Here is a 247,001-nt window from a genome sequence, read left to right as displayed (position 1 = left end):
CCCATGCAAGCTTATAACTCCAATTTACTTTTTAAATAATTTCTATTTAAATTTTATAACTTTCATTTTAATTTTTATAACTTTTATTATTATTATTTTATTTATTACTTTATTATTATTTTATAATTATTATTAATTTTAATTTACTAATTTTCTTTTATTTAATTCTTTTTCCTCAATTAATTCTCATTTAATTAATTATAATCAAAATATCAAAGATCATGATATTTTATTAATTTTTTCCAAAATAATTAATTTATTAATTAAATCTATTTATTAAGACTTAATTAATAAAAAATTCACCATAGACCTCCAAGATAAAATATGAAAACCCATCATAGAACAAATCATACAAAATCAGTCTAAAGGGTATCACGAAATATGTCATCCGACATATTCGTTGGGTACTCAACTCTGATACTTGTCCTAACTCACTAGGACAAATGGTTTTAGGGTTTTGGATTTGGACTTGAGAATTTATCTCCCTTCTCTTATCATTGAGATAGTATAATAGGGTACGCTCATCCTGGAAATTCAGGGAAGTCGATACCCGGTACCTGCAACCTGCAAAAAAACCATGCATGTACATACAATATATAATGCTAAGCTAAACAGACAATGGCAGGAAGTGGTGCATCGTGTAGATCCCAACTAAGCAGGTGACTACGACTCCCTTCCTTAACCACATCAGAAATGCCATAAAATAAGAAAACATGAACACCATACACATGCAAGTATGGGGTAAGTATCCATAATAAAACACATGAGATAATAAACCATCTAACTAATCATCATTAATAACTGAAAACAATATAATGATCATCATGTATGCATGAAATGTAAATTCTAAATGATCACATAATATAACCACTAAATCCATAACATAATGTCTGATAGTCTCAAAACAATACCACTAATCCATCAACATAATACTAGTCCATCAAAGTCTGATAATAATAGCAACAATGAGTCTAGAAAAGATGTGAACGAGGGTAGGCACTACAAGGATCTTGTGATTAGATATGAAGGAAAAAGGGGTTATTGAGTGCTGACAAAGATATAGTTATACAAAAGTAAAAGAAATCTGAGGCTTATATCAAAGGTAAGTTGAATCCATTGGATGATTAGAGAAGAGGGAGTACAAGTGATAATAAATTATTATCTAATAGTACAATAATAATAGACACCATGGTAATCTAGTGAATTAGATAGTAGTAGTCAATATAAAGATGATGGAGTTTACTAAAAGGGGGGATATTTAGGCCAAGAATAAGATATGGATCTACCAAAATCACATCATGGAGAAGTGGATGTAAATTTTTATCAGTGAAGAAGATGATCAATTCATCGATGTAGATCTCCTCCCTTGATAGCCAACAATATGATGGATCTTGAAGAGGAAATTCTCAAAAAGGATCTTTGAATCTTTGAATGCCTTGAATACTTGATTAAAATTTGCTCACTTGAATACTCAAAAATGTATTTGTGAAAGCTATAATGACTATTGCTAGTTTTTTTATGTCATGTCATATGAAAATTTGGTGTCTAGTCTTACTTTTATACTAGTTTTGGGGTATTCAAAAAAAGCAAGATAATAGGGTCACCTAATTTTATACATTATAAACCTGAGACAAAACTAGTCCTAGGATTTAAAGTCCTCAAGTAATAGGTCAACCTAGGTGAACCTATTCTAGAATAGTTCAACTTGGGTCAAGATACTCCATGGTTGGTCCACAGGGAGCCAACTCTTAGGTGTAAAAAATTTACTTTGATGAAAGCATAAGATATAGGGCAGAATAGAAGAAATATATGATTAAGCATGAATTCATCCATGGTCCATAAGGTTACTAAAGGGTGAGTTCTAAAACATATTAAGTGGTGGGTGCTTCCATTGTAAGATTTTTTATTATGAAAATTAGTTCAAGGATAAATAAGTGATTTTGTCTCAAAAGCTCATTGGAATTAGGATTTATTGTAGATAGAGATGGCTTCATGTCAAACAAGGAATGAGGTGCAAAAGTGATAGTTAAATTGCCTAAGCTGCTAAAACTCATGACTCAATTTTATATAATGGGATTGTTAAAATTTGTTTGTTTTTCATTAGATAGATAGGAGATAATTTTGTTTTCTAATTAGAACAAACATCATCAAGACCAAGGAGATATGCTATCAAGTTTTAGGTGTAAGACTAGTGGCATAGGTATATTGATCATAATATTGATATAGAAGTGTTTATAGAGGTCCAAAAATAAAAACTCATGTCAAATAAGTTATTTGGTTTCAATAAATTATTACGCTTTTATGCCAAATAGTTTAAAGCTAGAAAATAATTTCAAGGTATCCATATGAAAGATTAAAGCTAGAAATTCATAGGCTTGTATGCCAAATAGTTTAAAACTCTAATTATTTTACAATATCCTCTATACATTAGCCTCAACTTGCAATAATAATTTCATTACCAAATTCTAGATGTTGTGTCTAGTTGATTGTTTATGAAACATTCTAAAATAAATATAAATCACAAAAAGTTGATTAAATAAATCTAAATTTTGTAATGTAGTCTCTTGATAACAACCCATAATTGCTATGAGAAATTTTATGGAATTAATTATTTTCATTTAGGAGATGTGAAGAACTATTTGATACCTACATGGAAAATTAAATCAATAAAAAAAAATTATGATATAAAATACCTAAATTCAAGGCTCAAAATCAATGATTAGCCCTATGGCGGCTACTATAAATGTGTGTGTGAAATTTGGATCTACAACTACAACACAAACACTTCAATAATTCATTATATTTGATTGTTAAATCAAATAGATAATCAAATGAATAAATTTATTAAGCCATAACAAAATGGCTTATTGCCTCTTATCTAATATGAGTATGATTGATCTCAACTTTCTAAACTTTCAGCGAGTAGACAATACTAGAATGAAGGATTTGAATGTAATTTAATTTATATTTTTCGTATTTAATCTAGATGCAAGATAAATAAGATAAGAAGTACACATGATTGCTATGGTATAATGATGTGCACAATTATTCAAAATTAGAATAATAAGAAAATTTCTCAAAAGTGATGTACAATATCTCCACAACAAAACCAACATAATAACTCTACTCCTCAATTGTACATAAGGAATAATCAAAGAAGTCTTGAATTTATAGAATATTATGGTAGACCATTAGTTGAGATTAATTGAGATTCACAGTTGAGATTTATTTTTAAAGATAAGTTAAAGATTAGATAAAAGCATGCACTTTGACCTGATCTAGTGTTTGAAAAGATAAGAGATGAGTTGACAATTTTTTTGAGTTATTTTAGAAGATAGACATACACAACATACTGATCTAATGTACATGGTTGAGTTAACAATTTTATATCTTTTTTTTTTTAATGAAACAATTTTTAGTTAACTTTTATTTTTTGAATTTATGCATACTTAACTATTTTTTCATTTTTAATTTAAGTAATTATGTAACTTAGGTTTTTACTCAACCTATGATTTAACCTTATTTTTATCGATTTTGTGAACAATGGAGAGGATAATTAATTATTTTTCTCAATTATTGAGAATTTCTCAAAAATAACATAGAATATCTCTAGAGAAAAATCAACATGACAAAGAACTCTTCAATTGAACATGATAAATAAAGAGATAAGTCTTGTATTTATAGAAAAATTAGGTAAAATCGATGGTTAAGATTGACTGAGATCGATTTAAAGATAAGTTTGAGGTGAGATAAAAGCATGCGCTTCAAGTTAATTAGATGTTTTAAAACATACTTGAGATGAGTTAACAATATTTTTTAGTAATTTTAGAAGATAAAATAGATAATATATCGATTTGACTTATGTGGTTGAGTTAACAACTTTATCTCTTCTTTAATGAAGCATTCTTTAGTTAATTTTTTAATCTAATTTATGCATATTTAACTATTTTTTCATTTTTTGATTAAAGAAATTATGTAACTTAATTTTTTAACTAAAACTTTGATATTAATCATGTTTTCATCAATTTTGAGAATAATTGAGATGATAATGGATTAGTTTTCTCAACTATTCACTCAAGTTTTAGATATTTATCTCAAATTAATTTCCCTTCTATGTGTAAATGGAAAATGAGCTCAATTTAGTTAATGTGCTAGGAAATTTAAGTAAATTAATTACTGAGCTTAGTTTAGTTGCCAATTTAATGTTGATATTTAAGAATTAAATGATTATTGATTAAATTAGAGTAATAGGATATTTTCTTATTATATTTATAACTTAAGCTAAACTTTAGGCATATAATAATTCATTCTTTTGCTAATTATTATCATGCACCCTAGGTTAGTTACTAATTGATGTTTTTTGACTTGAATAAAATTTATCTTTTGCACATCACAAATCAAGCCTCCATAGCTTTAGTTATCTCTTTATGTGATAGGTGTTTGCATTCAAGTGATTCTTGGGAGTTGTGAGTTGAGTTTCACTCAACTTCAACATGGTATCAAAACTCCAAACTTCCATGCCTATGTTCTCTTCATGAGAGCTTCCACATTGGTTTTCAAATCTATATTTCCTATAGAGGATTGTGTATTTGATCTTGGTAGACCTTTATTTTGGATCACTTTGAACCCAAGCAAACATCACAATTGATTTTAGAGCATCAAAACTCCCCCATTTCCATATAAAATATGTCCATTTTAGACAAAGTTGAAATCTATAGCAAAAAGTATTTACACTTAGGTCATACAATCTACGAACACATTACAAGGGAATGGTATTTTTTTATTAAAAATGTATACATATAAAAATTATCAATTTTTTCTTTGGTTTCACAAAAAAAAGCATTTTATTTATAAATTTTTTTTTATATTAGTGCTAGTACATATCATTTTGGGCATTTATGTTTGATACAATTGTCTAATTTGTGTTGTCTTTGATGTCACACAAATGTAATATCAGTGGTTAGTTAGTGCTTACCAAGCTCACTTGGTCAGCAAGATAGTTTTCCTTGTCTACTGAGTGTTGTTGAAGTTTACTCCGCGAAGATAGTGTCTACTTAGCTCATTCGGGTGTCGAAAGAAATTATGGCAGAAAATAGTGTTAACTGAGTTCTCATGGTTAACAAAGGAAAGTTGGATAGAGTTATTGCTAATCGAGTTCACTTAATTACTAAAGAATTTTTGCAAGTTTGTAGTGTTAACCAAGCTTCTGTTGGTTAACACAGGATATTGTCTTAGAACCAGTGTTTATCAAGCAAAGGTAGCTAATAAAGGATTTTGTTGTTTTGGCATGAGAAGCTTAATTATTTTAAGTATTATTTCTAGCAAACTATGATAATGATTAATGATCATTCTAATTTTCATTTAGCTGACTTGACAATCTGGATGATATAAATATAAGGTCAAGTTATGATTTTCAAAGTGTGTGCATGTGTGTTGATTGAATTTAGAAGGAAAGAGTGAGAGTGAAATTGAAGGATAACTAGGTATCCTTGTGGAGTAGAAAAGTATTATTTGATCAAGAAGGATCAAGAATGAAGATGAATAGAGATCTTTAACTAGAAATTCAATTGCATCACAATTAGGTCATTTCATTGTTACTCTCTAACCATTGTAGCAGTGATCTAAAATCTCTTAACAGAGTTGGTTTAACAGCTAGTTGTAAATTCTCTAACAAGGAGGCAATTCCATTGAATTGTTTTAAGACCTCTCACAAGGCCACTCCTAATAGGGTGATTAAATCCTCCAACAAGGTCACACCTAATAGTTTCTTTTGTAACCTTTAACAAGGTTGGCTCCTAATAGGGCTCACTTCAGATGAGTGAAAAATAGCAACTAGTTACATTGGTAGTTTTTCTCATATTGGCTTTCCACATTAAATACGGTGTCTCATGTGTTCATATTATTTTTGTTATGCTTGCAAATTAATTATAGTTAATGTTTAGGATCTATTAAAAGTAATTCATACTATTCATTTACTAAGTTACAACATTTTATGTGTGTTTACTAAGTAATAGCAGCAATAATTTTTCTCATTCTAAATTTTATTGTTGACATGTAAGGGATCTAGGACTTATTTTAGTGGTAACTGATTCATGCCCACCCCCCCCCCCCCCCCCCCCCCACTTAGTTAATCCTTCTATATTTCCAATAATTGATATCAAACCTTTTGGTGCTTGTAGAAAATCTTTCAAGGACCTAAGCTAAAGTTTGGGATGTCTTACAAGAGAGAGATTCCAAAGCTCAACAGAGACAAGATTCCAAAGCTCAATAGAGACAACTTTTCAACATGGTAGGGACTCATGAGACTTCATCTAGCCACCATCAATGATTCAGGCTTGAAATACCTTGATGAAGAATATAAAACTCCTACTAGTACATTATCTGCTAGAGATCTTGCTAAGAAAAAATAATTGTAACATCATGATGATTGATATTGCATCTGCTCTTAGCTATGATGAATTTGATGAGATCAAAGACTATAAAACTGATTTTGATATGTGGAACAAGCTAAAGGATATTTATGGTGGTGATGAAAATGTAAGGAGAGCTAAAGCATAAAGCCTTAGAGGATAGTTTGATCAAATGAGAATGAGAGAAGATGAAAATGTTACCAAATATGTGGAAAGAATCAAACCTAGTGTTAGTGCAATCAAAGCTTCTAGAGGAGTAATCAAGGAAGAAACTATTGTAAGTAAAGTTCTTAGAACATTTCTTCTTATCTATGCAATTAGAGTATCTACTATTCAAGAAAAGAGGTCTGATCCAAATCACAAGTTAAGTTTGGATGCCTTAGTAGGAAGATTGACAACTTTTGAGCTAGACAACTTTGACAATTATGTTCTAGCTTCCAAAAATGTTGAGTTTGCATTTGACGCTAAACTTTCACTCAAAGATAAAGGAAAAAAAATAAGGGACATTTAATAAAAAAGTGAAGAGGAAATAGAGGAAGGTTCTGATAGTGATCTTGAAGTTTTTGAAGCTTTACTTGCAAAGAAATATTCTAGAGGTAGAGGAAAATACAAAAATAAAGCTCTCCTAATCTTTTTTTCATGTGAAGAGATTGGTCATATTGCTACCAGGTGCCCAAAAAAAGAGAGCGAGGATGAGAAGAAGAGTTACAAGTACAAAGGAAAAAAGATTTTCAAAAATCACAAATCATACAAGGACAAAGGTAAGAAAACTTACTTAATTGCTAAAGATTTTGATAACAATGAATATGAGATAGTACACATTATTGTAAAAGATGAATCTAATAAAGAAGAAGATAAGATGGCACTTATCTCTCATGTTAGTAAAAATGATACATGGATCATAGATAGTGGATTTTCACATCATATTACTGGAGATAGAACAAAGTTTGAACATTTTGAACACTATGATGGAGGTAGTGTAAGGTTTGGAAACAATGAACCTTATATTGTATAAAAGGGAAAGGTCGAATCTCATTAACCAATGAACTTGTATGTGACAATGCATATTGGGTTGAAGGACTAAAACATTATATGCTAAGTGTAGCACAACTAATCAACATTGGATTCAAGGTAGAATTCATGCATGGCAAAGCAAGACTACTGGATGAAAAAGGGAATCTGATTGGATCAGGCAAAAAAATAAGAGGTAACCTATTTTATCTTGATATTAGCGATTGCTCATGTTTTATTGCTCAAATAGAAGAAATTTGGTTATGGCATAGAAGACTATGTCATGTAAACTTTGATGATATGGTCAAGATAATTAAATTCAAAAAAGTAAGCGATATTCCTAGTTTGAAGAAACCAAATGTTGGATTATATAAGAATTATCAAATTGGCAAAATGGGAAAGACTAGTTTTAAGAGCAAAAACTATCAATCTAAAAATATCCTGGAAATTATACATACTAACCTATGTGGACCCATTGGAATAGAAAGTTATAGTGGAGAAAAAATATTTATTCTTTTTGTTGATTACTATTCTACAATGATGTATGTTATGTATCTTAGAGAAAAGTTAGAAGCATTTGAGAAATTCAAATGGTATCTAGCAAGAGTAGAGAAGGAAATAGGGAAAAGATTGAAATGCTTAAGCTCAAATAGAGGTGGTGAATTCATCTCCAATGAATTCAATAACTTTTGCATTGAAGGAGGAATTAAAAGACAGGTATCAGCCCCTAGTACTCCTAAGCAGAATAGAATAGTTGAAAGAAGAAACAAATCCATCATGGATTGTGCAACGACTCTGATGATTGAAAAGAATGTTGCTATCAAATACTAGAAGGAAGTCATCAGCACTACAGTTCATACTTTGAACTGAGTTTAGTTGAAGAAGGATTCAGACAAGACTCCCTATTAACTATGGTATGGCTAAAAACTCAATGTAAGTTACCTGAAAGTATTTGGTGGTAAATGTTATATCTTGAAAGAGTCTAGAAAAGAAAATTTTGATGTGAAAGATGATGAATTTATATTCTTAGGATATTCTTGTAGGAGTAAGGCATATAGATGTTTGAATTTTTCTACTCATAAAATCATAGAAAGTGCACATGTGAGAATTGATAAGTTTGCAAGAAAGACTGAACAAGAAAGCAAAAGATCTAGAAGATTACAAAAGATTTGTTTTCTTTGAACTTGATACATTTCTATACACATCTAACAATAAGGAGACTTCACCTCCCAAGTCTTCTTTAGCTATTGAGTTGCGAGAAGTACAAACTAATTTGTAAGGACTCAAGTCGCATTCTGAAGCTATCGAGCCAATGGCTATCAAGTCTAAATAACCCAAGCCAAAAGTCGAGATTCAAAATGAAGACAGTGCAATTCATTCAAAAGGTAAAGAACCTATATTGGCCAAGTACGTTAGAAGGCATCATGCACATGACCAAATTATTGGAGATAAATCAGAAGGTACTATGATAAGAAGAAAATTGAAAGGTACATGTTTACTTGTTGATTTTGAACCTAGAAGTGTTAAGGATGCTATAGAAAATAAAATTTGGATTGAGGCAATGAATTAAGAAATAGAATAGATAGAAAATAAAAAAATTTGGACCCTTGTTCCTAGGCCCAAAGATAAAAATGGGATTGGAACAAAATGGGTATTCAGGAATAAGTTGAATGAAGATGGTAAAGTATCAAGAAACAAAGCTAGATTAGTATGCAAAGGCTATTCTCAAGAAGAAGAAATTGATTATGGTGAGACTTTTTCTCCTATTGCAAGGTTAGAAGGTGTTAGGACCCTACTTGCATATGCCACACAAAAAGGATTCAAAGTATATTAGATGGATGTTAAATCTATATTTCTCATGGTATTCTTGATGAAGAAGTCTACATTGAACAACCAGAAGGTTTTGTTGATCCAGAAAAAAGTGACATGGTCTGCAAATTACACAAAGCACTGTATGGTCTAAAACAAACTCCTAGAGCATGGTATGGAAAGTTACATAACTACCTTATACAAATTGGTTTTCAGAGAACTAATGATAACATTAGTTTGTATATCAAGGAAGAACCAAATAACAAGATTTTATTGGTAAAGATATTTATGGATGATACTCTATTTATAGGGAATGATGATCTATGCAAAGAATTTTTAGAAGATATGAACAAAGAGTTTGAAATGTCCATGTTTGGCAAGATAAAATTATTTGTTGGATTATAGATACAACAAAACAAGAATGGTATCTACATTACTCAATCTAAGTATATCAAGGAGATACTCAAGAAGTTTGGAATGGAATATTCAAAACCAATTGGAACCCCTATGTGTACTGGACTCGAGCTTACCAAAGATGATGATTCCAAAGAGGTAGATCAAACCTTATATAGATCAATGATTGGAAAAATTTAGTATGTAGTTCACACAAGGCTTGATATTGCTTTAGAAGTTGGGATAGTGGCAAGATTCTTAGCTAAACCTAGAGAAAATCATATGATGGCAATCAAAAGAACATTGACATATCTAAAAGGTACTAAAGACTATGGTTTATGGTACAAAATTGGAAGAAATTTAGACCTAAAGGTATTCACTAATGCTGATTGGGCAAGAAATCTAGATGATAGGAAAAGTAAAAGTGGTGGAGCATTCTTTCTTGATAAAAGGTTGGTATCTTGGACAAGCAAGAAGCAAAACTGCACAGCCCAATCCATGGCAAAAACATAATATGTAGCAACAACAGTAAATTGTTCTAACATTGGTTGGTTTAAATAATTGTTGGAAGGCATGAAGGTTGAGATCAAAGAACTAGTTGTCATGTTTTGTGATAACATCAACATAATTAACATATCAAAGAACCCAGTGATGCATTCCAAAACTAAGCACATTTCTATAAAATATCATTTTTTCAAAGAATTGGTGCATGCCAAAGTAATCAAATTGGAATATGTCATACAAAAGAACAAATTGCAGACATATTCACCAAACTATTACCTAAGGATGCATTTTTGTATCTAAGACGTAAGTTAGGGGTCATTCCCCTATCTGAACCTCACTAAATGAAGTTTTAGTGATGCATCAATAGGAGCCAAGTTGAAGATCAATTAGTTGATGTAGCATAGTCAAGAGAATATTGTATATGAAATAGCACTCAAGGCACATTGATACTAATTTGGTATGTGTTGTCTTTGGCATGTTTTGTCAAAGAAGGAAAAGATTACTATCCTTTCTTTCTGAGGGAGAAGTATACTGTCATAGAAGTTATGTAATTCCTTCACAAAGGGATATTACTACATGAAAGAAGAAGTTTTTGTGAAAAATATAAGAGGGAGAAAAATTCTCTCAAATAAAGTCTTGTTCTTAAATTTCATTATGCTATGACATGTTGTGTTGCCATCAATGCCAAAGAGGGAGATTGTTGGATACAATTGTCTGATTGTGTGTTATCTTTGATGTCACACAAATGTCATATTAGTTGTCAATTAGTGCTTACTGAGCTCACTTGGTCAACAAGATAGTTTTCCTTGTCTATCGAGCATTCCTAAAGTTTACTTTGTGAAGACAATGTCTACCAAGTTCATTGGGGCATCGAAGTAAATTATAGCAGAAAATAGTGTTAATCAAGTTCTCGTGGTTAACAAAAGAAAGTTGAACAGAGTTAGCGCAAACCAAGTTTACTCGGTTACCAAAGGATTTTTGCAAGTTTGTAGTGTTAACTGAGCTTCTGTTGGTTAACATAGGAAATCATCTTAGAACTATTGTTTATTGAGCATGGTTAGCTAATAAAGGGTTTTTTTGTTTTGGCATGAGAAGCTTAATTATTTTAAGTATTATTTCTAGCCGACTACAGTAATGATTAATGATCATTCTAATTTGAATTGAGCCAACTTGAAAATTTGGATGATATAAATATAAGGTCAAGTTATGATTTTCAAAGTGTGTACAAGTGTGTTGATTGAATTCAAAAGTAAAGAGTGAGAGAAAACTTGAAGGATAAGCAGGTATCCTTGTGGAGTAGAAAAGTATTATTTGATTAGGAAGGATCAAGAATGAAGCAGCATAAAGATCTCTAATCAACAATTTAGTTGCATCACAATTAGGTCATTTCATTGTTACTCTCTAACCATTGTAGTAGTGATATAAAATCTCTTAATAGAGTTGGTTTAATAGCCAGTTGTAAATCCTCTAACAAAGTGGCGATTCCATTGAATTTTTTTAAGACCTCTCACAAGACCACTCCTAATAGGGTGATTAAATCCTCTAACAAGGTCACACCTAATAGTCTATTTTGTAACCTTTAATGGGGTTGGCTCCTAATAGGGCTCACTTTAGAAGAGTGAAAAACAATAACTAGTTACATTGGTGGTTTTTCCCATATTTGATTTCCACATTAAATATGGTGTCTTATGTGTTCATATTATTTCTCTTATGCTTGAAAATTAATTACAGTTAATGTTTAAGATTTGTTAAAAGTAATTCACACTCTGCATGTATCTAGTTACAATATTTTCTATGTGTTTACCGAGTAACAGTAACAATCATTTTTCTCAGTCTAACCCCCCCCTCTTAGTTACTCCTATATTTCCAAAAATTTCATTTTAAAAAATGTACAAGTTGATGCTTGCTTGTCAATGTTGATGTCAACATAGGTAGGTCCTATACTTGGTACCGTCTATGGTGCAACTTATATGCACCCCTTTTCAATGAAAATGTAAATTTGTTGACTATTTAACACTTGATATGGGCCCATTCTCCTTGATAGTAACATGGTTTTTTGGGCACCCCACACCCTACACCCCATACATTCTTCTTCATATGGTCCCACCCATTAGTAGTACATTTCATGAAAAGGGATGGTGCCCATAGGCCCTATGTCCACTATAAGAACCTTTGAATGCATCAAATACTCATTTGTTAATGCATGATTAAAGCACTTTTTTCGACCATTTTTAATGATATTCTTTGGTGAGACATCTGAAATATGTTTGGTTCTATATTTTTTGGAGTGGGAGTTTGACAAAAAATTTCCATGAAACCCTTTTATATGTAGTGTACATGTATTACAGGCCTTGGGCCCCACACTCCTGCCACCTCTGCCCTCTATGTCCATGGACCCCTATATCATCACAGGTCTTCAGTGCCTTAAATTTGGAGATGGAAATTTTAATTGTGTGCCTTACAACACTGAAGTCCCACATTTGTGCCCAAGTCAATAGCCATTGGCTCTATGCCATGTGGTGCTAGATTATGGGAAGCCTCACTTAACTATTTTTTAAGACTTTTTTTGTCAAATGAAACCATTTTTTTTGCCATTAGCAGTTTAGTGTCCCTTTATAGGCATTTTTCATCAATATTGGTATTTTTTTATTGGAGATCTTTGGTGGTTTTGGGGGAGGACATTTTTTCAACCAATGGTTTTGAATTTTACGTAGGCATTTTTCTACCTTTCTTTGAGTGGTTTTCAGTGGGTGGTTTATCCCACAAAGGTTTTCTTTGGATTGTAAGAAAGCTTTAAGACCTTTTATCCCACATGAATATTTTTTCCTCACAAATTCTTTTTTAAGGCATGCTAGATATTTTTTCTAGCAAGCATGATTTTCTAGGTCTTTTTTAATGTCAACAACCATTGGACCATCAAATTTGGGCTTGTCACATGCTAACGTTAGTACTATATTAGTGTATGTGTTAGCCCTTCCAGCTCTATGTAGACTTGCCTTCAATATTTTCTAATATCTCAAGCATATGATCTCCATTTTTTCCAAACAAGATTACATCAAAAATATGGTTTTGAGGCCATTGTAATGGTATAGGTATTTTTCAATTTTGATGCTTCCTTGACGTTTTTTTCTATAAAATTTAAGAATTATATTTTGCACTTAGGGAGACATTTCTTAAGCATCTGATCTCCAATTTGAGAATTCTTTATATTGTTAGAAATTTTTTTCTGTTTTCTTTCTAGTGAACTTGTTTAGTTTTCTATATTCTACTCTAGGTAAATCTTATTCATTTTTGTTTTTTTTGCATTTAGGAAGGTATCATTATTGGGTTAGTTTAGGGGATCATTTTCATTGCTTTAGATTACTTTTCTTGGGATATATTTTTTGTTGTGTCAGTTTTGTGTCTCTTCTAGTATTTATATACATTTATTGTATCCATTTTTGCAAACACACTGAGATAAAGTGCCTCATTAATTCTATATTTTCATTTTAGTTGGTTTTTACCTTGTTTTTCCTTGTGATTCAATGAGTGTCATACGAGGAAACTCATAAAGATTATTGTATTATTATGATTCACCATATCTTATATCTTATTGTATATTCACCACTTTGATTAAGTGTCATACAAGGTTGATGTTTATCTTTGTTTTTCATGTACCTTTGCCTTGTAACTATCACTTTTGTGACATTAGCCTCATGACATGTTTGAGATTGATCACCTTAGTATACTAAATTATGTATTTATCTATGCATTTTGATCATGGTTCCTTGACATTTATTTCTATTGGCCCACTTTTCCAACTAACTATCACCTCACCCTTTTCTGCCTTTGGGGGTTCTCTTATTGATTCTTATGTTTCCTTGTTTCAATAGATTGAACTATGTATTTAGTATTTATTCCTATGTACTAGATGAATGCAATGATTGGATACCTATGCATTTTAGTGAGATGGATCATTTACCATATGGACATTTTACTTTCCATTCCTACTTTGGTTGTAGCCTTCTATGTTTGATTGATCATCTCTTCAAAATTTGGTTTTTTATAACATATATGTCTTTGAGTTTATTATTTTTCTATGTGTGCCTCCTACTCTAAGTAGTGTCATTAGAGGACACTCATGCAAATTATAGTCTTCTCTACCTGGTTATGTTCTATTTCAATGGATATTCTTCAAATCAACAAATATTTTTTGATAAAACTTTGTAGCTTTATGCTTCAATGGTGTTATTCATGATCATCCTTTTTTTCATATCTTCTAGGAAATTCTCTAGCTTTGAGGACTTTGTAGTCTTTCATTAGTTCTTTCAACATTATCTCCATCTCTTCTTAGAGTAGATTTTTTTCCATGTGATTTTCTCTATTTCTCCACTTTACAAGGATTTAGTTTTGCTTGGGTACCTAATTAGGCCTTAATTTTGGGACCTAATTTTACTTTTAGTAGTAGTTTCTAGGTTTTTAGCTACTATCTAAGTTTATCTTATGGGGGGACATTATAGTAATAACATATTTTCTTATTGTTTGTATTTTACTTAAGCTAAACTCTATGCTTGTATTAATTAATTTTTATTTTTTATTATTATCATCCAACCTATGTTAGTTACGTCTTAGGGTTTTGATCTTATTTTATAGTGATTCATCTCTCTTTGTAATTTAAACTTTTTAATTGAATAATAATCTAAATCTTTTGCACATGAATAATATCTCATCTTCCATGGATCTCTGAATCCAATCCTCCATATTTTTTCTTGTCTTTTTGTGATAGGGGTTTGCATGCAAGTGATTTTTGTGAGTTGTGGGTTGAGATTTCCTCAATTTCATGATATTATTTTATAGATGTTGATGAATTATATAATTTCTATGATAAATTCATATTAATGGTAAATGTTGAACTACTTTTTGGATTTTTTTTGGTTATGACTTTGATGATTTTGATCAATAATTCAAACTAGGAGTCAATGGATTAGGAGACCAATTTTTTTTAATTATGGTTCATATCCTTCCAATCCAAATGACATTTAATATAATTAAAGAATTATATTAATACCCTCTTAACATGAGTAAACTGCTCTCAATGAGAACTTGACAAAAATTTGTCAAGAATTATTACTATCAACTACATTTGCATAGGGCACATTATGCATATCCTAAAAATAAGTACTTTTTTAAGACAAATAATCAATGAAACCTTAGTTCCTATAGGTAAGGAAATAATAGCTCACTCAGAATTATGTGTTCCAAACCATCAAAAAATTATTGTTTATATACATTGAAACTCAATCCTATTGTTTTTAAAAAAAAAAATTAAGTATTTTTAATGTCCATTTTCATTACATCAAAATCTAAAGGAAATAACAATAGAGAGAAAGGAAATAATGCAATAAAGTTTACTTACAATCTAGTCATTCCTTTGTATGCTGACCTACATAAAAGTCTCATTGAACTGTTGTCCATTATGTTCTTCATCATGAACACTTTATAGCTTTTCAACTTTAGTCTCAAAATGTAACATTCTAGTCTCCATAATGAATTTTTTGGGCCTAACCCAAATTTCTAAAATAAAATTTAAATTTTTTTATTTGGAAGTATTTCTTGGCCATCAATATGACCTTGTACTCTTTTAACCTGCTATTTGATTTTTTTAAAAACACACATGTATAACCATTATTTCATTCTTTAAGTAATTTTACAAAATCCCAAATGTCATATATTGAATATCATCATTACCTCCAATATGTTCACCATCAAAAATTCACATACATCAAAATATTTATTTTTTGAAAAAATAGAATTTATCAAGTCATGTGAAAAAAAATAAACTATAGAACTCTAAACCATCAATTAGATTGTATCATTTCATGAATCATTTCAGGTAGTAGATTTAGAAAATCTAGTCATTTATTTATATTCTTAACCTAGGTACATATTTAAGCCACACCTAATTCACCTTTCTCCCCGCCATCATGTTCTTCAATATGTGTATTTAAGAGCATTTCAACTTAATGTGAAAATCAAGTATTTCACTCCTTCCAATGAATTGTTTATGACCAACCCAAAATCCTAAAATCTAGTCAACATTTTTATGTGGGAGTAAGTTTTGACCATCAATATAATTCTATAATTATTTATCCATCTATGTGATCTAAATTTTCTTAAACACGTGTATAACTATTCTTTCTTTCTTTGTGTAGTTTTATAAACAATAAATGTCACATTTTTATTAAGATTATCATCATCATCTACATGGCTTCCACCAAAAGTTTGTTCTCATTTTAAGTGTAGATTAAGAGGTTCTTCTCATTCATTTGTATGCTTAACCTACATAAAGGTCTCAGCTAACTCTACAATGAATTGTATGAGTCCAACCTGAATTCCCAAAATGTAATTAAATTTTTATATGAGTGTGATTCTTGATTCCTTAATCTAAATTTTCTTGAACATGCATGTATAACTAGACCTTTTTCTTTATGTAATTTTACAAAATTGGAAGTGTCATATTTAGCTAATCTTATCATATCACCTACATGTTGTCCATCTATAATTGGGGCACATCAAAAGAATTATTTAAGATGTTCTGGTCAATCATTTGTATGCTTAACCTACATAAAAGTCTTATCTAATTCATCTTTCTCCCCTCCATCATATGCTTCAAAATGTGCACTTTGTTACTTTTGAACCTTAATTTCAAAATGTAATATTCCATTGTCTACAATGAATTGTTTGGGCCCAAACCAAATTCCCAAAATCAATACTCAATAATAAAATTTGTCTAATAAATTTTATAACTTAAATTAGGTATCTCAAGCATTTAATTGAATAGAAAACAAAATTTACAACTAATTTCCAAATCTTTAATACCATCACTGATTACCTTCAGAAGGATTAATTATTCATTCACTTAAATTTATCACCTACTTCACCACAAATTTGCCTATAGTTTGATTAATGACAAACCATACAAAGGGAAGCTTTCTGCCTTCCATTGTTGTCAGTTCACCTCAAAAAAGGGTCTAGTCAAAATATGTCCTTCAATTCAAAAATTGCACATATAGTAGCATTGAAATCAGCGGCACAATCTCTTGTTTTGCTCTGAGTACTTTTCAATTTGATCATCATAATAGCTCAGAAATGTTATTACATTATGTTTGTTGGAGGACAGAAAGTACCTGCCATTTTTATGTTTGGTGACTTTTATGGAGATACAAGGAATAATGGCTATATTATTACCACAATTAAAGCTGATTTTCTTCCATATGAAAGAGATTTGAAAGATCACATTCCCACAGGAATGTTCTCTAATGGAAAGGTCATCTCTGACTACTTTGGTAACACTAACCTATATATATTTCATACCTGCGTGTTTGTTTGTAAGTCTCACTATTTAATTTGAAATTTTTAGCTATTCTAACATATAGCAAGAATTATCACTAATCTTGATATCCTATGTTACATGGCAGGTTTGGAGGTGACTGAAAGGGGTTGCTGTGGGACTGGCACCTTTGGGACTTCACTTCTATGCAATGAATTAATTCACTTTGCATGTAATGATGCTTCCAAATATCTTTTATTTTTATTTTTTTTTACTTTGTCCACCTTACTCAGAAGGCATAACAAATCATTTTTGATACATTCTTAACAAGAGATGTTCCTCAAGTTCTTTAAACTTGTTCATAGTTTTATTCTCCATTGCATTTTATATGATGCAAAAGTTCTCCATGGAAATTAGTCTTTCTGTCTTGACTTGTATACACCTCATGATTACAAAAATAAGAAAGAACATAGAAATACATAAATATTAGGTTTCTAGGGTTTTCCACAAGATTTTCAATGAAAATATAATGATTTAGTTTCTTTTATATTGAAACCTAGAATTGTTTACTACTACTATGGATTACTAGTTTGTTTTATATCAACACTTCTCAAGCATTTTCAATGAATCCTTCTTTTATCCACTTTTGACTATGTCTCACCCACTGAAGAATTTTAGATACAAAATATGCTATCTACCCATCATCTAGATCTAGAATAGCATTTTCCCAGCAATCGATCTGATAAATCAATCAACCAGTATGGTACTACACCTCTCCTCGGAGTCCAAGATGTCAACTAAGGGGCAAAGCATCACTTCATAAATGAGGTCATCACACCAAAGGCACCATGTCCCCCAAGATACCACTAACTAGCCTTTTAATGGTCTCTAAAACTCACTCACATGCAAGGAGCAAACAACAACATGGAGTGTGGAGTATATAATTACGTTGTTGGTGCAGGAGAACCTCAAATATTCAAGCCATAGTTGAAGATTATAAAGACCACAAAGATTCTCAAAACAAATCAGAAGGAAGGAATGTATAAAAAAGGTCATCAAATCAATTGGGTAGTCTTGGAACCTATAACGATGCTAAAATAAATTAGGTCTTCAAGATAGGTTTAGGTATAGAAAAGAATTTAATGCTTAATAAAACCATTGTATGGTTTTTCAAGTTCAAACATTAAATAAAAAAAAAGGTAATGGCTGGTTTAGAGGGAAGTTTAGTTTGTAATAATTTTAAAATACCAAACTCTGATGATAGTTAGTTGGAATCAATTATTTTAGGGTGTCTTATAAATTGGAAAGAGTCTCTGATGTAAAAGGGGAGAGAAAATATTGCAAGACTAGTATGTATGGACTGGTGAACAACAATATTAAAACTTAGATATTCTGCAATTCAAATTCCATATTGTGGTTCGCAAATTGATTGGTTGGCTCTACAAATGCATTAATAAGGTTTTAAAAGAAATGAAGATCTTTCCATGAGGATGAAGGCCTGATACTCATGGAAAGAGTTATTCTAACATGTATGATATATTACTAACCAAGCACGTGTAGAATTAAACAAGATAGAGATTCTACCCAAACAAGGGGTTTATTTGTTGATTGGAGACATTAAACAATGTACATGTGAAAGTGAATTCATTGTTAGTTGGGATTGGAAGTGTATGTAATCAAGTGATTGAGAAAGCCCTAGTTCAAGAGTAAGAAGTGCTAGGAGGAGTTTACCATAAAGTTCCCTTGTAAATTGTGTCATTTATTATTTTATTTTCATTATTATGAACTCTCTCCACATCAAATTGGTATCAGAGCAAGGAAAAGGTCTTGTGGAAGTGTAATTGGTCTTGCAAAGTTGGTTCTTGAATCCCTTAGTGAGCCCTTGCAGTTGAACTATCCTGGGAGGAGTAACCATATAGTAGATTCTTGTACCAAGTTGATCAAGTAGCCATGTCTAAAGGAGAAGAATAGATTCCTACAAGGTTGACAAATATGGAGTTGGCAAATATAGTGAAAGAATAAGTGGCAGATAAAAAAAAGTTAAGGGCATCATTAGAACAAAGGGACAAAGAGAATGCTGAAAAATATAGATTGATAAAGTCCATGATGGAGAGGCTTTCATCACTAGAGAAGAAAGATAAGAGCATTAGATTAGATGAAGAAGTCAGAGATGAAGAAGAGGAAGAAGAAAAGGACCCCAAGGAAGTAATAATAGCTAAGTTGGAAAAAGCCATAAGAAATGAAGATAAAAGGGTAAGGACAGACTTAGCTGTGCATGGAGGAAGGATGGATGATGAAGAACTGATAGATTGGTTCGATGCAATGGAAAATTTCTTTGAGTGTGAAGGGATAGAAGAGAAGGAAAAAGTGAAGATAGCAAAGTCCATGTTGAAGGGACATGCTTTGTTGTGGTGGGATTGCATCCAGGCAAACAGATGGAAGAATGGTAGACCCAAGATCACATCTTGGCATACTATGGTGGACAAAATGAAGGAAAAATTTTTGCCAAAGGATTATAGAGTAAAGTTGTACAAGAAAATGAGAGATTTTAGGCAAAAGGAGATGGATGTACAGAAGTACACTGAAGAATTTCACAAGCTTGATATTAGGGTGGATCATGATGAAGAGATGGAAGAAAAGATTGCAAGGTATATGGGGGGACTAAGGTTCAATATCCAGGATGAACTTAGTCTTGCTACCTCGAGGTCAATTGATGAATGTTATCAGTTAGCCTTGAGGGCTGAAGAGAAGATAAGAAGGAGACAAGAAAAGTAGAGCAGCAATAGAGGTGGATCTTCCATGAGAGGAAGAGGGGGAAGAGGTATTACTGATTTTCAAAGCAGCAAAGATAAGCATAAGGAGAAAATATTTTTAGAATCAAGAGGGGGTTATAGAGGTGGAAGAAGTGGAGGAAGAGGAAGTGGACTATTCAAAGGAAGATGCTTCACTTGTAATGAATTAGGCCATCAGTCCTTTCGGTGTCCTAAATGGCATGAAGATAAAGGGAGAGAGAGAAGAGTAAACTTGGTTGATGAAGAGCCTAGAAAGGATTAGCAGAATGAACCCATTGAACTTCTTCCAAAAGAAGGAGAGTGCTTACTGATGGGAAGAAGCAATCAAATACCAAAACATCCAGGCATATTCAGATCAAATTGTCTCATTCAAGGCAAGGTATGTAAGTTTATAATTGATTCAGGGGCAAGTAATAATATGTTATCTTATGAAGTTGTTAAGAAATTGAATTTGAAAACTTTTTCACATGCTACTCCTTATTATGCTACTTGGGTCAATGAGAATCAGAATTTGTTGGTTAAGGATCAAGTGATGGTTGAGTTTTTAGTTGGGAGTTATAGGGACAAGGTACTATGTGATGTCATGTACATGACTTGCGAGCATCTCATTTTGGGAAGATCTTGGCAATGTTCAAGGAGAGTCATGCATAATGACTATGAAATACATATGTAGTTCAACAAGGAAAGGTGAAGTATAAGTTGCATCCATTGGTGAGGAGTCATAAGGAAACTATATTGATGTGTTTTGGTAGAGATATTCTTGTGCAAGTTCAGGGTACTCCACATTATGATACTGGCTGGAAGAAATGCTAGGCTAAGAGGCAGGACAATCTAGGGGTGGCAGGGTTGGTAGAACAACCTTTTGTTTTGGTTGGAGCAATGAAGTGTCCTCTAAGAGGGAAGATAGATGAAGGTGATATGATGACAGAGTAGAGACAAATAAAGACTTTCTAGCAGTCTAATGTGCAGCAGCAATACTATCAAGCAAGAGGATAGTCAAACCCAAATATTTATGTATTTAAATCTTGGTGTGTGACTGCAGGAACCAGGATGAAGGAGAAAATCACTTTGAGGAATAATTCCACCCCTCAATAGCAGTAGATGGGAGCAAGGAACAATGGATCACAAGTCAACTCTTGGGGCAAGAGTTCCTTTTATGATGGGGAGTATGGTGCAGGAGCACCTCAAATATTCAAGCCATAGTTGAAGATTATAAAGACCGCAAAGGTCCTCAAAAAAAATAAGAAGGAAGGAATGTATAAACAAGGTCATCAAATCAATTGGGCAGTCTTGGAACCTATAATGATGCTAAAATAATATTAGGTCTTCAAGATAGGTTTAGGTATAGAAAAGAGTTTAATGCTTAATAAAACCATTGTATGGTTTTTCAAGTTCAAACATTGAATAAAAAAAAAGATAATGGCTAGTTTAGAGGGAAGTTTAGTATGTAATAATTTTAAAATACCCATCTCAATGATGATAGTTGGTTGGAATCAATTATTTTAGGGTTTCTTATAAATTTGAAAGAGTCTCTGATGTAAAAGGGGAGAGAAAATATTGCAAGACTGGTATGTATGGACTGGTGAACAACAATATTAAAATTTAGATATTCTGCAATTCAAATTCCATATTGTGGTTCGCAAATTGATTGGTTGGCTCTAAAAATGCATTAATAAGGTTTTAAAGGAAATGAAGATCTTTCCATGAGGATGAAGGCCTGATACTCATGGAAAGTGTTATTCTAACATGTATGATATATTACTAAACAAGCACATGCAGAATTAAACAAGATAGAGATTCTACCCAAACAAGGGGTTTATTTGCTGATTGGAGACATTAAACAATGTACATGTGAAGTTGAATTCATTGTTAGTTGGGATTGGAAGTGTGTTTAATCAAGTGATTGAGAAAGCCCTAGTTCAAGAGTAAGAAGTGCTAGGAGGAGTCTACCATAAAGTTCCCTTGTAAATTGTGTCATTTATTATTTTATTTTCATTATTGTGAACTCTCTCCACATCAAATGGAGATGTTGACAAAAATGATCAAGACGAAATGGACATAGTCCAAGGATTACAGGCTAAAGAGAAGACTATTAATGATAAGGATGAAGTATCTGTTGATCATTGTGATGCTCTAGAGATATATAAATAGGAAGAAGATTAGATTGTATATCAAGTTGATTGGTTTTTTTTTGCAGGTGATATGCAGCTGGAAAATGTATTTTTTCCAAGATGCAATGAAGATACCATGAAGGATATTCATTATACAGGTTGGAATCAGCATGTTATGGTGAGCGACATCAATTCGATCATTCTTATGGTGACATTATTACCTCCATGCAATTGGAAAACCCAAAAGAAAAACATAACAATTCAATGGGACTTCAATTTTTCTGTCCCTGGGAGTATGATGCAAGGGCATTACAAGATTCAAGACCTTTTAGATATTTGAGATCATACATGCATTATAAGTGTTTTTTTTTATAAGACGAATGCAATCGATTGAGTAAGAGTGTTTATTATGGTTGAGATAGATGATAGTATTTTGATTTAATATATGTTTGGTATTATCATGAAGTTGATATTATTGTAGTGTCTTTTATAGTTTTGAAACTTACTCTAATCGGTATTGTAAAACCATTAGAGGAAGTAGATTAAGTTGGGAAAGGGGAGTTAAAAGTTATTTTTAAATTTAGTTGTTGGGTTGTCTTGTTTTGAAGATCTTTATATTCAAGAACCCGAGAGTAGTAGTGGGATAGTGGAGAGTCCAAGTAGAATGGAGGGGAAAGATCAATGTAGTCAATGTAATACAAAGAATGAATAAATAACATTTTGTATCTACATTTGATTTTCTCTTTGACTATTTGGATTTAAGAATATTATGTATTGTAATGGAAGCCTTTGTAATTTGCTATCGGTTTTGAAGATCTATATTTGTGATTGGATTCATTAACCTTCCACTGTGCTCTCCACATCAGCTGTGTTTCCCATTTGTATTATTTTATTATTTATCTAATTAAATGGTTATCAATGAAAATTTCTAGTTTACAAAACCCATTAATTATGGATTCTTATCACGTGAAAAGATGAAATAATAATAATACATAAATTTGGAGTCCACATAAATTTATTTGAATCCATATAATTCTAGTTTTAGTTTAAACATAAAAATAGATCAATAATTCATAGACCCTAAATATTAGTAATATAAAGTATTCTAATCAATCCTTTTAAATTTTCATTCATGACGTCGCGTAAATATGAATAAAATCAATAGTTGCTACATAATTAAATACATATAGTAGCACAACTACTATATAGTGTATACCATTGTAATAGTTATTTTAATACTAGAATTTGCATATGCATGCCTTTTCCCCTTATTTATTTAGCTTACCTTACTAAAGTGTTTTAAATAAAACACCTAGCCTATAATTGTAACTTAGTTCATCCTAATTTCATCTTCCAATCTCATTACCATATATTTCCAATTAAAGTTTTTATATTGATTATTTTCCAACGTGGATTAGCTTCACAACTATAGACTTGTCTAAAGTCACTTTTGTTGTCGCCAATTTGGTTTCCAACTCCTAAGATTAAAATTATATTCATAGATTGTTAACCATTCCAAGTGTCCTTGTGATGTAAGAGGATCTAGTGATATAAGGGAAATCTTGCATCATTCAATAAAACAATTATATTTTTCTTATGATTTATAGGTTGCTAAATATTTAATTTTGAGCCCTTGATGATACTTACAAGGTGTAGGAAAGTCAAATTTTGAAATGGCAAAAAAAGGTCATGTTGATGTTTTTACAACTACAAGTTCCAACAACAAATACCAGGATGTAGAAGATAAATAAAAGCCTAAGGATTAGCTAGTTCCCATATTCAGTATAAATTATTTTTAGATATTCAGTATAAATTATTTTTAGATCTGGACCAACTTTGACAAAGAACACAAGCGCTTTCTACTCTTTAGGGTCTGCAAGGCCAAGGCTGGTGCACCTAAGGATTAATTGGCTTCTTCACTAATATTCTTTCACAAATTAATCCCTTATAGCAAATAAATGGTTAATAATCTTCTTGATTTTGTAATCAACTTTTGTGTTACAACAACCAACTATGAGCTCCAAGAAAGCTATTACAATAGGGGAATGACCAACAATGTAGTTCTCATTACAAAAATTAAACAATTTATTTTAAAATGTGTATTGTGCAACCAATATGATAGTATCAATTTTCATATGAATTAATGACCAGTACCATATGCATTGTTATATAGAGTCATACCAGTAACCCTTGACCTATTTAATTGACTTGCACTTTAAACTTATTAGTTCTTAACCTTGAATTCCATTCTTATGATATCCCTCCCATGTACCTAGAAACCCTACCAATTCATGGAAGCATTTACTTAATTCATTAAATTAAAAGAAATAATGAAAAGATATACAACTCATCCAAGCTGCATTAAATTCAAAGAACTTTTCTTATTTCAATCTTAAAATAACAAATACATGAAAATGGAGACAAAACTTAGAGATACAGATATGCAGAACTTCCTTTTGTATTAATTTTCCTTGAAAACCATACATTAATGACATAAATATCATAATATAACTCAAAATATGACAAAATATGACATTGAAGATTCATTTTATTCTTAGATTTGCAAACATGAAACAACATACAATTGACACCAAACTTTGGACCAACTGCAATTAGCATAAACACTAAAAATTCTATAGGACTCAGACCCTCACTCTGCATCTTGGAAATCCTTTTATAAGAAGGATTGCAAAAAGCTTCAAATGGGAGGACACATGTCAAAAAATGATTTGAAATCAAATACAAATATATTATTATATTGAACTACTTTATAAAATATTCTCTGCATTTGATCAAAATTGGGGAAATAGTTGCAAAATCGGCATGTGGCACTTTTCTCGGGTGCCTTTCACATAAAAATGCTTTTTCTAAATAACAACGTATCACTTTCTTTTCTTCATTCTGTCTCTTCTGCCTTTAATAATATCTTTAAACTACCTAGTCACTGTCTCTAGATTGTAGGGCCTACATCTGTGCTATAACCTCCCAAATAGCTATATCAGTGTCCACATCAAGCTAGGTAGCATCTCTAATACCATTTAGTTCCTCAAGGAACTTATTCCACTTAGCATCTATTATAGCTTTTACCTCTACAGTTATCTGACCCATCTCGGTCTCCAGTTTATACAACATATCAATTAAATCATAGACTACCACTATATCAACCTCACCATTGCAATAGGCCATGAATCTAGAGCTATTAAAAATGTAATCAAAGGATGATAATCATTATAGCCATTCCTTGACTCCACCATCATTATCCAAAATGTTGGGTACAAAATTAGGTGTTCGTATGTCAATTATTTTCATCTTATTTTGAATTAATTGCAACTTTCCCACAAAGAAATCATTCAACTCTTTTACCTTGTGAATTAGCTTTTTGACAAAAATAAATTTCCCCTTTGGTAAGTCCTTCTTCTAGGGAAGCATGTGCACAAGGATCTCAAAGAATTTGGTGTAGGAGAGCCATATAGTAAATAAAGGAGATAACTGAGCAGTTGCCTCAAAACATTTATATTATGCCCCTTGCAAAGCAAGAAAGTTGATATGCACATTCTAAGAAACCAACTTTAAGGGGTTGACCATATGAATCAACAAGTTCTTGGTTATTTTGATTTCTATCTCCTTGTTGGACTCCAACTCTTCTTCATCCATTGTCATGGCCTGACTTGTCATGTCCTTTGTCTGAAGTGCATGACCCTCTTTCTATATGCCCTTGTCTTCAATTTTCAGTAATGGATCTAGCAATGTTCTTCAAAACCACTATCTCATTCTCTAATTGAATATTTTTTCACTCTAGCACATAAATTTTCTTCATTTCTTCCTCATAATGTGTCTTGGTTTTTATGTACCTCTTATAGGCTTCTTCAAGCTACTCTTCAAGAACATCAATTTTTTTCTTCCCTAACAATGATATTGAAGTTTGCAACCAATAAATCTGGCTACTTGAGGTGGAATGGACATTCCAAAATATCACATTTCCCCTAGGGGATCAATCCCTAATCTCTATGAGGGTTGGGTTCTAGTTTTCAGGAGCTAAACTCCATATGGGGCATCAATGTTGTACCCAAACCCTCTCAACTACCCCTATTGATTCTCATCTTCAAATGAGATTGTCCTCTCTTTTCTCCTCATTTGATCTAGAAGGAATGAGGAATTGATATCCTATCCTACGAATACAATCATTCCACTCCTCTGCATCAGATCTCTGGCCTCTTCCACACTGAGGGTTTCACTAGCAGGATCATACTCTTGTAGATTTTGTACCATCTCAACAACTACCTCATCAGATTCAGCTAGTTTCATCTATAATGACAATTCATTTTTCTTTAATTTGAACAAAAAAAAATTCAATTCTTTTGTCTTGATGAAATTTTCATCACTCATGAATACAATATCCTCAATGATTCTATGATCAATCATTTGAGCCTGAAGCTCCAACTTTTTGGCCCTTTGTTCATCCTTAGTGGCTTGGGCTATCAAGTAGCTTCTCCATGCATTATCAAAGTACTAAGTGCTCCTTGTTTAAATTTATAGGGCCATTTCTTTAGCCTTTTGTAGAATCTCTACCATATTTTTCTCTTTCTCTCTTTCGGTAAGCCCACTCTGAGCTCTCTGGTTGATCTTCATCATCATTGACCACCACAATAATTTCCTACTCAATAGAGTCATGATCTACTCTATTTCTAATTTCTTTAGGAACCTAGGCCACTATCTCATCAAATTTATAAATGCATTTATTAAATTTGGAACAATAGTCCACTTTATGGTAGAATCCTTTAGAAGATGGATCAACCCTTTTCATCTCTATTTCAAAACTTACTACATCACTTAATTTTGTCATTCTCTCTCTACACACATTCTCATTAAGGAAATTAGCAATTGCATCTTCCTCCATAAACCCTTGATTGGGGCTAGAGTGAATCATCTCATATATTTCAAGGCATTCCTAACCACACTATATAGGTCACAAGTTCTTGTAGGACTAGTTGGCAATTTATAACTTCTCAGGAAGGCATCGGTTTCCTCTATTGCATTCTTCCCAATCTCAAAATCTCCTACTTTGGTGCATCTACACAAGAATGTGCCTCTTTTGACAGTCTGGCCTAAATATTCTCTATTTAATGAAATGAATTTCCAAAAGATCTCTACAATTCCTATTCTTTCTGGAACATATTTAGGGAGGAAATGGGGTGGTTGAGGGCATCCCTAAACCCTAATGACTATATAATCTTAAAATAGAAATACACTTCTCTAGTCATGCCCTATTTTCTTTCCCTCATCATAACATAGATTGGGCTTAACCAATTTCCTAACACTCCTAGGTATTCTTTCTACTATAGCCCCTAACAAGTTCATAATAGGGTATACAAAAACATTATAGAAAGAAATAGTATTAGAATAAGGGTAAAATTGTTAGAATTCTTTAGAATAACTCAGGGGGGGGGGGGGGGGGGGGGTGAATCAGTTATTCAAGGTCCAAATGCCCTAATAATACTTTTTCTACACTTTTAATAAATCCATACACTTTTCATTCATCCAAAATTAAATCAACCATATTAGTAAGTTATAATAAATCAATATGCAGAAATAAAGCACTCAAGATCAACACATGACACAATGATTTACATGGAAACCCAATTTGGAAAAAATCACCAGTAACATGCTACTTGATTCTCACTCTTCTAAAGTGATTCCATGTTAAAAGCTTGCCCTATTAAAGGCTTACAACACACTGTTAAATGTGACCTTGTTAGAGGATTTCACCAAACTGTTAGGAATGGGCCTGGTTAAAGGACTTCAAAACATTCACTTGGAATGTCACCCTGTTAAAGGATTTATCCCATGGCTATCAAACCAACCTAAGTCCAAAGGATTTAAACTAACTGTTACAATTGCTAGAAAGTAACATTAATAGCCTTTTGATCTGATATAACTTACAACATACTTCTCAGATTTTAGATCACACTTTCAGTTCAATCCTTATGCTTGGCTTAATCACTTCAGCTTTGATTGCTTGTCTTCTTATCAAGCTTTGTCTCCTTGATTCTTCTTACACATCATGCCAATGCATCCATATATGGGGTCTTCTTATTGAAACAGAGTAACTATGCTCTCTCTCCTCCTTAGCACCTCCTTCAGCATTTTATGCTTTCATGCTTGGCCGCCTCTCTCTCTTTTTTTATGAACTTATGACTCCTTAAATAAAAATCTGATTTTGCCTTTGCCGCTCAATTCTCCTTCTCCAATTTTAGGGTTTCAAAATGGATTAGGTAGGATACAATGTATCTACCTCATATCTTTTTCTCATCTAGAAACTTTGTCAGTTGTATCCTTAAAAACATTTTACATGGTGTTCTGTACCACCAGCTCATCATTCTTATCTTCCATTTAATTCACAAACTTCTAGATAACAACCTTGTCAGCTTAGATCTGGCGAATCTTTGATTTTCAAAATAATGCAACAACTCAGCATTATTGTTTTTATTTGTGCTCAACATCTTTCTGTTACTTGACACTATTGGTTTTACTGGTGCTTGGCATCTCTGTGTTACTCAGCACCTATATCTGCTTGGTACTTGTATCACTCAGCACTTGATATCACTCAGCATCTGAAGTTTACTTGGAACTTGATATCATTCGGCATCTGAAGTTTACTCAGCACTTGATATCACTCAGCATCTAAATTTTACTCGGCACTTGATATCATTCAGCATCTCAAGTTTATTCAACACTTGATATCACTCAGCATCTGAAGTTTACTCAGCACTTGATATTGATCTTGCTCGGCTTCAACTAGGAATCTGCTCGACTCCTACTAGCTTGCTTGGCTCCTTCTCTCTAATGAACTTTAATTAGGTTTTATAGATGCCTTATCTAAAACCTTACATCTTTGATATGTTTCTATGTGCCCATTCTCTATGTCTTATAGTATGTCATCAACACACTTATTTCATCAATGGCTTGACTGATCCTTGTACTTCATTACAACATCATAACTTCAACCTTTCTCTTGGTGTACTAGTTACATCTTATTGATTTCCTCCTCCTTGTCAATCAACTAATTGATAGTATTTGGATCGCTAAAGCAATTGCCATTCCTGCAAGTAGCAAGTTTAACATCAATGACAAAACAATGATTGAGAACATTCTTTACAATTTCCATATATCATTCCAACAACTTTCCTCATGATCTTTTCAATCATTTCCAACACTCTCCCTCTTTTGCATTGATGGCAAACCAAACTAATCAATTGATCAACTTAGTTACCACCAAGATTGTATATGTGATCTGCTACTTTTCTTTGTTGGCTTCATCTTTACTAGCTGATCTCATATATCTCCCTCTTTCATATATATTTCCCTCTTTCTTTGTATTGATCAGGTTTCACATTTCTCCCTCTTTGACATAAATGCCAAAGATGTAGCATCTTTATTATGCAAAATATGAGCTTTGGCTTCTTGTTGTTTTCTCCCTCTGTCACCATGCTTGTGACTGATTTGGGGTTTCTGCTCCTGTTGTTATCCTTTGCATCATTCTTCTGATATTTCAATGATTCATTGCTAGTGATGCAAGGCAGCTTCCTTGCTGCTTTAAACTACTTGAGTTAGGGGTATTACCCCCAACTTGCTTCTAAGATATTCATAAGCATCCTTTGGCAATGGTTTGGTGAAGATATATGCAGTTTGTTCCTTTGTGTGAATGTATTCCAACTTCACTTATTTGTCTTCTACTAGTTCTCTAACATAATGATACTTGATTGCGATGTGCTTGGTTTTTGCATGCATTACTAGATTTTTGAATATGTTTATAGCACTTGTGTTATCACAATACAATATCACAGGTTTTGTTACCTCTTCTTTCATTCCTTCCAATAGATGTGTGAGCCACACAATGTTTGTGCAATTGACTGCTACTACCACATATTCTGACTCTGTAGTGGACTGAGATGTGCATGTTTATTTCTTGCTAGTCCAGGTAACTAGCCTTTTGCCTATAAATAATGCACCTCCACTTGTGTTTTTTCTATCATCAATGTTGCCTCCCCAATCTGCATCTGTATATGCATTGAGCTCAAATTTTCCATTCTTTTTGTAGTATAGACCAAAGTTATCAGTTCCTTTAAGATATCTCATTACCCTTTTTACTGCTATGAGATGATTTTCTTTAGGATTAGTAGAGAATCTAGCCACTATTCCAACTGCTAATGCTATGTTTGGTCTACTATGTACAATATATTGTAATTTTTCAATCATGGATCTGTACATTGTTTGATTGACTTCAGCTGATTCATTATTTTTGGACAGCTTATTTCCTATGCCATTGGTGCGTTGACTGGTTTGGACTCCTCTAATATAAATGTTTTAAGAATCTCTTTGATGTACTTTGATTGTGCCACAAATATACCATGTTTGAGTTGATGTACTTTCAATCCAATAAAGAATTTGATTTCTCCAAACATAGACATCTCAAATTCATGTTTCATTTTGTTAGCAAAGCCTTTGCAAAGCACTTCCTTTCCACCAAACACTATGTCATCCACAAAGATTTTAGATACAATCATTTCTTTACCTTCTTCTACTTTGATGTACATGTTGTTGTTATCATCAGTTCTTTCAAATCCTATTTGTATTAGATACTTGTGAAGTCTCTCATACCATTCTCTAGGTGCTTGTTTCAAACCATAGAGTGCTTTATGTAGCTTACAAACCATATCCATATTGTTTTCATCAACAAATCCTTCTGATTGTTCAATGTAGACTTCTTCTTCTAATATGCCATTTAAAAAAGAAAATTTTACATCCATCTGATAGACTTTAAAATCTTTATATGCAGCATATGCAAGTAAAGTTCTTACTCCTTCCATTCTAGCAACAGGGGCAAATTTTTCCCCATAGTCTATTCCTTCTTCTTGAGCATAACCCTTGAATACAAGTCTAGCTTTGTTTCTGGTAATCTCACCATTTTCATCTAGCTCATTTCTGAATACCCACTTGGTGCCAATCACATTCTTGTCCACTGGTCTGGGAACCAAACTCCTGGTTTTGTTCTTCTTTATTTGATCAATCTCTTCTTCCATAGCTTTGTACCAGTCATCATCTTGTAATGCACCATATACTATCTTAGGTCCAGATTTTTTGATTAGACATGATTCATGTCTTAGTCTATTCCTTGTCATTGGTCTTGCATCTTTGTCACCAATTATCTGTTCAGCAGGGTGATGTCTTTTTATATATTTGGATAATCTTGGTTCTGTCCTTGTTTCCATGTTTGATATTTCTGATTCAGGGTCACTATGTACTGAGTTTTCAAGTTGTTCTACATCTCTTTCATATGTACTTATTTTAGAATTAGATTGTGCATTTTCTTCATTTTGCAACTCGACTTCTGAATGCAACTCGGCATTCACTGGTTGTGAGTTGGCTGAAACTGAAACTTGTTGTTGAGTTTCAATTTGACTGACGTCATCCTCATTAGTCATTCCTTCATAAGAATACACAAAGATTCTATATTCATCCATTCTTTTTGGTTCTTTAGCTTGGACTTCTGTATGTTCATCAAAGTTTACATTTGCACTCTCTACAATTTTATTAGTGTTAGTATTCAAACACTTGTATGCCTTACTTCTAGTAGAATAACCAAAGAATATGCCTTCATCACTTTTTGCATCAAAATTTCCATTTCTAGCATCTTTAAGGATGAAACATTTGCAACCAAATACTTTGAAATGTTTTACATTGGGTGAGTGACCATACCATAATTCAAAAGGTGTTGTATTTGTACCTTTCTTGACTTGTACTCGGTTCAGTTTATGAACAGCTACACTTATAGCTTCTCTCTAGTATTTTAGAGCAACAGTCTTTTCCATCATTAATGTTCTAGCATAGTCAATCACAGATTTATTTCTTCTTTCAGCAATTCCATTCTGTGGGGGAGTTCTAGGAGCTGATGTTTGTCTTTTGATTCCTTTATCATTACAAAATATCTCGAATTCATTTCATGTGAATTCACCACCTCTATCTGATCTTAGGCATTTCAAGCTTTTTCCTGTTTCCTTTTCAACTCTAGCCACATACCACTTAAACATTTTAAAGGCATCAAATTTTTGTTTTAATAACATAACAGTCATCATCTTGGAATAGTCATCAACAAACAACATTATGTATTCATCTCCTCTATAGCTTTGTACTTCCATTGGACCACATAAGTCAGTATGAACTAGTTCAAGTACTTCTTTGGATGTATAGTTTTTCCTTTTGAAACTTGACTTTATCATCTTTCCTAGCTGACATTGTTTGCACATGATATTAATAGGCTCCTTCAATTTTGGTAAACCTCTAACTTTCTTCATTTTACTGATCTTGACTAGATTGTCAAAGTTGACATGACATAATCTTCTATGCCACAACCATTCATCATCAAATTTTGCAATAAAACAAGAAACATCATCCATATCAAGGTAAAACATATTACTCCTTGTTTGATCTCCTTTTCCTATCAGTTTACCATCAGTATCATAGATTTTTTGCAGTTTTGTTTCCAAATTCTGCTTTGCATCCTATATTGCCTAACTATGAGACACTCAACAAATTGTAGTTTAATCCTTCAACATAGTATGCATCATTACATGAAATTTGTTCTGTGAGCTTAATGGAACCTTTTCCTTTGATTTGACATGGAGCATCATTACCAAATCTAACACTATTTCCATCATATTGAGTAAAGTTAACAAACTTACTTTTGTCTCCTGTCATGTGATGTGAGCATCCACTATCTATGATCCACCTGTCATTCTTGTTCATACATGTTACCAATGATGTGGAATCTTCTTCATCAGATTGATCCTTCATGGCTACATAAAAAACTTCATCATCATTGTCATCATAATTTTCTTCAACAATATAACACTTCTGACCTTTTTCTTTGTAATCTCTTTTGTCATCATCTCTTCTGAATTTGTTTTTGTTGCCTTCCTTTTAATCTTTTTTCTATGGACACCTGGCAGCAATATGACCAACTTCATTTCAATTGAAACAAATGATAGGCATCTTAGCTTTGAATTTACCTTTACCTCTATGAAATCTTCTAGCAAGCAATGCTTCCAATTGTTCCACATCTTCCTTATTAGTGCTACTGTCACTGGATACATACTTCATTTTTCTTCCTTTCTTTGATTTCACCTATTCAGCATCTTTTAGTGATAACTTGGCCTTAAAGGAAGATTTAGCATTCTCTAGTCTGTAGTTGTCAAAATTAGATAACTCAAATGTAGTGAGTCTACCTATTATACCTTCAAAACTTAGATTGTTTTTTGGTATACATCTTAGTTCTTGTATTGCCGATACTCTAATAGCATAGATAGGGAGCAAGGTTCTTAAGAACTTACTACTAACAGTATCTTCATCTAGTTGACCACTTAAGCATCTTATTTCACTTACCACTTCTTTTATTCTTGCGCCATACTGAGCAGCATTCTCATTTTCCTCCATTTTCATATCATCAAACTTTCCTCTAAGACTTTCTCTTTTTGCTCTTTGTACATTCTAATCTCCTCCATAGATGTCTGATAGGGCTTTCCACATTTTGAATACAGTGTCACATCCTTTGATAGCATCAAATTCAACATAGTTGAGTGAAGAGGCAATCTCTAGCATTGTCTAATTGTGTTCCTGCTTGTTTTTCATGTCTTCTGCAGTAAGAGTACCAGTTGGATCTACATGTTTAGTGACAATTGAATTTTGGGCATAATCTCCTATGGATCCAAGATGTAGCTTCATCAAACTTTTCCATGCAACAAAGTTGTCTTTATTGAGCTTGGGAACTTCTCTCTTAGGCATTTTGATCTTTTCTACTTATAGTTCCTTTAAACTGAATCAGCAGTAAAGCTCTGATACCAATTGTTAGAATTCTTTAGAATAACTGGGGGGGAGGGGGGGGGGGGGTGAATCAGTTATTCAAGGTCCAAATGCCCTAATAATACTTTTTCTACACTTTTAATAAATCCATACACTTTTCATTCATCCAAACTTAAATCAACCATATTAGTAAGTTACAGTAAATCAATATGCAGAAATAAAGCATTCAAGATTAACACATGACACAATGATTTACATGGAAACCCAATTTGGGAAAAACCACCAGTAACATGCTACTTGATTCTCACTCTTCTAAAGTGATGCCTTGTTAAAAGCCTACCCTGTTAAAGGCTTACAACACACTGTTAAATGTGACCTTGTTAGAGGATTTCACCAAACTGTTAGGAATGGGTCTGGTTAAAGGACTTTAGAACAGTCACTTGGAATGTCACCTTGTTAAAGGATTTATCTCATGGCTATCAAACCAACCTAAGTCCATAGGATTTAAAATAACTATTACAATTGCTAGAAAGTAATGATAATGGCCTTTTGATCTGATATAACTTACAACATACTTTGCAGATTTTAGATCACACTTTTAGTTTAATCCTTATGCTTGGCTTCAATCACTTCAGCTTTTATTGCTTGTCTTCTTATGAAGCTTCATCTCCTTGAGTCTTCTTACTCATCATGCCAATGCATCCATATCTGGGGTCTTCTTATTGAAACAGAGTAACTATGCTCTCTCTCCTCCTTAGCACCTCCTTCAGCATTTTATGCTTTCATGCTTGACCGCCTCTCTCTATTTTTTTATGAACTTATGACTCCTTAAATAGAAATCTGATTTTGCATTTGCCGCTCAATTCTACTTCTCCAATTTTAGGGTTTCAGAGTGGATTAGGTCAGATATAATGTATCTACCTCATATCTTTTTCTCATCTAGAAACTTTGTTAGTTGTATCCTTAAAAATATTTTACATGGTGTTCTGTGCCACCAGCTCATCATTCATATCTTCCATTTAATTCACAAACTTCTAGATAACAACTTTGTCAGCTTAGATCTGGCAAATCTTCAATTTTCAAAATAATGTAGCAACTCGACATTATTGTTTTTACTGGTGCTCGGCATCTCTGTGTTACTCGACACTATTGGTTTTACTAGTGCTCGGCATCTTTGTGTTACTCAGCACCTATATCTGCTTGGTACTTGTATCACTCAACACTTGAAGTTTACTCAACACTTGATATCACTCAGCATCTAAAGTTTACTCGGCACTTGATATCATTCGACATCTGAAGTTTACTCAGCACTTGATATCACTCGGCATCTGAAGTTTACTCGGCACTTGATATCATTCAACATCTGAAGTTTACTCAACACTTGATATCACTTGGCATATGAAGTTTACTCGGCACTTGATATTGATCTTGCTCGGCTTCAACTAGGAATTTTCTTGGCTCCTACTAGCTTGCTCGGCTCCTTCTCTCTAATGAACTTTAATTAGGTTTTATAGATGTCTTAGCTAAAACCTTACATATTTGATATGTTTCTGTGTGCCCATTCTCTATTTCTTATAGTATGTCATCAACACACTTATTTCATCAATGGCTTGACTAATCCTTGTACTTCATTACAACATCATAAATTCAACCTTTCTCTTGGTGTACTAGTTACATCTTATTGATTTCCTCCTCCTTGTCAATCAACCAATTGATAGTATTTGGATCACTAAAGCAATTGTCATTTCTGCAAGTAGCAAGTTTGACATCAATGACAAAATAATGATTGAGAACATTCTTTACAATTTCCATATATCATTCCAACAACTTTTCTCATGATCTTTTCAATCATTTCCAATAAAAATCTTTTTCATACCCTTGTCCAATGTTGCACTGGCAATGTTTCTCACCATTCTTCTATACTTTCTAGAAAACTATGATTAATGGACTACATATTGTTGTACAAAATCAGATGCATGAGCAATGAGTAGTGATGAAATTTGAATTCCTCTAGCCTTCCCTCATCTATTGTACCAATTTCATCATGGATCCTGGTGATTATGTATGTAACAAAATCATACCCAATGTTTGTGTGTGGGTTCTGAATATTCAAAGCCATGATATAATGTGCACCAATAGTATTCATGGTTCCATATGAACCTAGAGCTTTGTTCAAACCAAAAATAGTTTTCTACATATATTTTTGAAATAATTCAAGAGGTGTGAATTCTTCCACCTCCTTCTTTGGTATTTCTCCTTTTTATTTCCTTGACATTGGAATATGTCTGGTTATAACTCTGTCGATGTAGAAGCTCTTCTGGTTTTTGACATTTTGGTTTAAGCTATCTATTACAATTGGTAATGACATAGGACCTCCCAATTCAAAAGCTTCAATGAAATTTTCTTTGTCCAACACCAAAAATATACTAATATCTTTTCTATGGAAGACCTTGATGACTAGATTATATGATCTGATTAGTGCCTTGACTAGGTTAACATCCACAAAGACCTTAGACATAATTAGTTTTCCCAAGTTTCTAGTCAAAGGGTTTGAAATTGGAACATTTTCTATCTTTTTCTTTGTAGAAATACCAAAATAACTTGCTTCCATTTATGTCTCATACTTCTGCATCCCTACAAAAGCTATAGGGGTCCCTGAATGCATGGTCATTGGCTGATTGCACATTGGAGGACCTCAGTAGGATTTGTAACCATTCAAATATGAAAGGCATAGGGTTTTTTTCTTTCAATGTAGATTCCTCAATTTGTGCTTGTGCAATTAATTCTCCTTACTTCTATACCATGACTCCAAAGTATCAAAATAATCTTGAATTTTGTATGCGAGAATTTGCTCAAATTGACTCTACAACTCAAACTTTTCTCTAAAATTCCAAACACTTATGCAACTGGTAATGAAAATCTCTATTCTTCTTCAAATTTATTTTTTTTGGCAAAAGGGAGCATGATATTAATGACATTAAAAATGGCATGCTTGAAATCTTATTGGTCCTTGAAAAGCTAGCGATATCTTCACTTTTTCACTATTTGTACTTCCACCTCACATCTCTTTTTCTAGCTTAGACATGGACATTTTAATTTATTTTATTCTTTTACAACTAAAGGTTACAAATTAGTGATTCCTTTTTATCTCTTCTTCACCATGGTTTCTTACCTTTCTTTACTTTTAGTTGTGACCATGCAAGAAAGGTTATTTTAACTAGTTCATGGCTTCGCCACTTGAATACCTAACTATTTTATTAATTGTGCAATGTTACGATGGCAAGTAAATATCCTCTTTGTAAACTTATTTATTCATTCACCACATGGTCTTGTAAAAAAATTATCTCTTTATTCTATCCTTTATTGCTTCCTTGCAACTATTTGTCACTTCATCTTACTAATCATTGTGAAGTGGTGATAACCATCAAACTAACCTTATTGTTGCATTGTGACGTTGAAACAAATTATCTATCAATACCTTGCAAAGTAGTGAAATTATTTGAGCTAAACCATCTTGCACCTTCACTATCTTTTAATTCTTTACTTCATTAGTCATAGTGGTCAATTGAAATTGCTACTTAATATCTCTTTGCATCATCACTGCTTCAAAATCAAGCTATGACTTAACCCTTGTGAATTAGAGAAATCCTTCAAACTATCCTTTCAACAAATTCTTCATGGTTTAGGACACAACATTTTTATCATTTGTGATGTTGGGATGACTCAAACCTTGACCTTTTTGCCTCTTTGCAACTACCAGACATATAGATCTTTTAAACCATGTGAGGTTGCAATGACTATCTTGATTGACTTTTATTTTTCTTCACAGCTTCGCAATGAAAGAACTTAACTGGAACTCAAAATTTTAGATGGTGCAATAGTTTTTTCATTAACTATTAAATTAGCTTCATAGCTTTGCAACTGGAAACTCTAACTCATGACTAAACCTTGTGAAGTTGTGATAATGATCTTTCACCATTTTGGTACCTTGACCTCAAGTCAATTTTAACAACATGTGACAACTCAATAGCCTTTAAAATTTAACTATCCTAATCACTTTTCACACCTTCATGACTTGAAAAACCATATCCACTTTATCACTCACAATGTTTCGATAACCATTTTGAGATTAACTATCACCTTCTAATTTGCAACCTCACAACTTAAGATTTTAACTCACCATTTCACCTTGTGAAGCCACGATTATGAGTCTTTTCCACTTTGCAACTATAACCTCACATTACTCTTAACTACCAATGATATTGCAATAGTTTAGACCTTGACTATTGCAGTTACCCTTTGTATCATTATGACTTGAAGTATCTTAAGTTTAATATAAGCCACAAACTTTTGATCTAATTTAATTTGTTGCTTTGCAGCCCAAACTTGAAAGTCAACAGTAATATTTGTGATGTTGAGATGACTATATTTATGATTACTTCATGACTTTGTGGCTGCTAAAATAGTTAGATATCAAATCAAAGTGATGTAGTGATTGAAATGATTTCATGACATCATAACTTAAAACACTTTAGAGATGTTGACTTATAATATGAAAATGATCAAAGGACTTACAGATATAAAAAAAACTAGTGTATAACCAAATTTTTTCATGTATCCCTATGTTATACTTAATGTCAATTTGTGAAATTCAACAAAACATGGGACATCATTATTTTCTAGGGTTTTTTTACAAGGAGTGACACATTTGTTGGAAATATTCAGGATAAGATAGGTTATTGAGAGGGGAGGGGTGAATCAGTAACTTATAAAATCTTTAAATAATTCAGCATTTTAACTATTCACCATTCATTCATCTAAACTACTGCATAACTGAAAGAACAAACATTCATTGCACATGTACATAGAGATTTGGTGACCTAGAAACCTTCCAAATAGAAAGTAAAACTGGGGTGGGGATGATACCCACAAAACTTCAATACTACAGTATAAAGTTGGCTTGTTAAGGCTTATAATGATCATTCTGGTGATCTGCCCTATTAGGAGCAAGTAGGACTGCTAGATCCACCTTGTTAGAGAATTTACAAACATACAGTGAAGTATGCACTCTGTTAGGAGATTTACAAAAAGACTGTTAGGTCCACCCTGTTAAAGGATTTATAAACTGATTCACCTGTTAGGATGAAGTAGTGGATTTGCTTACAACTATTTTCTAATAAGATCCTTGTTGCATTGATCACCTGATGTGATAGATATAACTTTTCTGCTCCTATGTTGACCTTGTTGTGTTCCTTTTATTTTGCTGCTGATTCGCTTTTACTTTTCTCAAAATATATCAATACCTTCTTCATATGCGAACATCACTCCCTTTTTTTTTAATCCACCATACCATCCTAAAAATGATATCATACATTACATATATACCATTCCAATATTTACAACTATAAGGTCATCCAAAATATAAGTGAACAAAACATTACTGAGTCGGCCAGATAGTAGAAAACTCGGGTTCCTCAAGCTAACTCGACGACCTTCTGATACTTGGCATCTACGACATCATCATGCACTCAATAGAAGTAGAGGCTCGATTCATACTAGCCACACAATACTGCTTGGAACTAAGTAACCATTGGTGACTTGGTAGATATAGTGTCACTCGTTAGAAGCTAACTTCTTCATTTACCTTCCTGTGTTCGGTGAACACTGAGTCCCTTTTTAACCTTCCTATGCTCGGTGAACATTGAGTTCTTCATTTACCTTTCTTTTCTCAGTGAACACTGAGTTCTTCATTTACCTTGCTTTTGTCAGTGAACATTGAGTTCTTCATTTACCTTGCTTTTCTTAGTGAACACTGAGTTCTTCATTTACCTTGCTTTGCTTGGTGAACACTGTTGAATTGCCCATTCACTCGGTATCCTTTGGAATGCTCGATGAGAACTATTTACCTGCTGAACTTATAAGGTAACCACTAAATGCTTGGTATACACTATAGACTAAGTGATGAGCTCAGTAAGCAATCAAAATCGAATAAGTGTTTGCACTAATGACAAATATATCATAATTCTAACAATCTCTCCCTTTGGCATTAGTGACAAAAACACTTATGAGCCAAAGCTTATTTGCAAGATTTGACGTCCTAATTTACATATGTAACGCCCCGCTCGGGAACCCAAGAGAAATAAACCTAACATGTTACAATGTTTACTGAACTATTTTTTTTTTTGAAGTTTAAACAACATCAAGATAACATTAATGCGGAAGCAATATGAACATACACAACAAATACACATTTGCAATTACAGATATAGTTTCAATTCCTCAAAGGTTCCTTCACATTGAGTCACATTTAATGATTTTAAATTAATTAGTTTAAGTTCCAAATACAATTTCTCAAGATCATAAAGGAATAACAGATACATAATCGCATAAGAAAATGCATAATTATAAACAATACAATGAAAGTACATCCAATCAATAACATCCATTGCACATGTCACAGGGTATGTGAAAATAGATACTATACAATAGAATACATGATAGCATATATACATCATCTAAAAAGAAGTTTGTAAGATAAGAAATAAGAATGATAAAGGTACATCTTCTGTAACGAACATCCAACAGCTGGCAATGTGAAGGGGAACCCAAATGGTAAGAAGGCACTACCTCCCGACCGCGTGGTTACCTAGTCAGGCTTCCACTCCCACCGTGCAAGGAAGATAATGAACGATCCACAAACGGCTAATCAAACATAAAACATTCCTAGGCAAGGTACCCCTAATAGCCAAAACTACCTCAAAGGTAACACATGCTACTCAAGAAGATAAAATAATCCAAAAGTAAGAACACTCAATCCAATACCGACACCACATAATCAAACATCATACATGAACCAAGTATAAACCAAATAACAAGATCATAAGATAAAGTCAACGAAAGATAATCACCTCAAGTCAAAAGCCACATGTCAAAAGTACAACATCCATGAATCACCAATCATCCTCAATGAAAGTAAATATCCATAATAAACACATCTGACAGTAATAAGTACACCACATCCAACAATAAGTACACCACTAGAGGTACACAAAATCCACAAAGATCCACATAGGAGACTCAGGCTACATACTAGGGAGTGTCATCACATGGTTGCTTGAGTTACCCTGGACTGATCTCTTAAGAGACCCTGGACCCTCAAGCGTTGAGTTACCCTGGACTGGTTACTATGAACCCCGGACCCTCAACATCACACATATGGAAACTAGAAAGCCCTCTCAAGAAGACGAGGCACTCATCTCATTCCCATCCTTAGTCTATACAAGCACTAAAGGCATGGGTAGATCAAATATCTCTAACTTATCTTTTTAGTGTATTTTTCCCCCCATAAATTTTAATTACTAGATTATCACTTATTACATAACTTGCATTAGGTTACCCTGGTACTGACCACTTTGGGTCCCGGACCCCTATGCAAGCCACTCCCAAGTCACGTACCTAGACAACCTCTCCTAAGCACATAAACACATAGTTGTGTCCCATACCACAACACCCATAAAGATCAAACTCGGTTCCTTAACAGGCAACCTGATAATAAGATGGATCAAACTAAATCCAAATACACATAAATGCTCACAAAACAAATTTCATAATTATAAACTCCAATTTGAATCACAAGAATCATCATAACACCTAGCCACATAATTGGTATAAAAGAATTCTCACAACCTCTGGTGTACTCCCTAGACTAGTCGACGTCTAAAAAATGCCAAAATCTCAAGCATAGGAAGTACAAGTAAAACCATACAGATACTCAGAGTAAGTTTCATGTTTGGCTTAATCGAACTTACGTAGTTAAGTTGAACATAAGGTTTCATTTTCAGTTAAACACATGTTTGAGGTAATAAGTTTTTGCAATCATTCCTTTTTAACTAACCCATTTCTATATTTAAATGATTGTTCAATTACCTTATAACTAAGCTAAGGATAATCATTTATTTATTTATGCTATAAAAACAATCCTTAATGATTTTAAATAAAACAAATTTGACTTTATTAAAATCATTAAACCCTCATTAATATCTTCCATTAAATCAATAATCTAATCCTACATTTTTATCAAATAATATCCATTATTAATTAACTTTAATTAAACTAATTTTTAATTAAGTTAATTTATTAATTATTAAAGTATATCAATAATATTTAATTATTTATTAATATATATTAATAGAATTTAATAACAATATCAATAATTAATAATTTAAATTTATTATTAATTAACTTTAATAAAATTGATAATCAATTATTAAAATTAATTACAATTTGAATACTATAACATTTTACAAAATGTAATAACCATAATCTATTTTTAATAAAATATTAATTAAATTTTATATAAAACACAAAAAATTATAAACAAGATTTTTTTTTAATAAAACAAACGCATTAACTAAAGCGTTTTAGGCCCGCTGGCCTGCAGACTAAGGTCTGCCGCAGCAGGGTACTACTGCGTCAGCAGTACCTGCTGTCACAGCAGTACTGCTGTCGCGGCAGTACCATCTGCGACGCGGGCAGAGAAAAAGGTGAGGTGGGGGTTGGGTTAATCCCTCCCCCATCATACTTTATTTTTTTATTTTTATATATATATATATTTTATTTTATTTTAATTTAAAAATTATAAAATTTCAAAAAAAAATGTTTTATTATTACAATTATTATAATTAAAAGCTTTGTGTATCTATAAAATTTATTATATAATCTTTCTTTTATCTCACACACACACACACACACACACACACACACACACACACACACACACACACACATATATATATATATATCATTTTTACACTACTCTTCTTCCAGTTCATATTAAAATATGTATATATTTTTAATCCATGATTGAAACTTTAGTCTAATAGGAAAAATAAATCGAACCCTTTGAATTTTCAATTTTAAGATTTTCATTTCCACAAACAAACCCTTTCTAAATTTAAATTTCTAAATTCCAATTTAATTCAAAAGCCCAGATCCCGATTTATTACCAATTTCTTTCCATTGCATAACGAGGTTATTTAAATAGTTTTTCAATCCGGATTCACAGATGGAATCAAAAAGAAAAAGATGTAGAACGAAGGGTGGCAAGATTCATACAACGAAATTTGAGAAATCAATTTCAACAAGCACGAAGAAGACAGAGATCCGAAAATATTTCTACAATGGTTCACAAACCCTACCGTGATCTGATGCTAACAATCTAGTGAAACCCTTGCTAATCCAAACCCTTCAAAGCTTCCAAAGATTTCTTTGTTCCCCTTTCCAAAAGTGTGTTCCCTGAAACCTGTGTCTGAAAACTTGTCTCCCAAAAATCTCCCTTGAAAAATGAACCCTCAAATTTTGATAAGGAGTTCTCTTCCTATAATCGGGGCACTAATTGTGCGTTTACTCGAGAGGTCTCTTGATCCACCTTTCGTTAACTCTAAAATCAACCTTTATTTATCTTATCTTTCATATTTTCATGCATGTTAAATGGATTATTAAATCTCTTTATTTAATTTCCACTCAACTTCTATTTTAATCAATTTATAACTTATAAATCTCATGCGCACTTAACGCAATTAAATATCTTTATTAATTTCACATGTTTAATCTTTTCAAGTAATTTCTTTTATTTTCAACTCATGCATAAATCATGCGAACTATAATCTTTATGATAATTAAATATCTTTTCACTTTTAATTTCAATTTTAGAAACTTAATTGATAAAATATTTATTAACTTAAATAACAATAATATTTAGCATTTATTTAAAAATGCACTCTAAATATATTATTATTAAATTAAATAAATATAATCACGTTCTAAATTTAAACTTTAACTTTTATCTCCAATATTTAATTCTCTCTTATTTAATTAATTCATTCATGCACAATTAATTTCCTTTTTAAATTAAAATATTCTTTTATTATTCCTTCATGCACTTTAAGTGAATTGTTAAATTACTTTATTTAACTTTCCACTTTACTTTACTTTAATAAATTTATAACTTTAATCTCATGTGCACTATAATAAAATATCTTAATCAAGTTCACATATTTTACTTTTTAAATTAATCTCTTATATTTAAAACTCATTCATGCGAGCTTAAATCTTTTCCATAAATTAATATCTTTTTCCTTTTTAATATATTTTTGAACGTTTTAATTTGATAAATATTTAGTAACTTAAATAACAATAATATTTAGCATTTATTTAAAAATGAACTCTAAATATATTATTATTAAATTAATAAATATTATTACGTTCTAAATTTAATCTTAAAACTTTTATCTTCAATTTAATTCTTTATATTTAATTAATTTCTCAATTAATTAAATATAATTAAATATTCATAATATCATAATAATTTTCCATTAAATTAAATTATTAATTTAATCTATTAATTAGACTTAATTAATAGAAAATACATCAAACACTCACAAAACAACATACACACAAAAATACTCACGGGTTTTAAAAAGGGTAGACAGTCTGTTATGAGTCCTCCTTGCAGGACAAGTACTATAGGCTTATGGCTAGGATTGGACCTGATCATTATCTTCCCATTCTCACCATTTGAGTATTTGTAATAGGGCGCGCTCATCCTGGCAATTCAGGGAAGTCGATGCCCGGTACCTACATCCTGCATAAAAGACGAGCATGTACATGTATATAATATATCTAAACTAAACAGACAATGGCGGGGAGTGGTTCATCGTGTAGATCCCGACTAGCAGGTGACTACGACTCCCTCCCTTAACCACATCAAACATGTCAGACAGAAAGATAAAATAAACACACACACCATACACATGCAAGTATGGGGTAAGTATAATAATCACAAATCTAAGATCAAATGCATACATATAATAATGCATCTCTATCAATACAACATAATCATCATTAAAGACATCATGTTAACATTTTTATGAAAGAAACCACATTTACTAACTAGGATCATCAAAATACCATTAACAACACATGAATGAAATCAACTAAGCAATAATAACCGATGCATTTGTAATCAAAGTCATGAAATAATATCATAATAATGTAAATCTAGTATCTCTAAAACTAATCAATGCATAAAATTAGCCTAAGGAATTTGACAATGATAACAGAAATGTGAACTAGGGGCAGGCACTACATCCACCCCCCCTAGAATTAGGCTTACTCCTGGAAGCCCATTACAAAGAAACATGAATCAAACTCAGAAAACTCAAAACTAAGGTCCACAATTGGGGCAATTGGTCGCTCTATGACCATATTGTCCGCAAAAGTAGCAATCTCCACTAAAGCATCCCTGAGCTCCAGGTGCACGCGACTGATCACAACTACCAACACTAGCATCCTCACTGAGAGCTTGAGGAACTCGATCCAACCTATTGCGCATACTATGCTTCCAGTTGTGATAGTTCCCTGACTATGAACCACCACTGTTACCATGGAAGAACTTTCTTCCTGGCTTCTCCTGATTACCTTTAGAGAAGTTAGGAGAATTTCTAGAACTTCCAGCCCCTTGAGACTGGTTATCCCTCAATGCTCCTAAATAAAGTGCCCCACTAGCCTGAACACCTGGTAGGCCACCTTGACCCGCAGTCACACTCCTCTCAACCAAAGTAGCTCGCAATATTGCATCCTTAAGGGTTTTAGGTTGGAAAACCTTAACACCCCCAATGATGTTAGCATTAAGTCCTCTAATGAAATGTTGGACCATCAATGGTGAACTATCACTAACTCCAGCATAAGACATAAGCTCGAAGAACTTACGCTCATACTCCACCACAGTCTTGGTACCCTGTCTCAAGTCATGAAACTCATCTGCCCTCTAAAGTTGCCACTGCTCTGATAGAAATCGCTCATGGAAGTGTTCAAGGAACAACTCCCATGTAATAGTCTGCATATTTATCCCAAGTTTCTTCTCCTCCATATTCCACCAAATCGCTGCAAAGAGCTCTAAGTGGGTGATGGCATATCTTGCTTTGACATTGGAGTCAAATTCTTGCATGGAAAAACATCTATCTAGTGCAATCAACCAATTCTCAGCATCATATCCAGTACCTTCTCCACTAAAAGGTTTGATCTTGACCCGTAATAGGTCCTTCATCTGGATGGACTGGCTAGACCGCCTTATGCGCTCTTGGCTCCTCCCTCTAGGACTCATGGACCTATCTCTATCTATATGCTCTAAATGATGAGCTCTATCCTTCAATGGTAGGCATGCTAGGATCTCCTTGACCAAATCTCTAGTGACCAATCCTTCTGTCTCAGCATCTTGCTTAACACTAGCATCCTCTCTAGCTTCTTCCTGAATAGGGTCCCCTGAATGGACCAAGGAAGGAATACGGTGACTAACTCTCCCACGACTTCTACCACGTCCTGAGCTACGACCCCTAGCAATGGATCTAGAACCAAAAGTCATCTCTCCTACAACACCCACACACAACAACGACATCTAAGAATCCATCATAACCATAGGGTCATAACATACTGACATAAAGCAATAATCCGAAAAGTTTTATAAGTTTTCTAGTTCCATGTTTAGAATCTATATCATTTCAAAGTTTGTTCTTCAACAGTTTGGTTTCAAGTTTGATGTCGATATAAGTTTGTCGTTTAAATACGTTGTAAGTTTACTAATTGCTCAAGTGATGGCGCACATAATGCCCAAAGTTCCCAATGTTGAAACTTGGCTCTGATACCAGATGTAACGCCCCGCTCGGGAACCCAAGAGAAATAAACCTAACATGTTACAATGTTTACTGAACTATTTTTTTTTTTGAAGTTTGAATAATATCAAGATAACATTAATGCGGAAGCAATATGAACATACACAACAAATACACATTTGCAATTACAGATATAGTTTCAATTCCTCAAAGGTTCCTTCACGTTGAGTCACATTTAATGATTTTAAATTAATTAGTTTAAGTTCCAAGTACAATTTCTCAAGATCATAAAGGAATAACAGATACATAATCGCATAAGCAAATGCATAATTATAAACAATACAATGAAAGTACATCCAATCAATAACATCCATTGCACATGTCGCAGGGTATGTGAAAATAGATACTATACAATAGAATACATGATAGCATATATACATCATCTGAAAAGAAGTCTGTAAGATAAGAAATAAGAGTGATAAAGGTACATCTTCTGTAACGAACATCCAACAGCTGGCAATGTGAAGGGGAACCCAAATGGTAAGAAGGCACTACCTCCCGACCGCGTGGTTACCTAGTCAGGCTTCCACTCCCACCGTGCAAGGAAGATAATGAACGATCCACAAACGGCTAATCAAACATAAAACATTCCTAGGCAAGGTACCCCTAATAGCCAAAACTACCTCAAAGGTAACACATGCTACTCAAGAAGATAAAATAATCCAAAAGTAAGAACACTCAATCCAATACCGACACCACATAATCAAACATCATACATGAACCAAGTATAAACCAAATAATAAGATCATAAGATAAAGTCAACGAAAGATAATCACCTCAAGGCAAAAGCCACATGTCAAAAGTACAACATCCATGAATCACCAATCATCCTCAATGAAAGTAAATATCCATAATAAACACATCCGACAGTAATAAGTACACCACATCCAACAATAAGTACACCACCAGAGGTACACAAAATCCACAAAGATCCACATAGGAGACTCAGGCTACATACTAGGGAGTGTCATCACATGGCTGCTTGAGTTACCCTGGACTGATCTCTTAAGAGACCCCAGACCCTCAAGCATTGAGTTACCCTGGACTGGTTACTATGAACCCCGGACCCTCAACATCACACATATGGAAACTAGAAAGCCCTCTCAAGAAGACGAGGCACTCATCTCATTCCCATCCTTAGTCTATATAAGCACTAAAGGCATGGGTAGATCAAATATCTCTAACTTATCTTTTTAGTGTATTTTTCCCCCCATAAATTTTAATTACTAGATTATCACTTATTACATAACTTGCATTAGGTTACCCTGGTACTGACCACTTTGGGTCCCGGACCCCTATGCAAGCCACTCCCAAGTCACGTACCTAGACAACCTCTCCTAAGCACATAAACACATAGTTGTGTCCCATACCACAACACCCATAAAGATCAAACTCGGTTCCTTAACAGGCAACCTGATAATAAGATGGATCAAACTAAATCCAAATACACATAAATGCTCACAAAACAAATTTCATAATTATAAACTCCAATTTGAATCACAAGAATCATCATAACACCTAGCCACATAATTGGTATAAAAGAATTCTCACAACCTCTGGTGTACTCCCTAGACTGGTCGACGTCTAAACAATGCCAAAATCTCAAGCATAGGAAGTACAAGTAAAACCATACAGATACTCAGAGTAAGTTTCATGTTTGGCTTAATCGAACTTACGTAGTTAAGTTGAACATAAGGTTTCATTTTCAGTTAAACACATGTTCGAGGTAATAAGTTTTTGCAATCATTCCTTTTTAACTAACCCATTTCTATATTTAAATGATTGTTCAATTACCTTATAACTAAGCTAAGGATAATCATTTATTTATTTATGCTATAAAAACAATCCTTAATGATTTTAAATAAAACAAATTCGACTTTATTAAAATCATTAAACCCTCATTAATATCTTCCATTAAATCAATAATCTAATCCTACATTTTTATCAAATAATATCCATTATTAATTAACTTTAATTAAACTAATTTTTAATTAAGTTAATTTATTAATTATTAAAGTATATCAATAATATTTAATTAATTATTAATATATATTAATAGAATTTAATAACAATATCAATAATTAATAATTTAAATTTATTATTAATTAACTTTAATAACATTGATAATCAATTATTAAAATTAATTACAATTTGAATACTATAACATTTTACAAAATGTAATAACCATAATCTATTTTTAATAAAATATTAATTAAATTTTATATAAAAAAAAAAAAATTATAAACAAGATTTTTTTTTAATAAAACAAACGCATTAACTAAAGCGTTTTAGGCCCACCGGCCTGCAGACTAAGGTCTGTCGCAACAGGGTACTACTGCGTCAGCAGTACCTGCTGTCACAGCAGTACTGTTGCCGCAGCAGTACCAGCTGCGACGCGGGCAGAGAAAAAGGTGAGGTGGGGGTTGGGTTAATCCCTCCCCCATCATACTTTATTTTTTTATTTTTATATATATATATATTTTATTTTTTTTTAATTTAAAAATTATAAAATTTCAAAAAAAAATGTTTTATTATTACAATTATTATAATTAAAAGCTTTGTGTATCTATAAAATTTATTATATAATCTTTCTTTTATCTCACATATATATATATATATATATATATATATATATATATATATATATATATATATATATATATATATATATATATATATATATATATATATATATATATATATATATATATATATATCATTTTTACACTACTCTTCTTCCAGTTCATATTAAAATATGTATATATTTTTAATCCATGATTGAAACTTCAGTCTAATAGGAAAAATAAATTGAACCCTTTGAATTTTCAATCTTAAGATTTTCATTTCCACAAACAAACCCTTTCTAAATTTAAATTTCTAAATTCCAATTTAATTCAAAAGCCCAGATCCCGATTTATTACCAATTTCTTTCCATTGCAGAACGAGGTTATTTAAATAGTTTTTCAATCCGGATTCACAGATGGAATCAAAAAGCAAAAGATGTAGAACGAAGGGTGGCAAGATTCATACAACAGAATTTGAGAAATCAATTTCAACAAGCACGAAGAAGACAGAGATCCGAAAATATTTCTACAATGGTTCACAAACCCTACCTTGATCTGATGCTAACAATCTAGTGAAACCCTTGCTAATCCAAACCCTTCAAAGCTTCCAAAGATTTCTTTGTTCCCCTTTCCAAAAGTGTGTTCCCTGAAACCTGTGTCTGAAAACTTGTCTCCCAAAAATCTCCCTTGAAAAATGAACCCTCAAATTTTGATAAGGAGTTCTCTTCCTATAATCGGGGCACTAATTGTGCGTTTACTCGAGAGGTCTCTTGATCCCCCTTTCGTTAACTCTAAAATCAACCTTTATTTATCTTATCTTTCATATTTTCATGCATGTTAAATGGATTATTAAATCTCTTTATTTAATTTCCACTCAACTTCTATTTTAATCAATTTATAACTTATAAATCTCATGCGCACTTAACGCGATTAAATATCTTTATTAATTTCACATGTTTAATCTTTTCAAGTAATTTCTTTTATTTTCAACTCATGCATAAATCATGTGAACTATAATCTTTATGATAATTAAATATCTTTTCACTTTTAATTTCATTTTTAGAAACTTAATTGATAAAATATTTATTAACTTAAATAACAATAATATTTAGCATTTATTTAAAAATGCACTCTAAATATATTATTATTAAATTAAATAAATATAATCATGTTCTAAATTTAAACTTTAACTTTTATCTCCAATATTTAATTCTCTCTTATTTAATTAATTCATTCATGCACAATTAATTTTCTTTTTAAATTAAAATATTCTTTTATTATTCCTTCATGCACTTTAAGTGAATTGTTAAATTACTTTATTTAACTTTCCACTTTACTTTACTTTAATAAATTTATAACTTTAATCTCATGTGCACTATAATAAAATATCTTAATCAAGTTCACATATTTTACCTTTTAAATTAATCTCTTATATTTAAAACTCATTCATGCGATCTTAAATCTTTTCCATAAATTAATATCTTTTTCCTTTTTAATATATTTTTGAACGTTTTAATTTGATAAATATTTAGTAACTTAAATAACAATAATATTTAGCATTTATTTAAAAATGAACTCTAAATATATTATTATTAAATTAATAAATATTATTACGTTCTAAATTTAATCTTAAAACTTTTATCTTCAATTTAATTCTTTATATTTAATTAATTTCTCAATTAATTAAATATAATTAAATATTCATAATATCATAATAATTTTCCATTAAATTAAATTATTAATTTAATCTATTAATTAGACTTAATTAATAGAAAATACATCAAACACTCACAAAACAACATACACACAAAAATACTCAAGGGTTTTAAAAAGGGTAGACAGTCTGTTACGAGTCCTCCTTGCAGGACAAGTATTATAGGCTTATGGCTAGGATTGGACCTGATAATTATCTTCCCATTCTCACCATTTGAGTATTTGTAATAAGGCGCGCTCATCCTGGCAATTCAGGGAAGTCGATGCCCGGTACCTACATCCTGCATAAAAGACGAGCATGTACATGTATATAATATATCTAAACTAAACAGACAATGGCGGGGAGTGGTTCATCATGTAGATCCCGACTAGCAGGTGACTACGACTCCCTCCCTTAACCACATCAAACATGTCAGACAGAAAGATAAAATAAACACACACACCATACACATGCAAGTATGGGGTAAGTATAATAATCACAAATCTAAGATCAAATGCGTACATATAATAATGCATCTCTATCAATACAACATAATCATCATTAAAGACATCATGTTAACATTTTTATGAAAGAAACCACATTTACTAACTAGGATCATCAAAATACCATTAACAACACATGAATGAAATCAACTAAGCAATAATAACCGATGCATTTGTAATCAAAGTCATGAAATAATATCATAATAATGTAAATCTAGTATCTCTAAAACTAATCAATGCATAAAATTAGCCTAAGGAATTTGACAATGATAACAGAAATGCGAACTAGGGGCAGGCACTACAACATATATCTCCCCCATACAATATACAAATAGTATTTACAAATATCTCTATCTTTTCTTTGGTACTCTATCTCCCTCTTTATGACAATAATGCCAAAGTAAACAATATGTATTTACACAGAAACACCAAAATGAGAGATAAACTCAAAATGTACCTTGAGAATAAGAGCCAAAGTCTTATCCCAATTTTCTTGCAAAATTTTGTATGTGGAGAGTGCTATCTGAACTTCAGTTGAAAGTTCAATCACATGATCTGCAACTAACAAATTGTTGTCATGGATCAATGTTTTGGAGTAGGCAATGTGTTTCTACATTGTGTCCATGATAGGAAGAATCATATTCTTGATTTCAATCAAGGTAGATTTGATCCTTGCTTCCTCTCTCAACAATTCTACCTACTTTTTTGACAAAAATCTGATTCAAAAATGATGGGATGAACTTGAATTGGGGTCAAGTTGCAACATTTGGGCACTGACCTTCATATCCTCATCAATTTTATTCAATTTTTCTTTGATTTCCTTGGTGTACTTGGTAACATTACAAAGTTTGGCAAAAAGTGAAGTTACATTATTAAAAGGATTTTCAAGATTGACCAAAATTGTGGACAGTTCTACCTATTTTATTGCAATGTGCTGAGCAATGTGCTCAAGCACCTTATTATCAAATTTTCTTTCAGCCTTTTCAATCATTTTTTCTTGACCAGAGGTGTCCTCATTGAATTTATTTACAACCTCTTCTAACTGAATCAAAATATGTTGAGTAGAATCTACTTCAACACCTATAGCTTCTGTAATTATATTCCTGACATTCTCAATTATTCTGTACTCCTTATCCCTTTCAGACCTTAACTGCTTCTGTGTAGCCTTCATCTCTATTAGTTGACTATCATACCTTATCTCTTCAATGGTAGCATTTTCATAGTCAATTTTTGGAATCACTCTCTCTGTGTCTAAGTCAATATCTTTAGGAATTTCCTTTCTAGTGATCAAAAGTCTTAATGGTTGCTTTTGTTTAGCTTCTGTGATGACTGGTTTGACTGTGGGAATAGACACAATAGTGGAGATGGAAGGACTAGCAGTGAAAACTGGGATACTTGAGGATTGAGTGCCAATAGGAGTATTTACTAGATGAAAAATTGGAATACTTCCCAAAAATGATTGTACACTCAGTAATGCAGTATCTACACTAACTAGATTTGAAGTAGATGCAAATAATGCTGACAAAATTGTAGAACAAATTGGAATTGATGAAGACAAAATTGTGGAACTTACTATTTTTCTGACTGAGGATGATGGATCTAAGGAGATTGGCTTGGTAGCTAAAGAATTAATAGTCAACTTGATAGATGAAGTTCTTGGCACATCTATCTCAGATACCTAGAGCTGGGAGGAGGCCGGTGAAGATTGAACAATTGATGTGGCAATTGTGCTCACAATCTCACTTGTAGAAGCTATCTCCTTGGTGGATGAAACAATTTTTGGTGGAGAGTGAGGAAGGGATACAATCATTTCTACTGCAATTTTTACTAGATCATCTTCCTCCTTATCTTCCTCTTCAGCTTCTTCCTCCTTGTCTTCTCCCATTAATGCATGCAGCTCTCCTGGTGAGATTGTGATGGATGGAGTGCCATCAATATCATCACTGTCACTGTTGTCATCATCCTTGATTTCCATTGGGTGTTTACTGGGATTATGTAGATGATAGATTTTTTTCCACATGTTTGTAGCATCATTTACAACATGCTCAATGTCTTTGATCAAAATTAAACATGTGTGAAATCTGATCATCATTTTACCTTCATGGTTTTTCATTGAAATTTTTACTTATGCTCCAATGAGACTTGGTTGAAGATTCTTCAGGGATTTCTCATAGATGACTTTTACCATTTGGGTTGCCGATTCCCATCTCGGTTGCAATCTCTCCAACAGTTCTTTTGAGATTTGGGAGGCAAGCTAGTGTGGGGAGTATTTCCATTTACTCATCTCATTGAGTACTAGTTCCTCTATCTGCATTTTCTCAGCATCTATTCTAGTTTCAAATTTCAATGCCTTGAAATTTGTGATTCCTGCTCCTTCTTCCAATTGTTTAAGCCTTTCCTCAAATGTAGGTATAGGCTTGACTAGTATAGGTTCCTGCTTACCTTTTTTGGTTCTTCTTGTGAATACTACAGTAGGCTTCTTCTTAGGTTTGGTAATTATTACCTTACCTTTCTTTTTCAAAGATTCTTCTTCAATTCCTTGTTCTCCTTTTTCTTCTTCTTCTCCTTCTTCTTCATCATCTCCTTCATCCTCAACTTTTCCTTCTATTAGCATAAGAGGGCCAGATGCAGTTTTCAATTTTGCTATCTTCCTCTTGCCTTTGTTTATGGCCTATGGTAGCTTGATTTCAAGCTCAATTTTGGCCTCGCTTCATCATAGGTTCCAAAAAAAATTTGCCTTGGGTCTATTGGCTCATTTACCAGTGCTTCTATTATGTCTCTGGCTTCATCAATATTTACCTCATAGGGAAGAGGTTTTACCCATGCAACTTGGGGTCTGACTGCTTGAATGTACACCTTATCATAGTCAACCATGAAGCATACATCATCTCTATAATCTTCAAATAATTTTGGTGGGATACGGAACCTTTTATTCATTCTCTCCTTGAAATCTTCAAAATAATTGTCCATGATGCTATCAAAATTTTCACCCATCTCTACCACAAACTCATTTATTTGATACAAAATTGGAATGTCTTTTCTCCATACGAAAGTTCCTTTAGATGGAAAGAATTTTTGAATGTAGAAAAATAAAAAGATCAATAGAGAACTGAATTTACAAGGGTTATTCTTGGAAGTCCTTATACTATCCATATTTTTATTCAATTGTTTCAGCAATACATCAGACAGATCAAGTTCAAGGTTTTTCTTGACAACCTTGAGGGTCAAATCCATAGCTTTACAAGGTACACTATTCAATCTACTAGAATTGTATAATTTATATGCAATTACATGTATGTCAAATCTTAGTTCGACATCAGATACAATGTTGAACTTTAAACCTCTACCCCCCATTCGGCTAGGGTTTGCCTTTGTAACTCCTCCCGACTTAGGGTTTTGGTGTATTTGGCTTTGCTAAGCATAGGGAGACCTGTGATTTTATGAATCATTTTCTTTGTGATTAGCACTAGCTGCTCTACCCATAATTTTCCATTATGTACTTGAATTTAGATATACCTAATCCATTTGGTTTGGAAGTTTCTAGGCATATGTGAGATATGAGTCAATCCTTTGGTTTCAAGATGCTTGAACTCAGGTTTCAGAGAGCCATCTACACTCATTTCACCTAGGGCACTATCCATTTCTAGGTTTTTGATTTCTTGAATAGAAAATTTGAAATGAGTACAAATATCATTGATAAGAAGTACCTTAGGAGGTATTTATGATTGAGCTCCAGTTGGGTCGAGTGATTCAGTAATGGCCGGAACAATCTTGAAGTTGGGCACTTTCCATTCTGTACCTTTTATCAACATTTCTAAACCTCTTTTCACCTTGATGCTGCTAGTGCTTGCAGATGCCATAGTTGCTCAGTAAATATAAGAAAATCTTGAACAAATTCTCTGCTTGAAATTCACTTGGAATCGCTTGGGATTTTCTCTGGATTCACTAGAAATCTTTTAGCTCTGAGTATTCTTAAGTCGCGGTGAAAAATGAAATAAAAGTCTACCCTTTTGATGGAAATACTATCATTAATGCTCGGTACAAAGGTAGATGAGATGACATATTGCTTTCCAGTCTATCATCGATCAACTCAATAAAAGTTTTGCAACTCGGTGATCAAACAAAATCTTTGATACTCCCAACCTAGCTTGGTAAGGTCTTTAACCAACGTTTCTTGATAGATGCAACATGGTGAATAATAAATTTTCTTTGGTCCTTGAACATGAAATACTAATTTGATCATTTGCACTCTTTCACTCTGGAACTGCTTGAGATATAGCTTGATGATGCAGTTCTTGTTTCTTCTTAAATCTAATTGGAAATGGTGGAGTCACCCATTTCTTGAGTGACATGACCATCATTTGAACTGTCTTTCTCGGTAGATTTAAGAATCCATTGTTGTCTCATCTACTTTCGAATGTTATCAGCTTTAGCTTTCTTTTCATTTTCAATTGTTTCAGTATTCATGCAATTCTTGGCTATATGACCAAGTTCTGTACATGTATAACATCTTACTGTTGTGTCTCTTTTACTCAAGTGATGCCTTGAATAGTCTTTGGCAACATGTCCATATTCTCCACAATAATGACATCTACACCAAGTATTGTAGTCTCATCCAAAGTTATCTTTGACAAGTTGTTCAGCTAGATTGAATTATTTGGATCTTCATTGGAATGCCTTGTGACCATGTTTCTTGCATTTATGATATTTGCCTTCAAATTTTGGTTTTTCTTTGCATTCATTAGCTTTGTGACCATGCTGATTGCAATTGAAGCATTTTTCATTGAATTTTTCTTTTCCATACTCTAACATTTGTTTGATGTATGACCTATCTTGCCACAGTGATTGCAAGTGGGTCTTTGATTCCCTTGGGCACCTTGTTTGGAGGATTCACCTTCTTTCTTGTATCCAAGACCAGCTTTACCTTTTTGTCTATGAAGATTTTTCTCATGTTGTTGATTCAATTGGTTTATGTCTGTTTGAGATTTCATCATTCTTTCATTGATTTTCCTTTCAATGATCAAGTCATTTTCCAAACTTTCATTGATTTGTCTTTCAGATCTCAGATCACTTTGTAAGCTTGCATTGATTTGCCTTTCAGTGATTAAATCATTTATTAAACTTTCATTCTTAGATCTTAGATTCATAACTTCTTCATTTTCATTAGATAGTTGACCTACAAGATTTTAATGCTGAAGGAATTGATAATTTCTTACCTCTAGGTCTTCATTTGCCTTGTTTCTCTATTCTAAAACTTCACATAGCCTGATTGATTAGATTTCTTGTTCTCTTTTGAGCTTCCTTACTTCTTCCTGTAGAGAACCATTCTTAGCTAGGAGTTCCTTGACTACTTCATTAGCTTCATTTGAACTGCTTGATGGTAAAAGGTCTTCAATCTTTTCTTCCAAATACTGATGATCATTCATTTTTCTTACAAGTTCCTTCCTTCTTTTTAAGGACTGAGAAAGATGCTCTGTTGCTTCCTTGAGTTGATCCATGGCCATTTCCAGATCTAACTTTTCATTTTCAATAGAATTTTCAAGTTTGAATATCTCCATTGTCCTTGATCTTTGCTCAAGCTATCAAACTTTATCTTGAGAACCATAATGCTCTGATACCAATTGTTCAAAATATTCAAGATAAGATAGGTTACTGAGAGGGGAGGGGTGAATTAGTAACTTATAAAATCTTTAAACAATTCAGCATTTTAACTATTCACCATTCATTCATCTAAACTACTGCATAACTAGAAGAACAAACATTCATTGCACATGTACACAGAGATTTGGTGACCCAGAAACATTCCAAATAGAAAGTAAAATTGGGGTGGAGATGATACCCACAAATCTTCAATACTACAGTATAAAGTTGGCTTGTTAAGGCTTACAATGATCACTTCTGGTGATCTGCCCTATTAGGAGCAAGTAGGACTTCTAGATCCACCTTATTCAAGGATTTACAAACATACATTGAAGTATGCACTCTATTAGGTGATTTACAAAAAGACTGTTAGGTCCACCCTATTAAAGGATTTTTAAATTGATTCACCTGTTAGGATGTAGTGGATCTGCTTACAACTATTTTTTGATAAGATCCTCGTTGCATTGATTACCTGATGTGATAGATATAACTTTTTTGCTCCTATGTTGACCTTGCTATGTTCCTTTTATTCTACTACTGATTCGCTTTTACTTTTCTCAAAATATATCAATACCTTCTTCATATGCAAACATCATCCTTTTTTTTTTATACACCATACCATCCTACAAATGATATCATACATTACATATATACCATTTCAATATTTACAACTACAAGGTTGGCCAAAACATAAGTGAACAAAACATTACTAAGTCGGCCAAATAGTAGAAAAATTGAGTTCCTCAAGCTGACTCGGTGACCTTCTGATACTCGGCATCTACTACATTACTCGGCATCACCATGCACTTGGTAGAAGTAGAGGCTCGATTCATACTAGCCACAAAATACTTCTTGGAACTTGGTAACCATTGGTGACTCGGTAGATATAGTGTCACTCGATAGAAGCTAACTTCTTCATTTACCTTGCTATGCTCAGTGAACACTGAGTCCTTCATTTACCTTCCTTTGCTCGATGAACACCGAGTTCTTCATTTACCTTGCTTTTCTCGATGAACATTGAATTCTTCATTTACCTTGCTTTGCTCGGTGAACACTAAGTTCTTCATTTACCTTGCCTTGCTCAGTGAACACTATTGAACTGCCCATTCACTCGATATCCTCTGGAATGCTCAGTGAGAACTATTTACCTGCTGAACTTATAAGGTAACCACTGAATGCTTGGTATACACTGTAGACTAAGTGATGAGCTCGGTAAGCATTCAAAATCAAATAAGTGTTTGCACTAATGATAAATATATCATAATTACAACAACATTCTTAGAAACCCTAAGCAACTAAAACATAAATTCTCTGTGATTTTCACATGATATCACAAAAAAAAATGTCGGGTGAAAAATCAAGCTAATAGTGGCTCTATCTGGGGATGATGGATAACTTGTATGTATGCAAGAATTTAGAATTTTTGGTCAAAGAAGACCACATACATGACAATAAAAATAACAACATGTAGAGAGCAACACTAAGACTAGGGAACACCACAAATATATACATAGGGACAATGCATATATACATGAATTTGCAAAGATTTATAGACCTAGATACTTCGTCAAGAATTGTTCATGAACTGGCAATTCAAAAATATCACCTGATAACTCTTTTAAATTATAAGAATCTCCACCCCATAAAGAATCAATCAAATATGGGTGAAGCCATATAGGATCAAACTTCACATGCTTCCCTTTGTCTTCAATTCTTGCATTCCACATTAAGACCAAGTCTTCTGGCTCAAATTTTCTAGTCACTACTTTTCTATCATATAACTAATTTTTTTGCAACTACAGTTTTATACTTCTAGAAAAGGCTTCTTTCCTTGTTTTATTAAATCCTATTAATTCATCCATCCTTTCTTGTATATCATCTACAATATCATCATCATACATTTGGATGTAATTATATAGGCCTATTAGGTTGTTTTGAGGAATTCTATCTTGGATTTCATATACTAAGTCAAAAGGTAAGACACATATTGCCTTCTTGACAGTTACTCTATTAGCCCATATTCCTAAATACAACTTGGAATCCTAGTCCTTCTTGTTATCATCTAGAGTCATTTTTATGACTTTCAACAAGTTTTTATTTGTAGACTCAGCTAGAACATCTCCCCAAAGATGATAAGGGGATGATGTCGATCTTATAATACCATATTTATCACAAAACTTTATGAATTCTTCTGACCTAAACCATGTGGCATTATCAGTAACAATTATTTTAGGATACCCAAATCTAGTTATTATGTTATTCAATAAAATTTTGTTTACCACTTTTCTAGTAGCATTTCTAGTAGGAATAGTCTCCACCCATTTTGTGAAGTAGTCTGTTGCTACTAATATCCATGAATAACTAGTACTAGACTTGGTTAAAATTTTACCTTTGAAATCCATTCTCCACTGCTGAAATGGAGCTTGTACTTCTACTGATTTCATGGGAGTATTTTCAGAGACTTTAGCTTCCTAGTAAATCTCTGGCATGAAACATAGTTTCTAACCAAAGTCTATTTATCTCTAAATAAACTAGGCCACAAAAAACAATCTCTCATTACTTTGTGAGCAATATTCTTTTTCATGTAGTGACCTCCACATATTCCTCAATGCATATCATTTAGTACTATTTCTAGTTCATTTTGATTAATTCACTTTGAGAGCACTCCTTCAAAAGTTCTCCACCATAGAATTCCATTTATAATAACATATCTAATGACATGTAGCCTAGCAGTTCTCCTTTCATTGTTTTTGAAATAAGATGGGACTTCCATATATTTTAATTAATGGGTATGTGCAGGATCATGGTGTGCCAAAAAGTGGTGATGTGGAAAACATGTAGTTTTAAAATGCCTAAAAGGGTTTCAAAATGCACTTTGACTTTTTTCCCACCTATCCTAGTACCAAATATAAAATGTAATACCTTGCATGATTGGGTATCCAATTTGAGAATGGGCATCCAATTTGGGAATGGGTATCCAATTTATGTTCCAAAATTATGGTGCCAAATTCAAATTTAAAGGGAGTGGAGACCAATTTTTAAGTTGTACCAAGTCTTAGTATAATATAGTTATAGCATAATTGGGTGGGGGACCAATTATTATATATAGTTACTAAAATGTATTATATATTATTAAATAATAATAATTAATTATTATATAATTATTTATTATATAGTTATTACTTATTATATATTATTATATAATTATATATCATTATTATATATTATATATATTACTAACCTAAGTTAATAAACTATATGATGATGTATGTTCCTAGGGGTCCCCTTAGGACATACATGTGTTCCAATGAGTCCAAATGGGTCATGGAATACCCTGACTATATATCATATATATTATTATTATTATATATTATATATATTAGTAACCTAAGTTAATAAACTATATGATGATATATGTTCCTATGGGTCTCACTAAGGACATACATGTGTTCCAATGAGTCCAAATGGGTCATAAGATACCCTATGACCCATTTTGACCCATTATATGATGACATATCTTCCTAAGGGTCAAAGGATGCCTAGGGACATATATCTTGTGTTTTAATGGGTAGAAAGGGGTTACAGAGTATCCTATGACCTTTTTCAAAATAATACATGATAATGCATGTTCTTAGGGGTCCTAGGACCCTTATAGACATATATGTTTTGTTCCAATGGGTCAAAAGGATTCATAGAGTATCCTATGACCCTTTCAAGCCATTACATGACAACAAATGTTCCTCTAGGAACATATGTTGTCATGTAATGGACCGAAAGGGGTCATAGGGTATTTGATGACCCCTTTTGACCCATTGGAACACAACATGTATGGCCCTAGGGTATTAGGACCCCTAGAAACATATGTTATCATGTAATGGGTCAAAATTTGACCGATTGGAGCACAACACCCAAGATGATAAGGGTCCTAGGACCCCTCGTAACATATGTTCTCATGTAATGTGTCAAGAGGGGTCATAGAATATCCTATGACCCCTTTCTATGCATTGGAATATAAGAGGTATGTCCCTAGGGGTCATATAATACCCTATTACCCATTTCTATGCATTGGAACACGATATATATGTCCCTAGGGGCCCTAGGATCCCTAGGAATATAAATTTTCATGTATTTGATTGAAATGGGTCGTAGGTTATCCTATGACCCCTTTCAACCCATTTCAACACAATATGCTTGTCCCTAGAGGTCTTAGGACCCAGAACAACATATTTTATCATGTATAGGGTTGAAATAGGTCATAAGATACCATTTAACCCAATTCAACCCATTGGAACACAACATGTATGTCCCTAGGGGTCCTATAAACCCTATGAATGTATTTTGTCATGTAATAGGTCAAAATGTGTCATGGCATGCCTTATGACCCCTTTTTACCCATTATAACACATCATGTATGTCCCTATGCATCCTAGGTCCCCTAGGAACATACATCATGTGTTTGAATTGACCTTTGACCAATCAAATGATAACATATGTTGATAGGGGTCATATAACCACTAAGAAAATAGATCATATGTTAAAATAAGTTGAAATAGGTCATAGAGTACCAAATGACCCCTTTCAATACATTATATGGCATCACATGTTCTTAGGGGTCATATAACCCTTAGGGACATAAATCATGTGTTTATATGAGTTGAAAGGAGTTGTAGGGTAACCTATGACTTATTTTGACCCATTAAATGACAACATATGTCTCTAGGGGTCCTAGGACCCCTAGGGACATATTATAATAATTTATATGTATTAGAAGGGGTCATAGGATAACCTATGACCCCTTTTGACACATTTCATTACAACATATTTCTCTAGGGGTCCTAGGACCTCTAAAGACATATTAAAGTCATTTATACGAGTCTAAAGGGGTCATAGGATAACTTATGATCTCTTTCGACATACTTCATTATAGCATATTTCTCTAGGGACCATAGGACCCTTAGGAACATATTACAATCATTTATATGGTTTGAAGGGGGTCATTGTATAACATATGACCCCTTTCGACACATTTCATTACAACATATGTCTTTAGGGGTCCTAGAACCTGAAAAAACATATTATAATCATTTATATGGGTTGAAAGGGGTCATAGGATAACCTATGACCCCTTTTGACACATTTCATTACAACATATGTCTCTAGGGGTCCCAAGACCCCTAGAGACATATTATAATCATTTATATGGGTCAAAAGAGGTCATAGGATAGCCTATAACCCCTTTCACTACATTTCATGATAACATATGTCTCTAGGGGTCCCATGACCCTAAGAACATATTTTACTCATTTATATGGGTTGAAAGGGGTCATAGGATAACCTATGACCCCTTTCGACACATCTCATGACAACATATATCTCTAGGGGTCTTTAGACCCCTAGAGAAATATTATAATCATTTATATGGGTTGAAAGGGGTCATAAGATAACCTATGACCCCTTTCAACACATTTCAATACAACATATGTCTCTATGGGTCCCATGACCGCTAAGGACATATTATAACCATTTATATGGGTCAAAAGGGGTCATAGGTTTCGACACATTTCATGACAACTTATGTCTCTATGGGTCCCAAGACCTCAAGGGACATATTATAATAATTTATATGGGTTGAAAGGGGTCATCGAAAAACCTATGACCCCTTTCAACACATTTCATTACAACATATGTCTCTAGGGTTCCTAAGACCCCTAGGGACATATTATAATCATTTATATAGGTCAAAGGGGGTCATAAGATAACCAATGACACATTTCATGACAACATATGTCTCTAGAGATCTCAGTACCCTAGAAACATATTATAATCATTTATATGGGTCAAAAGGGGCCATAGAATGACATATGACCCCTTTTGACACATTTCATTACAAAATATGTCTCTAGGGGTCCTAGGACCCCTAGGGACATATTTTAATTGTTTATATGGATCAAAAGTGGTCATAGGATAACCTATGATACCTTTCAACACATTTCATAACAAAATATGTCTTTAGTGGTCCTAGAACCCCTAGGGACATATTAGAATTGTTTATATCGGCTGAAAGGGGTCAAAGTATAACCTATGAACTCTTTCAACATATTTCATTACAACATATGTCTCTAAGGGTCATAAGACACATAGGAACATGTTATAATCATTTTTATGATTTGAAAGGGGTCATTGTATACCGTATGACCCCTATCAGCACATTTCATTTCAACATGTCTCTAGGGATCTTAGGACCCCTAGGGACATATTATATTCATTTATATGGGTCGAAAGGAGTCACAGGATAACCTTATGACACCTTTCGACATGTTTCATGACAACATATGTCCCTAGGGGTCCTGGGACTCCTAGGAACATATTATAATCATTTATATGGGTTAAAAAGGGTCATAGGTTCATAGGATAACCTATGACCCCTTTCAACACATTTCATTAAAACATATGTATCTAGAGGTCCTAGGACCCCTAAGGACATATTATAATCATTTATATGGGTCAAAAGGTGTCATAAGAAAACCTATGATCCCTTTTGACACATTTCTATAAGAATCTACCTTAGGGAAAAATTCATCCAAGATCAAGGAACTTAAGCACAAGCACAATAGTAGACCAACAAGGTATGATCAAAAGAACAATATCCACAATTGATTTATTGTCATTCAATTCAATGTGAAAGTACACTAGGAGTGCCTATATATAAAAGCCTCTAGAAAGCTTCTAGAATGCATAGGAATCAACAACATGATAAGTCATACAATTAGGCACATGTCCACTAGAAGTGGGTTATCCTCCATTAAGTACAAGAGTAAGTGTGATGATGAGAGGATAAGCCTACAAAGGTGTAGCATGCAAAATAATGTTGTAGACACCATGTGCTAAATTAGAGTTGCTTACTCCAGTGTTGTCAACATGACAACTCATAAGAGTACACAAACTCCTAAGTGTCTCACCTAAAAAATAATAAAATAATGCAATTTAATAAAATAATGCATTAACTTAAGTAAACTTAAGTAAGTGTAAATAGTAAATATGTATTTACACCAACACACCCCCCCCCCCCCTTAAGTAAAACTTAGGGGAATGTACTTAAGCTTATGAAAGCTAGGATGAAATGCATTATGTGTCTTGGCTATCAAGACATGTTAGGTACCCATGTACATAATGAAATGCAATCTCTCATAAAGCGAAAAAAAGATGGAAAACCTCATGGGAAAAACCCTCCCCCAAAAAGAGAGATGAAAAAATAAGATGCATGGATGGATGGAGTAATCAAGACTCCCCATTATGACATACATCCAATATATACAAAAGAGAAGGAGGAAAAAACTCCATAAAAAGAAAAAGTCCTCCCCATAAAAGAGAAGAAGAAGGAGACAATGTAGTCCCCCCCCCCCAAATATAGTGTTCTAATCAGTGAGAGCTACTCCAATGTAGAAGTTGATCCATGAGCACTAAATAATGTTCCTCCCCTTTAGAAGAAACAATATCATAGGTACTTATGAGATGCTTCCCTTATGTGTAGAAAGAATCTCAAAGATAAATGGTGTCTCTGAAACCTTCTCAACTATCCTTGTGTCGATATTGATGTTGGCTCCTTCTAATACTACTAAGAAGAAGTACAGATCTAGCAAGGATGAATGTAGAACATGTCCCAAAGAACAAAGTGTCTTCTCAAATGATAAAGAGACCTTCTACAATTACTATACATAAGGATCCATAATCACATCAACTTGTGAAGACTGATCATGTAGAGAACAAACATGAGGGTTAGACTAAGCCCTCGTAACAATTGGAGAAGTATCTACTTCATCAAAGAGAAGGTGTAGATTATCAAAAAAGTCTCCCAAATCCGATATGTGTGACTCCACAAATAAACTTAAAATATATGCTATGTAGTCATCCTCTGATGTTGAAGCTGGAATACTAGGTGTAGCCTGTTGTGCTAGACCTATCACCATGGCAATATGTGCATGTGCAATTTGCTGATGTTGCAACCACTACCTGTATCTGTCAATAGGAACCCACATATCTTAATCTGTTGAAGCACTATTGGTGGTGTTACAATCAATTTCCATAATGTATAAAGTAGTCTCCACAAAAAAGAGAAGACAAACATCATTGATGATGTCTCCCACATCCTCAATGTGAGACTCCATGAACAAACCTACAATATTTGAAAGGAAGTCATCCTATGAAGCTAAAGTAGGAAGACATAGTATTTCCTACTACACTAAATTAGAAGCATCTATGGCTCAAACTAGATCAATAGTAGCAACAGGAGCATCAGGAGGTGTTGTAACACCCCACCAAGGGATCCAAAGAATTAACCTAGAGTTTCACTAAGTTTGGTAACATTTTTTTTTTTACATGAAAGTAAATACCATACATAACTTATTCACAATAACGAAAGCAATAGCAATGTCCATCTGAAAAGTAAACATAACATACATAACAGATTACATTCTTTAAGATCCCTTAACGTTGAATTACATACACGAATCCATCTAGTACAACAACCACATGAAATAATAATGATATGTCTAATGTTCATATATTACATTTTCAAATGATCAATCATCCACTGTAAATGTCACAGGGTATGAAGGCTTAAAAGAATATACATATGTGAAATAAGGTACATCATCCTATTCTAATCCATGATACATCAAAGACAATCACATGATACACATGATACATCATCATAGAATACATATAAATTCATCATAAGATCAAACATAACTAAGTGCACGGTTCCTCCCAACCGTTAATAGCATCATTAGACCATCATGGGCCCTAGCCATCCCTCCGTGCATAACATCCCAAATCACCGAACGGATCATCGGTATTAACATAGTAGGAATGTCACTGCTAACATATACAACATCATATGTAGAAAGTAATCTAACATGCAAATATAAGAATAAGATAACATCATCTAACATATGCTTATCATCAATGAAAGGATACATATCCACCATCACGAAAGATGCTTTAGCAACGATGTCTCAATGAATCTCAAATGATAAGAGTGGAAAATACACTACCACCCGACTGCGTGGTACCTAAGTGGTCCACTTCCACCATGCTGAGGAGATAATCTCAAGTCCCAAACAAGCTATCCATAACACATAGAACAAATCTCTATAGTCCAAGAATCCTAATAGTATACTAACTCAAAGGTTCTAGTCACGAAACTGACATTTACTTCCTAGAGGAACACAATGACATGTAGGAACCTACTATGCAAGCAGAAAAGTGTCATCGCAATTATCACGTGCAAGTTACCCTGGTAGTTAGCTAAACTCCATGGGTCCATAGTGATTTCATGCGGCTACTAGTATCCTCTCATACTGACGAGGCATACTATGGAATGCAAGGTCGCAACCATGTATCTCACTACTCCCATCCTAGCCTGTACAAGCACTCAAGGCATGGGCGAGAACAAAACACTTATCTTTTTAGGTTTATTTTGTTAGTATTAGGTGTGAATGTTATCACTTATTAATCCAACTTACAATGAGTTACCTTGGCAGCCTCTTAGGGCCCCGGCCCCCATTGCAAGCCACTTCCCGTCACTACATGCAGATATCCTACCCTAATGTTCATGGACTCATAAATCTCAAAATCACAAAAGATAATCTATAAAATCATCAAATATGCATAAAAGCATCAAATATCCATGAGCAAACATCCATAGAAAAACATGAACACAACAGCTCTCTATTGGCAACTAAAGTATCACTGATAATCAAAGTATCTAATGATTCTCAATAACTAAAATATATATCTTAATCATACTGATTGAAGACTCCAAAAATGGTTGAGTCAAACATGTCACAACATGACATTATCAAAAATAAATCCACATCTCATTCTCATCATGGCGACTAGAAAATAATCAAGGATAAATGATCGATAACTTAAAAATGATTAGCTCAAGTGTCTCATACACATACATCTCAGCTTCACACATGAAGACTGATGAACAAATACAAACAATAAATACAAACATTTCATAGAGCATACAATAACATTACCATGGTTGGGCTTATAAAGATTGAGACCAAATAAGATCAACATGCCAACACATCTCATAACCCCCGAGCCTCTGGTAACAACCTAAGACTGGTCAACACTAGTTAACCCAAAACTCAAAACAAGAAGCATATAGAATACACGATGCAAACACATGTTTTGATTTTGCTAAGTTTTCAAATTTGAATTTAGAAGTCTCAGTTTACATATTCTCAAATTATATTAAGTGGAGAAATTTCAAGTTTTTCCTAACCCATGTATTTGTTTGATAGATAAAAGTTTCTCCTCAAAACTACTAGACTCCATTTGTTAATTGTACTAATAATATTTTGTCTATATAAACATTGTTTAAAAAAGATCCCTATCACCAAAACAATAAGACTCATTGTAGATGTTAACATGAATAATCTTCAAATTCTTAACATTATCATCTTCATTAAACAACTCTAAAATTGTTTAATATATATTAAATAGTATTCAATATACATTATAATAATTTCACTATATTAAAATCTTTTTTCTTTTAATTTTCTCTCATTTAAAAATCTATTTACTTAGATTGACTAATAATTAATTACACTTCTTCTACTATTAACTAATCTTAATTAAATTTGATTTAATTAGATTAGATAATAAATCATATAAAACTAATGCATATTAATAAGATTCTAATAAGGGAAGATTGCAATAATATCTTTAATCCATTCCATGCTTTGGTATATTATTTTTTTCTTGTGAAGTTTTAGCATAAAGAACTCTTGGTTATGGAAAATTGAGAAATATCTATCTTTGAATAAAAAAGGTCTCAGTATGATGGCCATATCTCCCTAATGAACCGTTGGATCGGCCTGAAATTGAAATATGTTGGAGAGGGCCAAGTCGCGCCAATTCTGACCGGAGCGATCGAATAAATTCAATCACAATAAAAAGTTATGAATGACTGAGTTCGGGTCTATCCAAGGGGCAACGACAGAGCAGTTTGTGATGAATTAAAAATTTCCTCTTAAAATAATTGTTCTCTAAATTTAACCATAAAAGGGTTTATTCATATGCATCTAAAAATATAATTGATAGAAAGATTACATCTAATCATTCGAATTTTTACCTTAAAATTTTTATTTTAATTCCAAATCTTGTCTTTCTAATTTAATATAAATTCGAACCCAAATTCGTTTCATATCTAATTATTTCTCCTTAATTGGATCTAGGGTTTTTCTATTGTTTTCTTCTCAACCAAATAGCATATCTAGAGTCCAATTTCAAATTACAGATTCAATCATAGAGAAGTTTTAGACACATATAACAGACATGATGAAGACAGGAATGCATGATGCAAAAATAGCATAAGTAAAATCACAAGAATCTACCCAAATTCTAATGCTAATTCGCTCTTCCTCAGAAAACTCGCAGAGCAAGCTCCCTTCTTCAGAGTTCTTGAGTCCTCCAATGCTCCAATTCCTCTCCACCCTCTCCCTAAGCTTTTATGAATGCCTAAATACAAAGAGCTCTCAAGAAACCTTTGAAATGCTTCTTGAAACTGCTGAAAGGTGTCACTAACTAAGCATGGGTCTTTTCCAATTCTTTTTGATGAGTCATAGAATTGTAGACACCGTGTGCTTAATTGATGCACTAACCCCCGTGTTGTTGACACATGTTAATTCCCATGCAAGCTTATAACTCCAATAATTTCTATTTAAATTTTATAACTTTTATTTTAATCTTTTATAACTTTTATTATTATTATTTTATTTATTACTTTATTATTATTTTATAATTATTATTAATTTTAATTTTTAGTTTTCTTTTATTTAATTTTTTTCCCCAATAATTCACATTACAATCAAAATATCAAAGATCACGATATTTTATTAATCTTCTCAAATAAATAATTTATTAATTAAATCTATTTGTTAAGACTTAATTAATGAAAAATTCACCATAGACCTCCAAGATAAAATATGAAAACCCATCATAGAAAAAATCATACAAAATGAATCTAAAGGGTTAAAAATCATGAAATATGTCATCTGACACATTCGGTGGGTATTCAACTTTGATACTTGTCCTAACTCACTAGGACAAATGATTTTTAGGTTTGGGATTTGGACTTGAGAATTTATCTCCCTTCTCTTATCATTGAGATAGTATAATAGGGTACACTCATCTTGGCAATTCAGGAAAGTCGATACCCGATACTTGCATCCTGCAGAAAAATCATGCATGTACATACAATATATAATGCTAAGCTAAACAGACAATAGCAAGAAATGGTGCATCGTGTAGATCCCGACTAAGCAAGTGACTACGACTCCCTTTCTTAACCACATCAGAAACGTCATACAATAAGAAAACACGCACACCATACACATGCAAGTATGGGGTAAGTAACCATAATAAAACACATGAGATAATAAACCATCTAACTAATCATCATTAATAATTGAAAATGATGTAATGATCATCATACATACATGAAATGTAAAGTCTAAATGATCTCATCATATATCAACTGAATCCTTATCATAATATCTGATAGTGTCAAAACAACACCACTAAACCATCAACATAAAACTAGTCTACATAGTCTGATAACAATAAGTCTAGAAAAGATGTGAACGAGAGTAGGCACTACAGGTGTAATCTCATCTAGAGGTGAAGGAACCATTACTAGAGCAATAAAAGATAGAATGTCATCTAAAAAAGAAGGAATTATGGGATCTCCATATTTTTTCCAAAGAGCCATCCACATATCATATAGGTGAATGATCTTATTAATGACATGCTTAGTATCAAAACTCATATTCAATATAATAATATCCTAGAGTCTATGAATAGGTGGTTGTTCTTCAGTTTTAGAGATCAGTCTGTTAGAACATAAATAAGGAAATACTTCCTTATGCTCACTTCTTAGATGATCAATGACTAAAGCACTCCATTTTTTATAGTTCCTTTTTGTCAATGGTGGTCTAATTCCAAATCGACATGTGAAATAAAACTGTCCATGAGATCAATGAATGTATATGCACCCCCCAAAATGAAGGAATAAGAAATTAACCCCCCCTAATGTATGATTTGGGCACCCTATAACCAATTGCCAATTTAGGGCCTATTTTTGAAAGCAATACTTCTATCCATAGAACCTATAATCTAATTGTAGATCTGGAAAGTAGACAAGAAATTATGAACTTTCAAAAAAAATGGAACCTGATTATGTGTCTAGATGAGCCCTTACTAAGCATTTGAAGTGGCAGAAATCAAGATTTGTGAGTTGCAGAAAAATTTAGGAACAAAGATCTCAAACCACTTACACTAATGTGTAGATCATGAAATTCTACCCCAAAACAAAAAAAAATTGCTCGCAAAAAAGAGTCTCTATGAGGGAGATATCAATGTTTGAAAATCACCTCTACTATTATTTTTTCTAAATCATCATTGTTGCACCTCCAAAAATTAAATGGCTCTAGATTTTGCCTTAGATGTCCGATTTGGATTAAACAAAATCCAATTTGGGGGTTTTTTGACCTTCTAAATTTGATGCAAATATCTGATTTGCACCACCAAGCTCCAATGTTCACTTGCAAAAAATCTCTCCTACTGGCCTAATGGCTTAAAAATTTCTAGAAAATAATGCATATTTTTAAAAAAAGTAAAGATTCAAATGATAAAATAAGCAGACTTGAAATGATCATACCGATTTCGCAAATCGAGACTTTGTGTTGCTGGTTTGTAAAAGAATTTGCCTCAATTTTGACTATGGCCCAACATAGGTGAATTTATAGTCAATTCAGTGAATTGATGCTTTGAACACAATGGTGAGGTTTGTTTTAGCTCTATATGCTCCCAATATCTGCAAATTCTTTAGATTTGGGTTGAGGTGTTGAAGCAAGAATGGTCTCAAATGGCTATGTAAAGAATCTCCCTGAGCTCTGATACCATGTAAGTGTTGGATACAATTATTCAATTGTGTGTTGTCTTTGATATTACACAAATGTCATATTAGTTATCAGATAGAGTCTACCAAGCTTAGTTGGTCAGCAAAGCAAATTACAGAGTCTACTGAGCTTAGTTGGTTAGGAAAAAAAATTTTAGAGTCTACCGAGTGTTCTTGAATATACTTTGTGAAAATAGTTTCTACTGAGCTTACTTGGGTGTTGAAGGATTCTATGGAAAAATTTAGTGGTAACCAAGCTCACAAGGTTATCAAAGGAAAGCTAGTGTTTACTGAATTCACTTGGTCTCCAAAGGATTTTGCAAAGTTTGCAGTGTTCACTGAGCTTCATTTGGTTAACACTGAAAATCATTTCTGGAGTAGTGTTTACTGAGTAGGATTGACCAATGAAAGATTTCATTATTTTGGAAAATAAAGTTTAATTATTTCATGTAATAATTGTAGCCGACTAATGTAATGCTTATTGATACTTGAGAATTTTTATGGTATAAATAAAAATTCAAGTTGTGAATTCTAAAGGGTAATGAGTGAGCATGCAAGTGTGTTGATTTTGAGAAGAGAAAAGTGTGAGCAAATTTGGAAGAAGGATCAGATATCCTTGAGGAGTAGCAAAGTTGTATTTGATCAGAAGGGATCTAGTGAAGTAGAAAAAGGATCTATATCAACAATTTAGTTGCATCTCATTCAGGTCACTTCATTGTTACTTTCTCACCATTGTAGCAGTGATTCCTAAATCTCTTAATAGAGTTGGTTTAACAAGCATTTTGTAAATCCTCTAACAAGGTGATAGTTTTATTGAATTTTTCTGAAGTCCTCTAGCAAGGCCACTCCTAGCAGGGTGATTAAATCTTTTAACAAGGTCACACCTAACAGTGTGTTTTGTAACCTTTAACAGGGTTAGCTCCTAATAGGGCTCACTTTAGAAGAGTGAAAATCTTGGTGGTTTTTCCCATATTGAGTTTTCACGTTAAATTTGGTGTCTCATGTGCTCATGTTATTTCTTTGTCCATGCATGTTAATCACTATGAATGATTAAGTTTTGTTAAAGATAACATACAGTGCATCTACCGAGTTACAATATTTTTCTATATAGCTAATGAGTAATAGCAGTAACTAATTTTATAGGACATCTAAGGGATCTGTGGACTTTTTTTTGTGATAACTGATTCAAACACTACCTCCCCCCTCCCCCGCTTAGTTACTCCATCTATATCTCCAATAGTAAGAATTTTTCTTAGGGTAAAATTCACCCAAGATCAAGGAACTCAAGCACAAGCACAATAGTAGACCAACATGGTATGATCAGAATAACAATATCCACAATTGATTTATTGTTATTCAATTCAACACCATGTGTTGAATTAGAGTTGCTTACTCTTGTGTTGTCAACATGAAAACTCATGAGAGGATGCAAACTCCTAAGTGTCTCAACTAAGAAATAATAAAATAATGCAATATAATAAAATAATGCACTAACCTAAGTAAACTTAAGTAAGTGTAAATAGTAAATACATATTTACACCAATAATTTCATTACAACATATGTCCCTATGGGTCCTACAACCCCTAGGGACATATTATAATCATTTGTATGGGTCAAAAGGGGTCATAGGATAACCACCCCTTTCAACACATTTCAAGACAACATATGTCTCTAGGGGTCCCAAGACCCTAGTAACATATTATAATCATTTATATGGGTTGAAAAGGGCCATAGGATGACCTATGACCCTTTTTGAAATATTTCATTACAACATATGTCTCTAGGGGTCTTAGGACCCCTAGGGACATATCATAATCATTTATATGGGTCGAAAGGGGACATAGGATAACCTATGACCCCTTTGGACACATTTCATTACAACATATGTCTTTAGAGCTCCCGTGACCACTAGGCACATATTAGAATCATTTCTATGGGTTAAAAGGGGTTATAAGATAACCTATGACCCCTTTCAACATATTTCATTACAAAATATGTCTCCAGGGGTCATTCGACCCCTAGGGACATATTATAATCATTTCAATGATTTGAAAGGAGTCATAGTATAACCTATGACCCTTTTTGACACATTTCATTACAACATATGTCTTTATAGGTCTTAGGACCCCTAGGGACATATTATAACCATTTATATGGATTGAAAGGAGTCATAAGATAACCTTATGACCCCTTTCAATATGTTTCATGACAACATATGTCTTTAGGCATCCAAGGACTCTTAGGAACATTTTGTCATCATTTATATGGATTGAAATGCGTCATAGGATAACCTATGACCCCTTTCAACATATTTTATGACAACATATGTCTCTAGGGGTCCCAGGAACCCTAGGCACATATTAGAATCTCTTATATGGGTCAAAAGGGGTCATAGAATAACCTATGACCCCTTTTAACACATTTCATTACAACATATGTCTCTAGCAGTCCCAAGACCCCTAGGGACATATTATAATCATTTATATGGGTTGAAAGGAGTCATAGGATAACCTATGACTCCTTTCAACACATTCCATTACAACATATGTCTCTAGGGGTCCTAGAACCCCTCGGGACATATTATAATTATTTATATGGGTTGAAATCGGCCATAGAATGTCTTATTACCTCTTTTGGCACATTTCATTACAACATATGTCTTTAGGGGTCCTAGGACCCCTAGGGACATATTATAATCATTTATATGGGTCAAAAGCAGTCATAGGATAACCTATGACCTATTTCGACACATTTCATAACAACATATGTCTCTAGGGGTCCTAGGACCCCTAGGGACATATTATAATCTTTTTTATGGGCCAAAATGGGTCATCGAATATACTATGACCCCTTTTGACACATTTCAGTACAACATATGTCTCTAGGTGTCCCAAGACCCTTAGGAACATAATATAATCATCTATATATGTCAAAAGGGGTGATAATATAACCTATGACCCCTTTCAACACATTTCATTACAACATATGTTTTTATGGGTCCTAGGACCCGTAGGGACATATTATAATTGTTTATATGGATTGGAAGGGGTCATAGGATAACTTATGAACCCTTTTGACACATTTCATTACAACATATGTCTTTAGGGGTTCTTGGACCCCAAGTGCCATGTTATAATATTTTATATGGGTTGAAAGGAGTCATAGGATAACCTTATGACCCCTTTCGACATGTTTCATTACAACATATTTCCCTAGGGATCTTAGGACCCTTAAGAACATAAAAAACATTTATATGGGTTGAAAGGTGTCATTGGAAAACCTATGACCCCTATTGACACATTTCATTATAACATATGTCTCTAGGGGTACTAAGACCTATAGGGACATATTATAATCATTTATATGGGTCAAAAGTGGTCATAGAATAACCTATAACCCCTTTCAACATATTTCATGACAACATATGTCTATAGGGGTCCTAGGACTATAAGAATATATTATAATCATTTATATTGGTCAAAAGGGGTCATAGGATAACCTATGACCCCTTTGACACATTTCATGATAACATATGTATCTAGGGGTCCTAAGACCCCTAGGGACATATTATAATTATTTATATGGATCAAAAGGGGTCATAGGATAACCTATGACCCCTTGCAAAATATTTCATTATAACATATGTCTCTAGGGGTCCAATGACACCTGGGGACATATTATAATCATTTATATGCATTAAATGGGGTCATAGGATAACCTATGAACCCTTTTGAAACATTTTATTACGACATATGTCTCTAAGGGTCCCAAGACCCTTAGGGACATATTATAATCATTTATATGGGTTGAAAGGGGTCATAAGATAACCTATGACCCCTTTCAACACATTTCATTACAACATATGTCTTTAGAGGTTCCAAGACCCCTAGGAACATATTCTAATCATTTATATGGTTTGAAAGGGATCACAAGATAACCTATGACCCCTTTTGACATATTTCATTATAGCACATGTCTCTAGAGATCCTAGGACCCCTAAGGACATATTGTAATCATTTATATGGGTCAAAAGGGGTCATAGGATAACCAATGACTCTTTTTGATATTCATAACAAAATGTATCTCTAGGTTTTCTATGACTCCTAGGGACATATTTAATCATTTATATGGGTCCAAAGGGGTAGGACCACATATCTTCTTTGGGGTCCTACGACCTCTAGGGGCATACTTTATGTGTTTGAATAGGTCATATGGGATTATAAAGTTTCTTAAGACCCCTTCTCACTCATTAAATAAGAAGATACATTACTAGGGGTCCTAGGAATATATATTATGTGTACGAATGAGTCGAAAGGGGTAATAGTGTATCTTATGACCCCTAAGCACACTTAATGTCATCGAATGGGTCAAAATGGGTCATAGTATATTCTAAGGCTATTTTGAGTCATTAGATTACATCATTTATGTGGTTAGGGGTCCTAAGAACCATAAGCACCCTATGACCCATTTTGATCCTTTGGAACCATTATATGTATGGTTAAGGGTCCTAAAGCCTTTCAAAAACATATTAAGTATCCTAAAAAGGGGTCATAATTTTACAAAATAATTTTTAAAAATTAAAATTTTAAAATATTTTTTAAAAGATTTTTTTTAAAAAAAATTATTATTTTTATTTAGAAAAACGCGTATTAGATTTGAGAATGAGTATCTGATTTGGGAACGTATACTCGATTTGGGAACGGGTACACAATTAGGCTTGGTTTTTCTTTGGATGCCAACTCTCCATGGTTAATGCCAAAAATGTCCCAAAATGTCTTTTTGGTGTGTTGTTGTGTGTTTCTGACTTCGACAATTTAGCTGACAACTTTTGTTTCATCCAAATTTGATGAAATGAAAAGTGTTTCTTTAGAATATTCTCAGCTTTCCATCAATATAATGTCTATCAAATTATGAGTTAAGTAAGTAATTATTACTTATTTTCTAATGGAGTTAGCGACAAAGTGTTGATTGACATACTAATGAAAAAATAGCTACAACTTTCAAACCGTATAAGATTTGTGAAATCCAAAAGATGCATCACATTCTATGCTTTGACTAGTATAAGAAAAAAATAGTTTTGAATTTTTTTGAATTAGTTAAGGTGGTCAGACATGAGAGTTTTTAAATCCTAAAAATAATATAATTGAAAACTCACAATTAATTATTTATTTGGAATAAAAATTTCCAAAAATATGCATCACATTTGGGAATGAGTCTACTTTTTATATCTATAAATATATTAAAAAATATTATCATTTGATTTTGATTAATTAATTATTTATTTGGAATAAAATTCTAAAAAATATGCATCACATCCAGGCATGAGTCTACTTTTTATATCTATAATTATATTAAAAATTATTATCATTTGATTTTGATTAAGGTGGTCAGACATACACCTACATTTTTTTTTTTTCCTAAAATTTTTGTAGCACTACATTAAAATCCAAACATTTGACCAATCAAATAATTTTTCTCTAGATAAGGCCTAGTAGATTAGAAACTAGATTCAATTTTCTACAAATTATTTTCTTACACATTTTTGATGTAAAATCCAAAACCACTTTAAAATTATGTGTGAAGTTGTCATAACCCTAATTTGCTAGTTTTTCACCACCACTTAAGGCCATAGTTTGGATGGCCATGATCCTGCACATACCCTAATGTATCACATTTTTATACCAATCACACTAATCCATATCACATATGTCTAACCTAAGATCTTCACATACAAGATTTATCTAATTAGCATCTATATTTGACTGAGCCATCAACTTTGCTAACCCTTGGCCTCTTACCAATTTTGTGATTTGGATATCAATGTTAAATTCTTGGATTCTATTCATCCATCTACACCTTCTGCTAGATACCTCTTATTGAGTAAAAAATGTCCTTAACTATTGCACTAGGCACAAATGTAATGATAGTAGCACCAACTAAATAGTACCTAAAAGCTTTAAGAGCTTTCACAAGAGCATAAGCCTACTTTTCATTTATCTCATACTTCAATTCAGTAGGTTGGAGTCATTTGCTAAAAAATGCAATTGGTTTCTCGTAGCCTTCTTCATTCTTCTTAAGTAAAGTAATTGCAACAATATGGAGAGATGTAAAAGAAAATATGTGCATGTATTTTTCATAATCTGGTGTCCTAAGAATAGGTGCATTTTTAATAGCATTTTTAATTTCTTGAAAAGAAACAATAGGCTCACCTTCCCAACTAATTGTTGCTCCTTTCTTAAGCATCTTGGAAATAGGTCTACTAATCTCAGAAAAATTTGTTACAAACCTCCTCAAGAAGTTGACTTGTCCAAAGAAAGACTATATATCTTTGACATTTTTGGGTTTTAGAACTTTATCTATTGCTGCTACTCTTTCAGGATCAATTTTTACAACATCCTTGCACTAGTACAAAAACAACAATATATGATTAAATAAACTATTAAAAATTGGAGACATGTGACTAATTATGATCACATGACCATTGGTAGCTTATTGTTGGACATTTATCTCATGCAAATTTATGACTGAACTATTTTAATCATTGATTTTATTATTGATTTGGTCATTTATTTGGTTGTTAATTGTTGTTAACTAGTAGTTTATTTGGTTTTTTATTATTGTTTTTGGTAGTTTAATTAGGGTTGGAAATATAAGAGGAGTAACTAAGAGGGGAGGGGTGAATCAGTTACTAGAAAAATAAATCCTAGATCTCTTAGATGTCAGTACAAAATGCAAATAGATAACTAGATACTATTGATGCTTGATAAACACACAGAATGTTGTAACTCAGTAATAATTGAATTAGCTCAGTAAATGATTTATATATATATATATATATGTTATTTGTGAGTACTATTACTTTAACTTAGTTGTAAACACATAAAATAAAATAGCATGAACACATTTGACACTAGGATTTAATGTGGAAACTCAATTTGGGAAAACCACCAATTGCAACTAGTTACTATTTTTCACTCTTTTGAGGTAAGCCCTATTAGGAGCCAACCATGTTAAAGGTTACAAAACACACTATTAGGTGTGACATTATTAAAGGATTTAATCATCCTATTAGGAGTGTCCTTGTTAGAGTTCTTGAGAATAATTCACTGGAATTGCCACCTTTTTAAAGAATTTGCAAATAGCCATTAAGCCAACTCTGTTAGGAGATTTAGATCACTACTACAATAGTTAGAGAGTAACAATAAGATGACCTAATTTGAATGAAATTAAATTCATAATTATAGATATCTATTTTGGTTTAAACTTGATCCTTCCTAATCGAATATAGCTTTGCTGCTCCACAAGGATATTCTACTTATCCTTCAAATTTGCTTCCTCTTCTCATCATTAAATCTTCAATCACATCTTCATACTTGCACCCATTTCCACACACTTTAAATCACAACTTGACCTTATGCTTATATCTTCCACTTTTTCAAGTTGGTTCAAATACAACTTAAAATAATTAATATTCATTACCTTAGTTAGCTGGAATCAGTAGATAAATCAATTAAGCTTAGTACAATAAAATAAGAAAATCATTTGTTAGCTAAACTATCTTGGTAGAAATTAACTTAGAAATGATTTCCTTTGTTAACCAATAGAAGCTCGATTAACACTACAATCTCACAAAAAATACTTTGGCAATCAAGTGAGCTCAATTAGCACTAGTTCCATCCAACTTTCCTTCACTAACTGAGTGAGCTTGGTTAACACTCACTTTTTGTAACCTTTCCTTCGATGCCTGAGTGAACTTGATAGATATTTTCTTCTGTGCTAGGAAAACATAGGAATGCTCGATAGATAGAGAAAACTATCTTCATTGCCTAAGTGAGCTTGACATATATTGACTGATAATGATATGACATTTGTGTAACATTAAAAACAACACATAATTAATCAATTATATCCAAAAATATCCCTCTTTGGAATTGATGGCAACACAACATGTCATAGAATAATAAAATTTTGTATTTAGACTTATGAACTCCCTTTATCAGTATGAGCTCTTCCTTTCACTAGATTTCGTCTGCAACAACTACCAAGTTCATTCAGAACATTCTCCCTCTTTCAAAAAACTTCTCCTTTGGAAAACTTCTCCCTCTCTAATTAAATTTTTTTTTAAAAAATCTCAAAGATATGATAATAAACTTCTTCTTCTTTGATAACACATGACAAAGAAAATGATTTTGTGAATACCAATGTAGCTTAAGTACTGATTCATCTGCAATATACCCTTGCTAATTCTACACCAACTTATTAATCTTCAACAAATTCTAGTTGATGCATTCACTAAATTTTATTTAGTGAATTTTAGATAGGGGAATGACCCCTAACTTACCTCTTATATACAAAAATACATCCTTAGGTAATGGCTTGGTGAATATATTTACAATCTATTCTTTTATATTCACATATCCCAATCTGACTTCCTTTTCTTGCACCAATTCTCTTAAAAAGTGATATTTTATTGCAACATGCTTTGTTTTGGAATGAATTACTAGATTCTTTGATATGTTAATTACATTGGTGTTATCACAATATATGACAACTAGATCTTTGATCTCTACCATCATTCCTTCCAATAGTTTTTTTAACCAAACAATGTTAGAACAATTGACTACTACTACTACATATTTTTTCCTTTGCTATGGATTGAAATGTACAATTTTGCTTCTTGCTTTTCCAAGATACTAGTCTTTTACCAAGAAAGAATGCTCCACTACTAGTTTTTTTCTGTCATCAATACTTCCTACCCAATTAGCATCAGTAAACACTTTCAAGTCCAAATTGCCTCCAAGTTTGTACCATAAGCCATATTCTTCAATACCTTTTAGATATCTCATGATTCTCTTGATTTCTATCATGTGATTTTCTCTAGGATTTGCTAAGAATCTTGTCACCATACCAATTGCTAATGCAATATCAGGCCTTGTATGTACTACATACTATATTTTTCCAATCATTGATCTATATGTGGTCTTATCTACTTCTTTGGAATCATCATTTTTGGAAATCTTATGTCCAGTAGACATAGGTGTTCCAATTGGTCTTGAATCTTCCATTCCAAATTTCTTTAGTATCTCCTTGATATAATTAGATTGAGTGATATAGATACCATTTTTTCTTTGTTGTATCTGTAGACCAACAAAGAATTTTATTTCACCAAACATGGACATCTCAAATTCTTTACTCATTTCTTCTGAGAATTCTTTGCATAAGTCATCATTTCCTATAAATAAAGTATCATCAACTAATATTTCCACCAACACAATCTTCTTGTCTGGTCCTTCCTTGATATACAGACTATTGTTATCATATGTCCTTTGAAAACCAATTTGTAACAAGTAATTATGAAGTCTTTCATACCAAGCTCTGGGAGCTTTCTTGAGACCATGTAATGTTTTTTGTAACTTGCAAACCATGTCTCTTTTGCTAGGATATAAAAAACCTTTTGGTTGCTCAATGTAGACTTCCTCATTAAAAATTTTATTCAAGAATGTAGATTTAACATCCATTTGATATACTTTAAATCCTCTATGTGTTGCATATGCTAGTAAAGTTCTAACACCTTCTAGTCTTGTCACAGAAGCAAAAGTCTCACCATAATCAATACCTTGTTCTTGAGAGTGACCTTTGCATACTAATCTTGCTTTGTTTCTTGAAACTTTTCCATCTTCATTTAACTTATTTCTAAATACCCATTTTGTACCAATTACATTTTTGTCCTTGGGCCTAGGAACAAGAGTCCAAGATTTGTTCTTTTCTATTTGTTCTATCACTTCATCTATTGCTTCAATCCAACTTTCATTTTCTAGAGCATCTTTAACACTTCTAAGTTTAAATTCAGCAAGTAAATATGTACCTTTTAATTTTCTTCTTGTCATAGTTCCATTAGATTTGTCTCCAATGATTTGATTAGGTACATGATACCTTCTAACATATCTTGCTAACATAGGCTCTTTGCTCTTTGAATGAGTTCCACCATCTTCTTCTAGAATTTTAGTTTCAAGCTTGAGTCCTTTTATCTATGACTTGGGTCCATTGGGCTTGGTTTGAGCTATCTAGGTAGCCTCTAATTGTGACTTGGTTCCTTGTGGCTCAGGTTGCACTATCTATAACTTGATAACTATTGAAGTTTCTAGGGACTCGGGAGATGAAGTTTCTTTTTTCTTAGATAGATTTGGTAGGGTGTCAAGTTCATAGTAAAAAAATCTTTTGTAATCTTTAGGTTCCTTGTTGCTTTCTCTTCACTCTTTGTTGCAACTTCATCAATTTTGACATTTGAACTTTCTATAATTTTGTAAGTAGACAAATTCAAACATCTATATGCTTTACTTCTATAGGAGTATCCTAGAAATATGCCTTCATCACCTTTTACATCAAATTCTCCTTTTCTAGATTCTTTCAATATATAACATTTTCTACCAAATGCTTTCAAGTAATTTACCTTAGGTTTGTAGCTATACCATGGCTGATAAGGTGTTTTTTTTGAATATTTCTTCAAATGAACTCTATTCAAGGTATGAACTATAGTGTCAATAGCTTCTTTCCAATATTTGATAGCAACATTCTTTTCAATCATCAAGTTTCTTACACAATCCATGATAGATCTGTTTCTTCTTTCTACTATACCATTCTGTTGTGGTGTACCAGGGGCTAATACTTGTCTTTTTATTCCTCTTTCAATGCAAAAATTATTGAATTCATGGGAGATGAATTAACCACCTATATCTCATCTTAAGCATTTCAACTTCTTTCTAGTTTCTTTTTCTATTCTTGCCAGATACAACTTGAATTTTTGAAAGGCTTCTGATTTTTCTTTTAGATACATTACTATCATTATTCTAGAGTAGTCATCAAGAAAAAGAATGAAAAATTTTTCTCTACTATATCTTTCTATTCCAATAGGTCCACATAAGTCTATATGAATAATTTCCAAGACTTCTAATTGATGGTCTTTGCTCTTGAAGCTTGCCTTTCCCATCTTACCAATTTGGCAATTCTTGCATAGACCCATGTCAGGTTTCTTCAAACTAGGAATACCTCTTACTATTTTATGTTTTCTTATCTTAACTAGATTATCAAAATTCACATACCATAATATTTTGTACCATAACTAGCTTTCTTCTACTTGAGCAATAAAAACTGAACATTCACTATGATCAAGATAAAATAGATTACCTTTTGTTTTCTTTCTAGATCCAACTAGATTTTCTTTCCCATCTAGTAGTTTGGCCTATCCATTCATGAATTATACCTTTAATCCAATGTTATTTAGTTGTGCCACACTCAGTAGATTATGCTTTAGTCCTTCAACCCAATAAGCATTGTTACATACAAGCTCTTTAGTCAACAAGATACATCATTTTCCTTTTATGTTACAAGGTTCATTGTTTCCAAATCTTACACTGTCTCCATCATAATATTCCTTATGCTCAAATTTTGTTTTTTCACTAGTCATATGATGTGAGTAGGCACTATCAGTAATCCTTATATCAATTTTTGTAACATGAGAGATAAGTTCCATCTTATCTCCTTCATCATTAGATTCATCTTTCACAATAATATATACCATTTCATCTTCACTGTTATCAGAATCTTTAGCTATAAAACAAGATTTCTTACCTTTGTCATTGAAGTTCTTGTAGTTCTTGGAGTCCTTCTTACCTTTATTCTTCTTTCTTTACTTCTCATCCTTGATTTCCTTATTTGGACACCTAGTACCAATGCGATCAACTTCTTCACAAGAAAAGTGGATAAGAGAAACTTTACCTTTGTACTTTCCTCTACCTTTAGAATATTTTCTTGCAAGCAGGGCTTCAACAACTTCAAGATCATTGCCTAAGCTTTCTTTTGATGTTCCATCTTCTTCACTTCTTGATTGATTGAATTTTGACTTTTTATCCTTTTCTTTAAGTGTGAGTTTAGCTTTGAATTTAGATTCAATATTCTTTGAATCAGGAACATAGTTTTCATAGTTATCGAATTCAAAATATGTCAATCTTCCAATTAGAGCTTCCAAGCCTATTTTTTTATTAGGATCACATTTATTTTCTTGAATAGTAGACACTCTAATTTTATAAATATGAAGAAGATTTCTAAGTACTTTACTTACAATAGTTTCCTCCTTAATGTCTCCACCAGATGCTTTGATTGCATTTACACTAGCCTTGATTCTTTCCACATATTTTGCAATGTTTTCTTCTTCTCTCATTCTCATTTGATCAAATTATCCTCTAATGATTTTTGCTTTGGCTCTTCTTACATTTCCATCTCCCCCATAGATATCTTTCAATTTATTCCACATTTCAAAAGTAGTTTTGCAATCCTTTACCCCATCAAATTCAGCATAACTAAGAGAAAATGCAATGTCAATCATCATGATAGTATGATTCTTCTCTTCATCAATATCTTCAATTGATAAAGTTCTAGTGGGAGTCTTGTATTCAGCATCAAGATACTTGCAACCTAAATCACTAATGGTGGCTAGATGTAATCTCATAAGTCCTTGCTATGCTACAAAATTGTCTCTATTCAACTTGGGAATCTCTATTTTGTAGGACATTTTGATCTTTAGCTTAGGTCCTTGAAACCTTTTCTACAAGCACCAAAAGATTTGATACCAATTGTTGAAAATATAAGAGGAGTAAATGAGAGGGGAGGGGTGAATTAGTTAATACAAAAATAAATCCCAGATCCCTTAGATGTCTGTACAAAATAAAAATAGATAACTAGATACTATTGATGCTCAGTAAACACACAGAATGTTGTAACTTGATGATAACTAGATTAGCTTGATAAATGATTAACATATAAATATTTAGATGTTATCTATGAGTACCATCACTTTAAATTAGTTGCAAAAACATAAAATAAAATGGAATGAAAATGTTTGATACCAGGATTTAACGTGGAAACCTAATTTGGGAAAAGTCGCCAATTGTAACTAGTTACTATTTTTCACTTTTCTGAAATGAGCCTTGTTAGGAGCCATCCCTGTTAAAGGTTAAAAAACACACTGTTAGGTGTGACCTTATTAAATAATTTAATCACCCTATTAGGAGTGGCCTTGTTAGAGGATTTTCAAATAGTTGTTAAGCCAACTCTATTAGGAGATTTAGATTACTACTACAATGGGTAGAGAGTAACAATGAGATGACCTGATTTGAATGTAGCTAAATTGCTAATTAAAAATCTCTATTCTAGCTTAAACTTGATCCTTCCTGATCAAATATAGCTTTGTTGCTCCACAAGGATATTATTCTTATCCTTCAAATTCACTTCCTCTTCTCACCATTAAATCTTCAATCAGATATTCATACTTGCATGCATTTCTACACACTTTTAAATCACAACTTGAACTTATACTTATACCTTCCACTTTGTCAAGTTAGCTCAAATATAACTTAGAATAATTAATATTCATCACCTTAGTCAGCTAGAATCAATAGATAAATCAATTAAGCTTAGTACAATAAAATTAAAAAATCCTTCATTAGTGAAACTTGCTTGATAGAATCTAACTTAGAAACATTTTCCTTTGTTAACCAATAGAAGGTTGATTAACACTACAATCTCACAAAAATCTTTTCTAACTTTCCTTCATTAACCAAGTGAGCTCAGTTAGCACTGGTTCCATCCAACTTTCCTTCATTAACTGAGTGAGCTTGATTAATACTCACTTTCTGCAACCTTTCCTTTGACACCAGAGTGAACTTAGTAGATACTGCCTTCTACACTAGGCAAACACAAGAACAATCAGTAGACATAGAGAACTATCTTCACTACCTAAGTGAGCTCAACATATACTAATTGATAATGATATGACATTTGTGTAACATCAAAGACAACACACAATTAATCAATTGTATCCAACAGTTTATTTGGCCATTGATAGTTGTTTAGTTGTCATGTATTTGAACATTTATTTGGTAGTTTATTTGATTATTTATTTGGTATTTTATTTGATTGTTTATTTGATCATTTATTTGGTTATCTAATTGGTAGTTAATTTGATATTTGATTTGGTAGTTTATTTAATCACCAATTTAGTCATAATATGATACATGGAGGGATGAGATAACTAGGTCCAAAGGCATACCTAGATATTCAAACCGCATGTGAGAGTAAACACAATAGAAAAAAAAACAATAACAACAAACACTGGAGAGATAGAGGAAAAAATTCTTTTATAGTTTCATTAAATACACATATACATGCCCAACTATAAGGCCTTCAAGGTTATGACCAACATCACAATTCAAATTCAATTCACAATTATCAAACTTTACATTTCATCTTTCTTATGCTCCTCTTACACTACTTCCATTTAACTTTGATACCCAAAGACTCTACCAAAGACCCCTCTAAATAAAATTATGGCCAAAATTCAGCTTGTTGCAAATACCAACAATTAGGTCCTCATATTAAATACTAAAACAAGCCACAACTTGGCTCTCAAAAACTATCTATCACAAAATTAAATGCAAGGTTAGCTTCATCAAGAAAATGCACATAGACAACTCAATAAATGAAAAATCCATCAAAAGTTACAACTCAGAAAACTCAGCAACACTTGGCAACCAAAGGACACTCAACATCCAAAACCACTTGGTAGCCAAAATACTCGACACCCAAATGAACTTAGTAGCCAAATGGAACTTGAAAACCAAAGGAGACTTGATGACAAAAGGAACTCGACAACCAAGGAGAGCTTAGTAACCATAGAAGACTCAGTGACCAAGGAATAACTCAATAACCAAAAGATAACTTGGCATAAAATTCAGACTCAACAAACATAGAGAACTTGGCAATGCAACATTACATCTCAACAGTAAATAAGAAACTTAGAAGCCATGCAGGATAACAATGTAACCTAGGATGCTCCTGCATCAAACAACCAGGGCTAAAAGAAATGATTCTCCTAAATCATTGAGATATCACAACACAAGTTGAATCCAACTTAGATTGGGAAATCCATGTAACATCTTTAACTATTATACTCTTCCACTTTACCAAATACTCATAGTAACCTTTCCCTCTTGTAGATTTACCATCTTTTTGATCTAGTATCTGTTCAACCCCTTCAATCCACTTCTTAGGATAGTTATCTAATACAACAACTTCATCATCTAACTCATTATAATGCCAAAAATCAGCAACATTTCATATAGCATATATATCCATGTCAATAGGTAACTCAGCTTCATAAGTGTTTCCATTGCCAAACTTCTTCATCTTCAACTTACTATATGTTCCAATAGGAAATCTTCCTTTCTTCAAATGAACCATCACCTCATCACCAACTTCAATAACATGATGTCTTCTAGACTTATCAACATTCTCCTTGTACTTTAGATTACTTTGTTCCAATCTTAACTTTACTTCCTCATGCAAAGACTTCATAAAATCAGTAAACTCTTCTCCTACCTCACTTCTCTTCTCTTCACCAATAATATCCCTTAAATCTAATATCTCTTTAGGCTGCATTCCAGTAACAATTTCAAAAGGTTTTTTTTCTATACTCCTATTTATAGAATTTTTATATGCAAAATCATCTTGTGTTAATACCATCTCCCAATTATGTGGTTTGTCTCCAATTAAACATTTGAACAAATTTTCCAAGCTTCTATTCATAACCTCTATCTATCCATCTATTTGTGGATGGAATGTAGAACTAAACTTCAACTTAGTACCCATCTTTTCTCACAAATTTTTCCAACAATAATAAAAAAATTTACTATCTCTATCATAAATAATACTATTTGGTAATCCATGCAATCTAACAACCTCCTTGAAGAAAATTTTAGCAACATGCTTGGCATCAGATATCTTCTTACAAGGTATGAAATGAGTCATCTTAGAAAATCTATCCACAACAACAAATATAGAATCATACCCCTTCTCTGTCTTAGGAAATCCAAGAACAAAATCCATATTCATGTCACTCCAAGATTTCTCAGGCACAGAAATAGGTGCATACAAACCAATATTTTGACTTACTCATTTTTCCACTTGACAAACTAAACAACTCTTTACAAACTTTTGAACATCCTTATACATCTAAGGCCAATAATACTTCTTTTTCAACAAAATCAATGTCTTATCAATTCCAAAATGTCCAAATAATCCACAACTATGTTTTCCATATTCAAATTGAATATCATAGAACTCTTAGGAATACACAACTAAATTCTTTTAAATAATATAATTTCTTGAATAAAATATTTATCAAACTTACTTGGTTGTTCTATCAAACTAGGTGCTTTGCACCCTCTCCATATCTTAGAAAAATTAGGATCATTATCATACAACTCCTTCAACTTTCATCTTAGCAAAGAACATCTTCTACTCAATGAATCAGTAACTTAGTTAGTGACTCTAGTCTTATGCTTAATCACAAATATAAAATTTTGCAAATACTCAACTGATGCAAGGAGGGAAAAGGATAACTAAGGCCAAAGGCACACCCAAAAATCCAAGCCAACCTTGTAGAGTTAACATAGTGGAAGCAAACATACAAAGAGAACAACACCACAAAGAGAGAGAGAACAATATTCTTATTGATTCATCAAAATAAGAGTATACATGCCTAGCTATAAGGCCTTCTAGGTTATGACCAAATACAAAATGCATTCAAGATCTAAGATCTAGCTTCAAATTTGTAACATCCAAAGACATATGCAACAAAGTTTCCAACTTTAGCATTCTTCTCTAGACTCTCTCAAAATCTCTCTAATTCTAAGCCTAAACACTCTATTTATACTTGCCAAAATGGCTTATAGATCATTCTAGAACATTACATAATAGAAAGGTCGACCCAACAATAGTTTGGACACATCCCAAGAAGAGATCTTATCATAAATTTCATGATCAAAATAAATCTTGCAAGTTGGCTTGCACCAAAAACATAGAAAACACGTCCAAAATACTGATGCTTGGCATCAATAGGAAAACTTGACACGTGAAGGATAGCTTGGAACATGAAGGATAGCTTGACACATGAAGAATAGCTTGGAACACACTATGGAATTTCATTGGTACACACTGTAAAGTGAGATGGGATAACATGTGAACCCTAGTGTTAACATTGTTGGAAACCAAAATTAAAGCCCTAATTTTGAGTACCATTGATGAATTAAGCCCCATAAGTGCTTTTTAATGCATGCATACTCGGCTATCCATTCAAGGCCTAAGAGGTGTTTAATGTTTCTAACACCTTGCATTTAGTATGTCTATGTGTCCCATGGAGATAAATTGCCATTCTGAGCCATTTTGTGAAGTCCTATTTTGAGCAATGTCTGATTCTACATTTTGCCAAAGTGTCAAACAACCATAGGAGGACTTGCTTGCAATTGAATATCTCACACCCAGTAATGTTTCATGACTTTCCAATTTGGGAGTGTTTGGAATCCATAATAAAGAGCTTATGTTTCATATTTTGAGTCATTTCAAACCTATTTGACAAGGTATTGAATCCCTCAAAGTTGGTCAATTATTTTTGTCACGCTGATGCAATTTGTTCTGAATTCTAGGAAACCTTGTTTGACTTGTTATTACTTTGACCTAGTTGACCAAAATGATAAAATTCCTTTTGGATTACATTTTAGAGGTTGAATATTTGTTATGTTTCAATTTTGAGCTTTTGAAAAATATGTTTGATTAGTTCTCAAATGCAATTTCAAATGAAATTTGTTATTTTTTACTGGTGTCATAAACTACATATTGGTTGGTACCCCTATTTGTGATCTCATATCTTTGAATCCATGATAGGTGAGATCAAATGGATTGTACCACTACATTCTAATCTAAAAATACTTTAATTATGCCAAGTTTTAAGTCTTGACAAATTTGTTTGCACATTTTCCTAAGTCCATTCTGTATGCAAAAAATGTTTTTGTCAGTGTTTTCAATCTACAAATTTGAGTAGCCTACTTTGACTGCTCACCAAATTCACCCTGTTATTCATCATGAACCCTAATTTTAGATTTATATTTTTCTTGTGATAGTGAACGAACACCCTAGTTTTGACTCCCACAAGTATTAGTGTGCCCAAATTTTTAAGCCAAATCTAAATGCAATTTATTATTTTCTGACATGTTTTCTTGTAGGTAGTTTTAAAAGAGCAACTTTGACAGTCAATATATTTTGACTGAGAATTTGTCATGAGATGAAATTCAATAAAGTAGGAGTGTGTAGAATAGAGAATTAGTATGTTCAATTCCAAATCTCGATTTGGTTTTTTTGTTAGTTTTTAAGGCTAGTCAAAGGACCTCTTGGTGTGAAATTGATAGTTTATAGATTAATGATAAAATGAGTTTTAATTTATTATCTAGTGGTTGGAATTGATTCTAATAAATTTCACAAGTTCAATGGATTAGTGTGGAATGTCAGTTGTTTGAAAAAAAAAAAAAATTAGCTGGACCCACTTTGGGCCCAACTGATTTCGCTAGCCTGATAAGACAATCATGAGTTTTTCAAATATGTTAAGGATGAAATCACTATGATTTTATTTTTCATAATCACTAGACATGTGCAGATGATATTTCAAGACAAATTGGATGTATAAGTAGTACACATGGTAAAAGAGAATTGAACATTTAATCAAGGCCATAATTTTTTAACTAGTGAGATGGTTTTTAGCATCATGAAGGAAGTTATAGGCCACAATTATCACAATTCTTGAAAGATATAACATTGTTGTGTGTGAATCCATTATTTTTAAAGAAATTTATGATGTGAGTCAAAGATAGGCTGGTTCCTTCATCTCAATAACATGTGGAGGATTCATTGTGAATCCTAGAGCAGTGATTCATGTTGCCTTTAGAACTCTAGATGGAGACTTTACTGTCTTAATTATTGATTGGTACATCGAGAGTCACAAGGATCTATGGAAAACCTTTAATGATAGCAAGGACCTTGGAATTCCCAATGGTGTGATCTTTAATTGAAAGGGCCCTTACTATACAATAATTTAGTCCCTGTTGATATTGGGTACAAGACATTCAATGTGGAGCCTAGGAAAACCTATCACTTCAGGATACATAATGTTGGCATTTCAACCTCACTCGGTGTCAGAATTCATGATCATAATATGTTTCTTATGGAGACAAAAGGATCTTATACAGTACAACAATACTACACAAACTTGGATATACATGCTGGCTAGTCATATTTTTTTTGGTAACAATCGACCAAAATGCAAGCAGTGATTACTGTATGGTAGCAAATGCTTGCTTTGTTAATACCATCATTTGGGTCAATGTAATTGGTGTTTCAATTCCATAGTATTCCAGCTCAAAGGGTAAATTAGTTGGATCTCTTTCTAATGTTCCAAATGTTTTCTATGATAAGTACTTCTAAATGAACTAAGCAAGATTTGTTAGATGGAATGTATTTGTCGGAGCTGCTAGGCCAAATCCACAAGGTTCTTTCAAATATGGATAAATAAAGATCACTTAGGTCTATATGCTAAAGAAAAAACTACCTAAAATTATTAATGGGAAATGCCAATGAAATTTGAATCAAATTTTTTTACAATGCACCTGCAACTCCTCTCAAATTTGTTGATTGCTTCAATCTAATTAGAGTCTGCAAGCTTGATCTTCCAGAAATATTGATGAACCAACCCCAAAGATTGACACATTTTTAATAAATGGAACCTTTAGAGGAATTCATGGAAATTATATTCCATGATAATAACACCTCAATTCAAAACTATCATATGGATGGCTATGCTTGCTTTGAAATTAAATCTCATACCAATGGTCAATCCATCTGCATAGGATCTTAACTCGTTTTCACAGAGATTGGACATCAACATCCAAATAAGGATTAAAATGGGGCATTTGCAGTGTTGAAGCCTAGAAGACTCACCTATTGGAGGTGGATATAAAGATAGTTGCAAATATCTGAGACTCACGAGAATTGTGATCACCTAGGGCATTCCACTGAGCAAGCTTAAGCTAAGATTTATGTAGGAAAGATTGAAAGCTATGAGAATTAACATTCCTAGATGTGCACTTAAGAAGGGAGACCATGTTATAGAGACTTCTACCTCCACTAGATCTGGAAACCAAAGAAGTAGCTTTGTTTGAGCAGATTTTTCTCCAAGAAAAGTGAGATTGATATTGAACTATGTGGCACAAAGTATACCCAAACAACAAATCCTCCAAGAAATGTATTATTAGTTATGACCCATTATGTTTCTACCATTGCATTTTTTTCTTCATTGAAGACAATTGTTCCCAACTCAAAAGAGGCAAATCAAGTGGGTCATTCTTGGGATGTACATTCTTTTATGTTGTGTGTAAAATCAAACCTAAATGAAAATAGATTGGATACAATAGGTGTGGATCACAGTGAGAAGGGAATGATAAAGAGTTTTCTTAATCCCACATTGAAGGGGTGGACAAATTTTAAATGTTTAAATATGTCAATACTCATTAGATACAATGTCCAATAAGAAACTAAATTTTAAAGCCTAAGACAGCTTGCATTATGGGCCCCAGCCAAAACAAGCATGGAGGTTAAAGAGTTAAATTTTGAACAACATGTCATCTTCTAGGGTCATGCAGATGTGGAAATCTGATGAATTGAGAACTGAAAAGTGGTAGATCCATGGATAAACCAAGTAGTGACACATGGCAGAAGACTTGAGATGGCCATAAATTACAAGGTGCAGATGTGGCATGGGAGATATGTGTCACGAAGGTGCTTCCCTACATGCATAGTTAGCACCCTACTAACTGTAATGTGGAGAAATGCCTAGTTGACATGTGTCAGGGGGGCCTAGTTAGAGATGATGTGGCAAGTTTGAGATGGGGGCTCTAGATTTTGCCACATGGCAAGATCTAATGGCTACCACATTCCTACATTGTGGAGATGTGCAAAGTTTTAAAAAAGTGGTAAAGTGCCTAGGCACCACATGGTAGTGGGCTCAGGTTGGAGATGATGTGGTAGGTAGGTTAGTAGATGATGTTGCAACCTAAGGATGACTTATGACCTGACATGTGGTAGTGATAGGGTAGTCTTCCAGCCAATGAGAAGTTGCCACATGGCGGTGACTAGTGGACCAATCAGAGGGTGCCACATGGAACCTAGTGTTAGGTGACTATAGAGAATCTAGCCAATCAGAGCTTGACACATGTCAAGACTAGTTAACTAGGTTTGACTCAAAATGCATGGTGAAGGGAAATTTCAAAAATGATAAAAAAAAAATTTTAAATTATTTTTCAAAAGGGTCATGTACAATAGTTTTAAATTGAAAAATATATAACCTAAATTTTAAACTTTAGGAAACATTAAATTTTTAGATGAAAATTTAAAGTCAATTTCAGACCTGAGGCCATAGTAGAGGTATATTTTTCAAAATGACTTGCTAGGAGTTTTTGATACGTAGGTATAGGCATATTATATATCGTTGAAACTAGGAGAAGACAACCTTTTAGATTTTGGAGTTTGATTTTGCATAGGAAGCCATCTATTTAGGTTATTTCAGGTTTTCTCCCAGATTCTCAACTTGCAACCGCATTCAAGTATAGAAGTTCAAATGTGATTTCTAACAAAGTAATGAGATGAATGTGCACAAAAGATAGTAAAAATGCAGTTAAGGTCAAGTTTGGTTACCTTCAAGTCAATTAAATCTAGATTTTATCAGCATTTCATGATGCATTTTAGATATTTGAGCAATAGAAGGGTTTTCATCATTCATATGAGATATTTCCTTGTTGTTTATAGAATAATGATGAAAACTAAATTAGATCAAATGGGTAGGAAGATGAAAGAGGTTTTATAACTACCAAGGATGGAATTTCAAGTGGACACATGTTGTCTTCAAATTAGATTTGGAAATTCATTCCTTTTCTATATCTTCTTCTTTCTCATCCATTATGATGGTTGGTTCTAGTTTTGGAGAAATAAGACTCACTATTACGATACCATGAGTGTTCCAATATTGATTTTTCTTAGATTTGTGAAACCAAGGTTGTAGTCTTGATATGTTCTCATCACTATGATTCTACCATTTTATTTAGCATATTTTCTCTTGTATCAACAATAGTAGTGAAGATAATATAGCTAGTTCTTGTATGTTAGGCATTTCTATGTTTTAATTTCATGCATCTAAATGTATAATTTCAAGGAAATGAATACAAATGAGTAGATTATCTTTAGTTTCATTCTGATTCCCATCTCCTATCTCTTGAATCTACAATCTTATGTGGTTCAAAGACAAAGAACTGAGACCCATTTGCATCCCCTTAAGGTTGCATGTCTGATGTATTTTGTTGTTGAAACAAAGGGCCAAGTAAATGCTTGATGTGTTTGACAGGATTGCTAGTTATTTTGAGAAGGATACTTCAGAAGAATGAGATCTTTATAAACACCAATGACTAATTCATGAAGTGATAATATAGATCTGATATATTATTGTATGAGATATGTCATTGATATCATAGATGTATGTGTTTGATTCATGGAATTTCCCAATAGATAAGGCACTAATCAGCTATAGCATCATTAGTTCTTATTGCTGAATATTTGGGATTTTTGTTGATATTCAACATCATTAATCAAATGTTTTTCCCTTAAATGCTGAAGAACTAAAAATATGCCCTGACTTAGCAATTTCTTTTACCATGTTATTACCTATTACATGTCTGAGATCTATGCATAAGTGTTAGTAGATTAAGTGATTTTATCTGCTTTGTTAGATTCAAGAATATGTTTTAGCACTAGTACCATATAAGTGAATCTAAGGTATAGTCACCTAGGTTTTGGAAAGCCTGAAGAAGAAGAAGGGTCTAGCCATATAGTTGGCCCAGTATCTTAAAGGGTATGTTGAAAATGGGAATTAGCTGCCCCTAGATGTATCTTATTCTCATCGAGGTAATTTGGAATAGTGTTGTTTCAAAACACCAACAAACATGATGTGGGATAACCTCAACTCAGCTTAAACTGCAAAATTACTAGCATTTGGCAATTGCAGCAACTTAGTAGTGACTGTAACTCAGCAACAATTGATAGAATGAACACAAATGTGTAGGATAACACATCAACCTAGGATTCTCCTACATCACACAGCTAGGGTAGAAAGAAATTATTCTCCTAAATCATGCAAGTGTCACAACCTAAGCTAAATCAAACTTAGATTGAGAAATCCATGTAGCATCTTCAACTGGTCTATTTTTCCACTTCATCAAATACTCATAGTATTCTTTTCCTCTTGTACTTTTACCAGCTTTTTGATCCAATATTTGTTTAACTTCTTAAATTTCCTTCTTAGGATAATCATCAGGTACAACATCTTCATCATCTGACTTATGATACTTATACAAATCAACAATATTTCATATAGGAGATATATCCATGTCATCACGTAACTCAACTTCATAAGAATTTCTACTATCAAACTTCTTCAAGATCTTACAAGTTCTAAACTTCTTCATCTTTAGCTTATTGTATGTTCCAACTAGAAATCTTCCTTTCTTCAAATGGACCATCAACTCATCACCAACTTCAAAAACATGATGTCTTCTAGACTTATCAGCATTCTCTTTATACTTTTGATTAATTTGTTCCAACTTCAACTTTACTTCCTTATGCAAAGACTCCATAAAATTAGAAAATTATTCTCCTACAACACTTCTCTTCTCTTCACTAGCAACATCCCTTAAATTTGATACTCCTATAGGCTTCATTCTAGTAACAATCTCAAAAGGTGTCTTCCTTATACTCCTATTCATAGAATTATTATATGCAAACTCAACTTGTGCCAATACCATCTCCCAATTATGTGTTTCATCTCTAGCTAAGCATCTTAATAAATCACCCAAGCTTATATTCACAACCTTTGTCTATCCATTAGTCTATGGATGAAACATAGAATTAAATTTTAACTCAGTACCCATCTTCTTCCACAAAGTCCTTCAAATATAACCAACAAACTTACTATCTCTTTCAAAAATAATACTTCTTGGTAATCCATGCAATCTAACAATCTCTTTGAAGAAAAATTTGGCAACATGATCAATATCTGATGTCTTCTTACATGGTATAAAATGAGCCATCTTAGAAAATATATCCACAACAATAAATATACAATCATACCCCTTTGTTGTTTTAGGCAATCCAAGAACAAAATCCATACTAATGTCACTCCAAGGTTTCTTAGGAACAAAAATAGGTGTATACAATCCAATATTTTGACTTACTCCTTTTACAAGTTGAAAAAATCCACAAATCTTCACAAATTTTTGAACATCCTTATACATTTGTGGCCAATAATACTTCTCTTTCAACAAACTCAATGTCTTATCAATTCCAAAATGTCTAGCCAATCCACCACTATGCTTTTCGTTAATCAAATTCAACCTCATATAACTTCTAGGAATACATAATTGAATACCTTTGAACAAGATACCTTCTTGAATGAAATATTCATCATACTTATTCATGTGATCTATCAGATTTGGTGCTCTGTACTCTCTCCACGCCTTAGAAAAATCAAGATGATCATCATACAACTCTTTCATTTCATCAAAACCAAGAACTTCAACCTTCATTTTAGTCAACAAATAATGTCTTCTACTTAATGCATCAATAACTCTATTACTATCTCCACTTTTTTGGTTGATCACAAATGTAAAACTTTGTAAATACTTGACCCACTTCATATGTCTCTGATTCAATTTATGTTGACTTCTTAAGTACTGTAAAGCTTTGTGATTAGTATAAAACAAAAACTCTTTAGGAATCAAATAATTTCTCCACTTCTTCAAAGCTTGAACAATAGGATAAAACTCTTGATCATACACAAAATACTTCCTTTTAGCATCATTCAACTTCTCACTAAATAAAGCAATAGGTTTACCTTCTTGACTCAATGAAACTCCTATTGCACAACCACTTGCATCACATTCAATTTGAAATAACTTATTGAATTCAGGCAAAGCCAATATAGGTAACTCAACAACCTTTTGTTTCAAAGTTTCAAAACTCTTATCAACTCCATGTGTCGACTTGAATTCCTTTTTATCTCCTCTAATTGTCTTAGTCATAGCATTACAAACATCACTAAAATTCTTTATAAACTTCCTATAAAGACTATCCAAAATATGAAATGATCTTACCTCACCCACATTCTTAAGTGTAGGCCATTCCAAAATTGCTTTAACCTTCTCTAGATCCATTCTCAAACCATCAGCTAAATTCACAAATCCTAAATACACAATATCTTCTTGAATAAAAGAACACTTTTTCAGATTAATTAGCAACTTTTCCTCTTTCAATATCTACAATACTTGTCTAACATGCTCAAGATGTTATTCCTTAGTCTTACTAAATATCAAAATATCATCCAAATAAACAATCACAAACTTACCCAAAAATCTTTTTAGAACTTCATTCATCAACCTCATGAAAGTACTAGATGCATTAGTCAAACTAAAAGGCATAACCAACCATTCATACAAACCATCTTTTGTCTTGAAATAAATCTTCTATTCATCACCTTCTTTGATTCTAATTTGATGATAGCCACTCTTCAAATCAATCTTGGGAAAATACTTTTCTCCACTCAAACAATCCATTATGTCATTGATCCTCAACACAAAAACTTATATTTCACCATGATCTTGTTAATAGCTCTAGAATCAATACACATTCTCCATTATCCATTCTTTGTAGGTGCTAATATAGTAGGTACAACACATGGACTCAAACATTCTCTAATCAAACCTTTCTATAGCAGCTCATGCACTTGTCTATTAAGTTCTTCATTTTTTTTAGGTGTCAATCTATATGGTGTTTTATTTGATAAACTAGCTCCAAGAATCAGATCCATACAATGACTTATGCTTCTCACTAGTGGTAAACATATCCTCAACAACAATCTCTTTATACTCATTCAAAAATTTTATAATTTCTTTGAGTACTTAGCTACCACTATCTACTATCACTCAATCATTACTACTCAAACTCAGTCCTCTAGAAATTATGGAAAAAAAAAACTTGATTCTTCTTTACTTCTCTTTCAAATTGCTTTCCAATAACCATGCAAACTTTTATTGTGGTACAATTAACCTCATCTGGACTTTCAATCAAAGGCAACAATATTTGCTTCTTCCCATTCACCCAAAGAGTATATTGATTCAATCTTCCATCATTTACAACATATCTATCATATTTCCAAGGTCTACCTAACAAAATATGATAACAATCCATAGGCATAATATCACATAGCACTTGATCAAAGTAATGTCCAATCTTGAACTTCACAATGCATTGTTCACTTACCAATATCTTATGCTCATCTTTGATCCATGAAACATGATAGGGTTTAGGATGCTTCATCCTCTACAACTACAACTTTGTAACTAGCTCTTTTGATGCCAAATTTGTAGAACTTCCACCATCAATGATCACCTTGTAGCATTTTCTAGCCATCTTACATCTAGTCTTGAAATGACTTCTTCTAAGAACAGTTTCCCCATCACTTCCCTTATTACATAAGGTTTTTCTCACCATCAAATTTTCTCCAGCCTTAGGTCCACTTGGTGAACTCTCAATGTCCTCTTGAATCACAACATTTCTATTACCTTGCCCACTTTTAGAAGATCTATGCCCTTCTTTACCACATCTGAAACAATTACCACGAAAACCACCTCTAGAATAAGAATTACCTCTTCATTGGTAAGAATGAGTACCTCCTTAGTATGAACTACCTACTTTCCATTTGGTCTTTTCTTTTGCATCATTTTTTCCATTTAGATTTGCCTTTATCCTTAAAAAAACTATTAGATCTACCAATTTCACTATAATATCTACCTCTATCTCTATGGAATCTACCACCTCTACCTCTTTTTCTTTGTTCATGCTTCTTTTCTAAGATCTCCTTAGCTTTCAAGGCATATTGATATGCTTCTTCTAAACTTTCCAATTTTAGAAAGCTTATCTTAGCTTGAAGTCCATATCTCAATCCATTTATGTACCTTGCAATTTTCTCACACATCATCATCCTCATGTGTAGATTTGATGTCTAAACTTTAGAATTCCTTAGTATACACTTTCAAAATCATGTCCTTTTGTCTCAAATTTTTCATCTTTCTCAACAAGCTAACTTGGTAATCAGTGGGAAGGAATTTATTATTTACCTTGTTCACTATCTTTGGCCAAGTTTTGATCTTCTCCTTTCCTCTTCTTTGTCTATTAGTTTGCAAATTCTCCCACAATAGTGAAGCATGACCTTTCATCCTAGTAACTGCAATCTTCACCTTCCTATTATCAGGATTATTTTCATACTCAAAGAACTTTTCCATATCAAAGATCCAATCCAACACAACATTGATGTCCAACTTTCCATCATAAGGAACAAGTTCTATAGTAGGCCTTGAATGTGCCCTAAACAATACTCTCAACAATCTTTCTGCATCTTGATCTTCTTTACGTTCTAGATTAGGGTTTGGTGATACCACTTCATCATCATTCACATCCTCAAGATGCACTCCTATTCTTTGGGCTATCTCCATGGAATTTAATCTAGCTATAATTTGTCTCAATGCATCTAACACAATATTATTAGTATTTTGTCTATGACAAACCATCTTTACAAATTAGGTTCCTGGAAGGTCGTAACTGATTGCAAGTTATATTTCAAATTTGTAGATCTACAACCCTACAACCAAATCTAAATTAGGGTTCTGCACGGTCCAAGGCCCTAGCACAAACTTCCTCAAACTTCAGAAATATGCTTACACACTCATGAATAACTAAGCTCTAATACCACCTAATGCAAGGAGAGAAAAGGATAAGTAGGGGCAAAGGCACACCAAGTAATCCAAACCAACCTTGTAGAGTTAACACAAAAAAAACAAACACACAAAGATAACAACACCAGAGAGAGAGAGAGAGAGAGAGAGAGAGAGAGAGAGAGAGAGAGAGAGAGAGAGAGAGAACAATATTCTTATTGATTCATCAAAATATCAGCATACATGTTGAGGAAAAAGGGCTTCTAGGTTATGGCTAGATACAAACTGCATTCAAGATCTAAGATCCAGCTTCAATTTCATAACATCTAGACACATATGCAACAAAGTTTCTAACGTTCACATTCTACTTTAGACTCCCTCACAATCTCTCTAACTCTAAGCCTAAACACTCTATTTATACTTGTTAAATGTCTTACAAATCATTCTATAACATTACATAATAGAAAGGCTGACTCAAAAATGGTTTGGACACATCCCAAGAAAAGATCTTATCATAAGTGTCATGATCGAAATAAATCCCACGAGTCAACTCTCACCAAAACTATAGAAAACACATCCAAAATATTGATGCTCGACATCAATAGGAAAACTCAGTACATGAAGGATAGCTTGGCATGTGAAGAATAGATTGGCACACACTGCAAAGTGAGATGGGATAACATGCAAACCCTAGTGTTAATATGACATTTGATAACCTCAACTCAGCTTAAACTACAAAATTATTGGCACTCAGCAATTGCTGCAACTTAGCAATGACTATAACTCAGCAATAACTAGTAGAATGAACACAAATGAGTAGGATAACATGCCAAACCAGGATGCTCCTACATCATCAACCCACTTCATATATCTTTGATTCAACTAATGTTCACTTTCCAAGTACTATAAAGTTTTGTGACCAGTATATAACACAAACTCCTTAGGAATCAAATAATGTCTCCACTTATTCAAGTCTTAAATAATAGCATAAAACTCTTGATCATGCACATAATACTTCCTTTTATCATCATTCAACATCTCACTAAAGAAAGTAACAATTTTACCCTCTTGACTCAATATAGCTTCTATTGCACTATCACTTGTATCACATTCAACTTGAAATATCTTATTGAAATTAGGTAAAGCCAATATAGGTAATTCAACAACCTTTTTTTTAGAGTCTTAAAACTATTATCAGCTCCATGTGTCCACTTGAATTCCTTTTTATCTCTTCACATTGTCTTAGTCATAGCATTACAAACATAACTAAATTTTTTTATAAACTTTCTATAAAAACTAGCCAAACCATGAAATGATCTTACCTCACCCATATTCTCAATTGTAGGCCATTTCAAAATTTCTTTAACCTTCTCAGGGTCCATCTTCAAACCATTAGCTAAAATCACAAATCCCAAATACACAATATCCTCTTGCATAAAAGGACACTTCTTTAGATTAATCATCAACTTCTCCTCTTTCAATCTCTGCAATACTTGTCTAGCATGCTTAAGATATTCTTCTTTAGTCTTACTAAATATCAGAATATCATCCAAATATGAAATCACAAACTTACCCAAGAGTCTTTTGAGAACATCATTCATCAGCCTCATGAAAGTACTAGGTGCATTAGTCAAGCCAAAAGGCATTACCAACCATTCATATAAACCATCTTTGTCTTAAAAGTAGTCTTCCATTCATCAAGTTCTCTAATTTTGATCTAATGATAGCCACTCTTCAAATCAATCTTTGTAAAATACTTTTCTCCACTCAAGCAATCCATTATGTCATCCATCCTTGGTATTGGAAACCTATATTTCACTGTGATCTTGTTAGTAGCTTTGGAATAAGTACACATTCTCCATTCTCCATTCTCCATTATTTGTAGGTGCTAATACAATAGATATAACACATGGAAACAAACTTTCTCTAATTAAACCTTTCTAAAACAACTCATGCACTTGTCTATTAAGTTCCTCATTTTTAGTAGGTGTTAATCTATATGGTGCTTTGTTCAAAAAAATAGCTTTAAGAATTAGATCCATGCAATGACTTATACTTCTCATAGGAGGTAAACCATCAAGTGTATCCTCTACAATAATACCTTTATACTTATTCAAAAATTCTGCAATTTTCTCTTACACTCAGTCAATGCTACCATTTTATGTTGTCACTCAATCATCAATAGCTTTTGTCACTTGGTCACTACTAACTAGCACTCTATTAGTATTATTTTTTGTTACTTAGTTAATAATGGTAGAACTCGATCTCCTAGGAATTATGGAAAAAAATATTTTGTTCTTTTTCATTTCCTTTAGAAATTGATTTCCATTTGTATATGAGCAATGTTAGTATGCTAATAGAAACCAAATTTAAATAAAGCTTCTACAAACTAAACAAAATTAATAAACTTAAAGATAGACTAAGGTGAGCTCTCAATTGAGAATATGAGCCATTAATGGGCTCTCTCAATGAGAATCTTTCTTGTTGAGTGGCTTTGTCTAAATAGATAGGATGTATGCTCAAGCTTATGCTTCAAAAAGGGCTTCAAATGGAGTTGGAATTTGGGTGTGAGTGTATGGTTTTGATATAAACTAGCTTATTAAAATGACATTATGACTTTACTTCATGGATTGTGTTCTTTTGCAAAGGGGAAGGATCCAATTTATAGGCAACAGCCTTGAGGGATTGAGGGCTAAGATGTAAGGATGGGGAAAAGCTCATGGAGGGCTCAGATTGCATGAGAGAAGAGCACATGGATTGTGCTTCCTTACAACCAATCAGGGAGTGACACATGTCACAAGGTGAGAGGATGGCGGAAAGGGGAAGGATGAGTCAAAAAAGGAGGCTCAAGGGATAAAATCTTCATAAAGACCCTCATAATGGCTTGTAAGAGCAATGAAAGGGCTTAGAAGAGTCATTCATGGCCTAATGGGCTTCATAAAATTTTATGGTTGGGATATTTTGAGGGAGATGAGAGTCATTTTGACTTGGGCTTGATTAGGAAGGTTTTAAGCTTGCTTCGGATTGTGCAAATGATTAGAGGATGGATTAGGATGGTTTAGGATTACCTTAGGGATAGGCAAGTAGATGGCATTTAATGAGGGTGGGTGAAGGAGGAGATATTTGTTAACTTTGGCTTGGGTTAGTAAGTCTTAACTCATGTTTAGGGAATGTGACAAGGTTAGGAGGGGATTAGGATTAGGTTTAAAGAAATCTTCTAGAAGAGTCTAGACTTTGGATGAGGATAAAGACTTTCTAGAATAGTCTAGAACTTCCTAGGATGAGGATGAAGACTTTCTAGAAGAGTCTAGAACTTCTTAGGATGAGGATAAATTAGATTTTTAGGAAATAAATAAAGTTTTATTTATTTCAAGGGTTTAGGTTGAGGAGATATTTATTAAAACTTTTTAATAAATATGAGGATTAATATTTAATCTTAATTAAATATTTTGAGTTGGGATTAGGGGTAGGAAATGATGGGATTAGCCTTTAATAAAAATTAAAGAAGGATTAGAAGATTTTGGAAGAGGTTAGTGGTCTTAAGGAAATTGGCCAAGTTTTGGGCAAAAAATAATTTTTTTATTTATTTTGGATTTTTTGGTCAATTTATTAATTAAATAATTAATAAATAAAGAAATAATGTTTAAACAAGATTTAAACATTTTTGGGAGGGATTCCTTAATTAAATATTTTTAATTAAGATAAAGGGATTTAATGGCATAAAAATAAATTAATTAATTAAATAAATAATTAATTAATAAATGATGATGTCATCAGGAATTTTTTCAGAAAATAAAAATACTTTATTTTCTAAAGGATTTAGGTGTCTACATTTTTCCCCTCTTTGATGTGATGCCGCGAGTGGCATGTCATCAAAGATAAGAAAATAAGATGCCCAAGGCTAGAGCAAAAGAGGAGAGAATGGGCTGCAAGATGCCCCCTCAAGAAGGCGGTGGGGAGAGAAAGCAAGGCTCGATGACTTCTTGAAAAGTACAAGAATTCGAGATGAGCAAGGAGACTCAGATTGGCTTAAGAGAAGAGGTTTAGTTAGCTCAAACTCTCACTATGAGAGAATGATAAAGGGAGAATCAGAGGCAGAAGAGGAAGCAAGCTTAAGATCTTAGGGATTGCAGAGGATGAAGGAGCAGAGTGCTATAAAAAGGAATCCATGATAGGGAGATGGATGATGGGATGATAAAGCTAATGAAACATGATTTCAAAGAGTCAAATGGGCGAAAGATGGGTTTCAAAGATCCCTAGGACTAGGATTGTGGAGCTTGAAAGATGAGGCTTGGTGGATTGATTGGATTGGTGGATCCCTAAGACTAGGATTGTGGATCCCTAAAGCTAAAAGTGTAGATTGATTCAAAGAGATACTAATGCATAAGCTGAGGTAGGGGAGACAGATGCTGGATATGGATGGGGGATAATGGAGATGAAGGGAAACCATTGAAGCTTTTTTGAGCAAGGGGATACTTCAAAGAGAAGTACCACCATGTAGTTGAGCACTAGATTTGCTATAGGACTATTGGTTAATTGTCAAGGTTACCAAGAACATCAAGACCTTTTCACCAACTATCCAAAGGACTGGCGGACTGACTCAAAAAAAACATGCAAGGATTTCTCTAGCATCACACATGAATCCTATAGGAAGTAGCATGGAACTGACACTAGGTAACCCACAAGCAGAAAAGAAAAACAAACAAAAGACCTAATCAAGACGTTACGCTCAAATTGCCCCATTTGCAGTATACCATGATATGGAAGATCGTGGCAACCTTGAGAAGGGAACAAGGAGATTGCTTTGAAAAGATACTTCAAGACCCAAAAGGGAAGATTCCAAATCAAAAGAAAGAAAAAATCCAAAAGAGAACCATTTTCCAACGAGATGGGTAGGATGAGGTACTAACGGACCAAGATCAGACATGTGGAAAGCTATATCCTGCAAGGATCTATTGGAGAACACCTAAGCTGATGGATTTTGGATGAGTGATGCATCTGACAAGCTGAACTAAGAAGGATAACACTTTGGTGATAGGAGATCTAGCTAAAGGATGCATTGGAATAGCTAACCAAGGGTTGTGCAATGTGTGCAAGATGTTGATTAAGGAGGAACTGACATGAAAGCTAGATAGATACAATGGTACTAAGCTAAAGATGATGTACAAGCTAACAGACCAAAATATGTTACAAATGTACAAGGTTGTTCATGTTTTAGTTTTTTTGTGAGATGGAAATGTTCATGAAGGGGGGGATGTTTGCAATAGTTGATAGGCAGATAGGTAGATGGTTTGCAAAAAGATTAAGGAAAATGGGATTCTTTGTTTGCATGTGATAGGATACAAGCTAGGATACAAGATTTTTCATATAATACAAGCTAGAATATGGTACAAGCTTTGGACAAGATTTGGATATACAAGGTATGCTACAAGGGGGGATACAAGATTTGCAATCTTTGGTACAAAATTTACAAGCTGTATAGGAGGTATTTACAAGCTTCATCAGATTTTGGATATTTGGTTGGAACACCAAAGGAACAAGTAGGTGTGTTATGGGATGGTGGGTGAATGGATAAGGGATAGGATAGTGAGAGATAATGGCTTAGTCTTAGTACACAAGGTGCCTAAATTACCAAGTTTTCACCAAGGTACCTATCCAAGGTGCTTGAATTGCCAAGTTTTCACCATTGGACGCTTATTTCTCTTTACTATTTTTTTTGTATTTTTCAAAAGATGGGTATACCAAGGATCTTCAAGCATATAACTTCTTGAGATGAATGATGTTAGTAGGATCATTCAAGAGTTCTCCTTCTGGTGTAGATAGCTAATAGGCTCCAGAGCCAAAGGAAGCAGTGACAACATAAGGACCAAGCCAGGTAGGTTCAAACTTGCCTTTCTTTTCTCGATTTGCTTGGACTTTCATGTTTTCTTTGAGGACCATGTCACTCGGCTGAAAGTGACATGGAAGCACCTTCTTGTTGAAATTCTTTTTGAGACAATTTTGATAGACTATGAGATGATCATAGGCTTTTTGTCACTTCTCATCTAAGAGATCTAACTGGGTGAGTCGAGCTACTCTGTATTCATCATCTGATATTTTCCCTTGCAAAGATATGCGCAAGGAGGGAAGTTCAACCTTGATGGGTAGTACCACTTTGGCACTATAGACTAGGAAATATGGAGTTGTGCATGTGGATGTATGGAAGGAGGTTCGATAGGCCCGTAGGGTTGGATTTATTTGTAGGTGCCAATCGCAGCCGAAATCATTGACAACTTTCTTTAGGATCTTGAGGAGGGTTTTGTTAGTTGCCTCTACCTTGTCATTACCTTGTGGGAAATATGGGCTAGAAAAGTGGTGATGGATGTGGAGGGAAGTGCACAATTCTTCCATGTTGATATTTTCAAAGTTACCTCCATGGTCAGTGAAGATGGTGGATGGGATGCTGAAGTGGCAAACAATGTGGTACAAGATGAACTTGGAGACCTGAACTCCTGTAGCTAAGACTAGGGGGACTGCTTCCACCCACTCAGTGAAATAGTATGTAGCTATTATTATCCATTTATGTCCATTAGATGAGAGAGGTGTGATAGTTCCAACTAGATCAAGGCCCCAACATGCAAAGGGCCAAGGTGGTGCAATAGGCTGTAGATCTTGTGCTGGAGCATGCACAAGATTTTTGTGCTGCTAACATGGGAGACACTTTCTAACAAAGTTACAGTAGTCTTCTTCAATGGTAGGCCAATAGTAGCCTGCTCTAAGGATTTGTCATGCTAGGACAATACCACTCGTGTGGGCACCACAAAGTCCAGAGTGTACTTCTTTTAAAGCCATTGCAGCCTCGTTTTGGTCTAAACATCGAGAGAGAGTATCGTGATAACCCCAACGACATAGGGTATTGGCTATGATAACATAGCGAGATGATTTTTGGATGAGGTTTTGGCATTGGGTACGTGTGAGGTGAGGGGATATGATACCATCATTAAGGTAAGCATAAATCTCATGGTACCAAGGGGATTGGGGACCAATCAAGGTACAAACACAGTTTGAATCCTCATTCGCATAGGCAGGTGTGAGGAGTTGCTCAACTAAAAACTCATACTATGTAGCTACTTGGGGAATTTCCAAGAGTGAGCCGATAGTAGCCATAGTGTCTGCTACTTTGTTCTACATTTGAGGCACTTGTGTAAACTAAAGCTTTGTAAAATGCCCAGTTAGTTGATCAACTAGCTCTTTGTAGGGTAATAGATTTTCATCTTTGGTTTGATATTCATTTAGGGCTTGCTTGATGATGAGCTGAGAATTGCCAAAGATTTGTAGCTCAGTGATGTTCAATTCTAGAGCTACCTTTAATCCTGCTATGAGAGCCTCATATTCAGCTATATTGTTGGTGCTAGGGAATTGTAGCTTAAAGGCTTTTGGAATGTAATCTCCTTGAGGTGTGATCAACAATATTCCTACCCCTGATCCATGAGATGTGTGTGAGCCATCAAAATAAAGTTTCCATGGGGGTTGTTCTTCAATTAGATAGACATGTTCATTTGGAAATTATGTGATCAAAGGATATGTATCTACTAGAGGCACATCAACTAGGTGATCTGTTATAGCTTGCCCTTTGATTGCCTTTCTATCCACATACTGGATGTCAAATTCACTAAGGAGCATAACCTACTTAGCCAAATGGCATGTAAGTGTTGTTCTAGAGAGCATATACTTGAGAGGGTCGATCTTGGAGACTAGTTAGATGGTATGACTTAGCATGTAGTGGAAAAGCTTTTGAGTTGAGAAAACAACTACCAAACAAGCTTTTTTCATAGGAGTATAATTGAGTTCATAACCAACTAGGGTTCTATTGATGTAGTAGATGGCTCTTTCACTATCGTAGTCATTGAGCTGTGTTAGAGCAGTAGGCATTGCTGATATGTACAAGATCAAGGGATGACCAAGAACTGGTGGAACCAAGATAGGGGGATTGATGAGATATTGCTTGAGATGATTGAAGCTACGTTGACATAAATGATCCCACTTGAAGCTTTCATTCTTCTTTAGTAAATGTGCAAATGGCGTACACTTATCTGCAAGTTGGAAGATGAAGCACTAAATGGATTGAAGCTTTCCCTAAAGAGTGCAAAGTTGTCAAAGTGTTTGGGGAGGAGGCATGTCTAAGATAGCCTTGACCTTCTTGGGGTCAATCTCTATACCTTGTTTAGAAACTATAAAGCCTAGAAGCTTGACATATGTGACCCCAAAGACACATTTCTTGGGATTCAGCATGAGATGATATTTGGCTAACCTATCAAAGACTTTCTCCAGGTTAGCAAGATGATCCATGAAGGTGTGAAATTTAACCAAGATATCATCCACATAATCCTCCAAAATGCTATGGATAAGATCATGGAAAATGGTTGTCATAGCTCTTTGAGAGGTAGCCCCTTCATTCTTTAGGCCAAAAGGCATCATGTTGTAGCAAAAGGTTCCCCAAGGGGTAGTGAATGCTATCTTATGTTGATCCTCTTCTACAATCTTGATTTTATTATACCCAAAAAAATCCATCCATGAGGGATAGAATTTCATGTCCAGCTATAAGATCTACAATCATATCTATGTTGGGCAAGGGAAAATCATCTTTTGGACAAGCTTTGTTAAGATCTCTGAAATCAGTGCAGATTATGATGTCACCAGAAGGTTTAGCGATAGAGATCATGTTGGAGATCCACTCTAAGTAGTCAATAGGCCAGATAACCTTAGCAACTAATATTCTCTCTAATTCAGCTTTGACTAGTAATGCCACCTTGGGGTGCATTTTTATAAGCTTTTGTTTGATGGGATTGATCTTTGGATCAACTACAAGATGATGAACTGCAAGCTTTGGATCAAGTCTTGGCATGTCCTGATATGACCATGCAAATTAGCCAATGTTCTCTCTTAAGACCTCAAAGAGGAGGTCAGCTTGGTCTTGTGATAGGGATGCAGCAATGTGAACAAGTCTGGGGATCTCTAAAGAACCGATGTTGACTTCTCTAGTAGCCTCAATTAGAATAGAAGACACCTCTAGTCGATTATCTTGAGGAGGCAATGCTAAATCCTCATGTTCTACTTGTGGCTCTAGATTTTCTTGCTAGCTATTCTCGGATTCACCTTAGTTCCAATTTTGGGTGTATCAAAACTAGGTTAGGGATTTTCTCCAAAATATCCCTTGGGATCTAGCTTATAGATATAGGCAGAATCTAGCTTTGTTTTTTTGTGAGTAGTTTCGGGTCCCATGAATCTCAGAAGTGCTTCTTCTGATGTGAACTCATCAATGTGTATGATGCTTGGTTGGTCCCAATCTATGAGTTGTGGATGGGCGAGTGGTAGGTCAATGAAATGGATGGATAGTTCTTGGAAAATAGAGTCTTTGAGGAAGATTTGGTTTGGGATATAATCATGGGCTCTCTTTTCAACTTCCTTAGGAATGTCTTCAATTTTGACAAGGTCGTGGTGAATGTTCAAAAAAGTGTGACCATCTATATTGGTGCCCCTAGTTGTGGGTATGCCAAAGCCAATACCTGACTTCAATTCCCACTTGTGTGCATCAATGGGGCACTGCATGCCTCTTTCTTTTGGTCCTAGACCACCACCTTGATAGTTCCATTTGTCAGTGATGAGCTTATGTTCTTGGGGATACTTCTAGTTGAAGTGATCAAGGCGTGCTTGATTTCTTGGAGGTGCATCCTTATGTAACCAATTATTGATATCTGGAGTGAGCTCCTCATAAAGAGTGATTTTTGAGGATACAAAGGTTGTTGGCCCAAACTCTTTGTATCAAGGAGGTGGAATCTCCTTAGCTTTATGATATGTTGGTTGTGAATGAGCGTGTGGATCAAGTGGGAGTGCCCCAATAGAAATTGCATCTGACAGATTATACTCTCCATAGCCTTTGTTATCAATCTTCATGGTAGATAAGGTGGAGGCGAGGATGGTTTCTAGGTCATTACAAGTGTGGGATGAGCTGGCGATGGCTGTGCTAATATCAATTCTAGGGCAATGGTTTGTATATGAGGCTTCAACTGCATTGCAGTAAGCAAAGGGTTCTGGATCGGCATGGATGGTTACCTCAGTGCCCTGATGTGGAAATTTGATGCACTGATGGTAAGTGGATGGAATGGCTTTCATGGCATGAATCCATGGGTGACCAAGGAGGATGTTGAATGGTATGTTTAGATCAATAAAATGGCAGAGTGTTTCTTGGATGACTGGCCTAACCTTGATACGCAGAAAAATAGTTCCTTCTATGGTTCTTTCCAAGTTGTCATAAGCTTTGATGGTGATAACTTCACTGATTATATCTGCCTCAGGATACCTAGCTTGTTTTATGAATTTTAGGGTGTAAATATTCAAGGCTGATCCATTATCTATCATTACTCTTTTTACAGAAAAATTGGATACCATGATGGCTATGCGAAGCGAAAGGGTGTGATCTGGCTCGACCACGAGTATGTCGGTGGGTTTGAGTGATAGGGCACATGAGGATGAAAGGTGTCCAACAAGATTATGAAAATCAGTAGTGTTGATATCTAAAGGGACATGGGATTCTATGAGAGCATTGTCAAGGATGCTTTTGTACACAGGACTGGTGCGGAGAAGATCTAAAATGGAGATTTGGGCTGGCATGTTCCCAAGGTGTTCCAAGATATTGTACTAGCTTTTTGATGGAGTTGATGGTGCTAGTGACACTGGTGGACCTACGATGTTAAATCATGCTCTTCTAGTGGTGACTGCACACTCATTGTTTGGGCCTTGGATATTGATAACATTGACAAAAGGCTCTTTTTCAGATATACAATTGATGAGGCTACCATAGTCTATGTAGGATGAAGTGTAGTTATTGTTCTTCCCATGCTATTGGTTTGGCTAGTGGTTGTTGGTGTTGTTGTCATTGGTTTGGATAGGTGTTTTTCCAAGATTTTGGTTGTTGTGAGGAGGAAAATAATTTTGATAGATCTGTAAGCCTACATTGGGAGAGGTTTGGGCACCAATGGTGATTTCTTTTCGATCAATGAGGTCCTACACATAATCTTTCAATTTCATGCATCTGAGGGTAGTATGACCTTTTACCCTATGAAATTTGCAGTACTCATTATCTTTGTACCATGCAGCTTTGGATTGGCCTGGGTCAATTTGTTGGGTAGGAGGAAATTTGATGAGGTTTTCCTTAGTCAATTTCTTAAAAATGACATCCAATGGCTTACCAAGGGGTATGCAAGTTGGAATCTAGGCTTTTGCCCTATAGATACATTGATGGAATTAGCTTGATCTCTAGACCCTTGGAAGTTGGGTCTTGGATTGTGGTTTTGATAGCTTTGGTTATTCTGATGTTGGTAGTTGATAGCTTGTCGATTGTTTGGTTGATATGGTGGGTTGGATTGGTTTTGAGAAGGACCAACAATATTCACATGTCTAGTGTCAGTGATACCATCTGTTGCAACATTCTTGTTCTTGTTCCAATAACTAGACTTGTCATTTGAATGTGTTTGATTTTGGTTGGCTTCCTTGTAAATCTTGACCACACCATCTTTAATGAGTCCTTACTCAAGGATCATTCCTTTCTCTTTCATATCTTTTTAGGTCTGCAAATAGTTCATGGTCATGTGGTGAGCTAAGCTGGGATGAGCATTATCAATAAACATTTTCACCAAATAGCACTCTGGCAAGGTGCAAGATATGTGAGTGGTAAGAGTTTTCCATCTTTGCAGATATTCGGGAAGGCTTTCTCCACCTTTTTGCTTAGTGTGGACAAGATCAACTACTGATAGCTCTATTTCAACAAGATGGGTATATTGGGCTACAAATGCCTCAAATAATTCAACAAAGTTTTTAATTGTTCCATATGGGATTCTATAAAACCATTCAAGAGCTGGTCTGGCCAAGCTTTTAGGAAAGAGACACAAGAGGAAGATGTCACCGTATGCCACTTCTTGGCAGTGCATGTAAAATTCTTTGATATGTGTGATAGGGTCTCCTTTTCCTCTGAATTTGTCAAAGTTGGGTATATCAAAGTGTTTTGGAAATGTTGTCATGGCAATGGCTCTGTCAAATGGGTAAGGACACACATTCTCAAACTTGAAGTTTTTTGGATCATTTCCCTCCTGGATGTTCTTTAAAGCTATCTTCATGGCTTCCCATTCTGAATTGATGGGTGATGGCTGGGGTGCCCCCAATGTAGGAGTGCCTTGAGGTAGGTATGTGCTAGATGGGGCAATGGAATATGGATGGCTTTGAGGTATGGGCTGGTAGGGATTGTACATGGCTTGGGGAACTGAATGTTGGATGATGGATTGCTGAGGTGGAGAGGGCACATATTGCTGCATGTGTTGTGAGGCTTGTTGTTGATATTGGATTTGAGGTTGGGATTGAGGAACATAATTTGGCTGTGGGATAAATGGATTTCTTTGTGGAGGTAAGGTATAAGATGGTTGTGAAGCTTGGGGAAAGGATCAGGGAACTTGTGGAACTTGACTTTGGATTTGAGGAGTTTGACCAATATATGTGGGTTGTGCCCCCATTTGGTAAGGTATCTACATGGCAAAAGAGGCCAAGTAATTGGTGGTTGGTGGTGGTGGATTTCCTCCTAGAAGTGGCATAGAAAAATAGTTAGTAATGGAGGTAATGGATTAGTTGGCGGTGGAGGTGGTGGGAATTGAAAGCTTGGAAATGGAACTGACGGGGTTTGATAGCTTGGTGGCTAGATTTGAAAGCTTGGTACAGTGGTGGTAGGAGCTTGGGTCACTTGAGATCTTGGAAAAACATTGGTAGTAGCTTGTGGGGTTTGATAGGTTTGTGAAGTGAGGGTAGTAGCTTGTGGATTTGTGGATGGTGGCACTGAGCTCCAAGGACCTAGTGGAAATGATGGAATTTTGCTCTGAGCTGAGGTAACCAAGCTAGGGGTGATGAAAGGTTGATTACTTGACCCCATGGGTGGCATCCCGGTTGTATATTGCTGAGGTTGGCCAAAGATGCTAGCACTGATTTGGGAGATGGGTGGATTTGGAAGGCTGGGTTGGAGAGCAGCAGCAACAATAGTCAAGGGAGTGAATGATGAGGTGTTTTGGGCAAAGGGGGTTTGGGATGGAGTGGTATGGGCCAATGGTGGAGTGGTGGTGGCTGGATTGGCTTGTGGAAGGGATATTTCAACTTGAGTGGAGGCTAGTATGTTTGGGTCTATTGGATCATATGGGGTGGGTTGAGGCTCTTCTTTAGGCACATATTGAGGATAATTCAAATCATAAGAGCCTATGGGTGGTGGGAGATGTCCAAACAATAGGTGAAATAGATCTAATAAGGAAGGAGGTCTTCCAAAGTTGAAGGCTCCTATGTTGTCCCTTCGAAAGTTAGCCATGATTATTTCTTTGTTCTTGTCTATAATGGCATTCACCAATACTGCATTTCTTAGTTGGTTCATGAAAGCTTCAATGTTAGTAGGTGATGATATAGTGTTCTCTGGGCTGAAGGATGGTTGAGTTCTCAAGGAGAGCAATGTTGTTTGACCCAAATGATAGGGCTCCATTGTTTCCTTCTTCTTCTTGGCTAAGCGAGTGACGGGTGGCATGAAAATGTTCCTAGGGATGAGATGCAACAATGTTGATGGATGCAAAAGCCGAAGGCTTTTCTATGAAAATTATTTCCTAGGTTGAGGCAAAGATATATGACAAAACCTAAGGAGGATTGGGTTGGGGATTCTAACTTCAAAGATATGTTGCCAAATCATGAAAGGTTTGCTTTCCTATGTGCAAGCTTGGTGGTGATTGTGTCAACTTAAGGATAGACTGATGATCCTTTAGGAAGAAGATGAGATTGACCACTTGTGGATCCCAACCTTTAGCTCAAGGTGATGAGGGATAACAAGTGACAAAGATAGATTACCCTAGACAAAGCTCTATCAAAGGGATAACCTTGGTGAGATTGGTGGATTGGCAAGATGGTAGGAATGGAAAACTTTTGGCAAGGTGACAACAATTTTGAATGCTTGGAAGTGAAGTTTTTGGATTTCTGGTTAGATGGTTTGGTTCTAAATGAGATGGATGAGCTAAAATTATTAAGGGAAGGACTAAAGATGGCTGGCTTTTCTACAAAGATGACTCTAAAGTGGAGCTTATGCAAGAAGGTGTGGAGAAACAAGGGAGTCTAATCATAGAAATCGTGCCTAGTTGGCAATGCATAAGCAGGGTTAACTCTTGGATGTTGGCTAAGTTGGATAATGTGATCTAACCAGGCATCTTGAAGGGCTTCGTCAGCAGCTTTGTCCTCTACTTTGTGGAGTTTGGAAATTTGAGGGCTTGGTTTTATTTCCTTTCTCTTGCCTAAAAGTTCTTGGTATGCCTGAGATGACTTGAGTTTGGCTTTGTAAAACTTTTGTTTGAGTTTGGGTTGTTCTAAATAAATTCTTGAATCTGCTTGGCTTTGAGAGATCTTGGTTATTTTGCTTCGACTTGTTCAACTTCTGAAATAGGAAGTGACTATGCTAAGTGTGCCCTAAGCTAGGATCGACCAAGTTTGGAAAACATTCATTCAATAAGTAAAAGATCAAGCAATAGATAGAAACAACTAGATAGAAGTTTTGATTCCCAAAATGTGATACTTGTGCCAAGGAGTGTGTATGTTTTACAAATGTTTCGATCAGTCACTTCAAACACATCAACACCCTAGATAGTTGCCTGCAAGGCTAACAGTTGGTTTAGCTAGGGAGTCCTCGATATACCCAAGGTACGTGGGGCCCAAATTCGTAGATGAAACCAAAAAGATGTCACATAGCTGAGAGGAGCGGTAACCCAATTCTCCTATTTCTCTTCTCAAGGGTATAAAGTTCCTTGAGGCTTAGCCTGAGTGATAGAATTTTGATCCCAAGAGAGGTTTCTTTGGATTCACCTCCCAATCTTTATACTCTACCAGAATGTTGGAGTTGAGGTCGTCCCAAGGGGTGATGAAATCCCCAAGTAGGCCTCCTAAAAAGAGAAACAAGATTTTAGATCCTAATCATATGGACCCAAGATGGCCTCGAAAGACGACAAGGGGAGAGAACACTTGGATGACCTTCGGCTAAAAAATGTGTTTGTTCTTTTACCAACTGACTCTTATGTGTGCTGATCTAAACTTTGCAAACACATGTTTAGGATGCAAATGTTAAATTCTAACTTTGAAGCATCAACACAAGTAAAATCGATCGAAGAATGCATACACCAAGAAGATTTAGGGTCAACAAAAATAAACTCGCGCGCCCAGAGGCCCTCCACGTCAAGTGTCGATTGATTTTCTTTAAGGCATTCAAGATTGAGTGTTTGTTCATTTTAAACTCAAAACAAAAATGCGTGAAACTCGATTGTCAAGCGCACGCCCAGAGGACCTCCACGTCAAGATTTGTTCAATTTTTTATGCTCAAATGAAGTGTTAGTGAGACTAATGTGCATTCAAGAAATTTTATATCTTAGAAAAACCAATAAAAACTCAAGTGAGTGGAATTTGATTTTTGTGGAGCACTTAACACCTTCTTAGGTAGACCCATCCCCGTATATGGCGCTGATATTGCAACCAATGGTTAGAATGATGGGTGATTAAAGAGGGTGAGTCCAACAACAAATTCACTCAAAGTGTCTTTATTTGTTTTTATAACTTAGAAAGTTTCTAAAATGTAGATTCTTTTTATGCCTCAAAAGATGAAGTGTGAGATATTGTAATAATTAATTGACCTTTTGCATTCAAGATTGGATTTTTTATTTTAATCATGCATTCATAAAAAAAAAATCTTTGATTTTAATCCATCACACTCAAGAGTGATTTTAGCAACATGCATCCAAAGACAAGTGATTAAACATTCAAGTTTTTTCCTTTGAGCATTCAAGATTGAGATTTTGTGTGTTGTTTTAAGAACATTGAAGTGCTTTGTTTTAACCTTAGATCATTCAAGATTGTTTTGGACTCAAAAGTGAAAATGACTCTTTGGACTTTGGTTTTCATTCAAGATTTTGTGTTTTAGTTTGCATGTTTTAAGCCCAAAAATGATATTCTTAGATTGTTTTGATGCATGAAAAACCTAAGAAACATTCAAGATTTTGCAACAAGACATTTGTTTGGAACAAATAACAAAGCTTTTAGGACAATTTTGGCAACCATTTAACACTCTTAGTTTTCATGAGATTTTTAAAAGAACTTTAAAATATTTGCAAATGAGGTTCATTTTATCCTTGATTGATGCTTTGAGTTTGATTTAGATTTTAGTGTGCACTTGGTGTTGATTTTGAACCTTTTGAAATGGAAACTTGAAGTTCTTTTTAAATTCTCAAAAATTAAGTGTTCCTAACTTTGCATGAATGCATCTAAAACCTTGATGTTGCAAGGATGCAAATGATTGGATTGGTTTAGTTTCACTTGTTAAAAGAGTTTTTTTTTGCAAATTTTTAGTTTTTAATGGATTTAAGTATGATTTGGGGGTTCATTTTAAGAACTAAAAATAAGTGTGTATGATTTTGCTTCCTTAAAAAAATGCCAAAGATCTCCCACAAGAAGAAGAAGAAGAAGTAGATGGAATAAGAAGAATATAGACAAGAAGAGGAAGAAGAATTCCAAGTGCTTTGTCCACCTATAAGCTTGAAAAATTTGCAAACACTATGAGATAGACTATGAGTTCCTTTGTCTTCTTCATGCTCATGTGGACCTACAAAACCAATTTATACAATCCTACCAATTACAAAAATAAGAAAAATTAGCCAAAATTAGCAAATGATATACAAAACTTGGCTAAAAAAGTTAATGAATATGACCCATGCAGGGTCCCACTGGGCGTGCCAAAATGTATATGAGAAATGTTAGTATGCTAATAGAAACCAAATTTAAATAAAGCTTCTACAAACTAAACAAAATTCATAAACTTCAAGATAGACTAAGATGAGCTCTCAATTGAGAATATGAGCCATTAATGGGCTCTCTCAATGAAAAGCTCTCTTGTTGAGTGGCTTTGTCCAAATAGATAGGATGTATGCTCAAGCTTATGCTTCAAAAAGGGCTTCAAATGGAGTTGGAATTTGGGTGTGAGTGTATGGTTTTGATGTAAAATGGCTTCTTAAAATGGCATTATGACTTTACTTCATGGATTGTGTTCTTTTGCAAAGGGGAAGGATCCAATTTATAGGCAAGAGGCTTGAGGGATTGAGGGCTAAGATGCAAGGATGGGGAAAAGCTCATGGAGGGCTCAGATTGCATGAGAGGAGAGCACATAGATTGTGCTTCCTTACAGCCATTCAAGGAGTGACACATGTCACAGGGTGAGAGGATGGAGGAAATGGGAAGGATAAGTCAACAAAGAAGGCTCAAGGGATAAAATCTTCATAAAGACCCTCATAATGGCTTGTAAGAGCAATGAAGTGCTTAGAAGAGTCATTTATGGCTTAGTGGGCTTCATAAAGTTTTATGGATGGGATATTTTGAGGGAGATGAGAGGAATTTCGACTTGGGCTTGATTAGGAAGGTTTTAAGCTTGCTTAGGATTGTGCAAATGATTAGAGAATGGATTAGGATAGTTTAGGATTAGCTTAGGGATAGGCAAGTGGATGGCATTTAATGAGGGTGGGTGAAGGAGGAGATATTTGTTCACTTTGGCTTGGGTTAGTAAGTCTTAACCCATGTTTAGGGAATGTGACAAGGTTAGGAGGGGATTAGGATTAGGTTTAAAGACATCTTCTAGAAGAGTCTAGACTTTGGATGAGGATGAAGACTTTCTAGAATAGTCTAGAACTTCCTAGGATGAGGATGAAGACTTTCTAGAAGAGTCTATAACTTCTGAGGATGAGGATAAATTAGATTTTTAGAAAATAAATAAAGTTTTATTTATTTCAAGGGTTTGGGTTGAGGAGATATTTATTAAAACTTTTTTAATAAACATGATGATTAATATTTAATCTTAATTAAATATTTTGAGTTGGGATTAGGGGTAGAAAATGATGGGATTAGCCTTTAATCAAAATTAAAGAAGGATTAGAAGATTTTGGAAAAGGTTAGTGGTCTTAAGGAAATTGGCCATGTTTTAGGCAAAAAATAAATTTTTTATTTATTTTGTATTTTTTGGTCAATTTATTAATTAAATAATTAATAAATAAAAAAATAATGTTTAAATAAGATTTAAACATTTTTGGGAGGGATTCCTTAATTAAATATTTTTAATTAAGATAAAGGGATTTAATGGCATAAAAATAAATTAATTAATTAAAGAAATAAATAATTAATAAATGATGATGTCATTAGGAATTTTTTCAAAAAATAAAAATACTTTATTTTCTAAAGGATTTAGGTGTCTACACCATTAACCATGAAAATTCTCATAGTAGTACACTTAACCTCATCTAGACTTTTAATCAAAGCCAGAAATATTTTATTTTTTCCATTAACCCAAAGAGTATATTGATTCAATCTTCCATCATATATAGCATATCTATCTTATTTCCAAGGTCTACCTAAAAAAAATGACAACAATCCATAGGCATAATATCACATAGTACTTCATCAAAATAATGTCCAATTTTGAACTTCATAATGCATTGTTCACTTACCAATATCTTTTGCTCATCTTTGATCCATGAAACATGATAAGGTTTAGGATGCTCCAACTCTACAACTACAACTTTGTAACCAATTCTTTTGATGCCAAATTTGTAGAACTCCCCCTATCAATGATCACCTTGCAAAATTTTCTAACCATCTTACATTTGGTCTTGAAAAGACTTCTCCTTAGGATAGGTTTCTCTTCACTTCCCTTATTACATAAGGTTCTTCTCACCATCATATTTTCTCTAGCTTTAGGTCCACTAGGTGAACCCTCAGTGTCTCCTGGAATCACAACATTTTTGTTACCTTGACCACTTTCATATTATCTACATTTGAAAGATCTATGGCCTTCTTTACCACATCTGAAACAATTACCATGAAAACCACCTCTAGAATAACAATTGGTGACAATAGGCTAATAGTGATATGTAATTTTTTTCATTTATGGCAACACATGATGTACACATATATTAAAAACCTTGGAAATAAAGATACTTAGTGTTTGGTAATTAGAAAATTGTCTAAGTATAGAATTTGGTTTATAGAAGTGTATTATTTTGTTTATAACATGTTGTAGATCTCATATTATGACTAGAAAAGTTACATGGATATAGTATACATGTTGGTGATGATGTCTATAATGTTAAAAGTTTGTACAAACTATATGGAATAGAGATAATGAAGTTTTAATGATGTATGACAACAAAATTGAAGGAAAGAATTGTTTTTTTACAAAACAATTACTTCTCCAATTAGGGCCGACATCCTAGATGTTTACTCTAACTTGGAAAAGTGAATTGTGGTCTTAGCTGATCCAGAAGTAATTTGTGTAAAGGCATGGTATTTATACAAAGGGCATTTTGTGATAATATTGTGAAGTTTTCAAGTGTTTTGCAAGTGCTATCTTGTAAGATTGTGAAGTGAGAAAACTTTTGTGAAAGCAATAAATGGGAAGTTTTATATGAGCTATCTAGTGATCCGACATTGAGTTGAAGATCAAAGATCAGTCAAGGAATAAAGATAATAGTAAATTACTTGTTTGAGTAGTGAGCTCATCTTGTACTTGAAATTGCATGTTTTGGCAGTGGGCTCTTCTTGCATATATTATACCATAACTCCTAATAAGGTTGGCACAACTCCTAATAGGGTTGGAATCTCCTAATAGGGATTCAAAGTATCCTAACAAGGATTACTTATACTAAATTTTCTCATTGACTCCTAACAGGTTCCATCCTCTAACAAGGAACTTATATATCAGTATATTATCTAGTGGGTATCATTCCCACTGGGGTTTTCCCTTGGCCAGGGTTTCCCTAGTTAACAAACTATGGTGTTATGAGTTATCTTTTTGAATTGTTACTATTATTGTTTAGCATTACTTTATAGCTTTTTTATGCATGATTTAAAGTAAGTAATAATATCTAGTTGGCAACTAGAGTTTGTAGATTACTGATTCACCCACCCCCTGCCCACATAGTAATCTCTATTTATAATAATTGGTATTAGAGCATAGTTACTTTGAAGAGGCTTAACAATTTAACTAAGATCCCTATGGATATGGAACAATTGATGAAGAACCCTGAAAAAGATCTTTAACAAATTGATCTCCTTAGTAAAGAAAGAGATAAGTTGAAGGACATATATGAAGACTCCAAAGTATACATTGGTCAATTGAAGGAAAAGAGTGATCATCTCAAAACCAAGCCCAAATCTACTTAATCTAGAACTAGTGATGATGACTATTCAAAATTGAAGACAAAGTACAAGATCTTGAATCATGAGTTGAAGATTACAAATCTAAAGTTGACTTTGAGAAATGATCCTAGCAAAGTTGAATCTAATTTGAAGACTGAAAATGTAGATTTGAGAGAAAGTCTGGCAAAGAAAAAATATGAGTTTGAAACATTGAAAGAAGATCATGAAAAAATCCATAAGTAAAATACTATTTTGAAAGGAGAATTGACACAATGCAAACAACAACTTTAGAAGCTTTATTCTAGCAAAGAAAAGGTTGGTGATTCAATGTATATACAGAGACCTAATTATGATAAGACTAGTCTTGGTTACTTAATTAACATGTCTACAAAGAAGCCTGAGATTAGATTAGATCCAAAAGAAAAATATAAATTTGATGATAAGATTGAATCCAGTCAATCTTCTCAGAAACCTAAAGAATTTGAGAAAAACAAGTTGAAATATTGGATGAACCAAGGCAAGTGGAAACTCCTAAGGAAACGAGGTATGAATTTAGAGGTAAGTTCTTTATATCTAACAAAATAGGTCATATGAAAATAGATTGTAAAAATAAGTCATTTATTCATGTTAAGGACTTTTATTGTCATAATTGTCATGGTATGGATCATAATGCAATTGATTGTAGGAAATCTAAGTGTGATAATGATAGAAGAAATAGTAGAATGTTTAGAAATACTAACCTTGCAGATAGAAGAAGATCTAATGAAAGAACATTGAGAGAAAGATGATCTTATGAAGATAGAAGATAGATCATGTGTTATAAGTTTAACAACTTAGGACACATTGCTTGGAATTTTCATGCACCTAATGATCAACAAAATCCTAGAAGCGGAACACCTATATGTCAGTTATGCATAACTTCGGACACATAGTGAGGTACTATAGAATGGATAGAAACTTCAAAGATAGAAGGAACAATGGAAGAAACTTCATGAATAGAAGGAATGATTGAAGGAACGTTAGAAATGATAGAAGGAACTAGGAAAGGAACTCTGGAACTAGCAGAGACAATGAAGAACAAAGAAACATTATAAGTGAACTTCAAGAAGAATTTATTGAAGCATTTGTGAAAGGAACTAATATCTCAAAAGAAAAGTTAGATGATGATGAGATAGGAAGATCAAAGTAAATTGTTGAGTTTGATTTAATTAAGTGGAATTAAGCTTGTTCACAACATCAAAATTTAAGAACTTCATTCAAAGACCAAATTAGAGACAGTGAAGTTGGGAAAAGGTGTATCCAATTATGTTTAGATGATACCTAAGCTCACTTGTAATTTGGAGCTCATCTAAACAAGTTATGATGGACTTCAAAGTTACTAGTATTATAGTAAAGGTTAATTCTACAACAGAAGATGAAAAGTATTTTTTTGCAAAGAATTTTTGTGATGCAAAGTCTTGAGGATGTCTTTCATGATGGAAGGAGGCTATAGTAAACCTCAGGTGATATTTGAAGATCAAATAGATGAGTTTGAGCAGTTATTTGATTACAAAATGTAATTGATAGCTTTTTCATACTTGTGAAGTACATAATTAATACAAGTTCAAGTTGATGAATAAATGGAGTACAAAATTGATTTTTAATTCATTGTGAACACATCCAAAGTGAACAGCATTCAAAAGTGACTTGTTAGAGTGATTTCAAAGAAAACCCTATTTTTAGAAAGATGTATTTTATCATTTTTCTATAAATTTGTTTGGTAAAAGATTTTGTTTGATAGATCATGGATATGTTAGTATTTCATAGTGTTGAGAATGAAGATAGACCTAAGTTTAAGAGGGTTTCCATAAAACCTAATGATGGAAACCCTAACCCAGCATTGTCTATCACTCCAAACAATGTAGTTTATCTTGAAGATGTAGAAAGTTATTTGAATTGCAAGTTTGAGTCAATTGGTAGTGAATTCATGAACAAATATATGGAACTAGTTTTTAACCACAACATGATAGTGAAGCCTAGATTTGAACATCTAAGGGAATTAGATTTGTTTAAGTATCATTTCTATCATGAGTTAGATATAGATGAATGGACTCAAATCATATTGGGTAGGATATATGATGGTGAATTGTGGATGCAAGATAATGTAGTAGACATTTCTATCAACCTTATTCATGAGGTAATTGGTATTAGCAAACAAGGAAGTGTACCTATAGGAGAGAAATTGGTAAAGAAGAAAGTGGAAAGTTATACTAAGATAGTATACAATGGTAAAGCTATGGTGACCAGCACCATCAAGCAAGATGATGTGAGATTTCTTAGTAGAATTATTACTTATTCAGTTTTCCCAAGTTCTAAGATTGCTGAACTTTAAATAACATTCATATACACAACATATAAGATATGTGTTGAGAAAGAACAAGTAAATCTAAGTAAAATATTGAGAATGCATCTCCTAGAAAACCTTGAAAAGATTAAGAGAACAAAGAATGGTGTGTTTAGATTCCATTTATTCATAAATCACATATTATTTCATGTGCTAAAGAGATTTACCTACTTATCAGTAATAGATATAATGAGTAGTGATAGATGCACTATGGAGAAGATTTTAGAGGTATGCAGAATGTAGCCTAAAGACAAGATATTGGACAATGGAAACTTAACAATGAGGACATTTCAAAATGAGATGAAACAGAGATTTAGAATTGCACCTACAATTGTGGATAGATTCAAAGAAGACATTTTTATATTAGTTGATACAGATCATACATATATACAAGTAGTGGAACCTTGCAAGACATTTTTTGATCCCTTGAGCTATGAATTGAATGATGATGTTGCAGTTGGCTACATTGATATTTTGCTAAATTCAGATAAAGACAAAGTAGAATATAGATTTGGCACATATGATGAGATCATTCATGCTCATCAAGCAACCTTGGAGAAGGCATCAGATAAGAAGGTTAAATCAATAATGAAGAAGGCATGACTAGAGGCCATGAGATAGACAATGAACCAAGGTGTACTTAACATACAACCCTTGTTAGTATTAGTTGCTAAGACATCTTTGGAATCGAGCATTCCATATGCAGCAATATCTGATGTTCAACCAAGTGAACAATAGAGAAAGTTTGGGAGATTAGTTGAAGCAATTTCTACAAAGACAAAGAGAGTCAAACATATGGCCATAGTACTAGGAAAGAGATAGAAAACATTGATGACAATTGACTGTAGTGATGAAGAAGATGAGGAGAAAGAAACTAAACAAGCAGAAAATGTGACTCCACCTAAGCAAGAAGCATGCAAATCTTGACAACCTTGAAAGCTGAGGATTGAGAAGATGAACACAACAATTGGAAATGAGTGAAACTTTGTTTAGATGAACAAGTTCTATGATTTATATAATAATTTTGAGAAGGATCAGACTGATATATCTATTGTGAGGTATATCATATCAAATGATCTAAGTTTGAGGGATGTTGAAGGAGTAGTGAACTAGAAAGTCTATTAGAGACTTATAAATAAGAAGACTCCTACAAGAGAAGAAGACCTTGAACTTCAAAAGTCTATGCTAAGGACTATCTACAAGACTAATGATGAAGGTGAAATAAAAGGATTTTTGAATAATCTCACACCATACTTGAGAAATAAGTTGAGGCCATTCTTATTCACAGTTGGTGAAAAGGATAAGTTAAGAAAAGAGACTAGAGTAGCTATTAGTAACATGTTGATAGAGTCATAAGTAGCATCTCCTCCAACCCTTAGAGCCTTGGTAGTGTTAGTAAGTGGTAACACCATGAAGATTGATCAAACCAATGTTACTCTTAACATTGATGATACCAATCCATTTGGTGGTTCCAAAACAAATGAACCAGACACTAAAGATAGTGAAGAAAAATTGAAATAGATTGAGGAAGAGAAGAGGATACTGGAAGAAGAAAAGAAGAAAATAGAAGAAGCCAAGTAGAAATTTCTTGAGGAAGGACAAAAATAATAGAAGGATTGTAGAAGAAGAGAGTATAAAGAAAACTGTGGAAGAAGAGAGGAGAGAAAGATAGGAAAGAGTAAAGAAAGAAGAGGAAGAGAGAAAAGTTAAAGAAGCAATAGAGAAATAGAGGTAGGATGGGACTAAACCATCTAGTTCATCTACTCCGCTCTCTCTTGCTAGTTTAGCTACTGATGATGAGGATCAAACTGATCTAATTTCATCCTTATCTAAACTTATACAGAAGAATAAAATGGTGAAGAGTTTACAAAGATCATTAATGCAAGTGACTGAGAAACTACATAGTACTTTGATAGTACAACATGTACTGAGTTAGATCCTAAATAAAGAGCACAAGTAGTGCTAAAATATTTTAATGAAGAGCTTAAAAATCTATTGAATGTTGTAGAGGCAAAGGCTCAAATTTCCCATGATGCTAACTTGTTTAGCACCATTTGTTAGAATATCAATAATGACTTAGTCAATCTTAATAATTGTATAAAAGTACTTCATAATGTCAACAAGAAGGGAAAACTTTGTATGCTAAGTGTACCTTATCATACAAGCTGACTAAAGACTTGGATAGTCAGATAGAGATAAAGATGTATGAGCTAGAGGCTTTGGCCAACCAGATCTAGCATCCATCTAGTAAAGTAGATAATTTTAAGAGTCAAGTTGCCAGTGTTCACAACAATATCAAGAAATTGGAACTTTGGAAAGAGTGAATTTTGAAGAGAACGTCTAATTTTAGAGAATCTAATGCTCTGAAGTTATCTTTTGTTGAGAAGCAATTAGAGGAATGTGTTAAGGCCAAGGACACATATTCAAACTTTTTGTATTCAAAAATTAATGCAATTGAGATTGCATCATATGCTTTATGTGCAATTCTCACATTAGTTGAGTCTACCAAAGAGACATGGACTAAAGATATGGGCTCTTTGAAGTCTATTTTTGATGATTGTATGAAGATTATTTCAACATAAGGAAGGACAATAGTGTTGATAGTTTTTGGACAGTATCTTGACATTTTGACCTTTGTCATTAATGTCAAAGGGGGAGAGATACATGTGAAAATTTTATACATATCAAAAGGAGAGATTGTTGGAAGAGATACATGTGGAAATTTCAAAATTAGTAAAGTATATTGTAAGAGTTAGCACATATGTAAAGTTGTACAAGTTGTAATAGATGTAATGTTTATTTTGTTAGTTAAGTTTTTGTCACTTAGCCAATTTTACCTATTTTTTTGCCATCAATGCCAAAGGGGGAGATTGTTGACAATTTTCTAACAATGATATGTAGTTGTTATCATTTATTGTAGCCCATGATGTACATGTTGATAGGAAACCTCAAAAATAAAGATACTTAGTGTTAGGTAATCAGAAAATTGTCTAAGTATAGAATTTTGTTTTACAACAATGTGTTGTTTTGTTTATAACATGTTACAAACATCATATTATCACTAGCGAAGTTACATGGAGATAGTATACATGTTGAAGATGATGTGTCTAACCTCAAAAGTTTGTACAAACTATATAGAATAGAGATAATAATTTTTGATGAAGCAAGATGGTGGAATTTAAGGAAAGAATTGTTTTGTTTACAAAATAATTACTTGTCCAATTCGGGTTGACATCCTAGATGTTTACTCTAACTTGGAAAATTGAATTGTGGTCTTAGCCAATCCAATAGTAATTTGTGTAAAGGCATGGTATTTATGCAAAGGACTTTTTGCGATAAGCTTGTAAAGTTGTCAAGTGTTTCGCAAGTGCTATCTTGTAAGATTGTGAAGTGAGGAAACTTTTGTGAAAGTGATATATGAAAAGTTTTATATGAGCTATCTAGTGATCCAAGATCAATTTGAAGATATGATATCAGTCAAGGAATAAAGATAATAGTAAATTACTTTTTTGGGCAGTGGGCTCTTCTTGTAGTTGAAATTACATGTTTGGGAAATGTGCTCTTATTGTATACATTATACCACAACTCCTAACAGGGTTGGCACAACTTCTAATAGGGTTGGAATCTCCTAACAGGAATTCAAAGTCTCCTAATAGAAACTACTTATACTAAATTTTCTCATTGACTCCTAACAGGGTCCATCCTTTAACAAGGAACTTATATATTAGTATATTATCTAGTGGGTATCATCCCCACTAGGGTTTTCCCTTGGCCAAGGTTTCCTAGTTAACAAAATATGATGTTATGAGTTATCTTTGTGCATTATTACTATTACTATTTAGCATTACTTTATTTATTTGTTATGCATGGTTTAAAGTAAGTAATAATATCCAGTTGGCAACTAAAGTTTGTAGATTACTAATTCACCCCCCTTGAGTAATCCCTATTTTTGTTACCTTGCTCACTTTCATAGGATCTACATTCAAAATATTTATGGCCTTCTTTACCACATCTAAAATAATTACCATGAAAACCACATCTAGAATAATAATTACTTCTTCCTTGGTAAGAAGTAGTACCTCCTTGGTAAGAATCACCACCTTTCCACTCGGTCTTTCTTTTATCATCATTCTTCTATTCATATTTTCCCTTATCTTGCACAAAACTGTTAGATCTATCACCTTCTCCATAAGATCTACCTCTACCTCTCTAGAATCTACCACCCCTACCTCTTTGTCTTTTCTCATGCTTCTTTGTCAAGATCTCCTCATCTTTCAAGGTATATTGGTATGCTTCTTCCACACTTTCCAGTTTCACAAAACTTATCTCATCTTGAATCCAAGATCTTAATCTATTTAGATATCTAGAAATTTTCTCAACATCATCATCCACATGTCTAGATCTATTGTCAAATCTATAGAATTCCTCAGTATACTCCTTCAGAGTCATGTCTCTTTGTCTCAAATTTTTCATATTTATCAACAAGCTAACTTGGTAATTAGCAAGAAGGAACTTGTAATTTACCTTGTTCACCATCTTCAGCCAAGTTATGATCTTTTCCTTTCCTCTACTCTACCTATTAGTTTGCAAATGCTTCCACCATAGTAAGGCATGTCCCTTCAACCTAGTAATTGCAATCTTCACCATCCTATTATTAGGAGTGCTTTCATAATCAAAGAACTTCCCCATTTTAGAGATCCAATCCAGCATAATATTGGTATCCAATTTTTCATCATAAGAAAAAACTTCAATAGAAGGCTTTGAATGTTCCATAAACAATACTCTCAACAATCTCACCTAATCTTAATCTTCTTCATGTTCTAGATTAGGGTTTGGTGTGGCTGCTTCATCATCACTTACATCATCAAGATGCACTCCTCTTCTTTGGGTTGTCTCTACAACATCTAATTTGGCTACAATCTATCTCAACATATCCAATATGACATTGTCAACATACTTCAAACCATCTTTGCAATCAAGTTCTAGCAAGATCATAACCCTTTGCAAGTTATAGGTCAAATTTGCAAAATTGCATCCCTATAACCCAAATCAACTTAGGGTTCTACATGATCCAATATCCGTAAGAAAAAACCCTATGCTCTAATACTACCTAACATGAAGAGGGATGAGATAACCAGTGCCAAAGGCACACCTAGCCATTCAAACTTTGTGTGAGATTAAGCATGCTAGAAAAGAACACAATAACAGGAAATGTAGGAGATAGAGGAATAAATGCTTTTCTAGATTCATTAAAATACATAGATACGTGCCCAACTCTAAGGCCTTTTGTGTTATGACCAACATCACAATTTAGATCCAATCCACAATGATCAAACTTTGCATTTCAGCATTTCTTATGCTCCTCCTATGCTACTTCCATCTAAGTTCAATACCCAAAGACTCTATCAAAGACCCCTTTAAATACAAGAATGACCACAAGTTGACCTATTGAAAATACCAACAATTGGTTCCTCATATTAAACGCTAAAACAAGCCATGAGTTAGCTCTCAAAAAATATCTATCACAAATTAAATGCAACGTCAGTTTCATCATGAAACTTCACATAGACAACTCAGCAAACAAATAATCCATGAAAAGATACAACTCAGAAAACTTAGCAATACTAAAAAACCAAAGGAAACTCAACATCCAAGTAAACATGGTAGCCAAAGGACTCAACACCCAAATGAACTTGGTAGCCAAAGGGAACTCAAAAACCAAAGGAGAGCTTGACAACCAAAGAAGACTCAATGACCAAAGGAACTCGGTAACCAAGGAGAGCTCGATAACCAAAGATGACTCAGAAATTGAAGAATAATTTGGTAACCAAAGGATAACTCGACAAAAATTTTGAATTTGATAAACATAGAGAACTCAACAATGCAAGACTTTGCAACTTGGAAGTAACTAAGAAACTCAAAAATCATGTAGGATAGCAATGCAACCCAGGATGCTCCTACATCATAATAAGGCACAATGGAATCAAACCACCATTGGTGCAAAGTACCTAACCCTAATCCATCTTTGTGTTGCAATAAGGTCTAGGGATAGATCTAATGATATCCCTATGACCCATCCATCTTGTAATAGACACAAGACCCCTTGGTGTAACTATAAACCTTGGGCATCAGTTGGTCTAATGGGTGGATTCTTTGTATTTTTCAAGTTTTCTTGGTGTTTCTAGGATTTTGGAAGCTTAATAAGATCCCTAGGAGTTAATGAAGTTCATTTGCAACTTTTCTTGCAATAATTCTTGTCATAGCACAAAATTGCAAAAAGTTGTTAAACAACTTTTGTAATTTTCTTAACAACTTTTTGAATTATGCCCTCCAATAGTTCAAACTATTCAATGGTTGGTTAAACTAGTTGGAAACAACCTATATAGGCTAAGGGAATTCAAAGATGGATCATAGGATGAGATCCAAATGTTATATGCTTCAAAAATCAATTAAAACCTATTATTTTCAGTGCATTTCTCTGATTCTTCACGTACAATATAGAATCCAAGGATTGGAGAATGAATTTTGAGTGTGGAAAAGTTGATGTTGTTGGCTTCAGGATTTTTGGATTTTATTTGAAGTCTTCATCTTTCCTCTTGCAAAAGTTATTGATTTTTATATCTTGCTGGTCTGTGAAACCCTTAATTTTTGGGTTTGGATAGTTAGATGACCCTAACTTGATTTTCCACTAGTGGAATTCCTTCACCATTGGCATGGAGAAATTTAGGGATGTACTCTATATGATTTTTGTAGTTTTGGAGTAGGAGGTTAACTTTGTGATTTTTGGGAGCGAGCCCTAGGTCAAATATCTTTATATATTTGACCCAATTTTGAAGGATTTAAACTATTCAGAGTGATGGAGATGGTTCAAAGACTTGATGTTCAAACAAGGTGCCCTTATTTCAGCTAGAGGAACATCCTAGAAGTTGATTCTTGATCCTACACACCCATTTTTAACCACTTACCTTGAAAACCAAGCCTAAAGTAGCTAATTAGGTCTATGTACTTGGTTGTGGTTCTGATATGCTAGAGTAGAATTGGTCTCTACAACTTTGGAGTCTAAAAGAACTTGAAAAAGGGTATTTGAAACTATAGTTTTTTTCTCAAGTCTTTTGGAGAGTTTTAATGTTATTGAAAAAAATTAGTGTTGGAAGACCTAATAGGATTCTAGGTCTCTTCATGCAAATTGGATTGTGGGTTGTTGGGAGTGCAACTAGTAGTTGATTTGCCTTATTTGGTTTGAAGCTAAGTAGATCCAAGCCTTTTTTTGAAGTTTTAGGTTCTAACGTCTTGAAACCCCTAGTTTTCCCAATTTAAGGAAGGTTGTGTTTAATGCTCAATTTGAGTTCATGTTGCTTTGAGGCTTACTTGTGGGAGTGAGACTTGGAACCTTTCTCAGTGAACCTTAGGAGAAGTAGACACTTGTGAAAGTAGAAAAAATCAATTGTTCAAACCTTTCGAACCTTTTGAATGTTGTTTTGAGATTGGGCTTATTATTTGCTTCCATTGTTGCTCGCTACATCAAGTGGTATTAGAACCATTTGATCTTGTTGTGGCATCAAGAGACACCATGGATGATAGAGGAGAACATTCTAAGAGGGAGATTCCTTTGAGGATCACCAATATCGAACTAGCTAAGCTAGTCAAGGAGTAGATGGCTGAAAGTAGAGTAGTCTGAGAAGAAAATAGGACTATGAAGAGGGAGTTAGATAATAAAACGAGGAAAGGAAGTGATGAAGAGTTTGAGCCAAAGGAGATAATGGGGAATGAGGAACAAGATAATATCCTTGCTGATTAGAGACCCTTTCTCATAGTGTTGGAGAGAGTTGGAAAGAAGGGAGAAGGGGACTTACCTACCTTTCATGGTAAGTTGGACCTTGATGAATGTGTGGACTAGATAGAGGCCCTAGAAAACCACTTTGAATGTGATAAAACCCCTAAAAATCAAAGGGTCAAAATTGCCAAAGTCAAATTCAAAGGTCCTACCTTGAGCTGGTGGAATTTCTTGTAGAAAAACAGATTGGATGAGAACAAAGAAAAAATTGCCACTTGGAAGAAGATGAAGACTGAGATCAAGAAGTAGTTCATACCAGATGATTATGAGGTGTTGGTGCAAAAACATTTGTAGAACCATAAGCAAAGAGATTTGGATGTTAGCACTAATGAGAGTTCCACAATTTGACCCTCAATGCCAAGGTATATGAGACTGAAAAAAAAAAACTTACAAGGTATGTAAAAGGATTAAAACATAGTATTCAAGATGAATTAACATTGATAACTCTTGGTTTAGTTCATCAGTGCTTCAATATGGCTCTAAAAATAGAAGAAAAACATAAAAGGAGAGGAGATACTAAGAATAAGGGTAGAGGAAATAACAATAGAGGTTGAGGTAAGTTCCATGGAAGGGGATCTTTTAACAAAAATTAGGATGAGTCTAGTAGTTCAAATACTAAAAATGAGTCTATTAATAGAGGGGCATTTAGAGGCAGGAGATTTAATGGTAGAGGAAGGTCTAGTGGAAGAGGTTCTAGTGTGTTCATTGGTAAGTTTTTTACTTGTAACCAAGTAGGACATCAATCCTTTAGGTTTCCTAAAAAGAAAAAACAAGGAGGGGATAGGAGAATCTAGTTAACTCAAGAGGAAGACAACCAAAGTATTACATCATATCAGTTTGCCACCTCTAGACCTGCACTTCCTAAGCATGTTGAATCATTGATGATTCAAATAAAAATGTTAAGAGCCCTTGCAATAGTAGTAGAACCACCACAAATAATGTCACTATTTAGGCCTTATTGCAAGGTAAATAACAAAATCTGCAAAATTATAGTGGACTCTAGTTCATCTGATAGTGTTGCTTCTGGGGAGATGGTTTATAAGTTGAAACTAACCACAAAGCCTCACCCTTACCCATATAAGGTATCATGGTTAACAAAAGACAAACAAATGTTTATAAATGAACAAATGTGGGTAGAGTTCAAGATTGGGGAGTACAATGATAGATTTTTGTGTGATGTGGTAGAGATGGATGCATGCCATTTACTTCTTGGGAGGCCATGGCAATATGATGTATGTGCTAAGCATGATGGCAAGACAAATTTTTATACCATAACAAAGGATGGGGTTGAATATACTATTCCACCTTTACTAGATGATGGGAAACCTACTACAAATGGGGTGATGTTGGTAGGTGAAAAGGAGTTTATGAGGGTCACCAAGGAGAAGGACACCCCTTGTTTTGCATTGGTAGTTAAATCCCAAAAACATCCCATTAAACAAGAACAAATCCCATCTAAGGTTATCAATGTAGGACCCAAGGAGGTAAGAGACTTGCTAGAGAATTATGGAGGAATAGTTGTAGGTAGCAAGCCAAAAAAATTACCACCTAAAAGAGACATCAATCATTACATAGATTTCATCCTAGGATCCACACTTCCAAACAAAGTAGCATACAAGATGAGCCCTGAACAAAATGAAGAGATAGCAAAGAAAATTGAAGAATTATTGGCTAAGGGGTTCATTAGGAAAAGTATAAGTCCTTTTGTAGTCTTTGTAGTCCTAGCACTGAAGAAGGATGGTACTTGGAGATTATGTATAGATTCTAGGGCAATCAATAGGATAACCATTAGATATAGGTTTCCTATGCCAAGGATAGAAGACCTCATGGACTGTTTGGCGAAGGCAAGCATTTACTCAAAGGTGGATCTAAAAAGTGGATACCATCAAATTAGGATTAGAGGTGGAGATGAATGGAAAAAAACATTTAAGACTTTAGAAGGCCTTTATGAATTGCTTGTGATGCCTTTTGGCTTGTCCAATGCAACTAGCACCTTTATGAGACTTATGAATGAAGTCTTTAAGCCATTCTTGAATAAATTTATTGTTGTATATTTAGATGACATCCTAATATTTAGTAAGGATATGGATGAACACTTGAGGCACTTAGATTTGGTTTTGCATAAACTTCATGAGGAGAAACTAATGATAAATTTGGAAAAATGTTCATTTGTGTAGATAGAGCTCATTTTCTTAGGGTTTGTGATATCAAGAAATGATTTAAAAATGGATCCTTCCAAGGTTGAAGCCATCCTTAACTGGCCACCTCCCACCACACCATCAGAGGTAAAAAAATTTCATGGTATGTGCAATTTTTATAGGAAATTTATTGGAGATTTCAGTGGTGTGTGCACTCCTATGATCAATACCATAAAAGGGGGAAGAAAGTGTGTATTTTCTTGGACTAGGGAAGCTAATGATTCATTTGAGTGTTTGAAGAAAAAGGTTGTAGACCAACCTATTTTGGTGCTCCTTGATTTTTACAAGTTATTTATAGTTGAATGTGGTGCTAGTAACAAGGCCATTGGAGGTGTTTTAAATTAGGAGGGTAGGCCTATGGCATTTTTTAGTGAAAAGCTCAATGAGACCAAGAAAAAATATTCAACATATGACCTTGAACTTTATGTTATAGTGTAGTGCCTTAGAAAATGGAGACATTATTTATTGTCTAAAGATTTTTTTGTGTACACTGATAATCATGCCTTAAGCTTCTTGAATAGGCAAGAAAAATTGAACCATAGGCATATGAAGTGGATAGAATTTTTACAAGCCTACACCTTCACCATTAAGCATAAAAAAGGGGAAAGTAAAAAGGTTGTTGATGAACTTAGCAAGAGAAATTTTACAATCCAAGAAGTTCAGTTAGGAAGCATTGACATCCATGCAATGAAGGATACGTACAAACAAGATCAGGACTTCAAGGAGGAATATCAAGTTTGCAAATCCATGGGGGAAAGGTACCATACTGATTTCAATGAATACATTTTGCAAGAAGGATTTTTTTTCAAAGGTGGTCAACTTTGTGTTCCCAAGGGGTCTATCAAAGAGAACATTATAAAGGAGAAGCATTTTGGTAGTTTGGTAGGTCATTTTGGAGTTGACAAAACTCTAGATCAGGCTAGGAGATTTTACTTTTGACCTAGAATGCAAACTGATATCAGAAAGTTTCTTAAAAAATGTTTGGTTTTCCAGCAAGAAAAATGGAGTACATTAAATGCAAGACTCTATACATCTCTTCCAATACCTCACAAGCCTTGGGATTTAGTAACTATGGACTTTTTAGTTGGACTTCCAAGAACTAAGTTAGACAATGCTAGTATTTTTATAGTTGTGGATAGGCCTTCCAAAATGGATCACTTCATAGGTTGCAAAACTACCCATGATGCCTCCCACATAGTAGGTTTTTTCTTCAAGGAGGTTATTAGACTTCATGGTTTGTCTTTGTCCATTATATTAATAGAGATCCAAAAATTCTGGGGTATTTTTGGAGAACTTTGTGGAGGAGCTTAGGGACTAACTTATGTTTTTTATCTACCTACCATCCTCAATCTGATGGGAAGACAGAGGTAGTTAATAGGTCCTTAGGAAACATGTTAAGATGTCTTTCCAAACAACATGAAACTTCATGGGATTGTATTTTTCCTCAAGCAAAATTTGCCTTCAATGATTCAATTAATAGGAGTACAAGCCTCACACCTTTCCAAGTTGTCTATGGCACTCGCCCAAGGGGTACTTTGGAACTTAGAGATATTAAAGTAATGGAGAAGAAAAGTTCTCAAGCTAAAGATTTTGTAGAGGTCATGAAAGAAATTCACCAACAAGTGCAGGACATATTGAAGGATTCTTCCATAAAATATAAGGAGTAGGCAGATAAGAAAAGGAGGGAAGTATAGTTTAAAGTAGGGGACATGGTAATGGTACATCTTAATAAATCAAGGCTCCCAAAAAAAATGCATAAAAAGCTTCAAATGAAGAAAATTGGTCCATTTAAGATAGTCAAAAAGTGTGGCAATAATTCTTATCAAATAAATTTACCCCCTAATATCAATTTTTCTCCTATATTTAATATTTCTAACTTATATGCTTTCAAAGGTACTTTGTCAACTAATGTTTATGTAGGTACACATGAGGATCCAAAGGAAGAGTTGAAGGAAACCATGCCATCTATGCCAAAACTAGTGGTGGATGCTATTTTGGATAGGAGGGTTAGCAGGCAAACAAGGAGATGCACATATTATGAGTACCTAGTTTAGCGGAAGGGGCAAATAGTAACAAATGCTACTTGGTTCACTGAGAAGGCACTTAAGGCATATGGAATTGATCCTTTCCATTTCACTACTCTAGAGGCTAGAGTTTCTTTTATGCAGGGGAGTATAGTGTAGAGTACCTAACCCTCATTCATTTTTGTGTTGTAATAAGGTCTAGGGATAGATCTAATGATCTCCCTATGACCCATCCATCTTGTAATCGACACAAGACCCCTTGGTGTAGCTATAAACCTTAGGCATCAATTGGTCCTATGGGTGGATTCTTTTTCTTTTTCAAGTTTTCTAGGTGTTTCTAGGAGTTTTGAAGCTTAATAAAATCCCTAGGAGTTAATGAAGTTCATTTGCAACTTTTCTTGCAACAATTCTTGTCATAGCGCAAAATTGCAAAATGTTATTAAGCAACTTTTGCAATTTTCTTAACAACTTTTTGAATTATGCCCTCCAATGGTTCAAAATATTCAATGGTTGGTTAAACTGGTTGGAAACAGCCTATATAGGCTTAGGACATTTGAATATGGATCATAAGATGAGATCCAAATGTTATATGCTTCAAAAATCAATTAAAACTTGTTGTTTTCAGTCCATTTCTCTTATTCTTCACATATAGTATGGAATCCAAGGATTGGAGAATGAATTTTGTTTGTTGAAAAGTTGATACTATTTTTTAAAGGAGTTTTGGCTTTGAATTGAAGTCCTCATCTTTCCTCTTGAAAAAGTTATTGATTTTTATATCTTGTTGGTTTGTGAAACCCTTAATTTTAGGGTTTGGACAGTTAGACGACCCTAACTTGATTTTCCACTAGTGGAATTCCTTCACCACTAGAATGGAGCATGTTAGGAATGTACTCTATATGATTTTTATAGTTTTTGAGAAGGAGGTTAAGTTTTTTATTTTTGGGAGTGAACCCTAGGTCAAATATCTTCATATATTTGACCCAATTTTGAAGGATTTAAACTATTCATAGTGATGGAGCTGGTTTGAAGACTTGATGTTCAAAAAAGGTGCCCTTATTTAAGCTAGGGGAACATCTTAGAAGTGGATTCTTGATCCTATGCACACGTTATTAACCACTTACTTTGAAAACCAAGCCTAAAGTAGCTAATTAGGTCTGTGTACTTGGTTGTAGTTCTGATATGCTAGAGTAGAATTGGTTTCTGCAACTTTGGAGTTTGAAAGAACTTGAAAAAGGGTATTTGAAACTGTAGTTTTTTCCTCAGGTCTTTTGAATATTTTTAATTTTATTGGCAAAAATTAGTGTTGGAAGACCGAATAGGATTCTAGGTCTCTTCATGCAAATTGGATTGTGGTTTGTTGGGAGTGTAACCAATGGTTGATTTGCCTTATTTGGTCTGAAACTAAGTAGATCCAAGCCTTTGTTAGAATTTGTAAGGTCTAAAGTTTTGAAAACCCTATTTTACCCAATTTAAGGAAGGTTGTCCTTCTGGCTCAATTTGAGTTCATGTTGCTTTGAGGCTCACTTGTGGGTGTGAGACTTGGAACCTTTCTCAGTGAACCTTAGGAGAGGTGGACACTTGTGAAAGAAGACCAAATCAATTGTCCAAACCTTTGGAACCTTGTGAAGGTTTTTTTGAGATTGGGCTTATTATTTGCTTCCATTGTTGCTCTCTACATCAACCATCCTCCTACTTATAAAGTAGGTGCTTTTCCATTGAGATATTATGCTTTAAAGAATAATGAAAAAAATTGTCAAAGTAAACATGAGATAACAATTCAACCACTGAAGAAATTTATATAAAATAACAATTTAAAATATCATAATTCTACCTAAAAAATAATGTTATCTGAATACTCTAGATGACCATGCAAAAGTCTAGATGTGTTTCCATTGAAGGAGAGGGTGATATAATTGTCATTGTTTGACTAGAGGTTACTTTAGTGGTGAATCTATGCCATTTGGCAATCCTGTCTCATAGGTTGATCACCATTTGGCCAATAGCACATGTAACATAGGTCAACCATGTTGCTAGAGATTTATCAGATTTGGGTCCAATGCCCATGGTAGTCACCCATTATTTATCACATGATTGGTCAAAAATCTCAGGCCAATTGCCAATGTAAAATACATTTATTTTAAAAAAATTACATCCTTTGCATGTTGTTTCTTATTGGATAACATTTTTTTGCCATTACTACAGCCAAATAATTTTCCATTGGGTTGGGCGTTACCTACCATTTTTTTGATGTGTGTTGTCTACCAGCCCCATTTAGCCAACTTTTTCTTATTGTGGGCTTGCATAGGAAGGTGTGTTTCACTTACATTTGACATTTTTGCTTGTTAATCCTACATAATTATCCAACCTAGATTGGACTATAAGATATTATTATTCTAATCAATTCACTCTTTTCTGGTTTGGTGACTGACATTTCTTATTTCTGTTAAAGTTTTAGAGTATTGAGTGCATTGCCCATTGACTCATGGACCGTGGTTTTCATAAAAGGTAAGTGATTTTTAAATTTATTTTTTATATGGACAGTGGTAATGGTATTGGTTATTTTTTAGTTTTACTATACAATGTCCACTAGTGACTAGACATCTGGCATGCTAATATAGGTTTGCAAATTTTATTGGGTAGTACCATAGATTGTAGTATTGTAGCAATAGTACCCTTTTGTGAGATTGAATCAAATTATTGTTATTATATATAGTCTAAGTGGTCTACTGTCACAATCTTTGACTCATCACTCTTTGAGTCTTTTTGTTCAACAACTAAGTCAATTTATTTTTATTAGCCTTTATCAATTTGCAATGTCAAACAAGAGGGGTAATAAGGGTTCAAAACATAGAACCATATCTGCATATTTTTGTGGTGGAAATGTTGGAAACCTACAAGATTCACAAATTAGATCTCTAGTGCTTATTGAAAAATGAGATTCAACACAAGTTGGAGAACATATTAAAGTTCAAGTTGGTGAACCTAATCTCTCAGTCATGGATGAAATTGAACATGATTTGGAGGTACTTCCCCTGAGTAGGGAGTTATAGACTTGGAGTCAATTTTGAACCTCTTGGGTGATAAAACCAAAAGTGATTACATAAGTCATGTTATGCACAAAAGGGGGAAAGGAAAATTGGAATAAAAAAAGATCAATCTCATTGGGATTTTTCCAAAAGAAGTTTTCAATTAGAATGGGTGGAAAAGTACTGGTTTATTGAACCAATGGCCAATCCAAATGACGATGAGCCTCCTATAGAATGAAAATGTAAGATTTGCATAGAGATAACAAAGAAGCATAAGAGGTTGCAGCTTAAACATGATACCATAGAAAATCATGTCAGTAAAGTTCACAAAAAGGAAACTATAGATGGAGTTGAAAAAACTGTGCTAACTTGGAAAACAAAGGACAACTATCTACATATTAGGAATATTGAAATATATGAGTTACACATCTAATTACAGGAGAAGTATTCTATAGTAAAAGGTTCCATTGAAGATTTCATTGGGAAAAGTAGTTCAATTAAGTGTGGTCTTTTATATTTTGAGTAGAGGGCATCCTATGATGGACTACCCTTCAATTACTACTTTATTGCACTTTCTTAAAGTTTGAAACTATCTGAATAGTCATTGGACAATAAATAGTTGGTGGGAATGGGCTTGTTGTCTTGCACAGGTTGAAAAATAAGATATGAATGAAAAAATAAAATACTCAAATTTCATTGCATTGTCTCTAGATTAAGTTACAACAATTGATAATACTTCATGGGTGTGCATGCATGTTTATACTATAAAAAATCTTTGTCATCAACTCTTTCTACTATCTATTTCTAAAATGAATTGTAGTGTGATAGCCAAAAATTCATATGATTTATTAAAGAGTACTCTAATTTATTATAGAGGTATGGATAACATTGAGATTGCCAAAAAATTGGTTAGTGTTGGAGTAGATGGAGTTTCGGTTATGCAAGGTCATAAAGGCGGTCTTTTCAAAAGGATCTAGAATGATTTGGTACCCTACACTATTCCCATTCTCTGCATGGCCCATTGAATGAATCTAGATTCTAGAATTGTCAGCAATTTTGGTTTTGTAAGTAAAGTGGAATATTTAATCAAAGATACTCTAAACTTTATCAGCTATTCTCCCCATGCTATAGGACATGAGAAGTATTATGTAAAAGGTTCAACAAAGAGCTATGTACATTGTAGAATATAATAAGCTACATAAAATGAAATGTAGTAGCCTAGATACTTTGTATCAATGACTACCATTAGATGAATCAAAGTTTGCAAAGTGGATAGTAATCACAAATTTGAACAATCCTAGGAACTTTTTACATATTGTTACAAATGATGAGGTATGTGCCATGGTATATGGAGTTGACATACCAATGTAGTACTATGCTTGTGTTGACCCCAAATCCAACCCCAACGAAGCAAGAAGTGAAGTTGAATTAGAACTAGAGAAAGTACTTTCATGTGTTACAAGTGAAGACTTCAAGAAGATCAAAGACTTTGTGCTTGACTATGTCAAGCAAGTTTGCTACAATCTTTCATCACAAATTAGATTTAGATTCCCTCCTAAGGAACTACTTGAAGCAATGTCTATTGTTTTTCCTCTATATTTGCCTCTAAACTATCCAAGTGATTTCTAAAGAAGGATGACAACTTTGATTCAACATTTTTCAAACCTAAAGTAATCAATGGAGTAACTATAAATGGAATTTTGATAGAGCTCGCACCCACCACTTTGTTATATTGAATCATTTTTGGCATAATGTTAATATTTCCTTTCCATATTATTTGTTAACCTCTATGAGCAACGCGGTGGATAGATTCAAAAAGAAGCCCACCGCAAACCCAGCTCTGCACAAGGGGCTGCTATTGCTTATCCATGAGCACTTCAAGGCTCAAACTATAAGCATCGCTCCCCCTTAGGCAAAGAATGTGGAGTCTGGTAGTTCTAGTTACTCCTCTAACTTGAATGAAATTCAGAGCCTTAGCTCTGAGGAAGGAGGGATCTCTTCTTCAGGGAAATTTGGTGACTCACCAAGCTAAAAAATTGCCCTCCCCCATAACCCCTAGCAAAAAAAGCCCTAGGGATCTTAGGTAGAAGCCTCCTCAGAAGGATGAGGAGGGAGACAATGATGATGAGGAGGAGTCAGAGTCTAAGGAGGTGGTTAAGGAGATGCAGGAAGAAATTAAGGATGAAAGTGGAAGGAAGAAAAGCAAGAGGGAGAGTTTGGAGGAAGTGCACTCTCAGTTTGAGGAGGCATCTGTGTTGCCCCTATCTCCTATCCACCTCCAAGCCCAACCTAAGGAGTAGAAAGAGGAGAATATAGGGTATTTAGAAGGGGAAGTGTAGGTCAATGATAGGAGGAAAGCTTGGATAAACTTTAATGTCAAGAATTTGAAGATGGACATCTTCAACGAGGCCATGAATCCCCAAATCTTCGTGAAAAATAAAGAGGAACAGTAGCTGGAAGGACTCATTGACCCAGTGATAGTGGCTATTTCGGATAGAGCTAGGGAGATAGGGATGAACCTCTTAAATAATGTCATAATAGTATGATTGACAATTTTAGATCAATCAAATGGCTTTTCCATGAGCTAGAGGAGGTCAAAGAATAGGTGAGACATATTGAGGCAACAAGGAATAGGATGGATGCTAACAGGAGGACAGATTTGGCTGATAGGCTTAGTCTGATAGAAAGAAGGATACACAACCTGGAGAACTACAATTACAACCTTGTGAATCATATGTTCTCTTTGTTAAGCTCCATTAACAATAGCATCATCTCTCTTATGGGCTAGATCAAAGACAGAGAAATGCAGGATGATGAGGAAGGAAAAGATAGGGATGAAGCTAGAATGGAGGATGACTCTACAAAGGACAACACCATTCCTGATCAAGACCAGGGGGACCAAAGGGCACAATAGCTAGAAGTAGAGGAGAATGAATTAGCCTACGAGGGTGCTTAGGTTATGCAAGAGTTGGAGTGAACGAGCGAGGAATAACTCTCACCTGTTCTTTTTTTTTTCTTTGTCTTTTGGCTTTTGTTCTGGTTTTAGGCCATGGTATTACTTGTCTTTTTTCTTGTTCTTTTCTCAAAACTCTACTTTTTGGCTGGGCTTTATGCTTATTATCAGCCTATGAACTTATACTTTTTGGACTGGGCTTTCACACTTATTATTAGCCTTATATGTTTTAACTTTTGGGTTTTAGGATCCTTGTAAAACCTATTTATCTAATCAAAAACTATAAATGGAATTTTAGATGAATCTGGACTAAGAGATCAATTATATTCTTTTGTAAACATAATGAGGGAACAATATAATGTTATGGAGAATCCAAATGAAGAGGGAGTAGTAACAAAGCTTTGGAAAAACCTTGGTTAGGAAAATTAGTTGAGAGAGCCAATGCCAAAATATTTCAAGCTTACCAATTTATGTTTGACAATGATATTGGGTTAATTGGAGGATGCAAGAGTTTTCAGTAGTTTGGACTTCCTAAAGTCAAAGGTTAGAAATAAAGTACACAAAATTTTGGATAATTGTTTGAGGCTCTATAATTCTAGGTATGAGGTACATAGTTTCCCTTATGAAAGGGCTCTCAACATGTGGAAAAAAAAATGTGGAAGAAGATGGATGGTCAACATTTCAAACCCTAGCGGTAGTGGTGGTGGCGATGTCAATGGTAGTGGTGGTGGTAGTGGTTCATGTCCTAATATTGGAAGCAATGAAAGTGATGCTGACTTTGGCATGCACACTGACATTGATAGTGAATCTAAAGAAAACACAATGAACAATGAAATGTTATATTCAATAAATGAGGAGGATTCTAAAGATAATATTGTTGAGCTAGTCTAGGTGTTGTGTCAACTATAGCAACTTCTCAACTTCAAGTTCTAACTTCTACACGAGTCAAGTAGTAGGCTAGTAGCTCTGGTCTTATCCATTTCAATTCAAATTAATTTATGTGCTCTAGTCTTACCAATGTCTAAGACTCTATCTACTAGTTAATTATTTTTGTAGAAGTTAATTTATAGCCTTCATTTACTATCCTTTTATAGATTCTTAATTTATTTTTTTAAACATGTTGATATTACAAACATACATGTTGAGATTTTCATTGAAACTAATTTTTTCTTTTAGAGTCTACACATGTTGACATTTTCATTGATTCTAGTTTTAATACAATAATACATGTTGAATTTGATATTTTCATTCATTCTATTTTTTAGACATTTTTAGATTTTTATTGAGTCTAGTTTCTTTAAGAAATTGCAACATAATGCATTTAACAGAATAATATTTATTTTTAAAAAAATTGTATTATAATTTATAATTATAAATCAACTTGTAACATAATACATTTAACAATTACAAAAAATTACAACCCTTTGCAAATGGCTCAATGTTAAATGACCCTGAATTCCCTTTGCAAATGACTCAATGTCAAATGACCTTGAACTATTTTACAGATACATGGGAGCAACAATCATTGTCGGTCGATTTGTAATCGTATATATAATCAGATTATTACTACATAATACATTATGTGTGTACGATCACATTGACATATTTCCAATTGTACAATTTTTTCAAGGAGTAGGAAATTTTTTTCCATCTACTCTGTGTAGTAATAGTATGCTAGTGCCTGGCTATCCAACTATCCTAATATGCTGGCTCTTGATTCTTATAATAATTAACATTAAACAAAGTTGAAATTAAATCCAAAATTTTAAATTAAAGAGAAATAAGTAACAAAATAATTATAATACTTTCACTTAATAAGTTGTTACTTCTTAGTGCTATCAACTATGACTATCACTGACACTAATAGTAATAGTTTGAGAAGATGACCCAACTCCAATGATGTTCTTTAGGGTGCTCCATTCTGTATCATTTTGGAAGCTCTATTTTTTTGAAGTTGTAGCTAAATAGTTGTAACCTCGTGAACAATGAATACTTTGAAGAGATATTTTTACATGAATCAAGGAATTTATCTATAATTGCATTCATTGTTGATAGTGGTTTGATGCAACTTGCAATTCCTTTTGGAGTGGTTTCCTTAGGAAAATTGCTTAAATAAGAATTCATGGTGTTGTGCAACTTTTTCATGTAATCTTCTTTTCCAATGAATTTATTGTCTGAGTAAGATGGATTTGGTAATCCAACATTTAGCAAGTTTAGTATGTTGTGATTCATCTTCATCAAGTCTCTAGAAGTAGATTTGAGAGGTTCATCTATTTTTATTAATTGTTCACAACTGTGACAAACAACAAAGGTCATTATAGAGGCATCGAAATGGTTGTTTATTCCTTGGTTTGCCAAATCCTTGTCACTAGATCTTTGTACTTTATTCAAAATTTATTTAGAAAGATTTTTAAAGAATTGGTGAAGATACTTCTTTTACCCTCAACAACTTTTTTTACATTTTCAAAGACAACTCTGAGATTGCTATTTAAATCAAGCCATTCAAAAAAACTATCATTATTCTTCATTAGTTTCTCCTAATTTTCTTGTTTGATAAGATTAACCATGTTTATTATAGTATCCTTGATATGATTGTCTTTGGAAGATGTTTTTATATTTTGTGCAATTATATTCTCTATCGTTTCCTTCATTTTAGACATCTCTATTTCACTCTTTTTATATATTTCCTCTAGTTTCCCTTGCCAATTAGTTTCTCTCTTCCTCTCATCCTCCAATTTATTCTTCAAATCTTGGATTGTCTTTGTAGTAGTTACCTCTTTTTTCTTCTCATCCTCAAGTTCCTTTTACAAATCATGGATTTTCTTTTTAGTGGACTCCTCCTTTTTCTTTGTATTATCCAATTCCTTCTTCAAATCATGGAGTGTTTGAGTAGACTCCTCTTTCTTCAAATTCTCCAATTCCTTCTTCAAATCAAGGATTTTCTTTATAGTTGACTCCTCTTTCTTCTTCATATTCTCCAATTCCTTCTTCATGTGGTGGATTGTGTTACTGTTTATAGTTGCACTAAACTATATTTTCTTCCCATTCTCCAATTGCTTCTTGAAATCAAGGATTGTCTTTGCAGTTGCCTCCTCTTTTTTCTTGATACTCTCCAATTGCTTCATCAAATTAGGGTAAAATTTAAGAAAGCCACCTCCAAAAAAAGATATAAAACATTGGTGAATCTTTCACATTAGTTTGAAAAAAAAAACTATTTCTATTCACAAATCTCTCAATTTTTAATTCTAAATATGATTAATATTGGCAATTATTTGTGAATCATAATTTTCATATAAAATATTGACAAATCTTAATAATAATAGGAAATTCATTAATCACCATGGATTATTACAAATCAAAATTGAACATTTTTTACCTCATGGAATATTATGAGGATCGTTACATATACTTTAAATCAATAGTGAAAACTAAATATTGGTGATATATCCCTAAAGTAACTAAAAATTATGATAATTATTGGTCAGTTAAGTATAATTTCTCCAATAATATATTATATTTAGGTGACTCAAATCTAATCATGCAAGGAAAATTGTGGTGAATATTTGAGTTTAAATTTTTTAATAAAATAAATTATTGAGAAATTTTAAATATTCGACAACTAAATTTTATAAAACTATGGCGATTTAGGTTGTATCAAATCTTAAATTATTAGTCAAATTACTACCCAAAAAATTCTAAAATTAGCCAATTTAGGAATATTAGCCACTAAAAAATACCTTGCTTCAAATTGTGGATTGTGTTTGCACTAGACTTCTCTTTTTTCTTCTCATTCCCCAATTCCTTCTACAAATGATCAATTATCCTTGCCTTAGACTCCTCTTTTTTCTTTTCATTCTCCAATGCCATCTTCAAATTATGGATTGTATTTTTAGTATAGGAGTGATTTTTCCTTTCATTCTCCAATTCAATCTTCAAATTTTTATTTTCTTTGATAGTAGCACCCAAGTTAGTTTTCAGTTTATTGTTGACCTATGCACTACTCTCTATAGACTTGAACAACTATGTAGTAGAGGCCTTTTCATGCTAAATTATTTTTGTACACTCATCCAATTCTCTATTCATATTTTTTAGTTATTCATTCATCTTTTCTTGCTAGACAATTGCCTCTGTCGAATAAGAATTCTTTATCTTATTTTTCAATTATTTGAAACTATTGTCGATTGCTTTGTCCTTGGCCTTAACATTATCAAGGTCTACCTATAATTTTTCTATTTTCTTTGTAGTCCTTTTTTTTCCCTCTCTACTTTCAAAAGTGTAGAGTAGACCATTTTGTTGCTCTCTTTTGATATATTGATTTTGTCAATTTTTTTCACTTTTTAGAAATCCATTTGAAGACTAGTAACTTGTACATCATTACAATTTATTACATTTTCTTATGGATTATTATCTCTAGCTAGGGGCATAAAAATCATGAAGTTCATCATTTTGGTATTTGGATTATATGTTTGAAATATATTGTTAGTAGATCCCTGGCATTTAGCAACTACATTACTTTTTAAAGTCTTCATAATTTGCCTATTTCTTTTGCTTGTCTGATCAAACTTTGATGCAAAATATTTTAAACTAAAATCTAGGTTTGCTAACACAATTGAGTGTTTGAAAGGTGAATTATTAGTTGTATTTTTGTATGATCCTCCAACTCCAATTAAACTTACTCCAGCTACAATTCTATTTTGAGGATTTCCAACATACTAAAGATGGCCCATTCCAAATCGTAGCATTTTAAGACTATTTTTAGGGTTTTGTCCAAAAGCTACTAGTGCATACATTGGTGAAGTAGCCATTAACATTGCTTGTGTTATAATTGTCATAACTTTGTTCTTTTTTGCACAAGGTTTATCCATGCTAGTACCAGTGCCAGTGCCAGTGGGATCAACTACAACTAGATTTGAAGATTTAATAAATATTGTGTTAGGATGACCTTCAAAAGCAGAAGTATAATGTTTTTTTTCCATTTCAAGATGAATGATCTTGAATCTCATTAGAGAGTCCAATCATTGGTTTACTTCCTCTTTTGGCTGGGTCTGGTATTGGAACTAGATTCCAAATCCCTTCATCACTTGCGCCAATGGGCCCTATACCTATATAAACCATTTTTTGTATCATAGTTGCCCCTTTATTATATGTTTATTTAATAGAATCACTCATTTGAATATTAACAATATGTCTACCCTTAGTTGACCCAAAATCATGAATACCTTGAATGTCTCCATCAAGCTCGAGGTCCTTTTGTCTTTGACTATCACTTTCAGTGCAACTGCCAAATTCATATAGTATAGTTGGATGCTTTTTATTCCAATAATTACTATAAAGTTCATCCTCCTCAATTTCCTCAAAACCTATTGAGGTCTTTGGTTCACCCAAATTTTTCCTCATTTTCCAAAAAGTAGTCATCTTAGTTTGACACCATAATTCAGATTTGCATGTCTCTTTAATTTCTTTCAACATAGAACTCTTAGAAGGTTGAGATGATTTCTTGTAGAAATTTAAGTATTTCAGAGGCTTTGATTTGTGTGACTTTGATATGTGCAATGTCATAATTTGGAATGACAATTCATGCATTGAAATATTATTCTCTATTGCATGTTTCTCCATCTCTTTCTTAACCTCATCCCATGAATCCATCTTTTTTACCTTTTCTATCAATGTTATCTCCTAATGTTGATATTTGTTTAGAAAGTTCCCATTGGCAATATGTCTTGTTTTTATTATGTTCATTGGATCATAATTCTAGTGACTGACAAAATCAAAGCCAAAAAAATTTATCAATTCATTTTCTACTTTTAAAGCCTTTCTCTTAAGTGTAAGGCCTCCAATTATGAAAGGCAAAGAATGAAATATCATTTTCTTTTGTTGTCCAGTGAAAAGTTCATCTACACTCTCCATCTATCATACATATTTTAGTACAAAAACCCTTTCTGTAACATGCATTAGAATTTTGCACAATTCAACTGTTGAACCATAAAACCTTAAGATAGTGTACTCTTCCATGAAAAACTAGTCAACCAATTGAATTTGACTTCCTAGTTGAATGCAATCTTTACAAGACACATGTAATCTAGGCATCGAAGTGCGATTGATTTTTTGGTAAATAGGTGCCAGAAAGAAGTCTACAAAATGGTTCTAATTATTATTGTTAGTATTCATCCTCATCTTATGTGTCCATTTATATACTGGACTTGGAGTCTCTAATTTATTTTGGATTTTATCATCAAACTTATAGACCTCAATATCAAGCTCGTTGTTCTCTATCTCAAATATTGGGTGATGCTTTGTTAAAAAAAGGTAGGAGAAGTAACTTGTGAACTTAAATGTCTTCATCTTTCCTATAGTTGTAATTTGTTTAATCATTACTAATTTTTCTTGCATAGATTCAACAATGTGTTGAACAAAATTATATCTTACATCTACCTTCTCAACTAACTAACCTTAACAATAGAAGTTATAAATCATTTCAAGAACACTAGCCACCACTTCCTTGCAACTATCCAATCCTAGACAAAATGATAACAAAGAAATAATTTTCTGAACCCATGGCACAAAAATATCATATAGATAAGGAGACCTATGGTCTATGTCAAGTGTAACATTAACACTAGTATGATCAGTAGACAAATCAAAGTTTATTAAACCCTTAATATACGAATCTTGAAAAACTCTATCCAATTTTTCATAAGCCTATGCTAATTTATCCAAGTCAATGCACTCGTTAAAGCTTTTTGGTTTAAACCTTATCCTTAGGTATAAAAAAGTGAAAAATTCACTCTAAATTATTAATAAAATTTCCTCGTAAGTGTTTTGTTATACAATTTCCTTTCTATTTTCATCATAACTCTAAGTGCATAGCATTATAATTTTAGGGCAAGAGAATTCCTTAGATACAATGAGGTTTGTTAATCTTGTAACTAAAACATTTAGTTTATTTGTATGTGCATGAATACTTTTGTTATATTTGTAATAATTTCTTCCCTTTGTGGATCTTTCCACTTATTAAAAAATGAATGTCTAATTTCCATGATTCCTAAATTTCCATGGATAACATGATCAAAAATATCATGACATTCATTGGTGAAACCTAGGGTTTGTAGCACTTGTTTGAGTTCTATAATGTCTTTCTTTTGCTTTATGCTTGCACTCATACTGGAGGTTTTTTATTTTGTTTTGCCCATGCCTACTACTAGTTATTAAACAAAATTCTTCTTCAAGCACTATTTTAAAAACTTTAAAGTGTAAACCTAAGACAATAAGAATCAAGATTTCTATTGCTACAAATTGTACTAAAATTTTTTTAAGAAAATTTAAATACCCGAAACTGAGATTTGAGATTCAACAATACTGGTGCTAGCAAATACTCAGATAATTGGTGTTGCCCTATGATACTCAAATTTCACACTTTCAGTCTTTAGAACACAAAATGGAATTCAGTTAGTTGTTGAAAAGCTAAAATTTGAAAACCCTATCATATCAGACTCTCAACTTCGAGAACTCTAAAATTCATACTCTAAAAACATAAAAGGTTAATAGTTAAAAGTTAAAACATAAGTATTAAGTAATTAATAATTTTAAGTATTTTACTAATACAATGTACAATGTACATGTAAACGACATCAAGACTCAATAATGTACATAACTATAATAATAATAAGTAAAGCTTAATTACATTAATATACATTTTAATGTTGAAATTTTTTCATTTTAAATAAATTAATTAATAAATTTCAAATTTAATAATCAATATAATTTTTGAGTCAATTTGTAGAATGCTATCATTGTTTTCAAGAGTCATCTGGAATCGTGACACTCGTCAAGGACACATGTCGTGATTCCTAATGTTTCTTGATAGCTACAATAACATTCCTGAAATCCATCTTAGGTCATTGATCTATCTTTTAATTAATAGTCACTAAGTCAAGATTAAGTAATAAATTTTTTAAAAGACTAAACATAATTATTATTAATATTAACAAAGTCCTAACACTCAATCAATCTTTGCAATGATCGAACACATGTCACAATTCTAGATGAATCTAGGCACATGGGAAAACATTCTCCAAATTAGTCTAAAATTCATCTTGGGCCATCGATCTTTCTTTTAGTCAAAGGTTAGGACTCAAATATAAGTTATAACTATAAGAGGGTATCTTGGACTACTTATGTCCCAATTTTTGGTAGTGGAATATTCTCATCAACACATGTCATGATTCTAGATGTTTCTTGACAACAATGATATCATTCCTAAAATTTACCAGAAATTCATCTTGGCTCGCTGATCTTTCTTTTAGTCAATGGTTAGGAGTCAGGACTCAAACATAACTATAACTTATAAGAAATAATCTTTGACTACATGTATCTTAATTTCAGGTAGAAATAGAATTTAACTTTAATCTTTTAAAAATTGGCCCGAAATAGAGTCACAGTCATTGATCTATCATTCGTTGAATTATCCAGATCAAATCATGAATCATTAAACCTTTTGCATAACTAATATTAATTATTTAAATTATAATTTAGGGGAGAGGACCGAATAGTTGAGCGGTGTCTAATAATCAATCACCCTATTGTGAACATAGAGTCCAATCTTCTAACACATTTTTAGTATATATTGTAATTAATTGATCTATTTGTACATATAAAAAAATCCAAATGTTGATAAAAAATATACCAATACTTGAACACATGAAAACTTATAAATGTTATAGAAAAAATAAATATATGAATTTATTAATGAGTGAAATAAATAAATTTTTATCTCAAATAAAATATCATAGCTATTTCATATATGTGTGTTACTCAAAACATAATATGATCAATTAAATAAACATTGATATCTTAGTATACAAATACTACTCTTATGTGTACAACTATTGGGGTAGCAATGTATATGCATAGAGTAAATCATATCAATAATATGTCTCATCACAAATATAAAAGGTGAATACTAATAAATGCTTTGTATTTTCTTATGAAATGTGTGAGATTGTCAAAAAATTAGTGTTCAACTAATGGTTCATTTGTATTGGTTATAGGTTGTATTTTATATATAATAATGTGTTATTTTTATAACAACGAATAATTTTTTTTGTTGAAGTATTTGTCATTTTGTGTTATATATAAAAGTTATATATAAAAAATATGTATGATCAATAATAACTATATTGTCCATTTAAGTTACATATATGTTACATTTCATATAGTTATACAATATTCTATTAAGAACAAATAATAATTTAAAATTCAATTATTAGATATTTTTAGATTAAGCTTTGGTTGAATGTTTAAAAAGTCATTTTTTGGACACATCTCACTAGGTGCACTATTGTAATGAGTTGCACAATGAGTCACGAATTCAAATCTTAGTTGTAGCCTATAGGTAGTTCAATGTCCATTTTAAATTTATAAAAAAAAATGGTCTTACGATATCCCATGTAGTGGTTGCATGTTGACGAAGTTAGCCCTCATGACTATTGATTCCTCTCCCCTATCTTATTGTTGCACAATGCAAATTAAAACTTAAATCACAAAGTGTAGTAACTAGTTGGAAACATACAAATTATTTGAAGTTCATGACAATTTCCAAAATCCATGATTTGGATGAATAAAATTAAACATGTAAAATTAATAAAACATTGAATTTTCAAAAATATAAAAGTATAATTTGTAATTTGTACTAATCAATTATCATTCATTGATCATTAATTTTTTGATAATGATAACTTGATTTGATAATCGTAGCATTTTTACTTAATTATAATTTATTTAGATTATAATTAATATTCGCTAAATTGCTTTAGCTTGATAATGATAAGTGATAACTTAATTTAAATTTAAATAACCATGGCATTTTTCATTTAATTCAAAATATTATAAAAAGTTAAAAATATTATGATAATCACGATATTTAAATAAATTTACATTTCAAAATAGGAAGAAATGAATAAATAAATTAATATTCAATATTTTATATGAACATTTATATTAAAGTTATAATTTAAAAAAATTATTTTCAAATCAAATTTCAATATTATCTATACAATTTAAATTGCATGATCATTGATCAGGATTCATGATTCATGATTCATGATGTTACATGTATCATAAGTTTAACTTTAATAAATCATTTTTTTTTTAATTTAGTATTTTTAAAATAAATTAGTAATAGTTAAAACTATTATAACTAATAACTATTAACTTGCATGACCCTAGCCCCTGTGTTCATATATTATTGAATTTTATAGGTTTTGAAATTTAAAGGACATATACATATTACAAACTTATAAATTTTCATTGGATAATTTTCAATTGAATAATTATTTGCTATAAATCATTAATCAATATGAAACCATAAAGGGATTGTTCAAACCTTTTTTTTTGTTTCTAACTTTATAACTATTAATAGTTAATTTTTATAATAGAGTCATAGACTAACATTTCAATACTACATTGAGATGCCAAAAATAGAGTTGCAGACTAATAGGAATGACAATTTGAGAAGCCAAAAACTATTATGATTCATTGATAATATTTGAGAGTGTACAATGTACAATGCTGATTCATAGCATAGATATTCAAAATAGCTAGTTAAATTGGCTTGATAGATATCTTAAAAACATTATTTTGCCTGAAGGTAAAGGGTCAAGGAAACAGGATTCAAGAAATAAGGAACAACAAACTAAGGAATAGGGAACTAGGGAATAGGGATCATCAATAGGTTGAGGGGCCAAGGGCTTGAAGCCTTCAATTAGAAAGGTCTTCAAGCCCCTCCACAAGGAATCTCTTAGAGAAGATGATGTTGTTGAACTCGTGCAGCCATGTGAAGTTAGTCTCGCTAACATCATCCAACAATAAACACTTCCATAGAAAATCCCTCCTAGACTATGTCTACTACCAATGGGAGTCAATTGTCATTCATTCATGCCAAGTAGGAATGGATGCTTCTGTACAATGCTCCCTATGCCTTGCTCCCAACACTTGTCTTCTATGTCTACAAAAGGGATGCCAATGCCCGACCCTAGTACCTGCTTGACCAATACAAGAATTTTGACATCTTCTTCTAAAAATGTTATGCAGAAGCTTCAGAATGTCTACTTGATTGCCTCCAAGGTTGATCAGAGATGTGAGAAAGCAGGAGGTAATATCTATGGACACGGAGTACCTCTTATCATTTCTTAAGAATTCATGGCCGAGGACCACGAATAAAGAATGGTGAATAAAAGGACCTTGGGCATCTTCCTTGCAAACCATGACTAGGATATCATTAGGTACCATTCCTTAAAAGGGTTTTCGTAGACCCATTGTAGTGCATTTTAGGCAAATTGGCATATCCATGACTAAGAAACTCTGCAAACTAAGAAACTATACAAACTAAATTTAGATTTGAGAATTTGAGAAATGACAATGAAAGAAGATTCAAAGAAGCTATTTAATGGTAGTTCCAAATAATTTTTTGGTGCTTGTGATCTTTCACATCTTTTTTTTTCATATTCCTATTCATTTTCAAGTGTGTGAAATGTACTTGCATTAATGTTGGATAGTCAAAGTGCCTACCAAGGTATTTGTATATGGAACATAATAATTATAATTGTAAATACCACATTTATGATTTTAATCTTGATGTACATTCTAGTTAATGGTTTTCATGCAAAACTTTCCATGTGTCTCCATTCTAGAGAATTTCATGCGACTCTGGGTCTTTTCAAGCATCTGGCCCTGAAATGCATCTTCTGTCATTGGTCTTTAATTAATCAATAGTTGATAAAACTATTGTATTAATGATATGAAAGTGATGGTATCCAACTTAGTAATGGTGATGCTGATGTAACGACGTTATTAATAATAGACCTAGGACAATACACAAGTTGAAATGACTACTTAGTAGTCAGTACAGTCACTAGCCAATACATGTGCAAATTCTCTTTCAAATTAAATATTTTTTAGTTTACAACTAAAGATTAGCCAAGACCATTATTATTCATTTTCCTATGTACAAAACAAGTAATTCACCTCTGACATTACAATCTCATTTTTGGCAAGGAAAAATAGCTATCAATTATTTATTTGTCAGCAAGAAAAAAATGTAATTCACCACAGTTAAAATGATTTTTGCTAGGGCAAGAAAAAAATTTCCAATAGATAATATTTTATTTCCCTACATGGAACAAAAAAATAAATGCTAGATTCACTGGCATTTTAGGAATTTTTTTGGGGAGGGGTTCCTTAAAGTTATCCTTGTGTTTGATAGTAATAAAGACAATGATACAAAGAGGGACTTTGTTGACACAAAGTGTAATATGGAAAGTTGTGAGGAGTGAAACTAATATGTTAGGGAGTTAATGGATTCTTTTAGATGACAAAAATCTTGAAAAATTCTATAGACCAATATAAGGTCTATTTTTTAGTTGTTTGCATTAATAAATTTGACTCTCATATGATGACAGCGAGGGATATATTATTGGGGGTTTTGAAAAAGTAGAATTTAAGAAAAGTGTGGACAAGATCCATGGTAAGAGAAAGCTATAATTCCAAGGGATCAAAGTTTTTATAGAAGAGAATAGTCTATTGGACAAGAGTCTTGGTATTTAGGACAGTGATGTGGAACTATTATAGATTGATAGTAAAACTAGTGAATATCTAATCTAGTTGGGATAATCATAAAGGAAGGAAGAATGGGAAATGTTTGGTGGCATTAATGGAAGTGATAGTTTCTTGCATGGGATGTTAAGGTGTGGGTATGTGGTCATAAGGTCGATGGGCAGGTAAAGGTGAGAAGCCTAATACATGAAGTTGTTGAAATATGTAATCAACTCTTTATGAGTGATGAACACTTTGTTCTTTTTCACATAAGAATATTGTAACACATTGAATTTGATATATTCTAAATGGTGGAGAAGAAAAAAATTGAATGTTGAAAGAAGGATAATGAATTTGATCAGTAGACAACTATTATAGACTCAAAAAGTGTTGTCAATAAACAATTGCTAATATAGATTGGCCCTACACCTTAACTTGATGGTTACAAATTTTTGAAACCAAGATGCAACTATTAAACATTTAATACACTAGCTATAGACCATATATAAATGCCTCAATAAGAAGAAAGAGAAGAAAAAAATGAAATATTGAAGTAATTTTAGTAGAGTTAATCAAGGATAGAGAGATAATTATTTCATAGGTTTTTTGATAGACAAATAGCTATAGCAAGCCACCACTATAAAAAATAACTTTGAACTATTGTCTAAATGCAACCCAGTATCATTCGTAAGTTTTCATTTTTAAAGTATTGAAATAGAATTTTAATAGAAATTAAAATCTAATAAAAAATTTCAAGTGTTTTTTTTCATTTATATTTTGAAATTAGTTACTTGTATGGTTGGATGAGAAATTTTGGTTGATGGTTCACTGATGAAAGTAGATGCTTCAAATTTTATGCTTGCAAATGATTTAACATTTGCATGGCCAACTTTTTTATTTTAGCCAAATTAAATGTGGCTAAAGCTAATGAAATTACTAAAGATGATGTGTAGAAAAATGCAATCCATAGAAGCCTGCATAATTCATTGAACATGTAGATACTAATCCTCTTGACATCTAGGGGTGGACTTAATATAGCCACATTAAATGATCTATTCATAAATGTGATAAATCCATCGTAACCAACATTTTACCTATATTGACATTTTTACCTACATTTTCACAATTTGACATGATTTTATAGCTTAACAAGAGGAAGCAAAAATAGTCTTGAAGTGTGTGAATGGTTTTGGCATCATAAAAAGGCTCCAATTTATAAATATATATACATAACCAACACTATGATAGCTATGTTCATGAGCTATGAGCATGAACTTGCAAGTTATGCATTGAGTATAAAGTTGGTACTAGCATTTATCAAAAATAGAGCTTGTAATTTTTTTATTGATTAGGAAGGCTATGAGAAATACCTCAAACAAAGTGAAACATGGATTGAAAGCCACTTTGTTCCTTTAGAAATGTGAAAAGAAAAACCTGCAACTTACACTAGTAGCTATGGAAAAAAAACTAATATGATTTTTTTTTACTTGGCATCACTAATCAAATGGTAGTATTATCTATGCATGTGTTCCCAACACCTTGATAGCTATGTTAATGAGCTATGAATAAGAAATCATAGGTTAGGAATTGAGTTCAGATTTGATATTGGCATTTATAGGAGAATGAAGTGTGTAATTATTTTTATTGACTAGGCAAGATGAAAGAAATAATTTGAATAATTGAAACTTATGTTGACACCTAAAGAAAATAATTTATACTTTACAATGGAAATCGTGGAAACAGAAAATAGTGTGAGACAATTTTTAGGCTCATAACCATAAGCTGCAATGCTTCCAAAAGAATTTTTTTGGCTAATTAGCCCATTTTGGACTCACTAAGTGCTAAACTTGGAGATGTGAGATTAGGTTTTGTAGATATTTTTAAGCATTGCTAAATTTTTTGAAGTTGGGGAATCGAACTTAGTTTTTGGTTATCTATTCTTTTGTTCCTCCTAAAGTGAATCATTTTTACCTTTATCATGCTTGGAATTGGGGAATTGAAATTGTCTCTCACTTTCCAAAAATCTAATATATTTTTTTTTTGATGAAGTAGAGGTGCAAAAGTTGGCTTCTATTGATCAGCTCCTTTCTTTAGACTCGAGGGATCGAACTTGGGTTTTGTGTGCCTACAATTTAATAAAAATTAGCTCATTTCAACCTTGACCTATCTCCTAGCATTAGAACTGGACTTTGGTCATTCTTTGTACAAGTAACCTATAAACCAAATGCTCTTTAGGTTTAGGGTGATAAATGCCAATTTAGTGTATGAGAAGTGCTCAAAGTTTTCCTCATATAGTGAAAAGGAGAGAAAATTCAAGAAAAACTCCTTTTGGTGCATGTTCCTCACCATTACAGAACTAGGGGATCCTAATTCAAACTTCCACCATTGATTTTAGTAGGAGCCAAGTAACAACATTAAGGATATAATGAATATCGAGCATCAGAGCTTTCAAATGTTGAGTAAATAGATTTTTGGCATAGTTGTTTGTAATGGAAAAAACTTCTATGTAAACCATTTTTGTGCCAACTTAAGGATTGTTTTATGATTCTAAAAGGTATATATGAAGGTATATTGAGAATCCCTATGTAGTACATGCAACCAATTAGAAAAAGGGATGTATTAAGAAAAAAAATGGATGTATCACAATCATTGATTCCTACTTTACCCTAGCTCACCTAAGTCTTCTTAAGGAGGGAAAACCCTAACAAGTTTGTAGTATGTGTATGAGAGGAGAAGAAATAATGCTAAGTGCAGAAACAAAGAATTCATGGTGAGTATGGAGTTTATGGGAATGATACGAATTGCATACTTAGTTAGAGAGAATAGAAAAAAGTAGTTAAAGGATGGAGGAGACATATCTAATTAAGAGGATCAAGGATAAACTTGGAAAGAGAAGATCTGATATCTAGTAGCAGAGTGCTAACCGAAGGATCATGGTGTTGAATCATTTTAACATCTAATACTATGCTTATGAAAAGAGGGCTAGAAGGTATGGAAATTTTTTTTTGTTGGACATGTGTTGAAAATAGATTGATACAAGTATGATAAATGTGCTTCAATAATTATTTTTCTAGTGATGTCAAACCTACTACTTTTTGGTAAGACAACTTCTTAAATGATTTAAGTACTATCATTTATTTGATTAATGAAGAGGATTTGATCAAATGAGGTAACAATAGCACCTAGAGGAAAGGTTGAGTTATAATATGAAAAGGAGTACAAGAATTAGTTAAGATAGTGATATTATAGTGCATTGATAATCTACTTAGGGTTGCAAAGGTTGGATACACTGATTAATTTTAGAAGAACAAGTTAAATGAAGTTTTTCTTCCAAGCTTGACCAAGCAGATAGTAGGTGCTAAGAAAAGTTAGTACAAGCCGAGCAAAAAATTAGTTGGAGTCAAGAAAAGTTAATTTTAGTGTAAGCTGAGTAAAGCTTAGTTGATGTTGAGCACCAGTAAACTTTAGTTTGTGCCAATTTTTTTGACAGTGGATGTTGAGCAACATAGTATGTGTCAAGCATTAGAAGCTAGTTAATACCAAGTGTTAGCATTATGAGAAAGATCAAGAATTTGATAAATTTGAGCTGATAAGTTTGATTTCTTGGATTGTGTGAACCATGTGGAAGATAAGATTGATGAGCTAGTGGTACAAAATTCAAGATGAACCATTTTAAGGTGAATTCAAAGAGAATTGGAGAGGTTTCTAGAAGGGAATGAAATGAAATGAGGGATAGATTCATTGAATACTACCTGATCTAACCTAACCCTAAAATGGATGATAGAGGATGGATGACAAAATATTTCAATTCTCTATTTATAGAGATGGTTGGTTAGAAGAAAGGGTTTTCATGTTCACAAACCTAAGGAAGACAAGGATTCTAGGGTATTGCTTCATTCAGTGGCCTAAGAGAAGAGATTGCATTATCAAGAAAAGAAAGAAGACTTAAGGGTGTGGATGCTTGAAGGGTGAACAAGCTATTAGAGCTAAAGAGTGTAAAAGCATAGTAGAATGGATGACTACAATAGAGATCTATAATTTGCAAGTGTGTTGTAAGTTGTTATCAGATCAAGCCTTATTGTTACTCTCTAATCATTGTATCAGTCTAGGGTAAATCCTTTGTATTAAGTTTAACATAATAGTCATTTGTAAATCCTTTAACCAAGTGACATTCTGAGTAAAAAATCTAAAGTCCTCTAACAAGGATGACTCCTAATAGGGTGATTGAAATCCTTTAACTAGGTCACGTTTAACATTGTGCATTGTAACCTTTAATAGCATTGGCCTTTAATAGGCCATCACTTCAGAAGAGTGAGAATGAGTAGCATGTTATTGGTGGTTTTTCCCAAATTGGATTTCCATGTTAAATCATTGTGTCAAATGTGTTATTGAATCTATTATGTTTCATGTTTACATTTCTACAAATTGATTTGATAGTAACCTACAAGTTTAAGTGATTACATAATCTAATGGATGCATGCATGATGAAAATATTTTATGGATATGGGTTCACTAAGCTATGAAAAAGTTATAATTATACATTTGGACCTTGGATAACTAATTCACCCACCCCCTCCCCAGTTATTCTAAAGAATTCAAACAACATGTAAAGAATTTGGTCATTTTTCATCTATATGTCCTAAGAGAGTAATAAAATCTAGAAAGAGTTTAGTTTATGATGAAGATGAAGAATTTAAAGATTCTTGAATGACTATGATGTTAAAGATAATGAGCTTGAATTGGTTAAGGAAGTAGAAATATGCACTTGATGTATTCTAAATTGTTTAGTTTGAAGTAAATAATTGATGTCAAAGAAGGAGGAGTATGCACCTATTGTGCACCTATTTTTTTGAGATTATTTTTAGCGTGTGGACAATTGATGTTGATTATCTATAGCAGTAGAACATTGTTTGGCATTCTTGGAAATTAGATGGTTTTTTCATCTATGTCACCATAAATTCCAAAGGGGGAGATTGTTAACATGAATTCTGATGATACTACATTAGGGTAGTATCCTAAGAATTGGAGAGTATTGGCATGTTTCGTTCATGACTATGTTTGTCATTAATGTCAACATAGCACGATTTCTATAAAGACTGGTTGAGTAGAAGACAAAGATCTTAGTGGTATAGACAATGGTTTGATTGTCTGGTGATGTGCAGTTATGGACATGTTTGGTATAGTGTCCTAATGATGTGGTTAAGTGAACAGAGTCTAAGTTGAAGATGTATAAAAGTTGTACCTAATTTAAAGAGAGTAGTTCAGAGATAGATTATTGGGAAAGCAATTCCTGATGTTTTTTTGCTAGATTACATCTAAGATGCAATAAGAAGATGTGTAGTCAGTTAATGATAGAGGACAGTCAGGTGGTGACATCAAGTAGCACATGAGCACTAATATCACACATGTGAAATTTTTTGCAGACTGTGAGCTAATAGTGCTATTGTAATTGTAATTAATTAATTATCTTATTATAGTTAATTGGGAAAGCCTCAAGGCTGACTCAAGGAATTATTATGAAGATATTGTATAAAGGAAAGATGTTTTCCTTGTTTGTAATGTGTTGTAATCGATGTAAGAAGTGAGGAGTGTGAAAAGAAGTAGAGTTCTTAATAAATGTGTGTAAGCAATCCAAGGGATCATTGGATATAAGATTTATGATCTAGTTACAAGATCAGAAAGAGTAGAAATCTAGTTGATAGGAAAGAGAAAGAGGAAGGAAAAGTATAGTACAATTCTATATTCTACAAGGAATAATATAGAGATCATTTGGATAGTGGGTTCATTGGTCTTTCCCTTGAAGTTGTTTGGGCAATGGGTCTACCTATCTTCCACAACTCCTAATCATGTTGGTACAACTCCTAACAAGGTTGGAATTTCCTAATAGGGATTCAAAATATTCTAACAAGGAATCATATGTACTAAATTTATTCATGGACTCCTAACAGGGTCCATCCTCTATTAAGGAACATTTATATTAGTACATCATCATGTGGGTACCATCCTTACTGGGGTTTTCCCTTTGATCAATGGTTTCCCTAATTAACATATCTTATTTTATTGTGTATGAGTATCTTGTTGTAGTTTTTGTTTATAGTACTCATATGGTTAGGTTTGTTTAATGTTGATAATTATGATAATAGTTGGGTAATTGATTCACCCCACTCCCTCTCAGTTATATCAGTGGACTATATATTCTAACAATTGGTATCCCAAGATTGAAAAGGACTTGTAGGAAAGTGAAAATCAGTTGGTTCTTAATCTAAGCTCTAGTTCCAATCATTTTTCAAAACATCCATATTTTTGACAGATCTTCATGCATAATTGGTAAGGGACAATATTCATTAAAATTCAAGGTATGATACTTCCCCACTTCGATATTATATAGAAAGTGATGGATCATGCAAGGAAATTAGTTAAAGACACAAATATGTCAATTATATATGATATGGATGAGTTATCAGTAGAAATTCAAATTGATATACATATTTTCAAGGTTTTGCAAGATAACTGGGATAAGACTTTGTTCATAATTTTGAAGGTACACCATGATTTTCTTTCTCATTTGACTTAAACTTGTAAATATTTTGACATGTGTAATAAAAACAAGGGAGAAAGGAAGAGTACAAAAGTGGAAAGCATGTAGAGGAAGTTTATGTACATATATGTAAAAGGAAATATGTACAACAACAAAGATATGTAAAAAGTAGGAAAAAAATAGTTTTGAAAAAACAAAAACAATTTTTTTTTAGTTCTAACCAAGTTGCAAAATCTTCAGTGCAAACAAAGCTACCAGATTAGGTATATTCCAAGGGGGAATTTGACTAGAGAAATTTTTTAGATCTTGTGTATTATAAGTGTTTTTGTCACTAATACCAAAGGAGGAGATTGTTAATGTCATGCAAGATATATTGTCAGTTAATGTCAAAATACTTAGTCATAATGAAAAAACAATTGCAAATAAGTTACTAGTATGTAGTGTTAACTAAGCTCACAAAGGATCCAAGAAAAAAAGTTAACCTTGCAAATAATTACAATGTCAATTGAGTTGTAGTAGCAACCAAGTTGATAGTTCACACCATGCTCAAATGTGAACTAAGTTAGTAGAGTAGTCTTGTTCCAAGGTAATAATCAAGATGGTAGAGTAGTGCAAGCTGAGCTAGAAGTGTCTATTGAGTGATTAGTGTGAACCAAGCACCCAGTATCTACTGAGTGCCAAAGCTAGTCAAGGAGATAGTGGTGACCAAGTGTTTCCAGTATCGCCCAAGTAAGACATTGACTCAAGTTACTACACTTTATCGGCTTGGTGATTGTTTTTGGAACTATTCATGTTGTAGAAGACCTATGAAGGAATTTATTTGGATGGATATAAGGTATTTTTTATCCAATAAAGAGTGTGTTCATTGTATCATCATTCAAGAATTAGTGAATATGGAAGGGAAGATTTTCTAGAAGGCTACAAGCATTCCAAGGAAAGGAAGAGAATAATCTATCAAAGTCATGTGATCATTTTACTTCAAAGGATCTTCATCTACAATCATAGTTTCATTTTAAAGATCAATCCAACAAGTCATCCTAATAGGTTAATCAATCCCAAATCCTTTAACTGGGTGGACCTAATAGTCCTTTTCAAAAACTTGTAACAAAGTACATACTTAACTGTATAATATAAATCCTTTCACAAGGTGGACCTACCAATCCTTGTTGCTCTTAACTGAGTAAGATCATTTGTAACTCTTAACAAGAAAACTTTATTACTGCAGTAGTGAAGCATTGTGGTTCTTGTCCCCACCCCAATTTTTCCTTCTACTTGGAGGGTTTATGCGTTAAAAAATATTGTGTTATGGTATTGTTTTATGTTTCATGCATACAAGTAGATTAGACAACTAATTAAAGTGGTTTAGACTAAGAAGTTGAAGTGGTTCCTAATTCATCACCCCACCCCCCCTGCACCCCCACCCCCCTCAGTCACCTAGCTTACATTACATTTTCAACATGCCATTGGTGGAAAGATACCAATAGGAATGACTCAAAATGGGAGTAAGTTAAACCCAACTAATCCAACCCACTATAATCACAAACCCCTTGACAAAGGCCAAAGCCTTGGGGGGGCATAATGCTTGACTTCACTTAGTAAAAGTACTTGTGGGAGTAGGAGCATGAGAAAATCACTAGGTGGTTATTCTTAAGGAACTCTTGTGGCCATGATTTTTATTAGTATGCCATGTATAAAGTGCAAGAGAGGTGTTACAAACATGACCTTGTTAGACACTTTAGGATTTAGAGGCCACCCTTTTTAGTTGCTCATTATCTTGGTGCAAGGATCGATCCTAGTGGACTACCTAGATCACCCCAAGATTTACACTCACCATAGATGTTGGTTTGGCTGTGTTAATATAACTTCCATGACAAAGCCAATAGCTATTATGGGAAAACACTTTGTGTTAGTCAAGGGGGCATCAAGCTGTGGGCTAAGGTATTGAGTAATAAACCAAGACCTTTAGGTAGATATTTCTTGTTGTGCCTTTCATTTTTTCTACACCTATGGAAATATGTTGAACATATACATGATGATAGTTTCATAAGGTTTTTGTTTCAAGACCTCCCATGTGTTTGTATTGGTAAGGTTTCTTTGTCCCTTATCTAGTTTTTTGAAGACATGTTTTTGTGCCACAATTACTTTCAAAAATACTATACTATTGTTACAAATCATAAAAAACTCTATTACAATAGTCAACTTGCTTGAAAGGATCAACAAACTAGTTCAAACATAGGTCATTTAGGCATAAAACTACAAAATATTATCTTTGCTAAACTTATTTTGTATTTCTTTCTTGAGAAGTATGATACGATACTTTTGGAATTTGAAAAGTATTGCACTTTCATACAAACTTTGTTGCACTATTACTATGAACTATGTCACATTTCCTATTGTAAATGTCATTTCATTGCAAACTACCTCCCTAGTATTCTAAAAATTATTGTACGAAACTTCTTCTTGAAAAAATATAGCACAAATTATTGAGGTTTATAAATTAGACAAGTTTCTTGCTCAAATTATTTTGATTAAGTTCATAGCTAAGATATGGTTTTTGTTGGATACAATTAAGTAATTGTGTATTGTCTTTGATGTTACACAAATGTCATATCAGTTATCAGATAGAGTCTACCAAGTTCTGTCGGTCAGGAAAATAGTTTACAGAGTCTACCGAGCTCAGTCGGTCAGTAAAGCCTTTTGCAGTGTATACCGAGCATTCCTGTATGTCACATGGTGAGTTAGTGTTAACCAAGTTCTCACGGTAAGCTAAGGAAAGTTTAGTTCTTACCGAGATCACTCGGGTATCAAAGGATTTTGTAGCAAATGGTTAGTGTTAACCAAGTTCGCACGGTAAGCTAAGGAAAGTTTAGTTCTTACCGAGATCACTTGGGTATCAGAGGATTTTGTAGTGAACGGATAGTGTTAACCGAGTTCACACGGTAAGCTAAGGAAAGCTTAGTTTTCATCGAGCTCACTCGATAGTCGAAGACAGTTTTTACCGAGTTCTGCCGGTTAACACAAGAAGCAGTTTTTTTTTTGAGCAGCGTCGGCCAATGAAGAATTTTTTTTTGATTGTTAGTTCAAGCCGACTTTGGAATATGTTTTGTCAAGTTGGTTGGGCCAACCTGGTATTATGTATAGTATATAAAGAGGTGCTCAAGATGCAGAAAAGTGTGGAATAGAGAGTATATACAGATAGTGCAAGGAAATGCAAGGAAGAGACTTGTGTGTGCCTAAGCAGAGTTGAGCAGAGGGAAATCTTGGAGCTGCAAAGATATATTTAATCAGTAAGGATCTTGTGGAGCTAAACTGAGATCTGTATTCAGAAAGATAAGTTGCATGTATTTTCAGATCATTCATTGTTGCTTTCTAACCATTGTAACAGTGATTCCAAAATCTCCTAATAGAGTTGGTTTAACAGCCATTCCATAAATCCTTTAATAGGGTGGCAATTCATTTGAATTGTTCTAAAGACCTCTTACAAGGCCACTCCTAACAGGGTGATTAAATCCTCTAACAGGGTCACACCTAACAGTGTGTTTTGTAACCTTTAACAGGGTTGGCTCCAAACAGGGCTCACTTCAGAAGAGTGAAAATTGGTGACTAGTTTCTGGTGGTTTTTCCCATATTGGGTTTCCACGTAAATCTAGTGTCTACTGTGTTCATGATTACTTTATTTTGCATGGTCACTTATTTCAGTAAATGCTTAATAAATTAACTAAACATCTATCAAGTTTTAAGCAGTAATTTATGTGATTACTGAGTAGCAACAGCAACTAAGTTTAAGGCATCTTTGGGACTGTTGAATTTTTTTTTGTGGTAACTGATTCACCCCTCCCCTCTTAGTTACCCCATCTTCATTTTCCAACATTTCTACACTTGATCCTATTACATCCCTAGTCTAAAACTTATTTTTTTGCTATATTCTATGCTGAAAAGATTAGCTTGGCTTCTTGGATGAAAACTTATAGATCTTTCACTTGTCAAATATGCTTATCCTACCTATTTGGCTATTTTGTATTGGGCTTCTTTCCTAACTCTTAGATTGAGTCACCAGTGTCATAAATTTCTTGGACACTTTTGACAAGCTATTAGCATTGATACATTTATTGACAAGAAAAAATCGTGGCTTTACAATTTTTGAATTCTAAAGGCTTTGTGTCATCCTACTAAGATAAAAGAAAAATCTATTACATGTTAGTTACAACTAGGCTACAATTTTCTCAGGGAAGTTACCCATAATTTTTCTTTGAATAATTAGCTTCTCCAACAAGATGTCCACATAAGAAAAACTTTGATGGGGAATGTATTATTGACAAGATTGAGGAAGATAATTCCACCACTTGGTATGACCCTATTAGTCAATTTGGTAGTTCTTTTGATACTCTCCATAACATTCCTAGAGCTAAAAATAGTGTGTCTTTCACCATGAATCAACAAGAGATACTCCACCACATATATGACTTATTTCATATTCGGAGAGAGGAAATTTAAAGAGGGAAAAACAATTATGAAGATGGGAAAGCTAGGTTATAACAAGATAGAGTTGAACAAGCATGATGTGTAGCTTCTAGGATAGCTACACATGCTCGTGAAGAAAATTAAATTCATAACAAAAACACTCAAGGCTTTGGGAACACTTACACATATACCTTTGAGAGTCAAAATTCTAATGTTATCTTTAGAAACCCCTTTGCAAATCATGCTAGTTTCGGTAAAAATTATAATAATACCCCTCAAGAACTCTGAGATCATATGTTGAGGGATATGTTTCACCACCTAGATGCTCCCATCAACGATAGCCTTCACATCATTAGAGTGAAGTGGATGATGGATTTACTAGTGAAATCCTTATTAGGTTTCAACAAGATGAACATCTTCAAAGGATCATTCTTAAGGCATTAAAACAAAATTGGGATCAATACTTTACATATATGACAAATAGAGGTTGGAGATTACCGCATGACTTTGATATATAAATAATTATTTAAAATAAAGAACCAACCAAAAGAGGACTTATAAAGAAAGAAGTCCAAGAATATTGAAACCAACTTGCACGGATGCAAATGGAGAAATAAAAACCTAAGATCTCATTTGTAGAGGCCATATGTTCTCTTCCTTTTGAAAAACATCTTTACATGATTCAATTTCCAAGAGATATAGAGGTTTCTAAATATGACATATATGATGGTAATAGTGATACACATGATCATGTTAGATATTTTTATGTGCTTAACATGGATTTTATGCATGAAGACACATATCTCATGAGGATCTTTCCTAGAATCTTTAATGGGAAAGCCATGGAGAGGTTCACTAAACTATGTCCTCCTCTTAAGACATTTGATGAGCTTACACAAAGGTTTATTCAGAATTACTCAAAAAACATACAACATCTTGTTACCATGATAGAATTATGCAACATCAAGCAAAAACAAGGGGAAGCTTTTGTTACATGCTTGAAAATATGGAGAAGATTACACTCTAGGTACCCCTATCAAATCTTGATGAATGAGAAAATTGATATTTTTATTAGCATTATCATACCTAAGATATACTATGATCTTAGGAAACAAGTGTTCACCACATTCACTAACATGATTGAGGGTTCCTATCATATTGAAGACATTGCTATTGAGAAGAGGGATATAGTTCTAAAAATAGATAGAAATGGAAATGTAAATGGTAAAGACAAAGTAAATCCTTGGAATAAGAATAATTATATTGTGAATAGTAATTTTTTTGACATGCCTAAGACTAAGGAACCCACTTTCAACTTAGCTTATGTTGTCCTCACTACCAAACAACAAGCGGCTATAAGAGAAAATTACTCCAAAAAATCCCAAACTTACAACAACCCTAAGTTCACAAAATAATCTAAGCCTAAGCATATTTTCACTCCATTGGATTATTCATATGATGGGATCTTAAAGGCATTTATTCCTAACAAGTTTGTTACATTGACTGATAATTCAAGACCCTATGATCCTATTGCCAAGCCTCCATGGTGGAGAGATGATAATTTTTATAACTACCATAGAAACAATGTCATAACATGGATAATTTTCTTAAGATAAACAATGTGATACAAGGTCTCATTGATGAAGTGAAGGTTTCTACTAATGGGTTGGTACAAATTTTAGATCATTAAGCTTTTAGACAACCTCTTCCCAAGCATGAACAAGGGGAAATTATTGGCTCCTAATTTAACATTTTTTAAATAACCAAGAGAGGTGAAATAAAATACATCTAAGGGTAATTCATATTATGGATTTATTTGAATAGAACTTGGACCAACTAAAATAGCTATAGTCCATCTAGACTTCAGTCTCTACAAAACCTAGGTGAGTATACCTTAGATTCATTAATGTCACCAGTGCAAGAACATAGATTTGAATATAAAAAAGTAGATAATTCCCTAATTCTTCTACACTTATTCAATAACATAGGTATGCAATAGCTATTTACAAAATCTATAAATTCACAAGCTAAGTGAGGGTCTTCCTTTTAGCTCTACAAACAAGAAAGGGAAATGGTCATTTTGATTAAAGAATTTCAGCATAAACCATGAACCAAAATATATATATATATATATATCCTATAGCTTTGACCAATGCTCTATCCATTGTGTGTTGCATAAATTAGGGCATATATCAAGATCCTATAGATATATCTATTTCATAATGAATCCTCTACTCATCAAACTCCTTCCATGAGATCTACAACCTTGTCAAAGTATACTAAGAATTTACTTGATTCCTTGAATCAATACAAAAACATACAATGGCATGCAACTCAAAACAAGGTGTAAATGAGATATACGTTCTTTTTTCACAAATCACAAAAATTTGGACAACTCAAAGATAGGAGAAAATATTCAAAATGAAAATCTTCTTATAGTTATTTTGTATTAATCTCTTTGAAACTAAATGCATCAAGATGTATATGAAAACTCAACACAACACACAATAAACTAGAACTATAACTATTTCTCCACTATTGCTCAAATAAAATAGATCTATTATTCATACAATGAAAAAATGTTGAAAGAAGGTGGAATAAAAAGCTCCAAGACTTTCTCAACAAGCTGGAACCAACCCTATACTAAGAGAAAGGAGAAGAAAATATAGGAAAATGAATCTGGTCAGATATGATCTTTGGATGTCAAATGCCACTTCTATTTTTCATATATCATTGGTGCAAAGCCTCTCTCATCTCTTCCCAGTTGAAAACCAAATAAAATATCATCAATTGGCACAACCAACTTGCCAAATATCTCTCTAAATTAATGAGAAAACCCCCTTTTAAGAAATACCATTATGGTGACAAAATCATTGCAAAAATGCCCACCAATAGGATTAGAAAGAAACATAGTACTAATAGCATGATCCTCTCCAAGTTTGGCCAATACCTAGATGGTGGATTTGAAAGAAAAGATCTCCAACTACCATGGTTGAGAAACAAACAACCAAGAAGAAAAAATAGCTTTAAACCCCTTGTTTGAACAAAATCAAGCATAACTTCTTACCATCAATATTTGCACATGTTTGGAATGTAAAATTGGATAGTTCATCTTCTCCCCTTTCCAATGGTATATGATACTCATGTGTTTGATGAAGATTCATAGTAGATATGCGTCTTTCAAGTACACAAGCCTAAGAGTAGTTGTTGGTCTTTTCTCCATGAAAATTTTAATTTTATTGAAAAGTTGAAAAAATTTATATTAGAGGAAACTTTATTTAGAAATGTGGGGCCCACTTCATTTAAAATGTTTTAAATAATGTATGATTGTGTGTTCAATCTTGGGGGATAATCTTCAAATTTTAATTGTAATGAACACTCACCCTCCAATTCTTTGCATTTGGTCAAACTTGATCAACCCATGGATGACATGTGTCAACACTTGATTGGTCCACCAAATTTAGTCATCATCCCATCAATGTCAACCTAGGTGCTCTTCCACCTCGGTGCCATATGGTGTTTCTAATTTGTCAATTTTGCCACCTCAACATTTATTTTTCACTAGGTCTAAATGTGCCACATGGTACATTATCGCAATGTCACATTCATTAAATAGTGAGCACTTTCTCTTCATGACATTGTGATAACCATCAGATCTAGAGCCACATGTCAACATCTCCTTGCATCATCTCTAGGCCCACTTCACCACATGTTGGCTTGTCACAATGAAACTTTGGGTCTACCACATCCTTTGCCACACAATGATAGCTTGCCATTTGTTTCCTTTTTCCAAGTCATCGGCCTCTAAATTTGTTCCATGTGGCACCTTCTCACTAGTTCTAGATTAAATTTCACCATCTTCATCATCTTCCTATTGTACAGATGCTTGTTCAAAATTAATACTCTCATGTCTAACTGGCACTGCAAGCCCCACACACATGGTTGCCTCTTGTCTACAAGTGGGAGCTTGAGACACTCGAAGGTTGTGTTCCTTGAGATGAAAATTCATAAGGATCTTTGCACACAATGAATGTGGGATAAACCCACTTGATGTTTTATTTTACTTCCATGCCCAAAAACACTATGGTTTGATTCAAAATCATTATGCCTCAACATACCTAATTAGGAATTCTCTCTTATCATTTTCAAATTTAAATATCTTCTTCTAACATTTTAGAAATAGTGCCTCTAGTATTAATTCCAAAAACCTCCTACATAAGGTAATATCCCCTTCACACATGTACATACCAGGCTCAAGAAATCCTTTTTAGACTTGCAATAGGATTCACCAATATTCATCCTCAATTTGTGTTTGTCCACCTCTTTCAAATTTTAAAATCCCCATTAGAAGTTTGAATTTCCTCCCTTTCTCTAAACTTTGGCACTTTTTTGAAAGGATTGTAGCCAAGCCCATATAAATCATTCTTCAAATGAATGACAAATATAGGTGTGCTATGAGGAACATGGATGGCTGGGCCATCTTCCTCTCTAGATATATTTGTTTTATTATCTTTGAGGGATTTAGTTTGCATAACTTGAGACCTCTCAAAATGAGATCCATCCTCCTTTGCAAATGCTAAGAAATCATTTTGGGCTTCACGACATGACTCGAAAATGGAAACAATATGGCTTGCTTCTATCGATCATCAATGTCGCCATCCCATCTTGACTAGTAATTTCGTACTGATAAATTATGTAGAAGGAATAATTGATTCATCTAGAACAGCACCAGGGATAGTAGAGGGCCTTGTCTAATGTTCCCTTTCAGTTATTTTCTACAATATCTCTACAACTGTAAATCCAAATGTATCAAATTCAAATGAAGTGCTAAGCTCCTATGCATTTAATTCCTCTTTCTTACCTTAATCTAAAAAGTTGTATATTGTTTGACCTTTCACAACTACCCTATTTTTTTGTGATGATATGAATGTTTGTGGAGTCCATCCTTCTTTTGACCCCATAGCATTATAGAATCCTAGAGGGAACCTCTAGTAAAACCTCCATGAAATCATCATTTCTGTTCCTCATCTATTACCTCTTGTTTCCTTGGGGGGAGATTATGGATTTTTCCCATGTCCAAAGAATTATTTCTCTTCCAAACTTTCAATTCCTCTTTTCTCATAATTGGTGTGGCATAGAAAATATAGTCACCATTATCCTCTTTCCCCATTATATTTAAATTTGAAAGAGAAAAGTGCTTATTACCAAGAACAAAATAAAGACTTCAAGAAGTTGTAGTTTTTTCAAATTTTGCATCTAGTTCACCATCAATATTGAGTTCCATAGAAGACCTATTTGGAAATGGGCCATTTTTCAATCAATTTTGGGGAGAGGGATGACACTATAGGTGACATTGATGAACAATCAAGAAGATAGATATAGGACTCTACTGAGAGAAGGAAACCCCATACAAATCCCAATTCACAATAGTATGCCTCATTCACATATCAAACTTTGCAATTTACTCTCTAGTTCAACCTCAATCTCATTGGTGAATAGCTCTTAACACATTATATCATGGGAAAACTTTAGACACAATTTCACAAGGAGCTATCCCTAAAGTATCCTTCAATAAGCCTAAGTCATGGGGCCCCTTTGGAAAGTCAAATTCAATATATTTTCCTTTCCTGCACAATTTCTATTGATTATTTGTCAAAATTTTCAAGTTGAAACATCTCTTTAAAAAATAAATCGGGTCCCAGGTGGACCTAGCTAAAAAAAATTCAAACACAAACACCTACGCCCTCAAATTGATTCATTGAGCTCCTCATACTAATTCTCTTCAAAATCAATCATTGTTTGATCATTTTAAGTGCATTTTTTACCCTTTCTTAAAAGTGTCACTTTTATGCAAGGAGACCCTTAAACTGGCCTTAAAATAGACAAAATCAACTAATATGACCTCACCATTAAACACACCCATTCTATGGTGTATAATATTTCATTCTTCAAATTTATACTTCATGAAAATTTACAAGTCAAAATGTTTTAATCATCAAAGTTTCTCATTTCATTATGATCTTGCAAACAACATGTCAGTAATAGAAAAGTGCATTTCATATTAATCTTAAAATTTAGTCAAATAGTCACTTGGGAGAATAAAAACTTGGGAAATTTTTCTTCCCTATAAGGATAGTCTATGGTTACACTTTGGGCTTATGATGAATAATAGGGCGCATTTGGAAAATTGTCAAAATAGGAAAGTTGGAATTACGGAACTAGACAACTTGATAAAATAGTGATTCTTGCAAATGGAATAACTTTCCAAAAGTGTGCAAATGGATTGGTGAAAAAATAAAAATTAGCATAATGAAAACATTTTCAAAGTAAAAAAAAGGTTGTATAATTTCTTTAGTAATATCTATCATGACTTCAAATTTACCAATCCATCTACAAAACTAATCTACAATCAAAAGTTAGAAATTGTATTTGCAATCATGTTTGCAAATTGATCAAATAGATTCATCATTAGCTCATATCTATAACATATCAATTATTTGACACATAAAATATAGTGACATAGGAATTTTCATATTTTGGTCTACTCACTCAAAGTTTTAATTAGTCAAACAAGGCTTCCTAGATTTCCAAGTAAAGTGCATCAAAAAGACAAAGACTAACAATAAAATTTGGGATACTCAAAACCCTTTTGAATCATGTCAAAATTAATTGTTGAAATATAAAAGCTAGGCTCTCTTATATGCATATCAAACATTCCCAAAGTGGTGGGTCATGACATTAAACTAGGTACAATATATTAAAATGCAAACTAGCCCTCTTAACATTGTTTGACACTAACAAAAATATAGATTTCTCAAATGCTCCAAATGACATCTCGTAGAATGACTTGGAATTGTAACTTAAAAACATGATACAGATGCATGTTATAAATAAAATGTGTGGAACACCTGAAACACATCATAGTCCTCAAAATAACAGTCGAGCACACATGCACAAAAAACATTTATAGGAGGGTCATTTGTAGAAAAATTTTCAAAATGTTACTCAAAATCTACTTGCAATTTTGAGTCCCAACAAAGCCTTCCAATGAAAACAATATAAAAAAAATGATGCACAGATAAAATACAACTACACAAATTCTAACAATGTTATACATATACTTCAACCCATTGGTGATGAAAGTATCTACATGATGGGGCCTAGATTTGATGAGGAGCCTAACTATGATACTAGTAACAAAAGGCCTAAAGTGATCTTGAGAAGTTGTTATTAAAACTAATGCTTTGATGATAAGAGATCTATGGTTTCACTTATGATTGAAAATTTCTCTTTCTCCTATGATGAAAGACTAAGTTGTTACTATGGGTCAATCCAAAGTTTTCATTAAGGTCATAGATAATCCCAAACAAGCTAATGTTAAATAAGTGGGGGTCTTCCTCAAACTTTATGTCCACCTATGATCTTGTGAACCAATTTTAATGCACTCTTTCTTAAATTTTTATTTTTGAGATACTAGAGTTATCTCCTTTGCAAAAGGAGATCCTAGAAAAGGCTTTATGTATAGCTTGTGTTCCCATCGGTATTGATGTGAATAATTTTCCAACTATGGTTAATCGCATTTATACCCTACATTTGTTGAAATTCCAATCATGTTTCTTATTAGTTTCATGCACTTACTCATATTATGAGTTCATACAGAGCATATTGTATAGTTAATAGTGTTAACCAAGCATTTTAGTTTCTACCAACTCCTACAGTTGCTACTAAGTCCTATGGACATATTTCAGTTTGAACCAAGCAATTATTATCAAGTTGAAGATTAGCAGTGTAAACTGAGCATTATAGTGTATGCCAAGTTTACTAGTGTAAATTGAGTTGTACAGTGTTTAGCAAGTTCATAGTTGATGTGATGTGAATCCAGTGTTGACCAAGCCACTCAGTGTTAACCAAGTGATTTAGTTTATATTGAGCTTGAGGTGATAGTGTTTACTAAGCTATGTAGTGTTAACCAAGTGATTCAATTTATATGATGAGTTTCATAGTATTCTCCAAGTCACCAGTGCAAACTGAGTTCAAGACTACTTGGAAGTGATCAGTATGGACCAAGCTTCTACATCTACTAAGTGCATGATGATGTCAAGCATTAATAGTGGATGTCAAGTATCAAAACCTCATCAACCTAGTCTTTAGAGCCTAAGTTTCTACATTTTGGCCAATTTTGTAATATTTGTGTAAACTTTTATTATGGATGACTTTGTAATTATGTAATTGGATTGATATATATGTAATGTATTGTATTACATCCAAATCATAGGAGAGGAAGTAATGTAATCACCATAAAAGAGTAGAAGAGAAAATTACAAAGGCTACAACAATATAACAAGAAAAGATTCATCTATCATAGCAAGGTGATTTGTACACTCAGAGGAATCTCATTCATTAAACCAAGTTGCAGATTAGAGATTAGCTATTGTTTAAACCTAATAGGTGGATCAGTCAAATCCTTTAACAAAGTAGACCTAATAGTCTTATATAAATCTCTTTACCAAGTGTATACACCATTTTATGTTTGTCCTTATTGCTCCTAACAAAGTAGATCATCAGAAGTGATCATTGTAAGCCTTAATAGGCCAACTTTATACTACAATACTAAAGCTTGTGGGTATCATTCACACCCCAATTTTACTTTCTATTTGGAAAGTTTTTGCATCACCAAATCTTGTGTTAAAGTGTTGTGTATGCTTTTATGTTTTTTAGTTTCTCAATCATGCAATTAGATTAAAACTCATATAAAGGATTAATTGATACTTGGGATAAAATTTTTAGAAGTTATTGATTCACCCCTCCCCTCTTAGTAACTTATCTTGTCATAATATTTCCAACAATTGGTATCAAAGCATTGTGGTTCTCAATGAAAAGTTTAACAAGCTTGAGCAAAGATCAAAGGCAATGGAGGTATTTATTCTTGACAAAGCTATTGACAATGAGCTAGATTTGGAATTGGCCATTGGACAACTCAAGAAAGCAAAAGAGAAACTCTCACAATCCCTAAAGAGAAGAAAATATCTTGCAAACTAGATGAATGATTCACTCTACATTGAAGAAAGAACTGAAGACATCACTCCAAGCAATTCAGATGAAGTTGATGAAGCAATCAAAGAATTTCTAGAAAAGAATAATACTCTCCAAGAAGAAGTAAGAAAACTAAGAAGAGAGCAAAAAATTTAGTTAGTAAGATTGTGTGAAGTCATGGAAGAGAAAAAAAAGGATAAGAGAAGAGATAGAAGGAAAGAATAATGAAATTCAGCACCTATCCCTTCAACAAGAAGACTTCGTTAATCATCTCACCAATGCAAATGAAGAAATCATGAACATGAGATTAGAGAATGAAAGATTGCAGAAAGATCTAAACATTGAAAGACAAACTAATGAAATAATGTTGAAATCCCAAATAGACATGAATTAGTTGAATGAACAAAGTCACTTCAGACAAAAGGGAAAAGCAGGAATTTGATATACAGAAGAAGGAGAATCATCTAAGCAAGGAGCTCAAAGGAACCAGAAACCTACTTGTAGTCATTGTGGTAAGATAGGTTTTGCATTCAAATGTTGGAGCAATAGGAAGGAAAAATTCAATGGAAAATGCTACAATTGTAATCAACATGGTCATAGAGAAAATGAATGCAAAGAGAAATCAAAATTTGAAGGTAAATGTCACAAATGTAAGAAGCATGGGCAGAAATCATTAGAATGCAAAACCAAGATATTGAATCCAGTAAAACAAATTGTGAAAGCTATATTTGGTTGGGACTATAACACCTAGTGCATATGTCATTACTATGGAGAATTTGGGCACATTGGAATGAATTTTGTAAAACATCACATGAGGAAAAGAGATACTACCAAAATATATTTTATCTATACAAAACTTGGTCACCTAGCCAAGAACTATATGAAGACTAAAAAAATAGAAGATGAAAAGAAGGCACATTAGAAAACAAATGAGACAACAATGAGTTCCAAAGTCTACCAAAAATGCAAGTCTAAGCAATGATGATCAAGTCACTCAAGAATTGGGTGACTCCACCATTTCAACTTTATTTATCAAAGGAGAACTGGAACTAGGCTACAAAAGAAGACATCTAAATAAGTTCCAATTGATAGGACAATAGATCTATATCAGTATTCAAGATATAAAGAGATCATTGAGTAAAAAATACTGGTTACTATTGAGTTACCTTCCTTATCAAGTGAGGTCAGGTCACACACTATCGAGTGAGGTTAGGTCATAGACTACCAAGTGAGGTAAAGAGTAACTAAATCTTATGTGGTTACCAAATGATGAAGGAATTCACCTTGTAATCAATGCAAGAAAAGTGGATGACAATCTATCAAATACATCTAGCTTTCATACTAGGCATTTATGGCAAAATTTGATAAAAGGAATGAAATCGAAGTCATTTTTATCATGAATTTTTTAGAGCAAATTGAGAAAAGTGATCTTTAAGAGCATTCAAGAAATTTGAGAAAATTTTTGTAAAAAAAAATTCAAATTCTCTCAAACCCTAATGAGTGAATATGGAATCTACCAGTAGCAAAGCAAAATGAGGATCAGACATGCTAGTTCATGGTGTAGAATTGAAGGAACTAGACTTCAAGCTCACTCCTGTAGTCACTGAAACCCTAGATTCAAATAGAGCATAGTAAAAAATCCCTCCCAAGGTAATGTTGATCAATGATATTCATTCTCATTTTAAATGTTCAATTCAAGATATTGGTACACTTGAAATGGATGAATGTTTAAAGGAGTTATGTATTGATGGCATTTTGAAACTTGAGCACCAACATATCAAAGCCAAAGGTTTAACCCATATTCCTTACATACCTATGATTTCCAAGTCAAATGGATTAGGTATATCCTTAGTTTTGTGCACAATGGTAAATTGTGGTTAGAGAAAACTATTTTGATTACCAAGAAGATGATCCATAAGATCACTAGTCCCCTTATGTTAACTAAAGCAAAAATGACAAAAACCTTATTTCAAGTCAAATCAAAGAAGAAAACCCTAGCCAAGTGGGATGGTAGGAGAATGAAAATTAGTAGTGTCACTGACATGGAGTTGAAGTTTGGTATTCATGTCATTGCACACAAAATCTATAGTTTGATTAGGTTGATTAGTGTGTTGTGCGAAGCTGTTGACCTAGCATACAAGGTAGTCAAGAATAACCTTTCTCTTGGCTTTGTTGAGCTACTGTTGAATCAACTCAACAAGAAAATGGAGAGAATTAGAATATTAATGAACAATCCATGTAAGTTTTTCTCTCTATTGACATGTTTATTCTTTTATGTTCAAAAATTCTTTCCTTCAAAAGGCACTATTGTATGGAGAAAACATGTACTAGTACTCTATCAGATAAATGAATATATTGCTAAGATGGGAGAAAATTACACTAGTATTATGGATAACTATTTTGATGCATTCAAAGAGAAAATGAATAAAAAATACTGAATCCCTAAGAAACTAGCTGAAGATTATAAGGTTGATGTATGTTTCATGGTGGATAGTTATAAGGTCTACATTCAGAAAGTTAGGCTTAGAATTGCATGGGTGAAACCTCTAGGATATGAGGTAAATATTGATGAAACTAAGGATATAATTGAGGCACTGATAAATGAACTAGTTGAGCCCAAGGCTTCTTATTTTGGAACATGTAATGAGGCTAAGGCCTGGATAGAACTAGAGATCAAGCTCCCTTAGTTGGTTAACAAAGGCAAGAAAAGGATTTCCAAGTTGAAAACAAGCTCTACTCTCTTGTTAACTAAGCAAAAAGGTGAAGATGAAGAAGCAAAGAATGAAGAATCAGAGGAAGAGGAACCATTAAAGAAAAAGGGAAAGGTAATCAGTACTAAGCCTACCAAAAAATCCACTACAATATTTACTAGGAAATCCTCCAAAAAGAAAGAAGATAAAGAAGGGGGGGACATAATTTTCAAGAGGTCTCCACCCACATTTGAGGAAAGGATGAAGGAACTAGAATCAGGTTCAAGGATAAAAAATTTCAAAGCATTAAAATATGAAACTAGAATAGCTAATGAGCAAAGGTAGATTGAATATATTTTGATATCTAATATGGGCAAATGGAAATACTCACTTGACCATCTCACTCAACAAATTCCAAATGCTTTAATGAATAAAATCAAGCGAAGATGGGAACATGCCATGCAAACTGCTAAGGAAATTCATGAGAAAACCTTGAAATAGCTTATGTCAAATTTGATTGACAAGGAAGTAAAGGAATCCTTAAAGAAAAATGAAGAAAAACTAACTTTAAGATTTAAAAATTGTCTTATTTTATTAAATGAAATAGAGAATGTTTTGAAGAATGCAACAAATACATGGAAGAATATATATCTTCTTTACAAACTGAGTGATTTTCCAATTATCATAAGTGATGAAGATGATCAAGAAAAGGATGAAGAGAAAGATGATGAGGAAGTAACACATTTTGATAATGTTGATGATGAAGAGGATAAGAATAAGAGGCTACAGGGAAGGAACTCAAGATGTTAAGGAAACTAACCTAGTAAAGATTGTTGTAGCAATTATTACCTCACTTCCTCATGCTCCAAGAAAAATAGTGACAACATCAAGCATGAAGATAGTCTCAACAAGATTGGTTGTGACTAGCATTGCAAGCACAAACATCCAATCAATCTTTGCACTAGTTCAGCCTAACTGAAGTATCAAACACTTCATCTACTGAGATACAAAATTTTTCTTCTTCAATAGTTTTGAATACAATAGTTTTGGATACATCAATTTTGGCCTCAATGGGTACTTCTACTAGTATTTCTACAATAAGTGCAGTACCAATTTTTACAGCAAGCCCCGCTATTTCAACTATTGTTTCCATTCCAAGTTCACAAGAAATAAGTGCAAGAAAAGTTGAGAACAAGCCTCAACTGAGCACAAATTTTTTGAGTAAAGGTAAAGAAAAGGAGGAGGATGTTGATTTTGATGAGGAAATTGTGATTCCTAATTACGATATATCAAAACTCAATCCTAATCAAATGCAAACCTTTGGAGAATTACTCCAAAAGAAAGCCAAGCAATAGAGACTAAGAGAAAAAAGAGATAAAGAATTTAAAATCATTAAGGATGCAAAAAATATTTTGGTAGAGGCTATAGGTATAGAGATTGATTCTTCTTAGCTAGTTTTGTATCAATTGGCAGAAGCAGTCCAGAAGTATAATGAAGATCTAGATGGACAAGACAAGTTATTATAGAAAGAAGAGAAAAAGTTTGAGAATAAGGTCTTAGAGCTTATTGCTCAAAATATTTTCATTTACCAAGTAGATTTATCTGCTATTTTGAGTTATTTGGAAACTTCTTGTATTAATGTATCTTTACTTTTTGGTAAATTATGTGATATTCCAATTTTTACAAAGGAAATAAAGACAAATTGTCTAAGATTGATGAACACCTTAAGGCGAGTGCTCAGAAATTACAACTTGACTTGAGTTCAAGCTTTTCCCATTTCAATAAGATCATAATTTTGATAGATATTTAGGAAAAATTTCTCAAAGAAGAAGCCAAAATTAGATCTACTTTGGTAGACATTTAGAACATGATACTCCATAACATGGATGCATTGTGGATGCATATTGCATATTCAAAAACTCTCATCCATGATAATAATTTCTCTATTTTAGACCACATGATCGTACTACTAGCAGAAGTGTAGGTGGCATTACACATAAGCAAGGTCTTGCAAGAGAATTGGGACAAGACTTTGGTGATCCTACTAAAGGTACATTCAAACTTCTTGTCTCATTTTGGTATTACTATGTAAATAAATATAGTATAAATCTTTGGCATTAATGTCAAAAAGGGGGAGAAGATATTGAAGGAGATATAAAATGATATAAAGGAGAGAAACTATAGAATTCATAAGGAGAAAGATGTAAAAAGATAAGGGGAGAAAATTGTAAGAAGAGTGTAAAGAAAATGTATATTGTATGTATTGTATACTATATATTATACTTTGAAGGATGCATTACCATGTACAAAAATATATCCTTTATAAAAAAAAATTTGAAAAATCTCAAAAGTAGTATACTCTACCGAGTTGGAGATATAAGGTGATAGATAATTCAGTTTTAACTAATAAGTGTTTTTGTTACTAATACCAAAGGGGGAGATTGTTGATACTCCAATCACACTTGTTATTAGTGATATATAGTTATTCAGATTGTGAGTTCATACTGAACATATTGTATAGTTAACATTGTTAACCAAGCATTTCAATTGCTACCGAGTCCTATAGTTGTTAGTGATTCCTATGGATAGATTTCAATTTGAACTGAGCGGTTACTATAGAGTTGGAGATCAGCAATGTAAACTGAGCATTATAGTGTAAACTAAGTTGTGTAGAATTTACCAAGTTTGCAATTGATGTGATGTGAATCTAGTGTTCACCGAGCCACTTAGTGTTAACCAAGTGATTCAACTTATAATGAGCTCAAGGTGATAGTGTTTACCAAGCTATGCAATGTAAATCAAGTGATTCAATTTATATGATGAGTTTTATAGTATTCATTGAGTCACTAGTACAGACTGAGTTCAAGACTACTTGGAAGTGATCTATATGGATTGATCTTCTATGTCTATTGAGTGCAAGATGATGTCGAGCATTGATATTGGATGTTGAGTATCAAAACCTCATCGAGTCAGTCTTCAAAGCCTGATTTTCTACACTTTGGCCGACTTTGTAATAATGTAATCAAATTGATATATATGTAATGTATTATATCACATCCAAATCATAGGAAATGAAGTAATGTAATTATCATAAAAGAGTATAAGAGTGAATTACAAAGGCTACTATGGTATAAGGAGCAACAAAGATTCATCTATCATAGCAAGGTGATTTGTACACTCATAGGAATCTCATTCATTAAACCAAGTTGCAGATCATAGATCAGCTAATGTTTCATCCTAACAGGTGGATCAATCAAATCCTTTAACAAGGTAAACCTAATAGTCTTATAGAAATCTCTTTATCGAGTGCATACTTCATTGTATTTTTGTAAATCCTTTTGCAAGGTGGACCTAGTAGTCTTTATTGCTCCTAACAAGGAATATCATCAGAAGTGATCATTGTAAGCCTTAATATGCCAACTTTATACTGTAGTACTATATCTTGTGGGTATCATCCCAACCCTAGTTTTACTTTCTGTTTGGAAGGTTTTTGGGTCACCAAATCTTGTGTTAAAGTGTTGTGTATGCTTTCATGTTCTTCAATTTCTCATGCATGTAGTTAGATTAGAATTCATATAAAGGATTAATTGCTAGTTGGGCTTTAAAAATTAGAAGTTACTAATTCACCCCTCCCCTCTCAATAACTTAGATTGTCATAATATTTCCAACAACATTATCTAGAATTTTTGAAGATGGTGATAAGGATCTTACTCACCCTCACAACCTTGCATCTCACATTGAAGTCCAAATCTATTATTTTTGAGCTAGACATGTGTTGATACACAATGGTGCAAGGTTAAATATTATCTCTTTTAATATTGTTCAACAATTGTGTCTCTCATAATTTTCTATTGACCCTAGATGCAAGATTACAATCAAATATTATCATGAAGTTGAACTCTCCTCCAAAGGTCTCATTATGCTTCCTATATGAGTTGGTCCTATGGAAAATGATGTGATGTTCCAAGTCCTTGATATTCTTCTTGCATACAACATTTTGTTAGGGAGACCTTGGATACATGACATGTAATTTATCCTATCAACTTTTCATCAATGAATTAAGTTCCCTTCAATGGTACCAAATTATTAATTCCTAGAGATAATTCCATGTCAATAAACATGCTCAATGTTGTTGAATCACTAGTTCCAAATAATATACCTACTAATAAAGCTATATCCTCACTCCCTGATTATGAGAAAAAGCTAAAAATGATGAGAATTGATGTAGGAGAGTATATCTTAGATTATATTTCTATGTTACCAATTTCTTCATGCTCTTATGGGAAATTATCTAAATGTATCAAGCCCTCATCCCCAACTATGACTATTTGGGGTACATTTATCTAGTCCTTAGTCTCATTAGAAGATGAAAAGGAAGAGAAAACTATTAGGGATTCGATATATGGAGAAAAAAGGCCTCATTGATGATGTTACACTTACCACACCTATTTCTCCTAAGAAGTATGGAAAAGGCTACCATTAATTATTCAAAAATATGGGTTATCCTAGACATGGACCTTTAAATGAAAACAAACATGATCTTCTTAAACCTATGAGTCATAATAAAGGTCATATAAGTAAGGACACTACAAGATTGGACTATAAGTTTAATGAAAATCTTCCAATTTATGATGAAGAACCTCCTACAACTAGTGTCTCAAATGATGAGATTCAACCTATAGCTATTAATAGTCCAAAAGATTATTTCATTCCCTATACCTCCATCATTTGGGGATTAGATGAGCTATCTAATGATCAAATTTTTGAGGCTTCCACTTCTAGATAGCTTGAATTTGATGAGTCTAATACAAATGATCCTAATAGAGAAAAAATTCGATGAAATATTGCTCGCCTTGTAGATCATGATCAAAGTACTAAATTGAACTTATACGAATGGGATTCTCTCTCCATCACATCTCATGAAGTGGGAATAGATATTTTACATGCCTATACTAATCAAACTGACATAGTTGACAATTATTTCATAGGGTTTAATGAGTTGAATGCTCAAATTTCTTTAGCGAACCACACTGATTCTCTTGGGTCTCATCCAAATTTGGGTATCTTTGAAGATTTCCCTATAGGTCCTAACTCTCTTATCACCAGTGATTATTCTTTTTATATAAATAATATAGAACCATCCACTTTTATATCCCTCATACACCCAAATCTTATTAATTGGTCCATATAAAATCAAATATCTTTAAGCTACCATATTTTCAAAATGACAATGAGATCACCTATTACCTAAATTCTATTAAGTCAATAGTCTCTTCCACTAGTGAGCCATATGTTAACATGACCAAGTCAAGATGATATCAAGTACCTTAGTCATAAATTAAAAATGAAAATAAAAAGAAAGGATATCTAATGGAAAAAACCACTTTGTGGCAGTGTTAGAGCTAAAAATTAGTAAAAATAAAGATGTATATAAGGGTGAAACTTTTTTTGAGGCACCCAAAGATGAGGTACTTGGTAGTATACCAAGCTATTTTTGAAATAGATCATTAGTTTTAATTGAACCTACATATCCTATCAACCTTGTCACATAGGTGTCTCCTAAGATCATACATCAATTTAGTCACTATCAGTTGCAGGATAAGAGAAAATCACCCAATTCTTTCAAGAAAAGAAAATCAATTTCACCTGGATATATGCAAACATGCCTAACCTTGACACTAATTTGATTATCCATCATCTTTCTATAGCTCCACATGTCAAACCTATCAAGAAGAAACTAAGCAAAATGCATCTACACGTTTCCTTATTAGTGAAATTTGAACTCAAAAAGCTACTAAGTGTAAAATTTATTAGAGCTATAGATTATGTTGAATGGATAACCTACATTGTACCTATTTCAAAGTTTTATAAGTCCATTAAAGTTTTCACAAATTTATGAGGTTTAAAGAAAGATTCCCCTAAGGATGAATTTCTAGTTTGAAACATTGATATAATAGTAGACATGACTGTAGAGTATGAAATGTACTCCTTGATGGATGGATTTTTGCATTATAATCAAATAAAAATTGCTCCTAAAGACCAATAAAAGACAACTTTCACTTGTTCTTGAGATAACTTTTGTTGGAATGTTATTCCATTTGGCCTTAAGAATGTGGTTACTACCTATCAAAGAGCTTTGAAAACCATCATTCATGATATGATGAAAAAAAACATGGAGGATTATATAAAAGACACCTTAGCTAAGTCTAAACAAAGAAATACACATTTGGACCTCTTGAGTTTGGTATTGGACCATATGGAACAATTTCAACTTAGGCTCAATCCTAGAAAGTTTTCTTTTAGTATCACCTTTGGTAAAGTTCTAGGATACATAATATCCACTAAGGGCATTGAATTTGATCTTGAGAAAGTACAAGAAATAATGGAAATTCCACTTCCTGGAAGCATAATTCAATTGAGGATCCTTCAAGGATGTCTACAATCTATAAGGAGGTTTATTTCTCAACTAGTTGATGGGTCTCAACCATTTAATAAGAATATGCATAAGGGATATAAATGTGTGTAGAACAATGAATGTCAAAATATTCTTGTTCAAATTAATGAATATCTAGCTAAGCCACCTATTCTCATTACTCTTATTATAGGGAAACCTTTGATCTTATACATTTCAGCTACAACTACTTCCGTGGGGGCCTTACTAGCACAACATAATGAGAATGGAAAGGAATGAACTATACACTATATTAGTAGGACATTAGTTACTTATGAGATCAATTACAATAACATTGAGAAGGCTTGTTTTATTGTGGTGTTTTCCTCCCAAAAGTTGTGACATTACATGCTAACTCATACTATATTTGGTTGCAAAAATCTATCCTCTTAAACTTATGTTCTAAGTAAATTTGTGCTTACAAGTAAAATTTTAGAATGGATGATGATTCTATTAGAATTTGATATTTAGTATGTTGAACATAAATCTATGAAAGAGTGATCTATTGCAAACTAGCTCCCTAATTGCCCACTCCAAGATAATATCCCTATGCAGCTAGATTTACTAGATTCATCAATCATATATGTCACAAAGAGAACTTCAAAAATATTCTTTGATGGATCTCATACTCAAAATGGTGTTGGTGCTGGTATTTTTTTCATTACACCTCGTGGCTACTCAATTTCTAAGTCCTAGAAGCCATTGTTTCCTTGCACCAACAATATAGTAGAATATGAGGCTCTCACAAATTGTATCAAATTGACTATTGAATGGAGAATAATTAAGCTACATATTTATGGATACTCCCAGCTTGTCATAAATTAAAGCAATGATGACTATCCAACCAAGGATGACAAGTTAATTTCATACAAGAAATTGGTTAACACTCTACAGAATTTTTTTACCTTTATCAATTTTCAACAAATTCCTAGGGCTGAAAATAAGGCTTTAGATGTTATGGCTACCTTGGCATCTATTCTACATTTGCAAGAATCTCAGTTTGAATTTCTAGTGGAAGAGCTATATTACCCTGCCTATGATTTCCCTTACAATGGAGTTATTTGTATTGTTGTTGGTCATGACTCTTCCCATTACACTACCATTTACTCCTACCTTCATGACCAAACTATTCTTGAAAACCTTACTCATAATGAATATACCTAACTCATTTGTAATGCCTCATACTATACCCTTATCTCAAGTGACTTGTATAGGAAGGGTCTAGATGGAACGCTTCTTAGATTTTAGATACAGATGAGTCTGAATGGGCATTAGCTGAAGTCCACAATGACATTTTTGGGTCTCATTCTAATGACCTTTTAATTTCTTGAAAACTACTTAGGGTTGGTTATTATTGACCTACTATGCAAGAAGATGTTGTGTGTTATGCTAAGTCCTACAAAAATTATTAGCTACATGGTAACTAGATTCATGCCCCTTGATTTGAATTGATCCCATCTATCACACATTGGCATTTTTAGTAGTGGGCCTTTGATCTAGTCAGCAAAAATATATCCTATCTCATCAAGAATATACCTAACTCATTCATAATGCCTCATACTATACCCTTATCTCAAGTGACTTGTATAGGAAGGGTCTAGATGGAACGCTTCTTAGATTTTAGATACAGATGAGTCTGAATGGGCATTAGTTGAAGTCCACAATGACATTTTTGGGTCTCATTCTAATGACCTTGTAATTTCTTGAAAACTACTTAGGGTTGGTTATTATTGATCTACTATGCAAGAATATGTTGTGTGTTATGCTAAGTCCTACAAAAATTATTAGCTACATGGTAATTAGATTCATGCCCCTTGATGTGAATTGATCCCATCTATCACACATTGGCATTTTTAGTAGTGGGCCTTTGATCTAGTCAGCAAAAATATATCCTATCTCATCAAGTGGACACAAGTTTATTATTACTACTGTAGAATACTTCACTAAATGGGTTGAGGTTGCTCCACTTTCTATTTCTACCAAAAAGCATGTTACTTTGTTCATATTGAATCACATCATTTTTCACTGTTGCATTCCCTCCTCTATTGTCACTGATAATGGAGGACTTTTCAAAAATAAGGATCTTAGATAGCTATGTAAGAATTTCAAGATTAAACAACACTGGTTCTCTATCTACTATGCTCAATGGAATGGTCAAGCTCGGGCTTCAAACAACACATTGCTCAAAATCCTACATAGAACTATAGATAAATCTAGGAGAGATTGGTATTTGCAAACAAATTTAGTGCTATGGGCTATTGAATAATAATCAAGACTAGCTAGGTTACTGAGAGGGGAGGGGTGAATCAGTAACCTCACACATAATCCATTTACCATTAATAGATCTAATCTACTACATGCATGAGAAACTGAAAGCACAAAACACTTTGAACACAATATTTGGTGACCCAAAAACCTTCCAAATAGAAAGTAAAACTAGGTTGGAGATAATACTGCTCTTGATTTGACCTTGCACAACACTTTTATCTGCTGCTGATTCAAATTTGCATTCTCATGCATCAAAACATTGTTGCTATTTCTCAATTGGGTATAATACAATACATTACATATATACCAACCCAATTCTCATAATTACAAGGTTGACCAATACACAAGATAACACCAATATTACTAAGTTGGCCCAAATGTAGAAACTCAAGTTCTAAAGGTTGACTTGGTGACTTTCTGATACATGGCATCCACTGCATTACTCAGCATCGTCATGCACTCGGTAGAAGTAGAATCTTGGTCCATACTAATCACTCAACATAGTTTCAAACTCGATACATACTAGACACTCAGTAGATACTATGCCACTTGGTAGAAACTGAAATCCATGTCTACCATGTTTGCACTCGATAAACACTACTCATCCCATCACTTGGTTAACACTAACTTCACATCACAAGAACTGATGACTTGGTAGACACTGTAAAGCTAGGTAATCACTAAACTGCTAGACTTCACACTACTTGAATTCACTTGGTAACCATTGGAATGCTTGGTATGAACCGTGAAACTTGGTAACAACTGAATTACTCAATAAATATTGGAGATTGCTCGAAGAGCTCGATAACCATAAAAAATCTGAATAAGTGTTGTCACTAATAAAAAACATCACTTAATGCCAACAATGGGCATATATGAATATCATATGCACACCAACTAGAGCTACACCTTTTTCTCTACTTTATGGTTTTTAGGTTTTTCTTCCACTTGAGGTTGAGATTCCTTCCTTGTGAGTCTCTATAAAAGGGCTAATCAATGATGAAGAATATAGAGCTATGAGGATACATAAAATTGAGTCCTAGATAAATGTCACAAAGATTCTTTTGACCATATGAGGGCTTACTATAAATGACTGGTTACTAGCTACAATAAGAATTTTCATCCTAGAGAATTTCAAGTTGGTGATCTAGTCCTTGAGAAAATCCAAAAAAATAGCAAAATAAAGAAAAAAAGGGAAAGTTTGAACCTAATTGGTAGGGTCCCTAAATAGTCATTACTACATTTGGATCCAATTCCTATCACCTCTCTATAGTTGAGGAAAAATAACTCCCTAAGCCCATTAACATCCTTTACCTCTAGAAGTTCTATACTAAGTTCTCTTGCTATTTGATGCTTGTACATATCTTATGATCCTAAAAAAATCTAGATATATCATATATGATGCTGAAAACTTTCTAAAAAGTAGAAAATGTCTAGAAAAAAATGATCATGTTAGTGAGAAAATAGCAATAGGTACTTTGATGCACCACCAAAAGAAAATTCTCAAAAATATAAACAAATCATAAAAATTCCTTGAAAAAAATCATGTCAAGTGGTGAATACCTAGAAATAGGTGCTACTTGAGACCCTTACAGCTATGTCTATCAGTGCCTTTCCTTGCACTAATGAACCTTTCATCTCATATTTTTTTCCTTTGCCTAGCTTTGAACTAATTCCCATCTAGGTCTACGGGGGCATGAACTACATAGATTATCATGGTCTCCTTGTTGCATTGGTATTTCTTTGGCAGCTCATTCAACAATTTTTTTTAACACTTCCCCTTTAAATTGAGTGTTTTTCTACACTTATCAAATACTTTAGCTTCAAAATAGGAGGTCATAACACCCTTCATTGGTAGACTCAACTCCTAAGGAGACATTCATGTGACATTCACACATGCACTTAAATACTAAAACTAGTTGAGATTTGGTAGCTTTATTTCTCTTTGTGTGTTGTCTATGATGATTTCTTTGCTGAATATTCCCTCCCTAATAGTCAAAGGACTAGGAGCATGGGGCATGTTTTCTTTTTATTTCTATATGTGGGTATATCAAGTGTCAATCTTAGTGTCTTGAGCTTCTTGCTTGTCCCACTTGACACTTATGATCTACAACATATCATCCTTGCCTATTTTTTGCAAAAGCATGCTTATGGACACTTTGACATTTTCTATCTCAAATTGACCATAGTCTTACTACATTAAACCTATATAATATAACCATAGCATCACGTTGACCTTTATGTCCTTGATGAATAGGTTGGATTCCCACATACCTATCTGATATAGATCATATTCATATCCTCATACTTTATGCTAGTCATGATTGTAGGATATTCTAATGTCCTTTTGGGGAGTATCCTAAGCATTTCTAGAACACTTGGGGAGGTTGTTAGCATGATTGGCATGTTCCATTCATGACTTTGTTTGTCATTAATGTCAACATAGTAGTAAGTATCTGAAGACTGATAGAGAAGCAGACAAAGATCTTAGTTGTATGGAAAATGTTTTGATTGTTTGGTGATGCACATTCATGGACATGTTATATTCAGTTTCTTGATGTTAAGGTTCAATGCATAGTACCTGAATCAAAGATGTATGGAGTCAAAGATGGATGAAAGATATGTCTAATTTAGAGGGAGAAATATAGAGCTAGAGTACTTGAGAAGCAATTTGTAATGTTTGTATTATGTCTTCTAATAGAGATATAATCTATAGATGTGCAGTTAGCCAATGACATAAGAAAGTTTCATGATGACATCAGCAAATGTACAATCCCTAGAGTCACATGTGTGAGATGTTGTATAGACTATGAGCTGATAGTACTATACCTATGGTGAATTAATTAATTATCATATTATAATTAATTGGGAAAACCTCAAGACTGACCCAAGGAATTATTTTAAAGATAGGTTATAAAGGAAAGATGTTTTCCTTGTTTGTAATAGATGAGGAAGTGTGTGATCATTATATTGAATGCGAAGTGTCAAAAGGAGAAGAGTTTTTGGTGAATGTGACTAATTGATCAAAGGGATTATTGGATGCAAGATTTTTAATTTGGTTACAAGATCAAAAGGAGAAGAAGTTTGGTGGATAGGATAGAGAAAGAGGAAGGAGCACTATTATTTATTTCTAATATTTTGCAAGGAATAATACATAGATCATTTGGATAGTGGGTTCATTGATCTTGCCTCTGGAGTTGTTTGGATAGTGGGTCCATCTATCTTCTACAACTCCTAACAAGGAATGAATCTCCTAATAGGGATTGAAAGTCTCCTAATAAGCACTAATATGTACTAAATGGTGTTATAGAATCCTAACATGGTCCATCCTCTAACAAGGAATATTTATATTATTACATCATCTTGTGGGTATCATACACACTAGGGTTTTTCCTAGCTAACATATCTGGTGCATGAATATCTTGTTATGGTTTTTGATTATATTGCTCATATGGTTAAAGTTTAATAATTTTGATATTAGTTGGATAACTAATTCACCCCCACCCTATCTCAGTTATATTGGTGGACTAAATATTCTAACAATCGGTATCAGAGCCTTGGGTCCTTGAAGGAAAAGCTTAACATCTTTAGGAGATCAATACCAAATATTTTTAGAAAGGATAGTCTTAGATTTGATGGGGCTAACTATGATAGGTTGAAGGAGAATATGAAGACTCATATATTATGTATGGGTCAAGGTTATTGGCTTTTGACAAAGAGTGAAAAGAAAATTGTAAATGAAGAGAAGATTGAAGAATGTAGTGAAGCAGAGAGAGATCCATTCATGTGTAACATGAGAGCCAAAGAAGCTTTACTATCAACTCTTCCAAAGAATGAATTAAGTTAGGTAAAGTCACTTTAAATATCTCATAAGATTTGGACAACATTAGAATCTAATTTTGAAGTTGATATACATACAAAAAGAGCAAGATTATAGAATTGGATATGTGCATTTCAAGATACTAAAATGATGGAAGATGAATATGTAAGAAGCTATATTGGTAAGATATCAAATATTGTTGCAGGAATCAAGACATATGGTAGAACCAAGGAAGAAGATGAGGTTTTTTGAATATCTTGAATAGCTTAACAACACCATTCAAGCAAGTAGGTCAGATGATTTAGCTACTAATACCCTGTACTAAGGAGTTTACCATGGAAACATTGCTTAGAAGACTAGAACTAGAAGAAGTAGGTCTAAGACAATTTGGAGAAGTGAAAAGAATGGAGACAACCTTCACTTCCTTAAATATTTGGCTAAGTCCCTTCAGAAGTGAAAGTAAACATTGAGATTTTACTAGTGGTAGCAAAACTAGATCTGATGAAGATAAGAATGTTGAAGAAGGTATAGCCCTTCTTGTGAGAAGAGAAAACTATGGTAATAATATCTTTAAATGTTGGACTTGTAATGAGTTTGATCATTATATATCTAAATGTCCTAAAAGAGAGAAAAAGTATAAGGGATAAAATGGTCAGGTGATTGGAACTGGAACTAGGTCCAAAGGTAAAGTATTTCAATTGAATCTCACTACAATGACATGTTTGGTTACAAAAGTAGATAACATTTGGTTATGGACTATGAGATTTTCTCATATAAACTTTGATAATATTGTGAAATTTAGTAGCACATTTGTAGTTAAAGACTTTCCTAAGATAACAAAGCCTACTAATGTTTTTTGCAAAGAATGTATTTTGGCTAAGCAAAAGAAGGTATCATTTCCTAGCAAGAAGTTCACAACCATAGATAAGATAGAAATTGTTCACACAGATCTAAGTGGTCCCTCTAGAACAAGAGGATTCTATGGCGAAAGGTATTTCATTGTTTTTGTTGATAATTTCACTAGAATGATGTGGGTAGTATTTCTTAAAGAGAAGTCTAAAGCATTTGAGAATTTTAAGATATTTAAGAATAGAGTTGAGAATGAATATGGTGTTAAGATAAAATATTTGAAATTAGATAAAGGAGGAGAATTTAACTCTAAATATTTTAACAGTTTGTGAAGAGAATGGAATCAAGAGATAGTTATCTTCACCTAGGACACTTGAACAAAATGAGGTTATAGAAAGAAAGAACAGATCAATAGTAGAGACAGCAAGAGTAATGTTGTTTGAGAATGATGCTTCTAAGACATTTTGGAGAGAAGTGGTTGATACAACAATATACACTATGAACAAAGTATAGATTAGAAAAGGTATGAACAATACACCTTATGAATTATGGTTTGGCCATTCTCCATCAGTTAAGTGGTTTAGAATATTTGGGAGCAAGTGTTACATTAAGATAGATGATGTTATTGATATGTTTGATCCAAGAAGTGATGAAGGTATGTTTCTTGACTATTCATTCAAAAGAAAGGCCTAAAAATGTTTTAATCATGTAACTAACACAATAGTTGAATGCACAAATGTAAAGATTGATGAAAATTTTGGAACTAAGGAAAAGATGTTAGATTACAATTCTAATGAAGAAGATAATACTGGAATTGTTAGACAGAATGTGGAAGTTTTCTTTGAGACTAACAATGATTTGCAAATGATGTACAAATTGTTGAGAAAAGAGGATAACAAATATTCAAACCAAGAGGTTAGATAAGAGTTGAGTTAGCAATTCCTACCTTTAAGAAAAACATGACAAAGAATCACCCTCCAGAGTAGATAATTAGAAGAAAAGACAAAGGTGGGATGACAAGAAATAGAGTTAATGAGGAATTATGTCTGATTTTTAAAGTAGAACCTAAGAGTGCACATGAAGCATGTAAAGATGATCATTGGAGTTAAGAAATGAAGGAAGAACTAGATCAAATTATTAAGAATCAAATATGGGAATTAGTTCCTAGACCCAATGACAAGAATGTTATAGGAAATAAATGGGTATTTAGGAAAAAGATGAATGAACAAGGTGAAGTTTTAAGAAACAAGGCTAGACTTGTGTGCAAAGAATATTCATAGGAAGAAGGAATAGACTATGAGGAGACATATGCCCCTATTGCTAGAATAGAATCAATAAGAATATTCCTTGCTTATGTAATGAATAAGAAGTTCAAAGTATATCCGATAAATGTTAAATCAACTTTCTTGAATGCAGAAGTTGAAGAAGAGGTATACATTGAGCAGCCTAATTGTTTCCCTATAATAGAAGACAAAAATATGGTATATTGACTAAAGAAATATCTATATGGACTAAGGAAGCACCTATAACCTAGTACACAAGGTTTGATAAGTATTTAACAATACTTAGATTTATTAAAGGTATGATAGCAACTTGTATTTGAGAGGAATTGAGAATGGTTTGTTGATAATAGTAATATTTGTTGATGACATAATATTTGGAGTTAATGATGAAGCAAGTGATAATTTTTCTAAAGAAATGAAGAACAAGTTTGTGGTGAGCATGATAGGAAAAATTAAGTTTTTCCTAGGGTTACAGATTGTAAAGAATAGTGATGGCATTTTCATTTTACAAGTTTTGTTGAATATATTTGGACTGGAAAGTTGTAACCCTATTAGTACACCTATGATAACTAGTCACAAGTTATATAGAAAGGATGAGACACCTATAGTTGAGAAAAATATAGAACCATGATTGGAGGTTTTCAATATCTAACTCACACCAAACTAGATATAAAAAATGCAGTTGGGATTGTAGCTAGATTTCAAGCTGATCATAATGAGTATCATTATGCAATAGCAAAGAGGATATTATATATTTGAAAGGAACATCTAATTATAGAATATGGTATGACAGATTGAGTGATTTCACTCTATGTGCATATACTAATATGGATTGGGTAGGCGCTATGGATGATAGAAAGAGAACCAATGGTCATACATTTTTTCTTCTAGGAAGATTGGTTTCTTGGTTGAGCAAGAAACAAGATTGTATTTCATAGAGTACAACTAAGGAAGAGTATGTAATAGCAATAGAGAACTATAATCAAGTTATGTGGATGAAAAAAATGTTGAAGGATATTGGGATTGAGTTTACAAAACTTATTATCATATACGATGATAACACAAGTACAATAAGTATGTCTAAGAATCATTTGTTGCATTCTAAGACTAAGCATATATCTATAAAGTATCATGTCTTGAGAGAGAAGGTAGTAGAAAAAGAGATTAGATTGGAATATGTGAGTACCAAAGACCAAATTTTAGATATATTTATTAATCCCTTACCTAAAGATACATTTGATTACTTAAGAGGTATTCTTAGGTTTATGCCCCTACCTACTTCTGAATAGATGATGCAGAGAGTGCATCAGCATAGAGCACTATTGATAGAGTAGACTAGATGCTTATGCTTCCCATATGGTGGAGTATATGTGATGAGCTAATTCATTAAGGACTCTTGGTATTTTGTATTGAATAGTGTCTTTTGACACTCGAGTTGGTAATAAATTGGAGCATTAAATTGACATAATTGGACCTTTTTCATTGATGTCAATGGCGAAAGAGTGCATGAAAAAAATCCTCAAAGTTTTGAATGGGGGAGAGAGAGTCACATATCTCTATTAGGAATATTTAGAAAGATTCATGAAACTTTAGAATAGAGAAGTGTTCTAGAGATTTTCATATTTGATCGATGAAGAGGATTTGAAAATATGATAACAACAACAACAACAACAAAGTATTATTTGATATTCTTGAAACTTAGATGTTTTTCATCTATGTTGAAATCAATGCAAAAGGTGGAGATTGTTATCATGAATGCAAATGGTTTTCCTTTGGGGTGGTATCCTAAGCATTGATAGAATACTTGGGGAGGTTGATAGCATGATTGACATATTGCATTCATGATTGTGTCTATCATTGATGTCAACATAACAGTAAGTATGTGAAGACTGACAGAGTAGAAGACAAAGATCTTAGTTATATGGACAATTTTTTGATTATCTGATGATGCACATTCATGGACATGTTCTATATAGTGTCTTTATGTTAAGGTTCAATACATAATACTTGAGTCAAAGATGTATGCAAGATATGCTTGATTTATAGAGAGTAGTATAGAGACAAAGTACCTAAGAAGTGGTTTTTGATGTTTGTAATATATCTTCTAACAGAGATATAATTTGGAGATGTGTAGTCAACTAGTGACATAAGACAGTCTGATGATGAAATTAGTAAATACACAATCCCTAGTGTCACATGTGTGAGAAGTTGTATAGACTATGAGTTGATAGTGCTATTTTAATATTGAATTAATTAATTTTCTTATTATAATTATTTGGGAAAGCATCAAGGCCAACTCAACAAATTATTTTGAAGATAGGGTATAAAGGAAATATGTTTTCCTTGTTTGTAATAGATGAGGAAGTCTATGATCATTATATTGGATGTGAAGTGAAAAAAGGAGTAGAGTGTTTGGTGAATGTGAGTAAGAAATCCAAAGTGTTATTAGATGTGATATTTGTGATCTAGTTACAAGATCAGAAGGAGTAGAAGTCTAGTTGAAAGGATAGAGAAAGAGGAAGGAATAGTACTATTGATTTCTATTATTCTGCAAGGAATAATATAGAGATCATTTGGATAGTGGATCCATCTGTCTTCTAGAACTCCTAACAGGGTTGCCACAACTAATAGTGTTGGAATTTCCTAACAGGGATTCAAAGTCTCCTAATAGGGACTGATATGTACTAAATGTATCCATAGACTCCTAATAGGGTCCATCCTCTTACAAGGAATATTTATATTATTACATCATCTGATGGGTATCATTCCCACTGGAACCTTGGGTCTACTATTCTTCCATCTCTCTTCCTGTATATAATCCTACCAAAGTAAGGCATGCCCTTTCAATTTGGTTTTCTCAATCCTTTATCTTTATCATCTATGTTTCCAAACTCAAAGTAGTTCTCCATAGCACTAAACTATTCAATGAGTTCTTCATCACCATCTTACCTACATACAAAGGTAAGTCTAATCTTCCTTTTACATCTCCACTCCTTATGGCTTTAACAAACTTAGCCATCCTCTCCTCCATAGGATCTAACTATACACCTTCTCTTAGAGGGATATATTCTTCTCCCTACTCTTCAAATTCATCTTCCTCTTCCAATATTCTTTTTGCTCTATTTTATAGTATGGTTAATCTACCAGCCAAGGATTGCATCTCCTTGTCCTTCTCAAGATTTCCCCTTCTTTCTTGTTCAAGGGTTTCAACAAGGATAATATACAGAAATGATCCCAATAAATCTCTCTCTTTCACTCACCCTATGATGCTCCTAGGATTTGATACCAATTGATGTAGTGGATAAGTGTGATGAGGCCAAAAATTTCACAATGTGAAAATGTGCAAGGGAAAGTCAAGGTTCCCCAAACCCACAAAATAACAACTATCCTTTCTATAGCTTAAACACTCTCCCAAAGGCTATAGTGGATGTATTTCACCTATCTAATATGGATTCAAGATATTTCAAGTGGTTCTAGACCCTCAACCCAATCCTACCACTCAAATTCCTCAAAGCTACCTAGTAGGCCTAATTGCCTCCAACTAGGTCTCCAACAAGAAAGAGGTAAAGTTTTCTCCAAAACTCTCCCAAGGAATTCTCAAATAAAATAGGTTTTTAAACACCCATTTTAGTCTTCTTCAACATATCTCAACCTTAGTATAGGTTGTTTTGGACCAACAAATTGATCCTTCAATTGGGCAACCTTTTTAGGCATAAAATAGGGTGGTTTTCCAAAGGAACTACTTGCTTCCCTTGCTCCCAATTCTCTAGACTTTCAAAAATCTCAAATTAACCCAATCAAAGGAATATCAAGTCAATTTGATGCTCCAACCTATGCAAGTAAGAAACCCCCAAAAGGGTCTTCACAAACCCTCAAACCTAAGGCTTTCTCAATGTGTGACTTCCCATCCAAATCTCAATCAAATTAATTTTGATTCACCATCTTCAAATAATTTTTATACATAATATATCATAAAATACCACCCTCCAATGGATAGATCTCCTTTAGTTTCTCCCTAGGCATGCATTTCATGCACCTGCAGCCACCTAAACTTCATTAGAGGCCACCAACCATGAAAATTCTTGTCCAAACATTGTTATAAGGATTATTTACATATTAATACATGTTCATTTCATGTTAATGAGATTCCTACATCCATGGAATGAGAAAATCCTTCCTAGGGGCCCAAAACATGCAAAAATCAAAGAAAAGTTGCTTGCAATCAACACTCTTGGAAAAATGAACTCATACTTGTCTTATTGCACTAGGAATGGATTAGATACAATTTAAATATACTCAAAATACCATTATAGCTCTAATAAACCAATTAAATCAAAATATCAAACACCAAATTGCTCAAAATGGAGTTTTATTGTATTCTTTCACCATAGCCCGTACAAATGTTGATAGAATCCGTACACTTCTCTTCCTTCTTGATCATATGCCTTTACCAAGATATATAGGAAAAATTACAACTTTTCCAACCATATTCCATTGGTTGGAATCCATGATAGAGGTTAAAACATTTTAAAACTTTTTTTCCCTCTTAATCTAGGATATGACCGTTAGGATTCAAGTTTTGAATTTAAAACCTTATTTAATTGATTTATCTCTTAATTTACGTCTACCTATTACTTAGGAATTGTTCTAAGACCCCCTTATGACCTACTTGACTCCTCTAATCAAACTAGATCCCTTTTTGGCACTATCGGCCACCATTACATCATTGTTGTGGCTAAAATGCTTATCAAGACCTTTAGGACTTTTCATGTTTACATTAAATTGATCATTACATATTGTCATTATATGATTCAATACATTCCAATCCACCTTTATGGATGTCATTGATCCTTTTTCTTTTCTTTCAACCTATTGGTGTTTTGAAACAAGGACAATTCCAAATTACCCCGACGAGAATAAGGTACATCTAGGGTTAGCTAACTCCCATCCTTAACATATCCTTTCAAACACTAGGCAACCTATAAGGATAGACCCTTCTTCTACTTTAGGCTCTACAAAACCTAGGTGGGTGGACATAAAATTCAATCTATATGGTACTAGTGCTAAGCATATTCTTGAATCTATTAATAGCATATTTAACCCTTATTTCTCCTAATGACTCATGAGATAACACAGATCTGTAATAGCTAAGTGCAAGATAATGAAACTCATAAGCTAAGTGAGGGCATTCTATTTTAGCTCTTCAACATAAAATATAAATATGATTTGAATTTGATTTGATTTTATTTGGGTGGGGAAAGTGGATGAAAACCAAGTATGGACAACAAGCTAGTGATCTTGCAGCTAATCAGTGCTTCATCCATTGGGCATTTCACAAATCTTTCTCCTGTATTTTGGATATCTGAAACATATATGCTATGCTAAGAATCCAGATCTATCCATTTACCTTGTAAACTGAATATCAATGTTCAATCTAAATCTCATTATTATCTAATATCCTCCTCAATAAACCTGCAATGCTATTGATTTCCTTGAAAGATTTACATAACTCATTGAATTATAAGCAACAATTAAACAAGATACAACTTTAAGGTACTACACTTATGACCTAAACTCTTTGTTAAAAGATCATAAAACATTGTAAATCACTAATAAAGGAGACAAGATCCAAAATGAAACTCAACACCTTCTATACTTTGTATTAATGTCCTTGAAATAATACATGAAAATGCATGAAATTGACTCGCAAAGTGCCTAATGAACCAGCCTATATTATAAATATATGTTGTCATACAAGAGAGAAAATGGTGGGAAAGATAAATTGATGGGATGGGAAGTGGGTACCATAGCCAAAGAAAAGCTTCATGGTCTAGAACTAGCACATCCCACATCTTTCCATTCAGATTTCACCAATTCCAGAAAAACTATGTATGCTTCAGTTTTCGATTCCAACGAACCTTTCCAATATTTTCCAACCTCTAAAATAAAAGAGAGAAAATACATATATAGGATGAAAGAATTCAATCCTAACCTAGAGATATTTTGATTTTCCCTTTCATTTCACAAAAAGATCCAATTCTTCAATCATGACTCCAACTTCAGTCTCAAAATTCAGCCCAACTAGAAAAAAAAAATATCCCTCATAACTGAAAATTGGAGCCAAATTATACAGAATGGTATAATATCCTTAAAATTAACCCAACAGACCTTTCACCATGCCTATAACTACATTTTTAATTTTTTCCCATTTCACTGAGAAGGCCCAAATTTTACATTTCTGTCTATAACTTAAACTAGTGACTTCCTATGCAAAACCAAACTACATAATTAGAAAGTTCATCTTCTCCCAGTTCTGGCGATATATAATTTGCCTATTTTCACATATAAGAAACCCCCTAAAAGTCATTTTGAGAAATATACCCCATAGCTATAAAACTCTACTTTGCAACTTATTTTTTCAAAAATTTAAAATACCCTAAAGTTTAAACTTTAGAATATATCATCTTCAATTCAAAACTTGTACGTGCATTATTTTGTTGAAAAATAATTTTAAAATATTATTTTAAAAACATTTTTGAAATTCCCTCACCCTTGAGACTCGAGTCAAACTTGGTTTGACCAAGTTACAATGTGGTAGCACCTAATTGGCTACCTGATTGCCACATCACCACCACCCAACACACTGACTAGACTACCATGTGGCATCCGACTTGGGCCCACTGTCACATGGCACCCAGGTGCTTCCACACTTTACTTATCTTCTAAGTAACTTCCCGTAGTGAGGAGGTGCCCATCGTAGGATGCACCATGTGGCACAATCTTGCACATTTGGATTTGAGCCTACCATGTCACCTTTGAGTGGGGCCCACTAAGATGTGTCAACTAGGTGCTTCCCCACATTATAGTCAGCACCTAATGACTATGCAAGTGGGGAAGCATCATCGCAACATGTGTCCCCCATGCCACATTAGCACACCATTTTTTGTGCTAGGTTGGATGACATAGTGCAAGGTAGGAGTATCCCTAGAGGAGATGTCGTAGCCCACAGCAATGTAACCATGCAATGGGAACACAACAACAAGAAACAATGATGCAATATCTTATATCAAATCACAACTCTTTATTTATAAAACAATGGTTACATGCAATGTGTCAGGCTGTAAGGCCTTCCTGGTTATGACCAAATAGAATAGCAATTACAATAATAGTTATGCAAGATTCCTCAAGATCCAACTCAAGCCTTAGCTAGTCCAAATCCACACTCTATTAGAAAACTTCAAGGAAGATCTCAACTTGTGCTTGCAAGCCCACCAAGCAATCTCCTTATTTTCCAAGCCGCAGTGACTACCTCTTCTCCAAATTTTCTCTTTAAGCTCCTCCTCTTCTCCACGATGGATGAATAATGACTAAAGACTTCCCCACAACCCCTAATTATACAATCGATGCCACAAGTTGGCCTAGAACAAAAATTAAATGCCACAAGTCAGCCAACAACAACAATTAAATGCCAAAAATTGATGTCTAAGTAAAATTTCAATATCTCCTAGCTCTAAATGAATTAAAACTCATGATTTAAACCATAGTTATTAGTCTAGGCTCTCTCTAACATATACAAATTTTATCCTCTAACACATTGTAAAAAATTAGTTATATAGCCTACAACAAGCACCAAATTCCTAAGAAAGACCAAGCTCTAGAGACCATGCTAAGCAACCAAAGACCATGCAGAGTCCCTGGACCATATCAAGAAAACAATGACCATGCCGACTAACCAAAGACCATGCCAAGTCCCTAGACCATGCTAAGAAAAAAATAACCATATCGAGTAACCAAAGACCATGTTGCGTCCCCAAACCATGGTGAGCAACCAAGGACCATTTCAAGCAACCAATGGCCATGTCGAGTCCCCAGACCATGCCGAGCAAACAAAGACCATGTTGAGAAACCAATGATCATGTTGAGTCCCCAGACCATGCTGAGTTCCCAAACCATGTTGAGCTCCCATTGTATGTCGAATGCTAGTATCTGCCAAGCTCCACAACACTTAACCAAAATCCCTCCAAATATGCAAGATTGCAAGCAAACCCAACATGCTCTTACATTAGACCAATGTTCTAGTAACTAGAAGAACATCTTCTAGGATTTAGCACATAAATCCCAAACTAGTTATGCACATACATATCCTCTAAATCTTCAACTTGTACACTCCTTCCCTTTCTTTTCTTCTTCTTCACATCCACCACAAGTGTTCCATAGGTCTACTTTCCATGCTAATCTCCAACCCTCTCAAAATCTACCAACTCAACTCAATTTCCAAAACTCAGCTTCCTCCTACCAAGCTCTTCATTCTGTAAAGGAATCAGGGAAAACTTCCTACCACCTTTCTAAATAGTAAACACATTCCTAACATAATCATGCACAACCCTACAATCATATTGCCAAGGTCTACCAAATAATGCATGACAATTGTTCATATCCACAATATCACACAACACTTGATCCTTATACATCCCAATCTGGAAATCAACAAGGCATTTCTCCCTCACTTCCAAAGCATGCTCACCTTGCAACTAGGAAATCCTATAAGGATAAAGATGTATCATTCTCTTGAAACCAAGTTTCTAAACCATCTCTTCAACAACAAGGTTATTAGTACTACCACCATCCATAATCACCTTTCAGACTTTACCACCAGACTTACAATAAGTTTTAAACAAACTAGTCCTCTAACAAGAATCCAATGTCCTCTCACTAACCAACACTCGTCGAGCCAACAAAATTTCTCCTTTTTCAGGCTAACTATTTTAAACTTCAACCCCATTCATAATAGCAATTGTCCTACCAATCAAAAATTCAAAAGATCTATGCCCCTTTTGACCACACTGGAAATAATTACCTCTAAACCCACCTCCACCTATCCTTCTTCTCTATTCAAAAGGTTTTGGTTCACCTTTTACTTTTGGTTTAGCTTGTGCTAAACTATCCTGCATTTCCTTCCCTCGGGAACTAACTTGATTCTTCCTCTTTAGCTTCTCCTCTACTCTCAAACCATACTAATAAGCATCCTCAACTAAAAAAATATTTAGCATACCAAACTCATCTTTAATATTGAATCTCAAACCATTAATATACTGAGCTACCTTCTCTTTTGGCAATTCTCGATGTCCAAACCAAATAGTCAACTTGTAGAATTCCTTATATAATATTTCACAGTCATATCCTTCTTCTTTTGATTCTACAACTTCTTAAAAAATTCAAGTTCATAATCAATAGGAATGAACTTAGCCTTCAATTTAGTCACTATCAACCTCCTTCTAGTTGTACTCATTTCACCTTCCTCTTCTCTATCTCTTCATAGTTCTTTCAACCAAAGAGTATCATGTCCCTTTAGCTTAGTTTGTGCCAACCTTACTCTAAGTGGATCCTCAATATCCTCAAGCTCAAAGTAGTCTTCCAATTCACAAATCAAATCAATTAGGTCTTTTAGATTCAAAGTGCTAGAAAAATTAGAAAGCTCCATCTTATGCTTCAACTTCAACTGAGATCCAAGTCAAGCAAACTGACCAACCCCAATTCCAACAGGTCTCTCCACATGATTAGATCTATCCTCACCACCAGATCTGGAAACTTCAAAGTCTTTAGAAACTTCCTCATAACTACCTTCAGTACCCACATGCCTAGGTATACCACCTAAAGCACTCACAATTTTAGCAATCATCTCACTCTTCATTGATGCTATCTAAGATCTGAACTCTACTCTAACATCCTCCATGTCAGATCTAAAAACTACTTTAACCTTCTTTGAAATCCATTCTTCTACAACATCAGTAAGATTAGCAATTTCCTTATGGTCCTATTTTTTTGGAGGTATCTTACAAATGCACTGATCAAAAGATCAATCAACCACAAGATCAACCTTTGTCAACCCAAGTCCTGGTGTAAACTAGCAGAACTTCGATGATCTGTCTACACACTCAGGAACAATTATGCCCTGATACCACCTAACACAGTGCAAGGAAGGAGTATCCCCAGAGAAGATGTCCTAGCCCCCAAAAATTTAACCATGTAGTGGGAAAACAACAACAAGAAGCAATGATGCAAGATCTGATATCAAATCACAACTCTTCATTTATAAAATAACAATTACATGCAATGTGCCAGGTTGTAAGGCCTTCTCGGTTATAGCCAAATACAATAGAAATTCCAATAATAGTTTAGCAAGATTCCTCGAGATCTAGTCCAAACCCTAGCTAGTCTAGATCCACACTTTGGTAGAAATTTTCAAGGAAGATTTCAACTTGTGCTCGCAAGTCCACCAAGCAATCTCCTTATTTTCCAAGCCGCAGCTACTAGCTCTTCTCCAAATTTTCTCTTCAAGCTACTCCTCTTCTCCATGATGGATGAATAATGACTAAAGACTTCTCCAACCCCAACTTATCCCAATCTAAGCCACAAGTTGTCCTAGAATACAAACTAAATACAAATACATAAATTAAATGCCACAAGTCGGTCAAGAATAGCAATTAAATGCCCAAAATCAATGTCTAAGTAAAATTTTGATATCTCCTAGCTCTAAATGAATTAGAACTCACTCTTTGAACTATAGTTAGTACTCTAGGCCCTCTTCAATATTTGATATTTTCATCCTCTGACTCATTGTAGAAAAATATTTATATAGCCTACAACAAGCACCAAATTCCTAAGCAAGGCCAAGCTCCAGAGACCATGTTGAGCAACCAAAGACCATGACGAGTCCCCATACCATGCTAAGAAAATAATGACCATGTTGAGTAACCAAAGACTATGCCAAGTCCCTAGACCATTTTGAGCAAAAAATGACCGTGCTGAGTAACTAGAGGCCATATTGAATCCCCAGACCATTCTGAGCAACCAAAGACCATGCCAAGCAACCAATGACCATGTCAAGTCCCTAGACCATGTTGAGCAACCAAAGGCCATGCTGAGAAACCAATGATCATGCCAAGTCCAAAAACCATGCCAAGCAACCAAAGACCATGCCAAGTTCCTAGACCATGCTGAGCTCCCAATGTATGTTGAACACCAGTATCTTCCAAGCTCCACAACACTTAATCAAAATCCATCTAAATATCCAAGATTGCAAGCAAACCTAAGATGCTCCTACATCAGAGACCCCAAGTTCAAAAAAGATGTTCTAGTAAATAGAACATCTTCCAAGATTCGGCACATAAATTCCAAACTGGTTATTAACATACATATCCTCTAAATCTTCAACTTGTACACTCCTTTCCTTGCTTTTCTTCTTCTTCACATCCACCACAAGTTTTCATAGGTCTACTTTCCATGCTGATCTCCAACCCCCTCAAAATATGCCAAGTCAACTTGACTACCAATACTCAAGTTCCTCCTACCAAGCTCTTCATTCTATAAAGGAATCAGGGAAAACTTCCTACCACCTTTCTCAACAATAAATGCATTCCTAACACAATCATACATAGCCATGCAATCATACTGTAAAGGTATGCCATGTAATACATGACAACTATTCATATCCACAATATCACATAATAGTTGATCCTTATACTACCTAAACTAGAAATCAACAAGGAATTACTCTCTCACTTCCAAAGCATGCTTGTTAGGAATAAGGTGTCTTAACCTTGGATAATTCCTATTCTTATTATTTATTTTGTAAAATGTATTTCTAGCAAATAATGTTGATGTGTTGGCATCTTGAATTATGTATAAGGAGATCATAGCTAAAATGGTTATGACAGATTCCTATGACACGTAAGAGCTATGTCAAGAAGATTCAATGACAGGTGAAGAGGAGTATGCGAAAAAGTGTATTGTTGGTACTGTGAGTTGCTACTGGAGTCTTCTCTTGTCGCTGTTGAACTTGCATTGCAAGTGTATTGTAACCTTGTGTTGAAGATAATACATTGTGTAGGTTCTGGAGGGGTGAGGTTGTTTTATTGATAGGTTTTTCCCCACCAAAAAAATCTTTGTCTTATGTGTTTCTTTCTCTATCTATTTTCTTTATGCTTGCTTGGCTGAAATATTGTTGTTTACATGATATTGAATCTATAAGTGTAAAATATTTTAATAGGATTTGTACCATACTTCTCTTAAGAGATTAGTGTAGGAAACTATTTCCGCACCAGAGTTTCCTTACAATGCTCACCTTGCAACCAAGAAATTCTATAAGGATAAGGATGTCTCATTCTCTTCAAACCAAGTTTCTAAACCATCTCTTCAGCAATAAGGTTATTAGTGCTACCACCATCCACAATCACCTTGTAGAATTTATCACCAGACTTACAATGAGTTTTGAACAAACTAGTCCTCTGACAAGAATCCAATGTCCTCTCACTAACCAATACTTGTTGAGCCAACAAACTTTCTCCTTGCTCAGGCTGATTGTTCTAGACTTCAACCTCATTCACAATAGCAGATGTTCTACCAATCAAACATTCAAATGATCTATGCCCCTCTTGACCACACTAGAAACAATTACCTCTAAACCCATCTCCACCTATCCTTCTTCTCTATCTAAAAGGTTTTGGTTCACCTTCTACTTTTAGCTTAGCTTGTGCTAAACTATCTTGCTTTTCCTTCCCTTAGGAACTGTATGCGTGAATATATGGCCTAAGCTAACACACACACTTCAACACGGTCATTGTATGTGGATTCATCCTGAAATGAACATTTGACTGTTCATCCAAAATTTACCCTGCAAAGTGACCTGTTGCCTTCTATCTAAAGGGAATTGCTTGTCAGATATCCTCATATTCGAGGTGTTTAAGCAACCAGACCCTCTAAGAATGAAGGATTTGAAAGAAAATGCGACTAATCTATATGATTATGCAGATTAATCTAGAATGAAAGATGTAATGTAATCTAAGAACAAATAAAGCAAACTAGATTAAGCATGTACATGATTAAACTAAAATGAGATTAAACTAAGAATGAGAATGCATGCAAGAAATGTAAGTAAATATGAGCATAAATTTCAATAGCAATTCGATAGCAAATCAATTCATCTTCTAAAATGAAGAGATAAGGGTCTCTTAAATAGACTTTCCTGGAATCCATCAACGGTTGAGATCGATTCGGGTCAACGGTCAGGATTAAAGGTGAAGTTCAGTCACAAAGGGAGATTCCCAAATTAAAGGGAGTTAACAAATTTAATTTGAGTAAAATAAGGCGTTAACCATTTTAATTTGAGTAGAAAAAGGAGTTAACTGATTTAACTCATTTTTTATCAATAGTGAACTAGAAATTTCCCTTTTTGAACTGAAGAGAGATTTTGTTGAGATATTTAATTTAATAAAATGAGATATGCTCTCATAATTACTTTTTCTATTTAATTAAATAATCTTTAATTAACTAGAGACACTTTTCTTATTTAATTAAATAACTTCATTTAATTAATTAGGAATGGCTTCCCATTTAATTAAATAAATTTGTTTAATTAATTAGAAGTAAGTACTCAATTTAATTAAATAATTTCATTTAATTAATTAGAAAATACCTTTCCCATTTAATTAAATAATTACATTTAATTAATCAAGATAGGCGTATTTATTAAATTAAATAAATTTAATTCCATAGTACATTAGCCTTAGGATATAATTATAATTTAATTAAAGTATAAATACTTAATAATTAAATTATAATTAAATCAAGTAGGTTTAATGCGACTAATATGAGTGCATACTATAGGAATTAAATAAGAAATATGATGAATGTAGATTAGGGTTTTTTGCATCTGACAATTAAGTCAAGTAGCGAATAGCAGAACGAGAATTGCCTATTAGAATAAGACTTAGAAATTATCAGAAATAGACCAGAATTGGTATAATGGCAATGAGCCAATTTTGGGGTATTACATTTTTCCCCTCTTTGAATGAATGTGCAAGCAGCACATTTAATTCAAAGAAAATTAGAAAGCATGATGCAAAGATGAGATTGGTTCCGAAGTTGATGACATAGAGACCAATTGATAAGCTTTTAAGGACTATCTCTAGAACAGAGCTTAATCCCAAGGAATCCAAGTAGAGCACCTAGATACCTAAGATTGATAGCATTTAAAATATTATCTTCAAAACGAAGCATAATCTTTAAGGATCCAGACAGAACATCTAGATACCTAAAATTGATAGCATTTAGAAGATTATCTCCAGAACGGAGCTTAACCTTCAAGGATCCAGATAGAACACCTAAATACCTGAGAATAATAGCATTTAGCAGACTATCTCTAGAATGGAGCTTAACCTTCAAGGATCTAGATAGAACACCTAGATACCTGAGATTGATAAAAGATAACAAGGTCACATCATGAATCATAGAATCATCCGCAGAATGAGGCTTGATCCTCAGGAATTGGGGTTTAGACTGTCCCAATACCTGTCTATCGAACTTTGAGAAGAGTTGTTATAAGGTTGATCAATTGATGAAAAGATAAGATAGATGGCAAAGATGTCAGATAGAAGGGAACAAAATGCCCCAAGTGATGAGATGCCCCAAGTGATAAGGACATAAGATGGGAACTAGATGCCCCAAGCAATAGGTATTCAATGATGTAATCATCCTGCCCCCTCGAGAGCAAAACCAAAAGATGACACACCAGAAATATGATTAGAAGCAGTATATCATGAGATATAGAAGAAATTTGAGATTCAGCAGAATCTAGAAGATATCAGAATGATCTGAAGAAGATTCAGGGTTGATTTGAAATGATTGCAAAGTTGCAAAAATCAAATTTGACCAAAAGTTGACCATATTTAGCCATAGTTGACTTAAGTTGACTATTTTCAAAATGAATTTTGAAAATATGGAGAATGTAAAGTTGAAAGGATTCCAAGAATCACAAAGGATCAGAAAAATTTGGGCTACACAAGCATTTGATCGCGTCGGTCCCCAAAATTTTAAAATGCATTTTTGAGGCTCTTAGGTGTGTCAAATTTCGAATTTGATCCCGAAAATTGATCCAGAATAGTCCAATTAGCCAGGGGTGTGATTTTTGCACAAACACAAGCACTTTGAAAAATTTTGTCAATACCTATATAAGGGCTCAAAGGGTCATTTTCAATTCATTTGTGCTTTTGTCTTGTATTGATTTTGAGCTTTGATAGAGACATGGCAGTGAATGTGAGATATCATCATTTTGAGCACTCCAAATGACACAGCTGGCCAGCAGACTATGGACCACCAGTGAGTCATTGATTTCCCATCTTTGTACTTTCATTTTCATGCATTTTGAGTTCATTTATGCACGTTTTTAGCATGTTTTAGGTTTGTCAATTCTTTCTTCACACGAGATCGATCTCTTCTCGCGCGAATATCTTCTTTCTTCGTGTGAAGAAATAGGATACACTATTTCTTTGTGAAAGGCCAAAGAATCTTCGTGTAGGGCAATTTTAGTTTCGCACAAGGATGGGGATTCTTCGCGCGAGGCAATTCATGTTTCATGCGAGAATCTCTTTTCTCGCACGAGCAACTCTATCTTCGTGCAAGGAGATCTTTTTTTATGCGAAGGCTAGATTCTTCATGTGAAGAAAGAATTATTTTGCGTGAAACTAGATGTCTTCACATGAAATTGAATGTCTTCGTGCGAGATTTCATGAATCTTGCGCAAAATTTTGTGACATTTTTGTGATTTTGCACTTAGAAATTGCACTTTATTTCATTTTGATGCTTTGATTTGAATCGATACTAATCGTTTGTTTGTTGTTTTTTGTTGTGCGTGCAGGAGGTCTTCGAAGACGTGTCATTTAGATCTCATTATCCATCATATGGAGAGTTATTGCAAAGTTTTGATGATGTAGATTGGGCACACATTGCCTGATTGGGTTTGTCTTCATTATGTCAGATTCTAGCCGTGATGGTGAATCATGGTTTACTAACTGCTTTGGTAGAGCATTTCTATTCAGAGACGAACACATTTCATTTGCCGATGGGTGAGATGATGATTACCCCAAAGGATATGTGGAGGATACTAAGGATTCCATTTCACGGCACCCAAGCCATTTATGATACAGTGCCTTGATTAGGGACAGAGGCACTTTCCATTTTTTTTGAAAGAGAGCTATCGAGAGGCAGGGCCATCAGCTGGGATGAGCTGATGCATACCTATGGACCCACACATAGGTTGGCATCCATGCTGGGTATTTTCTTGAGCTGTTTCCTATGTCTTGACAGGGGACAGCATGGGTTGGAGTGTGGATGGGGTTTCATTCTCCATACGATGGTTGAGGCACCCGAGATCTTTGGGTGGGGTCAGTGCATGTTGGGCCATCTTTTTCATCAGATGCATGAGCTCATCTTCCACGAGAAGAAGACCATGGCAGCGGGTGTTTATGTTCTACAGATCTGAGCTTGGGAGCATCTTCCTATATGTAGGCCAATTTTTGAGGATGCTCGAGAGCCTCTTCAGCCCTACATATGTAGATATCGAGGGCATATTACCCAAGCCCACCTAGGTAAGACTGCGCAATGGTGGACACATCTCGATGACCTGGTGTCTGTTATATGGTGACCCTGGAGAGAGATAGAGGACTGGGATGATGCCCCCAAAGATTTGCCCTAGATGTTTAGTTCTTGACCACTGGCAGGTAGGATGACATCATTCATAGAGAGATTTCTGATCTCACGAGTGTGGCGGCAGTATGGCCGACCACAGGACATTTCAGTTGAGTACTATGCCTATGCTAAGGTGCAGAGGGATATTGAGCAGGGATGGCCTCTATGGATAGATCTAGGATGATCCATGATAGACATCCCCAACCTAGCTACAATTTAGTGGGATTACCTGCCAGTGATAGTAGATGCCGGGATGATGCTTGCATATCAGGCATTTTTGATCAGTCATCCATACCCACATTTTATAGATCCAGTGGGGATGGTAGGGTAGCTATAGGGATAGGGACAGAGACAGGTGCTCCAACAGTAGCAGGCACAGCCATAGTTGCCACCACAAGTCCAGTACCAAGTATAACAGATACTTATTCCCCCACATCAGATGGGATCAGACCTAGGTGCTAGAGGCAATGGGACAGGACACAGTCGGCGGAGGAGGTAGAGGACAGAGGAGCAGGCCCCTCAGCAAGAGGTCCCATAGTAGCAGGTGCCTCCACAGCCATAGGTACCTCCACCATAGTAGGCACCAGAGATGGTTGATGAGGATATGCCAGATCAGCCGACAGGTGGGGTACAGAATGTGGTACGACAGTACTAAGAGTGGGTTCGTGCGACCTCCTGATAGTTGGGAGAGTTGCAGATTGCATTGGCAATCAGGGATGCATAGCTGGCAGAGAGACATCAAGAGATAGATCATCAAAGATAGCGTGCAAAGACTACAGAGTGGAGGCTGGAGCTGGCATAGGATGAGATCCGCTTCCAATCTGCTCATGTTGCATACACTAGAGCTGTGCCAGATGAGACACTGCAGGTGCAGCAATTTTCTCAGTATGCACGAGAGTCTGGAGGTGCATGACCTCCTATCAAGCCAGATATGCCACCACTGCCTCTACCACCTACTGCCCCTACTCTTCCTTCTCCTCTTGGAGGTGAGAGTTTGGGATAGAGTTAGACACTCTGTGCCTAATTTTTGATTTTGATCCCTGGCTATGTATCGATTGGTGTGCCAGCACCACATGTATCATTTTTGATCGATTGCACTCGAGTAGCCCCCATTTTTTTGTACTGACCCATTCTTTGATATATATATATATATATATACAAGATTTTGAGCTGAGTATTCCTGTGTACATGTCATTGTCTATTTTGTTTTGCTCTAATGTACATGAGATGTATGTTTAGATAAAACACATATCTATGAACTGACATCTTATGTAGTGTTGTGTGTTTTTGTTTGATAGTCACAGGTATTCCATTGAGGAGCGAGAATCGATGAACCAAATGCTTGTGCAGCTGTGGAGGAATCTAATGTATGTGGAGTATGAATAGAAATACCATCAAATTGTGTGCTAATGGAAATGAAGTATGTAATGCAAGACTATGTTAAATGCAACCCTAGGTTTGGTTACCAAGCCTCGACAATTTATCATCACTGGATATGAAATAAAGCTCATATGTTATACACCTCTCACTAACATTGCAATAATGAAAATATGAATATAACATACGTTATTGGGATGTCGAGATTAAATGTAAGCATTCGAGGCACAAGAAGCTACAATGACCATAACATTTGTCCCTTTAAATGTAGCAAGTTAACATAAGCATCAAAGCATGAATGCTTGGATGACCTGAATGTTGCTTGCATGACAAGCACACCAAACACACGGGAGATTCCTCTTATGCTAAGTATTTAGTATTCATTCTGTCCACAAAGACCCTTGCATTCATAACCTGAGACAGAAGTGTGCTAGATATACTCGTAGTGACCTGTACATTCACTTAATAGGACGAGTATCAGTATGTACTATAGCAAGAAGAGTTCACTCCAAAAAACAAGGAGAAGAACCAATGTCATTGACGTATCTATATAAAAGGAGTCAAGGTACACACAGCCATCCAATGCAAGATGGAGGCTCTTATAGTGGAAACCCCTCTTATAGGAATAGATCAACTTATTAGAACTAAACTGCAAACAGAAAGCAAAGAAAAAGATCATGCCCCCAGTCATTACTTCTCTAGTCAAAGATGACATCATCGAGTTGCTCGAGGAGATATGATAAAGCAAAACAAAGCAAACAAAGAAAATGCTCAGCATATCCAAACAAGTATATCATTTTATTTTTGAGTTCAATGTTTTCGGGATTGATCTCAAGTGTCAATGTTCAGAATATGTAAGAAAGAAATCTCTTTAGTAGGGTGACAACAGTAGGCAGACGCAATCAGAATGACTGGTGACTGATGTCAAAGAGGAATCTTCATGATGAAGAACCTAAGAAGGACTAAGTGACAATAGACAAACACAACTAGGATGACTGGTGACTGACACAAAAGAAATATTCCATAAAGGAATCTTGAGACATGACCTGAGCAACGGTAGTTAGACACAGCTAAAACAACTGGTGACCATTGCAAAAGAGATTCTATGAGGAGAATCTCTAAAATAGTGACACTAGTGACAGTAGGCAGACATAGTTAGAATGACTGGTGACTGTCACAAAGGAGATTCTATGAAGAGAATCTCGAAAAGAGTGACACTGGCGACAGTAGGCAGACGCAGTCAGAATGACTAGTGACTATCGCGAAGGAGATTCTATGAGGAGAATCTCAAAAAGAGTGACACTGGCGATAGTAGGTAGACGTAGTTAGAATGACTGGTGACTATTGGGAAGGAGATTCTATGAGGAGAATCTTGAAAAGAGTGACACTAAGGGAGAATTCCCCTGAGCTATGACAAGACTCAATCCATGGATACATAAGCAGGAAGTAGGAAAGCAAAAGCATGAAAGTGACTGTACAGAATAGTTAGAAGATGCACTGCAAGATGGAGCATTGGAAACAAGAGGTGCCAGTTTACCAAGTTTTCACCTTCTTGGCAAGTTTTCTCTTCTTTTTGCTACCATGATACCTGTTTCCAGGTTTTCACCAATGGCACTTTTCTGTTTTTCAATTTTTTTGTATTTTTTCTTTTTTTTTCAGGACTTTTTCTGATTTTTTAGATTATTTTTTTCAAGACATTTAGATATGTATAGAGAGCTTGCTGAGATTGAATCAACTATAAAACCACTTCAGGTGGAGAGTGTTCATAGGCTCTTTAGGCATTTCTCCTTCAGTTGTGGAAAGCTGATAGGTGCCAGATCCATATACTGCAGTGATGATGTAAGGACCTAGCCAGTTTGGTTCAAACTTTCACTTTTGCATTCATTGTTGTTGATTCTTAGGGTTCTCTCAGGATGAGATCACCCAGCTAGAAGTCATGTGGCCTAATTCTCCTGTTGTTGCTTCGTGCCATTCTTTGTTGATATGCTCGTAGATGATCACAGGCCACTTGTCGTCATTCATCTAGCAACACAAGCTCTTGAAGCCAAGCTATACTATAGTCATCATCAGTGATAAGACCTTTCATGGAGATTCTCAAAGTAGGAATCTCAACCTCTATTGGAAGTACAGCATCTGCCCCATATACCAACACAAAAGGAGTCGTGCCCATTGGAGTTCTAATGCTTGTCCTATATGCCCATAGGGCTGGATTGATCTGGTGATGCCAATCTCTCCCTGACTTACTGACTGTGCGATGAAGAATTTTGAGGATCGCCTTATTGGATGCCTCAGCTTGGCCATTACCCTGGGGGTAATAAATGGAAGACCAATGTTGTGTAATCTTGAATTTCTTGCACAGTTCTTTGAGTTCTTTATTTTTGAACTGTCCTCCATTGTCAGCAATGATTGAGGACAATATACCATATCTATAGATGATGTAGTTTATGATAAAAAGCGCTATAGTTTTGCCATCAGCAATTGTGAGAGGGACTGCCTCTACCCATTTCATGAAATAATATGTAGCGGTGATAATGAACTTATGTCCATTAGAAGAGGTTGGGTGAATCTGTCCCACCAAGTCAAAGGCCCATTGTTGAAATGGCCATGTTGTAGTAGAGGGAATCAACTCTCTAGCTGGAGCGTGAATGAGATTCCTATGTAGCTGACACTGTTTGCAGGACCTAGCATATTTAATAGCTTCTTGCTCTATTTTAGGCTAGTAGTAAACAGCATGAAGGAGATTACGAGCTAGTGTTAGGCCATTGGAATGAGATCCACAAATGCCTTCGTGAATGTCAATTAGTGTGCATTTGGACTCGTCAGGTTCTAAACACCTAAGGAGTGTTTCGTCGAGACCTCTCCTATACAGATCATCAGCAATAATGACATAATATGAAGCATTACGGATTAGGTAATTTTCCTCATTCTAGGTCAGACCTTTCGGAATGGTTTGATTACGAAGGTAGGAATAGATGTGATGGTAGCGAGATGATTCTTGTCCTATAATAGAATAGATCATCTTGGAATCAAGTGTGTCATAGGTTGGGTAGTGTAATGCTTCCACCAAGAACTCGTGTCGGAGATCATTTTTTGGCATTTGTAGAAGGGAGGCTGGAGTGGCCATGGTGTCAGCCACTTTATTATCTGTGTGTGGAACTTGTTGGAAGGTGATGTGTGCAAAATATTTCATCAAGTCATCAACCATGCATTTGTAAGGAATTAGTTTTTCATCCTTTATTTGATACACATCATTTACTTGGTTGATGACAAGCTGAGAGTCACCGAAGACATCCAACTGATCTACTCTCCATTCAACTGCAATTTTCATACCATTGATCAAAGCTTCATATTCAAAAATTTTATTTGTACAAGGAAACATAATCTTGTATGCTTTAGGAAATGAGTATCTCTATGGTGTAATGAAAAGTAATCCAGCACCTGATCCTTGTTGCGCGAAGGACCCATCGAAGAATATAACTCATGTATGGTGAGTGAGTGTTAGAATTGACTCATCTAGAAAATTAATGTTTATTGCTAGAAGACTCTGTATGGGTACCTCGACCAGCTGGTCTGCAATTGCCTGTCCCTTTATAGTTTTGCATTCAACATATTGGATGTCAAACTCACTTAGTATCATGACCCATTTAGCCAATCTTCCTGTGAGAGATACTTTACTCAGAAAGTACTTTAATGGATCTATTTTAGCCACAAGCCATGTAGTGTGGGCAAGCATGTAGTGTCTCAACTTTTGGGAAGCAAAGACAACTGCCAAGCAAGCTTTCTCAATAATGTTGTAGTTTTTCTCATAAGAGACCAATGTTCGACTCAAGTAATAAATAGCTCTTTCTTTATTGTCATTGTCTTCCTGAGCCAATAGGATTCCCAAAGATGTTTTAGTGGCTGAAATGTATAAAAGCAAAGGCTTCCCATGCATAGGAGGCATCAGGATTGGTGGATTGACAAGAAATTGTTTAATCTGTGTTAAGCTTTGCTCACAATCCTGGCTCTAATTGAATTTCACACCCTTATGTAAGGTCTTTGTGAAGGGTTGTGATTTATCCGCTAATTGTGAAATAAACCTGCAAATAGATTGAATCCTTCCTTGTAGTCCTCTCATCTGACTGATGTTTTGAGGTGGTGGCATGTCCATTATTGCTTGTACTTTTTTTGGATCTACTTCAATTCCCTTTGTAGAAATAATATATCCTACTAGTTTTCATGATGTGACACCAAATGTGCATTTCTTAGGATTGAGCCGAAGACTAAACTTTTCCATACAATCTAGGATTGGTCCCAAATCATGCAAATGAGTATTGTGTTTAGCGCTTTTGACCAAGGTATCATCAACATAGTCCTCCATAGTTCTATGCATCATGTCATGGAAAATTGTAGTAATAGCCCGCTAATATGTAGCTCTAGCATTCTTTAAACCAAATGGCATCACATTCTAACAAAAGGTTCCCCATGCACATGTGAAAGCTATTTTCTCTTCATCTTCTATCTCAATTTTTATCTAATAGTATCTAGAATAACCATCCATAAGTGAGTACATCTCATAACCAGCCGTCATGTCCATGATCATATCAATATTAGGGAGCGGAAAGTTGTCTTTAGGACATGCCATGTTAAGATCATGAAAGTCTATACAAACTCTGATAGACTTATCATGCTTGGACACAAGGACAATATTGGATATCCATTCAGCATAATCAATTGCATGAATGAAACCAGCCTTCAGAAGTTTCTCCAATTTGGCTTTGACTAGCAATGCAACATGAGGATGCATTTTCTGAAGCTTCTGTTTAACTGATTTGATGCCTGCTGCTATGGACAAGTGATGAATGATAAGATCAGGATCCAATCCTGGCATGTCCTAATATGTCTAGGCAAAATTTATTTTCTTCTCCTTGAAAAAGGTAATGAATTGTTCCTTTTCTTTAGTTGACAATGACTGAGCCAGATGTATCACATGAGGATGTTCTTCTGTGCCTAGGTTAATTGGTTGTGTTGGCTCTATTAACACTGATGATCTCTCCTGAAAGTGACTAGGAAGGACATCAAATATCTCATCTGCGAGTGCCTCAGAGAGGTTTTCACCCTTGGATATGTCTTTTGTTTTTACTTTTTTGGGATCTGACACTGCCACAATGTGGTTTTCACCATCGAACCTCTTGCATTTTTTCTTTTTAATTATGTGACTGAGATATTTGATGTTGGCCTTAGTCATGTAGATGCTCTGCTCATTGGTGGAAGACGTTATAGGTTCGATAGTGTTTAGGTAATAGGCAAGAGCATAGTCATTCTGGAATGTGGGGACTTTGTTAGATGCATTGGGGTTCCAGTCTATAAGCTCGGGATGTGTGAGTGAGAGAGTAGTGGCTGGTTCAATTGCATTCACAATATAGTCATTAAATGTGTGGACCAGTAATTTGAGACCTACAGCGACCTCACTCACAGGTGTATTCAAACACCTTAGAGTGCGAACATTAGTAATTGATGACTCTAGCACACTAGTTGGATTAGACCCTTGTGACCTATCCCTTGATGTTTCACTCACTTTGATTTGATTTTCATAGACATGCACTTGGTCAATGTCTTTATCAGTAGTCACTTCTAAAAGATTGTCAAATTCATATTCATGAGAATCGGTGCTACATGTTGAGAGACTATAGAACTCCCCAATAGTGATAGGGACATACTCTCCTTCAGCCTCTAGATTCTTACACAAATACTCAATATGGCATGACTAACTAGATTCTCCCTTTTTTGAATGATATTTGAGTTGCTTAGCATTGTCCTTAGAAAAATCACTAGTATCATCCACAGTGCTAACACATGGCACAAAGTCATCTGGCTCAGCAAAGAATTTAGCAAGATCATAAGGAATAGGATGAGGGTAAGAATCCTCATCATCAGATTCTTCCTCTTGAGTACCTAACTCAGATTGTGACTCATTTTTAGATGAACTCTCAAGTATGGGTATGAATTTATTGGATCCCAAATGGAAAGGGACCTTCTTAAACCCTAGGCCGGTTGTGTTACTGTTGCTTCGAGCTGTTGCTTTGATAGGATCTATTAAACCATTGTTATTGCACCCAATAGGGCCAGTTCCCTTGTAACCAAAATGCTTCATAAGCTTAAGACCAAGTCCATATTTCTTAGGATTGATTTCTCGGGCTTGTTCAGTTAGGTCTACTAGAGCCTCTTCTTTATAAAGCCATGCAGCAACGACTCTATTTTCACTTTCATCTTCTAAGGGAACTGTAGCTTTGACAAAAGAGCCATTAAACTTGGTTTGAGGATTTAACACAAATGGCTTCTTTTCTTCTGAGTGTCATGTCCCCTTTTCAAATAATTAAAAAATAATAATCTTTGCTAAGGCAGGTAGGCCCAAGAAAGTGAAGTTTCGGAAAAAGGGGGTTAATCTTTGGAAACTGTTGGACTAATAAATAAAAATTATTATTAAAATATGTTTCATTAACCTCTCTTGGACATGAGTTTCAGTTATGCCCTCTTATAAGGGTTTTGGAGGCATTTTGGGCTGATTCCAGAACTTGATTTTTGCTCATTCTTTGTTATTCTTCAGAGGCTGCCAAACCTGTGGAGAAGGAGACCCAAGAACGGGAGTTTGCAGGTTTCCAGAGAGACCCAAGAATGGGAGTTTGCAGGTTTCTAGGAAGGCTAAGGATGGGAGTTTGAAGCCATTCCATGTGCATGCTCATACAGAGTTTGCCTTTGTGCTGAACAGTGCAGATTTGTGGGTTTTCGGGTGTGTTTTTTGTATGAGTTTGGTGTTTTCAGTTGAGTATTTCATATCAGTTTGGGTTGCTGCTGTATTTTAGACTTTAAGGTGTTAAAATAGAGCTAAATATATGTATTGGGACATGATTAAATTTCTGAGATAGATTATTAGTGTTTTTGTGGTGCTTCCGGGCATTTTTGTGTTAATTTCGAGAGCCCGATGAGCATAGTTTTTGTCCTACATTTGTGAGCTATTGTGTAAAGGCTATACGGATCTAAAAATATCATTTTGTAGGCTGTTATGCTGCTGAAATTTCTTTAAAAATTTCCATTTTCAGATTTATTAATAATTTGTGAAGTTGTGAAGCTTTTGGCACTATTTTCAGCATACGCGATTTGGGGTTTCTTGAGAAATTTGGTGGATCTTTGTGATATTAGTTGTTTGATCTTGAAAATCTGATTAGAGGTTGGAAATATCATAAAAAATCAGAAAAGGGACATTTCAATGGTATCAGAGCCATGATCTTGCCAGCCTGAGGGTTTGTAGAAGTTTTCATGTCAGTTTTGACAACTACCCAGATCTTGCATGTCAGTTTTGAGAACTACCCAAATCTTGCATGTCATAATTTATGGTTGCATGTTGATTCTAATCAAATGCATGTCAAAATTTATGATTTCATGTCAGTTCTTGGTGAATTTGGTGATTGCAGAAGTGTTCATGTCAGTTTTGACAACTACCCAGATCTTGCATGTCAGTTTTGACAACTACCCAGATCTTGCATGTCAGTTTTGACAACTACCCAGATCTTGCATGTCATAATTTATGGTTGCATGTTGCTTCCAATCAGATGGATGTCAAAATTTATGGTTGCATTCTACTTCTAATCATTTGCATGTTAGTTCTTGGTGAATTTGGTGGTTGCATGTTGCTTCTAATCAGCTGCATGTCAAAATTTATGGTTGCATGCAACTAAGTGAAAGAAAAAAAAGATATTTGCAGTGAGAAAAGAATAAAGAAATTTTGATCAAACCTCTAGTTGAAAGTAAAAGTACAAAATCCAAGGAAGGGAAAAGTATGGCTGATCCAGATGAGATGGCAAAGAAATTCTTCCATGACATCCAAAATACTCAGAAGCAAACAGTGGATAGTTTGGCAGAAACTAGAGAGGCTTTGTGAATATTGACAGAAAAACTACAAGGAGTTGCATCTATTAATGAGAAAGGGAGCACTTCAGAGGAGCCAAGAAATCTGAAATCCAGACCATCTAAATCAACCAAAACTATTTTCTTGCCTGCAGATGAGCCACCAGTACCAAATCCAACCATTAATCCTGTGGAAGAGGTTATAGGTAACTTGATTACATTAAGAGCTACTTACAATGGCTTAGATGATGACTTTCATAGTTCGGTTCCTTTTAGAGAATATGTGGATATGATGAACACTTTCATGCCCAAGAAAGAGTACATAAGGGAGAATGACATAAGTGGAAGAGAGCTCAAAAATAAAATAAGCAAGTTTATAGCACCTACTTTTGATGGAACAAATAAAATTTCAGCTAGAGCATGGCTACAAAAATTGCAGACCTTCTTCACACTTAACCCCATGAAGGAGAGTGATGTTGTTCAAATTGCAAGTCTACACTTGGAAGATGCAGCCTATGATTGGTGGTATCATGAAATGACTACTCAAGGTTATGATCAGGTAACTACATTTGATGATTTTAGTCAAAGAGTGATCGATAGATTTGACCTCAAGGATGATGATTATGAGGATGTTGTTGTGCATGATGGTGAGATACTTGGTAGAGATGAGCAGACATCGAGCGTTCATGAATTTTCTAAGAGAGAGTACTAGGCATAGTTAGATGTTTCATCACATGAGGTTGAGGCTAGTAGTACTTCACATGATTTATCCCGCCAACTGAAGGTGAGTGAAGATATTATTGTGACTACATTATCTCATCATGACAGGTATGTGAAATTAGTTGGTATTGGTCATATTACTCAAGTGAAGATTTTTCTTGATTTACTAGCTGATTATAGTTTATGGATATGGACTCAAGATTGTTATATTGGCATTTGGGATTTAGTTGACTAGAAATCTTTAACACTTTTTGGTAGCAGTGATTGTTTGGGTGCTATCATGGATTTGATTAGCAGATCGCACGGTGTTGTCTTTTCTTGTGCTAGGAGCTTATCCAATGTTGGTATTAGTTTTTATACACCGCTGTTGGGCTTTGTTCATATATCCAGTCGACCATACTTGCTGGAATGTGTTGATGATATTTCATATTTGGCAGTGTGTATAGATGAGTCCCAGGATCATATTAGCATTGATGACATCCAGGAGGATGTAGTGGGCAGTTTTGAAGACTTAGTTTCCTTGGGTATAGAGGAGTTGGACAGCAATGCTAATGTTTTTGATACTCTATATGTTGATATGAGCTTTAGATTTGATTCACACGATATGGATGGTAATACTCTAGAGACTAGTAACTTTGAGGATACTCCTTTAGACAGTGCATCAGAGGAGGTTTGTAGGAGACAGTCAAGCCAGTGCCATCATGTCTCTAATCAGTTGAGAGTTAGTGATTGAGACATTGCTATCACTTGCCAGTATATCAATGCTGCTCGTCAGTTATTAGCAGTTTATGGATGGGGTTCTCCTACTAGTGATGAGCAGGAAGGTAGTTATCTTTCCTTGATAGAGATCCACTCTTTATGGGAGGCTATTCGGATTTTGAGACAAAATTATATGCAGTTGGTAGCCAACAAAGATTATCTTATGGAGTGGGGCAGTACAACATATGATGCATTGTTGGCCAAGGAAGATGAGATGAGTGAGCTTACTAAGTAGCTTGAGGTGACTTCTGAGATTCTTGAGAGTACACAGTTGGCTTTCAAGGAGTCACAGTTTCATTTGGCTAAGGTGACCATGGAGTTAGAGCGGCTACAGTCTTTACCTGATTCTATACAGTCACAAGCTGTGGTGTTTGGTGATCCGAGGATGTCCATGGCGGAGATTGTCAGAGACAGTGGAGATGGGGATGCATCCATCCTTGATACTAACATTGGCATATTAGGTTCATTCCCACTAGAGTCATGTTCAGTTGATTTGGGTGTTGTAGTAGATTGTTGTATGCCTGACATGGTGGTGGCCTCTAGTACTGATGGCATGAAGACTAGAGATGCATCAAAGATCATGTGTGATGTTGGTGAGTCGGCAGTTGGCATGGTTCCTACTAGTAATACTACTCCCTTGGTGATATCTTTGGAGGTAGTAATCAGTTCCAACATGGTTAATGATCAATTGCAGTTAGTTTCATCTATATTATAGTCTGAGCCACTGACTGAGATTGGAGAATTCTATCGGTATTACACTGTGAGGTATGCTCATCAATTTACCTTTGATGACCATGTTGATGAGATGATGATACAGAGATGTACTTTGGTTCCTAGTGCTTATCATCAGTTATGGGACAATTTGATGCCTCAAGATGAGAGTTGTGATGGGCATGACATGGTGATAGGTTCTGCAGTTGGTAACTTGATAATATGTGACTTAGAGCAGGAGTTTGGGAGTGATGCTTCAGTGGGTGTTGTTATTGATTCTACTCCTTTGGCTATGACATCTGCTGACTTAGCTAGTGATCAGTCACAGTGGGTTGTATCACTTGTTCATGGTGAGCTGTTGATTGAGGTTGGTTTTTTTAATCAACATTATATTGCAAGGTATGTACATCAGTTAGCATTTGATCCTTGTTTTGAGGAGTTGATGGCAGGAAAATTTGGTTTGGATTCCATTTCTTACTCTTTATCTTGTAATGTCTTTTCACCATCAGCAGTGCATGGGAGTTATGGTTATGAGATAGTGGCCGGGGATTCACAGAGTTGTGTTGATTGTAGGAGTTGTACAGTGTGTGGATTCTCCATACTTGGTACAGTTTCATTCAAGAGCGTTCACCATTGTTGCAGAGTGGGATTATACATTTCGTATAGGCCAGTGGGATGCGTTGATGGTATTTACTATGTTGGTAGTTTGATTTGTCCCCTTTACTTGGGTTCTGATGTTCTAAGAGTTTGTGTCTCATGGGTTTTTGACTGTGGTGGTGGTGATTTTGGAGTTTGGTTGAGCTATAATTGTTAGTTTGATTATGGATTCTTCTTGGTCATATTGTAGAGGATATTGCAGGAGCCTGTGTTAATTGGTAGTAGTATAGTTCATGACTACATTTGGGATCTAGGTGGATTGATTGGTTTATTGTTCAGCCATTGCTTGAGGACAAGAAATTTTTGGGAGGGGAGGACTTGTCATGTCCCCTTTACAAATAATTAAAAAATAATAATCTTTGCTAAGGCAAGCAGGCCCAAGAAAGTGAAGTTTCAGAAAAAGGGGGTTAATCTTTGGAAACCGTTGGACTAATAAATGAAAATTATTATTAAAATATGTTTCATTAACCTCTCTTGGATGTGAGTTATGGTTATGCCCTCTTATAATGGGTTTGGAGGCATTTTGGGCTGATTCCAGAACTTGATTTTTGCTCATTCTTTGTTATTCTTCAGAGGCTGCCAAACCTGTGGAGAAGGAGACCCAAGAACGTGAGTTTGCAGGTTTCCAGGGAGACCCAAGAATGGGAGTTTTCAGGTTTCTAGGAAGGCTAAGGATGGGAGTTTGAAGCCATTCCATGTGCATTCTCATACAGAGTTTGCCTTTGTGCTGACCAGTGCAGATTTGTGGGTTTTTGGGTGTGTTTTTTGTATGAGTTTGGTGTTTTTAGTTGAGTATTTCATATCAGTTTGGGTTTTTGCTTTATTTTAGACTTTAAGGTGTTAAAATAGAGCTGAATATATGTATTGGGATGTGATTAAACTTTTGAGATAGATTATTAGTGTTTTTGTGGTGTTTTCGGGCATTTTTGTGTTAATTTCGAGAGCCCGATGAGCATAGTTTTTGTCCTATATTTGTGAGCTGTTGTATAAAAGCTATATAGATCTAGAAATATCATTTTGTAGGCTTTTATGCTGCTGAAATTTCTGTAAAAATGCCCATTTTCAGATTTATTAATAATTTGTGAAGTTGTGAAGCTTTTGACACTATTTTCAGCATACGCGATTTGGGGTTTCTTGAGAAATTTGGTGGATCTTTGTGATATTAGTTGTTTGATCTTAAAAATCTGATTAGAGGTTGGAAATATCATAAAAATTTAGAAAAGGGACATTTCACTGAGGGTCTCCCAAAATGTCGAGGGGACTCTGGAATAGATGTTAATGATAGCATTGGTTCCATGTGGTACTCTCCCATACTAGTTTCTTTCAATTTAAATGACTGCTCAATTTGTTTTAGCTTATTGTTGTGACAATCAGTAGACTCATGGTTAGCAAGGACAAAATAATTAGCAGCTTTGAGCATATTGCAGGTGTAGCTAGTAGTGGCAAGAATAGTAACTTCGGAGCCATAAAATGGGAATTTAATGCATTGGTGGTATGTGGATGGCACAGCACGCATCTCATGTATCCATGGCCATCCCAACAGAATGTTGTAGGCTAAGGAAATGTCAAGCACCTGACAAGTGACATCCCTTTCGACAAGATCGACGCGAATTGGTAAAGTCACAAGACCTAGTGACTTTCGTTCTACTTCATTGTACGCTTTAATAGTGATCTTTCATCGAGGATCAACAGAGTCCTTAGAATAATACAATTGTCTAAGTAGAGTAGTAGAAACAATATTTAGGCCAATGCCATTGTCAATGAGTACCCGATGAACACATGTCTAGTGGATCATGACCTCAATGTGTAGAGGCTGATTGTGTTGGTGATTCAGTGAGTTGTCATCCTCCTCAAAGAAGGTCATAAGATGAGGTGAGTTCAAGTTACCTACCATGGATTGAAATCACTCAAGATCAAGATCTTGAGGAACGTTTGCCTCAATGATGGATTTGTCCAAAATTTTCTTGTGAGCAGGCAAGATTTTAAGCAGCTCAAATATGGAAATGTGAGCATTGGTTCATTTCAATTGATCTAGAACACTATAACTAGTTACAGCCAAGTTCGTTGTGTTTTTTGCACCTTTATCAGATGGACTAGCAAGGGTTTTGTCCTGGTGTTGTTCAAGATTTGAAGTAGGAGGTGTAGGGCCTTTGAGCACCAATTTTGTATGAGAGTGAGTAACAGTGTTAGCACAGTGTTGCAAACACACATTATCCATGTTATTGGAAGTAGGGCCTCTCAAGACAAATGGTGTCTTGGGTTTATTGTTATTTTGCTTCCCCTTTATAGTAATAATGTCACAGTATTCAGAATCTATAGGTTCAACCATGTGAATTACATTTTCATCGTTGGAATACGTATAGTTGACCTTATTGTAGGGTTCTGGTTTCGAAGTCTCTCCTTTTTCATAAGCTGGGAAAGGCTCTTTGAATGCCTTATGGTCTGATTTTTTGTTATGTCCATCTACCACAAGTTCACCAACATCAATCATGTCTTGGACTTTATGACGTAAGTTTATATATTTACTGGTTTTGTGTCCCTTGTTTTGATGATACTCACAAAATGAGGTCTTATTCCACCATGGTGGACATGGTTGTGGATCATAGGGATGATGGTTATCCATTGGTGAGATAAGCTTGTGTTGTAGCAATGTTTTGTAAACCACATCCAAAGGTTCTCCTAAAGGCGTATACTCTCGCTTGGGTCGTGCTGCCCATGAGTTTCTCGATTTGTTCCTAGATGCCTTATTGTCAGGAGGAGGCTTCTCAGCATTTTTGGCTGCTTTAAGGCAATCTGTGAGATTAAATGCTTCTTTAGCAAGTTTTGGTGTGATATTATCAACAACTCCATCATGTACAATCTCTCGATTCTTGTTGACATGTTTGGTATTATCCCTGTTGGAAGTGGAACCTTGTTTTGAGTCTCTCTGAAGAGTGAGCTCGCCTTTCTTGACCATAAATTCTTCAATATGAATAGCCTATGTAATCATGTCTTCAAAGGTACGTGGACCTTGTAGTTGGACTCTATACCCAAAATCAGGTAAGAGGTTATCAATGAAAATGTCGAGCTTCTCCATTTTTCAGATTTTATGGGAATACTTAGTGTAAAGTTGTCTCCATAGTTGGAGGAAAGTGAGAAAAGGCTCACCAACCTTCTGTTTAAAGTTGCATAGATCTTGAATATTTACAAGATGTTGAATGTTATGAGAATATTGCTAAACAAATGAATTAGCAATTTCATCAAACATCTTGATACCAGGAGGTAAATGTGAGAACCACTCCAAAGCCTAACCACCTAGGCTTCTAGGGAATAAACGCATGAGGTACGTTTGATTGTGTATAAACTCCATAGACAAAGCACCAAATTCTTGCAAGTGATCTTGGGGATCAGTAGTACCAATGTACTTTTCATATCTGGGTAGTTCTACGCCTCGTGGGAAAGGCGGCATGTTTATACTTTTGTCAAATGGGAATGAAAAAAGAGTGTCCAATGTGTATGTCTTTTTGGGTTTCTCTTTCTCATGCATCATTTGAGCCAATTGGTCTTGCATAATTTTCAATTGTTTTTGGAGTTTTGCAGTCTCAGTTTCTTCTTTACATGTGATAATAGTCTCCACATTGAAATGTGTGGGTAGTTTAGCTCCCTCTTGGGTGAGTTTGAGAAAGTACTTTTCTTTCTCTTTGTTGAGTGGGATTCCCATGACCTTCTAAAAGTTCTTGTCTCTTCGACATTTTGCTATGTGTTCAGGAAGGATTTCCACCTCTTCTTGTTCCTCATCAGTGTCATATTCTTTCTCTTTCTCCTTTTCATCCCTAGGTTGTTCTTGATATTGACTATGACTACCCCATTTAGGTTCACAATTAGTCATTATAGGAACTTGTTCAGTTTTCGTATGCTGTGTTTCAAAAGGATCCATGGAGAAAGGATCATACATTGTGTTTGGGAATGCAGGACTTCTACCTATCTCAGTATCCTCTTGGTAAAAAGGATTTCTAATTTGTTGCAAATTGGAAAATTCTCGTTGAACTTGAGATGACCTTGCAGGTGAGGAAGATCATGAAGACGCCTCACTAGCTAAACTGGATACAGATTGCATAGCGAAAGGTAAGCTACCTCTGCTGCGATTATGACCCCTAGCATGAGCATTTCTAATGTTATCAGGATAAAACATGTTGTTGCTTCTGGTTGTGACAGTCATAGGTAAGGACAAGAAGCTAGAACCTGGACAAGGACTACACTAAGACTGAGTCTCAAAAAGGACAAGATAATAGCAAGAATGTTGTTCACTAAGGCACAAATGGTCTGATTTAAAGGCTAGAACAACCAAAGATTATGACCACTGCGACACAAAGTATGACAAGCATTAAGACGAGGACCACAATTACTTATGAGACAAGACTAGTCAAGGTATAAGACACAAGTCTTCAGCTAAGAAAAGTGTCACTATTCCAGGACTATTTGCAAACAGAGAGTGATAAACAAACACAGAAAAGGACAGCATGCAGGTCACAGATAGCTAGAACAGACCTAGATTGTTAATGCTAATACAAAGTCTCGCGCAAAAAACTTTTACGGGTCACGTGAAGAAGTTTTATAGGCCGTGTGAAGATGTTTCTGTCTCACGCGAAGGTCAGTAACAATTTTTAATTTTGCATGGGAATGTTTACGGGATCACGCGAAGATGCACAATAGAAGTTTAATTTCATGCGAGGGAAAAATGACTTCACGTGAGAGCCAGATGATTTCGCATGAGACCCAAATGATTTCATGTGAAAGGACAGAACAGTTTCACAATAGCGGCTGATTTTGACAAAAATTTTGATCGTTCCAATAACCAGGCAGATAAATAGGCACATAGAACAGCAAGCACATCTAAAAACAATGAGCAAGGGCAAAAGCAACCTTGTGCATGAACAATCAAGTGACTTAGTTTGTGCTAATCCCTAAGAGAGCTATTTGTGTACATTTTCAAAAAGTTTTGCAATCATGCATACATCTCTAGAAAATAAAAGTTGGCTTCTCTAAGGTATTTAGTAATGGTTTGACTCTGCAACTTTTATAACTCACAGGGGTGACCTCCAATCTCGGCACACCAAAGTTTTGACACAGTCTGAGAACTTAATCTTCAAGAGCTGCTAGGGAGATCTGACAACCCACAATGAACCACACCCATGGAGATTTCTTCCACAAGGACATTTATATAGTGGTTGTCACTACCATGGCAAAAATGGCTATTATCGCTTGAGGTTCTGTCAACGTAGTTTTCCCTGTAGAGGGATTGTCTGCTATGGTTAACCCTCTCTAAAGGTCACTGACTCACAAGGAGACTTAGCTTCCAGATTCAAGGTTTTGACACCTTTTCACCTTTAGCCCAATAAAAATAGATAGATTAATCTGACACGCTAAACTAAGATTATCTCTTAAAGATCTATGATATCATCTTCCTGTGATCTATCAACCTCTCCGGAGAAAGGATGCCTTAATCAACAAGTCAAAGATTCATCTATCTATGAGATGCTCAAAGTATCCTCCCCACCTACAAGGAATCCATCTTAGAGAGGAGTTTCACTAGGAACCCACTCCCTTAAGATCCACGAATAGTGTTCATGGGGGCTTAATTACTATGTGTGTATAGATGTTAATTTCTGAAAGCAAATCTATCCAAAAGCAATCAAAGAGCACAAGTTGGTACACTTAACGCTTTAACTAATGTGAGGTGAGTCCAAAGATGTGGAGCATTTAACCCCTCACACAAGCTAACACGAGTTCACAACTCAGAAACTAGTGAGTTCTAGAAAGCACAAAAGGGTTACCTAGTGGAGCCTTTAACACTTCTGTCCTATAGACCCCTCCCCTTTAACGTGGTGCTGATCTTGCAACCACGGGGTGGAATGAGGGGCCGGCGGAAAGATAGCTATCTAAATCTATCACTAGTACCTAAGCCTGCTAAATGAATACTAATAGAGATCACACCCTAGTATCAATTTATGCATGTGTTGTAAAATGAAAATATAGAAGGAAACACACACAAGCTCAACACGAAAGATGTTTGTTTTAGATCCAAATGAAGTGTTATCAGCTGAGGAAGGTTACCTGATGATCCTCGCAATGTGCTTAGTAGATTTAACCTATTTTTAGTGACTTTATCATGCCTTTCCCATTGTCTCACAAACAGCTGTTATGCTGTTCCAAAAAATTAGAAAACGCAAAAACACTAGAAACCATCAAATAGTCAACAAAAAAACCTAAAAACACAAAAATCAATGCAAAAAATAATCTACCTCTGTCAGCAGAGTTTCGCACAAAATTCCTGACAGTCCATGCGAAGAAGTTTTACGGCCCTGGCGAAATCAAATTTGGCTCGCACGAAATTATATTTAGCTCACACAAAATTACAGGTTTTGCGTGAAGTTTCGAGCACCAAAAACTTTCTCGTGCAACGTGAAAAGAATCTTTGCGCGAAGATTTTGGATCCTCGTGCGAAAATGAACAGTCTCACGTGAAGATTCCCGAATCTGTATGGAACAGTACGGATAGAGAACCAAAAATAATTTTAAAAATACAAAAAGATTCCAGAAAAACTAATTTTTGAGCCCCATGGTGGGTGCCAGAAATGTATGCATGAATATGCAGCCTAAGCTAACACACACACTTCAACACAGTCATGCAGATTCATCCTGAAATGAACATTGGATTGTTCATTTGAAATTTACCCTGCAAAGCGACCTGTTGCCTTCTATCTAAAGGGAATTGCTTGTTAGATATCCTCAGATTCGAGGTGTTTAAGCAACCAGACCCTCTAAGAATGAAGGATTTGTAAGAAAATACGACTAATCTATATGATTATGCAGATTAATCTAGAATGAAAGATGTAATGTAATCTAAGAACAAATAAAGGAAACTAGATTAAGCATGTGCATGATTAAACTAAAATGAGATTAAACTAAGAATGAGAATGCATGCAAGAAATGTAAGTAAATATGAGCATGAATTTCAACAGAAATTCGATAGCAAATCAATTCATCTTCTAAAACGAAGAGATGAGGGTCTCTTAAATAGACTTTCCTGGAATCCATCAATGGTTGAGATCGATTTGGATCAATGTCAAGATTAAAGGTGAAGTTTAGTCATAAAGGGAGATTCCAAAATTAAAGGGAGTTAACAGATTTAATTTGAGTAAAATAAGGAGTTAACTATTTTAATTTGAGTAGAAAATGGAGTTAATTGATTTAACTCATTTTTTATCAATAGTGAACTAGAAATTTCCCTTTTTGAACTGAAGAGAGATTTTGTTGAGATATTTAATTTAATAAAATGAGATATGCTCTCATAATTACTTTTTCTATTTAATTAAATAATCTTTAATTAACTAGAGACACTTTTCTTATTTAATTAAATAACTTCATTTAATTAATTAGGAATGGCTTCCCATTTAATTAAATAAATTTGTTTAATTAATTAGAAGTAAGTACTCGATTTAATTAAATAATTTTTTTTAATTAATTAGAAATACCTTTCCCATTTAATTAAATAATTACATTTAATTAATCAAGATAGGCGTATTTATTAAATTAAATAAATTTAATTCCACAGTACATTAGCCTTAGGATATAATTATAATTTAATTAAAGTATAAATACTTAATAATTAAATTATAATTAAATCAAGTAGGTTTAATGCGACTAATATGAGTGCGTACTATAGGAATTAAATAAAAATATGATGAATACAGATTAGGGTTTTCTGCATCTGACAATTAAGTCAAGTAGCGAATAGCAGAACAAGAATTGCCTATTAGAATATGACTTAGAAATTATCAGAAATAGACCAGAATTGGTATAATGGCAATGAGCCAATTTTGGGGTATTACAGGAACTACCTTGATTCTTCCTGTTTAGCTTCTCCTCTACTCTCAAAGCATATTGATAAGAATCCTCAACTAAAGAAATATTTAGCATACTAGCCTCATCTTGAATATTGAATCTCAAACCATTAATATACTGAGCTACCTTCTCTTTTGACAATTCTTGATGTCCAAACCAAATAGTCAACTTGTAGAATTCCTCTATATAATCTTTCACAATAGTATCCTTCTTCTTTAGATTCTGCATCTTCTTAAACAACTCAAGTTTATAATTAGTAGGAATGAACTTAGTCTTCAACTTAATCACCATCAACCTCCATCTAGTTATCTTCACTTCAGGTTCCTCTTCTCTATCTCTTTTTAGTTCTTTCCACCAAAGAGTAGCATGTCCCTTTAGCTTAGTTTGTCCCAACCTTAGTCTTAGTGGATCCTCAATATCCTCAAGCTCAAATTAGTCTTCCAATTCACCAATTCAATCAATTAGGTCTTCAAGATTCAAAGTGCCAAAAGAATTAGAAAGCTCCATCTTATGCTTCTTCCTCAGCTGAGATCCAGGTTGAGCAAACTAACTAGCCTTAATTCCAATAGGTCTCTCCACATGATTAGATCTATCCTCACTACTAGATCCAGCAAATTCAAAGTCTTTAGAAACTTCCTCATAACTACCTTTAGTACCCACAAGCCTAGGTACACCACCTAAAGCACTCACAATTTCAGCAATCATGTCACTATTCATTGATGCTATTGGAGATCTGAACTCTACTCTAACATCCTCCATCTTAGATCTAAAATTTGCTTTAACCTTCTCTAAAATCCATTCTTCTACAACATCAGTAAGATCAGCAATTTCCCTATGGTCCAATCTTTTTGGAGGCATCTTTCAAAATTTTGGAAAAACCTAAGCAACAAATCCACCAACCAAAAGATGAATTAGGCAAGATCAACCTTCATCAACCCAAGTCCTGGTACAAACTACCACAACTTTGATGATCTATCTACACATTTAGAAACAATTGTGCTATGATACAACCTAATGCAGTGCAAGGTAGGAGCATCCCCAAAGCAGATGTCCTAGCCCACAAAAAATTAACCATGTAGTGGGAAAACAACAACATGAAGCAATGATGCAAGATCTAATATCAAATCACAACTCTATATTTATAAAATAATGGTTACATGCAATGTGCCAGGCTGTAAGGCCTTCCCAATTACGGCCAAATACAATAGCAATTACAATAATAGTCTTGCAAGATTCTTCAAGATCCAATCCAAACCCTAGCTAGTCCAGATCCACACTCTGGTAGAAACCTTCAAGGAAGATCTCAACTTGTGCTCACAAGCCCACCAAGCAATCTCTTTATTTCCCAAGCTGTAGCTACTAGCTCTTCTCCAAATTTTCTCTTCAAGCTCCTCCTCTTCTCCATGAGGGATGAATAATAATTAAAGACTTACCCACAACCCCTACTTATACCAATCCAAGCCACAAGTCAGCCTAGAATACAAATTAAATACAAATACATTAATTAAACAACACAAGTTGGCCAACAATAGCAATTAAATGCCCAAAATTGATGTCTCAGTAAAATTACAATATCTCCTAGTTCTAAATGAATTAGAACTCGCACTTCAAACCATAGTTAGTACTCTAGGCCCTCTTCAATATTTGAAATTTTCATCCTCTAACTCATTGTATAAGATTAGTTATATGGCCTACAACAAGCACCAAATTCCTAAGCAAGGTCAAGCTCCAAAGACCATGCCGAGAAACCAAAGAGCATGTCGAGTAAACAATGACCATGCTAAGTAACCAAAGACCATGTCAAGTCCCTAGACCATGCTGAGAAAAAAATGACCATGCCAAGTAACCAAATATCATGCTGAGTCCCCAAACCATGCCGAGCAACCAAAGACCATGTTGAGCAACCAATGACCATGCTGAGTCCCCAAACCATGCCGAGCAACCAAAGACCATGCCAAGAAACCAATGATCATTTTGAGTCCCTAGACCATGTTGAGCAACCATAGACCATGCTAAGTTCCCAGACTATGCTGAGATCCTAGTGTATGTTGAACACCAGTATCTACCAAGCTCCACAATACTTAACCAAAATCTTTCAAAATATGCAAGATTGCAAGCAAACCCAAGATGCTTCTGCATCACTGGAGCATCATCTACCACATGTCATCTGTTGGTTCATGCATAGATCTACCACATGTCAATTTTCTATTTGTTGGAATTCCAAATTAGCAATGACATTATCATCTTTGGTATTCAAACTTTATGCAAGTCACCTCCAGTTAGCTAGGGTCTGTATATGAGCAATGTTAGTATGCTAATAGAAACCAAATTTAAATAAAGCTTCTACAAACTAAACAAATTTCATAAACTTCAAGATAGACTAAGATGAGCTCTCAATTGAGAATATGAGCCATTAATGGGCTCTCTCAATGAGAAGCTCTCTTGTTGAGTAGCTTTGTCTAAATAGATAGGATGTATGCTCAAGCTTTATGCTTCAAAAAGGGCTTCAAATGGAGTTGGAATTTGGGTGTGAGTGTATGGTTTTGATGTAAAATGGCTTCTCAAAATGGCATTATGACTTTACTTCATGGATTGTGTTATTTTGCAAAGGGGAAGGATCCAATTTATAGGCAAGAGGCTTGAGGGATTGAGGGCTAAGATGCAAGGATGGGAAAAAGCTTATGGAGGGCTCAGATTGCATGAGAGGAGAACACATGGATTGTGCTTCCTTATAGCCAATCAAGGAGTGACACATGTCACATGGTGAGAGGATGGAGGAAAGGGGAAGGATGATTCAACAAAGGAGGCTCAAGGGATAAAATCTTCATAAAGACCCTCATAATGACTTGTAAGAGCAATAAAAGGGCTTGTAAGAGTCATTTATGACCTAGTGGACTTCATAAAGTTTTATGGTTGAGATATTTTGAGGGTGATGAGAGCAATTTCGACTTGGACTTGATTAAGAAGGTTTTAAGCTTGTTTAGGCTTGTGCAAATGATTAGAGGATGGATTAGGATGGTTTAGGATTAGCTTAGGGATAGGCAAGTGGATGGCATTTAATGAGGGTGGGTGAAGGAGGAGATATTTGTTAACTTTGGCTTGGGTTAGTAAGTTTTAACCCATGTTTAAGGAATGTGACAAGGTTAGGAGGGGATTAGGATTAGGTTTAAAGACATCTTCTAGAAGAGTCTAGATTTTGGATGAGGATAAAGACTTTCTAGAATAGTCTAGAATTTCCTAGGATGAGGATGAAGACTTTCTAGAAGAGTCTAGAACTTCTTAGGGTGAGGATAAATTAGATTTTTAGGAAATAAATAAAGTTTTATTTATTTCAAGGGTTTGTGTTGAGGAGATATTTATTAAAACTTTTTTAATAAACATGAGGATTAATATTTAATCTTAATTAAATATTTTGAGTTGGGATTAGGGGTAGGAAATGATGGGATTAGCCTTTAATCGAAATTAAAGAAGGATTAGAAGATTTTGGAAGAGGTTATTGGTCATAAGGAAATTGGCCAAGTTTTGGGCAAAAAATAAATTTTTTATTTATTTTAGGATTTTTGGTCAATTTATTAATTAAATAATTAATAAATAAGGAAATAATGTTTAAATAAGATTTAAACATTTTTGGGAGGGATTCCTTAATTAAATATTTTTGATTAAGATAAAGGGATTTAATGGCATGAAAATTAATTAATTAATTAATTAAAAAATGATGATGTCATCAGGACTTTTTCAGAAAATAAAAATACTTTATTTTCTAAAGGTTTTTAGGTGTCTACAGGGTCCACCACAGGCTTCGAGCATCTAAAAGGGCCACGTCCTTGAGACATTTGATGTTATGTGTGTTGTTGTATTTGAATACTAAAAAGAACATCCACACAATGAATGTAGGATAATGTTATATTAATTACCCTTCATCTTCTCTACACTTTTGATGTTGGTCTTTCCCCCTACCATCTTTGATGGCACCTCTATTCCTTGACAATATGATGGTTTAAGCGCAGAATATGGCAGATTCTATATTAGAAAAAGACTTTCTTGCAATGAAAAGATCCCACATAAATCAAGGATTGGATGGATATTTCATATCTGATTTTATTCCTATCATTCTCCATCATGAGCTCCCACCATCACTATTGAATTTACTTGTGACCCCCTGCAGCTTGCTCCAAACAATTCGTCATTCTGCAATTGCCTCCTACTACTTTGCATGGCCCATTGACCTACCTGCTCATCTCTTTGCACAGGCTATTAAAAAAGTAGAATGTGGAGAGATAAATGATTGGCTTAATCATTGTATTGAAATGATCAATACTATCTTAGGCAACAAAATATGCTACTCTATTCATTCAAGTAGCACTCTCTCTCTAGTAATGCATTTTATCCTGAGAAAATGTTCTCAATGCTGCTATCATGCATAGAAGAGACATTGAAATTATTGTATATGTGTACCCATAAAATCCAAATTCCTCATCCTTTACTTTAGCTATAATTCCCATAAAAATTCTACAAAGTAGTTAAATAAGGTAGTCTTGTGCTTGTATTCTAGCATCCTAGAAATGTTGTTTGGCTACTCTCCATAAAAAAGAGTATAAATTTTTTGAAGAAACTTGGAGTCTAGTGATTAGAAGGATCTTATACCCTTATGAAACTATGCCTAATGGTATCCCACTTCAACTCAATGTTACACCACACCTCTTCCCATTTTTTCCCATGTCATTTTGGACTTTGCCATCAGACGGCTCCCTCACATATTGTGGAAATCTCCCTCTATTGCTTCATACATGGGTTGCCTTTTTTCTCTACCCTCTTTTTATATGATGCCTGCTCTGTTATGCATTATGTTGATCTCCAACTTTGAATGCCTGAGAAACTTCTTCTAGCACTGCCAATACTACATGTTATCAAAAACTCTAAGGTATCATTATCTTTGAAATTTGTATGTCCTCCTTATTTCAAATGTATCAAGTGTTTTGTCAATGTGAGGGGAAAACCTAGGTTCTGGAGTTAATTATTACATCTCAAAAGTAATTTCTTCTACTCAAAAATTGGCATCTATTTGGCACCTTCTCATTGTCATGAAGTTTGAGAATCAACACCAATAACAATTCCATAGAATACAAATGTGCCTGACCATGCCTTTCAACATCAATATGAGAACTCAAATCTGATTCTCTTAAAGCTAGCATGTCATTTAATAAAAAATATGACACATTTGTAACCACATTTGCTCTAACCATAATGTCTTTCCTTCTTACTCATAATTCTAATATACTCCATAGAAAGCCCCCATGTTAAAAACCTTTTAAGCCCCGCCTTTCTATTCAATCTGATGCCATTAGTCAGGCCCCCAAAGTGGGTCTGACTAAAAAAGAATTATTTTCATACAACTGAATTTTCAAATTGATCCACTAAACTCAAGTTACTGAATGAAGTCAATTTGCACCACACAAAAAAAATTGCAACTCACTTTTAGACTTGTCTACAAACTATCAACTTCATGCTAGGAGGTCCTTTGACTGGCCTTAAAAACTGACCCAAATCTCTGATCGAGCTCTTAAATCAAACATACTAATTCTCTATTCTACATACTTGCACCTCATCAAATCTCATCTCGTGACGAATTCTCAGTCAAAAGATATTGACTATCAAAGTTTCCCCTTTAGAACTACCTACAAGAAAACATGTTAAAAAGCAATAAATCACATTCGGATTTGGCTTTGAAAACTAGGTAAACTAACACTTGGGAAAATGAAAACTAGGCTATTGATTCTTTATCATGAGAGCAATATATATCTAGGATTTGGGACCATGAAAAATAATTGGATGCATTTTTTGAATGGTCAAATTGAGCTACTCAGAATTTTCAAACTGGAAACACTGACAAAAAAGTTTTTTTTGCAAATGGAATTGACCTAGGAAAGTATGCAGATGGATTCATCAAGACTTAAAAATTGGCACACTTAAAGTATTTTCAGAGTAAAACATAGTGGTACAATTTATTTGATCTCACCTATCACAAATTTGGAGTTATGACATCACGATCAAGGGTACTAAAAAATCTACACCTTTTGACACCAGTAAAAAGTTAGAAAAAAGGTTTGGAATTACATTTGAAAACTGATCAAATGGATTCTTCATAAGCTCAAAATTGAAAAATAGAAAATCTCTAACTTCCAAAATTTAATACAAAAGGAATTTTCTCATTTTGGTCAACTGGGTCAAAGTTATAACAAGTCAAATAGGGCCTTCCAAAATTCTAAACAATTCATATCAGCATGACAACATTAAAAGACCAAATTTGAGGGATTCAAAACCTAGTCAAATGGATTCAAAATGACTCAAAATATGAAATGTAGGCTCTTTGGTATGGACACTAAACACTCCCAAAGCAGCAAGTCATGAAAAATTATTGAGTGTGAGATATTCAATTCCAAACAAGGCGTCTTGTCATTGGTTGACATAGGCAAAAATGTAGAATTGGACATTGCTCAAAATAGGACTTCACAAAATGGCTCAGAATGGCAATTTATCTTCATGGAACACATAGACGCACTAAATCTATGATGTTATTGAACACCTCATAGGACTCAAAAGGACACCTAGGTACATACGCATCAAAAAACACTTATAGGGCTTAATTTTCTCAATGGTACTCAAAATTAGGGCTTCAATTTTGAGTCCCAACACAACCAAGGTGTTCCTAGATGTTTTCTTGTGTGCTCCTACACCACCTATTTAACATATACGGTGCATGAATATCATGTTGTGGTTTCTAATTATATTTCTCATATGGTTAAATTTTAATAAAGTTGATAATTGTGATATTAGTTGGATAACCAATTCACACCCCCCCCCCCCCCCCCACCCCCCCAACCCTCTCTAAGTTTTATTGGTGGACTATATATTCTAACAGTCATGAACTAGAGGACTAGGGGCATGGTTCATGTTTTCTTTTGCATTCTATCTCTAGGTATATCTTGTCGATCTTAGGTGTCCTATGCTTCTTGCTTGTCCCACTTGATACTTAGGATCTACAACATATCATCCTTTCCTATCTTTTGCAAGAGAATTCTTATGGACATTTTGACATTTTGTGTCTTAATTTGACCATAGTCTTACTACATTAAACCTATAGAATCTAACTATAGTGCCATATTGACCTTTATGTCTTTGATGCATAAGGTTGGATTCCCACATACCTATCTCATATAGATCATTTTCATATCCTCATAGTTTATGCTAGTGATGATTGTATTAGCTTCTAATGTTCCTAATAAGGCTTGATGATAGAAACTAGGACCTACCTATATAACCCTTTAAAATGTACCTTTGCATACTAGCTTGCATTCTAGGGTTCATTTTTAGTCCAACTTTGCATTTTGGATGTTGATAGAGTCTTATTTATCTATTGTGGGTGTCTTAGCTAACTACATTCATCTCCCCTTACCTCTTATCAATCATGAATTTCACTTCACTTCAGTCTTCTCAACTTAACACTTATTTAATTTGTGTCATCATAAGGGGTTAATCTCATTAGCACATCTAATTTATGCAAGTTCTAAGCTTTCAAAATATGAGTCTATATCATAACATACAACTAAAACGTATGATAAAGAAAACATCAATACATCCATAAGCATATCAAAATGAGATGAGCATACATATCAAACATCACATGGAAACATAAACATTGAGTTTCAAAACAAATGAATGCATCCATCACATGGGCATAAAAGAGACAAGTGCACAATACTAATCCAAAATCCATAATCTCATATATATAATGGTGAAATATCAAGTATACATCCAACATGAGAACAAAATCTAGATAAGTATCTCTCAAAATGATACACCAAAACTATCCCAAGGACATAAAGACCTAAGTCCTAAGATTGGATCCCTCCCTCTTATGGTTTTACCACTCCCTCTTATTTTCCTTCTCACTTGGGGTAATCTAGGAATACCTATCTTTGAGGCACAACCACTCTGTATGTTTCATAGTAATAGGACACTCTCACACCATGACCTTCTTCCTCTTATCTCACTACATTGTGCTCCCCCCTCAACTCCTTGACACAATCACTTGGTCCTACAGGATAGTGGTAGTGTATGTTGGATGGAGCTTCACCTCTACTAATCTTTAGGTTCCTCTCCCCTAGCTGGTGTAGGTGGCTCCTTCCTCTACTCCTATCTGTTTTGTTGTCTATTCACACAAGGTCATCTAACTAGCCTCTCCACATCTAAAGGATCCTCCTCCTCTGCTCTAGCCCTACTCCTCAACCTAGTCTGACTGTCGAATGGACCCCCAAAACCACTAGAAATGTCTCTAAATCTCCCTCCTCTCCCCTCATCTCCTCCATCTCCACAATCCCTATCATCACCACCTCTACCCTCATCCCATGGAAAGGCTTTTGATAGTGTAAATCATTGGAATGGCATACTCCTCATCTCTCACAAGTAATCTAATGAAACCCCCACATCTATCTAAGCTAAGAGATATTCCCATGGTTCTTGCTATAACCCGCATGTCTCATACAAATATGTTGTTTAACTCAACATGGGTAACCACCCTAGGTCCTCTTCCTTAAATTGGGAATATGTCATTATCTCTATAGGAACTCCTTCTCTCAACCCAAACTATCACCATCCATGACTAGTCACAAACATCACCACAATCCATGTGTGCCTCCCTAGCAATGGTCGACTATAGAACATGTACCGTAGCTTAGCCTTCACCTCCTACCAACCCTTGAATGTCACATATGGTCTCCACTCAAATGATTCCAACTCATCTAGTATCCACTTGTAGAAGGATACATCTGAACTATGTGGTTATGTGATGAACTCTAAGCATCTATAGATATAATAGAACCCCCTCTCTCATGCATGTACTCTCGATTAGATCACTTCAATGTTGTCTTGGTGTAGGAGCATCATGTGTTTTCTCGATGACTACTTTATTTCTTGGAGGAATGCTTGGTAGTTTCTTTGGAGAGTACTTGGAGTGTTAATTAGTCAAAGAAGAGGATCTCAGTGTTTGTAGAGGTGCTCAATCATTGAAAGCACTTGACATGCATTGGGAGCTTGGTAATGCTTGGTTGTTGTGTTGACCAAGTAGCTTGGTTAATGAAGGGACTCGATCACCAAAGGAGTAGAAATTAGCATACACTAAGGATCTTAGCTTATACTGCATTGTTTGGTTGTTGTGTTGACTGAGTAGCTTGGTCAATGAAGGGGCTTGATTACTCTTGGTGGAGTTGTTGATAGTTAGTCATGTCTTGGTTTTGGCTTTGCCAGAGTTGTCTATGTTTAGTTTCTAGTATGAGTTGACCTTGGCATTTAATTTGGTTATATGTATCTAATTTTTTTTGTAAGTCAACTTGTGGCTGAAATGTGCATTTAATGCAAGGGTATATTTAATTTATAACATACTAGGTTGACTTGTGGCTTAGTTGGGTATAAGTAAGGGGGTTTTGTGGAGTCTTAGGTTACTCATTCAAAGGAGTGGATCATGAGTCATTATTCAGTGTGGGATCCAACATGGAGAAGATGGAGTAGCCTGAATGAAAAAAAAATTCCTAAGTTTTTGGATAGAGTATCAAATGTAAGGTAGTTTATAACTAGAACTTGTGTAAACTTTGAGAATCTGATAGCTAAGGCTTGGAAACAAGGAGATTTCTTGGTGGGCTTGTGAGCATAGCTTTAGATCTTCCTTGGAGGTTTATACCATAGTGTAGATATGCACTAGCCAGAGTTTGAGTTAGATCTTGAGGGATCTTGTAAAACTATTATTTTACTTTCTTTGTATTTGGTCATTACTAAGAAGGCCTTACAGTCATGCCCATTGCATGTAAACATTTATTTTATGAATAAAGTGTTGTAATTGGTATCAGATCTTTCATTTTTATTGTGTTTCTATTGTGTGGTTATTTGTTGGGGGTTGGGACATATCCTTTGAGGATTTTCCTACCTTGTACTATGTCAAATGGTATCAAAGTATAGTTATTCTTGAGCATGAAAATAGATCACCAAATGTGAGGTAGTTTTCACTAGGACCTTGATTTGGAGAAGTTGATCTGAGATAATCTTAATCTTGTGGTGGATTATTCTTTTTGGAGTCCTATATATATTGGTTGTGAGGTGGCAAATTGTGGTTCTAACTTGCTATTGTAGAGGACTTGCAGATGGATAGATGAATGAGAAGATAGAAGGTTAATGATCAGAAAGGGTTTTTGTGATGTGTATTATAGATCTGTGTTCTTGGAATTTTGATTTTTTCTTGGTTGTCTGTGCAAAGTGGTAGGTTGTGATCTGACTTGCAAACAATTTGGGTTTGTCACAAGGAGCATGTGAAGGATTTTTGTAGAGGGTTTTGCAAAGATCTTAGAAGATGTCTCTGAGAAGATTGGAGCCTAGGATGATTGCAAATCTTTGTGATGTGATGGAGAAGAGGCTTTCATAGATGTCATCTTGGTTGGAAGCTAGATTTAGAAATCGAGTTGAGGAAGGGATGGTTCAGTTCTATAGATGTTTATGGAGTTGGACTCTACCAATCCTAAAGAGATTTGTTTGGCCAGTTAACAAAGTTGTCTGAGAGAGAAGATGGCATAGCAAGGTCGAGGTGGAAGAGGTTGGTTTGGTTGATCAGTTTGAGAAGTCCGATTAAAAACTTGTAGAGAAACTTGAGGATGTTGCTAAGCATATTCCTAACCTGGTTAATGTTAGGATGGATACTTATTTTCATAATCATTTGGATGGATATAACATATAAATTTTAGAGGGATTGGTCATGGATGATCAAATTGTTGTGGGTGATGATTTACATGTTGTAGAGCATCTTGTTGTGAGCAATGAAATTTTTGGTGTTGGGAGTTTGGCATTTTTTGGTAGTGTTGTTGATGTGGATTTGGTTTTGGATTGACATGGTACTTTAGATCTATATGTTCTTGATTTTTTGATGGCTAACATGGATGAGACTTTACCTGTGAAGCATTATGTTTAGTTTATTCCTAGGAGTGAGCATGTTGATTGGGTTGTTGAGATTTAGGAGATTCTAGTGTTTGATAGAATGATGCAGATGTGGGTGATTTACAAATTGGTTTTCTTGTCCTTGATGGAGTGCAAAACTTTGGTGAAGATGAAGATGGTTGTGGATATTTCTTTAAGATGGTTGTGAAGATGAAAACTTTGGGACACACTTTTCTATTTACCTAGGGAGTTTGATGCAAGAGCATCTCGTATTTTCTCGATGACTACTTTGGAGTTATTGGAGGAATGCTTAGTAGTTTCTTTGGAGATTACTTGGAGTGCTACTCAGTCAAAGAATAGGTTCTCGGCAATCCTAGAGATGCTCAGTCATTGAAGGCACTTGGCATGCATTGGGAGCTTGGTGATGCTTGGTTGATATGTTGACCAAGTAGCTTAGTCAATTAAGGGGACTGGGCCACTAAAGGAGTATAATTTGACATACATAGGGGACCTCAACTTATACTGCATGGTTCAGTTGTTGTGTTGATTGAGTAGCTCAGTCAATGAAGGGGTTGGGTTATGCTTAGTGGAGTTGTTGATACTCGGTCATGTCTTTGTTCTAGCTTTTCCTAAGTTGTATATGTTTGGTTTCTAGTATGAACCAACCTTGGCATTTAATTAGATTGTATATATTTTTAAAAATAATTAAGTTGATTTGTGGCTTAAATGTGAATTTAATGCAAGGGTTTATTTAATGTGTAACATACTAGGATGATATGTGGCTTAGTTGGGTATAAGTAAGTAGGTCTTGTGGAGTCTTAAGTCATTCATTTAGAGGAGCAGATCATGATTCATTATTTAGTGTGGGATCCAACATGGAGAAGATGGAGTAGTTGAGTGAGTGAAGTATTCCTAAGTGTGTGGATAGAGTGTCAAATGTGAGGCAGTTTATATATGGATCTTGGGTAAAGTTTTAGAAGGGCTAGTAGCACAAGTTTAGATATTCCTCAGATGTTTCTACCAAAATGTGGATCTAGACTAGCTATATTTTGTCTTGGATCTTGTAGAATTGTTATTTTACTTGCTTTATATTTGGTCGTAACCTTGAAGGCCTTACAACCAAGTACATTGCATGTAAGTAATAATTTTATGAATAAAGTGTTGTAATTGGTATTAGATCTTGCATTGTTGTTGTGTTTCCACTATGTGGTTATTTTCTAGGGGCTAGTACATCTTCATTGGGGATTCTCTTGCCTTGCACTACGTTAGATCCCATGCCCACACCCATTCTCAAATTGCTCCACATTCCTAGCTTCTCCCTCCCTATAGACAATCTCATGTAGCTCAAATGGTACATTTCCACCAGTATAGCTAGACTCAATTCCATCCATCTCAATCTCCTCATGAGATCTATAACCAATCTCTCACATCTACACTGGAATCCCTTTTGCCTCATGTCTATGATCAGTGCATGTGCTATAAGGGAGTACATAATGCATGCCACTGTAAACTAGTCCCAATAATGTGATAACATCTTCTACCAACCTATATGTATATTGAGGATGTTGATGTCTTTGAACACCTCTCACAATGTGGCTCTAAGATCCATTGGGTACTAATCAAAGTAAACATATGACATACACAATCTCACATCAGTATTGATATCAAAAGAAGCTAAGTAAACATGACAACTCAATATGCTCAACTCGACTCACTAGGTCTCTATGATATGGCACTCAAAGGGTGTGGTACACATCCTTTGGAGTAATGGTGGCCTCTCTGGTGGGAAGATGAAAGGTGTTGTGCTCACTATGCCACCTCTCAACCAATGTTGCCATTAATCCATAGTTTTCCCAAATATGGTTCAATCACAATAAACCACTAAAACCCACAGATCTTAGTGTGGATCTATTAACATTATCTAGTCAATGGATAGGTCTCAGTCCTACCACCTCAAGTTCCATAATCAACAATTTTTCAAATACTTATTGCATAGAAAAAATACACAAACATGTTAGTACTTGTCAGATGAGAATTAGAATTAAATTAAGAATATCTCCACTCAGTTGCTCAAGAAAGAAACTACGACTTAAAATTAATGAACAACACAAATTTTACATAAGACTCATTAAGTTAGTGAACAAGTGTCATTAAATACTTTCTATTGTATTCATGTAATACTTTCTTCTTGTATAGTACTTCATCCAGTATCATACAATAGATGGGTAGGTCTAACACAATAAATCTCATAGAAGGGGTATGATACAATTTGGAAACCAAAACTATCATGTGATAGAGATCATAAATGTGATATGATACTTTCTAAAGTATCACATAATATTTTTCAAAATCCTACTCAAGCCCTAGAACAACATGATAAAATGCTCAAAATAACTCAAAATAGGTGCTTGGATTTTAGATACTTACTAGAAGACTATACTATGGAGGTCAATTCTACAACTGGTTGCACTCAAATCAGTGTTTCTCTATCATAAGTCTCCTTTAGGCCATCGTTCTCTCACTCTCTACTCTAATCTCTAAAAAATCAAGTAAGACAGTTGATTTGGTCAAATCCTTCTAATTTCTATAGCTCCTCTATCTCATTTTGATTTTGATCCCAAGGGGACAGGAATATTCCATCATTGCTTCAAATTACTTCTTCTCCTATGGCTATATATTTTCTCTTAGTATATCTACCTTATTTTATTGAAATATCAGTGCTCATCTCAGGTATTGGTATTGTCCATTGCTCTTTCCTTGTGCTTGGTTTTTCTGCTAACTAACTATGCATTTTGCATCTGCTATCTCTCTGCACTTCACTCTTCGTAGTTAGTTTCTATTGTTTTCTTGGCTTTTTTATTCTTTGACATAATGTGTTCCTAGATCGATCACACATAAGTCAAAGAGGGGAAAATGTAATCATTCCCCTTTCTAGCAATTTTGCTTAATCTATCTATTGTTTATTCTTGATTAAATCATCAAAATCAATTTATTCAAACATAACCTATGGTTTGAAAACCTCATCCCAAATCTTTTATTTATTTGAAAGAACTTTCTCCCTTTTAATTAAATAAAGTCCCCAAAATTCATGTATCCCAAGTGTGTGCATATAAAGCATTATTCCTATTTTTAAAATAAGAGGAAAAGATTCTTTTCTACACATGAATGTACAATTTTATATGTGAGAGGAATCTTCTATTTTCAAAGTAACTTTAATTCTTCTCCACACATCTTTTTCCTCTTAAAGCCCATCACTGATCTTGATTAGGTGATATGCTTACATGCACATGGATCACTCAAGATGAATTATCCACCCTTGATTAGACCTCTCTTGCCTCTTAATCTTAACTATCCATTTTTCTTTAAAAGGGAGGGCTCTCTCCTAATTTTCTAATTTTATACTTTGTACTAACATTATGTTATAGGATTTCAAGGTGCTTTTGGAGCTTTGAAGACTTCAAACATTCTTGTACTCTTTCATTTTAGCTTAGCTCTTATTCTACTTGCATTATGGAATTTTAGGCTTAGTTTTCTTTATGATCTAGGATAGATCAAGAGTATATCACATCACTTAATTAAAAAGGTGAGTAAATATTCATATTTGATTATCTTATCTTTCATCTTGCATTGTATTGCACTTGCATTATGATTCTTGGATGCTAGCAATCTTTCTCCCATCTTTGAATCTCTCATTCTATGGTACACCTTGCAAGGGTTGCATAGCTAGGTTTAATTGAGAGCCACCATACTTCCATTTGCACCTTTCCATATCATATATAGAGAGCTATAAGTTTCCTCTTGTTGCTCTCTTTCATGGGTATTCTCAAGAATAAGGGTTTATAGAAGTGTGCTACATTTTTGTTAGACAATGACAAGGGCTTAACCACCTCTTGTGTACTATAAGTTGAGTGGTTGTATTGGACATTGACAAATTGGTCTTTTGGTGCAATGAAAACCCCACTGTATCACAAGTTACCTTTGGTTTGCATTCATGTTCTAATCATATTCCTTTCATCATCAAAGATCTTGACTTTCCTTTTCTCAAAATCCAACATGTGACCTCAGTTATTCAACTCAACAACACTCAAAGATTATATTTATGTCCTTGAACCCAATATGCATCATCACATTTGATCTTATCATTCATGAATGTTGATCCTTTACCTTCCCTAAATATCCAGCATCACTATCAACTTAATAGTTCCACCATCATCAATTTTTTCAAAAATTTCAAACTTACTTAGATCACCAGTCATGTGATGTGAGCAACCACTATCAATAATCCATGAATGTGAAATAAGGTAACTTTAATTCTCATATATTTTACTATTTGGATCTTTCTTTATTGCAACATATACCATTTCAATTATTTCCTTTTCATCATCAAAACTTGACTCGGTATGATCTTCTTCACAGATGTAGCATAACTTCTTGCCTTTGTCTTTGTAATCCCTATTTTTCTAGTACTTGAAATATTTTATGTCATTTCTATCAAACTTGATTCTTTTAGGATATTTAGAAGCATAGTGACCAACCTCATTATATTTGAAATAGATCAAGGGAAAATTACCTTTGTATTTACCTTTACCTCTTGATAACCTTCTTGTAAGAAATGCTTCAATCTCATCCAGATCATCTTCAATTTCATATTCACTTTCTAGTTTTCTTCTCTTTCTTATGATTGTTGATGGTTAGTAAAGACTTATAAGCATTTCCCATTGTAACCATACTATTATCATAATTGCTCATTTCAAATGTCATTAAGTGACCAACTAGACCATCAAGTGTCAAATCATTCCTAGGCATAGCTCTTACTTCCTCAATAGCATAAATAGGTAAAATAGTTCTCAAGACTTTACTTACAATTTTAGAATCCAAGATTTCTCCTCCAACAGCTCTAATTGCACTCACAACATCCTTGATTCGGTTCACATATTGTGCAACATTTTCACCTTCTTTCATTCTCATATCGGTATACTTACCTCTAAAGCTTTCAAATTTGGCTTTTCTTGCATTTTCATCTCCTCCATATACGAGCTTGATTTTATCCCACATTTTCTTAGCATTGGGATAGTTCTGGACATCATCAAATTTAGCATCATTGAGAGAAGATGCAATATCAATCATCATACTATTATGATTCCTTTTTCATTCATTTGTTCCATAGTTAGGGAACTAGGAAGTGTGACATATTCATTCTCCAACCAATATGTGACATTGTCTCCAATACCATAAAGATGCAACTTCATCTGATCTTTCCATGAGGAAAATTTCTCCCTATTCAACTTTTGTGGCTCTCTCTTATACATCTTGATCTTTAACTTAAATTCCTTTAAACTTATCTCTTCAATCACTTGACTCTAATAGAAATTTGTTAGATAACTAAGAGGGAGTGAATTAGTTGTGTCTAGTTATCTCACAGTCCCTTCAAACATTTCAACAACATCAAAGCATCATAAACATCAACAAAAATAATTTCAATACAACCAATCACTAGGTATACACATTGAACTCAAAACTTAACTCATTTTTTCACTTCTTTCCAAATGGTTAACAAACTATTCCTTGAATTATTGAGTTTTAGTAAATTTCTAATTATTACCTCATGATATCTTAGTTATTACTGAGTTGCAGTGAAGTATTAAAGCATGTAAATAAACTTGCAACAAAAATAGCATTCACACAATTAACAACAACATTTTTAACGTGAAAACCATGTTAAGAAAAAAACTACCTAGGATTAGAAATCCAAACATTTCACTCTTCTAAAGTGATCTCTCTTAGGAGATAATATTGTTAAAGGTTGTTAAAGTGGTCTTGCTAGACGATTTCACCAAAAGATCATCTATACCTTATCACTCCCTGTCCTTGACTAAAAAAAGTGTCCTAGTTTAAAGGACTTAAAAACACCACTAATTAATGTTACAATATAGGATTTACATTTAATTATTAATTTTTTATGAAGATCTAGCTCTTCTTTTGAGAAATTATTCCACTTTGGTGGATATCTAGTCATTCTAAACTTTCTATGGTGACCTCTATCCTAGAATCTAGAGAAATTAATTTGTTTACTACTTTTTATGCTCTAGTTGATCTATCTAGAATAGTTCTTCCCTAGTCTCATATAAGATATGTTTGATCAAGTTCTCCTTATCCCCCCTTAGTTTTATCTAATGGCTTTAATTTTGTGTTAGTATGGAGGAGAAAAAGGAAGGATACCTATGTTGGGCCCTTATTTTAATCTTTTGTGAGAGCATGGAAATCCTCAATTTAATTGATCTATGACCTTCTAATGGAGTCTATACCTAGACTAATAGATAATGTGGAAAGGAAAGCATTTCTAAGTAGTTGGATAGATTTATGGTCTCTTTATTTTAGGTGGGTAGTAGCTTGGTTACCAATTATGATATCCTTAAGGTCCTAAAAATTTTCCTTTTAAGTTTCAACTCATGTTGCTCGATAAACATTCCCCTTGGGATTTAATTGGTCATTAGTAGAGTCACATTGTCTCATGTGTGCAACTATTATGTTTTCCTTTGTCAAAAAAATTCAATTTGTAAAATTTTAACTTTAAAGATAAAATATGCAATGCTTTATTAATCTTGATGTTGTGAAGAAGTATATTGTAGTGCATGAAAATGCTATCAGCCACCAAATTTAGGATTAAATGGTTTCTCAATGGATTAGATATAGTTAAATCTCAACTTCTAAAGGAGATGGAGGAGTGGGAACTCTGCTAGGATATTTTTTAGAAGAAAAATGTATGAATTGATTGCATGTAGGAAGGTGATAAGAGCACATTGTTTTTTCCATAATTCTATGAAAGCTTATTAGAGTAGCAGTTTTGTTTCCTCTTTCATACAAGTTTTGGGATATTGTTAAAATTATATTTCTAGGATGTCATCATGGAATCAAGTGGTAGAAAAAAAATTCTTCATTTCTTGAATTCTTATTTACTCGTTCTTATTCCTAAAAAGGGACCTAAGGAAAAATGTTTATTTACTCTCATTGGTCTTTGTAATGTGGTGGTAGATTAGAAGACTAGCAACCTAACCTCAATTTTGGAAAGTTTTGTAATTTTTTGGTAGTTAATAAGACTGTCATAAATTTAGGTTAGGTTGCTAGTTACAAATGGAAAGGCCCCTTTGATCATCCACCAAATGGGTCAATGAGTTGGCTCGATAAGAGTTGACTTAAATTAGTGCCTCTTAATAGTATAACTCCTTATTCAGGTATGGTACTCTAGCTTAGGGAAGCAATTTTTAAGGTTCATGAGTCTTTACTCTAAGATACTTAGAGATGAAAGATAGTCATTTTGGAGTGTAGGGGTTCCTTGTTAAAAACAATCTAGATTTTTTTTTTGTCGCAAAAATGCAACTTTTTTCTATGGTTTGTGGTTCAAAATAGATGTCTTACATGGAAAAATCCATGCAAACTTCCATGGACCTTCCATGTGTGCATTGTGTTGTAAGAGTTAAGAAAGTGAACTTCTCATCGTTTCTTTCAATTCTCTTTTTCTTAGATGATTAGGCACTTCTAGTGGGAAGTTTGGAGCCAAGCCTATTGGCATGTCTCCTCTTTGGCTAGTTTTTAGGACTAATGGGATAAACCTCGAGTTAAGTTTTATTTTGTACAATATACCTAGGGTATGTATCCCACTTTCATTATTTGGCATAGCTAGTTAGAAAGGAATTAGTGGATTTCTCAAGATGGAATGGTGTTTATTCAACAATTGTAGTGGACAATTATTGATACTCTTCAAGAGACTATCTCGACAAGGTGTGAATCTACTAGAGCATGAATCCTAGAGATGTTGATATATATAGTCAATTCAATTTTCCATTGAGGGAGATGGTCCTTTGGTAGTAAGAAGGTTGTGAAGAATAGATGCAAAAAAATTTTGTTAAAGATCAATTGAGAGGGTCGATGGAACCCTCATCAATAGTTTTTTTTAAAATAGATATTTATGACTCTTCTAGGGGGAACCTTGGTCATTTTGGTATCGACAAGTATCTATATTGTTGTCTAGTTTCTCATCATATGAATAATAACATGGATACATTTAACATTTTGTATGCCATGGAGAGATATGTTCTCAACAAGATTAGACTTAGATGTGAATCTAATTCACAGGTGGTGATGACTCTAGTGTTGAGTAATGTCAAATTGGACTTATCCCTAGTTATCAGACATATTCTAAGGTTGTGTGACTCTTTGGAATCTATTGTTTCTATTTATATTCCTAGGAGTGGAATGGAGTAGGCCAACTATCTAGCCAAATTGGCATTTGATCAAATGCAAGGTTGGAATATTGAGGACAATTGACACTTATCTCTAGAATTGACTCATATGTTAGATGAGTTGGTCGATAATGATAGGATTGTGTAGTGCTCTTTTCTCTAATAGACATTTGGTCCTTCTTGCTATGCTTTTCTCTTTTTGTTAAATAATTTTTTTAGCCTTCATTAAAAAAAATTCTAATCAATGCAAAAGTCAACATAACTAACAATTATACTTTACATTGTCTTATTCCATGACCTTGAATTGTCATTATTCCTTATGTCATCAAAATAGTATATCATAACTCATTTATCGTCTAGCCAACAAATAACCTTATCACAATACTTTGAACATGAAGAGGTATGTGGAGGACTAAAAATGGCGAACTATCATACACCCAAAAACTGGAATCTTTGATATCATATATACCTAGATAGTCAAACTTAATCGTAATCCACGTGGATTATCCATGTCCATGCCCATGCCCCTCTCATCCCATGCTCACTTAAATCCGTCACCTACTCCACATTAATTTTCTTCAAAACTATGCCTACAAAAGGAAGCCTTGTAAAAGCTTATCTTCATGCCTTCCATTGTGGGTAGTTCATTTTGAAAAGGATTAACTTAAACTTTGTACATGGTCATATAGAGCAGTAATGAAGACAAGGGCCGAATCTCTCATTTTGTTCTCCGTATTTTTCAGTTTGATCATCATAGCAGCTCAGAAATTTAACTACATTTTGTTTGTTAGAGGACAGAAGGTACCTGCTATTTTTCTGTTTGGAGACTCCTATGGAGATACAGGGAATAATGATTTTATTGCTACAATAGTTACTGGTGATTTCCCTCCATATGGAAGAGATTTCAAAGATCACTTTCCCACGGGAAGATTATCCAATGGAAAGCTCATGTCTGACTACTTTGGTAATCCATATATGCCAATCAATTTGAAGCTCTAGATATAAATGTGATTATCCTCTCATAAAAAACTATCTTGATCTTTCAAGAGTTTAAAATTTGTTGTTGGGGAAGTCCCCATATTTGGTTTTGTTGATCAAATGCTTGTTGCTTATGTGCTTTTGTTTGATTTATCTCCAACCATTTTCAAATTTCATGATCTTTGTAATTCTAAGATTTCTTTACAAATGTCATGATCTCTGTAATCTAACACTTTATTACAAATTTCATGATCATTATAGCATTTCATTCCAAATTTCATGATCATTATAGCATTTCATTCCAAATTTCATGACCTTCGTAATTCTTACATTTCATTAAAAATTCTCTTGATATTAAGAATTTTACTATTTCATTACAGCTGAAGGACTTGGAATCAAGGAATTATTGCCCCCATATTTGGATCCTAGGCTGGAGGCCCAAGATTTGCTGAGTGGTGTTTGTTTTTCATCCTCTGGCACAGGCTTAGACAATCTCACTGCCCATATATTGGTAGGAAGGCATTACATGTTATCTTGTGATCTTAATACATGGAAATGGCAGTTCAATTTTTAAAGTGTGCCAAT

The 247,001-nt window shown here is 34.0% G+C and overlaps 1 protein-coding gene and 1 pseudogene across 1 annotated transcript in view; both read left to right on the top strand.

Moving 5' to 3' along the window:
- Positions 1 to 19,542: 19,542 nt before the first annotated feature.
- On the top strand, positions 19,543 to 206,027 carry LOC149580177 (monocopper oxidase-like protein SKU5; annotated as a pseudogene).
- Positions 206,028 to 246,036: 40,009 nt separating this feature from the next.
- LOC149580176 (GDSL esterase/lipase At2g42990-like) overlaps positions 246,037 to 247,001 on the top strand; it is a 2,219-nt gene continuing 1,254 nt past the window's right edge. The window contains exons 1-2 of the mRNA XM_089813012.1: positions 246,037 to 246,402; positions 246,797 to 246,927. Coding sequence (XP_089669138.1) covers positions 246,135 to 246,402; positions 246,797 to 246,927 — 399 coding nt within the window. The 5' untranslated portion in view covers positions 246,037 to 246,134. The remainder of the gene's footprint in view (positions 246,403 to 246,796; positions 246,928 to 247,001) is intronic.

The sequence above is a fragment of the Cupressus sempervirens genome, chromosome 1 (assembly GCF_028749045.1).
Source record: "Cupressus sempervirens isolate cs-2001-9-10 chromosome 1, ASM2874904v1, whole genome shotgun sequence".
NCBI lineage: Eukaryota > Viridiplantae > Streptophyta > Pinopsida > Cupressales > Cupressaceae > Cupressus > Cupressus sempervirens.
Note: the sequence above shows the minus strand (reverse complement) of the source record. Positions and strands in the feature narration are given on the sequence as shown.